The sequence below is a fragment of the Durio zibethinus genome, chromosome 14, assembly GCF_047325235.1.
Source record: "Durio zibethinus cultivar Kanyao isolate XHJ-2024 chromosome 14, ASM4732523v1, whole genome shotgun sequence".
NCBI classification, from domain to species: Eukaryota; Viridiplantae; Streptophyta; class Magnoliopsida; order Malvales; family Malvaceae; genus Durio; species Durio zibethinus.
In genome coordinates this window covers 194,658-443,359 of record NC_143175.1, presented here as the reverse complement: position 1 = coordinate 443,359, position 248,702 = coordinate 194,658, and the positions used below count along the sequence as shown (strand labels likewise).

Here is a 248,702-nt window from a genome sequence, read left to right as displayed (position 1 = left end):
AAATTTTTTAAGGTGATGAGTATTTTAATTGATGATTGAGTAACAGAATTAATTAATGTTCAAATAATTAGTTGTCTGAATCCTTAAATGGTAATAGGTTGGCATAATGAAGTTTTCATGGTATTATTAACAACTACCATGTTGTTTCAATTACATTTATAATCATTCAAAAATGAAAAAAAAAAAAAAAAACTATACATTAATTCGAAAATAAAATGTAACTTTTTCGTAGTGTCAATGGAGACAAAGCATGAGCTTTCTCCACTCCCAAATTGTAAGTCAATTACACTTTGGTTGGGTATGGATATGATCTAAACCACGTATTCACTGTGAGGTTTAACAGAATTAGTAGGCTCTTGAGATGAAGAAGCTTCCATATCATGGTTGATCACTTCTCCCTCCGGACGCTCACCTGGTCCATCCATGGTTTCAATAGGTTGGTAAAATTCTGGACCGTTTGATTTTTTCTTACATAGTCTAGACAATCGAGGGCCAGCATTCAGAAGCTTTCGGACATCGTGTTTTATAGCATCGGGAGCACATTTCACGATATGCCTGTTCAACAAGATATTTACATTAGTTAATAATGCAAAAAAGAGTAATTTAATAGATAGTTTTCCAAGTTAATCAAATTTTATATACCAATGGCTTTGAGCTTCTCCATTCGTGAAGTCCCATGTTGTTGCCCATGCAGTCCTTCTTGTTATTGGATTAGTTCCATTCTCACAAAGAAACTTTGGATATCCGTTAAGCTTCAAAATGAACCTCACTATATGTTACAAGTGAAATTCCAATAAATTAGACAATTTTCAGGCTCTAAAACGAATTCCAACCTTAATCTTTATTCCTGGTTCTTCACCCATGAATACTTTCATTTCTGAGATATCCCCCCACTTGAATTGGATCCTTCGTTTTCTTTGGCCTCGCTCTTCGATTTGCCACAGTAGGTTCTGCCAACCAAAGTGGATGTTGGTAGTCAAGGACACTGAATCGCTGGCCTTCATCTATACATATTTCAGCCAATAATTAAAAAAAAAAGTGATCATAAACTTACATTTCTTCATGTATCCTACCGTCTATGTATTAATGTAAGTTTCATTATCAACTTTATTACCTTCCATGATCCAATTTCAATAGAAAAAAGTTCAAAACTCCGAGGAACCTCAGTGTTTTTAACTTTGTTTGATCTGACAATATTATTTCCTTTGTTTGGTAATGCTAAAATGACATTGCCGTTGGGTGTTTCACGAGTTGGCCTTCGAGTCTCACTTGTGGAACTCTCGCCTTTCGAAGAATAGTTTTCGTTATTTTGCTCAGAACTCGTGCCTGTGGGAGGAGGAGTAGGGCTATCTTGGTTGACCTTCAATAATAAGATAATATATGAGATAAATACAAGTCACAATTAATTATTTTTTTCTTCAAATAGATTTAATTCAATAGATGGTGTTTAGTTTGTACTTGGTTACTCTTTCTATGTTAAGATAAAAGCCGCTTATGGGACAAATATACGAATAAAAATAAAAAGATTGAAAATGAATTCAAAATATATACCTGCTCCTTAGGATTATTCACGAGAAATAATCCTACAAACTCCATCTCTTCCTCAAACGCAGCAATAGGTCGTTCAGAGCTTGTAGGATTGGTCGAATGGTATGATTAGGGTTGAAGAAGTAGCACCAGCAAGGAGGAGATATAAAAAAAAAAGCTTTTCTGAGAACTTTGATCTTAGTATAAGGCTGTATTAAGATCTATGGGGCCTTTTTTTCTGCTTGCTGCTTCACAAGTAGCTATGTTTTGGTTGAATGGTATGATTAGGGTTCATCAGGTGGATGTTTATATAATCATTTTCTATGAATAGAAATAAGTAAAAGATTTGGAAATGTTGGATAAAAGAGGAAGGAAATCCAGTTTCCAAATTCCTGTAAGGAAAGTGCCAGAACCAAAAACGGAAGGCGTTGTCACTGTTGATAAGGCTGTGGTGTTTGTTTAATATTTGCTATCAAAATTCTAATTAAGGTAATGTTTCTTCTTTCCATAAAAATTGCATTATGTTAAAATTTAAAACACCAGCAGGACAATAATTAAAAAAAATACCATAATAATTTCAAATAATAAAGTGGGTTTTCTTCTCTCTTTAATTAGCACTAAATTTATATTTTGGATGATTGAACTTAAAATTTCAAGGAATATGAAATCCCAATCTAAAAATTTTAATTGCTTTTAGTCTAAGTAGTTAGGGTTAAAACAAAAAAAAAAAAAATCCATTTCACAGTTTTTTCAAGGTATAAATGTCCTTCAAGGTTAACAAAGATAACAAATCCGTAATTATTTTTTTATGATCGTTATATTTATTAAGAAATAATTCTAAAGTGGAATTCTAAAATTTTAATAACTAAACAAATCAAAATTTTCTTCATTCCTTTTTAAATATATTTTATTTAATATAACTATTATAATTATTCACATGCATCATTCAATTTATATGAAATATTAAAAATATAAGATCACTGCAAAAAAATATGGATAGAGAAAATAAGATAGATATAATCATAATTATTTCTAATGGGTTTAAAATTGAATATTTTGAGAAAATAATCATATAGATCCGAGCATTATCTTTTAACAAATAATATTTAATATAAAGATTTAGTTAACGAATGTCTTTAGACATGTGCATAATTGTCTAAGCTATGAAATCTTAAAGATATAAGAACATCTCAAAAACAAAAACATTGATAGAGAAAACAATATCACTAAATTAGTAACACAAAAAAGTGAAATAGGAAGACAACAACATAGTGAGTTTATTGACGATCAAATGTAGAGAGAATAATAAAAACCTGCTTCAACCATATAAGAGATAACATATTAGAGAGAAACGTTTATTGATGATTCCTTTCATAGTTCAGCATCTTCATTTGACATAACATATAAGAGAAAAAAGTTTCTGTCAGATAGCACTGACCATGATTTGGACTCTTGCACCTGTCTCTTGGGCATTTTTCTTTTTTCTTATCAAGGTAATATATGCATTTATATTTCCATTCATACAATACAAGGAACAAAAAGTCCTCTTAATTTGGTTCTTTGAATTTTTTTTTTCCAATGACTGCACTATATAATAGTAAAAAAACATTTATATACATGTTAAGGATATTGATCACACAAATACATATGATTTCACTTTCCAAACGAAAAAAAAATTGCAACTTTAGGTTGCCACGAAAACCATGTTCCTAGTCCTAACTCAAAATCTGCATTAGGATCAAAATATTCATATTGATCCAGCAGGATGTGGTACTACAGATTTTCTCCAGAAACATCAGGTAATTCATGCTGTCAAACATAACATAACAAATACAAGGTAATACTAAATCATCTATCCACCTGAATTCAGGATATGAGGTTCTATAGAATTACTAGGGTCTTGAGATGAAGAAACTTCCATATCCTGGTTTATCACTTCTCCCTCCGGACGCCCACCTGGTCCATCCATGTTTTCAACAGGCAGATAAATTCTGGACCGCTTTGATTCTTTCTTGCATAGTCGATTCAATCGCGGGTCAGCATTCAGAAGCTTTCGGACATCGTGTTTTATAGCATCGGGAGCACATTTCACGATATGCCTGCTCACCAAGGTATTTGCATTAGTTAATAATGTAAAAAAGAGTAATTTAATAGATAATCTTCCAACTTAAGCAAATTTTATTTACCAATGGCGTTCAGCTTCTCTATGCGAGAAATCCTCCGTTGTTGCCCATGCAGTCCTTCTTGTTACTGGATTAGTTCCATTTTCACAAAGGAACTTTGGGCATCCCTTCAGCTTCAAATTAACCTCACTATAAGTTATAATTGAAATTCCAACAAATTAGACAAGTTTCAGACTCTAAAATGAATTCCAACCTTTATATCAATTCCTGGTTCTTCGCCCTTGTAAACTTTCATTTCCGAGATATCCCCCCACTTGAATTGGATCCGTTGTGTTCTTTGGCCTCGCTCTTCGATTTGCCACAGGAGGTTCTGCCAACCGAAGTGGATGTTGGCAGTCAAGGACACCGAATCGCTGGCTTTTCTCTGCACATATTTCAGCCATATAATTTAAAAAAGTAATCACAAACTTACATTTCTTCATGTATCCTATCATTTATGTATTAATTTAAATTTCATTATCAACTTTATTACCTTCCATGATCCAATTTCAATAGAAGAAAGTTCAAAACTCCGAGGAACCTCGGTGTTTTTAACTTTGTTTGACCTGACAATATCATTTCCTTTTGCCGGTAATGCTAAAATGACACCGCCGTTAGGTATTTCAAGAGGCGGCCTCCGAGTCTCCTTCATTGAACTCTCACCATTTGAGGAACTGTTTTCATGAATAGGCTCTGAACTGGAGCCTGTGGGAGGAGGAGTAGGGCCACCTTGGTTGACCTACAATAATAAGATAATATATGAGATAAATAAAAGTCCCAATTAATTTTTTTTCTTCAAATAGATCTAATTCTGTCCAGTATGTATTTAATTACTCTTTATGTATTAAGATAAAAGCCGCTCACCGAACAAGTATATGAATAAAAATAAAAAGACTGAAAATGAACTCAAAATATATACCTGTTTCTCAGGATTTTCCACAAGAAATGATGTTATAAATTCCATCTTTTCTTCAAACGTAGCAAAGGGTCGTTCAGCACTTGTAGGATTGGAAACATCATTCTCCATTCTGAACAATTCCAAACTATATTTATGGGAGTTTTCTTCGAAATTCACAAGAAGTAAATTTGCATATTCAAATAAAAGTTGCTTGAAGTTCAAAGAGTTTAAAACGTGATTATCCATTCTGAACACATCAGATATATATATATATATATATATATATATCAGTAGATTGTTTATATAGTATAAATTATTATTTAATTGAGTTATGCGTTGATTTTTTAAATTATTTTAATTAAATCTTTGTGAAAAGATAGAAGTTATTATATGAATAAGTATGTGCGAATTATTTTAACAAATCAACCACGGTAAACTTTGCTATAATAAAGCATAAAATGAAATTCATTAGTTGAGTTTGATACATTGAAATATTTTAAAGCATGTGTGTGTATAATATAGACTGACAACTTTTTAATTCTATCATAATCTTAACTTTTCCAAAAAAAAAACAAAGAAAAAAAAGATTAATAAGTTTGAACATAAATTAAACCTTACTGACCAAACAAGGAGACGAATGAAATGATAGAAAAATAGCACTCGAAAGGAGGAAGTAAAAAAAAGGTTTTTTTGAGAACTTTGATCGAGTATAAGGTTGCACGAAGATCTAGGGGGCTGTTTTTTTTTTACTTCTGCTTGCTGCTTCATGTGAAGCTATGTTTTGGCTGAATGGTGTGATTAAGGTTCATCAGATGGATGTTTATATAATCATTTTCTAAGAACAGAAATAAGTAAAAGATTTGGAAATGTTGGACAAAAGAGGAAGGAAATCCAACTTCCAAATTCCTGGATGGAAAATGCCAGAGCCGATAATGGAAGGCATTGTCACTGTTGATGAGGTTGTGATGTTTGTTGAATAATTTGCTGTCAAAATTCTAATTAATGTAATGTATCTTATTTCCAAATGTTGGATAAATATTGCACTAGGTTAAATTTTAAAACACCAGTGCGAAACTGATTAAAAAACACCATAATAATTGTAAATAATAAAGGGGGTTTTCTTTTCTCTATTTGGGACTAAATTTGTGATATTTATATTTTGGATGATTGAAGTTAAAATTTAAAGGGATTTCTTTTTTTTTTTTTTTTTTATGTTTTGGTAAGAAATAATTATAAAATCGATTTTCAAAATTTTAATAACCAAATAAGTAAAAATTCTCTTCGTTCGTTTTAAAATAAATATTATTTAATATAAGTATTATAATCATAACCGTACATGCATGTACTTGTCAATTTATATGAAATCTAAAAAATAGAAGATCACTCCAAAAAATTATGGATAGATAAAGCAAGACAGGTATAATAGTTATTATTTCTACTACGCTTAAATTTTGATATTCCAAGAAAACAATTCCAAAACTTTAAAGCATAGAAATCCCAACATTCCTTGATTATCTTTTAAAAAATTATATTTAATATAAAAATTAAGATTAAAGAATATCTATCTACACGTGCATAATTGTATAAGTTATGAAATCTTAAAGATAAAAGAATATCTCAAAAGCAAAAACATAGAGACAAAATCACTAAATTAATAGTTTTTTCTTTTTTCTTTTTTTTTTTAATTTCAGTAACACAACAAATAATTATGAAGTGAAGTTCTAAAATTTTAATACTTAAAAACAAATTAGGCTTTCTTTCGTTAGCTTTTAGAGCGGTAATATTAAATATATATTATAATCATTCACATGCATAAAATCATCTAAGTTATTAAGCTTTTAAAGATATAAATAATAATTATAAATATGTTATATTAAAAATACTTAATAAAGATGTACCACACTTGAACTTCTACTCAAATGATAAAAGTGAGACGAGCTTAATGAAAAATTTTCAAGTAATATTACGACACTCCCTTAGTCCAAAAGAAAATAATTAAGCAGCTTGTTAGCCAATACTTTACCAATAAATCAGAAACATGGCTGTTGCCCAATATGTTTATTTTTAATAATGGACCCAACTTGGAATAAATAAAGACAATAACTAAGCGGCATTTGCTGGAAACTGGAAACTTGCCATTTCTTTTCTCTTCTCCAAATCTTTGATATTTGTTGGTTTGTTTTGTTTGTCTGAAAATCAGACTGCTGTGAAAATTTTGATGTAACACAATAGAAAACTGGGTTTTGGTTTACGGGATCAACAACAAAGAATTTTCAGGCAGAAACCCAAGTAAATGGAGCTTTCTAAAATATTGGTTGGCAATAAGAACCTAATTTCCCGTATTATTCATATTGGAATGCCAAATTGAATATCTGACTGTAGTCATCTACAAAGTGAACATCAAGACCTTCTCTTACATGTGGTGCAAGCTTGTCATATAATCACGTCTGTTAGCAGATGGGAATATGATGGTCTTCACATCGCTTCTCCTTACTGCTATTGTTTTCTCCTTCACCTGATGATTCGAAAACTTGCTCTGATAAGCTTAAAGATGAATCAAGGGGAACAACACCAAATATATAAAAAAAAGTGAGACAGCAAGACAACAACATAGTGTGTTTATTGTCGATCAAATGTAGAGAGAATCGTAAAACTCTACTTCAACCATATAAGAGATAAAATATAAGAGAAAAATGTTTCCGTCACAACATATAAGAGAAAACTGTTTATTGATGATTTCTTTCGTGATTCAGCATCTTCATTTGACATAACATATAAGAGAAAAACGTTCCTGTCAGATAGCACTGACAATGATTTGGATTCCTGCACCTGCCTCTTGGGCATTTTACCTTTTTCTTATGAAGGTAATATATGCATTTCTATTTCCATTTATACAATACAAGGAACACAAAGTCCTCTTAATTTGGTTCTTTGAATTTTTTTTTTCCAATGACTGGACTGTACAATAGTAAAAAAACATTTATATACATGTTAAGGATATTGGTCACACAAATACATATGATTTCACTTTCCAAACGAAAAAAAAAATTACAACTTTAGGTTGCCACGAAAACCATGCTCCTAGTCCTAACTCAAAATCTGCATCACGATCAAAATATTCATTATGATCCAGCAGGATGTGTTACTACAGATTTTCTCCAGAAACATCAAGTAATTAATACTGCCAAACATAACATAACAAATAAAAGGTAATACTAAACCATCTACCCACCTGAATTCTGGATATGAGGTTCTACAGAATTACTAGGGTCTTGAGATGAAGAAGCTTCCATATCGTGGTTTATCACTTCTCCCTCCCGACGCCAACCTGGTCCATCCATGTTTTCGAACAGGCAGATAAATTCTGGACCGCTTTGATTCTTTCTTGCATAGTCGATTCAATCGCGGGTCAGCATTCAGAAGCTTTCGGACATCGTGTTTTATAGCATCGGGGGCACATTTCACGATATGCCTGTTCACCAAGGTATTTGCATTAGCTAATAATGGAAAAAAGAGTAATTTAATAGATAATCTTCCAAGTTAAGCAAATTTTATATACCAATGGCGTTCAGCTTCTCTATTCGTGAAGTCCCCCGTTGTTGCCCATGTAGTCCTTCTTGTTACTGGATTAGTTCCATTTTCACAAAGGAACTTTGGGCATCCCTTCATCTTCAAAATTAACCTCACTATAAGTTATAAGTCAAATTCCAACAAACTAGACAAGTTTCAGACTCTAAAATGAATTCTAACCTTTATATCAATTCCTGGTTCTTCGCCCTTGTAAACTTTCATTTCCGAGATATCCCCCCACTTGAATTGGATCCGTTGTGTTCTTTGGCCTCGCTCTTCGATTTGCCACAGGAGGTTCTGCCAACCGAAGTGGATGTTGGCAGACAAGGACACCGTATCGCTGGCTTTTCTCTGCACATATTTCAGCCATATAATTAAAAAAAAAAATGTGATCATAAACTTACATTTCTTCATGTATCCTATCATGTATGTATTAACATAAATTTCATTATCAACTTTATTACCTTCCATGATCCAATTTCAATAGAAGAAAGTTCAAAACTCCGAGGAACCTCGGTGTTTTTAACTTTGTTTGACCTGACAATATCATTTCCCTTTGCCGGTAATGCTAAGATGACACTGCCGTTAGGTATTTCAAGAGTCGGCCTCCGAGTCTTCCTCATTGAACTCTCACCATTTGAAGAACTGTTTTCATTAATAGGCTCAGAACTCGAGCCTGTGGGAGGAGGAGTAGGGCCATCTTGGTGAACCTACAATAATAGGATAATATATGAGATAAATAAAAGTCACAATTAATTTTTTTTCTTCAAATGATTGAATTCAATACATAATGTCTAGTATATATGTACTTGATTAATCTTTATATATCAAGATAAAAGACATATATATATATATATATGAATAATAATATAGAGAATGAAAATAAAATAAATATATACCTGCTCTTGGGAATTATCCACAAGAAATGATCCTACAAATTCCATTTCCTCTTCAATTGTAGCAAAAGATCGTTCAGAATTTGTAAGATTGGAAACATGATTCTCTGTCCTGAACATTATCAAACTCTGTTCACGATGACTTTCTTCAAAATTCATGTGAAGTGAGTTTGCATATCCAGAGCTTGTAGGATTAGAAACATGATTTTCCATTCTGAGCATTACCAAATTCTGTTCGTGATGATTTTCTTCAAAATTCACGTGAAGTGAATTTGCATGTTCAAATAATGGTTGTTCGGAACTCAAAGAGTTAAAAACGTGATTGTCCATCTTAAATAGGTCACACACACACATATATATATATATTTATAATTATATTAATAGATTGTTTATAAAGTATAAATTACTGTTTAATTGAGTTACATGTTGACTTTTTGAATTATTTTAATTAGATCATTATGAAAAGATAGAGCTAATTTTACGAATAAGTAAATATCGGTTATTTTAACAAATCAATCACAGTAAACTTAGTTATAATAAAGCACAAAAAGAAATAAATTAATTGATTCTAATATATTCAAATATCTTTCAACACATGTGTGTATATTGATTGACAATTTTTTAATTCAATCATACTCTTAGCTTTTCAAAAAAACCAAAAAAAGAAAACCTCTATGATAAGAAAAAACCAAAGAAAAAAAAGATTAATGAATTTGAACATAAATTGAACCTTACTGATCAAACAAGGAGATGAATGAAATGATGAAGAAGTAGCACCAGGAATGAGGAGATAAAAAAAAAAAAAAGGCTTTTTTGAGAACTTTGATGGAGTATGAAGCTACACTAAAATCTAGGGGGCCTTTTTTTTTTTTTTTTTTCAGCTTGCTGCTTTCACAAGTAGCTATGTTTTGGTTGAATGGTGTGATTAGGTTTCATCAGGTAGATGTTTTATAATTATTTTCTAGGAATAGAAATAAGTAAAAGATTTGGAAATGTTGGATAAAAGAGGAAGGAAATCCATTTTCCAAATTCTTGTATGGAAAGTGCAACAACCAAGAATGGAAGGCATTGTCACTGTTGATGAGGCTGTGGTGTTTGTTTAATAGTTGCTGTCAAAATTTTAATTAAGGTAACGGATCTTATTTCCAAATGTTGGATAAATATTACATTAGGTTAAAATTTAAAGCACCAGCAGGAAACTTATAAACATGGATATTCAATTTATATGAAATCTTAAAAATATAAGATCACTCCATAAAATATGGATAGAGAAAATAAGATGGATATAATATTAATTATATTTTTACTATGCTTAGATTTTGATATTTTGAAAAAACAATTCCAAAATTTTAATACCTGAAAAACCGAACATTCCTTCATCATCTTTTGACCAATAAAATTTAATACAAAGATTTGGTTAAAGAATGTCTATAGACACGCACATAGTTATTTAAGTTATAAAAAGAACATCTCAAAAACTAAAACATTGATAGGGAAAACTAAATTCCTAGTTTTTTTTTTTTTTTTGACTTTTTTAATTTTAGTAACACAACAAATTAGATTAAACTTTCTTTGTTAGCTTTTAGAGCAATAACATTAAATAATATTAAATATAACTATTATAATCATTCACGTGCATAAAATCATCTAAGTTATTAAATTTTTAAAAATATAAATAATAATTAGTATAAATATATATTGTCCAAGATGTGTTAAAATGATTGATAAAGATGTATTACACTTGAACTTCGACTCAAATGATAAAGGTGAAATGAGCTTAAATAAAATTTTCAAGTAATATAATGATACTCCCCTTGTCCAAAAGAAAATTAGCAGTTTGTTAGCCAATGCTTTACCAATAAATCAGACACATGACTGTTGGCCGATATGTTTATTTCTAATAATGGACCCAACTAAAAATAAAATAAAGACAATAACCGAGCGGCATTTGCTGGAAACTGGAAAGCTTGCCACTTCTTTTCTCTTCTCCAAATCTTCGATATTTGTTGGTTTGTTGTGTTTGCTGAAAACCAGACCGCTGTGAAAATTTTGATGTAACACAATGGAAAATTGGGTTTTGAATGGAGCTCTCTAAAACATTGGCTGGCAATAAGAACCTAATTTCCCGTATTATTATCTTCCTATTGGAATGCCAAATTGAAAATCTGACTGTAGTCATCTACAAAGTGAACATCAAGACCTTTTCTTACATTTGGTGCAAGCTCATCATAATCACGTCTGTTAGCAGATGGGAATATGATGGTCTTCACTCCGCTCCTCCTTGCTGCTATTGTTTTCTCCTTCACCTAATGATTTGAAAAGTTGCTTTGGTAAAGCTTAAAGATGAATCAAGGAGAACAACACCAAGCATATAATAAAAGGTGAGACAGGAAGACAACAGCATAGTGTGTTTATTCACGATCAAATGTAGAGAGAATCATAAAACTCTATTTCAACCAGAGACCAGAGAGGAACCAGCATAATTATTTGACAGATCCACAGAATTATAATGCAGAGACCTTCCAATTTAGAGAAGAAGGAATTTTGCATAGCTTGATGATAACGATGATGTTATAACATATGACCTGAAAAAAGTTCTGTATGTTTAGCTTACCCCTCCAATTGGAAGAATCCTCCCTGTCAGAGTCACTTCCCCAGTCATAGCTAGATCCTTCCTAACTGGCTTCTTCATGGCAAGGGATAGCATGGAAGTGATCATGGTGCAACCAGCACTGGGCCCATCCTTTGGGGTGGCCCCAGCAGGAACATGGAGATGAAGCTTGGAATTGGCAAAGAAGGGGTTATCTGGTTCTTTCTCTACCAAAATGGCTCTAGCAAGTGTGTGAGCAATTTGTGCACTTTCTTTCATCACATCGCCAAGTTGACCAGTAAGATGAAGGGCCCCTTTCCCCTCTCCTTGCTCAACCTGAATTGTTTCAATGTACAAGGTGGAACCACCCATGGCAGTCCAAGCTAGACCCATCACAACTCCAACTGGAGTCTGATCATAGATGCGCTCCGCATGGAAGACCGGTTTCCCAACAAAATCAGCTAGGTTTGAGGTATCCACCAACACCTTCTTAACTGCCTTAGTTGCTTCTGTTTCCACAAGTTTCTTAGTGTCCATTGCATCCTGCAGGAGAAGTATTTTGAATGAGCAATTATAGGAATAAGCAATTGAATTACATTTGTCTCAAACTAAAGCAAGAAAGGCACAATATCCTAACAATTAGCACAACAAGATGAAGGTGCCATAGTTGTTTCTTTCTACAAATGTTAGAAGTCCCAAGTTCTTCATTCTACTTTAGAAGGAAAAAAGTTGTGAAAGATCAAAGGTAAGCATATTGTATTGCTAACTTGATAAGCTTCTTTTCGGAAAGCATGTTTTCCGAATTCCCAAACCACTTTTTCAAATGAATAACTTTTAAAATACCTTTGAATCCCTAGACTGGTCAATTGTCTGAACTGTTTCAAACTGAACAGAGGCTTCAGATGTATGTTCATGATTGCTATTCCCTACTGATTCAACATCAACACCAGTCTCATTTGCAGCCGCATGCTGATCAGTTTCATCAACAACTTCTGCTTTGGCATCAGCAGGTTGGACAACTTCCCCACTAATGAAAGATTCATTTGATGATCCTTCTCTCACAAGTCGAAGAGCAATCTGCCATACACCAACATTGTTTTAATCCATGTCCTAGATTCCATACAATTGCTAGAGATATATGACTGGAGAGAAAGAAAGCGTATGTGCATGCGAATACATGTGACTGTTTACTGCAATGCTTTATGAACATTTAAGTTTTTCTTCATCATCTTAAGATGGGTAGTTGAGCAAACCTTACGATAGATCTTTTCTATGTGCTTTTGAAGGTTTCGAACCCCCGCTTCTCGGCAGTAGTTTTCTATTAGGCCAAGAAGAGCTGCATCAGTTACCTCAACCTGGAAGAAACAGTTAGAAGAGAAGTCAAAATACTCTCCTTTTTTTTCAAAATATCTCCATAAAAAACAGAAATATAATCATAGTAAAATTGATTAAAAAAAAAAAAAAAACATAAAGGATTATTCCAACAAAGATAACATACTGTCAACAGATTGTGCAATTAATGTACTCTATTCCTAATAAGGATCGGAAAGAAAGGGAAGAGGGGAAAATCACCATACATCACATGTACTCGTGAGGTAATGTGCTATTTTAGACGACATTGGCATTACTAGCACAAACGATAATAACTTATTTCAGAACCCACCGCATACAAGGTATTCAAAGCTACCAACCATACTTCTATTACATGCATGAGAGAAGTGGATAATTTTTACAAAAAGCTCAAGTTGAATTCCATGTATGTTCCACCTTAGTGATTGGAAGCAGCAACTTTCAAATAGTTATTCTCCAATTTGAATCCTTATGCTTGTATGTTTACAAGATTGTGCGGCTGCTCATGCATGTGTAATCATGTATGTTGAGGGAAAAGAGGAAAAAAGAGAGCAGGCATTGAAGGGAAAGACCTGTTCAGGTTTGACACCACATGCTTCTCGTGCAGTTTTCTCCAGATAGTCTCTGGCAATGTGCATTTTCTCATCAGTGATATAACCAGCAATAGCAATTACCTCCATTCTGTCCAAGAGAGGATTTGGTATGTTGTCCACAACATTTGCTGTGCAAACAAACAGAACCTGCAACCAAATGCTCAAGATATGTGAGGCAAGAGGCATCAGGTTTCCCTCATAAATCTTACACAAATGCTTGAAAATGATCAAAAGAAAAAGTAAGCTAACATAGATCCTCCAAATCATAAACCAACATACCTTTGATAGGTCAATTGGGACATCAAGATAGTGGTCCAAAAAGTTAGCATTTTGCTCAGGATCAAGGAGCTCCAGCAAAGCACTTGCTGGATCACCAGAATGTCCCCTCCCCAGCTGCCATCATGTTAGAATTCAACTGGTCAGCCTTCAACAAATTCAAGAAGACTAAATAGTAGAAAGCCCATATCCAAGGAAGTAAGTGATGAGTGAATCACTCTAGAAACCCAGAAACATACTATCAATTCAAAGTTTTCAAACATTAGCTTTTAAGATACCTTGTCTATCTCATCAATTAGGACAAGAGGGTTTGCTGTCCCCACATTTTTTAGACACTGCACCATCTTTCCTGGCATAGCACCAATATAGGTTCGACGATGCCCCTGGATGTAAATTAGGATTTAACAACAGGGATCAATAGAATGATGTTGTCCGATGTTTACTGATCTTGATCAGAGCACAAGAAGGTGTGTAACTACCTTGATTTCTGCAACATCAGACAGTCCTCCAACAGAGAATCGAAAGAACTTGCGGTTCAAAGCACGGGCAATGGATCCGCCAATACTAGTTTTGCCTACTCCAGGTGGACCTGAGAGACAGATAATTTTACCTGCAACACATCACCAAAAGATCATGAATCAGCCTTTGCTGTTATTTTGAACTTAAAATAGATAGCCAGTTTATACAGCTTCAGCATTCACGCATTAATGTTGAAGCCCAGTGATGATTGGACTCGACAAGATTAATTGTAGGAAACTACATTTCAGAGTAAAAAGTCACCAACTCAAACCAGTAGGAGCCCACTACATCAACCCTATTCCTTACAAGAACATATCCAAGGCTATTTTATTAAAGAAATGAAGATAAAAGCCGAGGTTTCTTGAGATTTTGACTCATTGAACAGGAGCCTAAAACCATGTCAATTCTTACTGGGAGAAGAATAGATAAAAGTTACTTAACTGCAAAATTTGAAATGTTTGAGCAACCATACACAAAGAATAGGTTAACTATGTCAAGCAACATTTTATATATCAGAGCAGCCAAATATATTTATTCCCGCAGTTAGTTTGAGATTTCCTCTCATGGCAATCTGTTGTTTTAGATATTCAGGTACACGGTAGAGATTGATCAATGCCACTTCACTACTATGGAATACAAATGGAAAAGGTCAATTGTGGCTAAGTTTTTTTTAAGACAAACTTTTTCACAAACACGGTTTCTCCAAAGGCCTGGTAATTGTCTTTATTTAATTCTTGGCTGGGTTTTTATTGTTTTCCTTTTTGAGTTCAAGCTCTTCCAGTTTTATACTTCACATGAACAAGATTGTACTTCCTCAAGCATTTTTTAAGCTATTATGATTCTAATAAAAGGGGAATAAATTAACAGTCCAGATAATATGGTATCGCGGATGCCGGTCAGACAAAAACCAGTGTGACTGAAAAACATCAAACATCCAATTCAACTGCATTTTCAATACAAATCTATAAAAGAAAAGAAACTCGACCGACCTTGTGAAGTTCCTCTGAGTTTTCCAACGGCTATAAATTCCAATATTCTTTCCTTGACATCAGTTAATCCATAATGATCTTCATTAAGAATTGTTTGCGCCTGAATGACATCAAAGTTCTCATCACTGCATAGAGAAATGAAGAACAGTGGAGATGAGTACACACATGGAACTCTTAAATTTTGCTAAGTTGTTCCTTCCTTATTCTGCTCCGCATTCAAGTATAACTATTACAGGATTATAGATTAATATATAGAACTACTTGTGCCACAGTGAACAAAACCTGATATCAGAAATAACATCACAATCACTTGTATGTGAAAATCGGGAATCATTTAACAAATATATTTATATGATATCAATGCCGAATCATATTCAGACTTTGCCTAATGTAAGTCTTAACATGTATTTCTATGCAGGAGTAACTGAACCTGTAGTTTCCCCAAGGAAGAATCGTTAACCAATCCAGATAGTTACGAGTTACATTAAATTCACTAGAACTGGCCTCTAACAGCTGTAGTTTTGTTAGCTCCTCTTCTATAACTTGCAAGACATGAGGTGGGCATCTCTCCCTATTTGGTTCAAGTCTTTCCCTAAACTTTGCTGCAATAAAGGAACAGAGAAGTATAGCAAAGGTCACATAGATGATTAAAATAAACTAAAAATAACAATTCGACTAGCTATTTCATCCATCTCAAAACTGAAGTGGTTACCCGTTTAGACCTTGTAGGGGACCCATGGATACATCAATTCAGTAAAAGCAAGCACCCAGCAAGGTAAAAATTAACCATACAGGGAATAACCATGAGATTAATAGCAAGCAAAATTGCATCAACCAGAGTCTATAGTTTCAGAAGTATTGGACTTTTAGACTTCCAAATTACCCCTAATGACACAAACGGGTTTCAACAAGCAAGTCAAAAACAGATTTATTGACATTATTTTTTACAAGAGCTTGCTTGCAAATTCACTAATGTGTCTTCAACAACAAATTAGGTTGAAGAGGAACATCCATGCATGCAAATCACCATTTTGTAAAAGAAAGAGAGGAGAAGAGGAAAGGAAAAACTGGTTGGTAAGTACTATCTTCTGATTCTGCCAAAATAACATGAAACAGAACTAACCTGAAAGTGCAGTTTTGTCATCTGTTTCCAACCCAAGTTCCTGCACCAGAACAAATGAAATTCACTCTAATTTCTACAGAGGAGAAAGGTCCAAATAAAAAATAGAGAATTCAATGCACAGAAAAAAAAAAGATTATATGGGGTCACATTTGACCATACTTTATAAAGATAAATTGGTAAAAGCATTACCACCTAAGAAATACGTAATTAATAATAGAGTGGAATCAAATACCTTCTTTATTGCCTTAAGCTGCTCATTCAACAAGTATCGGCATTGTTCACCACTTAGCTTTTCCTCAATTGCTTTCGCAATTGATTCCTAAAAATAACCACCAAATGATTTAGACCTACTCCAAATCAGATGACAATGAAAAAGGTTTAAGTAATGTAGAGGTGCAATGAAATTTAATAGCATCAAGTACCTGAATCTTGCTGATTTCCATTTCTTTTTTTACTAATTCCAGTGTATGTTGTAAACGCTTATGCACCTAATGAGACAGTATAGCACAGTTTTAAGAGAGGAAGAACATGACTAGTACAGTCTCCAAATGTATAAAAACAAACAAATAGGTGCCAATGCCACCATTAGGTGTAGATAGCAGCATCACATAATTCACACAAAGAAGTGTGAGATTTGTGATATCCTCAAATGCAAAACAAACTAAACCAGAACTGGCTCTCAAAAATTAGCAATCAACAGTAAAATATATCCTAGCCACTCACATCCAACTCTTCAAGAACTTTCTGGCATTGCAATTTGTTTGCACCAGATATTGCAGCTCCAAAATCTGCTAACCTTGGAAAATTGAAATCACCTATATGCTGCACATATTGAGAAAGAAGGCAAAAAATGAAAAGATATCATAATTAATTCATGGAAGCTAATTGATCAAAACAACTAGTACATTCTGATAGAAATATGATGTACATATAACAATTTCTATCGCAAGCAATTGCCATGAAATTATGCTAACTCATTGTAATATTTAATACAATCATAGAATATTTGCTGAAGTATCTTGACAAATATATGATGAACATGTAATGTTAAACTAAATGGCGGCTCCACCTACTCTGAGGGAATATTGTGGGCAAAGTACAAATACGAGAAGAAGTTAGAAGCTCTAGAAAACATAAAGAGAAGATATAGAGCAACATAAAGAAAAACAAATCAAAATTTTGGAAGAAAGAATACACCTGACTATACGCTTGAACATGATCCCTCCAAAGAGAATTAATTTTCAAAACATCTCTTAGGGTTGATATAACCTCAAATGATGTTGCCTTTATGACATCATCATCCTTGTCATAAGGTTTTTCCTGCATGATTAAGACAACTTGGTGAATCAATAGATTAATAAACTATTGAATGCATACTTGAGATGAAAACAATAACATATAGTGATACAGACAACATACCTTGAGATGATCAACTTTGACTGTAAGGGGATCTTCACTGACCTGTACAGAAACCATCTTGTTTAAGTTCAGAAGGTTTTGCACTTAAAAAAGATTCCAAGTATGTGGGACAGAGATAATTTTTACACAAACACCAAATTGTCAAAGATTAAAATGATATATTTCACCATCTCTGTTATTCGAAGCCGCCTGTGACCAATAAGGATAACCTGGTCTCCTTGGATACTTGAGATCTGAAAACATTACATTATAGATACATATATCAGAGGACATGTTATATTGTTGCATATGTCTCTAACTGCCATTAAAAGTATTGCATTTAACACTAATCAAGATACAAAAAGATCTTATTTTACTATAAAAAAATTAAAAAAAGAAAAAAATTGATACCTGGGCAAGGGTGCCAACTTCATGAAGACGATTAAACAACTCCTTCCCTTTAATATCATATACACTTTTCTCTGTTTCAGAACTAGGACTGGACTCAGTCCCCAGTTCATCTTTGAGAAGGAAAGCACCAGCATATGGAGCTTGCCTTTTTTGGCTTTCTTGTAAAGCTGCTAACAACTTAGCATCCTGCACAAGAAAGCATATTGGTAAGAGATCCATTTACCTCAAGTAGTGCTAGCTACAAACTCAACAGGATATTATCACCAAAGTTAAGTAGTAGAATACAAAGCACAGTGTAGACATTTTTCTTGAGTTATAAAACCACGGTTTTTGCTCTAAAAAAGATCTAATCTATGAAATGGTTCCACCTCAAAGTTCAAGTCATATTAACTCGGTAATGCCACGGATAAATGTTGTCAAGACAAGATCTACAATCAAAATGATAAAAATTGCTCCAACAAGAGTTTAACTTTACATTTCATTAATATCATTAAACAATTAATGGGTGCATATAAACAACTTAAGTTGTATCATGCCAAGCTATGAACTGTAAGTCTGTAAGACACCTTAGAGTTCAACAATGTAGTTCATACTTTACAAACTATCACCCTAAGAAAAGAAACATGGGGAGAATTTCATATTCCATATAATTGGACATCATGCCATACCTTGACATAAATTGGCATGTAGAATCCTGGGAAAAGAGGTTTATGCGGCAAAGGTAATGCCAAAACCTGCAAACAGAAAAGATAAAGAATTCGTTAAACAAATGTGGAAGAGAACTAATACAGAGCTTTATATGAAAGCACGGTCCATAATTTCGACAGAGCCACCTCATTATACATGTTTTATTTATGTACAGTAAAAGAGTTTCACCAGAAATGTTATGAAAAGAACCAACTTTTACATAGTCAGTACCATGAAAACCCAATAAACATTGAGCAAATTTAACAATTTCAAATAGCAACAAATATAAAAAAACCAGATTTTTCTTTAAAAGCTTTTTTTTGTCCTCTCTTCTCCTTCATTTTCTCAGCAACTAAACAAACTCCCACCGCAAAAAGATTCATAATCTTTGAAACTAACTGTCGAATAATCCTCTGGCCTGGGGTAAGTCGGCACGATCGCCGACGATACTTTCGAGTCAGACCCATTGGACTCGGACTCGGACTCGGCTCCCTTCACCTCAACCTCAACCACTGGAAGGGACCCGGAACCCGACCCGGACCCATTGCTGGAATCAGAACAGAAGAAAGCCCTGAAGAGCAAGTTCGTAGAGCTCCTCCGAGTCAAGCCGGTAAGTCGACCCAATGCATGGAAGGCCGAATCGAAGTCGGGCTTCACTCGGAGGCTTGGAGTTGCTGTAGTGAGGCACTGGATACGAGAAGAGGAGGAGGAGGGTACGAGTTTCAGCATTGGAGGGGATTTAAAGGGATAGAAAAGGAACCCTATGTGACGGCGGTTGGTTAAAACGGCCGCCGGAGATGCTTCATTGGAGGAGAGGCTTGAAGGCAAAAGAAGGGCCTGGGGGAGGTTGCAGGTGGAGCCACTAAAGCCCTTCATAAGCCCTTGTATTTTGGGGTGAGTTAACCGCTTTGCACTTTTCTTGGGACATGATGTCCTAACTCCTATGAAAGTTTAGTACAACGTTCCACCGTTTTCTTGTTGCAGAAGACAAAAAGAACTTGTTGATGTTTCATTTACGTTGTTTCAAATTCAACTTTTGCAATTAGTGCTGTTAAGACAGACAAATTTACTAACTGCCAACTTGGTTCGGTTTGGTTTGTTGTTAAGGGAGACAAATTTGACTACTAAAAGCCTCAATAAAACCTGTTCTAGATGCCGTTTTTTTAACATTCCCTTGGACAAAATAAAAAAATGAGGATGCTGTTCTTGATCAGCAAGAAAGTTGCATCTTTTACAAATTTCATGAAAAACTCGTAAACATAATGATGAATTTGAGTATAAATCTATAGTTTTCTGACATAATCTTAGAAAAGTTTTTTAAATGATAATATAGTATCAGTATTTGATAAAGAAAACAAAGTTTGTCTTTGGGGGTGAGATTAACAAAGTTTCTCTATGGGCTTCACGGTGGCAACAATTCACAGTAACCTAAGAAAAATCTTTTAGCTTTGGACATGGTTTTGGTCCGATCTATATAGGTATATAAACCATTATCTTTTTTTTTTTTTTTGGTTCAAAAGAAGATAAATGTCTGTATAAAGAAGAAGGGAGATGATGAAATTAAAACTTAACGTCTACATATCTTTTTTAGAGCCTCTTAACCACTAAACCAATAGATAAAAGACATATAATAAACCATTATCCGATTCAAATAAATCAAACACAAAACTATATTTTGGTTCGAAATTTCATTTCCCAGATTAATACTAACACGCTTTTATATCTTGAATGGAAAAAGGCAAAGCAAACAAAAGTTCACCAGAAAAGTGTACCACAAAGAGATGCTTTTAGTTAAAAGCACATGACTTCACAGAATCTAAGAGTGCCTTACATTTTATGCTACTCACAATTACTTGCAAGACTACACACAACATTAAAGAAAATGCTAGTCCTTATGTTTAGAGACACTCATTGCTAACTCTCAAAAAGAGTCCTTGAATGAAACTTTGAAGAAAAGTAACATGAAAACCAGTAGTCAGGAAAGTCATTAGGACCAAAACCAAATTCATCAAACAAGCTAGGGAACACCAGAAACTGGTGCTTTTTCCAACCTCATGTTTGACTCCTCACTGAGCTATCAAGTACACTGCAGGGTTTCAGTTTGCCACTCCCAGACCAGTGAAGTTTCATTTTCAGTGGCACCAATGGGCTAAAGGGGACGCCATGTTGCATCTTTTTGTGTTTCTTTTGTCTATTTTTGCAACATTTTCAGGAGCTCCTTGCATGTACCACAGAAAATTATAAATTTAGGGCATATAATGAATTACTATTATTGAAATATCAACATTATGATTTAATAATTTCAAAATATTAGGTAAAAGATTAAAAATAACATTTACATACGTGTGTTGCTTGCAGTCAAATATATTGTAAAACTAAATAATATTAAAGCGTGTCTTAAAAATCCAGTTGTTTGATCAAATATCATCACTTCCAGTTCCAACTCCAGTATCTAAATACATAGGTCCTCCGATATTTCCAGCAAAGCCCTCAATAAGAGCAGATTTCATATCCTCCGATGGTTTCCAGTGCCGCTTCCTCTGGTTGATGAACCAATTGTTGATTTGCTTCTGGTCTAGTCCTGTTATCTCTGATAATTTCAACTTCTCCTCCTCCTGCAACACCGCACACACTCTGTTTAAACATTCTAGCGCAAGTTTCCAGCCAGAAAAATATGTATGAGAGAAAAAGAATAATGCAGCTTTTTCACCCCTATAGTAGGGCTGTTCCGTTAGTAGTAACCAAACGGTGACTGAAAATATCTCCCAATTACAAAAAATAAATAAATAAATAAATAAAGAAAAGAACACTCTTCCTCACACATAATTTAAAAAACAAAAAAGATTTAAAATGAGTTCCAACACTCCTTCCATTGCTCTTACCTCATTTTTTCTTTGTAACATATAAGTTGAAAACAAATCTTCAGAACCTTCTTGTTTTAGGACTTAGTTGAGGGGGAATACAATACAATAATATACTTATTGGTGGTCATGGTTTCAATGCATAACTGAATTAGGGTTCAAGGACAATCCACTCGTTCACAGAAGGGTGTGACGCTGAACAACACTATTTTCAATGAACACCCTAATGAGAGCAAACAAGCAATTACAAATGAAATGTTTTAAGTCCTTGTAATTGAATTAGAATACTGTTTCTCTCACTCCCCTTTCACAAAACACCATTGAAATTCATCTCATATGGCATTGGCATACATGATAAGGGAGATTTGCCAGCAAAAAGAGGAACAAAACAAAAGGTGCTAAAGTAATTAACTTGTACTGCAATTACCGTAGGATATGGCCATCTATAATGATTGTTCCACCAATCTACCAGTGTCATCCTTGCATCTTTTGGTAGCTTTCCCTTCTTTCTTTTCTTCAAGAATTCTTTTCTCAAACTGCTCAAATAGCCACTGTACTTGCTCATGAGCATTACTTTGATGTCCTGGCTTGGACGGCCACCCGTAGATTCTTTACTAGCAGAAGCTTCCACCTCCCCACCACTTAACTCTTCCTCTGAAGTCCCAGCAGCTTCATCTGAAAAGAAAAGCATATAACATGTAAATTGTCATGTAAACATTCAGCTATTAAGGACATCTACCAGGACACAAGTCAGTCCACAAAGTATCTATAAAAGTTCAAAAACCTGGATAAATTTTAATCATATAAGTGACCCCAATGGGAGCTTATACCAAACAAATTAATAGGTTACAAATTTATTTTCTCAAAATAATAGCTGCATGGTCCTACATGATGGAGTCCTACATGATGGAGCTGCAAAAATAAGATTAGATTAGATATTGCCTTCTTTAACAGTCAATGTATTATCCAAAGCGTTTTATAGTTGAGCAAAATTCACCTTGAACAAGCCATCAAAATTAATTATCATTGAAACCCGCATTTCTTAAATTAGATTTGGAAAAAACCTCTCTGATCGAGTTTTAAATCCTATCATTCATTGATTAATTAAGTGGCCAAATAAACTGTTAGCCAAAGAAAAGGTGGATAAAGGTGGAGCATCATTAAGAAACATTTTCAAGTAATAATGTTATTATCCATAATTTAACAAACTGACAAGTTTAAGTGATGATGGACCACGGCTTCCATCTATCTTGTAAAATGCTGAATTGAATGTTGCTTTTGTTCGGAAGAAACTAAGTCTCAAATTATTATTTTTAGAGCAATGCATACCTGTTATTGTCTCAAATGTACCAAGAGACAACATTGCTGAACAAGACACAGTGGGTGATGTACGGCCAGTAACACATATTAAAAATAATGAATGCACTCATTTATATTTTAAAGAAGGCAATTTTTGGTGCTTTACCTAGCTAGAATCATTGCAGAAAAAAATGAGGGAAAATCTAAGTATGAGGAGAACTAGTGATGCACTAATTTCTGTAAAACATCAACATGGCAGTGTAGGGAAGAGAAATAAAGGCCCAATATATTATTATCTTCACAAAGAATTTCAAGCTATCTAAAGTTCATTATTGCCCAGGGTGGAGTAACCAGGTCCTGGAAATTAGAGATCCACCATGCAACTGTTATTACTGCTTAAAGTGTAAACAAATAATTCATGAAACACAAGAAAACTCAAGCATGATAGGAAAATAGGTAAGAGGACAAAAGGGAACAGCAGAAAAAAAATATATTATAGATGGTACAGTCCATAGAACTTACTTTAAGGGTTTTCAACATTTCAACTCACTCAGAGAGAAGGGAAAAAAAACTATTTTTTACATGCACAGTAGCAGGAGATTGAACTCATTAGAGACTACACATTCATTGAATTTTTATTAATGCAAAAAACAATATTACCCCTTTACCAATTATAGTTCTATTATAAGGGCAAATATATCATTTTGAGACGAGAAAATGCACGGTTAAAAACTTTACCAGAGCGATAATCCAAGGTTTTTGTCAGGGCTCCTTTACAGAGATTACTTAGCTGTGATTCGATGTTGCTTAAAAACGTTGTCGCTTCATCGAACGGCTTTGATAGCTCCTCTTTGTATGTATGAAGAACCTCACAATATGATTCCTTCAAACAAACCAACAGATACCAACAAGACAAGGGAAGGTTATCCAATGATTTAGAATATTGAGATTCATGCAACAAATGTTCTTCCCTTTTCCTTACATTTTCTTGAGAACCAAACAAAACATTTAGAGATAAAAAGGACTTGTTTTTCAAAGACAAAAGGATCTTTGAAGTACCATGAACTCGTCAAGTTCTGGATCAGCTCCTATCTCACTGCAAGAGCTTATAGGGTGGTTCTGTTGGCCAATTTCTTCAAGAAGAGAGGCCAGCTCAGGCGGTGCTCCAACCTATATATATATATATATATATAAATTACTCAAAGATCAAGCCCCACCATAGTTTCTCTAGCATTGGAGATTAAACAAGATGGATTTTTTTGTTGTTCTTTTTTGACAACCAGTCAAGCTTGTAGCAGACTATTACTAAAGTATATATAAAAAGAAGCAAAAATTATTATGATAATTAATTATAAAAATAACCAAAAAAAGTTGAAAACAAGTAACCACCTTTTGGCATTCTATGTAAGCAGATACTAGGTTTGGATAACGTGGGTGACTGGCGATCTGGGTCTTGATCAGATCAGACATATCTGATCCAGTGGCATCTGTATCAGCTGTTTGATGATCAAATTGAAGCAAATGATCGACTGGACTGGGAAAATCAGCGGTAGCAGCCGCATTAAAGTTTGTTACAGCAAAGTTATTAACCTTTACAACATCATTTGAACACGAGATTATAGGATCATCAAGCCTGTACAAGTCCTCCATGGTCTTTTCACACGAAAGGATAGGTTGTAAAGTAATCAATTAAGCTCATTCCCTGAAAGATCTAGGCAACTTTGGTTTTAAGTACAAATCTCTAAGTTGCCCTAGAATATCTAATAAAGATCTTAGACTAACACTAGACATGCAAGCTTTTTAATACTCGAAAACCAATAACTTATTGTCAAGAAACTAGTAGTTGAAGAATCCAAGACAAAGATAGATAACATATAGCAGAAAAGAACTAATTATGTTGGGAGCTTAATTAGCTGAAGAATCTATAGCCGCCATTGGAGAAACCAAAGCAGGTGAGTTTTGAAAGAGTAGCAGAAGGGCAAAGATAGGAAGCAAAAACATCTAAGCTTCGGAAAAGTGGTTTTATCAGACATCTTAGTTGAAGTTCAACTAATGAAAAAGACCAGACCTTGCTTTCTTTTCCAGGATGACCTGAGAGAAAGAATGTTGGGTGTTGATTGCTTTTTTACACTGTGAAGAGAGGGGTAATCTGGATACAGCAAAAAAGAAGGGGGTGGTCTCACCACACGTGTTAACACGCTCTGCAACAGTGTAGAATTAATTTTCAGTGATTTATTTATTGAAGCATTTGATTTTGATTTTATAAAAGCATTTCCTTCCTTCTTCTTTTTTTTTGGCTCTAGGGAGTGAGTTATGGTCTCAACTTTTTGCCCGTATTTATATATTTCTCTGTGCAAAGAGACGAGATTTTAACTGTGACATGACATTCTGCCAGGTTTCATCTCATTGGTTGTCTTACTGAGGATTGTGGGTCCCCAGAAATAAGTGTAATGGACGATGCTGTTCACGTACTGTGCAGTTACACTACCCTTCTTTTCTTTGCTTTTCTTTTCAATCGTCCTTCCCATGCTATGCTAGACAAAAATCAATATCAAAATTCTACCACTAGTCATTTTCTTATATATATATATATATATATATAAAATATATATGCTGAATGCTGATGGGTTTTCACATGGCAAAAATAGAACAACGAAGAAAGAGAAGGATAATAACATGGTAATGGAGGAAGGTTAGATATAATAAAGAAAAAATAGAGGAAGTGAAAATTAAAAAAAGAATATCTATATATATATATATTAATAAAATAATGCAAGCTTCTTGGGTGAGGAGTTCGGCAGAGACCAACTTGTTTAAGTTTGCAGCCTGACCTACAGAGACTACCATGCATCCCTAGTCCTCTCAGAAAGCACTCAGACATACTCGAGCTTCTTTTGCAGAAAGCAGTACTGCCCATCCTCATAACATGACAAAACAAACTCCAACTTCGATTAAATCACTTATTTTTCAACATTAAACATTGCCTGCATGAACTAATTAAAATTATTAATGGAATCAATTTAATTGGTAGCACAAAAATGATCTAATTATGAAATTAGTTTTTTGTATTCGGATGAGATTTAACACGGTCCAGGTTTAATCAAATGAAAGAGAAATTTGATTTGAGTATATATTTAGTATTTCATTTTTTTTCTTTTAGAAGAAATTTTTAATTTTTAAATAAACAATATACACATTTATTATTGAATTAAATAGTGTCTTTAGTTGAAAGTTTTGTAGATGTTTCTGAATTATTGGTGATATGATATTAACAGTTGTATAGTGGTGAAATTGTTTTTGTTTGGTCCAACTTTAGGGATGCATTATCATTTATCAAATAGTTCATCTTTGTAAAACCTAAATTAATGGAGGAAAGAGACTTTGAAAAGAAAGTTCTGATTTTACCCTCTCCCTGGGACACAATGTATGACATTAACTCCATCTCTTTGGGTGATTGCTTCCTTTTTTTTTTTTTTTTCTCCTTTGATGCCTCCTTTTTCTTTTCTTTTTTTTTCCTGGTTAAAGTGATTGCTCCTTTAATCATTAGTTTTGTCTCCAAATGACAATTTATTATTGGGGTTTGCTTGTAATAAAAGAAAATTAAAGATCAGTAGTAAAAATTAGTCAAAAGGAGCAAAATAATACTAAAATAAATAAGATATTCAACCAAGAAATGATTTTTTGGACGACAAAATGCAGCAATAAAAATATTTAAGACATCAGGAAAGTGCAAAGGAAGGCCAAGGCAAATCTTTGACTTGATATGCCATTCTTTACACAAACAAAGCAATAATAATTTGATTTGATTATTGTTTTAATGGATTTAGATGCTAAATAAATGTGTTATAATCCAAAGAACATTAGTAAAGTATTTGGGTGGCTGCACATTTATCATGACTATTAGTTTCAAAATTATTTACAAAGGTGGATAAATGATTCTTGGGCAGGTGCGAAACAGTAACAATCACGAAATGAAAATGATAAGACATCCCCACCTTTTGGGATATAATTATTTGAGCCTTTTCACCAAAGCATGATAATGTTTTCATGATCATGTCTCAAATATATTTGTGCTCTTCCTCTGTTTCTTTTCTAACCTAACTTGGTTGAAATAGATTTAAGTTGCAAAAATATGGGCTGTGTTCGATTTGATTCCTGAGCACTTATATTATTACACACGTAAACAGCACAAATGCTTCACAATATCAAATGAAGAGAAGGGTAGGGTAGTTATATATAAGTTTAACCAAATTAAAATATATATATATAATGATATAAATAAAATAGAAAGATATAAAAATGACACATTTAAAATTTTTAAACACTTTTAAACAATCTGCTCTCATGAACTGGTGGTGAAATGTCTCCTGTTAGTTTTGGATCCTTTTTCTCTCTCTGGGCAGTAAATTTTCATGAGGATACCTTTGATAATATGGTCCACTGTTACTCACGACTATAATGGTCCATCCAAACAACCCAACCTACCATGGACCATCCACGAAAAAAAAGGTCTTGGACTTGGACCCGAGAGAGATTGAGATTTTGTATTTGGGTTCAAGAACGTTTAATTTGGAACGATTGATCAAAGAAAATGAGAATAAATTTGATCTTATATGCCCATGTGTAAAACTAGCTCTTTGAAGAGCAAGGTGAAGCCCCCAAGCCTCATATTGTCAGTTAATTTCAAACCTAAGGGTTACAACTTACAACACAACATTCCAGTCACTTCCTACAACTTTACAACATAACAACTACGAACGATATCATGAGCCTTCTTTAACACCCTGCTGCTTTAAGGAAGTTATCAAAAGGGCTAGCAGGAGGTAACCTCATTGCCAAACATGGGTCTAGTCTCGAGACAGCTCCATTAGAAGCAGCATCGTCGCTTGTTATCTGTATAAAGACCAGCAAACAAGTCAAGAAAGAAAGCAGATCATGATTGAGACATAGCAATGTTAGTTGTCATTAGGTTTGCTTTGAACCATAAACATTTTGTGTAACTAATGAGTCATGAGAAGTGACTGATGTTTCTGTTCTTTCAATAAATATAGTAGTCAGTCTTTGCAGCTTCATTAGAAATAAAGAATGTTGTCACCGAAATTTCAACGAATTCCATATTTACCTTCCTAAGCATCATGTGTCTATCAGCAGGAGCAGTTGGTAAAAACTTATCAGTAGCTCCATGTTGATGCTTTTCATTGGTCAACCAATTCGATAGCTTCTTCCTTGTACCTGTGCCAAATGCTTCACATTGGCTAGCCATGGTATCATATGGAAGGGGTGACGTAGAGACAGATGTTGCTGCAACTTGACCAGCTACCTCAAGTGCCTAAAAACAATCAGTGTGAAAAATTATGCTTACACATAAATCTATGGCATGAAAATGCAGAGAAATGGGGATTGTTGGAGGTTACTAGAAAAGGTTTATAAGAGATTACCGATTCCAGGAGCTGTCCGATGCTAATAACGTGAGAGACAATAGGGGATGCTGGCACTTTGGGAATGAAGCGGGAAAGGTCAAGAACAGATGCTTCACTTCGTGCATCATCCTCAAGCAATGAGCTTGTTTGGACATCCTGCTGCATAACCAGTTACCATTAAAGGTTGATTTGGAAAACTAATTACTACTTAGTACTACAAAAGAAACATTAGCTGGGGAAAAATGTGGCTGATTGCACAGGAGCATGCCAAATACTGTTCACTGTTTCACAAGTCTAAGTTAATTCTTGAGTGCTTCAACATTCAAAACTTTTAACTTTCTCAGAGAAATGTAAAAATGTACAAGCAACAAGCTTCTCTCAGGTTATAAGTTGATTCATAAGGACAAATGCTAATCCTATGGGCATACCTCATCAAAGGAAAGTGATTCTTTGGAATGGGAAATCATTTGATTGTGGTCCAAGTCAAGTATAGATTGTGGGCCAAACATGAATGCATCATCAGGTGTGAATGGTTCCAGCAGCTGCTTTGTAAGATCATCTATCTCCAGCTTAACAAGCTCAAAAAATTAGAGTTAGAAAGTTTTATAGAGAGAGGGGGCACTTGTTAATAGCATGTCCTACCTCAGTAATCGTAGATAAATTCTGAACCAAGATATCTATCATGACATTGTTGGATTCATATATTTTATCCCGCAACTCCAATAGCAAAGAAGAGGCCAGTTGGTTATCAGTAACAGATCCATAACCTCTGACATCTGCCAAAGGCCTTACAAACACTTGAAGGTCTTCACTGATGCCCAGATGAGGATCAGCCTGAAAATAGATAAGAATGACTGTAAATAAGTGTGATTGTAATGTACTGACATAATAAGGAGTTCTATACCACAAAAACTGCCAACTGTATCCTATTTCATAATGGCAAACAGTTCTTAAGATAAGGCAATTTAAGGACAAAGCAACTTACGTCAAATGGAACTATGGACTTAATAAGATCATTTAGATCAGGAATTTGATACATCTTAGCTGCAAACATCAGCATGCCCATTGACAGGACAAGAATTGATCTCTGTAATGCTGGAGTTACCATCCCTGACACCACAGCCACATAAACAATAAAAGAAAAAAAGTAAACAAATTAAACATCCTATCTGAACAGTGAAAGCCTGTCTATTAATAGCCCATACCATAGCTAGGGTCCAAGGAGATATTCTTTAGAGACAAGGGAAGCTGGAAGAAGCGGACCACAAGGTTGTCATTAATGTTCTGTGACATCACAATTTAAGAGACTGTTAGATGTCAGATGAAGAAAAAAACAATCCATGCAGATTAGTTTAGTTAGCGGTCTTTCATCATATGAATTTTCCTTGATAAAAATTTGTCGTCGTGCAGACCATCTCATGATTGTGTAGGCAGCTCTCAGCTGCCCTAATATGTTTTAATTAAGAGAAACCATCATTGTCATTAAGCAGGTTACAAATAGGCAAACTGATGAAATGGGTAGCAGGTGCAGGATTTGGATTAACCCTTTACTATCAATTGTTAAAAATGGTTTAAAACCAACCTTCTGTTGACCAATTAATTGACTCCTCACTCAACTCAAACTACCATGGTCACTCTGGAGACGGCCAAAAAATAAATTCAGAAAAAAAAGGTTCAGATTTCTATAAGGCTAACACCATGTAGCATTTCAATATACCTTCAAGCGTAAAGAAATTATTGTCAATGCAAAAGAGTGAGCTATTGCTTCTATGTTTGAAGGCAAATTATCAGGAAGAGTAGCCTGAATCCAGAAGGCCGACAATAATTGCATTGTCTGATCCTCTGTTAGCTTCATGATATATGGTTCCTGTGAAAAAATTATTAGACCATATTGATTCTATCAAAGACCAAGGCTTAAACTAGATAATCACATATAACCTAATCAACAAAAGAAGAATCTGCTTACTGCCTCAACCATGTTTGGTGCAGCTGTTCTGTCAATAATAGAGGTTATATTGTAGATGTTAGGGGAACTTTTGAGGATATGCCCCTGCTTCCGGTCCTCTTCCACAATATCCTTCCCTTTTAAATCATCATGAACATTATAACCATTCTTTTCCATGTTGATGCCATCCTTTTCTCTTCGGAGCTTTTCAAGTAGCGCTGATATGGATGCAAATGCAGAAGCATTGTTGGAATGCCATCTTCTTGGTTCACAGACATAACCAGAACGCAGAGATGCAACTTCATGTCGAGGACGATTAGAACTTGGAATAAGAAGAGCTGAAAATATCTGGTGTGCTTCAACACGGGCCTCAACAATGGGATGCAACATTGCTTTCAGCAGTTGGACAAGAAGTGCTTCCGGAAACATCTATGTGAGAATGTTTAGAAAGTGTTTCAATGAGCTGTGACTAAGAACAATTTCAATCACTGTCCAAAATAGTTTTCATAAACTAAAATGTCTAGATTTTTAGTGGACAATACATACAACAGCAATTTCAAGAAATTGTGAACATAGAAGGTAGGGAAGTAGGCAAAGGATACATAAAATTCAACAATAACAGCAGGACTAACAGCACATAAAATGGACATTACCTGTTGTGAGCAAGAGGAGACTAATGCTAATGAAATCATATGAGCAAGGACCATCAATGATCCAATCGTTGCTCGTGCAACAAATCCAGAAGAAGGCAACTTCTCCAGTGATATTGCCATCATGTTGAACAGGGGTCGTGCATCATCAATCTAGTAAAAAAAACAACAGAAATTCAAGTAAACTAAAAGCATTGTATAAAACACACAAGAATGTACCAAAAAAGACTTCAAAGTTACCCCTTTTGCTATTTCCAGCAAGCAATCTTCAATGGAATTTTGAAGCAAGATATTTAGGTTAGACTCCTGCTCTCCTACTGATTCAAGAGTGGCTTGGAAACTTTTCCTCAGATGCCTGCACAGGTCACTAACAAAGCCAATTTCACCCAGCACCCCTCTAGATCTAATTTGCCTAGCTAAAGCAGCTGCAACTTGTATGATGTAAGATTTTAGTTGAGGATCGTGTGCCACATTTTTGTGGTCTAGATGACGTACAACAGCAGCTAAAATCAGTTGTCGATTCCCTGAATTCAAAAGCAAAGTCAGCAGGCAAAATCATAAAATTTTCCAACACTGATCATTTTTGGTAGCTTAAGAAAAGTATGATAACAAATGTACCTGAAGCCTCCCAGTAGGACATATCAGACAAAACCACCATAGCCAACCCCTGATGAGGAACCCAGTGCTGTCTAGAATCAAAGTACACAAACATTGGATCCAGTACTTGGCGCAATGTTGTACTCTCCTTTGCCAGCTCAACCATCCTTTGGATACAAATTTGAGCCCAAACTTTAGGTGTCTCAATCTCTTCCCTATAACAAAAACAAAAAAAAATTAGGTAAATGGTTTTTTTTTTTTTTTTGGGGGGGGGGGGGGGGTAGAAAAGTAGAAAACTGTGATGTCATCCCAATGTTCCATAAAATAGTTTGTTTAATCATATAAAAATTCCCCTTTACAACAATAAAACACTACCTTGTCAAAAGAGAGGGATCCTTCTTCTCTGGTTGAGGCCTGATAATCATGTTGCTAGGGCCGGCATCACAGGCAACAGTTGCACCTCTACCCTCACATCGAACCACTTCATCCACCCAATTATGATGGGGTTCTCTCTCATTATCATCTTCACGATGTGTGTCTAGCTCATAGTTATCTAAAGTGGCATGTACCATCTGCAGTTTGGATACATCATAAGTTAAAAGAGAGAGAGAGAGAGACAGAGAGAAAAGGAACAGAGGGGGGAGATGAGGGACATACAAGAAAATAACAATGAGATCCACTAACCTCATCAAGAGCAGCAAAAATATATGAATATTGTGCCATGAACCAGACCTACCAAGGAAAAAACGGACAAGCCTAATAGGTAAAAAGACATTCCAAGTCCAGAAAAAAATTTAATAAAACAAAAGTCAACAAGAAGGCAAATTCCAAGTAAAGAGATTCAACATTGAAGGAAAAAGTTTGAAATTGAGAAAGTTACTTACTGAAAAAAATTAGAAATGGAAAAGAAAATGAACTTTTTAAACTACCATGGCAGAAAGGCACTGCAAGCTAGATGCCCTTAAGCAACGTCTTTGATGTTCTTCCCCATCCTCACATGCCAACTTACACACTTTATGAACAAATTTTTCTATGTTATGAATGTAAGTTCCATCAGCCTGTTTATACAACAGATCAAAGTATGAGTACGAAAATCTATTAATAATTACATTTCATTAGAATATGAGAAACAAATTTGAATATACGGTATCCACTCCATATCAAAAACAAATTTCTTATTGTCTACGAGCAAATGCATCCCTTGTCAAAAGAATACTTCCAGCAGTACATTACTTTCATATCAGATAGCAGAAATGGTTATATGCCATCCTTTATTTTCACATGTAATATAAAGAGTAAATATGTTCATGACCCCCCCTATGCAAACCCAAGAAAGCATATGTTTTATATGTATCCCAGCCCATTCAACTCTACTTAATCTTTTCATAAAAATAAGATACCCATAGCTTGGTTGAGTTATTTATATTCTGATATGGGTGACATGAGAAAGCCTCTCATGTCATTCACATTGCAAACTTTATAGCATTCTTAAGAAAGTTTTCGATACCAATCAAGATGTAAGGTATAACCATTAAAAAAGATCTCAAAATTTTACATATTCACAAAGATGTAATCATTTTAGTATTTTTAGTTTTCTCAAGGAAAAGGAAAAGGGTCAAGGAGAGGAAAGTGACCATTAACCTGACTATAGATAAACCTAGTGAAAGTTTGGCATCCAAGGATCCGCATGGCATCTTGCTTAGAGTTATCGAGCAGTTCGATAACAACATTCAGCAAGTTAACAGCAAAATATGCCCTACAAGGTAAAAAACCAGGATTTTATCATACAAGAAAAAGCATTATAGTCAATAACTCCCATACAACACTCAGCAATACAATGAATAACAAAACATAAAAACAGGAAATGATTACTTACATCTGTTCTTTGCACATGCAAAGCAACTTGTTGTAAGCCTCTGTAACAACATTGATGTATTTAATGTGCTCATGGCGCAGCTCTTTGTAGCATCTTTCTTCAAGGTACTTGGCAATCTATTAAAAGCAGAGAAATCCACAAGTAGCTCAGTGTATGTGCAGAAAATTTCAAGGCTATACCACCTTTTACTTGCAAACAAATAAGAAAGATAGTAATTACAACCTTGGGAATTCGGAAAGGATTTTTGGCAGCATATTCACATAGCTTGGCAATTTTCCTTTCATTGGGAGGAGCATCCTACAATTTATTGTGAGGCATTAACTTTATAATTCTAGCTTATCAAAAAGTAGATAAATTACAAATTAAACTATGAGTCTTCAGAAATGCACCAACTAAACTGCTAATTAACCAGATCTAAGAATTTTCCGTTATTTCTCTTGTTCCTTCCAAGATCCAACCAAAGGATCAAGCATTTTTAAAATTATAAGACTAGGTTATCCAGCATACGTTAAATAGTTTTACTAACAGCCATAAAAAAGCAACCAACCATACAGGCGTGTATTTTTATTCTATTAACATGCAATTATAGTACTCAAATGGCATTGGAGTCACAAAGCCAAGAACACTGGACAACCATAGTCACAGCAGCAAACTAGTCCCCCATTCAAAAAATAAAACAATCTAGCAGCCATTCTGGCATATTACAGGACTAAAGATTCTCTATTGTTACCCCTACCTTAAAACTAAAGTACTCAAAGCTAGCTAACTTAAATGGCCACATCCAAAACCCAAATATATATAAAGATTGCATTTGCAGTTTCATCATCAACACCATTACCAAAATTTATAAGCCAAAAAAACAGAAAAGAGTGGACACTTACAGGAGACTTGGGGAATATTTCAGACAATAATTTCTTGTAACGCTTAACAGGTTGTCGAGATCTTGACCTCAAAGCAGGACAACACACACACATGCTTCCACAAGCTGGGAAGATCTTCCTGGAGATGAACCCCATTTCTGCACATGCACAAAGGAAAAATTTTACACTTAGAAAAAATGAAGAAACCTAAAACAATCTCATCTTTGGTTCTCCAAAGCATGAATCATCATTTCAAACAAACAAAAATAGCAAATTTAAACCACCCTTCCCCTAAAAGAAGAAGGAAAGAAAGAAAAAGATTAAAAGGACAAAAAGCCAACTAGAGTATACAACAAACGATAATCACATTGCTAGAGATCTCAGATAACTACAAAAAAAAAAAAAAAATCTATTCCAAAGGTGAAAAGGTGTAAAAATCTGAAATTGAAGTATAGACGGAGAAAAACATCAAAGAACAAATCATAAACAGCTAAAGGATAAATTTTAAGGTAAGACAATAACAAAGGTGAACTATTTGCACCTGAAACAGTAATAACGCTTGTGGTTTTTATTTTTTGCAAAAACAAAAATACCACGATACCCAAAACTAAATGCAGAGGCCAAAATACCACCAACCCACAAAAGAAAAACAATCAAAAAGAGCTTTAATAAAATTTATGATACAAACATGAAAGACCCTTCTTTGAAAGATGATAATTAATGGGATAAGAGCAAATAACAAGAAAATGCACAAACCTTGCCCTGCAGCGGCTGGCAGATCTGCAAGAGCCAGAATCCAGGCAGAAATGAAATAAAACAAATGCAAGAGAACAGGCTACTAGGGGGAAGTGATCAAAGAGAAAAGACGCGTGGTTTAAGAGAAATTAAAGAAAGAAACATGAAAGAGAAAGACATAGAGAAAGAGAAAGAGAGAGCACAAGCAAAATCACGTGATAGGGTGTCAGGTTTTGTAATTTATGTTCGGGTAAAAAGTGAAATGTCTTGCGTTTGTGTCAGAACTTGGAAGACCAAAACTCAAAGACAACATCCAAAGTACTTGTAATGCCAACGACCGCAATTTTTCTTTCTCCTTGATATGTTTGAAAATTGAAACCCAAAGAAAAAAGGAAGTATTCATCAACCTTTGAATTTTTTGAATTTTGCTTTATGGTACGAGTAAGCCGATTAATTGTACTCAAAAGTGGTAAAGAAACCTTTATTTTGAATTGGGGGACGATGAAGTATGGTATCATGGAACTTTGTTAGGTGTAGAAATATTTACTTTAATCATAGGTAGCAATGGTGTTGGTCCAGAAAAAATATTTGATGCTAATCATTGGACACATGCTGAGAACTTTCTATTCATGAAAACTAATGTATTAAGAAATGGGAAATTTCTGTTTTGAAAATTTCCTTACATGGAATATCATAAAATTTTTGGATTTACATGAAATTAGCAATACTTAAAGTTTGAATCTGACCTTTTTAACCATGACAAAAAATGAGGGAGAACAAAAGACTTAAGTGTACATAATGCAAATGTATAGTACTACAGTAATTTTCAATGAATTATTATTATTCTCCATTTTATAAATGAATGATAGTAAGCTGAAAGAAAATCAAGATTGCAACGACGAATCCATGATGCTTTCTTGGTCATTTATTTTGCAACATTAACTTGGTTAACAAGAAGAAACTAAGAGGTTTGCAATTGTTAATAACTTATTGGAAACATTTATTTACCTTTAATATGAGGAAAAAAGAGGTTTAGTGTTAAATGCAGTCATCTGTTTTACAAATGCGATGAAATGGAATACCTGCTTAGATATGAATGGGGTAGGTGTAAATGCAATGGTATAACAGGTATCCCAATGATTTGGAATTGAACTTGTGAAAGAAAAGAAGTAAAAAAAAAAACAAAATAGAGGAGCAGCTTCAAAGAGAGTGAAAATTGCTGTACAAAAATGGATCATTTCCGGTTATAATATTTCCAGCTTCCTAGTTCTAGTGGCCCCATTTAATGTAAGTTTGAATCCCAGCTGGCCTAAGCTTGCCAATGGTTTCACTTACAGTCACACTCACACATGACAAAGGTGAAGAAACCAACCTGTAGTTTGAAATTTTCCAATTTTATTGGTGATCTGCTACACTTTAATGTCAGGGATGAAGAAGGCCCCGCAAGACCATTACAATTATGTATAAGGAATCTCAAGTTTATTGTATTAAGTTTTGGCCTTGGTATAGGGAGGGAAGAAATTATTTTCCCAAGGGTCAGTTATCTATTTCCACAGGATATGAGTTTTTGTTTTTTTTAAGCAGGACTCGACAAAAAAGACTACCTGGATGTTGACTTACAATAATCTGCAATTACAAATACATAATCAACTTGCATGTTCAGGCAATTCAGTGAATTATATACTTAATGATCTTCTGTCTTGGTTTTTGTGGGCAATTAAGTTTTGGCTTATGAAAACAACAAAAGTTGCCATCCATCAAGGAATTATCTTGATTCATGCTATTTTGAGTTTTATAAATCACATGGCGAAAAGATATTAAAATCTAGAGAAAATCCATAATATACTGGAATTAACTAGACTGTGAGAATATACATGAGCTTTGGTGGAAAGAGCTGCGAGCTGGCAAGCTCTGTTGACAGTGACCTGATGAAAACTCAGGATACATAACTAAACTACCAATAATAAATTTAACAACTATATGCAGAATTACAGGTCACCTGGGACCACTTCTTAATTGATCATAATGGATCAGTAGAGTTGGACTTGACCAATAAACCATGAAAAGGAAAATGAATCCCAACCAAATTAAAGCATATGATAGCAAATAGCAATGCTTTGCAGTTCATTGTATGCTGGCGCATTGGCATAACACACAGGGGTTGGTGGGTTGGTGACTCGTGTCAAAAGGAAACGCCATACCTACAACCAAATTCCCTAATCCAACTTCATAGCGATATATCCATCAGATGAATTTATAATGAGAAATGCCATTCGTACATATATGAAACACAAATTAGTATATAAGTGTGGCAATCTAATTATCACCTCGGCTGGTCTAAACCTACGAAAAAAAAAAAAGAAAAATGAGAGCGCAAGTATTAGGGATAAAACTATAATCTTAAGAGAATTCATCTTTTAAAAAAAGTAAGTGAATCATTTGAAATATAAACACATGCAAATTTTAGATTTTAAAGTTATATAAACCATTATAATTTGAAAAAAAGGGGTAGTGCATCGTTATAAGGAATTAAGGCAATTCCTTGTTTAGTTTAAATTGTTCATGCCAAGAATTTGAATCTTAAACGGACTTAACCCAAGTTAAAAAAAAAAAAAAATCAACTGATAATACAGAAAGAAGAATGTAGAAAAGATACTGTTGTCATGTAGCTAGCAAAATGAGATAAGAATATGTAGTTGAATGCAAACAAGAAAAGGAATAAAAGGAAACATATGAGATGGAAATGCCCATCATGAAATGAAAATGACTTTCACTATGTCTTTGGAATCATGGCGCGCACAAGCCAGATTGAAACAAAGAAAGCAGCAAGCCAACATCTCCATAATTTTCTTCCTAGATTTTTCCATCTTCATTATAAAATTTTTCAAAGCTGAAATTCTACCAAAATGAGAATCATATGAAACCCACAACAACCATTACACAGTGCTTTTCAATACTTTTAACCTCAAATAATCCAACATAAGAAAGATGTTAAAACTGAAAACATCAAAGAAACATTCATCCCACTAATTATTAGAGGTTATATGTACAAACAAGTTTAAAATACGATAGCATTTTTTTTATCTCCAAAAAAAAAAAAGGGTTGATATGTTTGAATATTCCAAGTAGTAAATAATAATGATGAATAAAAAAATCAAAGTGCCATGAAAAATTGTGTGTAAATATAATTACGGAACTATTAATTGTTTTATTTTTAATTATGAAAAATGAGTTTCATGGTCTCTTAGTTTTTTTTTTTTTGTAAAATTTGATAGAACCCTTAACAAACCAAAACTTGTCTATTTGATTAAATAAATAAAAATTACAGTCCTAATTGTTAGTGTATATATTTCATGTGTTATTCCCACATGTACACATACATAATATATATTGTTTTTTTAAAATACAGATAGAATTATAAGTTCATTAAAAAAAAAATTTTCCAATTAGGCAAGCTTAAAAAAAAAAACAAACAAAGGAGAAAACCCGCATCCTAAACCGATACCAATTGGAGCAGGGCCCGTTTTCATAAAGGAAGTTTCTTGAGGAAAGGGGAATCCAGCATACTGTTATTTCTATAGCATCAGATCACCGATTTTGCTCTGCTTCTTTTTCTTTAATTGACTGATTTATAGCCTTAAATCAGAATGAATGTAAGTCATTCCATTGATTATCTTTAATGCCCAGTTTTATTTTCTTAATCTAACACTTCCCACTTCCTAAAAAGCACTTATTTTTATCCTTTCTGGTTTTTTTTTTTTTTTCTAATGCAGTTTATGGCTTCAACGCAACCGGAAAATAGATTACTTGGCCCTCAATCTGACTCTCAAAGGACTCTGTATGTTCTTTATCTGATTTCCAATGGAACTAGGGTTTCCTTTTGTTGTTGGATAATTGAAATTTTCCTTCTTTTTTTTTTCGAATTTTGGTTAGTTACCCATATGTGACTGGAACATCAGTTGTGGCTTTAAAGTACAAAGATGGGATTTTGATGGCTGCTGATATGGGAGGTGAACATATACATTTACATAAGCCATTTTTCTTTTTTCAGAAGTTTTTCATGTGTTCGAATTGGTTTTGTTTGTGGGAAGTAGATTATGGTCTTGTTATGGACTTTAAAGATGAAGCAATTATCTTTAAGCAGCCTTGATCCGAAGTCGTTTTTTTCTTCTTATTGTTTTGGATTGTTGTTATCTTTAAGCAATTATCTTGTTATGTATGTATGTATGTATGTATGTATGTATGTATGTATGTATCTGTGTGTGTGTGTGTGTGTTGGTGGACTACCGAGTGTTCCTTATTCTTCAACCCTTTAATGCTGTATGTAATGTTGTTTTAGAATAAATGGTTCAACTAGAGAGTTGGAGTATTGCTTTCAACTAGAGAGTTGGAGTATTGCTACATAGCTTAAGAATTGTCAGATAAGGTAATGCCTGAAGCTGAAGTGGTTGTAACTTGTAACAGAAAACTTATCTGTTCAAAATCCAGACATGGTACTTAACGTTTGATGTGATGCTTGTTTGACAGTGTGCTCTAAATGATAAGTATTTTATATGGATTCCATATTGTAGGCTAGAATGTGGAGATGGTATATGTTTGTTTTATTGTAGCATCATTTGTATAATTAGGACTTCATTTATTAGATTTCTTCTCAGCTGTCAACTCTATTGTGCAAAGTCAGTAACAGAATTCCCCTTACTGAGATTTCTTCTCTCGTTTTGAGCTGGAAGTCTGCTGTTTCAAGTACCCCAGCTTTGCTCTAAAGCCAATATGCACTCATCTGATACTCATTACCCAACTGAATGGTTCTTAATTTCACTATGTAAAAGAATGCACTTGTTTTATGCCTGCCTCCTGTTAATTGACAGGTTCTTATGGGTCCACCCTACGGTACAAGAGTGTGGAGCGAATGAAGCCTATTGGCAAGCATTCTCTTCTGGGTGCAAGTGGAGAAATCAGTGATTTCCAAGAGATTTTGCGTTATCTAGATGAGCTTATGTAAGGATTGACTGAGATTATAAGTACTTTTGTTTTGGTTATTCTTTCATGAGTTTTCTTATTTCTCCCCCCATACACACGCAACACAGTTTTCTTTTGGGTTTTGTTGGGAACATTTGTTTTTATTGTGTGAAACTTCAGACATAAAACTGTTACTTTTGGATGTTTGATTATTGTAGCTTGTATGACAATATGTGGGATGATGGCAACTCTTTGGGGCCTAAAGAGGTGCACAATTACTTGACTCGAGTCATGTATAACCGGCGTAACAAATTCAATCCATTGTGGAACTCCCTTGTGCTTGGTGGGGTTAAAAATGGACAGAAGTATCTTGGAATGGTAGGCTCAAAGTTATGTTATATCTTTTTGTTCTAATGTTCAGAAATGAGCTACATGTGGTTTTAAGGTTGTAACTGACCATTCTTATAACTATGACTCATCAGGTCAACATGATTGGTGTAAACTTTGAGGACAATCATGTTGCAACTGGGTTTGGAAATCACCTTGCACGGCCAATTCTTCGTCAAGAGTGGCATGAGAACTTGAGCTTTGAAGATGGTGTTAGACTACTGGAGAAATGCATGCGTGTTCTCCTCTATCGTGATAGATCAGCTGTTAATAAGCTTCAGGTTTGGTCTTTTCTCTTTTAAAATTTTGACACCATGTTGTAAATAAAAATTTTTAATCCTTGCTATTAGATAGCAATTTCTACAAAACTACGTGTGCATGGCATTTTAGGCTTTTGCCATTAGGTAACAATCTGTCTCTATGGATATTACTAATCTGATACTCTAATTTTATAATGAAAAGTCTTGCTCATTGGTGTTTGAATTTGTTACATGTGAACAACTGTTCTATAATTGCCTGTTATATTTATATATATGCAATTTAGGTTGATGTATTTCTCAAGATGGCTCCTAATCAAATCTATTCTTTGGCGAAACTATTGTGGTCCTTGACTTGAAAATCTGAGGCAGAGTTTTATCTATAGTGATGTTTATCTATTCAAAATCTGATGATTGTAGATAGCTAAGATCACTGAAGAAGGTGTGACAATTTCCCAGCCGTACTCATTGAAGACCTACTGGGAATTCTCTGCATTCAAGAATCCTACTCAGGGTGCTGTAGGATCATGGTAGCTGTAGCAAACATTTCATCCTTTCTGGAAAGTTTGATGGTATAAAAAAAAAAATTAAACAAACAAGTAGGAGTTAAATTAAAAGTTGATGCATTTTATGTTTGATTGAAACTGTTGAGTTCTGAGCTGTGATCCATCTTTATGGTTCTGTAAAACGATTAAGTTTGAGGTTGATTATCATGATTAATGTGGCAGCAGCTGCTTTTTCTTTTCTTGTTTTTAAGCTCCTAGAGATGTTATCCATTCTTGATGTAAGATTGAGCATTCTCGTAGAATCTGGACTCAGCAAAATTTATCTATTCAGTTTAATAACTGTGCTATAAAGATATGAATCCGAACACGACATTTTTTAATATAATCCAAAAAAGTGATCAGCCGAAACTTCATTGACCCTATGCCAAAAGAGAAGAAGTTTTTGGGTTGAGCTTGGTTTCAGATTGTCCATCCTAGCCTGATTCGTACCCAGCCTCAGTGGCCCTAATCGGTTTGAGGACAGGGCCTTATGGCCTTCATTCGACTGTCGACCCAAGAGAAAGTGGAGCTGCGGGCAAACCAACCACGTTGATTCCTCTCTCAAGTTCAACACATGCGAAGACCTCAAGGTGGGAATGCAACAAACCAAACCCCTCATTTGTCAATGAACGCTGGAATGAGAAATTGAATTTCTCCAAACAAAACAAGGAGAGATTAACTAACAATCTCGCTCATGATGAAGACATTTGACAAGAAGAGATAAAAGGAAAAGGATGAGAAGGGAATTCCAAGTTGTCAACATATCCTTCTGGCATTGCCAAAATCTTGGTCATGGAGGGCCGAAGACCAGGCTCGGTTTGTATGCACCACTATGACCACCTTTCTTGCTATCTCTAAAACGTCAACCTGCTGAGTTTGATACTTGCATGAAGTACTCCTAGAGTAAAATCATAAATGCATTGGGTCCAAGAAAGCTTTCCAAAGTTGGGCCATGTGGATGACAATGAATTGGAGCTACAGTAGCCTTTCTGTCCTTTGAACCCAATAGTTTTGGACCTAATAAGGGTAGTCCAAGAATTCCAGAAGTTGGAGCTTTTGTTTGGTCCAAGCAAGCCACAAACAGAAAGGGCAGGAAGGATGACGCAAATACATTGTTGTCAAGGCATTTCCTATGCTATGAAAAGTAAAAAGCTGAAAAGACAATTGACATTTTCGAAAAGACCCTTGCTCTATACTCCACTCACCCTCATAACTAATAAAATTCTTTTTTTTTTTTTTTTTTCATTTTCATCAATCAATTTCAGATCAGAGACGTATCAGAAGGTTGAAAGCGACAGCCCTTCTACGACAGTATCGCGCGAGATGCGCGGGTGCTTCCGTGGACTTTCTCACGGCACCCCCTAGATCTTCTTTGTTCTGCTCTGTTCCGTTGGGTGGGTCCCATTTCTTCTTCCTGTTGGTGTTGGGAAAATCCTTAATATTCTAATTTTTCTTAAATACACATTTTCTTTTAAAAACTAATTTAAAAATTGTTTAAATTGTGAATTTTTGACAAATTTTTTTTATTGGTATGGAGTGTTATTTTCTTGCATAAGTACATCACATGTAATGTTGGGTTTCACTTTTCAACAGGATTCTATTTTAGTAAAGTTGTTTGTGAATGTTACTTGGTAATATTATACATCTTTTTTGAATGCAAATGTTACCAAGTTTTCTCATCCTTTTTCCTGCTTTTATAAAATTGATTTGGATAATGCTCTATGTATCAAAGTAATAATTTCAAGATTACTAATTACACCTCTTTTCTATTTGGATTACATTCATTTCACATGTCGGTGAACTGCGATTAAAAAGGAAGAAATCCCTTCGCTCTTACATTACCTATTGACCATTTAGGCCAAGGATACATGCAAAAAGCTGAAAAAAGGAACTGATGCTCAAACAAAGTCACCTTAATCATAAATGACTAAAGAAGAAAAAAAGGGAAAATATTTACATATAAACATTTACATCATAAAGCAAAGAGAAAAGAGGGGCTATCATTTGATGCCAACAAGCAGGATTTCTATATAATGTCAGGCATGGCCACTTCCGGTTCCTAGTGTTAGAACTACATCTCGAAGATCACTTCTTAGCTTTGGATCTTTTGCTGCAGATGAAGTAGCCCTAGTAACCAAATGTGGTCGATTTACTTTAGCTTGTCGAGAGCTGTGATTGGAATCTGGCATTGTTAGTTGTTGTGTGGGCTTGAAGGATTCTGAATTGCTTGAGCTCAGAAATGGCTGAGCAGCAGCAATCTGGCTTGTTGATGCAGGACTTTGACCAAGCATTGGCCCTCTCGAGATGATCCCCGGCCCCTAATGTTGATCAAATAAAGTGATAATAAGCTATAGTTGAACAAATAAATTAGGGAGTTCCATAATCAAGAACATAAAGCTTACAGGTGCAAATAAGACCCCTCTGAATATCTTCCCATTAATAGTTGCTGTCACCAGGAAACCTGAGTCGAAGGCTCCATCAACATTACCACGAACTTCAGCACCAAGCTAAGGATAAAAACCCCATTGAGAAGTACTAACAATCTTGAAATGGAACATAAACAACAAAACCACCAAACAAAAATATAGCAATAATGCTAATGGGATCAAACATCTTGAATACCAGACAAAAATTTTGATAAACTAGAAAATTTAGGTAATTCGAATCTTCAGTCAATAGACTGATGCTTCAACAAAGATAATACTGTTGTAGCTTCCAATCAACAAAAAAATCAAATATCCCATTCAATCAACAAAAAATCAGAAAATATATGTTTTACCAGGTTGGGAATAGGCCCTGCCTCCAAGTGTTTCTGTTCCACAGCTGGGCATTGCGCTCCTTGTCTGCCAGTATGAACAACATGAAGATATTGTTCTGGTTTTTGATGTTGTCTTATGAACTGCAAATCTTGTTGAGTTTTGTGGACCATATATCTGGTCTCCTGATGGTTATTTGGAACATTGGTAGGCTGATAATTGCTTGGAACATGATTGAACTGCTTAAACAGGTTAAGTCCTTGAGACCCTGTGGAATCTGCAGGCTTTTGTGCTGGGGCTTGTTCTTGATCAGATTGTGAAGGAGATGAATGCTGCGACAGTGAAAGGGAATGTTCTTCTTGCTCTGATTCAACCACCCATGCCCTTGAATTGGAAGATCTTCTCCTCTTTGGGTTTGAAGTATCTAATAGTAATGAAAACATGAATCTAAACATATCTGAAACATCAAGCTATATCTGAGGCAAGAAAATTTGATTCCAAACCAACCTGAATTGAACCAAGAAGAGTGCTTTGTTTCTTGTTTTGGTTGGTAAGCTTCATGTGTTGCTACTTCATTATCCCCAAAATAGATAGTTTTCTGCTTCAAAAAAAAATTAAGCACCTCTTACTCAATAAGGTCATAAAAACTAAAGGGGTAGAAATTTTGCAGTTTATCCAGCATATTCATTACCAAGTTATTTGGTGCTACTCTTAGGAATCTTCTCTTTTCTTGGTTCCACTGGCTTCCAAAAGTTTTGCAAATGGTAATGTTATAACGACCATTTGGATGCTGTGTTCCAAGTTGTAAAACCAGCAACTCATTGATTGGACGCTCATCCTCCCCACACCTGCATAGATTAAGTAAAGGTCCATGAAATTTTAAGTCAGAACCGCCGTCTCAAAACAAGAGATCGGGACCTAAAGCAATAATGTAGTCAAAGGAAGTTACCCTCCATAGATAGCAATATCTGACTCTGTGAAAACAGCAGTATGAGAAAACCGCCCTTGAGGCTTTTGGCCGCATATATCAAGCTGACCCCAATAACAAGCACTGACATCTAGGACCCAAACATCATTGTAGTAGTGTTTATCTCCAACCCCTCCAATAATGAAAACCTTCAAAATCATAAATTTGTCCAGTGGTAAATCCTCCCAAATGATCATATCCATGATATAAACATAAAATTCTATCCACTTGAAATTCTAACAAAACTGTAGACAAAAATGAAATGACTCCCATTAACAATGCTAACTTAGTATCATGTGCTACCTTCGTTCCAATATTCACAGCAGCATGACCAGCTCTAACACCTGGTAAACAGCCTTGAACAGCCAGCTGTAAAGAAGAAAAAAGAATACGATGAATTATAATTCATAAAGCCAAGACATCTGTCTAGCAATTTGATTTTCTATAACTGATTTTGTGAGACTGGGAAAGTGAAATCAATACCCTTGACCAAGTTGAAGTGTCCATGTCAAACATCTCAATATCTCCATGATATCGATCACCACAGTCCCCACCATACACAATGAGTTTGTTCCCTATTGCAACAGCACTGTGACTGTCTCTAGGGACAGGGATATGACCTCTCACCTGAGGTGAAGTCCATCTCATAGTCCTAAGGTCCAGAACATGCAAATCATTCAAGTAATTTCCTTCACCTTCCCCACTTCCTCCGAAAATCACTACCTTATCTTCACCAATAAGCGTGGCAGTATGACTTTCGCGAGGAGAAGGTGCAACACCATCGCATTCAGCTCGTATCCACTCTTTGGATGCAATATCCAATACATGAAGATCATTTACCTTCTTAGAACCATTAGTGCCCCCAAACACCATCATTTTAGTCCCTACAAGAACAGCACTGTGGCTGTCTCTAGGACCAGGACCCTGCCCTGTGGTCTCAAGAGTGTTCCAAACCATTGTGTTGAGATTTACCATGAGAACATCACTGAAATGTAGACCTCCGCAACACCCCTGCGACGGGTAAAAACAGGCGATAAACATGTAGCATTTAAGGGGGAAAATGGAGATTATATTCCCCTAAAAGCATTATTGACCTTTTTCTTCTTATGGTTTCTCTTCTACTAAAAGAAATAAGCATCAAACTTTACAACAGAATTAAAGTGTTTAATACCAGTTTGTACTTTTCAGACAAAATACACAATAAGAGAGATGATGGCCAAGGGATAAACAAGAAATTAATGCTTTGGTTCTATTCTGACAAACATATCAGACCAGAGTGGATAAGTAAACCTAATGTTCACACACTGTTTTAAAGCAAATGCTCAAGAAACTAATGCTCTCTTCCTCCCCTGTTACATGTATTTCCAGTATAGCATAATTTCCTCCCAAAAGGTTGAACAACATGCATCTAACAGCTAATCAAAGTTTTACCAGGAAGTTACAAGACCTTGCATGACTGAAAACATGAGTACCTAATACCTGATATTGCCAAAAATTTAACAGTTACGGTATTGCACCGAAGATTAAGAAAACAATTTTATTTTCGAAAAAGAAAAAAAGAAAAGGAAGATGAATAACGGTAAATGGAACATAGGGTGAAATAACCGAGAGAGAGAGAGAGAGAGAGAGAGAGAGAGAGAGAGAGAGAGAATAAGAATGCTTTCTATGAAATGAGGAGAGTCATCCTACTTATAGTTTTTACTACTTAGAGAAAGTGAAATGAGGACAAATTTCAGATAGCATTCCAAGCAGAAGCATAAGAGGAAGCAATAAAGAACTAAAACCTATGAATAAAGTTATATGTTCCCATAACCAAAGATAACCAATTCGCAGAGAGAGAAAAGAAATAGTACAAGCTTAACCAAAGAATAAAATTGAATAAGCAGAAAAATATCAATAATACTACAACTAGTGAAAAAGTAGTCACTGAGCAGCTACTAAGAGAAAAACAATTCTGCATTGTTTGTTAGACTACGAAATATTGACAAAAGGCAAAAAAAAAAAAAAAAACCCAATGAAAGAAAATTTAACATACCCCAAAAACATATACAACCCCATTAGAATAGCAGGAAGAGTGCCCCCATCTCTCAGAAGGATTAAAACCTGAGACTTTAGGATAGAGCCACATTGCTTTCTTCATTGCAGTTTCAGCTCCAAGAGACCCCATTGTTTTCTGTATGGTGTTTTTTCTTCTCTCTTTTAAGGGGTGGTCTGTGTCTTTGGCTTAGCTTTAGTTCTACTTCAACACAGTGCTTGACAATGATGAAGCAACCAGAGGAGAGAAATAGAGGGTCAAAAAAGGACATGAACAAGCCAAGTGATATATCAACTATCAGTGTCAATAAACATGAAAAGATGGGCGCTTTCAAGTCTATATCACTGTGGCAACTAACAGCCACAGAAGTTTACCGTGAAAAGAACATTTTTTCCCTCTCTATAACCTATACGTATAGTTTATCTTCAAAGGAAAAATGAAAAGATAACCATTTATGCTGCATGGGTGAATAGGTCTTCATGACTATAAACAAGTGATGTAAAATCATGGGACTGTGGCTGTTGAGAGAGAGAAAGAGAGAGATATTTCTTTATCTTTGTTATTTAAAAGATCCATTTATTTATAGAATTTGTTTCTATACTTTTTCACATTTGTCTAACTGAAAATGATGCAGTGTGGGGCTATTGGGGTCGTGGAAAATGATGGGGAAGGTGTCATGGAGGTTTTTTTGACAGATAGGTTAGAGCGAGGGAAGGAGGTTTTCCTTTCTTTCTCTTTTTCTATGGTTTATGTTGGCATGGTATTGGGATTAGCGGATGAGAAATTTTCTTCCTCTCACTCTTTCTCTCAACCCAAGTTTCAAGGGGGTTATTGATGTTGATCTTGAAATGTCTCTTCACAAGGGAAGTGTGGGGCTTCGTGCTGTGGAAATTCCTTTTAGTTTTGGGAAAAGGAGTGGAGTGGTGTTTCCCTCAAACAATTAAAGGGTTTTCCTGAAACCCAATCTGATCATCTCTCGTGAGAATTGAGAAGTTAACAATGTAAGCTAAACATGTTACGAAACTTGTATGTTCAAATGGGATGACCATTCTGTCAGGCCATGCGCATGGATTGGAACTTGGTTACCAAAAACCATACCATTTCTTCAGAAATAAGAGCCAGTGCTGCAGCTAATTTACTATTCCATTACTCATTGTAAACAAAAATAATAATAATAATTTGAAACATAATATAGACCCACTTGTCTTATAAATCAATCTTTGACTATATATATATATATATTGTAACATCATCTCAAGTGTAGTAGTAGATATAAAATTTTCCCAAATACCCGTTAACATGAGATAATATTATAGGATTTCGATCTTAGATCTTCGAAATCGGAATAATGATTAGCAAAAACAGTCATGCATGAGTCAAAGTGCAGTTTAATTTTCTACGTTATTTACAAGGGAGGGAACAGTACAGCCCATCAGTCATTACTCATCACTATCAACGTCCTTGTGATTTACTAGTATCAATCTACTCTTTTAACTAAAGCTTCTGTCGTCCTTTTGCTGAGAAGATAGTGAATTTATATATATATATATATATGAGAAACAATAAAACTCTGACAGGAAAAAGAAAAACAGAAACATAACATGGATGCTGATGGAAGGAAGAGAGTAGATTATTTGTATGTAATAAGAAAACAGGCGACAAACACGGGAGAGTTTTGATTGAGATAATGGCGGTAGTAAAATTGGCTGCCTTGATTCACGTGATCCTCTTGGTAACTTGTGAAAATGTAAAAATGGGATGGGAGACTACCGCCGTACACTGTAGTTACTGTTTCTCTTCCTTTCCTTTCCCTCTTGAAACCAAAAGACAAGAAAAGAAAGACAAAAAAACAGTATTTTCATCTTCATAGAGATGGGTTAAACAAACAAGTTAAAGCAGACTTGGAACTAGAAAAGGAATAGTCGAAGTTGGTGTTTGTTTAAAAGAAATATCAAATTCTATACAGTATTTTTCTTGCGGGTGGAAAGGAATGGAATGGAAAGTTTTGAAGAGAGTGGCTATACTGTTATTGTTGTTGTGTTGATAAATAGCGAGTGATGTTGATGAGTGTTAGATTCTATCGAGTGTCGAGTGTTGGAATTTGAGGCCCCCTGCGTCTGCGTGACGGGTGCGTGCCGTTGACCCTATATACCAAACCCAATATCCCACAAGCAACGGCACTTCATGGTTAACACAATCATCGATACTATACCATGTAAAATATCATTCAATAACCTCATCTACATCTCGGGTTTTTATACTAGTAGTACTGCTATATATATATATATATATATTTCAAACCCGAATGAACTTGTATTTGATGAATGCTTTACAAATTTATATAAAAATTCAAAATCAGCTGCCCATCTTCTTGGCTTTAAATTATTGAAAGGACTACTAAAAGACTATACAACAATACAAAAACAGAGAAATCATGTGAGATAGGCTATATACTTCAGGCATCTGCTAAGCAAGTGGATGTTGAAAGATATGGAAAATATAATAGCTCATATTACTTTCAGACTGCCTATGAACTGAAAAATGACAGCAGCTGTTGAAAACTGATGGAAAGGAGTGAGGCAAGACAATCATATGAATAAAGCCAGAGCCTGCTAATACTAATAGTACATAAAAGAAAAAAGGTAAGATATTGCCACTGCTAAGTAAAGCACAAGTTTTTTTTTTTTTTTTTATCTCAAATATATTAACTAAACCAATTGAATACAGATGTGTAAACCTAAGGAAAATACCCACACACACAATAGAAAATTTATGTACTTACATTAGAGCTAAATTTGAGGATCAAAAGAGAACAGGTGTCTCTGTGCCTCCGTAGGATTCAACAAACATCGGCAGAACATCCATGCGGCTCCAACTACTGATAAAAGTGAAAGAATTGCTAGAAATCCAAAATGCGAAACATCATTTGCAATTATTGCAACTCCCAACATTAGAGACTCAGCTAAACTTGCAACAGAAATCTCTGTTGTCCCAATAAAATTTGCTTTGGATGATGGGATTCCTGTCTGAAGTATCTGAGCCCCAACAATATCATATGACATGTCCCAACCTTGATAATACCTGCATACAGGAGGTGAGGATATTTTAGATATTATGCCAATTTTAAGACTGGTCGGTGTATTTTCTTCTCTCTTTCATATTTACATGACCATTTCATAATTGCTATAGGGATTTCCTGCACTGCTGCCAGGTTTCCTGGCCTAGAGCAGCCAAACTCATTAGAGACATCAACATGGATCGTGAATCATGATTGCTCCACTGAGACCAATACTGCCAAAACAATAGTCATATAGACCTTTAGAGAATCCATTTTTCTTTTCCGGTGCTATTAGCAGATAACTACTATATACGGTTGACAGTGAATCTAGACTTCCATTAAATCTACGACCATGACCAATGCTGTACACCAGATTGAGTCATGCCTTCCTAGATGCCTGATTCACATCATGAAGAAACATGGAAGTTAAAGTTGTTCTTACAATCAAACATAAGAAGAAATGAAGGGGACTCCTCTGGGAAAGAGATCCACTCTGGTAAATAGCAACAGCTATGGTGAGAAGTGATGCCTGAAAAACTAATCCAACTGCTCCAGCCTGTTTGAAGGGAAAAATGGCCATTAGAACCAGCCCCAAAATGGAGAATTCCAGAAGACAAAATCAAACACAAGAAGTAACCTTTAAAATGTCAAATCTCCTGACCAAGGTTGCAGATAAGAAGGTTGCTGCAACACCCATAAAAGCACATAATCCACTAAACCCCCCAATAACAGATGGATTTAGACCTGTTAAACATACCCACAGAGCAGTTTGGATTCAGAATTGAATTTCTGTGAGGATACAAGGTTAATTCCTCTGCTTAAATATAGAATCCATTCAAGTAATCAGAAGTCATTCAGCAAATGAAGAGAAAAACAGAATGTAATTTACAGTCAACCATATGACATGGAGTGACTTCAGGCATATCAGTGCATCCAATGCTTTAAAAGATCAATTTTAGACCAAAGCACTGTTAGCATGTGCTCCAAATGATGATGGCAATAATCTCCTCCAAATGATGATGGCAATAATCTCCTCCAAATGATGATGGCAATAATCCCCTCTTCTTTGTAACTATTTCTTTTGTTATATGTCTAGGTACAGTAACTTTCTATTGCTTGAATATGTGTGATGAAGCTTGTTTCAATCTAAATAGGTCATAATAGATAGAAAAAAAAACCACACTGAGTTAAAAATGCCGTCATTAAACTGCCTGGAGTGAGAACAACGTTGAAGTAAAGGAGCACATATGCTAGGCTTGCAGCAAGGACTGGCTGCTGTATGTATTCTCTCCATCCAAGCTTGATGGCTTCCAAACCTGTATTAACTGGTCATCCACAAAATGCAATCACTTTAATAGCAAGCAAAAAATCAACCTTTGGAAAAGATGCAAGCCACTAAATAAAGTAAGAAGAAAACTAGGATTTCAAAAGTAATCAGATTAACTAGTTTTACCAAAGTTATCAGCATCAGGAAGAGGCCCCTCATCAGATTTTTGGCAACAGGTTTGTGAACATTTAGTGTGGTCAAGAACTCTGGTAGAAAGTTTATTCGTTAACAATGTCAGAGCAACCTGAGGAATGGTGTTAGACTTTAGAAGAAAGAGCAGACCTCATTCTCCAAACAAAAAGGATAATCAGAACAAGCACAAAAGCAATTACCATAACAGGTAATGACCACATCATCAAACCAGCAGCAAACTTTAAGCAGGTTACTAGATAATATCTAGAGAGAAGAATTCCAAACAATGATGTGCCAGCTATCTCCAATTATAGATGATAATGAATCTGTCGTTCACCAATTTCAACAATGATGTTATCATGAAAACCATCCCATTACTTGAGTGTAAGATAACTGCAAATTTATAAAATTTTCAGCATTCATTTTAGTAGTCATGCTTTACGGATTATAAGTAAACAGAGAAATATTATGGCAGAAATAAAAAGATAATTACAGGGACCAACTTGACAAAAATGTAAAAAATCCTAAGATTATCAAATACCTCACAGAGTGGATCAATTCGATTGGGAACAGCATTTGCTTATGCGAGTGCAATTGGTCTATTTATTCTGGCCAACTGCAAACACAAGAACTCTAGTTTAATTAGTCCTCCACTTTCCAAGAGATGGATAACCAGTATTCCTTGTGAAGAAAACAACCAAAATGTACAGAATAGGGTACTACCAGCACAACCCAGTCACACTCCATAACAACCCCCAGCTCCACTCCGGATAGCTTCTCAATAGCCCCTGCTAACAGCAGTAAAACAAACCAAGGACGGAGAAGAGTAGATGACGCAGAAGCAGGGGAGACCGTATGGGCATGAATTATCATTGCTGCTGACAACAACTGAGCAGAAGCCTGGCAGATGCAAATAAAATTAGAAAAAAATTAGAACAGTATTAATTTTACATTAATCTTGAACCCAAAAAAAAAAAAAATGTTATTGAAGTACCTGCACAACATTCAGAAAGATATATGAAGGTACTCTTGGAGAATGTCCATAAGTTTGCCAACCAAAGGGCCTCCAACAATTATAACAAGCTGTTAACACTAACTTCTGTTAGAAAGTACTCTATCATCTCTTGTTCTATGTAGTGAATTTATGTTGTTAGGCTAATCTGAACCTTAGTGAAGAATCCCATGACTGCCACTGGTAGAAGGCTTGGATGAAGCAATGTAATAGCAGAAGGCCATGCAAAATTCCAAAGTTGTTCCACAAAATTCCCCGCCAGGCAACTTGCATAAAATGCTGAAATATGTATGTCCTTAAAGTTAGCAGCTGATAAGACCACACTTGTAGTAAAATGATTGGACAAAAAAAATTTACAAGACACTTTAGTTCATAACAAACAAATTTGACTGGATTCAAAATAATGTGTTCAAATCACACAGTGTAACAGCTTTCTAGAAGCTGATACTCCTAATACAACTTTAGGAAAATTAGTTTAAATAGGTTTATGCTCTGTGTGACAACCTATAGAAACCCGATGCCTAAAGCAGAGGGAGGGGCGGAGGGCTACAACAACTAACCTTCTTAACACTTTTTCATATACATACAGCATAAACACTCAAAATAAAAATCAGTTTAAGTCTGTAAGATTATTACATAATTTACATCTATTCTAGTGTGCTTTGATTATATGAAAATGGAAAGCCGTACCATACAAACCCTCTGGGTGCGCTGGGGTTGCTGCAAGGGCTTTCTGCTCCTCCTCTGTTAATACCTAAACAAGAAAAGAATAGAACAATAGTTAAGTGTTAGAGACTATTGAACTCGAGGTGAAAATAAATTAATAAATACAAAGAGGAATATACTGGCACTGTTGTCAAAAGACTATCTACATAGACATCCCCAGTTAGTATGCTCAAAGATTCAGTCTCAAGGACATCAGATTTGAGCTGAATTATATGAGTTGTACAACAACAACTAATATCTATTACTGATATGTCCTCATCCTCGGTAGCCACATGGTTGAATTGTACATTAGTGTTTGTTATTGAACGCCTTAACTTAAAAATGTCAAAACTATAAGTAAACAGAAAAACAAACAAAAAATTATTAGCTGCCTCAATTACTAAAAACAGCTATTTCAGAACAGATAACAAACTAATTCACTTTGAACCATCAGTCCTGAATGCCACAAGACAATTGCATCAAAATTATACTACTTTATTTGCATTTGCCACAATCAATTTAAGAGCAACAAATTAAAACGTTACCAATGAGTAGCAGTAGAAGGGGAGTTAAGATTCATCCATTGGCTAGAAGGGAAGCGATGGCGAATTCTAGAAGCAGCCTGTCTCGATATAGAGGCTTCTCTTCTGGTAACAGAGAGATGAAAGCAAATTGAAAGAGAGCTGAGAATTTGTAACCACGACCACTGCCATTCTAGCTTTTGCTGTTGCTTATTTAACTTTTTCTCGATCTTCAAGTGCTCAAATTTGAAGCAACAATAATCACTTTTGAGTTCGTCCAAACTCATGCAGCATAGAAGAAAGCAAATTGAATCACAAACATAGCAACCTTTTCCACTCTGGGGTTAGTTTCTTTGACACCAAATAATGTCTTGAGTTTGGCTTCAAATGAGTAACAAAACCAAAAACAAAAATTGGAACTTTCTAAGTACAAAATGAAGTGGTTCTGTTTAAGATACCAAATGGTATCTGGGCTTAGCGTCATATGAATCAAAAAGAGCTTCTTTTATGTTTTCTTTAAGAAAAAGCGGAAGCTTTCGGGTGTAAAAATGAACGTTTCAGTTTCTAGATACCACAAACGATCTGGGTTTGGGTTCAAAAAGGATAAAAAATTGGATTTTTGTTTGTGTGTGTGGCACAAAGAATTGGGGTTGGAGAGGCAGATTGTTGAGAGAAGCTAATTTTGGAAATAACTTTTTTATATAGTTATAAGAGTATAGTACCACTTATTTTTCTGTTTTTAAAATCCATTTTTTTAATATGAAGAAATGGAGCCAAGTTATCATTTATTTCCTTTTTCTTTATAAATACAAGAAAATCCATACATTTATAGGTTAATAATTTTGACAAATGTATCAATGATTAAAAATATATTAAGGGGTGATAAATTTCTTCATCAAAAGTTTTCTTATAAGAAATAGAACACATATATGCATACATATATATATATATATATATGATGGTTGTTATTAAATATGATATACTACTATTTTTTGAACGTATCATAATAATAATTAGTGAGGAGGGATTCACTTGCTTAGTGTAAAGTCTTTTATTTTTATGTATTTTTTGGATCAAAATAATTAAGATTAAAAATATTATTTTAATTTAAATTAATTATGAATTTAATTTTGATCTATCAAAAAAATATAAAACTTATATTAATATAAGTAAATCTCTGCTCATAATTAGCATATCATTTTATTCTTTCTTCGTCAATCTATTAGGAACATGATATATCTCTAATTTCTTTTTAATTGGCAAATCCTTTTTTTTTTTTTTTTTTCCTTTGCTTGAATAATTGATAAATCTTTGAAAATTGTTGGTAAAGATAGCTAGTCTCAAGAATTAATCAATTTCTCCAATCCTTTATTTCCAGCCACAGTACATTGAAATAAGATGCCCCTTTCAAATGGCATTGAGGAATTGGCATGTAGTTTAATTAAATTATTATGAAGGACCAAAAATGGAAGGAAAAATCTAAAACAAATTGGAAATTTCTTTAACTGCAATCAAATTCTGATTTTTCATGGCAACCTGCCAATCCATCCATCTTGGTCTATGAAAGACGATATTGAAAATTGCTTCAGTTGGGAAAAACTAAGCTTTTTTTCCCATGGAACACGTCTGGAAGTGTTAGATCCCGGTCCAATACAGTTCACCTCGGCATACATAAAATTTTCTCTAAATTTTATTCGGAACAAATTAAGAAGCATTAATCAATATCAAATTTAAGAGACAAAAACTTGCGTTAGAAATTAAAAATAAAAAGAACTTACTCTTTTCCAGGGTAATTCCAGGCAAACCACCCTTCAGGGACCACCTGTGCATACATTGCTGTATCATGAAATATCACTCTAGAATAAGGACCATAGGCTCTTCCTAGATAAGGTTTCACAGTGCCAACGATTGTTCCTTTTTTAAACACAAATCCACTAGGATCATCTGATGATTTTCGGCCCTGAGCTGTTATATAACCTATACGCATTTGTGAAGCAAATGCACCAGCAGTAACATTTATTGAAAAATTCTGAAAAAACCATAAGATTGTTAATGCATATTCTGTTCAGGTTTTTTGCACAATTTTAGATTATTTTTTTCATCAGTTACCTCATAGAAAGATTGGCCACTACCAAAGATAAAATCATCAGCCCCTTCTATATGGCACATGCTGAAGTAATGGCGGCCTAGTGCATCCCATAGGGTATCTTGCAACCCCAAAAATCCACATTGAAAAAATGCAGACTTATCACCTAAAATTCTTGCTGCCACTGCCTGTGTTACACGGGGAATTGGTTCACCGCTAGATATACCTTCTACCAATTGATGGTTATACGAGTTCTGGCAGTAAAATCAAAAGCACTATGGTCAATTTTTTTTTTTTTTAGGAGCGAATTTGATAGTTAATTAAAAAATTATCACCGTTATGTAATAAACAAAAGAATTAGAAAAGAAATATGTATTTTAAGCACATTAATGCAAGTTGTGGCATTGTGAATCATTTAAAGCATAGTATGATATCATGGTCACATGATATGGTGAGAATCTTCCGTTAGATTAAAAGTCTGATACTTAACCAAAATCTTTTACTATAATGACTTTATATTATTTTTATATTTTAATCTTTCAAGAATTAAATTATAATATAAAATTTTAAAAGTCCAATTCTCTGCCAACAAATGATTTCATATCAATAATAACAATCATTCCATATTTTTAGCATGGAAAGAAAAAAGATAATAAAGCAAAGAAACGTTGAAGCAAAAGATGAAGAAAAATAGGTTTGAAGCTTCACCTTAAAAGTGATGCCCTTTGCAACAATATTATCAGCCATGGAGGTGAAAGTAGCACTAGTATCTGTTCTATCATGAGCGTCAAAGGTAATGGTTGTGACCCTCCGACTTTGTCCTTCAAGTACAATACAAGGCTTCGTTTTTGGAATAATTACCTTCTCCCTTTTTTTTTCCAAAAGAAAAGGAGGCAGGTAAGCCAATATTGAGATGATGAAACTTTCATTATCTATTTTAAAAAAAATTAAATTACCAGTAGACACCAGGATTAATGCGAACTTTGATCCATTTATCATTGTTTGGAGAAATGGAATTAATGGCAGATTGAATCGAGTTAAAGTTTCCATGACCATACTTGTCTACGACGATGGTAGATGCAAATTTAGAGCCACCATTTCCAGTGTTACACTGAGCAGCAGCTATGGATATCCTCAAAGAAAGGATCAACAACATGAGAATGAATGGTGGTATAAGCTGCATTGTGGTTTAACGGCAAGCTCTGACTCTAAGTTGTTCTAAAGTGTATGATCGAGCATTGCCAAGAGAAGGGTGGGATCTATATGGAGATGATTGGAATAATTTTTGGTATAATTCTATGTATGGTAGGTTTTAAAATCAGCCAGATTATTTTTTATTCCAACAATTAAAGTAGAGCATGAGCTCGATGGATCTTGCATTTGTTGGGCTTGGTTTCTTTCGAAAGTTGCCAAAGCCCATTCATTAAGGATTTTTTAGTCCTTTCATGCTTGCTACTAAGGTTTTAAAGCCTTATTTATTGTTTATGTGGTTGAAAAAGTAACTAGAGTGTTGTGACGGTAAAATGGAGAAAAAAGAGAGAAAAAGAGGATTTTATGTAATTTCGGTCAAGTAGTTTGATTGAGGTCAATCAATAATTAGATTGAACTGAGATTTTATCAATGTGTTTATGATTTATTGTTCTTCGATATGAACAGTTGAGATGGGATTTCGAGTTTTCTACCTATTGATTTTGTGGGTATTTATTAAATTTTAAATTTATTAAGATTTTTTCAATTTTTTCTTGTAAGATTATTTAATATTAAGATATTATAATTGTATACGTCTAGTTTTAGTTTAAGAAAACTTTGTATTCTCATTATTTTGATAGTGAAATTTTTTTGTTATTGCTTGTGGTTTTTACTTCTCATTTTAGGGAGATTTCCATGTAAATTACTTGTATTCTTGTGCTTGTGATTTGAAGATTTATTTGTTAACTCTATTTATTTGATTTTTTTTATATTTACATAAGAGAGGAATAATTTAATTTTTCATTGCGTAATATATTTAGTTTGAATATTATTTAAGGTAATTTTATCCCATCAAAGTGGTATAAAAGCTCATGTTATTTATTTTTGCCTTGAAAGCCAATACAAGTAGAATGATTAATTTGAATGGTTCAAATTGTCATGTATGGAAATGAAAGATGAAAGACTTGCTTTATGTGAAAAATTATTATTTACTTGTGTTTACCATTGAAAAGCCTGAAAATAAAAAAAGATATAGAATGAAATTTATTTTATCGACATGCATGTGATTATATTAGATAGTGAGTAGATGATAATGTTTTGAACCATATTAGTGGAAAGATATATGTATGCACTCTTTGGAACAAGCTTGAGCTGTACACTTAAAAAACTGGGAATAATAAACTGTTTTTAATTAAGTAGTTAATGAGTTTGAAATATCATAATGAAACTTCTATGACAAATTATTTGAATGCATATCAAAGCATTATTAATCAATTGGCTAGTAGAAATCTTAAGTTTGAATATGAGATATAGGGCTTATGGCTTCTTGATACATTGCTAGATTCATGAGAGACGTTTTAAACAACATTATCTAGCTCAGTCCAAAATTGTATTATCATTATGGATTTGACTAAAAGTGGTGTTTTGAATGTAGAGATTAGAAGTCATATGATTCATTTTCACATTTAAGGTCTTAATCACAGAAAATAAGATTAGGGATAAAAGCAAAAGTATGAAGAATAGAAACAGAAACAAGAGCAAGTCCAATAAATTTACCAATATTAAGCACCATTATTATGGTCTTAAAGGTCATATAAGAAAATATTATCGAAAGTTTGATTTTTCACTGCATGATATATTCAGTTTGAATATTGTTTGAGGTTATTTTATCCCATCAACATGTACATTTCTTGAATTCATGCAATTCCATGTTGACCAACCCTCTAGAACAATATTGTTAGATATCTCTGCCGATAAAACAATAGCATATTTAATTTTTCTAACCTTTACCTTGGTTGACATAAACAAGAATGAAACCAGTATAGATTGGAGAAAGAATTGGAGATATTGCATTTTGAAGTTACCTAATAATATAGATCAATGTAATAGGATGTTAACACAAATCAAAGAAAAATATGATCTATTGAAGTAAAAAATCAGTTGTGAATGCTACAACATGTAAGAAAATGTTCCAATTGAAAAATAATAAATATTGAGTATTTTTATTTGCACTCAAATTTCTTGTCAATACACCCCAAAAATTATATTATAAATATAACCTTTAATAAAATTACTTAAATACCCATTAGTCAATTACTTTTTTATCTTTCACATTCATTTCAGAAATCTATTTTTGAAAACTTTCAAAATTTTTCAAAAATAGATGTTTGGAAATCTTTAAAATCTTTGAATTTTGAAAGTTGTTAAAGGGTTTTGGACATCCATTTTCAAAAATTTTGAATTTTCGAAAATTTTTAAAGGTTATCAACCATCTATTTTTGGAAATCAATAGAAACTTTAAGAAATCTATTTATGGAAGTTTCGAATTGTACACAAATATTTCAATAAAAAATCTTATGAAACTACACACGAAATCAAACAAAAAAAATAATAAGAAGAAGAAACAATTTATCTTTGATTGTATGCTTTTTAACTTTAAATTGATGAAATTTCCTTTGAATTTGGTTTGATTGGATTTAAAATCCTTTAAAATTTTTGGTTGGGAAGAAAAAGAGGAGATGGGATGCAAGAGAAAGAGAAATGAGTTGTTTGGGTTTTTTGGTAAATTTACGTTTTGAAAGTGGGATGTGTTGAGTAAAAAATTGGATATTAAAAATAGTAAATATTTTGGCAATTTATGATCTGGCTTAAGTAAGAAACTTACCATTTTCTCATAGATAATGAATTAATGGTGCTATGGTGAGCCAGGCTATCTCTTACGAGGTTATGATGATTAACAATGCATAATTTACCTAAAAAATCTGCTGATGTTTCACCAGGTCACCATTACTTATGATAAGTTAAACTATTTTCCCATAGATGGCTCTGCCTTAACATTTTTCCATAAAAGCATCGTTTACATTAACTTCATGGTTATTGGAGAATTAGCTGGTCTGGGTAAATGGAGCCTTAATGCAACATTAAAATTAAAGTTGCAGAAGAAAAAAAAAACTCGATTTTATGGCCTTTGGAAGAATATTTAGAACAAACATGTAGCTTAATTATTTGTTTTGTCATTCAAAGATAATACTAACAAAGTAAATTCCAATTACAAGTACTTAATTTTCAAAGTTGTGTTTCAGAAATACAAGCAGCTGACTTGAGCACTAATCTATGAACATTTACATGTAAGATAAATATTTGTATATATCTCAAGGAGCAGTAATCCATGGTAGCGAGTTTCAGGCAGTACCAGAACCGCTGTAGGGACCCGAAGATGTCATCTACTACTCTCTCCCTAGATAGATCATCATCTATCTAAATGTCAAGTGCCTTTTTATAAATTGAACAAATTTAACGTTGAAAAATTAAATATTGAATTTTTAGTTATGAAGAATTTAAGTACTGAATCTATAATATAAAAACTGTTTGGTATGTTACTGAAAATTAAAATGTTTAGTAAAATTTTATTAATCTTTTATATAAAAAAAACAACATATGATCTTATCATTATTTTAGTTGATAAAAATTAAAAAGGAAAGAATAAATTGTTAAAAGAAATGTGAATTTCATGTAATTAGACAACACTTTTTACTTAAACAAAATTGACTTAATACATTAAGCAGCTTTTAGCATTTTCAACACTTTTCCATTGAAAATCTTCCTTTTAAGTGATTTTTAAAAATGGTTTATCAGTTAGAACGAAAATATAAAACCATGATTTTGTGTCTTACTTTTCGTTCCAATTACTATCATTTTGTATTTGTAAAATTACAATTTAATTACCTAAAATCATAAATACATCAAATCAATATAAAAAAGTACTATTTCTTTTCAAAATTGATCCAAATAAAATTAAAAAGTACTATGAACATATTATAGAAAACAATATTGTTCCCTTTCTAGATGCCACCCTTATAATTTTGTGTGTTTTGTGTAATGTTGTTAATGATAATGATCATCATCATCATCATCATTACATGTGTTTAAACACAAAAACGGAATAAGAATGGATGAATGCGGAAGATAGGAAGGCAGGCACTCGCGCAAACTTGTCTTTAATTTGATCAAATAATGGCATAGTTGATGAAAAAGAGAAGAGGAGGATGATCTATCAACATCCCAATTAGTAACTCTAATATAATTAATATTTATTTATATTACATTAATTAAACCAATCTTTATCAAGCTCTAATCTTATCATGTGACAACAATACATTTGTTTTTGTAAACACCCTACTCTGAAAGTAAATAAAAAGATAAAATAATTTAAAAAAAAAACAAAAAAAAAAAAATACAGGTGATAATATTTGATTTAAAATTCAATTACTTTTTGAAATTAAAATCCAAATTGAATGGGATAGGATGCTCAGTTTTAAACTGAGATCCTATCCTCATCACCATTATTTAATCCATTGGTAGACCACCAAAAAAAGGGGGCACTTGATAGACGAAAGGAAGGGGAGGAGGAGCCAAACCTAGCTCTCTCGATTATCCTCAGGCCTCAATCGGAGAATGGTCTCCATCAAGAATAACCTTCATTTCCTATAGTCTCTTACACCCAAAAATCACCCATAACAGAACTCAAAAACCACCTCCTCTGTGCCTCTCTATCTCAGTTGAATATACTGCCTCTACCACAATCATTTAAAACCTCTCCCTCTATTGACCATCATCACCATTTTTTAAAGCTAATACCGAAACTGAATCACTACTTTACATAGCCATTGAAACCACCTTAGCCACAAAATCTTGATAACAGGAATAGAAACTCATTGTGAACCCCATTTTCATCTTCACCATCATGCTCGAAACCCACACTTACAAGCAGAGAACAAGGAAACTACGCATCAATCCGTACGCTAACGGTGAAAGCACCAATCCTCATCGATGGTCGATCCTGTCTTCATTATTAGCCTCTCGTCGAATAACCATCTTCTGTCAAAAAGAGAATCAAAAACAAAAAGGAAGTCAGAAACAAAAAAAGTGAAAAAAAAAAGAGGTTTTCTGGGGTTTTAGTTTAATAGTCTTCCTAGAGGCTCCGACATTCCAAATTCAACGAAGAGATAGACAAAAGCAAGTGTAAGACCATACATTGAATCAGCAAAGCAAAGATGAGGTTGTGACTTTCGAATGCAGATCTATAGTGATCTAGACAGTTTTAAAGAAAATTAGCTGGAATACAAGGAAAAAGAGATCGAGATGAGTTTGTGGTAAAATTTTGAAGTAGTTTTGGTGCCAGTGAACAATAGTATATGGCGGCAGCGACGACGATCTCCATCGGATTTTAGATTCTGAATGGCAGTGTTCATAGTACCTAGAGAGAGAAGAGAGAGTATGTGTTAGAGAGAGAAAAGTAAAACTAAAATTAAGAAAAAAAAACTAAAAAGAGGATTTTATAGTATTGGTAAAATGGTGTCATTTTAGATAAAGGACTGGGTTATATTTGACCCACTTTAAAGATTCGTGCAGTACTCAACGAGTGACTCGATCTGCTTTGCGAAACCATACTTTGGAGCCGTTTAGCCGAGTCTAAGCCAATCCTCTAGCCACACCCATTTTCATAGCCAATTCATCTAGCAGTCGAGCTGCCAGACCATTTTAGTACAAAGAAGCCGAGCCGTTCCCTACTAAACCAAGTCGAGATTTTTGATATTTCATTTTGGTGTTATTCTGTTTATTTGTTTTATGTTTTATTGTGAAATAAAAAATAATAATCTCAAAAATATTAAAAAAATTTCAAAATGATGTTTAAGGAAATGTTGAAAGTATCAATTTTTTTTTTAAATAAAAACTTCAAAAAAAAATTTTTGAAAAAAAGTTGAACGTATCAATTTTCTTTAAAGATAAAATTTTTAAAAGATTTTTTTTGAAGAAAAGTTGAAAGTATCAATTTTCTTTAAAGATAAAATTTTCAAAAGATTTTTTTGAGGAAAAGTTAAAGGCATCAATTTTTCTTAAAGATAAAATTTTCAAAAGATATTTTTTAAGAAAAAATTGAAAGTAACAATTTTTTTTGAAAATAAAACTTCAAGAAACATTTTTGAGGAAATGTTGAAAGTATCAATTTTTCTTAAAAATAAAAATTCTCAAAAAATGTATTTTTGAGGAAAAGTTGAAAGTATCAACTTTCCTTAAAAATGAAAATTTTGAAAAAATATTTTGAGAAAAACTTGAAAATATTAATTTTCCTTGAAAATAAAAATTTCAAAAAAAGTATCTTTGAGAAAAATTAAAAGTATCAATTTTTCTAAAAAAATAATTTTAAAGAAAAATTAAAAGTATCAATTTTTCTTGAAAATAAAAATTTCGAAATGCTTTGAGAAAAAATTGAAAGTATCAACTTTCTTTGTATAAATGCATGAATTTTTTAAATAAAATAAAACAAAATAATGAAAGAGATCCCTATTAAAGGTTAAAGCATTATTATTTTTTGTTTTTCTCTTTTTCTTGCTTAAAAATTTTTTAATGTTAAATAATCCGATGATGGAGCATCTGCAAAAAAAATAATAATTTTTTTTTGTATACTCTTCGGATGAGAAATTTTTTTTAATTTTTTGTAAAAAGTATTAGAATCAATTAAAAATAATTTTCAATAATTAATTACTTGATAAAATTTTTAAGGCTTAATGAATAATACGAAATCGAGCTGGTATCATTTTTCGATAGGCGTTGTGAGAATACTATAATCTTTCTCACACATAATCGTACTTTCGAACCTAATTCTGATTTCACAGATATTGAATCTACCTTTCAAGGATACTTAAGTCAAATTTAGAATTTCTCTTTAAAAAGAGACATATTCAGTTAGGTGGACAATTACATTTAAACAAAAAAGATTGATGACGATTCCTTTCATCGATATTTAACGATAAGTTCACAGATCTAAATATTATGACAGTTTTCACTAATTTAAGCTTTCTACCCACGTTCTTATTATCATTATTATTATTATTATTATTATTATTATTATTATAGAGAATAGAACATTGACAGCCTAAACCGCATTTCTTTCATCAAATCTAATGTTTATCTTATCGTAAACATTTGCTTTAAATTAAATCAAAAAAAGTTTTCTTTTCATAATTTATTCTGCAAAGATCTAACTCTTCCAATTGTATTCTTAATTGAAAGTTTCTGTAACATAATAAATAGATCGTTGCCCTTTGAAAAAAAAGTTGAAAATAATATATGTATATATATATTTTATGTGCTTCCAGTTTCTTCAAAACTAAAAGATATATAACTCCTATAAAATGAGGTTAAATGATATCTGCCTCTTCCCCTAGATTTTTTGTTTTAATTATCAGAAATCAATTATTGACATCTTTAAAGAAAAAAATAAAAAAATTTGCTTTTTAAATTGCTAAAAAAATTGATGATAACCTCAAACTTGCATTTAGCATTACATACATTGAATGGGAATGAGAGTTGAGAATGAAAAAAAAAGTACATCAAAGTTTGGATAATATGCCTTTAGATAGTTGCAAAAAAAAAAAAAAAAAAACGCACATATTAAGATCGTATTATTCAAAATAAATAGATAAAAGGGTGATAAACCATATTAGAGGTCAAACACCTAATCATTTTAGAAATCTCCGTCCGTGATAAAAATCAAATGAAACAAAACAAGGAGTCAGAAGGTGAAATTTTGTGTGTCCAACTCAAGCTTCATAAAATTATGATCATTAATTAAACAAGAAAACTAATATTTTATTAAAATGCATTAAACATTAATTATTATTAAAACCCCATGAGTTGGGAGCAATGCAACAAAGTTGATCAAACCTTGGTTGTCGCCTTATGCAATCACGGGTTTTAATTAATTTATTATTGATTTAATTATGAAGCTTCAATCAAATTCTTTTGAGAAACCATTTTTTAATTGCTGGAGGACACTGAAATGAAGCCTAATTGACTTCTCTCCATGAAGTAGTTAAGAGAACGGATAACCAAGAATCAATTTTTGGACAACTCAATTTGATCAGATTCTTGGTCAATCAAGGACATTGGATGTCTCATTAGTTGGAACAACTCTTTTTTTGTTTGTTTGTTTCTATTATTGTATATATCAGAGATGCGCTAACAATTAAGTAAAATCTTATTTTTCTAACTGAGACTAACTATGAAACATTTGCAATTTGCCACTGCAACAAAATTAATTACATTGTACAAACAAATTCAGGGCAAAGCTAAATTGTTGTGAGAGATAATCTAAAATTTGCGGAAACCATGGTGATTGGTGAAAGGCCCTTGTACCAAATGATTTGCAGTGTATCAAGGCTGTTAATAATGTGATATAAAAATTTGGGACTGACTTTTCCTTTTTGACATTGAAAAAGCATGTCATGTCTCACACAAGGAGGCAGGCCCTCATTTGATTCTCTTCAGATTTTCTCTCTTTCCAACCAATAAATTCAACTCATATACATTTACTTTTGTTATTTTTTCCTCTCAAATGATTCAGAATGCGCTGTTAAACACTACTTTTATGTCTTCCTTCCTTCAACTGGTACATTTAAAATGATTCCCAAAATCAATATGAGTTAAATTTTGAAAAGAAAGGTTTCACCTACCAGCCAGCCAGGTGACGTACCATGTAAAACATTAAAACACCAAACAAACGTATATAAGTATATATATATATATATATATCTTAAAGTCTAATTCATAATTTATTAGTTTGCAAGAATAACAAGTCTATAAGCCATTTTGGTTGACCTAATTACTCTTAGATCGCCCTTTTGTTTTCTTAATTATTATTATCTTTGGAAGCAAGTTAAGATGATTGACATAACATGCTATCTAAAAGATATTGCCTATTTCTATTTAAAAAAAAAATTATTCTTCCTTTTCTGATTTAGGGTGTTGTTGGAATTGGCTTATTGATTTTTTTTTTTTTTACTATTGTTTGCTTGCAAAGCTTTGTGTAATCTTTTTTTTTTTTTTTGTTATTTTCCAATCCTAACTTAAAATTAATCAGACGTAAATATAAAGGGTCATTACCAAATTATAATACCACGAATTAAGTGAAATATCATAATTAGGAGAGATATATAAGACCCAGCATAAATTTGTCAATGTCTTCTCCTAAATGGAAATAAATCTATATTTTCATTTTTTTTTTGTCATTTTTTATGGTTTAAGGCAGTCTTTCATTGATTGTCTTTTTCATTTTGTATGGGGTGTGGAAGCTGCTCTCCTCATACTGACCAATTATTAGTTAATTTGATGATTTAAAAAATGATTAAATTGGCAAGTTGTCCACTACCTGTATGACCCCATGAATCACTATCTAATCTAAGGTGGTGGGTTAGTTTGTTTTTGGCCTTGTATTATATCTTGTTGATAATTTAAAATTTAAGTTAATTAAAGTAATTAATATATTTTGAGGTAATTAGCTAAAGTGAGATCTTCAACTTTGTCTTTCCTAAGCAAATTATATATTGAGTTAATGAAGGTATTACAGTACATTTCAATCCCATAATCAAATCCTGATCTTGACCAACGAAGTCATCATTCACCAATTAATCAAATATCAAACTGGCTTTGACTCTTTTGGACAATATATAATCAAGGGAGCACTCTCAGTTCATGACGTTTCATGAATTTTAATAAGTTTCAGCTGCAAACTAATCCTTCATGAAAAATATAATGTGGTCAATAGAGTTCGACTATTTTTTGGTTAATTTAGAAATTGAAAGAAATCATCTATACTTAGTATTAACTTAGATAACATATATTGGCCAGATTCCTTAGAAACACATGGAAAATTTCACAACCCATTAAAAAGTATTTGACCCCTTTTGCACTTCTTTCACCCTTAGAAAATAGTATTATCTCCTTTCCATTTGCCTATTGCAAAAACCTAATTAGCTACCAAAATCTAATTGTTCCAAATGTATTTGTAATTAGATAAACGTTAATTAGATGATTCCTTGATCAGTTACTATAGAAACTTCAGCCGTTAAAAACTATTCCCAATTTTAAAGGTCAAATTTGTTCCACAAGTAATGCTTCCATTTGGTAGAAAAAAAACAATTATTTTTCTTCTTAAACAAATTTAGGTTTTTGAATCCTAAACCAACCCATGCAAGTCTTGATCGTATTAAAGATATTTTCAAATTGAGATTAACAAGATTGACACATTAAATCAGATTATATAAATAAAAATTTTTACATTTCTTAAAGATATAAGGTGTGTTTAATTTATAAAATTATGATAAGATAAAATAAGATTATATTATAAATAAATAATATTAAATAATAAGGGGATTGGGAGGCTAAGTCGAAAGGGAATAAATGTGATTAAGGAATGGGCGCGTGTTGCTTCCCGTGAATCGCTTTTATAAGTTATCCACCCCTCCTCTCTTCTTTCTTTGTTCACTCACTCCTCCAACTCCTTTTCTGCGATTACTCCAACTTTCCATGGCTTCGTTCATACCCAACCTCGAGCCCCGCCCTGACACGTCACCTGAGTTTAAAAGGAAGAAACGGAGGAAAACATATGAAAACCCAGGTCCTTGTTATCCAACCCAAGGTAACCAAAGAATCAAGCGATGGCGAACCCTACGAGAGCAACACATCTACTCTTCCAAGCTCATTGAAGCTCTCTGTCGTTCACGTCGAACCTCCTCTTCTGCTGCTGCCAAGGAAGTCCATGAAACGGCTGACAGAGTTCTCGCCATATCGGACAAGGGAACGACGCGTTGGAGCAGAGCAATTCTCACCAGTCGGCTCCACGCTGGTGCCAAGTTGAGGAAACATAAGAAAGCCAAGGTCACCGCAAATACAAGGTTGCAAAAGCCACAGATTAACGGAGAGAAGAGAAAATTAACTGTTGTTGAGAGGAAGTTGAAGGTTTTGAGACGGCTTGTTCCTGGTTGCCGGAAACTATCGTTCTCGAACCTTATTGAAGAAACTACCGATTACATAGCGGCTTTAGAAATGCAAGTTCGGGCCATGACGGCTATTACCGAACATCTTGCTAGCGCCCTTGGCGGTGGAGCGCAGCCGCCGGCAAATCGGCTTGGCTCTAATGTCAACTCGTAAGAATCGTGAAAAGGTGTTTGTTATTATTATTATTATTACTATTATTTAATTTTTGAAAACTTTGTTATTTAGTTAGTTTTTTTAATTTCGTGTATTTTATTGTGTAAATGACTTTTTCTTCATGTTTTTAAGCTCCACTTGCTCTTTTTTTTTTTTTTTTTTGGTTTGGTAAGAATCATTTAATTAATTAATCAAATATAATAGAACATGGCAGCTAGTGTTTAATTCCATTGGACAAAAGTTTTCATTTAATTTGGAGGAATAATAGTAATAAAATGTTAAGGCCTAAAGCCATCCTTAAACCGACATTAAAATTTTTTTTTTCTTGCTTTGTTCTTAGTTTTTTTTTTTTCTTTGGTGGTGTAAAAGTTTAACGCCTAATTAGATTCCATGAAGATTAACTGGATGATATAAGAATTGAATGATTTTTATAATGTTGAAGTAAAATTATAATCAAATTAAAGAAGGGTGGATGTGATGGGTAATGCTAAAAATTGTTGTCATTAAAAACAAGTTATTATTATTATTATTATTATTATATACTGTTAAATCTATTTAATTAAATATTAAGAGTCTAACAAATCTATGTCTCAATGTGAAGAGTTATAACACATAGTAATAATATTCATGTCAACCAAATAAATAAGATTTCAATTTGGAAAAATGCAAGACTTGGGATTTAATTACATTATAAGCCAAAGCGGAGTAACAGAAAAAAAAAAAAATGAAAGTCTTTTGAAGCTAACAAAGTTGTTATTAACTCCTCCTAGATAGCTAATTAATCACATCTTTGGCAGTCATATTTGGTTTAATAATTTGGAAGAAAAAAAAAAAGAAGAAATCAAATTTGTGTCGGCAATAGGGTCAGGGGGAATGTAGATTTTGGAAACCCAATAATCTAGTTCGCAACAAAGATTGTCAAATGTAACTTTAAATGTGAGAGATATTTGTAAGATATAAAACCCCAAAATAGTAGTAAATATATATATATATATATATAGACACATATATCCGATGCATATAGGCCGCACAGCCTATTTGCAAAAACAGCCTCACAACATGTGCCCTTGATGAAGCAGCCCTTGGCAGCACATGTGCTTCCATGGCCCTACATTTTCAAGTGCACCCACCCCTCCAATGGCTTGCATGTGCCCTCCCCATCAACCCGCTTCCAAAACTTCACATGGCCATTTAAGAAATGGAAATTTTGCCAATCTTTATCTATTTATTTATTGAGACAGAACCAAAAAAAAGAAAGAAAGGTTTTGCTTTTGAACTGATGATATTGCAATCCTTTGCAATTTCCATCCACATTTCCACAATGTTCTAAAACAAGTTTGAAATGAAATGAAGGCTGGCTTACCCCCACCCAAGGTAGGGGAGGGAGAAATGATCTCTCATATAGGAATATCTTTTTCACATTTAAGGGCTAACACGTGTAGTAGACAGGACCGTCAAGCTGTCTGATCTAGGGATTGAGAATTGTGGGATATCTAAGTGGCATCCCTATCAAGTGAAGTGTTGGCCTTTTCGGGGAGCCCCAATTTGCAATTTGGTCATGTAAGGTGTTTAAAAATAAAGGGCCACATGCCTTGGTAATTATGCTTTCATTGGCCAATGGCTAATGCTTTGCCTAATACTCCATCTTTTTCACATGCATCCATGTGCCTTCATTAAACAAAACAACGTGAATGCAGCCATGCCCAATCTAGTTTTTCTTTCTCCAACTTACATGTGTCGTAAACAATTACCTCAAGTAATTGATGTCAATTACTTGAATAATTAGCAATATTTTTTTCCTCTAAAAAAACAAATATAAAGTTTTAATCTAAGGTTCAATCTTAGCCAATAATTACGAGACATTATCTCAATGGTAAAATAGAGATCTTCAAATCAATATATTTCATGTTCGAATCTTATATACTTCGAGCTTATGATTTTTCTTCAAGTTTCCTCCTATTACAAGTTGATAGGTTTATTTGTTGGAATTTTCTTTTTTACTATATGTGTAGAATGGCTATTTGTACGTGGATTCTCTTTTTGTAGCTAGGAACCCTAAACCGCATAAATAACAGTAATAAGTTGCTTTGATTGTAGGAAACCATGCATGCATAAACTTTAGGTTAGATGTCCTAAAAAGAGTAAGTTGGGCAGACCAAAACAAGGGAACAAAATTTAAAAAAAAAAAAAAGGATAGAGAGAGAGAGAGAAGAGTTTGAATTAGGTAAATGAGACAGTTGGGCAGAAAATGCAGTCCTTTCCTTGTTGAGTTATGTGCCCTTCAAGGAAGAGATCGGGCTTTGTCCAGCATTACCTTTATTGAGGTGATTTTCTGTTCGCCAGATATTGGGATGCAACCTGATCACCTCAGTCAATGAAGACCTAAACTTCTTCCTTCTTTTCTCCGATATGTTAAAATTGTTTTCAATTTTCCAAAGAGACGTTGGCTTTGGGTTTTTTTTTTTCTTCAAGCTGTTGGATTCGTGGGTGCACATGATGCTGACCTAACATGAATGGAATGGGACATGGGAGGCTGAGGCCCCACTATTTTGCAAGTATAAATGAATTTACATAGAATTAATTCCTTGTGAATTCTTGTTTGTTATGGTTTGCTCTAGCCAAGAATTTATGAATTCGAATTTTCTTTTGGGGGAGGGGGGGAGAGGTAATTTTCCAACTACTTAGTAGTTCATCTTTGGTGACCACATTAATGTCAATATTTATTTGCTGAGCTTTCCTATATATTTCTTCTTCTTGGTTCCCATATCTGATATCAAAATTAAAGCCATCATTTAACCTCTAAGACTCCCCACCAATGATCTCTACCACATTGAATTCCAAAATTACATTGGATTGATGTTTTATGTGAATCATAATCTTACATATATACCAGAATCAATAAATATATAGATTAGAAACTTGAGTTCTTCAATTATCGATACTAATCAAAATTTTATTATAATTTTAATTTAATGATTAATGCATGTTTCTTTTATTCAAATAACATGATTCAAATTTTTTTAAAATAAAAAATATTAATACTAATCAAATTTATCTTTGTCATAAATTTTAAATACAGTTATATAATGGATAAGTTAGTAAACTTAAGCAAAACTCAAAATTAGAAATTAAGTTTGTGATGTGAGAGTCGAATGCCCTAAGTAATATTGGCCAAATTGGCATACACGTTGCCCTAAACGTTGTGATCAGGAGATGCTTAGTTGGTTCATTCCATCATTTATAACTGATAGATGAAGGCATGATGATACACCTTCAAATCAAATCAAATTAATCCAAAACAAACAAAGGGCATAATGTCATTGACTCATTTCATTATCAGACTTCTTGTTATCCCTGTTATAGGTAATGACAAGTGTTCCAGAGTGGCATGCCACATGTCAGTTCTTGGTGGTATCTGATTTTGACATATATAATTATGCCATGTTAGCAACAAAATGATGCTTCTTCATTGGATCAACCACCGTGTATTCTACTTCTACCACTGTATTATTCTCCCCCTCTTTTTGTTATAGTATAGTATAGTATATAAATTAGAAAGAGCTTCACTAAAAATTGCTAAATTCTTCTGGTTGAGTGGCTTTAATTCATTCACCAACTTCCATCACATCGGGCTTGGATTAGCCTTTAAACACAACTTGCTTCATCCAAATTCCCTGCTTAATCTTGACCTTTAATGGTGGAAATCAAGAGAGTTTAATAAACAAGGAAGCCACAGTAAAGGACAAAACAAGTGATCGCTTTTGAGTTGTCAAAAGGTCCAATCACCATAAGGATTAGGGAGGAGGTCCCAACAAAGCAGGAAACAAAGGGGAAGACGACAAAATTTATGTCAAACAGAAAGGAGGGAGAAGGGCAGTTTGCCTTTGCCCACATGTGGAGTTAACGGTGCTGCTGTGCTGCTGTGCTGCTGTGCTAGTGCGCCCCATAAATGAAACTCGTGGCCTCATTCGTTGGATCTCAATGTCCTAATTGTGATTCCTTGTCTCGTGACAAAAAGGAGTTTTTGACTCTCAAGTATCAACATCTTTGCATCTGTTGGGGCCCCGTTGGGACATTTCCCACACGTGGTCCTATCCTTTGTGGCTTGGATTGTGACCCTTAACTCATGCAGGAGCCTCACGACTTGACCACCCCATTCTTTCTTTGCTTTAGGATAACAGCTCAGGCTCCTTGTATGTCATCAATTTCCCGTCATTTTTTTGGGCTTTGTTGCAATGCATGGTTAGTGTTGGGCCAATCGGTGAGTGTTAGTATATTTGGACTTGGGATCATCAAAGGCCCAACTCAGTATCAGTTTTTAATATCCCAATACCTATTAGCTAGAACTCAAGACTAGAGTCGATCAAGGCTCTTCTTTTTGAGAAATGAAGACATGCAGTAGGTTTGGTTGTTATAAGCGACCTGCAGGGAGCTTGTTCGTTGCTTCTTTGCCTCATCATTCAGATGAGCTGCCATCGCGGGTTCCTCACAGGCTTAGGGAATCCTTCCTTTTTTTTTTTTTTGTTGGTGAACGAATGAGCAGTGACGAACTTAAACTGATTGGTACGAAGTATGAGTCAAACCCACATGTTTAGTACTCTATTAAATTACGGTGAATATCTTTATATACAATTTTATTATCTTCCTCTTAATTCCTCTAATTAAATTTCCAATTATTTTCAACAAATATTAATGGGAAAAGGTTGAAAAACACAAGAAAACAGATCTCATTTTTAATACTTTCCCATGGCGTACGTGGACACAGGATTTGATATTAAGCAAGAATAAAAAGCTGATCAATTTGAGTAATGGACAAATTCTTCAACACATATATATTAGAAGTCTTTCAAAATAATATATATATATATATATATATATATGCAAGCAGAGAATTCACATTGCAATCTAGATATGTACTTTTATAATCTGTGGTTAAAAAACACTACTGCAAAAACTGAAAATAACCATAAATTAGTAATGATAAGATTGCATTAACAAATTCTAAAAATATCTTAATTAGTTATTACTCCCTGATTTGTTTTGTTTTGTTTAGTAATAATTCTCTTTCTCTCCCCCGCTACCCAAAGGTACATACCAATTCATATGATTCTGTGAATTTGGTTGCCAAAAAAGATGAGAATAATGCAGGAAAAATTATTTCATTAGGAAAAATAAATAAAAAATATGTAAAATTAATGAAGAACCCTCCTCCGATTCTGCCAAAACGTTAACGACATGATTTGGGCTTAGCTCTCAATCCTGTGCATGCGTGCTTCTATTTACTTAGCAGCTTTGATTCTCTGATTTTTTTTTTCATTTTCGTTTTGGTTTTCTTACGTTTTTGTCAGGGAAAAAGGGAGACCAGGTTCATGACATGGTATGCGATCGTTTTGTAGAATTATATGTGTTTATGAAAAATGTTACTACTAGAAGAATTCAAATTAACGAATGGATCGTCTTTCTGAACCTATGTATAATGAAGAGAATTTAATACCCTTTTCACTGTTTAAGAGAAGTTTGGATTTTGAAATCATACTAGTGGTCTTCAGCTTTATTAATTATGATGAGCTTTATACATAAAAGTAGAAAATATGATTTCTCTTGTGATATTGATGGTTCCTGGCAGGAATCTCTCAGAAAATCAAGACTTTTTCCTTTCATCTATCTCATGTATTGAGGTTTGATCCGACTTGCTTAATTAGAAGTTATAGTAGGGAGCACTTGATGTTAACAGAGAGTGTGGATGGGTAAAAATATTGAAGGTATTCAACAATTTTTCCTGGAAAATTATATATATGAAAACGTAAGGGATTGGAGATATATATATATATATATAGATATATCTATATATATATTCTGCTTCATGATATTAGAGAATGGGATGAAATTTTTTAATACATTGGGCATGTCAATATGGATAAAATAGATTCAAGGAAAAGCAATGTAGTTCTTTATTTGGAAAGTGGTGACAACACAAGTCAAGGAGATGAAACCAAGCGACATCGTCTTAGACAGCTTCCTAACGAAAGAATTGATCGGGATGAAGCTGCAACTCAAAATGAATCAGTATTGATCAATACAATTAGCAAGAATTCATTTATTTCAGGAGAGGGCGTAATGATCAACGTGGGGGATGATGTGAGGGTAGAGGCAGGGCCAATGCGAGATAGTATGGAGAAGAAAACGTTGGGGGAGAAACAGACAAATGGGGGATGTAAGAAGCCTCCTAAACCACCGCGGCCTCCTAGTGGCCCATCGTTGAATGAAGCTGATATGAAGTTGGTTAGAGAAATTTCTCAACTTTCGAGGTTGAGGCGTGCAAGGTATGAAAGAAATTAGGCATTAAAGAAAATGAGTGCTGATAAGGCATCTTCGTCAAAGAGTAATGTTTTTGCAGTGACAATCACAATTCTCTTCATTTTTGTCATAATCTTCCAAGTTACCAAGCTTGCCACCCCAGGATTAATTTGCATGTTTTTTAAATTGTTTCTTTGTGCTTATAATGCCATCAATGAAACTATATAAATGGCCTTCAATTGAACATGTTAATTACTATTTTTCTTCAAGTTGGTTTCTTATTTTCCCCATTAGACTTTTCAAGCTCATATTTGCTGATAGAAATCGTGTTTTTTTTTTTTTTTTTTTCTATTTACCTTTTAGGTATTTTGGGTTCTCATGTATGATGCTGATTGGATTAGGGTTCTTCAAAATTGCACATATATACCAAGGTATGATGCTTTTCTGTAGAGCTATGATGAAATTGGTTTGTTTCACCTCTTACAGCATTTTAACTATGATTTTTTTCGCTCTGCAAGTATCCAATGAAACATGGATTTAATATTGTAGGTTGAGGGGAACTGCTCCCGGATATGTTAAAGTTTTGCAAAATTATTGAATGTGGTGCAGACATACTTGGTTGCAATTCAGTCTAATACCTTTTTATTATTTAGGCAACTTTACTGCATGCTATCGATAGCGAATAAGAGCAAGTTTGAGGTTGACAATGAGATTTTCGAGAACGTAGTCATGGAAGAACGAAATTTCTTGGTAATGGGATATCAAGGGTCGAGCTGGTCCTGATACTGACATGATCGAGTCCATAAAGCTTTGGAATGAGGGGTACATAATTAGTTTCTCCAAAGCAGCCGGTGCTATTATGAATAGTCAACTGCTCTTAAGAGGCTAGAGTTGCAAATTGCAATTTATATATCCGGAAATTTGTTTAGAAAGCTAATTTTATTTTTTTCAATTCTCGACGCAAAAGAGAAAAGAAAGGGCTCTGCTGTCTGGATATTCCAAAGTCCTATTTCTCTATTAACAATTAGCGGACAGAATTGAATACTGCTGATGCAAGGCTTTGGAACCCGATCAGCCATGGTCTTACACAGAAATACTGCAGATTCGCTATGCCCTTTCCTTTTGTTGTTCTGTTAATTTACGCAAACATGCATTTCAGATATTACATTAACAGATGGAAGTGAAACACTGGAACACTAAATAAGGGCAGCGGAACCACTCAAGAAGAAATCATATAATTTGGATGAAGAATAATATATCCAGCAAGTCCAATTTGCTTCACTAAATTCAGGGCGCCATGCATCGGAGATTGACCTAGATCACTAAACTTAATGGCCATTGAAACGAGAAAGGTAACCAACGGTTACAAATAGAAGCCAAAAATCCCAAGACTTTTTCAGTCTTGCATAGAAACATTCGTCCCTCCACCATTCTGGGGTAAAGCAAAATCTTAGTATAGCTCCCGAAGAATGAGACCTGTTAATTAGGCCTCCACGGGTTCAGCTCTCGGCCTCCACAGACCCAGCCTATATTTGTGGGCATATTTCAGTATCAGCTTTCTCTGCAAGACCAAAATCGAAACCATGGATGACTAACTCAGTCCTTGTAGAAATTAAATGACAAGTCTACAAACATACCTTTTAAATAGCAAAGCTTTTTGCACCCAAAAAAACACACACATTCATAAGATAACAAGATTATTGAGGGTGTTAAATTTTGTTAGGAAAAATGGATGAAAGTGCCACAATATGGCAGTAAAATTGCACATATCAAGAATCTATGCAAACATTATACACTTTATGTAACAATTAGTAATCCTAGCCATAGGATCTAACTTGTAAGGTTGATGATAAACCAGCACATGCTCAATAGTTAACACTAAAAGCATCTTCTCTAAAACCCAGTAAAAAGTTTTTTCGTTGTTTTCAGAAAGAGAATTAACAAGGTAGAGGGCAAAGTTCTCAAACTTTATGATACAAGCTTAAAAGCAATCACCTGCTCATGTCAAGAAAAGTAAAGCCTAACCCACTGACAACAAACAAACTGCCCAGCCCAACAATGTCCTCTGAAAGAGATGAGAATACACTCTAAACTACAGCTGCTAAATCATTCTATCAATTTTAATTCCATTCTATTTTATCCTAATTTTTCAAACTATTCGTCAGCTCCCATATCCATAAGCTTAAACTTTGGTAGATCCTAAGCGTTACATGCTAGTGAACTACTCAAACTAGCTTACTATGTTAAGCAATCAAGCAAATAATAAACATAAGGCTTTAGAGTAAGGCATAAAAGAACAGTATCTTAATAGTTTAGCCAGCTGCAATTCCAGTTTGATAAGCAACAAGCTAGGACTTTATCTCCTAAACTAGGAGCAGCATTGTTGGAGCAGTAAAAAAACTTATATACACAAAAGCTATTAATGATACCGCATAACTGGATAATCAAACTATAATTGCATAAAAGTAGGATGCATAAGTGTTCATGCAGTTGCTAACATAGGCATATATACTAAACACAATTTATGTTTAAAGTGTGAGTTGGGAATTATTACATGTTTGCAAGGAATTCCAAGTTTCTTGAGCTTAAGAGTACGGGTGACAAGGAGTTTCTGAAAGTCACCAATCTCAGATTCCAGCTTTGCCACATGAGTTTCAACCCCATTCCCTACTCCATTCAGAAATTCTGGTATTCCAACCTTCACTGCAATAATAACAAGATCACTTCTCAAATTCATTTTTCACCATTTTAAGATTACAATTATCCAAAGAAATGACATTTAAAATATAATTACTTTCGGGAAAATAAATTCTCCTTACGACACAAGGGAAAACCGACCCTTATCACCTGCCTTAGTTCAGGTAATTTTTCTTTAGCCTTTTACTTAGCTTGTAGACATGAAAAAGGACCAAGTTCATGTTGAATAAGGTAAGGTCTATGTAGCTATTTTAGCCAGAAATTTCTTGAGAATCCTAATAATCTAAACAACATGAATAAAAAGCTTTTTCATCTCTTCTTTTCAACCATTTTCTTATAAAAAAAAAAAAATTAAAAAAAAAAAAAAAAAACAAGCCAACTCAAATTAGCATTATTCAGATATTCATGCAAGTTCAGTGAACCATAAAAAAAGATTCAAACTTTATCCTCATTTCTTCATTCTTCTGAGCAATACTAGAAGCATGAAAAATATAAACTTCCTCTCAACAGTTAACCAAACGGCCAAACAAAAAGCCTAAAGAAGCAAAACCCACAAAACTAACAAGTAAAGCACAAATAATATTATATTGCTTTCCCAGGAACCAAACAGAACCAAGGGAATGTTTCGTTTACGGTCTAACAGTTAACTAATGTTCTAGCTATTGTTTATAATGCAAAGAGAAGATCTTACCAATAAAAGGACTGGACTTGGAGAAGGACCTCGAGAACCCATATGGACTTGAAATAGGAAATGCCCTTGTCTTGTTCAGAATTTGCATCCATGCCATCGTTAGGATTGATTTGCAAACAGAGGCAAAGCTTTTAGGTCTCTGTTTAGCTGTGAGCAACTGTTGGGGTTTTTGCCAGGGTTGGGAGGGGGGGATGGAGGGGATGAAGTTTTGGGCTACCTAAAACTCCCCGTTTTATTTAGGCCAATAATTTTTTTTTTTTATTTTTTAATGGGAAAATTGCTTTTGACATTTCTCAAATTTGAAGTAAATATCATTTTCAATGCTTAAATTTTAAAAAATTGATTCCTATATTTTGGTCATAACAAAAAGATATTAACTTAAAATTAATTTCCTTTTTTAATTTTGTTTTGTTAAAAAAAAAAAAAAACTAAAATTTGAAGTAAATATCGTTTTGATGCCTAAATTTTAAAAAAATAATATATTGATTCATATGCTTTGATGGTTAAAAAACAATATTCACTTAAAATTAAAAGCCTTTCTTTTTTCTTTAAAAAAAAAAAAAATCTTATAACTTTTACTTGTTTCTGTTTTGTAAAATAAAAATTCTAATTACTTTACAATTAATTAATGTTTGCATATAACTTGATATGAAATGTGAACTCGTATAAATTGATATAAAAATATTGCTTAACATAATAATTCATGTGTTTATATCGTATTTATATTTAAACAACAAGAATAATATTATATTTTTCTTACAATATAAATTATAATGTTATTTTTTTTTATAGTAATAGAACTACAAATATAAATTATAGTTATTTAAAAAATATATAAATTAGAGTGAGGTTTAAAATACTTCTACCTCCATTAGAATTTATCTGTTACTACATGTGTATTCAATGCATATGCTAAAACTTGACGTTAGCTAAGTTCCTTTGTTGCCGCATGCAGTAAACAAGTGAAACAGAAAATCAGTTAAACAAGAACATCGAAAAAGCAAAACAAAGTTCCACTCGTTGCTTTAGAATATTGTGACATTAGATTTGATCTATTCATCATTAACATAACGTTGTACGGAAACAAAAGTCCAATTACAGAGCAGCAGCTAAGATTAATTTTCAACTACCCAAATCCCCATATCCCAGAATATTCCACACACACAAATAATGAAACCAACTTTTGAGAAGATTTCTTTTGATTATATGGTAGAGACAATTCCCTCATTTCCTGCCAACATGATATACTTGTCTTTTCTTGTCAAAGATGTACACTGGAAATTCAAGGCTTCGGCAATTTGTGACTGCACGTGATTGGCTACCTCAAACTTTGATTTCCCTCCTCCTTGGCATGTAAAAGATTTTGGTAGCTTCCCAAGAATCCTAAGAGAGCAGTGACTTGTTGGATTCATGAGCAAGAAAAGGGGGTCTAAGTATTTATATCCGCTGGCTGTTGTTCCGTAAAACATGCTAACTTGGAAATCGATGGCAACGGGAACTATCTCATCGCTTATCTCTGCAAATAAAGGACTAAACCTGAGTAAATAGGGCTCCCTGCAAGTGGTTCCTTCAGGACAAATAACTAGGTCACCTTGTTTCAGTTGCTTCTCTATCATCTTTGAGTCTTTCTCCTTGTTTCTTGTTAACCGAACTGTCTTAATTGGAGCAAACAGCTCTGAAACACGACTTAAACTGTATGTGACTGCAGTCAGAGGTTGCCCAAGACCCATTGAAATATAGATTGGATCAAGCAGAGTTCTGTGGTTGCATACATAGAGCACACCCCCTTGTTTCTGCTCATGATCATAAGCTCGGTCAGGAAAGGAGCTAATTAAGGTGCCTTTCAAACCTGTAAAGCATAAGAATGGCACAGACAACTTGTATGGTAACAGGTAGAAGGCTGTTGCTCTAGCAAAGAGTAGGAAAATCCCGAATGGAATCCACATGAACATAAATAAAGTAGCAATAGGGGTTGGCCGGAAAGCCAATCTTCCATCATGGAAAATCAATGGTCTTGGATATTTCGCCCTGGGAAGGGCTCGCCAGTTCTTCTTGTCAGCTTCACTTACCATGTAAAGAACCTGATAGCATAACAGAAGTTACAGAAGAATTACTTTTGATAAAAGTTAGAAACGAAAGAAAAAACATGGAGGAGAAAGGAAAGAGAGATTCAGGCAAGAATGACAAACCTCACAATAAGAAAAGAGTTGCTGATCAAGGGAGTTGTGAAAGCAACCGATGCCAATAACAGATGAGTCCATTCTCTCCTCCCCAAGAATCTCTTTCAGCTCCAGGAAAGCACTGCTCTCCTTTTCCTCCATCAGGCCTATAAAATGCCCACAAACTACCTTCAATTCTCTCCCCACAACAGCCTCAACCCTCAAGTAGTCTTTCAAAAAGCAGTCCACCATAACTCTAGGCATATCGGTCACTCCTATTTTTCTACCACCACATTTCATCACCATATCAAAGCCTTCAGTCCCGACATCTTCCAAAAAGAACTTGGGCAAGACAGTTTTTCCAATACTAAAACTTTCCTCTTTTAAACCGACAAAGCAAACAAAAACCATAATCTTCAGCCCCCATTCTTTACCAACCAAACAAATGATAGGGTACAAAAGAAACAAAACGAAAGCTCTTAAGGGCCCTCCAGCTTCAAAGGCTACTAGCAAGAAGTAGGGGAAGAGTGAAGAAGATTTCAAGAGTGCCTCTTCCATATGAAACATCAATGTTTTCTTTGAAAGTATTTCTACTCCATTTGCAAGAAAAGAATATTTGTTGAATTGGGAGTGGCGCATGGGAGTTGCTAGATTTTCTCTGGAAGTATATTTTATTTTTGTGACCATGATTTTTTGCAAGAAGAGAAAAGCTTTCGGGCTGTGTTGTTTTCCATCCATAATTTTTGACATTTTCTTAAATATGGATGAGCTTTTATACAGATGTGGTTAGTTAATATGAATCTAAAGGAGTCTGAACTCTAGGCAAAATACCAGAAATGATATTTGGATTAGTCTAGTTCTCATTTCTCAATCAGCTTAGACACAGAGTCCAAGTCCATAATTATATCTACAATGTATCCACTCATTTCAGACAAAAAATTTAATTACCTGTGAGATAAAGTGTAGCCATCAGCCATGAATGACTTTATATCTGTACAAAGTTCATTTTGTTTTGATGAAAATAAACATCCAATTTCCTGTGAACATTTTGAACGGTGAAACATCAGATGATGTTGTGTTAATTGCATGATCTTATATAGTATTTTTCGAAAACAAAACCATTTTCGTAGGACTCATATGAAATTGTTGGCTAAATAATTAAGAAAACAAAGATGTGGAGTAAGGAGGGCAGTTAAGATAAGAAGTTCACATTTGAAGAAATGGTGTGGGTGCATGTGAGCGAACATTGTGATCGGTGGGAGGAGTACTGGACATTTGAACAGGTCAACATTGACATATATAGTCCTTATACGCAACTGCTTACCTGCCAAATATGAATAATTCCCTTGTACCAAATGGCTTCTGATTTTGTAGGTGTCATCACGAAATCACCATCACAAATCAGATTTATTTAATTAAAATCTTTAAACCTAAATGTTCGGATTATGCCTTAAACATGAAGGTATATATATTTTTCATTTTTTTTGCTAAATAAGCGTGTTCCTTAAACATGAAGGTATGTATATTTTCCATTTTTTTTTGGTTATTTTATGAAATTTTAATCCAAATTGGGCATTATGTTAGTAATGAAAAGTTGCACAAACATAGCAAAAGACAATGGTAAATAAAAATTAAAATGATGGTAAGATGTGTTGAACTAGATAGAAAGGGATAATTCATTGGTGAATAAATTTTTAGGGCCTTTGAAAGGTGAGGAAACCAAAAAAAAAAAAAAAAAATCAAAGAAGAATGTCATTTCCTGTATGAAAATGCATGGTGATCAGTTAGGTATTGATAAACAACATTTTTGACGACCACCAAGAAGAAGGAGTGTGGTCTCTTTCGCTAGGTTAAATAAAATAAATATGATGTAAACAGCAATGCAACCCATCATCAATTATTGATTTAGAAATTACAATATATATTTATATAAAAATATAGCTTCTTTTTATTTTTTTTTCCACCCAAATGCTTACATCCTGTTGTTTTTGTTGCCTTCGCTTTGGGAGTTAATTTCACATACTGCATAAAGATAGTTTGGACCCTTCTTTTTGCATGGCCAACCCACGACATATCCCGCTTGAGTTTTGGGACTGGAGTTTTACGTAGTGCCCATGAGCCCTGTCTTCGGGCCATGCTTGACAATAACGTGGGTCTAGCATTTTTTTTTTTTGTTTCATTATTAAATCATATTTTAGAAAAATTCTCATGAAGATTTTGAGAATAATATATTTTTTATTTTAAAATTTTAAAAATATATTTGGGAATGGATCTCACATTCTTTTTTTTTTTTATATATATATATATTTATTTGTTTTTTAATCCTTGGAAAGGACGGCCCAGCCCATTTGCATGACCGTGTCACAATCTCTCTCTAGTCTCTACCCTCCACCTCCACCACTGTCCACTGCCCACCCGCGATCTCCCTTTCATTTCTTCTTCAGTGTCATTTCTACAAACACAAGTATACAAACCCAAGCATTCAAAAGGAGAGAATGTCGCTTCGGCCAGGTACCCGAACTGAGGCGCGGAAGAAGAGTTATAAGACCGGAGTGGATGCGGAGGAGGCCAGGAGGAGGAGAGAGGACAATTTGGTTGAGATCAGGAAGAACAAGCGCGAAGACAATCTTCTTAAAAAGCGGAGGGAAGGCCTTCTGCTTCAGTCTCAGCAGCCTTCGCTCGATGCTGGCCAAAATGCTACCACTATCGAAAAAAGGGTACCTTTCGTTTTCTTGGTTATGGTTTTCAACTGTTTGAGTTTTCGATTGATGGGTTTGATTTTGTTGATGGTAAAATTTGGGATCTTGATGCAACTGAGCTTATTGCTGTGTTTCTTATCTTAGTTATCATTGCCGTTATTATTCAATTAGAATTATTAATTCTTAAGGTCAGAAAGGAAGGATTTTCTTTTAGTACCTTCAGTTAGAAAAATGAATAGATTCATGGAGATTTGGGTTCTTAATTTTTATGCGTATTTAATAGGGTAGCTACTTTATTATTTCATTGTTTTGGTTTTGAGATCTGAGTACCTTTTGATTGAAGGGTTTGTCTTAATTTCCTGTTTGTGTTAATTTGAAAAGAAAGGGGAAAGAGCGGGTTTAAGGTTGTGGATTAGAATGACAATGTTCTGATATTCTATGATCTAGTAGCTTTTCAATGAAGCATGGGGAGCAGTGTTTTCTTCCAATATCCATTGGCTGTTTTGTTTTTTTGCTGATAAAATGGATGTAGGTAAGGAAAAGACTTAGCATTTTAGATCTTATCTCTTTTATCGTTTGGGGTTTGGGAAATTTAAATGTCTATACATGTACTCTTTTTGAAGTTAGGATATCCAAACATCAATCCTGCTTGAATGTTGAAAAAGTGCAGGAAAGGATTTGTTATGGTTCTGATCCTCCAAATTTTAGGCTTTTGATTATTTGGATCCTGAACATAGTATTCCTGATGATATCCAACAGTTGGAAAATATTCCTTTGATGGTACAAGGGGTGTGGTCTGACGATCCTACCTCACAGTTAGAAGCCACAACTCAGTTTAGGAAGCTGTTGTCAATAGGTAAGCATTATTTCCTAATTCCTATTCTTAAAACAGTTCTTTTGTTAAGGAGTATGGCGATTTACGTTATTGACTTTTATCTGCTTTGCTTGTAGAGCGCAGTCCTCCAATTGATGAAGTGATCAAAGCTGGAGTTGTCCCTCGGTTTGTAGAGTTTCTTGGAAGGCAGGATGTGCCCCAATTGCAAGTACAGTGTTTTGTTTCTTTTGTTTGAATTAAAATAATTTGTTTAGGAAATATTATTATTACTGGGACTGAGTTCCATTTGATTTTAGTTTGAGGCTGCCTGGGCTTTGACCAACGTTGCCTCTGGCACATCTGAGCACACACGGGTTGTTATTGAACATGGTGCTGTCCCAATGTTTGTGCAACTGCTTAGCTCTGCTAGTGATGATGTTAGAGAGCAGGTCTGTTCTTGTTTCATTAACTCATCTGTATCATCTGTAACCGTGTAGAGTGATAAAATTTTCTTACTTTCCATGTAACTTAGATCATTAATGTTTTAGTTCTACATTTTCTACATGTGCTTAACCTGTCACTCTAGCATATTTTCCATCATGTCCTAAGTTGCTTTGCTTCCTCCTTTTAGAGTAATTTATGTTGGAATTTATTTCCTTACACTATATTTTATTTGCATCATTTTTTTTGTCCTTTTTATGTTTAACCACATTTAATTTGTGTGTATGTGTTCTATTAACTATTGCATAGCAGCAGCAATTTATGCGATTGCTATCCTTACCCTATTTTTTGCTTAGGCTGTATGGGCTTTAGGTAATGTTGCGGGTGATTCACCAAGTTGTAGAGATCTAGTTCTTGGTAATGGTGCACTTATGCCATTGTTAGCTCAGTTAAATGAACGCTCCAAATTATCCATGTTGAGGAATGCTACGTGGACATTATCTAATTTTTGCCGTGGCAAGCCTCCAACGCCATTTGAGCAGGTAGAGACTTTGGGAGGTTTCTGTTGAATTTGTGATAAGAGAAGTTTTCACGATTAGTTTATTATTGATTTTTGGCACAATATGTTTTGATAACTTATGGAGGTTTTGACAAAAATCTTGTGTTCTTTTCAGGTGAAGCCTGCTTTACCAATTCTACGGGAACTTATCTACTTGAATGATGAAGAAGTTCTGACAGATGCTTGCTGGGCACTATCTTATCTTTCAGATGGCACAAATGACAAAATTCAGGCTGTGATTGAAGCTGGGGTCTGCCAACGACTGGTGGAACTTCTAGGGTAAGCTTATGATACTCTACAACATACTTGAATGTTAACTACCGATAGGTTGTAATACTCTACAAAATACTTGAATGTTAACTACTGTTAGGTTGTAATCATTTTCTCAGCATGCACCCTCTCCATTTTGGCTACTGTCAATAGTTTTTGCTTCTGTCAATAGTTTTTGCTTCTGTCAAGGGTTTTTATGTCTGTATACTTTGTGGGTTATATATGTACTGCAATATTTTGACTACTGGTGCTGACCAAAATTTAATTATTTCAGTCATCCATCGCCTACAGTTCTTATACCTGCTCTTCGGACTGTGGGAAACATTGTCACTGGTGATGATAATCAGACTCAGGTATGAAGTACATTTATGCATGTTCACCGCAGTCTTGGCATCATTACTGTTTTTGTTTGATGCTGGTTGATCTTCTTTTCTATTGTTTACTGAATTCACTTTATTTGTTTCCTTTCGATTGTCATCAATTATCTTTAATCTAATTGTTAGGATATAGTAAACAAACTACATATTCTTTTAAATAGAATCAGTTTTTCAAAACTTTATTGTTGTGATTATACAAAGATAAACAATTGTTGTGAAGTTTTTTCTTTCTTTCCTTTAAAAACTGCAAAGTAACTGCAGGTATATTTTTTAGTTTGTAATTGACAACAAGGTGCTTCCTTATCTCTATCAACTTCTTGTACAAAATCACAAAAAAAGCATCAAGAAAGAAGCTTGTTGGACAATTTCTAATATAACAGCTGGGAATAGAGCTCAAATACAGGTACAGTTTCTCGCTCTGCCTATTCTTTTTTTGAATATTCTATTGCCTTAATGTGTGCTGCAACCAAAAGGTATGATAATTCAATTATCTTTCTTTGGCTGCCTAAGAAGTGCCAATTGTGTCCTTTATGTGTTAGTGATAATTTTAAAATTGTTAATAACATGCTGCAAATTTTAGTTCACTGCAATTGAAGCACTGCTTATTTGAACTGTGACTTCAATTAATACTAGTTCTGGGGCAGTGTCTTTCAAAATTAGAGGCACCCATATTGCTATTGATTATTTGTTGATTTTCTGTGGCACAGGCAGTTATTGAGGCAAATATTATTCTTCCCCTTGTACACCTACTCCAACATGCAGAGTTTGACATTAAGAAGGAGGCTGCATGGGCCATCTCAAATGCCACCTCTGGAGGATCTCATGAGCAGATTCAGTATCTCCTGGTCCCTTTTTGCTTACATTTCACTTTTCATTTTTTGGATCAGACATTCATGTATGTTTATAAAAGACACATGAACACATGTGAACCTCCACATGTAGATTCACTGGAGAATATGGGCTGATATTTTGTTCAAATACAAGATCAGCATCATGGTTCACGCATGTATACTCAGATATCAATGGGTCATGAACTGTCGGTATACTCAACTAAATTATTTAGTTAACAGGATAATAAATGTCCTTATTTTCTCTTGCTTCCAATTTCTTTTGTCATAAATATGTTGACAAATCAATTTTTAGATCATGCATCTAGATTGTCAAGATATAATATTTAATATGTGAATAGCAGCTCTATTGGCCATACTTTTCTGGTCAATGTGTAATGAAAATATCTTTCTCTGGTCCTCATTTGAGCAACCTTGTATAATAATTGTTCTAATCCATTTCACTTAATCATACACATGTGAGACAGTGACGCGGATGCCGCCTTGAATGTGGCAAACTTCATATGATCTGTTATTTTGCAGATTCCTGGTGAGCCAAGGTGGCATTAAGCCACTCTGTGATCTTCTAATTTGTCCAGATCCACGGATTGTGACTGTGTGCCTCGAGGGGCTTGAGAACGTTCTGAAGGTTGGTGAGGCTGATAAGGAAATGGGAATGAACGGTGGAATCAATCTGTATGCACAAATGATTGATGAATATAATGGGTTGGATAAAATTGAAAACCTTCAAAGTCATGACAACCATGAGATTTATGAGAAGGCTGTGAAGATATTGGAGAGATACTGGGCTGAAGAAGAAGAAGATGAACAGAATCTCCATGATGGTGGGAATGAAAATCAGCAAGGCTTTAATTTTGGAGCTAATCAGCCCAGCGTTCCTCCTGGGGGCTTCAAATTTGGTTGAAGTGTTTAGTGTGGGAACTTCGGCACTAGTTTTGTAGGTCTTACTACTTTCCTGGCAGTGAAATTTTTAGACTTGTGTTTGCATTTTCATCCTTGCCAAGGAGTCAGGGTTTTTGTTCTGGCGTAAAGGCTTTTGCTGTCTCTTTTTTTGGTGGGAAATATTTGAAATGTGTTGAAACTTGGAAGGGGTTTTAAACTTGATTGGTACTTCTATATTTTTCTATATTCCATAGGAAAAATATTCCTTGTGATTGTGCTAAAATCTGAAATTAGCATTAATGGTTTTCTTGTACAAAAGTCATTGATAGTGAGGCTTGTCTGTGTCTGTCCTGTTCAAGGCTTGATTTCTGCTTCTTGTTTTGAATAATCAATTGTTTGAGGCTAAATTCTAAAACTCCCTTGCTCAAAAGTGGTGCATATGCAATGTTCCATAGACAAAAGGCTGTTTCAAATGTAGCGGCGACTAATTTTTAGTTTGTGGGTTGCAAAGCCAGTAGTTCTCCTTGGTGATTGGATTTTAGTTTTATGACATTTCAGGGTTTAGTGACTGCTAGTTGGTATCGGAACTACGTATCATTTTAGTTTGCTGGCTTGTCAATTTATAAGAAGATAGATGCAAGGAAATATGTCTTTTTTTGTCAGATCCCTCGATTCCATTCAAACAACATTCTTCTTCCAGCAATTGGTGTGGGACTGTGGGTTGTTGTTGGTTTCTCTATTGCAACCGAAGTGAATACAACACGAGAACATGGTCCTTGAAACTACTTGGAAACTTAAAAACGTGATTGCTTGTAAAGTCAAATGAAGCTCCAAAATTCTCTTCAAAAAAAAAAAAAATCTGTTTTAATGGTAGCAAAATTTAACTTTTATGAAGTTGCTCTCAATCATTTAATAGGAAAAATGAAAAAAAAATAAAATCAAAAGAGAGACAGCTAGATTCCCTTCGGTCGTTCGGTAACCGAGTGCCTGCGGGAACTCCTCTCAAGTCGTAAACCCTAAACTGAAACAAACTTTTCACTTCCCAAAACCTCGTACAAACCAAACCACAAACACAAAATCTCTTACTATTTATCTATCTTCTGAATAAACATTGGAGGCCAAACATACCTGTTAACCCAACAGAGGAAGCAACAAAAATGAAGATTTTGAGTAGGAAACTGCTGCACCAATTATCCTTCAAACAAGTATCGTTCTTTTTCCTTGTCTCTCCAAATGCTATTACCAAATATCATTTTTGTTCATTATAGCACTCATGGTTTTATGATTGTTGGATTGAATTATCAAGTGGCTACTTTTCAAATGATAGGTGCTCAAGGCTTTTGGTTCAATTAAACATCTTTCTATTATTTTCCTTCTTTTGAGACATTAGTACATGATTGCTGAATTGAACTTTTAATGGGCTACTTCCTAGTTGGTCCATTAAGTTGGAATTGATCACACCATTCGTGAATTTTGGAGCTTTTTTGTTATAGCTATAGAATGTTGCGTACTTGCTTTACGATCTTTGCAGTGTAAAGATGCTTATTTTTACCAAATTCGAATTCTTTTTCTTTATCCCCATTATTATTTTGAAGGTTTTATTTATGAACCTATTTTTATACTTCCATGTTATATCAACATGACAAGTCTTCTCGTTCAAAGGTTTTAGTCTTTTTCCCCTTGTTCTTTTTCTTTGAATGAAGACTGAAGGGTAAGGTTGTAACTTTTATTTGTTCGGTTCCTGCTATCAAGTATTCACTCAGACAAAATTCATGCTTGGATGGTGGAATACTTATTAATTTAGATTCTCTGTTACTTGAAAATATGAGTGATTAGTCTGACCGTTAACCTCATTTTAAAATACTTAACAGGCTATTAGTCGCCATACATATTCTACTAAGAAAATCTCAGATTTTGGACAACCAACTCCGTCATCTCATCCTCAGGTGTGCTTCTTAACATGTCCTCATCACTCTGATGTCAGAAAATGTGGTAGAGATCTGGGAAGTGTGATGAATCTGCCTTTGGATGATTACTCTGCAAATAATTGGGGTTATTGTGGATAAAATGGCAACTTGATGTGGTCTGCTTCTTGGACAAAGAGAAGCAGGCTTCTTTTAAGTGTGCTTTATGTTTAATGTAGTATTTGTTCTATGGTCTTTTTACTTCATGTTTTACCTGGCAGTTAATGATGGAAGGGGAAATTACACCTGGTATAAGTACTGAGGAATACATCTCTAGACGAAAAAGATTGTTGGAACTTCTCCCAGAAAAAAGCTTGGCCATCATTGCTGCTGCCCCTGTAAAGATGATGACTGATGTTGTGCCTTATACATTTCGACAAGATGCAGATTACCTATATCTTACTGGTTGCCAACAACCTGGTGGAGTGGCATTATTAGGTCATGAGTGTGGTTTATGCATGTTCATGCCAGAAGCAAAGGCCCGTGTATGTTGATGTTGTACGACTAAATATTTTAGTACTAAATGCTTTTCTTGCCTAATTTTGCAGTAAAAAGGCTGTTTTTTTTTTTTTTTGAAAAAAGAATGGTTTCATTTGGACTTTGCCATTGGGCATGAAAGTAGGTTGACAAGATGTTAATGATATCTTTACTATTGTAGAGAGAATGAAATAATCTATTTCCTTCTTGTCATTTTGATTCAGTCGAAATTTTATGAAGTTATGATTTATGTAGGATATTGTTTGGCAAGGACAAATAGCTGGAGTTGATGCAGCACTGGAGATTTTCAAGGCTGAAAAAGCATATCCAATGAGCAAATTAGATAAGGTGATATGATAATCCCTTGTAGATATGATAGCACAAGTTTCTTGCTTTGGCATATATGATGGGATAAGGAAAAGATAGCTTCTTTCTTTCTCTCTTTTTTTTTTTTAAATTATTTTTTAAATAATGCCTGGCAGATCCTTCCAGATATGATAAAAAGATCTTCCAGATTGTTCCACAATAAGTTGACAGCCACACTGACCTACTCAGATTTGGAGACCTTTCAAAAGGCAGCTCATCTTGGGAAAGTGAGTGACCTATCCATTTTAACCCATGAGCTACGTTGGGTAAAATCTCCTGCTGAACTTAAGTTAATGAAAGAATCTGCATCAATTGCTTGCCAGGTACTTCCTATGTCTACCCTGTTGATCCCTCTTGACCCGAATTTTTGTATAATGTGATTAATGTCTGATACACATATATTTTGCATTATTTTTATTTTTTGCTATCAAGCCTTTTTAGGTTAGAAATATCTGAGTGTCAGGTAGTAAATCAACATTATTTTGTGGTTGTAAACGAAATTTTACTTAACATTGATGCCCCTGTTGGTATGGAATATTTTTAGTGTTGACTAGGTAGTTACCTGTCCGATATTCATATATAATATATATCTTGCTCTTGGACAGGCTCTTTTGCAGACAATGTTGCATTCAAAAACATGTCCTCATGAGGGCATGCTATCAGCACAGGTTGAATATGAATGCAGAATGAGAGGTGCTCAGAGAATGGCGTAAGCTTTTGCCTTTGTAAAAGACTTGAAAGCCCGCCTTGCTAATGCCAAATCATGTTTGGTGGAGGCAACAAACATACTAGCTGCTCTGGTAGTCAATTATCATTGTGAACTTATCTTCCAAATAGTTTTAACTCATTAGTTTCATTGTCCTTCACCAGATTTAACCCTGTGGTTGGTGGTGGGCCTAATGGTAGTGTCATACATTATTCTCGAAATGATCAGAAAGTAAGTTTCTTTATTGGGAGCTGTTATCTGGTTTTTAAGTCACTAAAAAAGTGCAAATAAGATTTTATTCATGTTGATGTGATGATGATCAGTATTAAGATTTGACTTTGTTAGTTGTCTTTCAGATTGAAGATGGGGATCTTGTTTTGATGGATATGGGATGTGAGCTGCATGGTTATTGCAGTGATCTTACTCGCACTTGGCCACCCTGTGGAAGCTTTTCTTCTGTACAAGTATGCTCTGTTGGATGTTTTCCCACGGTTAAATTTACGGCAACTGCAAAAGAAAGTTTCAATATGCACCATCGTCCATTAGATTCTGGAACATCAGAAAATGCTTTTGTATAGTCAGTTTGTTTCATGTGAATTTGTGTTCTAAGCTTATAGAAAAGTAGTAGTGAAACTGTTCACTTTCTTCATCATGCAATGAAGGTATTTTCATTTTGATTGCTGTAATGGGGTTGAAATATGCAGCATGTCTTTATCTATTAGATAGTAACTGCTTCTCTTTATTGTTTAAGATTCTTATTTTACTTCCTTAACAAAGTTTTGGTTTCTTTATTTTATTTTTTCCTTTTCTCCCTAAAAAGCTTTGGTTATGTTAATCTGCTATTTATGTAACTGGGCACATAACGTGAGTAGAGAAGATTATAGCTGTGATTCTGAATTTTTCAGGAGGAGCTTTATGATCTCATACTACAAACAAACAAGGAATGTATGAGGCTTTGCAAACCTGGTTCTAGCATCCGTCAAATACACAACTATTCGGTATGTTATTAAGAATTTAAAATCATAGATTTTAATTTCCTTGCATCCTTTTCTTTTCATTATCCGTGTGTCATCTTTTGGATGCTGATGTTTCTCCACAAGAGGGGATGATGTCTGGTTCCTTCTTAAACAAAAAGCAATGTACCTTCCAATGTTTGGAAACACATGGTTCATTTGTTACCAGCACATCTTTGAACTATACATGCAACTTAAAATAAAAAAATCAATTTGTAAAAGGAATTTAGTATGTGTATACACTCATTGAATCCAGTTTTCAACCTTATAATTATTAGGTTTCTCATTATGTATTTTGTTAAAGTTCATGGTAGCTATAATCTAGCCCGACTGTGAACAAATCAGATTTTATCCATATTGTTTCCTCATTTTTTCTTTGTTATTTTAAGCTTTCAATTACTCAAAAGTGGCCAGTAACGCTTCTTTAATACTCATGCTGTATTCTTATACTTCCCAAATCAGTCATTAATCATATTCAATGTTTACTTTTTCATCTTCATGGCATTGGCACAGTTGTGTTTGTTATTGTAAGTTCATGGCATATTGAGCTATCTAATGTATCGTGAAGCGGGAATGACCTAGATGATCTCTCTGCTTCCTTCAAGGGAGTATATTTTTACCAATTTTTATTTTCTTGTGGAATAAGCATTACTTTTTATATCTATCTGACAACTGCTTGAAGTGTAGGCATTATTGAGCTGTAAAGGAATAATTTGATCATGTAAAGTTGTGTGCTGTTATAGGTTGAACTGCTCTGCAAAGGACTGAAGGAAATTGGGATTATGAAAGGGGATGACTTTAGATTGTATCACCAATTGAACCCAACTTCTATAGGTTCGTCTAAGCCTCCATTGACAAATTTTTTAGTATTCGTCTGGAAACATGACCTTGTTATGACAAACAGGTTTTCAAAATATTATTGTCCATTGTATTGGTTTTCAAAATTGTGAATCAAATGATTATTATGCCAGGTCACTATCTAGGAATGGATGTCCATGATAGTTCCATGATCAGCTATGACCGTCCTTTGAAGCCAGGAGTAGTAAGTTATCTCTTTCAGTGAAAACCATTGTCGATGTTTTCAACTTACTTCATATTTTGCACCATCTGGGAGTAGATGGTTTTAGATATTAGAGTTTTCTGTTCTATATACCTACTATTTGCTGGAATATCATCTTTTTGCACTTTCAAGAAATTTTCTTGCATAAAGTAAGCAATAGGAGTAATTGTTTTCTTGGTGGTTGCACTGGTGATATAAGTATCCTCCATCTTAAACTTTATCTACTGGAATGTTGATGTGAATTTACTGACCATGGCAGGTGATAACCATTGAGCCAGGAATCTATATCCCATCTAGTTTTGATAGTTCAGAGAGGTATTTATGGAGTAGCTAAATAAAAGTTCCTTTGTAAATTCAGAACCTAAGATTATGTATGAACCATGCCTTGATATCTTTTATGATGCTTGCTTAATTCTATGAATATGGCAACTCAAAGTGTGAATAATCACTCTCATGAAAAAATTCTATTATGTCGTGACAGCTGATTAAGGATTATCTTACTTTTCTTTTCACATGTACCTCTATGTAGGTTTGCTATGGTTTGTGTCATTGGGTGCTATAGTGGTCATAAGCAAGATGAACCGAGGGCTTGTTGAGTGCATATAGTTAATGAGGTTTTCGTTGACTTTGTCCCTTCAATCTAACACTGCACATCTGTGACTGAGTAATCAGTAGATGATAAATATTGCTTCACGGTTTAAGAAGCTATTTTTCATTTACAGCTTGGAAAGAGTAATATTTGGGTTTATATATAATTTTGAAAATTTACTATCATGATAGAAAGTCCTTGTTTATATATGAGGACATCAGATTGAAAATGTCAGACTCTTTGCATTTTGAAGTTTTTACCATGGTAAGGAGTCCTTAGTAAGATGTGTCCTAAGTAGATTAAAAAGATCAGACTCTTGGTGCTAGTTACTTGATGAGGATGTATTGCAGGTACCAAGGCATGGGAATAAGGATTGAGGATGAGGTTCTGATTACAGAAACAGGTTGTGAGGTAAAAATTCAAATTGCATTCATATAATGTTATCATAGACCAAAACTAGATAAATTGTGATTGTTTCATCAATCATGGGCCTTTCTGCTGATAATAGCCACTTGAAGATGGTTATTGTTACTTTTGCCTTTTCATTCTTAAGGTTATCTTTTTATTTGTTCTTGCTGATAATAATCTTTCAAAGATGGTTATTGATACCTTTGCATTTTTATTCTTTAGGATATCTTTTCTATTTGATGCTGACATGCTCAGTAAACTATTATACATAAATTAAAGTGGTTGGAATAAAACGGGCATAATTGTAGCTAACGAGAGCTTATTCTTTCAGGCTTCTTGGGTGGGGGCATTTACGAGATGTTTTTTCTCGTAGTTATGCCTTGTTAATTAAAGTTTCACAATTATTATTAAATTTTTAGTTTGTGGTCAGTAATCCTTGTGGTTTTTTGAATATTGAAACAGGTTCTTACTGGATCAATGCCAAAAGAGATCAAACACATTGAATCCTTGCTAAACAATTACAGTCATGGAATGGGAATCGAGGACCATAACAATATAAAAGCTGCAACCAGTTGATGGTTCCTTGGAAATTGTTGGGCCAAGATTGTCACCTGCCGGCAATGGAACTATTCCAGTTTACCTGCAACAGTGGCCTGTCATATGTCATCTATGTATACCCTAACTCTTGTCAATCAGAATGCTCCCTGTTCACCCTCCTTGTGTTCCATATTGCCGGTAGACAAGGGCAATCAGCCGATTCTTTTCACCTTTAGGCCTGCAAGTTTGTCAACATCTATTAATTGTTTATTATTGATAGTCAATGAATTTGCCAATATTCAGGGAAAATAATTCCCGGTTTTGAATGATGCTAGTATTCATCTTTGATATAGGCAAAAAGTTTTTTTATTCAGAGGCCAGAGGTCAGGCTTTTTATTTACCAGGCTTAGTTCAGGCTCACTGACTGGGCGAGAAAATGCTGACACTATTGCAACAGTGGTATTAATTGTGACAAGTGATTATCAATGACTTGTTTGTACAAAGCAAAGACACAGACATGGTGGACCTCATATTTCTAGCGACCGTGGCCATAACTACACACCCTTCCCGGTGACACCGCAAAATATTAAAGGCGGTTCCTTCGACCATTCAGTGATGGTAAAGAAGTTTCAGAGCCCAGTGATTTTCACATGCTCTGATTTAAAGTAATTAGGATGGTGATATAATGATATTTAGACTCCTCATTTCATATCATTTCATTTTCTTCGTCTTAATATCAACAACCCAAGTGGTTGAATATGTGGTCTTGTTGTTAAGATTGTCATGTTACCAGTACAAGTTTTCTCCTCATTTTAGTAATCCTCCATTACTAACATCTGTGATTTCCCATTTTTTTTTTTTTTTTTTGGTCTTAGAGACTCTTTAGGGAATAGGGATGAATCTAATTATTGGAATTCATCAAGCAACAACAATAGAATAACAGTTTTGCCTGCCAGCATTAAATGCGTTGTATTTTTGCTCTACGAACTTCCACCCGTTTATGGTTCACCTTAAACACGGACAGGCTACGTGATGCGTCACTTAAATAAATGGTTTCCCCTCCCAACTAAATGACACTTGGCGTATTCGTATTGGCAACTCCTTTCAAACACTCTTTCTGTGCAATAAATTTCCAACTGTGTCATAAATACAAAGGTAGCTGTGTAGAATATGTTAGTTCACCTAAGCACCTAAAATAGCATTAAGCAGCAGCCCGGAATGCCCAGGGATTCTGGCTAAGCCCAGCCTTGGCCGAACAGAATCGTGGTCGAGGCATGCATGCATGCACGACTGCCACAATGGCATTAAGGAAATATTTTGGCACCACAAGGGTGGATAAATAGCGTGACAACTATATCAATACCTATCCTCTTCGCTACACTCGTCAACATCTTTCTCAACAAGTTGACGAGTTTCAAGTTCTAGAGAAAGAAGATGTCTCTTGTCACCGAGGAGATCAAAGCCAGTGCATCAGAAATTTACCATGGAGATGAGATCTGTCAAGAGAAATCAAAATTTTTGCTTCAGGAAGTGGGCATGCCCAGAGGGCTTTTGCCCTTGAAAGATATCGAAGAATGTGGGTATGTGAAGGACACAGGTTTTGTGTGGCTCAAACAGAAGAAGAGCATAACCCACAAGTTTGAGAAGATTGGGAAACTTGTTTCCTATGCCACTGAAGTCACAGCTGTTGTTGAGAAAAACAAGATCAAGAGGCTGACTGGGGTCAAGACCAAGGAGCTCTTGGTTTGGATCACACTCAGTGATATCTATGTTGATGATCCACCGACTGGCAAGATCACTTTCAAGACCCCTGCAGGGCTGTCCAGATCTTTCCCTGTATCAGCTTTTGAGATTGAAGGTGATGTTAAGAAAGCCAGGGAGGAGACTGGAGAAAAGGAAGTCAATGGGGCTGTGGAAGTGCAGGAGGCCTAGACACATAGAGGAGTTTCATTTTCCAATAGGAGCAGGCTTCGTCTGTGGGTTAATTCATGGTTTCTCTCTCCTTTTGGATGTGTGCTGTGTCTTTTACTAGTGTCTGTCACTAATATCATTATTAGCAATCAATAAAAAAAAAGGCGATTAACAAATTCAGAAAACCAATGTTGCATTGCATGATATTAAGATCTACATCATATTTTCAGTTAGGACCTCAGTTAGGACCTAAGATATCTACGTCGCATTGTTGCTTCAACCTGTTGGAAGCAACCACATGCTTTTTAAGTAAAAAATATCTACGAAAGGCCTATGTTTCTTCTTTGTTTACTGTTCATTTATTCATTTGTGGCTCAAAGAGAATGCATAATTTGATTACTAATACTACTACTACTACAATAATTCTTGAATTTTCAAGATTGATCGATCATCTTAAGATAATAACCTTTTCTTCTGGAATCCAAATCACACAATCTGAGGCTCATGGTAGCACCTACTGCCCTACTGCCTTAAATAATACTATTACCACTCAACGACTTACCTCTTCCGCCAACAGAACTCATTAGATGGCCCATTCTAAAACCTCCACCTAATCGTTTAAACAAATTGGCCAAGGCCAGGTTTGGGGCCTCAAACTTCGACCATGATATAAGACAAATGGTAATATTCATTCTTAAGGTCGTACCCTCAAGTTGAGATAGTCAACTCTATTTTAATGCTTCAACCACCAACTTTGTTTTAGTCCATTACAGCCAGTGCGTCCTAAAAGTAATTTTCAGCGATTTCATGAAACAAGCCGCCAAAAGACTGTATGAGAAAGAAATGTATCATTAATCCGTGTCACGGACTAAGCTTTCTCTCAACAAGCACTAGCCCGCGCGGCACTTGAATGGACGCTTCCACCCAAGTCAGCCTTCAATAAATCGAGATCTGAACAAATAACCATAAACCATGGTTAGTCTCAAGCATTCACAATAAGGCACAATATATCAAGGTCAATCTCAAGCATACACACAACAAGGCACATTCACATCGAGAAAGAAAAAAAACACATCGAGGCAACAATCGGACATTCAATCGAGGTGAATTTCATTAAAATCGGGAATCATACATCGGGACCTCCCACCATCACCAGGGCCAGGGGGGCAGCCCATGGTGGGTGGCCTAAGCTCGCATAGCACCCGGTGAGACAGCCCAACAATACCCTGCCGGCTCACCCCCCTAAAGAGCCTTAGAGATTTTAGAGCTATGCTACCAGTAACCGTTACAATGTTTGAAATGGGGACACTTTTCCTAACACAAGGGGTCTACCCAGCCATGGCCCTATACATGGGTGGCTCATGGCAACCTAAGTCCCGGTCATGGCCTTATACAAGGTTGGCTCATGACATCCTCCCCCACCTATTCTATCGACGTCCTCGTCGACTTGCTGGCTTGAAATTCTTCGATCTTCCTTTGAAATCTCTGGAGGTCATGTTCTCTCTCCCAGCTGGTTTCTTCTAGGCCTAGTCCCTCCCACTTTACTAAGTACTCCCGAACTAGTCTTCGAGATATCTTGGTTTCCCTGTCAGCTAAGATCTCTTGGACTCGACGCTCTGAGGGTGCCTTCATGGTGATGGCGACTCTGGTTGGCTCTCTTCGACTAGCATCTGTAGGATCTGCATGGAATGGCTTCAAGTTGCTCACATGAAATACTGGGTGCACCTTCATCCACTTTGGAGGGTCGATTTTGTAAGAAGCATTCCCCACCTTGGAAAGGACCCTTACTGGACCTTCGTATTTGCGCACCAATCTACGATCTCTCTTCCTCAAGAACCTGGTTTGTTCAGGGACTAATCGAACAAGAACCAAATCCCCAACTTGAAATTGCTGAGCTCTACGACCCTTGTCTGCCCATTTCTTCATCCGTTTTGACGCTTTCTCTAAGTAGGCTTGTGCAATCTTCGTGTTTTGTTTCCACTCCTTGCTGAGGTTGAATGCTCTGGGATTCTTTCCTCCATGTTGTTCCAAGGAAGTGTGGGGTAGCCTTGGTAATTGTCCGGTGACCACCTCAAATGGGCTCTTGTTAGTGGAAGAGCTTTTGTTGGAATTAAAACAGAGTTGAGCAACGTCCAATAATGAGGGCCAGTTTTTTTGGTTGGCGTGGACAAAATGCCTCAAGTATTCCTCTAACAATCCATTGAACCGCTCTGTTTGGCCATCAGTTTAAGGGTGATAGCTCGAGGAGATGTTGAGTTGGGACCCCAAAATCTTGAAAAGTTCTCTCCAAAAGGACCCCGTGAATTTAGGATCTCTATCGCTGACAATGTTTTGGGGGAGGCCCCAATACTTGACCACATGTTTGAACAATAGTCGAGTTGTGTCCTCCGCTGTACAGTACTTGGGAGCGGGAATGAATGTGGCATACTTAGAGAATCGATCAATCACCACCAAGATAGCTCCAAGATCTCCAACCTTTGGTAGGCTCGAGATGAAATCGAGGGAGATGCTTTCCCACGGTTTGGTAGGTACCGATAATGGTTCAAGCATACCTGCAGGTTTCCTCTTCTCGACTTTGTCTTGTTGGCAAATGAGGCAAGTCTTCGTATATTCCATCACATCTTGTCGCATTTGAGGCCAATAATATCCTTGTTTCAATAACGCCAACGTGCGCTGCCAGCCCGGATGTCCCGCCCATGGGGTGTCATGACACTCCCTCATCAGCATCTGTCTCAGACCTCCTGCTCTTGGTACAAAGACTCGAGGTCCCTTGGTCCACAAGACCCCATTTTCTTTCCAGAAATGTTTGGACTTCCCTTCTTCCACTAGCTTCAAAATGGCACAGGCTTGCGGGTCTTTCCCTAAATGATCTCCAATCAACTTATGGATGCCTGTAGTGGCTCTGCTAGCCGCCATTGGGGCCATTCTTCTGAGGGCCGCTAACTCTGGCCGCCTGCTCAAGGCATCTGCCACTTGATTAGTCTTTCCCGCGGTATGCTCAAAACAAAAGTCGAACTCAGCTAAAAATTCTTACCACCTAGCTTGTTTCGTCGTGAGTCTTGGTTGGGTGAGAAAGTGGCTAACGACTGTGTTGTCTGTCTTCACGACAAAGTACGAACACAACAAGTAATGCCGCCAAGTCCTCAAGCAATGAACCACCGCAAGGAGCTCTTTCTCCTGGGCTGTATATTTTCTTTCAGCTTCACTCAGCTTCTTACTTTCGAATGCTACCGGGTGATGTTGTTGTAAAAACACACCTCCAATAGCAAAATCTGATGCATCCATCTGGACTTCAAAAGGCTTTTCAATATCAGAGAGAGCTAAGATGGGATCCTTCATAATAGCATCCTTCAATTCCTCAAAGGCCTCTTAGCACTCATTCGTCCAACACCATTTATGTTCCTTCTTCAATAGCTCCGTGAGGGCCGTGGTCTTACGAGAGTACCCTTCCATAAACCTTCTATAATAGTTGGCTAGTCCCAAAAAGGAGCGGAGCTCACTAACATTCTTCGGTATCGTCCACTCTTTGATGGCCCTGACCTTTTCCATGTCCATTCGGATGTGGCCACGTTCGACAATGTGACCGAGAAAATGGATTTGGGTCTGATCGAATGCACACTTCTCCCTTTTTACATATAACTGGTGATCCTGTAACCTTTGAAATACCTGACGCAGGTGTTCTTGATGTTCTTCCAACGTGGAGCTATATACCACTATATCGTCTAAATAAATGACTACAAACTTGTCTAGGTAGTCATGAAACACCTGATTCATCAGTGTACAAAATGTGGCAGGAGTATTGGTTAGTCCAAAAGGTATAACAAGGAATTCAAATGCACCATACCGTGTTACACAAGTGGTCTTCGACTTATCTCCCTCGAGGATTTTGACCTGATGGTATCCCGATCTCAGGTCCAGTTTGGAGAAGTACTTGGCCCCGTTCAATTGATCAAACAAGTCTGCTATGAGCAGGATAGGATATTTGTTTCTTATGGTGACTTTGTTCAAAGCCCTGTAGTCAACACATAAGCGTAAACTCCCATCATGTTTTTTCTGGAATAGCACTGACGCTCCGAAAGAAACCTTTGATGGTCGGATGAACCCGGCTTGTAGAAGCTCATCTAACTGTTTTCTCAGCTCGGCCAACTCTGGCGGGGCCATGCGATAGGGAGCTCTAGCAGGGGGTTTTGCCCTTGGGAGGAGCTCAATTTCGTGGTCCACTGCTCGTCGAGGGGGTAGAACCTTGGGCAACATCTCTGGCATCACCTCTCTGAATTCTTCTAACACTTTCTTCACGCCATTGGGTATTGGTTCTACTTTCGACCCTTCTTTGTAGATCGGCATGGCCACAAAAGAGGGTTCCCCTCTCTTTACCCCTTTCTTGAATTGCAAAGTCGAAATCATTTTCTTCCCACTCTTTGGCAAGATATTAGCTGGCACTACACATGGGTGTTCTCCTAAGAACAACAAGCAGCTAGCAGCGGGGATAGGGATCACCTGAGCCAACGTCATGAAGTCCAATCCGAGAACGACATCAAAGTCATCCATGGGGGAGACTGTGAAGCCTACCTTCCCTTCCCATGGCCTCAATCGGGTTGTCACACTTTTCGAGCTTCCACTGATTGCAAAGGCTGGCGAATTGACCGCCTTCATTCGCCCACAGTGTTTACTAATCTGAAGACCACACTTTTTTGCTTCTTCTGGTGTGATAAAAGTGTCGATTGCACCCGTATCCACCATGGCCTTGGTGGCTTTCCCATTGATCGTCAAGTTCACGTACATCAAGCCTCTGCTTTGCTCTTTCTTTATAGTGTTCAATTAGGTACGAAGGGCACTGAGGAACCTTATTGAGCCCATCCTGGCTGGCTCCTCTTCAGCTTCTTCAACACTCTCTGGCGCTTTTGCAGACTCTTGGGATGAGGTCCTTAAGGCATTAAGGCTCCTCGGTGCGGGCACTCAGCCACTCGATGCGGCCCCTTGCAAAGAAAGCAAGCTAGCGGTTGCCTAGGCTTGAAAATCCCTGCGTTGTTTGTCCTAGGCTGGGTGCTATCTCGCCCAAAGGACCTCCTGTCTGATCCTCAACTGAAGGGTCGGTCCAACCTAGTTATCTTTCTCCCACTCCCAAGATTAAAGCTACTGCCAGTTGGTGGAGGGTTCTTCCGTTTTAACGAGCCATCATTAAAATCATGAAGACGTTCCGCTGCAGCCATGGTCGTCGCCACATCTTGCACTTTTTGCCTCTGTAGCTCTGTCCTCGCCCACGGCTTGAGGCCCTCAATAAAATGGAATAACTTGTCCTTTTCGGACATGTCCCGAATATCCAGCATCAGGGTAGAAAAGTTCCTCACGAACTCTCGCACCGTTCCGGTTTGCACCAACTCTCGAAGTCTCTTTCGGGCCATATAATCCACATTCTCCGAAAAAAACTGGTTTTTCAGTTCTCGCTTCAGATCCATCCAAGTCTTAATCGGGCACTTGTCATCGACAAACTTGGAGCGCCACCACAACTTGGCATCCCCTGCGAGGTACATCGATGCCATTGTCACCTTGTCTTCCTCTGAACTTGTGTGTACAGCTCGGAAGTATTGTTCCATGTCAAACAGGAAATTCTCAAGTTCCTTAGCATCCCTTGCCCCCTCATAGCACCGAGGCTCCGGCACTTTGGGCCTTTGTCCCCTGTCCATCGAGCTCGAACCCGAACTGGCCACCGCCATTTGTAGGATGCTCATCTGGGCCCTGAGCTCCTCAAACTCCTTTTGGAGAATGTTCAAGGCATCTCTAGCCTCTTCGCTCACATTGTGGAGAGTATCGGACAACTCCCGCTGGGTTGTCTCGATCTCCCTCACTCGATCTTTTGTCACCATATGAGTTTTCATTACGGCCACCGCGGCCTCAAGTTCCTCAATTCTCTGCTGATGATCCGGTCTATCACTTGTGGCCATCTCATCCATTTCTCTAGCACTTCTCAACCGTGCTCTGATACCACGTGTCACGGACTAAGCTTTCTCTCAACAAGCACTAGCCCGCGTGGCACTTGAATGGACGCTTCCACCCAAGTCAGCCTTCAATAGATCGAGATCTGAACAAATAACCATAAACCATGGTTAGTCTCAAGCATTCACAATAAGGCACAATATATCAAGGTCAATCTCAAGCATACACACAACAAGGCACATTCACATCGAGAAAGAAAAGAAACACATCGAGGCAACAATCGGGCATTCAATCGAGGTGAATTTCATTAAAATCGGGAATCATACATCGGGACCTCCCACCATCACCAGGGCCAGGGGGGCAGCCCATGGTGGGTGGCCTAAGCTCGCATAGCACCCGGTGAGACAGCCCAACAATACCCTACCGGTTCACCCCCCTAAAGAGCCTTAGAGATTTTAGAGCTATGCTACCAGTAACCGTTACAATGTTTGAAATGGGGACACTTTTCCTAACACAAGGGGTCTATCCGGCCATGGCCCTATACATGGGTGGCTCATGGCAACCTAAGTCCCGGTCATGACCTTATACAAGGTTGGCTCATGACATCGTCACTGAGAATACTAGGGAAAAGTCAATAGACCTGGAAAGAGTAGGCCATTTATGCAACTGAAGTTTTAGTATGCTCTACTTGGTTCAAGTCACTTTTAAGGTCAAATTACCGTCTCAAAAAATGCCTAATGAATGCCTAAATTTGGTGACAGAAGCAATCACCAGCACCAAATGTAATAGCTGAAAAGCAGAAAAGATTTGGCTTTACTTTAATTCAGAGAAAAGGCCCCAAGCTAGAGTATTGTCGATGATGAATGATCTAATCATCCAGTGATCATGCACATGCTTGATACGTCTCCTTCTGCAGCAATCATGACTTTAATGCCTGAGTAAAAGCAAATCACAATCAACCAAGCATTAGTAAAAAACTTGTACAAGCACATTTTTCATAATTGGTGCATGGTATACATTTTTGTTAAAGTTTCAAATTGAAACTTGGAAGAAAGAAATGGGTGCAGGATAAGCCACATTATGAAAGTTACGTCCCACCTGCCAACCATTTGAAAAGAAGGAACAAATTGCCATCGTTTGACGAGCAGGCATGAAATTGTTGATGGGTAACTTATGTTTAATCACGTTATCACACACATCTTTATTATTATTATTTTATAAATGTAAAACAATGTCTCTCAATCTCTCATGCATCCATACAAACAAATACAAATGTCTTTACAACACATTCAAGAACTTAGTTTGATTAAGAAAACAGACAGGCGCAATAGTCTCACTGTCATCTTGTCACTGATTTTTGTTATTCCAGATGTTTAGAAAATACAGTGACGCGATTTTAACAAATCAAAATTTTCAATCGTTAATAAAGGTTCTGGAACTAAATGTTTAATCCATACTTGAAGTAAACATGAAACTTTCCATTCTCCAACTCCTTAGTAAACTCCCCTTCCCACCAGCCGTGATTGTAAACTTAAACTTTCGTGCTCTTTCTGGAGGGGCCAGAGGACGTACATACCCACTCGGTGATGGTCTCCTTCAAGGGTTTAGTCCCGGCCTCGTCTTGGAAAAGGTGGGTGTATTGGAGTAAGAACTTGTTGGGGTTTCTTGAAGTAGCGCGTTTGAGGACAGAGAAGGTAAACCATGAACCTAGAAATCCAGGGCCGTTGAAGCTGATCTCCACTTGGAAACCTGGTCCTGGTTGCGGTTACGGATGGTCATCGGTGGCAGGGGCAGGGAATGTGATGGGTTTTCGTTTTGGTGGCATTCCTTAAATCTTACATATTTGTTACTACTTAGAATCTTGATATGCTATTTTTTCAATTTATCCATGAATCAAAAGTTCATATGTCATTCAATTTGATGTACACTCAAACTTGACCATCAAACCAAGCTTGAACTCAACTTACTTGAGTAACTAGTCAAGTTGAAGCTCCAACTTTTTGCTACTGAAAAATCAATAATCCATTAGCAAAATGAAAAATAAAATCAATAAACACATACAAGACCGGCGTATGGTCAGTTAAAAGATTTTGTCAATGAGCTCTTTTTCTCTTCTTTGATTTATTTGCATGAGATCTTAAACTTTTCTTTGATAAATTCTTATGTTTTTGCTTCTTGCTCTGCTGTCTGATACCCAGCCGCTCTTCATTTTCATCATCCCCAGTAGATGGGGAGTTACTCAAAGACGCATCTTCATCTGAACTCAGTACCAAGTCTTCCACAATATCTTCATCCTCACCAACCCCTTCATCTTGTTCCATCCTTTTCTTGTTCTTGTTCTTCTTGTTCTTCTTGTTCTTCTCCTCCTCCTCCTCCTCCTTAGGAGGCTTGGCCCTGTTGGAAGATAATGGCGTCAGATAATAGTTTTTGGCAATCCAACATTATACACAGTAAAAAAAGATCATTGATGGCAAAGAAAATATAAGTACTCGCATGCATATATCTCTTTGCACACGTGAGAGCGTGTGTGTGTGTGTGTGTGTGTGTGTGAGAGAGAGAGAGAGAGAGAGAGGCAAATATGGCAAGCCAAACCTGGAATCACCTCCTGGGAACCAGGAAGAACTAAAAACAGAAGCACCATCCTCATTCCTGATATCATCTTCTTCGTCACTACCAGGTACCTGATCAAGCTTACTCCCAAAGACAGCAGATTTTTCACCCACAAGAACACTGAAAATTACATGCATGCTGTTTAAACTAGCTGTCTCAACACAATTACAATATAGATAGGATGATCCCAATCAAAGAGCAAGATCATAGACCTGGATTCCATCATTGAATCATTTCTTTGTTGTGCTCTTTGCCGCAGAATTACAACATATTGTGAGAGAGGACTAGTCCCCATCTTTTTCTCATCCTACGAGCAACAAAAAGCTTAGTAAATCTTCATGTGATACCAAATCATAAATCTTCATGTGATGGTTAATCAAGTATGTTAAGCCAAAGATTCAAGAGACCTTCATATAACAAAATAATGGAACACAAACATCATTATGCAGCTCACATGCTTAAACAGGACAACAGCAGGAGCATTGATGGAAAATTTAAGTAACAATAATTGCGCAGACCTCAAGAAAAGAACTTGCTGCATGATCATTTGGTAGAAATGCAACTGACGCACGCCTTTCATTAGTAAATTCAATATTAGCCTCAATCTGATGTGAAAGACAGGAAAAAAATCAGTAGTACACACCAAAAAATTTGCAGCATGTAAAGGGAGCATGTTTATACAAGAAATTGTTTTCCATTAATCCAATTTTGAGACATCTCCAGCACATGGGGCAGGAGGACACATGATAATCAATCCAAAGGATGTACCTGACGAATAAGATGCCTCATTTCTTTTCGGAATCTTTCAACTTTATTAGATTTGCAGAAGGAGCGCAGCCTCACAGCTGGAATAAAAGACAATTCAAAGAAAGCAACAGAATAGCTCCATTGAGCTAAATGTTCAGCAAGCTCTTCAACCACAGCAATCACACATGCCTCCTGAAAGGCTCGTGTCTTCAGAATGGGCTTGCCTGTCTGGAAAAGAAAATTGTCCAAATTTAAATAGGAATAGAGCTCCTTTATATTAACTGGAATAAAATACAACACATGTCAAAATTACCTTCAGTGTTGTACGCAAATCAACCGCTTTGCCAACACCACCAGTGGGAGGTCTATTTAACTCTTTCATCTCCAGCATGTCCAAAAGAAGCATAGAAACAGGAATAAAGGTACCGGTAGAAGCAGCAATCTGGTTGAGCATTCTAACACACCTCAATCTGAGTGGAAAATATCGAGCAGTTGGAACTAGACGGGCAACCCCAGAAATAATTTGGGTCAATGGATAAGCAAGAGGCTTAAAATCAGCTTCTGAGCTATAGGAACAGATAGCTCCGGTCCAAAGTTCAAGACAGTTTATGAACTTCCACTCATAAACCTTTCTGAACGCTTCCTGCAAAGAAAGGTGAGAAATGAAGCATTGCTTAGGCAAAACAAAAAGGGAACAAACACCAAAAGACAACAAAAAAGAAAATGTGCTGCATGCGATCTTCCACTATCACAATATTTAGACTCAAAGACATTCTAATTCACAGGTGATAAATGGATAATTACAGAAGTAAACTTTCTAAGAAACAAGTGTTAATGATACCTTAGTTTTCATATTGAGTGCATCCCGCAGAAGCATTGCTAACTGTCTGATAAAAACAAATGCATGTTGATACGCAGTTGGAAGGTCCACTCGAATAAGTTCTATGACACAATTGGCAAGAAACTGAATATGCTGTAATTTTACTGCATTCACAAAATGGCAGTTTAAAACATAGGCTTTGTAGACCCCTCTGAAACATTCATCTAAACAGTCAGATCCTAGCCGAACGCAAAGATCTCTAAGAAATAGAAAGGAAACAACGGGGAGAGTACCGCCTCCTGTACCCCAAAAGTGAAGTGCTACCTGGGGAAAAAAAAGAAAATTTTAGTTTTTGTTTACCACATTATGAAAGATGAAAAAATAAACTAAAATAGCAATGGAAAAACAAGCAGTCACTGCAATCATCACCTGCTCACGAGTATGGTCCATATTCGTTAAACATTTAAAAACAATATCCTCCACCAAGGAATAGATTAAACCTCAAATCATCCTAACAGATATAAGAATTTCAAACACAAGCATATAAAAAGTACAAAAGGTTTCTATATTCGGACTCTAATGTTGCTTGTGCAAGAGTGCAGGTCCATAACCACAAGTGGACCATAAAACAAACAGCAACTAAAAAGAAATCACCGAATTTTAAGAAAATCCCATATGTCTTTCCCCTTTCTGCATACCTTGATGTATTTCCTCAAAAGGTTTGGAAAAGCAGCCAAAAAGACAGATGAATATTGGAGACGCCTTAAAGTGAATGATATCATTTTCGTGTCAGTCATTTGGTTCAAAACGTGTAGGGCATTTCCAAGATATGACTTCACTAAGTGGTTGTAGCTCTTCCATTGTTTTGTGCTCATTAGCTCATTTATAGTCTCTTTCTTTCCACCAGAAGCAGGAAGGTTCAACAATTTGCGGAGAATTCTATCCATTTCAGATAGAGCAAACAACATTATTTTGTTAAATACACCACTGGACATGACAGTAAACTTTGCTGATGAGTCTTCTCCAGTATCATCACCGTAGTGACAAGCAGTTCTGAAAGCTTTCATAAGAGAACGAACCGCACTTAGTCTTCCATCCTGTCGAATTGAATTACACCAAGAATCAACCATTGCAGCAAGTAAAACAGTTTTAGATGGCTTCCCCTCCTCCTCGGAGATATCATGCTGATGAATCTCATGGTCCAACTGGGTTTCCGCATCTTCCATATCAACATCATCCTACAAAAGATTGAAACAAGTGAAATTGCACCTTACTTTATGCACCCATCTGAAACAATAAAAACTTGAACATAACTTGCCTCACTTACATCAATATCCTCATCATCAAAGGTAAGAAGGTCTTTGCCATGTTCTTGTAGGTACTGGTAGAACTCTGGATCCTGTAACAACCAATATAAAAAAAAAAAAGATTAAATTTTAGACAAGCTAATAAAAGATAAAAAGGAGAGAATTCAAGATAAAAATACAGAAACCCCAAAGAAGAAAAAGATATAGAAACGAAAGGAGAAACCTTTTTCTGGAGCCTTTCCAGCTGCTCTTTATGTTCTTTAACTGCACTCTGAGATTTTGAAATTGCTTTACATTTTTTGCCCTTTTCTCCCATTTTAGCAAACACTTTGTAATCTCTCTCTCTATATATATTTATCTGCGAATCATCAAAATTGGAAGAGTCACACACACAAACACACACACACACACACACTATATATATATATATATATATATATATATGAACTTCGGATTAAAACTAAAATCACCAAAAAGTTGAAACCTTTTTTACTAGAGCAAGTCGACGGCCGCGTAAGATACCCCAGCGGTTTTTGGATGCTCCGGCTGGGTCCTTCTTCACTTCTTTGTTGGCTTAGGGTTTTTTCTTCTTTTTTTTCTTAAATACAAATGGGCTTAATAAGGCCGTTAGTTGGGGTTTAAGAGGGGTGTTTGATTTTCCACTTTTAACCCTATAAACCTGTTTCAATTGCGACAAGTTGAACAGATTATGTTTGGTTGAGGGCTAAGATTGGAAAAGTTGAATTGTTTCATCTTGATTAGATTTCTCTAAATTTGAACTACTTTTGAGTAACTAATGAACAAGGTAAGTAATTGAGGGTTTAATTTTACCTTCATCACTTGAGGCAGAGGCTTCAGCTATACATATACATAAGAAGTAGAATGAAAATCAAAGATTATACATTTCTTCCAAATAATATTAGCTTGTGTTGATCACTGACAGTCATTTATACTTTCAATGCCAAACAACTACACTAGTTTGTTATACAAAACTGTATATGTTTGTTTAAGGATTGAAAATTGCTTAATACAAAACTTGTGGCTGTACGGTAGAAGAATGGTTCTCTGCCTTCCAAAGAATGGTGTTCAATTACTCAAGTATCTGAGATTTAGCAACACCACGAGAACATTTTTTCCGGCCGCTTTTGCTAAGAGCACAAACACATATCTCAAGAAACTCGTAGTCCTCCTCCCAGAATGACAAGGAAGCCATCTCTGGATTCTCCAACATCATTCTAGATGTCAGGAAACCAGCAATTGTCCAGGTTTGATAAAGTCGAGATTGCTTTCCAATGAACTTCCCACTTCGGGTGTCATAATATTCTGGCCAATGGTCAATTGAAAGCCTCTTCTCTGCCAATGCAACTGCCTTCTGGGCTAGTTCTAATCTGCCCATCTTGATGCATGCCAAAGTAAACTGTAAAAGTAATATAAGATTTAGTTCAAGCTTTTCAAACAAGCATTATACAACAAAGTTGCATGTTTAAAACAAAACCAGATATAAAGTCATCTCCTTCTCCTAAAATGATAAAGAGGCCATTCTTGACAAAGGCTATTCCAAACTAGAACAAAATTCAAGTTTACCTGCCAAAGAAGTGTCGGCCAAGATCCACCGTTATGATAGGACCAAGGGCTGCACAAGTTCGTTAAGCATACTAGTATCAGTAGACAAATACATAGGATGATATAATAGAGAGAGAGAGAGTCTCTTCATAATAAAAGGCAACGTACTCACGTATTCTTTGGGTCACTGCCAGTAATTATGCGCCACTCCTCATTCTCCCCCGCAGGATAGCATATCTTGAGAGGCATATGCCCCACAAAAACATCCCATTTGACTTCGATTAAGTTCAGAATAGCTTCATTCTGTTTAGGAGTGCCCAGCGATGCAACAATGGACCAGAGATTCCCAAGTGTGAAGAACCTAAAATCCATGTGAGCTGGCTCTAGATTGCCAATTAGATACCCGCCTTCTTCAGGTATCCAATCCATAATCCATGAAGGAATTTGTTGGGGATAAATATTGAACTTGTTGGTAGCATCCATGGAGTACTCTTCTGTTTTATATCGGTAAATCTCATTGATTTTTTTCAAGTCAACCCAATAGTATTCTCTGATGTGGAACGATAATGCACTGAGTCTATTGTTGATGGCCCTCACCAAATTCTTGGAACCTTTGTTTACAGTGAGCATCTCCCGAGAGCAACGTAGAGCAGCATAAAACAAAGCCTGTAGATCAAACATGTGACAATTAGGATAACCAAAGATAAGCTGGCAAAATAAAACAGAATTACAAGACAACAAAACAGAGCAAGGACAAACTTAAGTGTCTTTTAAAAAATGACACAGGGTCCAATACCATGGCGAATTGAGACTATGTAACTGAGATGAAATCGCAACCTAACTCAGTTAAAACCAGGTGACATCTAATATATCTAACAGGAACAAGGCAAAGCCACTTTGTTTTTTGTTCATAGGGAAACTTAAAAAACTACAAACAAATGAACTCACTTGGATCTCAAGGGGATGACCATGAACACCCATCCTTCTGTCTATCATGAACGTCCATCAGTGACTAACATAGAAGGAAACATATCAAATCTATCAGCTAAACACAAGTTGAGGATCAGTTTTATTCCAGTTTGAACATCCACTCTCTCTTGCAATACATAGTCACCAGTGATCTTCCCATATGCCCTCAACAATATAATCCACCACAATCCTATCAACAATGTTAGTTCAATAAACTTAGTCAGTTTTATTTGATGTTCCCAACCAGTAAGAGCTTTGGAAAAGAAAAAATCACTTTAGAAGTACAAGAATGTTAAGATTGCTAAATTTGAATAGTTCAGCATCCTCATTTCATAAGAATGGCAAGTTGTTGTAGTAAAAGGTACATAAAATTGCAATATACTAACCAGAGTTCACTGGTGCAACACGACCAATAGCTGATTCACCAAACTCAGGATCTAGCACTTCCTCAAACTTATTGTCATCAAGAGGTACAGTTCTAACCTTAAAACTTGCCGGCATCAAACCCTGTCCAGGACTATAGCAGTCGACAGTTTTCTCCCAACTCTAGATCAAAAACAACAAAGGGTTGTTAAGTTCCAAATGGATAATTTTGCAATTCTGATCAGCAAAAAGGTTAACCTTCATGATACATAGCAAAACACATATCCACAGAAAAACACATATCCAACTTCGGATTGTGCGAGGATGTATCTCAAGCTCCCAGCATGTGCAAAAGAGACATAAAATTGATTACATTAACTAATAAATGCTCAAAGTTCTACAATGATTGAAAGGAATCTAAAGCACAATATACCAACTTTATGGCAAATATGTGCATTGCATTTGTTTTACACAAGGTGAAGAAAGACTTTCCTTAATGGCGTAAGAAACATGCACTGAGTACTTTAGAAAAGAACATGAAAAAATTCCAGATATATCCAAAAACATTAAGAAAAACATGACAGACAGTTAGAAAAACCACAGACAATGAAATATCCTAAGATGATTTTTCCTAACATTTTAAAATGCTAATTAGGCTATTTGAATGTTAAGTAAATAATAGACAAAAGATTACCAAACAATCAGTATCTTTCTAATAAATGATTAGTCAAATCAAAAAAGGAAATGTTCAACTAATGGTGCTACAACATTATCCAACAACATAAATAAGTGTATATGTACAATATATATACCTGCAACTGCAAGGTATGGAGGAGAAAATTCTTGACAATCTCCTTACCTCCAAGCAAGAAAGCCAAAGCCGAAGGCACAAAATCACGAACGAAAACCTGATCATAATTCAAAGGCTGCTTATCACCTGGATCATTTGCAGCCACTGTACCAACAGGGGACCCACAATACGTCAAAACCGCATCTCTCAACAAATTCCATGCCTCCTTTTCAATGCCGCTCTCAACTGAAATTCCACTTTTTCCCTCCTGCAAGCACTCCCCAACATTCTTTACGTTGTTTTCATCTTCAGTACGAGGAACTTCTCCTCCTACAATGTTCTCATACTTGTCAATCCTTTCAACGACTAGTGGTTTCACATTGATGCCGTTTTGCACGTAAATTCTCTTGAAATTCTTGTCGTTTACGCGGGTTTCAAGCGATGTTGAGAGATCCCTTACCATTGAGGCTACCTTGGCTTTAACAGAGACACCATAAGGCCTCAAAACCGCCCTCGATTGAGCAAAACCTATACTTGGTAAGCAATTCAACTTCTGGGTTTTGTTGATAACGCGTTGAAAGCTTAGGAATGGAGAAGGGTAGGAGTGGAATTGAGACTTGTGATTGAAATTCAACAGAAAAGCTTTGCTATTGCAGCTAAGCATAGGTTGACAACAAGGGGGATTAAACGAATGTCTGAACCCCAAAAACGATGCGTTCCTGAGGCTTAGGACCCTGGAAGGAAGCTTCATGGTGGAATTGCTGAGGAAATTGATGGCGTTCATAATCTACAACTGAAACTACAACAAAGATACGGAGATAGAGAAGAGTAAAGCATGTTTTTTTTTTTTTTTTTAGTGAGTTGAACAAGGAGATTGAAAAATAACTTGTAAAAGATGGTTCTTTTATTTATTCTTTTGTGGAGGATAAGAGGCTTCGAGAGAGTGATTTGTGTCCTTCCTTCACAGGGGAAAATGGCTAGGAAGAAAAACAGAGAAGGGAATGGATGAATCTCGTTTTTTACAAGGAAAGCGCTTTATATATGGTAATTATACTGTAGTAAAGAAAAATTGAAAATGTCTTGAAATAACTATACTTTTTTGGAATTAACCAAACTCTACTATTTCTAAGTTGAGTGAAACCTTTGTTTTGGTTTTAAGATTTTTGTTTGAACTTTTATAAACTTTTTGCTATTAATAACTATGATTCCATGCTTTTGGTTATGTAAATTTTCATTTTTATAGTGGTTTCAAGTTTCGTTTGACCAACACCCCATCCCTAAACAGCACATGCAAAAGAAAGTTGCTCAAGACTCTGAGTGTAAAACCAGGCAATATAAACAAGTGAGACCTTCAACTATTGCACATTAACTTAAAACCTAAATCAAAAAGAACAATGTTAATAAGAAGGAATTTTATAGCCAAATCAGAGAACTGACCTGTTTGTAACTGCATCCATTTCTTCGACAAGATCAACATAAACTTCATTGTTTGCATATTTTGGACCTGCTGCTCTCCATGGAACCCAAGACCCTGTTGCACCAGGGAGGGTATCACTTACATTGGAACTATTACCAGTTAACACATTCAAAACCTTGCTGACAATATTTGGTGGAGCTATCATCTCTCTTATAATGTTTGGCTCTTTTGTGAGAGGGAAGCCATTGTCTATCATCTCATTCAAAAGCTCCAACAAACATGCTGTTTCAGTTTAGTTTGAGCAGAACTGAGAAGTTCATGAATCTTGACCAAAATTCACCCAGTGATAAACATGCACATAGAAGAAAAGGACTAAATTTTGACAGACTACTTCGCTATGCATTACCCAGAGTCTGATAGGAGAAAACTACACTGCAACATCTCTGATGTGTCCGCCCTCCTTGTTTCCAACAAGTGAGCAATTTGTATGTTTCCTTTTCTAGTTTAATACATTTTATTTCTTATTCTCAAGTAAAGGAAAGTTTTTTTTTTTTTTTTTTTTGTTTTTTAAAGAGAAAACATGTGCCTTTTCCTTTTTTTGTTTTTTTTTTCTGCTACCTATTGAATTGAATGAATGGAGCAACTAGTTTCTTTTCTTAAAAGAAAATAAAGTCTCAAACGTGTTTCTTAGAAAGTGACGATCCAGTCAAAAATCCCTTTGCACGGTGTTGGAATTTCTAACTCGTCAACCATAGTTCGCCTGTATACATTGGCCGCAGTGGCCGCATTCAACCATATATATGATTTACAGATGTACGAGAGAGAGAGAGAGAGAGAGAGAGAGAGAGAGAGAGAGAGAGAGCAAATAGAAAATGCTGTTGGCATCTCTGACACCAAGGGGAAGAGAAGTTGAATGAATCGAAACCAATAACAAGAACTCTTAAGGGAAGAATGCAATTCATCGTACTGACAACCAAAATGTAGTAAGTGAAAGATGATGATTGTGGTGACAAACCTTTTTTTTTTGGTTTGAGTGATTCATTTTACAAAGCATTAGAGGTACCATAAAAGTCATTTGATTTTTAACCCCTAGTTCACAGAAACGGGCAATTCAGTACTAGTTGTTGTTTTGTACATGCCACACTTCTCAACTTCTCCTCTACAGTGCATTTTCTTCCGTGTAATTCCCGTATTTCACTATTGACTGTTTCAGATAACACTAAATGCTGATTGTATAGTGGATGAAACTCTTGAGGCAATGGTCTGGGAAGCAAACTGTTGAATCTGCTTCTTGGCATCTGAAAGGAGGACCAAACAATAATTTATTGTTAATTTACAAGGTGAAAAAAGAAAGCTGAAAAACAGGCAGAAATAAAGCAAATTAATTGGGGATAGAAACATTGCAAATTCTGTTGCATCCAAGTCCCAATATTCCCTATATTTTAAATGGGCCTCATTGTGCATGCCCTGAATCATACATGCACTTGAATCTCAGCACCTATAATCTTAATACTTGAAAATCATCACTTATCATCTCTCAAACTAAATACATAGGGCAAAAACAAATCAAAAGTTGTAACCTGCAACAAACCAAGAATACATGCAGAAAGAAAAGCAAATGTATGGGGAGCCAATGTTCAGTTTACACCCAATTTAATCACAACCCCTGATGGATGATTTCCTTATGCAAACTACTAGCACCAATCATGCTGCCAAATGAAAGGTAAAAGTTTAAGGACCATGTTTTTATTCTCCCTCTTTTAAGAAATTGAGACATCTCAGTATCCATAGGAAAAGTCATCATAATTTGCTCAAGGAAACAGCAAATAAAGTGCAAGACAATACAAGCTATCTGAATATCCAAAGATATTTAGACCAAGTCATAAACTTAAACTTGGAAGATTTATCTTGTACATATCACAAACCATGCTTGCATCACATAGCTTGGAAATACACTTGGAAAATCTTGTCTCAACTTGAACTTGTCTTGGCATCATTAACTATTTAGACTAAGTCATAATTAAGTTATTAATAAGCATGCCATTTCCTTGTCTCAATGTGAAGCCATACCTAGATAATTTATTGAAAGTTGCACAAAAGAATTCTTGAATGAATAAAATAGCTAGAGTAAGGATAAAGTTACATTAGATATCACGTTCAACCAAGCATTGCTAATCATAATAAGCAAACCAACCTTTGCGACATTTGGTGAAACCAACAATATTTGCTATGCTGAGAGTTAAACAAACTCCAACAACAAGGAGAAAATCAGCTTGAAACCTTATGAGAGAGAATATTCCAAGCACAATCCAAAAAACTGCCTGAAAAATTAAATCATGAATTAATGACTTTGATCATTTGGGACAAAAATATACAAGTATATACCAAGGCAAGGGATAAACTTACTGAAAGGTAAAGGGTCCACCAAAACAGCCATGAATCTTTCTTGTTCATCCGGGCCAATGACTAAAGCATACAGCAACAATAAACAACTGAGAGACTTGGTAATGCTATATCTGAAAGTAAACATATGGTTCGGTTAAGGGAAACACTCACCTCTTGGTCAAGACATTCAAATCTCCACACACTCTCACCAAGATCATTAATTTCATTCCACCACCTCAAACCAACTAATATACGTCCACTGACATTCTTAACCACCCAAAAATCAAGAGCAGAAAGAAGAACAGTCACTACAAAAATGACCACAAAGTTGTTGAAAAAGAGAGCGGAAAGGATGTAAAATGCCAATGCTGCAGCCTGCAGGAAGCAAGAAAGTAAACACTAACATCAACACTGAAAAGGGCATCTAAATCAGATTCACTAGATCAAGATGATTAGATGCACAAAATAATTGACCTTGAAGAGAACATGAAAGAAACACGTCTTGGGGTTGGCATAATTTTCACCTGGAGGCTGCACAAAGGAGTAATTTGAAATCATCAGAAAGAACCAAACAAGTACTCTAAACCCCAAGCAAACAGTTGGTTATCAAATTAGTATAATTTCTATCTAATTTTCATGTTCAAACAAATACACAAGGCTAAAAACAATGTGAACTCTATTTTAACGGTAATTAAGCTTGTTCAATTCACCATCTTTCTTGAACCAAATTATTGAACCAACACGAAGTTGAAATTTTTGGGGGCCAAAGTTGGATCTTAGATTTACTTTGAACAATCAAGAGTTGTTTACCAAGATTTATTTACAAATGGTTAGTTTTCTTCTGTTCATCAACCAAACAAAAGGATATGCTTCAAAATCAAAAGCCTCCCAGAAGACTCAGATCTACCAATTAACCAATTCAATATGATCGTTAATACTAAACCCACATAGCGTCATAACTAGAACAAGTAATTACAAACCAAGGAACTCTGATAAACTAGCAAAAATAGAAAAAACAATGGGAGAAAAGGAGAGAATCATAAACTCACCTGACTAAAATCCATACGGGGTAGATGTAAGAATTTAATGGGTTTTGAACCTTCTAGCGAATTTACAGGGATTCAATACAAAAGTTGATTTTTTTTTTTCTCTTGCTATGACAGAAACTTTTGGTTTTCTTCGTAGATCCGGCTAAAAGAGGATTATTTACGAAAGAAAGACCCTAATATTCGAGGACTTATTCAGATTTCCCCAACTCATTTCTCAAGTTTTTAATTTACCACCCAAACCCAAATGATTGGAAATAAACACTTCCTGAGTTCAGTTTACTATTGGGCCTCAGAAAAAGATTTTGATTGCTGATTGGACTCCAAAACTGACTAGAGCTGGGAAAGATCTTGGGTCCCAAACCAAAGTGTTTGGGCTTACTTGACTTAACTTGCAGGAGCAGTTCTCCTTTGCAAGAATTGTGGAGGCGAACGGGAGGCCGTGGATATAACCCAAGTGAGCTCAGTTGGGACATTGTGTTGTCCCGATCGTTTGTTAGAATGAGAGAGGGCCAGCAGGACAGACACCAAAAGCTGAATTACTAAATGTACATTTCAATTTTCAGTTACAACTTGCAATCGCAAACTCTGAAAAACAAGGGAAGCAACATGTCAAGGCTGATGGTGTTGCAGCCCACAAAGCAGCCTTCCATCACCCTCCTCCCTTCCTCTCTCTCTGACTTCAGTGGCACCAAGCTCTGTCAAATCCAGGTAGATCTCTTTCTAATGAAGAAATTCCATATACATTTTGGAAACAGGATGTTCTTGCATTTTTCTATGCATATTGAAATTGTTTTAAAACGTTTGGTTTCTTTTCAGAGTTTTATTCATTTTGGACTGACTTGACCAACCTTGAGTTTTATATGACACAGCACCTATATATGAGTCATCACTTGCTATACTAAAACGTATAGAAAATAATTGATGTCTGAATTTAAGTTAACCAATTTAATGATATGGGATGAGTTAAGATGACTACTTAGTATTGCTGATGAAAGAGGCACCAACTATATTGGATAGGGATTTGATTAGCAACTAGGAAAAATAGATCTTTGCAGAGCTCGGCAGCAACTACACTCTCTTGTTCTTTTAATTTCGTGGAGGCAAATAAGATCTATTTCTTGACATTTATAGTTCTATACCTGGTTGCAGTACAGAAGAAAGGTATGGCAACCAAAAGGAGCATTGCATGTTGCTGCATCTAGCAGCAAGAAAATTCTTATAATGGGAGGCACCCGGTTCGTTGCTGTATTTTTGTCAAGAGTCCTAGTGAAAGAGGGTCATCAGGTATCAATATTCTTCTTGGGATTTCTTTTCTTTGCCTGTTTCATTTTATTTTTAGTAGTTTGCATCTGTTGTTGCATAATGTAAAACCAATGTTTTGGATGCTAAATCGCTAAAGGAAGCTAATCCTTTGGCAGGTTACTTTGTTTACTAGAGGTAAAGCACCAATTACCCAACAATTGCCAGGTGAATCAGACAGTGAGTACTCTGATTTTAAATCCAAGGTATTATTATCACTTACTAACTATATATGCATTCAAAGTTTAATCATTATGCTATGAGAGTCTCCGCTTCTCAATTGCAGTGGTGTTTTCCTTTTGACAAAAAAATAAACTTATGTGCACAAACAAAGTAGATAATTCTTTTTTCTAACCTTGATTTGCTAGATCTTGCATTTGAAAGGAGAGAAAGGATTTTGAATTTGTGAAATCGAGTCTCTCTGCTGAAGGCTTCGATGTGGTGTATGACATAAATGGTATGTGGACTTTTATTTGTCCACTCTTTCAGGGTTTTATGTTCCACTAGGATACAACTGTTTATCAGTATACCACAAAACTTAATTTTTGTTTCAAGCAGAGAATATTTCTTGCTACAATTTTTGAGGATGAAAGGCAGACGAAGTTGAACCCTTACTGGATGTGCTCCCAAATCTAGATCAGTAAGCTCTAAAGCCAGTCCTTTGAAATAGATATTAGAATTAGTTATAATGTTACGTACTATCAAAGAATAATTGCTTAATTTGAATAAATGGCTCTATGAATGTAAATTCACTACCGGGGATCAAATTATGTTTTGCCAGCAACTAAAAGGATCAGTTATGTGTCTAAAAATGGCATCAATTTATTAATTAGTTCAAAAAGTTTCAATGTCTTGAATTATGATAAACTTAGAAAATATAAATATTCTCCATAACCGCATTTTTGTTTTGGTACATTTGGATTTGTTAACTTCTGTTTTCAAATTTCTAAATCTCTGGTATTTCAGGTTCATATAATGCTCGTCAGCTGGTGTTTACCTCAAGTCTGATCTTTTACCACATTGTGAGGTAGGATTGTCAACTGCAGTCATATTTCTATTCACCTGTATGTTACTGGTCAATTCAGGGTGCCAGACCTTAATGCTATGTGATGATAACGAGGGGAAAAATTCATAATTCATCCTCTTGCTCTCTCTTCCATTTTTGCCTCCTATGTATCCACCTTTTATTATTTGGCGCCTTGGTGATAGACTGATGCAGTTGATCCAAAGAGTAGGCACAAGGGAAAGCTTAATAGAGAGAACTTATTGGATTCGAGAAGTATTAACTGGACTTCTTTGAGGCCAGTGTACATATATGGACCTTTGAATTACAATCCTGTTGAAGAATGGATCTTCCACCTTTTGAAAGCAGGTCGCCCTATTCCAATTCCCAACTCTGGGTTGCAAATAACCCAACTGGGTCATGTAACAGTTGGCGAAACTTGCAAGCCTATTGGCCTCTGCAAATTTGGTATTTAGGTTGCAAATGGGTGTCTCTTTTATCTATTTCAGAAAATATTTTTTCTTGTTAACTTGGGGTAGTCAATAATTAAACTGCTTGGTAGTTTTACTACAAGAAGCATAGCACCTTCTTCCATAGAAATTATTTGGAACTTGGAAGGATCCAACATGGCATTTAGACAGTGAGTTAAGTCTACTTACACATATAATGGTCAGCACACATACTAGTTCTCCAAGTTGCTTCTGATCCAATAAGGCTTGTCTAATAAAGTTTCTATTGTGTGATAATCAATTTGTATGGTTTTTGTCCCTTTTAATTTTGAGTGAGAATGATGTAACATAGTCGTAGAACTGCAGGACTTGGCAAAGGCTTTCATCCAGGTTCTTCGTAATGAAAAAGCCAGCAAGCAGGCATTCAACATTTCAGGAGAAAAGTATGTAACTTTTGATGGATTAGCAAGGGCATGTGCCAAGGCAATTCTAACAAGTTCTTTTCTGAATCATTAAGAGTACATTAGAAAAGATTAAAATCCATTGATACCACTAACTGAATTTGTTGTTTTCCACCCAGGGTGGTGGATTTCCTGAGCCTGAGATTGTTCGCTACAACCCCAAGGAGTTTGACTTTGGTAAAAAGAAGGCATTCCCATTCCGTGATCAGGTAAGTTTTGACAGAAATTTCGTTCACAAGTAAATAATGTAATATATGCCTTTGCATGAAAGAGGAATTGAAAGGATAAGGCTCCATTTGATTGGATGAAGTTTATGTTCCTGTAGAAACTTCAATACCTGTGAGATCACCTTGTTTTAAAATTTCATTTGGGTAACCTTTCTTATATATGCCTATTTTTCTAATTTGCCAAATGGCAGAAGTTTCATGACTAATGCTAAAACGTCTGTTCATATTCCTATCTGCACTGGTAAAGACTTCTTATTGCAAATTTCTCGCCATAGTACTGTCAAGTTACATTTTCCAAAAAAATTTAGACTTTAGGCCGGAACTTTCTTATGAAACAGTGGTGACTTGACAGAATCAGCTTCTTTGTCTATTTTGGTTATAAGAACAAAGTTGGCTGCAACCTGCAGACCAAGTGACTACAAATTTACATCAGATAATTCTTCAGAGTAGTTTTCTTGCCGTAGTCACATCATAAACTATAAGGTTTACATTTTCCTAAGAATAGTTGATCCTAGGCTCCAAGTATTGTGGAATACCCCATAGAATTGTGGTTATGGCAACACGATGAGTAGCAGACCAAGTCATAATTAATGTACATCAAGGAACTTGTTTTAATAATATCATCATTACTTTGTCAATTTTCATATAATGCAGTCAATTGAGAAAGCAAAGCATGTGCTAGGATGGAACCCGGAATTTGACCTGGTGGAAGGACTTGCAGACTCGTATAACCTAGATTTTGGAAGGGGAACATACAGGAAGGAGGCTGATTTCTCAACTGATGACATGATACTTGGCAAAAGTCTTGTTCTCCTGGCGTAGGCTATTCATCTCATCACTATAAATTTTGCCTTAAAGTTCCCCTCAAGTTCGTATAGAAAATGTTTCAATATGATATATATATATATATATACATATATACATATATATATAAGCTACATTACTGTTCTTAATCAATTTGGAATGTGGAATTGTAGCCAGGCAAGTCGCACCAGTTCCTTTCTGGCATCGAGTCTATCAGTTTCAGAGCCTCGTAGAACTAATACTAATCTTATTTGTCGAAAAAATTTTCCTACAGCGGAACTTCAAAGTATGAAAGTTCTTCAGCAAATAAGTTCACAAGGTTTAAATTCCCAAAACATGCATGGAACGGATATAGTCTTAACACCTAACAGATTTTACATCGTTACCAATCTTAATCCATCAAGCTTTGGCAGACTTGATGTGTTGTAGTGAGCGTTGACAGGGTTTGTGATCTTGGAGAGAAAGTTCACTAAGTTCCTTGAGCCGTTCCTGTCCCATTCTCTACAACTTTATTTTGTCCATCAAATAAATGTAAAAGTTAGGGAGATTTGTTCACACGTTACTATCAAAAGGAAGAAGTAATCTTAGATTTTCTAACTTCAAAAAAGAATTCTTTGTTAATGTCGTGGTTTAGACTATTCTTTGTCAAATTAGTGGCTCAACTTTTGAAAAAAGAAATTCTCATATATCGTTAGAAGTTTCACCCTTCGATTTTTTTAAAATTTTTAATAATTTTTTTTTTTTATCTTTGAACACATCAAAATTAATGTTAAAGTCCAAAGATTATCTTAAAAAAATATATTATCCTTGAAAAAATTTGGTCGGTTAGTCCTAAATCTATAAAACAACATTATCCCAAAACGTTAAAATTGAAACATTTTATTATCTTAACGCAACTGTAGGCCTTGTTTGGAGTAACTAACTAACGTAACTAGAAACTGAAATAAAAAAAAAAAAAAAAGAGGACAGGGTAACGGTTCTGATCGGACCGTTGATTCAAACAAGCATTAGCCATTTCGCCACGTGGCACTTCACGACTCAAAGTTTAATCCTGGCATCTGATAACCTCACGCAGTCAGACACGCAATAGATATGGTGGACCCTACATTACCTCGCTACTAAAATTAGAATATCAACACCGACTCATATATGGATGCCACCTGGCTCCCAATGGATTACATGGCGATTCACAGTGGACCCCCACAATACCTAGCCCAGCTAGCAGGCCCCACGTTAAACAGTGGGCCACCTGTGTTGCAAAAGTCCACGTGGTTTATTTCCTTGTGGCTTTAATTTTCGTCGGTGGATCTCTGTTATATCGGTGCGGGTGGTGGTGTTGGCTTGGGCCTCGTTTGTCTTCGGCCTTTTCAGTTTTTTTTTTTGTTTGTTTTTCTTAACATTATGTTTGGATCGAATAAAAGGGAAGAAAAATAAAAATAAATAACGAAAAATAATGAAAATAGAATTTTTTTTGAAAAAGCTTCTAATTTAAAAAAAAAGTGAAAATTCAATAATTTTTATTTTTCTTATAATCTTCACTTTTTTAATATCTTAATTTGAGAAAAAAGCTAAAGATAGAAAAGTTGAAAAAATTTTATTTTTACAAAAAAATTATTATATTTATATTTTTATTATGATATTAGATTTGATTATATAATTGATGCTTTCTTCAAATATAATTTTTTATAAGTATTTTATATAACATCACAATTTTAAATATTTTATAATTTTTTAAATCTTAACAATAAAATAAATTAAATTATTATCAGTATAAATTAAAAAGTTGAATTAAATATAAAATTAAAAGTAAATTAATAACTAGCTAATACATCTTACTATATTAAACATACTCAATTTTATTTAAGAAAATTTATTAATACAAGCTAAGTAGTATTAAAATATATTTGTATATTATATGTTATTTTATAAAAAAGTTATAATTACAAAAAATATTATAATGAATTATTTTTTCATTATTTATTCAAATAATGGTTATTAAAATTTTTTTTCATTTCTTTTATTAATTTTAACTATTCAAATAAAAGATATATGTACCTTTTTTTAAAAAAAAAAATTTTTTCTTTTTTTTATTTATATGTATCCAAACATAACATAAATCAAAGGAAGCTTCATAATAAAAACCAAATTTGATACATTAACATATATAATTTAATGCTCTATAATAACTTTTATTGAAAAAAATGATCATTAGATAATTGTTGTAAATACTTATACATGTTTGATCTCTATGAGCATAATTTTCTATATATGCAAAAAATTCTTTTAATCTTCAAATTACAATTTTTATATATTTTTTTAAATAGATGGTTTTAATTAGATATTGGGTAATGGTTTTTGTTGATTGATATTGTGGCATATATAATATATACTATAGAATAATGTAGTAATATTAATTGTTTTTTTGGTAATAAAATCTAGCCAGGCTTGGATATGTAACAACACGTCTAAAACCATAGTAAAGAAAGTGTTTATTAAAGAATTGACAGCCGGGGGAGGGGGGGGGGTGTGTTCCTGATTCATGGCCACCAAAAAAGGGCAAACACAAATTATCTCAACATATAATAAATTAGGTGTTTACGTGCACCGTCCATTTCCACAAATTAATCTCTCACTAAGTGCTGCTGCTATATTAAAATATTTCTCAAACACATTGGACACCGATAGATACCTACACCCAAACATACAACGCCATTTGTACTTGAAAAGCATGCCCATAGGGTCAAATTAAGGTTGGTAGTCATTAGTCGGGCCTCACAAACTCACATTTGCAACAGAAAGAGAATCTTTTTAATTTTTATAATATCATAAAATATTTCTTTTTCCCTTTTCAGTACCGTAAACCAAATCCATTTCCGATATAAACCCCCCTTCCCCACCTCAATCAAGCCACAATCCAAGTTTCTCTTACATACCACACAAGTACTTCTCCCTCATTTCAAAATCCTTTCTAATACACAACTCATTTTCCTCCCATCCAAACACTAAGTCATACCCCTTTACCATATCAGCAAACCAACTTTTTCTCACACTTGTGTTCAAACCTTTTACAAGAATTTCAAACATGGCTCCTAATATCACCAGTGCCAAAGCTGCCACTGTCACTGCCAAGGCTACAGCTCTGGCCAAGCCTCCAACCCCTCCCAAAAGGGCTTATGTTACGTTCTTGGCTGGGAACGGGGACTACGTCATGGGCGTGGTGGGGTTAGCCAAGGGACTGAGGAAGGTAAAGAGCAAGTACCCACTGGTGGTGCGGTTTTGCAGGACGTCCCGGAAGATCACAGGAAGATTCTGGTGGATCAGGGGTGCATAATCAAGGAGATCGAGCCTGTGTATCCACCTGAGAACCAGACCCAGTATGCCATGGCCTACTATGTCATCAATTATTCCAAGCTAAGTATCTGGGAGGTATGTTTTTGCATGTGGAAGTTTTACACGTAACTTTCTCTCGGGGGGATGTGCTACGTGCTAAGATTCTTTTGTTAAGGTTATTTTTGGGATTTTAGTTTAAAACACGGTTTAGTTGGGTTTAAAATGTTTTGGATTTTCCGAGAACATGACAAATATTTCCTTGTTTTCATACGATGTTTCAATTTCCAAAACTATTATGGGAAAAAGGTTTTCCGGTTTCCCCTTTTTCGTTTGGCCAATTGGTTAACCAAAGCAAGTCTAATTACCTGGTTGGCTATACATGCCTAATTATCTATATGCTTTCTCTGGTTAATTAAGAGTTCTTCCTATCCTTATATTATATTTTGGCATAAATCAAAATTTAGGCAATTAAGATGGGATTACTAAAAGTAAACAAGATGTAATTTTTTTACTTATATATATAAACACTTCAAAATTGCAGTTTGTGGAGTATTCCAAGATGATATACTTGGACGGAGATATCCAAGTGTTTGATAACATAGACCACTTGTTTGACATGGAAGATGGTTACTTCTACGCTGTGATGGATTGCTTCTGTGAGAAAACCTGGAGCCACACCCCACAGTACAAAATTGGGTGCCCTGATAAGGTCCAGCGGCCTTCTCGGCTGGATCCTAAACCTCCTCTTTACTTCAACGCTGGAATGTTTGTACATCAACCCAGCCTTTCTGTCTATGAGGACCTCTTGAGTACTCTCAAAGTTACCCCTACCACTCCTTTAGCTGAGCAGGTAAGAACTAATTTGTTATTTGATGCTAATTAGTTTTCTTGTTCTCAATGCTGATTCTAATGTCTTGTGTTATATTTTCCGCAGGATTATCTGAACATGTTCTTTAGGAACATTTACAGGCCCATCCCTCCAATTTATAACCTGGTCATGGCCGTGTTATAGCGCCACCCAGAGAACATTGAGCTAGAAAAAGCCAAGGTTGTTCACTACTGTGCTGTTGGCTCCCAACCGTGGAGGTGTACCGGCAAAGAAGAGAACATGGAGAGGGAAGATATTAAGACGCTTGTGACAAAATGGTGGGACATTTACAATGATGAGTCGCTTGACTACAAAAATGTTGTTCTGGTGAAACAGAAGGTGATGAGTATGAGCAAACAGGGTTGCAGCCATTTTTGGCAGCGTTGTCAGAGGCTGGATGGCTAAGCTTTCTCTCAACAAACAATAGACTGTGCAACATTTGAATGAACGTTTTCACCTAAGTCAGCTTTCACTAGTTCAATATCTGAACAAATAACCATAAGCTATGGTTAATCTCAAGCATTCACAATAAGACACAATATATCAAGATCAATATCAAACACACACAAGCAAGCACATTCACATCAAGGTAACATCGGGACATTCAATCGGGGTGAATTTCATTATAATTGAGAATCATACATCAGGACTTCTCACTATCACCAAAGCCAAGGGGTAGCCCTTGGTGGATGGCCTAGGCCCGCATAACAACCGGTGAGACAGCCCAACAATACGCTGTCGGCTCACCTCCCCTAAAGAGCCTTAGAGATTTTAAAGTTATGCTACCAGTAACCATTACAATGTTTGAAATTGGGACACTTTTCTTAGCATAAGAGATCTACCCAGCCATGGCCTTATACATGGGTGGCTCATGACAACCTAAGCCCTGGTCATGGCCCTATACAAGGTTGGCTCATGACATCCTCCCTCACCTATTCTATCGACGTCCTCGTCGACTTGCTGGCTTGGAATTCTTCAATCTTCCTCTTGAATCTCTGGAGGTCATGTTCTCTTTCCTAGCTGGTTTCTTCTAGTCCTAATTCTTCCCATTTCACTAGGTATTTCCGAACCAGTCTTCGAGATATCTTAGTTTTTCTGTCGACTAAGATCTCTTCGACTCGACGTTCTGAGGGTGGCTTCATGGTGATGGCGACTCTGGTTGGCTCCCTTCGACTAGCATCTGTAGGATCTATATGAAAAGGTTTCAAGTTGCTCACATGAAATACTGGGTGCACCTTCATCCACATTGGTGGGTCGATTTTGTAAGAAGCATTTCCCACATTGAAAAGTATCTTCACTGGACCCTCATATTTACGTACCAGTCTACTATCTCTCTTTCTCAAGAATCTGATTTGTTCAGGGACTAGTCGAACAAGAACCAAATCACCAACTTGGAATTGTTGAGCCCTGCGATCTTTGTCTGCCTATTTTTTCATCTGCTTTGATGCTCTCTCCAAGTAAGCTTGTGTAATCTCCGTGTTTTGTTTCCACTCCTTGTCAATGTTGAAGGCTCTCGAATTCTTTCCTCCATATTATTTCAAGGAAGTGTGGGGTAGCCTTGGTGATTGTCCGGTGATCACCTCAAATGGGCTCTTGTTGGTGGAAGAGTTTTTGTTGGAATTAAAATAGAGTTGAGCAACGTCCAATAACGAGGGCCAGTCCTTCTGATTGGCTTAAACAAAGTACCTCAAGTATTCCTCTAGTAACCCGTTGAACCGTTTCGTTTGACCGTCGATTTGAGGGTGGTAGCTTGAGGAGATGTTGAGTTGGGACCCCAATATCTTGAAAAGTTCCCTCCAGAAAGACCCTGTGAATCTCGGATCTCAATCGCTAACAATGTTTTGAGAGAGGCCCTAATATTTGACCACATGTTTGAATAATAGTCGAGCTGTGTCTTCCACTGTACAATACTTGTGAACGGGAATGAATGTGGAGTACTTAGAGAATCGGTCAATTACCACCAAAATTGCTTCAAGATCACCAACCTTGGGTAGGCTTAAAATCAAGAGAGATGCTTTCCCATGGTCGACGGGTATCGATAGTGGTTCGAGCATGCCTGCGGGTTTTTTCTTTTCAATTTTGTCTTGTTGGCAGATGAGGTAAGTCTTTGTATAGTCCATCACATCTTGTCGTATGTGAGGTCAATAATATCCTTATTTCAATAACGTCAAAGTGCGTTGCCAACCTGGATGTCCAGCCCATGGTGTGTCATGACATTCTCTCATCAGCATCTGTCTCAGACTTTCCGCTCTCGGCACAAACAATCGAGGCCCCTTTGTTCACAAGACCTCATTTTTTTGCCAAAAGTACTTAGACTTTCCTTCTTTCACTAGCTTCAGGATGGCAAAGCTTACGAGTCCTTCCCTAAATGATCCTCAATCAACTTGCGAATGTCTGTCGAGGCTCTGCTAGCCGCCATTGGGGCAGTTCTTCTAAGGGCCGCTAAATCTGTTCACCTGCTCAATGCATCGGTCACTTGATTTGTCTTTCCAGCGGTGTGCTCAAAATAAAAGTCAAACTCTGCTAAGAATTCTTGTCATCTAGCTTGTTTCCCTGTAAGCCTTGGTTGGGTGAAAAAATGCTAACGGTCACATTGTCTATCTTCATGACAAAGTGTGAGCCTAATAAGTAATGTCATCAAGCCCTCAAGCAGTGAATTACTGCCAAGAGCTCTTTTTTCTGGGCCGTATAATTCCTCTCAGCTTCGCTTAGCTTTCTACTTTCAAATGCTATCGGGTGATGTTGTTGCAAAAGCACTCCTCCAATAGCAAAATCAGATGCATCCGTCTGAACTTCGAAAGACTTTTCAATATCATGGAGAGTTAAGATAGGATCTTTCATAATAGCATTCTTCAATCTCTCAAAGGCCTCATAGCACTCATTCGTCCAACACCATTTATGCTCCTTCTTCAATAGCTCTATGAGGGCCATGGTCTTGCGAGAGTACCCTTTCATAAACTTTCTATAATATTTAGCTAGTCTAAAAAATGAGCGGAGTTCACTAACATTCTTCGGTGTTGTCCACTTCTTGATGGCCCTAACTTTTTTCATGTCCATTCGAATGTGGCCACGTTCAATAATGTGATCGAAAAAATGGATTTGAGTTTGAGCAAATGCACACTTCTCTCTTTTCACGTATAGCTGGTGGTCCTGTAACCTTCGAAGCATCTGGCGTAGGTGTTCTTGATGTTCTTCCAAAGTGGAGCTATATACCATTATGTCATCTAAATAGATGAATACAAATTTATCTAGGTAGTCATGGAATACCTGATTCATCAATGTACAAAATGTGGCAGGACCATTGGTCAGTCCAAAGGGTATAACAAGAAATTTAAATGCACCATACAATGTTACACAAGTGGTATTTGGCTCATCTCCCTCAATAATTCTAACCTGATGGTAGCCAGATCTCAGGTCTAATTTAAAGAAGTACTTGGCCCGGCTTAATTGATCAAACAAATCTGCTATAAGAGGGATGGGATATTTATTTCTTACGGTGACTTTGTTCAGGGCCCTGTAGTCAACACATAATCTTAGGCTTCTATCATGCTTCTTTTGAAATAGCACTGAACCCAGCTTGTAGAAGCTCATCTAACTGTTTCCTTAGTTCTACCAACTCTGGTGGGGCCATGCGATAAGGGGCTTTGGCAAAGGGTTTCGCTCCTAGGAGGAGCTCAATTTCATGGTCCATTGCTCGTCGAGGGGGCAGAACCTTAGGCAACATCTCTGGCATCACCCCTTCAAATTCTTCCAACACTTTTTTCATGCCATTGGGTATCGGTTTCACTCCTGACCCTTCTTTGTAGATCGACATGGCCACAAAGGAGGGTTCCCCTCTCTTTACCCTTTTCTTAAACTGTAAAGCTGAAATCATTTTTTTCCCACTTTTTGGTAAGATATTGGTCGGTACCACACATGGGTGTTCCCTTAAGAATAACAAACAGCTAGCGGCGGGGATAGGGATCACCTGAGCCAACATCATGAAGTTTAGTTCTAGGACGACATCAAAGTCATCCATTGAGGAAACTGTAAAGTCTACTTTCTCTTTTCATGGCCCTAATTTAGTTGTCACACTCTTTGAGCTCCCACTGATCGCAAAGGTGAATTGACCACCTTCATTCATCCATAATCTTTGCTAACCTGGAGACCATACCTTTTTACTTCTTCTGGTGTGATGAAAGTATCAGTTGCTCTCGTATCTACCATGGCCTTGGTGACCTTTTCATTGATCATTAGGTTCACATACATTAAGCCTCTACTATGCTCTTTCTTTATTGTGTTCAGTTGGGTGTGAAGGGCATTGAGAAACCTTATTAATCCCATTATGGCTGACTCCTCTTCAACTTTTTCAACTTCTTCAATGTTCTCTGGCATTTTTACGGACTTTTGAGATGAGGCTTTTAAGGCATTAAAGGTTCCTCTGTGTGAGCATTCGACCACTCGATGCAGCCCCTTGCAAAGAAAGTAAGCTAGCGGTTGCCTAGGCTTGAAAATCACTGCGCTGTTTGTCTTTGGTTGGGTGCTATCTCGACCAAAAGACCTTCTGTCTAATCCCCCACTAAAGGGTCGGTCCAGCCTAGTCATCTTTCCCCCACTCCCAAAGTTAAAGCTACTGCCAGCTGATGAAGGATTTTTTCATTTTGAAGAGCCATCATTATAATCGTGGAGACGTTCAGCTGCAGCCATGGCCATGGCCATGTCTTGCACTTTCTATCTTTGTAGTTCTGTCCTGACCCAAAGCTTGAGGCCCTTAAGAAAATAAAACATCTTGTCCTTTTCAGACATATCTCGAATATCCAACATCAGGGTAGAAAAGCTCCTTACAAACTCTCGTACTATTCCTATTTGCATCAATTCTCAAAGTCTCTTTCGAGCTATATACTCCACATTCTCAGGGAAAAATTGGTTTTTCAGTTCTTGTTTCAAGTCCGTCCAAGTCTTAATCGGACACTCGTCATTGACAAACTTGGAGCGCCACCATAGCTTAGCATCCCCTGTGAGGTACATCGACGTCATTGCTACCTTGTCTTCCTCTGAATCTATGTGTATAGCTCGAAAGTACTGCTCCATGTCAAATAAGAAATTTTCAAGTTCCTTAGCATCCTTTGTCCCCTCATAGCATCGAGGCTTCGACACCTTGGGCTTTTTTTTTCTTTCTATCGAGCTCGAACCCGATCTAGCCACAGTCATTTGTAAGATGCTCACCTGTGCTCTGAGCTCCGTGAATTTTTTTTGGAAAATATTCAAGGCATCTCTAGCTTCCTCGCTCACGTTGTGGAGAGTATCAGACAACTCCCGTTGGGTTATCTCAATCTCTCTCACTCGATCTTTAGTTGCCATATGAGTTTTCATTACGGCCACCGTGGGCTCAAGTTCCTCAATTCTCTGTTGATGATTGGGTCCACCCCTTGTGGTCATCTCATCCATTTTTCTAACACTTCTTAACCTTGCTCTGATACCATGTGTCACGGGTTAAGCTTTCTCTCAACAAACAGTAGACCGTGCGGCACTTGAATGGATGCTCCCACCCAAGTCAGCCTTCACTAGTTCAATATCTGAACAAATAACCATAAGCCATGGTTAGTCCCAAGCATTCACAATAAGACACAATATATCGAGATCAATCTCAAACACACACAAGCAAGCACATTCACATCGAAAAAAAAAAAAACACATCGAGGCAACATCGAGATATTCAATCGGGGTGAATTTTATTATAATCGAGAATCATACATCGAGACTTCTCACTATCATCAGAGCCAAAGGGGCAGCCCTTGATGGATGGCCTAAGCCCGCATAGCAATCGGTGAGATAACCTAATATTATGCTACCGGCTCATCCCCTAAAAGAACCTTAGAGATTTTAGAGCTATGATACCAATAAATATTACAATGTTTGAAATGGAGACACTTTTTCTAACACAAAAGATCTATTCGACCATAATTTTATACATGGATGACTCATGATAACCTAAATTTTGATCATAATCCTATATAAAGTTGGCTCATGATACTGGAGTTGTTCACTATATTAGCGCCCCATCCGCTGCATAAAGTTTGTGGCCTTTGGTGGCGACATGAAAGTACTATACACCTAAGTAAGTTGTGTAGGAGTGTAAATGTGTTTTTAATTTGTGTTTTTCTTAGTAGTTGTTTATCTGTCCTTCCTTTTTTAAAATGGACAGATTTTATCAGGAACCTAAAGACTATTGTCCTTATGGTTGCTTTCTTTGGTTTTGAATATTTCTAGTTCTGTTGGTACACTTTTTGAATTTTATATAAATGAATATTACTATACTTCTTTATGGTATATATATATTTTTAATTTTATTGTGTACTCAAAGAAATTTACAAAAAATATCATAAGTTAATCAGAAGTTCCTCACTACGTACGTGCTAGTTCAGCTGTCCTCCCTAAGCTGTCGCTAATATCTATCAACCTGATAATTGAACAAGCTGCTAGCAATAGCAAAAGTTTGATAGAATTAATTCCATGACAACACCGACTCCATATTGAAGAAGGCTTTCTACAATTGTGTGGAATTCTATTAATTGATGGAAGACAATTTGGATAAAGCTTGCTATCATTGGGAGAGGGGAGATTACAGGAATACCAGTGAATTAATCCAATCCAAAAAACAAGCTGAAGATTGTGCATCTGCGCTTCCAATAAACTTAAAAGAGGATTGATATATACTCTTACCGGGATTATGGTATCAAAATGTGAGACTTCAATAAGTGTCGACCAATTTATTGGAAGAAGAAAAGCATAGAAAATTTACATCAATAATGAAAATAATGCTGCGACATTTTGTCACCTTAAGTCCCATCATGTAGTTACAAACAGCTCTGATAGAGCTTAGATAAGAAATATATATATATATATATATATATTGTTGTCTGACAGTAGAATCCCAAAGAAAGCGTTAGCAAGAGCAAAAGGTCTTAACCAGCAGGATGAATTTGATGCAAATGGACTACCATCGAAAATGGGCAAAGATTAGTTGCATGATGGGCGTTGGGAGTATAAGATGAGCAATCTTGGTGGGCTTTGTACACTGCTACGGTATATAAACCCAACAAAGAAAAGGAAAAGGAGTTTGGATTAAAGGGCAACGCCCACTTGCTTTTCAAGACTGAATGCAGCTTTAGGTTAAGTAGATAATAAGTTCAGTATCTGATGCGCTTTTTATTTTGAAGCAAGTGCTTGAATAAAGCATAATCACCTTTATCCAAACAAAAATTTCCCTTACTCAGATCCCCTGGTAAACTAGCAAATGAAAAGGCGGTTTAGAGAACAGTTAAAATGAAATTACTTGGCCAAAAATAAATTTAAAAAAAAAATCCCTCTTCCCGCTCCCCCAACTCTGAGCTTTATTGAGCTAACAAGAATCAACCAATGATCATAATTTGGAAAGAACCGGGAACAAATAATTATCAAATTGGACTGACAGTCAACAATTGTTAAAATTCAGAACAAAGATTTCAATCTACAAGGCAGGCAAAATGCCTACATTAAAAATATCTAATACATTTCTTGCAAAAGTTACAAGGAAAAGAAAAACCCAATAACATAAAATAGCATCAAAAAATTCAAATTCGAGAAAGATTTGCAGCCTGAGATATCACTGAAATTCAACCAACCCTCAACCCTAGGAAAAACAGAAAGAAAGAAAGAAATTAGAAAAGAATAATATCCACAATGGATGCAAATGTCAGTCTCCACTTACCTTGTTAGCTATGTTGTTTGAGAGCCAGTCTAGTCCCTCGTACAGCCCTTCACCGGAGGTGGCACATGTGCTCTGGATATACCTGTGACAGACACAAGAATAACCACATTCTTTCAGAAAGATATTTTGTATCTACAAAACACACAAAGGCCCTAATAATTTGTAGATAAACGAACAGGAGAAAAGTTCAATAATAAACTACCAATGGCGCTGACGGAGGGAATGAAGACCAAGCTTATCAGTGATCTCAGCAGCATTCATAGCATTTGGTAGATCTTGCTTGTTTGCAAATACAAGCAGCACAGCATCCTCAGCTCATCCTACACATATGAGAAGCAACAAAATATTTGAAAAAGTAATTAGACATGCATAAACAGGTAATGTAGACCACAGCCCTCACAATTCTCTTCCTTCTCTCATTACTGAAAATTTCAACACATTAGAGATAATACAACCAATAAAGGCAGTGCCAAACACAAATTTGGGGTGGGCCCTTAAAAGGTATAAGGTAATCAAAAGCGGACAAAGTTGGAATCTATCCAAATTTCAAACAACATGCTGCTAAGTGCCAAATGCCATTCAGCAACATGCCATAAAGTAGATTGGTACCTCATTTAGCATACGGTGAAGCTCATCCCTGGCCTCAACCACAAGGTCACGATCATTGCTATCAACAACAAAGATTAGCCCCTGGGTATTTTGGAAGTAGTGCCTCCACAAAGGTCGAATCTATAAGTGCCCATAAAGGCTACCAAAACATGACATGCTATCAAACTCCGGATTAACCCTTAATTTGAATAGAGGTAAAGGCAAGTACTATAAAAAAGCAACCAGCAATTTGTACAAAACATCACCATTACTTTATTACAAAGAAGACATAATATTGGTCGCACCTATACATTTAAAAAATAAAATAAAAACTGTAAGACAAATTTGAATTTGCATTGCATCACAATTGGCAAAATTCAGCACAACTATCAGCACCATAGTCCACATATCAGGTAATTCAAAAGAAAAAAAATTTCCTAAATACTATTGTAACTGCTTGTAGGTTAAAAAATGAATACAGATAATTAATATACAAAAAAAAAAAATACATAAATGTTGTGTTTATATATGCCACAATGCAGATAGCCTTCCTCCAATAGTCAAAGGAAAAACTTGAAAGACAAGGTAGCACTGTTAAATATAGCTTATGATTATGTTATGTGCTAATGGGGAACATCTAGTTAGCACAAGACCGTCCATAAGCACTCAAATTCATCACCTGTTACTATAATACAAAAGGTAAACCTAAAACCATTGATATTTCAATGAGGATAAGACTTCAGCTAACATTTAGCCTATGACATTGATTAAATGGAAAATCCACGGAGATCACTTACAACATCATTCATGAGAAAAAAATTCAAAGCATTGCGTTAATATACTTAATAGATTAAGATATGGTAAGGTTGTGTTATGTGTTGTTATAGGAGTATTCAATAAGAGCAAGATCTTTAGTAAGCACACAAATGATCACTAAACAAACCTGCTAGGAAAACATATATATATATATATATATATATATATAAGCCCGTGATGTTTGCCACAAACTGAATAACCTTCCTCAATTAGCGAAGAAGAAAACTGAAAATATAAGGTGACAGCAGTACATGTAGCTTATGAATATGTTATGTGATGATGGATGACAATCAAATCAGCACAGGACTGTCCATAAGCACGCTTGATAGCAAGGAAAACAACATACAGCAAGAGGACAACTTATGTGTCAGCCACAGCACGGATAGCTTCCCCTCGTACAACCAAAGGAAAAACTTGAAAGACAAGATGGCTTAGTAGATGTAGCTTATGATTATGTTATACGCTGATGATGGCATATGTCATCAGCATAAGACCGTCGATAAGCACATGCAACAGTTGTACCAGAAACTGCGATTTTACAATTGAATAATATGGCAAAATTATAACGTTTCCATCAAGGAGTAAGGCCCAGGAAAACAATATAATGGTAAAATTCTAAATATTTAAGGTTTGTTCCACAAATTTTCAAGTTCCTGTTGTACTACCTTGTCCTGACCACCAACATCCCAAACAGTGAAGCTAATGTTCTTATATTCCACAGCCTCCACATTAAACCCTGCGGGTGAGGTATCAATAAGCATCAGGATTGATGATCAAATTATTGAAATATTACAAAAAAATTAACAAAGAAAGAGCCATACCAGTAGTGGGAATGGTAGTGACAATCTCTCCGAGCTTGAGCTTATATAAGATGGTAGTCTTACCAGCAGCATCAAGACCCACCATAAGAATTCGCATCTCTTTTTTGGCAAACAGCCGACTGAAAAACTTAGCAAAAGAAAGCCCCGTCCTTTTATCTCGGCTTAGACCCAGGAAGCAAGATAACGGTGAATCCCAATCTACTCTTCCAATTAATACCAAGAAAAAAGGAACAAAAACCATTTGACATATATATAGTCACATATAACATAACTACATAAGACAGCCCCCATTTTTCGATGTAGGCCATTGCCCAAAATGGAAGAGATGAATAACATTAGGAACAATTTCTTTTAAGAAAAGCTTGTAAAAAGCAATAGCAATCTAAACAACTAGATCTACATCAGCTATGTGCACATCAATGATATTGCAGTAAAACAATATAAATAATCAATATGAAAGATAAGACTAGTAGTATATTTCCAAGTGAAAATACAAGCAGATGTAATAAAACCCAGATCCAGATCTAGATCTGGGACCAAATAGCTAAAGACCCATCGGCCTAAATCAACGCAATAAAAGGTTTTTATTTATACAAAGAAATCTAAACAAAAGCAAAGAACATAAGAAGTGAGGACTAAGGATTAGAGGCAGAAGAGTAAGGCAATAGAGAGATTTGAAATGTCCATGGTGAGAAATTTAGCGAATTGGATGGCTACTCAGGAAGAAGTAAGAAGGGATTGAAAGACAACAATGTTAAAACTTTGCTGGGGGCACAGCAAAGCAAAGCCAAGCTTATCCTTCTATTACGCAATCGGTGCGGAGATTTCACATGAAGGGGCCTTTTCAATCCGTTAGGTTTTCTTTCTTTAACGTTGCCAGCACTTAGATGTTACATCCTAACGCTTTCGCTTCTGCCATGTGATCCTTGCCACGTTAGCAACGTTTCTGGTGATTTAATTTACAAGTTTTGGTTGATTAAGACAAAACAAAATATGAGTAGGATTTCCAATCTCCGAGATTAAATATCAATAGTATCACAATTCAAAGCACTCACCGTGACCTCCAACCACACACCCGCAACCTTGTTTGGTTTCCTTTCGCCTCAAGATCATGCAGCCGCTGTCCCAACTTCACCTATCTCTTCTTCGCCTTTCATCTGTTTAATCTCCCACAGAACAGCATACAGTCCAACTATCAGAACTGACCCAATAACACTGAATCAACCGCATCATTATTACGATTAATCACGTCCTTTTTACATAAACTGGATATATAAAGAACAAATAACTTTATGGAAGGGTATACTTGTATACGCACGTACGTTCCAACATATAATTAGTTTCTCTTGAAGCTGCATGTGTCACACCTTGGGCAAGTGCATTAGGCGTACAGGCCCGAACACCAGGGTTAAGGCTCAAGCACCAAGGACATTTGTCGGGTTTTGCGCACTAAGCCTTGAATAAGAGTCCAAACTGCTAACACAACATGCAAGTATGTCTGCACAGCCAGGGCCAGGCCTACAAAGTGCTCGCATTACACTTGGGAAGGCCCAGGGTAGTAGGAGCGATCCAGGATCTTTCAAAAACAATTAAGATCGATAAGAGCCTTTAACAAGATTTGGTTGACCTTAAAAATTAGGAAAAGCTTTTTGTATTAATATATAATCTTTGTAATCTTTAATTTTTAAGAGATATTATAATCTCATTATTTTAGGAGCTAGCCATAAATAGAGTTAGGAGCCTCAACTATAAATAAAGAGTCGTCTCACCCTTTTTTGGACATCATCAGACACTTTGCTTCAATAATATACAGTGCATATTCCAACAATTCTCTTGCTTTCTCAAACTTTCGCATTTTGCCCTTCCAGTTATTCTAATGCTTACACGCTTGTGTTTTAGGCTGACTTAGGCAAAAATGAGGTGATTTCAAGCTTAAGGCTGTACAAATTATGAGTCTTAGGTCGAAGCTCGTGATAGTTAGTTATCAAAGCAGATTTAGTTTAGGTTCTGCTTGTGTTTGTGTGCAGGTTAGATCGCAGTCGAGGAGATGGCATCCCATAGCGATGTTGCTAGCCAACAAACAGAGACCTAGGAGCAAGACCGCGGAATGGGTGACAAGGCCAGTTCGAGAGACATTCGGTCTACTATGGACAGGAGACTATCCAAGATGAAGGTGACCATGGGCGATGTGAAAGAGAAACTTGACGATGTAGAGACTCATGTTGAAGCACTAGACTCCATGGAAGAGGAGCTTAAGGATGAGTTGCAAGTTGCTCTCAATGAAGGCCTCGACATGATCACCCAGAGGAATAAAGTCTTAGAAGCCAAGATGAAAACCATGCGAAATGGGATGGAGGCCATATGCAGAGAGACAGAAGAGCTTAGGGGTGAGCTCGCTGCTTACAAGATTGCCATTGGGAATGGTATGTTTCCTGGAATGTCTAAGACCCGTGTGGAGATTCCCAAGCCCAAAGAGTTCAAGAAGACAAGGGCGGCCAAGGAAATAGACAACTATTTATAGGGATAGAGTAGTACTTTCAGGTTACAGGCATACAAGATGATGCTACCAAGGTAATTACCACTTCAAGGTATTATGATAGAGGCACATGTGTGATGGTGTGACGTGCAGAGGCACCATGATTGGAACCTGAAAGGAGTTCAAGGAACAGTTTTACTAGGAGTACGCCAATGATAAGGTGTGAGCAAAGTTACACAGGCTTAGCCAGCAAGGGGATGTAAGGGAGAACATCTAGAAATTCTCTGAATTGATGCTTTAGATCTCGAATTTGAATGAGATAGAAGGTTTATTTTCTTTCATGGATGGGTTGAAGTATGAGCTATAATGGAGGAAAGTTCATGACTTGGCTAAAGCCATGACTACTGCTGAGTCCTTGGTGAAGTTCAAATCATAGAACAAGTTCGAGTCTTTCAAGCTCAACGAAAAGTACAAAGACAAGAGGGATTGAAAAAGGCAGTCCAAGAGAAAAAATCATGATCGACAATCCAATAATGAGGATCGAGACTGTTCAAACAAAGATGACGAGAGAAAACCACCAGCAAAGAAGTGAAGGGCAAAAGAAGACCGTGAGCAGATCTCATACTACCTATGTGGTGAGGGATACATAGCGCGCAATTACCCAAAGAGGGGTAAACTAGCTGATGTAGATAAAAAGTCGGATGAAGAGCCAGAGACAGAAGTAACAAAGCTTGGGTTATTGGTGCTCAATGCTGTCTAGAGTAAGGGGAGCCATAAGCTAAAGAGCTTGATGTTTACGGATCTGATGGTTGCGAGCAGGAAAATAAATGCACTAATGGACACAGGTGCCTCACATTTGTTTATTTCAAATGATGAAGCCTAGAAACTCAGACTAAAAATGTAAAAAGGGATTGGTACCATCAAAATGGTGAACTCTAAAGAGGTTCCAACCACTGGAGTAACACGGGGAGTGGAGTTACAACTTGAAGACTGAAAGGGCAAGGAAATCATTGAGGTAATACCCTTGGATGATTATGAGTTTGTGATTAGGTTAGATTTTTTGTTCGGATTAATGCCCTTCTCGTGCCTTTTATCAATTGTATATGCATTCTGGATGCACGGTGCTAATGCTTTATACCATTGAGGCGCGAGTCTGAGATTGGGTCCAAGGTGCTATCGGTCATTCAATTTGCCAATGAGGTGAACATGGATGAAGACACCTTCTTGGTAGCCCTAAAGTATGAAGAATGATGAAGAAGGAGATTAACATCCATTTGAAGGTACCAAACGTGCTAAAAGCCTTTAACAATGTAATGCCCACCAAGCTACCATGCAAGTTGTCACCTAAGAGAGAGGTAGACCACATGATCAAACTGGTGTCCTAGGCCAAGCCACTAGTTAGGGCCCTTACCAAATGTCTCTCTTAGAGTTGAAAGAGTTGAGTAAGTAGCTCGTGGAGCTAATTGATGTAGGGTACATTAGGCCATCCAAGGCCCTATACGGTGCATCGATATTGTTCCAACACAAGCATGATGGGTCGTTGTAATTATGTATATATTATCGAACATTGAATAAGCTGACTGTAAAGAACAAGTATCCTATCCCACTCATTGCGAACTTGTTCAATCAACTTGGAAGAACAAGGTGGTTTTTTAAACTGGATTTGAGGTCAAGTTACTATCAGGTCAGGATCGCAGAGGAAGATGAGCCTAAACAGCATGTGTCACCCACTATGGTTTGTATGAGTTATTAGTTATACCATTTGGACTCACCAATGCTTCATCCACATTTGTACTATAATGAATAAGGTGCTTCAATTGTTCTTTGATCGTTTTATTATGTTTTATCTTAATGATATTGTGATGTATAACCAGACATTAAAAGACTATATGGATCACTTGAGACAAGTGTTTGAGGTGTTACAACAGAACAAATTGTATGTCAAGAGGGAGAAGTGCTCATTTACCTAGCAAAAGATCTTATTTTTAGGCCACATAGTAGAAGGTGGTAGGATACAGATGAAAAAAGATAAAGTGCATGCCATTATAGAGTGGGAACTGCTAGCCAAGGTCATGGAATTGAGGTCATTCTTTGGGCTGGTTAACTACTACAGGCACTTCATCAAAGGCCATTCAACCATAGCCACGCCATTGATTGATTTGCTAAAAGAAAAAGAGTATGAGAGTAAAGTGTAGGGTGTTAGGAAGCCTTTGATCGGTTGAAACAGACTGTGATCGAGAAGCTAGTCTTGGCCTTGCCAGACCATGTCAAGCCATATAAAGTGCATACGGATGCATCAGACAACGCAATATAAGGTGTGTTGATGCAGAAGGGTCATCAAGTTACATTTGAAGACCAAAAGCTTAATAAGATTGAGCGTAGGTACACGATCCAAGAGAAGGAGATGATAGTAATGGTGCACTACTTTTTATCTATTGGGTTCTAGGTTTGTGGTCAAGATGGACAATGTGACGACTAACTACTTTCAAATGCAAAAGAAGTTATCCCCCAAGCAGGCGAGATGGTAAGATTTTCTTGTAAAATTTGATTACAGGTTGGAATACAAAGCTGGGCAAGCAAACCTAGTGGCTGACGTATTGAGCAAGAAGACAAGCCTAACTGTCATTAGCCAACTAGAGGGTTCTTTGGTGCTGCACATCAAGAAAGGGCACGCATACAATCCTATAGCCACAGCTCTCATCAAGCATGCCAAACAAGGTAAGACTAGATGATTTTGGGTGTAGGATGATTTATTACTTACCAAAGGTAACAGGTTGTTTATGTCGCAGCATGGAAAGCTCTGCAGAGAAGTCATGCACGAGTGCCATGATTTGAAATAGGCTGGACACCCAAGGGTGAGCCACACCTTGGTTTTGCTAGAGGACTAGTACTACTGACCAACATGAAGAAAGATATGGAGACCTATGTGAAGACTTATTTTGTGTGTCAATAGGACAAGGTGGAGTTTAAACCACTAAACGGTCTCTTGAAGCCATTGTTGTGCCAGAGAGACCATGAGAGAGCGTCACTCTGGACTTTATAGTCAATCTTCCCAAGACAGAGGGGCTTAGAAGCATCATAGTAGTGATGGATAGGTTTTTAAGTATAAGATTTTCATTCTAACAACCAAAAAGTGCCTAGCTGATGAGACAGCTCGATTATTCTTGAAAAACATGGTGAAGTACTAGAAAGTGTCGAAGACCATTATCAGTGATCAGGACAGACATTTTATGGGTAAATTCTAGACTGAGTTGTTCAAGCTGTTGAGGTCAGACTTAAACTTTTTCACCAGCATGCATCTATAGATCGACGAGTAGACTGAATGAGTGAATGGACTGTTTGAAGTTTACTTCAAGCATTATGTGAGTGCCGAGTAAAAAGACTGACCAAAGTTGTTAGATGTTACCCAATTTTCCTACAACTTACAGAGGAGTAAAGTAACGAACCAGAGTCCATTTGAGATTATGACAGGTCAGCGATCGCTAACACCAATTCGATTGCTGCAGGTTATGTAGGGCCTAATCCAACAACGTACAAGTTTGTCGAGGCTTGGTAGGAACAAGCTGACTTGGCCAAAGTTTTTCTTTACAAAGTCGCAAAGAGGTCGAAGAAGTGGGTAGACCAGAAGAGGTGGGATGTGTAGTTCCAAGTAAAAGACTTAGTGTTGGTGAAGCTGCATCCCATTGTGTACCATAAGGGATTACACAAAGGCCTAGTCCAGAGGAATGATGAACTTTTTAGAGTTCTTAAGAGGGTAAGCAAGGTTGCCTACAAGCTAGATATGCCACCTAAGCTGATGGTACACCTAGTGTTGCATTTTAGCATGCTCAAGCCGTTTAATGAAAATGAAAGAGATCTAGGACGGGCAGAGTCAAAGTGCACACTATAAGGAGCTAGGGCCTCATATGAGAGGGAGGTCCATAGTATCATTATTGATCGAGAAGTGAAGTAGAACTACCAACCAAGACAGGAGTACTTGGTTCGCTGAAAGAAACTTTTCAGACAGTGAGGTGAGCTAAGAACTAGTAAAAGACTTATGACAGTTTCAAGACCAGATCAAGTAGTTCTATGCAGAAGACGCGATGAGGGTGTTGCATAATCAAGTGGAGGAGAATGTCATGCTCTGGGCGGGCGCACTAGTCGCACAGGCCCGAGCACCTGGGGTTAAGGCTCGAGCATCAAAGACATTGGCTGAGGTTCATGCACTAGGCCTTGGATAAAAGTTCAGACTACCCGTACAGCATACAGGCCTACCCATACAACCAACAGGATGCCTACATCGCACTTAGAATGGCCCAAAAGAGTAGGAGTGATCCAAGATCTTCCAAAAGTAACTAAGATCGGTAGGAGCCTTCAGCAGGATTTTGTTGATCCTAAAAATCAAGAAAAGCCTTTTGTATTAATGTGTAATCTATGTAATCCCTAATTTTTAAGAGATATTACAATCCTATTATTTTATGAGATTGCCATAAGTAGAGTTGTGGGCCTCAACTATAAATAGAGGGTCACCCCACCCTCATTTGGACATCATCAAACACATTACTTCAATAATATACAATGCATATTTTAATAATTCTCTTGCTCTCTCAAACTTGCGTATTCTATCCTTTCAATTATTTTAGTGCTTGCACGCTTATGTTTTAGGCTGATTTAGTCTAAAAGAAGATGATTCTAAGCCTAAAGTCACATAAATTCTAAGTTTTAAGTTAAAGCTTGTGACACAGGGCCTAGTTTACAATAGTTACAATAACAAGCAACAAGGGGCTGAACACTGAGACACATAGAGGACCTCTTTTTTGGATATTTCAAGTAATTGCATTACACACGATCCCCTAAAATGAAGACATTTTTTTTCTTCTCAATCAGCTCATGGTCGATTACTCAAATTGTTATTAATTTTTTAACCAAGCCATGCTTACCACATAAAGAGCTGCAATAAGCCTCATGCCGGAGCTCAATGACCAAGCAAAAATTTTATGATAAAAAATATGCCTATGATTAATGTATACTAAATGCTGGCCATTATGCACATTAGAGTAGTGCATGAATAGCTCTTTTTGGTTGACTAATTCTCCTGAGAGCTAAGCCAAAGGAGGTTGTTTTTTAGAAGATAATTTCATGGGTTAGCACTCAAAAGCCTTAAAAAAGGGGTCGCACCATTCTCTTTTGAGAAATAAAGTCAAAATAATGAACTCATGAATTGAGAGGTGAGAGAAGCACGAAAGTAACGGTGATATTAGTATCGACAAATCAACCCGAAATCGTCGAATTTTGACTCGACCCGATCATTTAGGGTCAGATTTTTTTTGAAAAAATAAATTTCAGGTCGAGTCGGGTCAATTTTATTTTTTTTGAAAGGCGATTTCAGGTCGAGGTCAAGTTTATATGAAACCCGACTCAACCCAGGATATTTATAAAAATACCTTTGCTAGATATATGTAATTTTTTTTAGGATTTTTCATTTTTTTCTGCAATTCTGCCTCCTACCCGTCCGATCTCCTCACATAATCAGACCCTGCACCTCATTTTTTTCTTCACTTCATTTTTTTTGTATTTTTGCCTCCTACCCGTCCGATCTCCTCACATAGCCAGACCCTACACCTCATTTCTTTCTCCACTTCATTTCTTCCTCAATTCACTTCCTCTATTTTAGAAAAGAAAGCATCCAGATTTTAGGGTTTTTAATTTCTTTCTACAGTTCTGCCTTCTGCGTGCCTAATCTCTTCACATAGCCAGACCCTGCACCTTATTTTCTTTTCCACTTCATTTCTTCCTCAATTCGCTTCCTTTATTTCAGCAAAGAAAGCATCCGAATTTTAAGTCATAAAGAAAAAAGTTAAGCTTTAAAGGCAGTTACAGATCTAGTTATAGTTTCTCACATTCGAACCATCATGTATGTTTTTTCTTTCTTTCTTTTTTTTTAATAGTTGAAAAATAATTTTTTTTTAATTTGAGCTGATTCAGGTTATTTTTTTACATAAATTATTTTTTTTTATCATCGTTCTTTGTCACCTGTGTACGCAGCAGAGAAACCCAAAGACAATTCGGGTCAGGTCGGGTAAAATTTGGGTAATAATATGCTTAGTGGGTCAGGTATTTCAACTACAACCTTCGAACGGATGCGGGTCGGGTATCGAGTAAAACTATAGAGGCTTCAGGTCGGAGGCATGGGCAGCAAAAAACTGATTTGCCTCATCCTGTTGCCAACCTTAGGTGATATTTTAAAAAAATTACTTAAATTCAACTAGCATTTCTCTTCTTTTTTTTTTTCAATACTATACTATTACTGATGTTTGTTGCCAACAACTACCATTCAAAATTGAACCTTATGATAAATAAGTGTAACTAGTTCCTAGGTTCCAACTTCAAAAGGCCTTACATATTACATACTAGCATTAGTTTTTATTCCTTTGAGCCCAAATTCAGAACTTCTTAAGCCCGTTAGCCTATAGCTTAGCCTCATGACAAAATGAAACTACATCTTTTTCTCTGTCTGTGATTCAAAATGACTTGCCCTAAAGTTACTTAGTCCACTCTCGCAAAAACGCCCATTAGGTCTATGAGCAATGGCCCTACTTTGAATTCCCATGGGCTTTGGCACTGAAAATATGAAGTTGAACCAAACAGAGTTTGAGCGACAAATTTGGATTTAGAACATTTGGGGTTCATTTGTAGGAGACTTCAATCTTATATTAACATATTTTTAAATTTTATTATAATATACAAGTTAAAATTTAAATTTATACTTGTGAGATGCTTTTTGTGAAATAAAATTGTGAGATTTTCAGGTTAAAGCGGATAATATCTCATAGGTTAGGTACGGGTTTCTACAAACTTAATATGTTACATCTCAAATCCAAAAATTCAAAACGTAACAACGTCACATACTCATGAGATAAATCTTACAAACATGCAAGCCAATAGATATCATACTAATCACACTCCAAAAGGTATTCGAAATTTATAGTTTACAAACCTAAGTTTTTGAAATTCACATGTTACATTGGATCGAAAAATACAATAATATTCTAATTTTATTATATCAAGGTACTCATATTACAAGCTATATGATGACAAAGGATAGATAAAGTCTCGTAATATAATCTCATGTTAAAACTAAGCCCCAAAAATACGAATATCAAAAGCTGAAAAGTAAAAAAAATTAAAAGAATGAGTACGACAACTCAATAAGTAACTGACATCCTTTTAGTTGGATTAAGCATGTCACAAAACATTTAGGCCAAAACATTAACTAAGTGACTTGAAAATATTTTGGGTAATCTTGTTTTTAAACACATTTTCACAAATCATATTTTGAAAATCAGATTCTCAAATTACAAAGCGAAATAAATATCACAAAATTATAAATTTTATTAGTCTCCCGTAACATACTAAATCACACTTAACCTCTATGGTATATGTCAAAATCAGGACTTCCCATTTAGTGTAATAGGACAAAGATATATAAAAAAACTAGATGGTTGCACTGAATAGTCATAATTAATCCGTTAGTGCAATGGGACATAACAAAGATCACAATAATCCTTTTAGTGCAATGGGATAGAAGTATATCACCGATGGTACGATGAATAAAAATCATTATTCTTAACCAATGGCATAGTTCAAAATTGATATCGATATCACAAAATACATATTGATATGGCCAACAATTAACCCTCATTGACAGGGTCAGAACATAATCATAATAGGAGACAAAAACCAAAATATATTTTCAAATTACCCAACATATACAATTCAATATTTATAAATTTTTTTAAAATAGAATTCATACAAAGTAAATTCCATAATCATTACAAAGCAAAATTTTATATTTCGATAAACGATGGATATATAAATATATTATTATGAAATCATATTCGAAAATCAAAACAATATTAAAACATATTCCAAACTTATAACAAAGAAATCATATATATATATATATATATATATATATATTTTACATGCTCAACTTGATTTATGAAACAAATGGATAAAACAAAATATATTATATATTTTCACTCTAAACATATTAAGACTGATTTTTAGGAACATAATAATCGAAGGAATATTAAATTACTTACTTGATAGGCTAAACAGAAATTTAAGTAACGAATCATTCAATTATCTTAATATCCTAATAATTCAAGAAATATTCAAAAATTAGAATTTAACCCAAAAATATAAATTTAACAAGGTAAACATTTTGTAGGTCATTCTAAGCAAATTGGGTTGTGTAGTAACTTTCATGACTAATCGAAACTATTTGAAAATATTTTTAGCACATTAAAATAAATTTTCTTTTAATATAGCAAAATACGTAAAATTGAGTATAAATATGAAATTAAGAATAAAAAACACAAAAATCAGTAGCAATTTAAATTTTTATAATATTTAATTTTAACATTTAACATAATTTTTTTAAAATTTAAATATAATTTAATAGCCATTTAACAATACTAATAACATGAAATTAACACAATAAAAATATATTAAAATAAGTAAAAATTTATTAAAAATAATATAACTCAAATTAAGTAATTTATAACTAAATACATCTAATATTGATTTAAAATAATTTTTAAAATAATTAAAAACAAAATTTTTTATATTCTAAAATTTTTGTATTTTTTGATTATTTTACTTATTTTGAGTTACAAAATCTATAATATCGTTCTTAGTGACAAAAGAAAGCAGTAATTTAAAGTATGAATGTAATAGTATAATTTAGAATTTCGTTTCGGCAAAAATGATTTTCAAAAACCTAAGTTTCAAAGGCTAAAATTTTACAAATTATCACAAACAATTCGAATTTTTTTAATTTCAGATTCATGAAATTTATTTTAGGGTTTTGATTCTCTTAGCATATAAATTATTTGAACAAAACAATTATACCAATAGAAGTTCATATTTCGTACTATCCAAAGTACCTAAAGTTTGACAAAATTGACTAGCAGAGTAAAGAGTTTCGACAACTCAAAATTGAAAATTTATAATTATCAAAAACCTAAAAATAAAAAATTTTAAACATTTAATTCTTTTAAATTACTTAATTTGCCACGCATAACTTTAGAAAAGGTCTTATTGGTACCTACAATTTCATTATATTGTCACCAAAAAATCTTCAGAATTATTTTGAAGATGAAAAAATACATCAATATAAGTTGAGGGTGTAGAAAATTACACAAAACATAAAAATTTTAAGAATTTTAAGTAAAATCTTACCTAAATTAGAGATTTCTATGATTGATTTACTCTTCCTCTTCCTCTTCCTCTCTTTTTTTTTTTTTTTGAAGGTTTCTTCAATTTTTTTTCAAAGAAAAACTATTGATAAATCTTTTTTATTTTTTTTCCTTTATTATTATTATTTTTTACCAATGAACGGTCAGGTTATAGTTATTTGGCTAGGGTATTACAATTTAAAAACCACTTGAAAAATTAACATTGAGAGGCATATGGATTGATATGTAACAGTAGTAAGATTTGACCAATTTTCCTTTCTTTTGAACGTTCAACAACAACAAACAAAAAAAAGTCCATTATTCCTTCAATTTATTATTATAAAGAAAGCTTTAGGTCTAAACTACTATCTTCCCCTCCTTCCTTGGTTTCTTTTTCTTGTTCTCTCTTCGAGGAAGGGCCTGCATCATTCACTGACAAAGGATTCTTGGACTTGGAATCCTCCATGAAATCTTCCGGTTGGAATTTTGGATTCCACATGGCAGCAACCGATTTCTCTTCCTGTTTCTTCTTCTTCTTCTCTTCTTCCTCTTTTGATCCATTTGGCACGTTTCTTAGACGATCACGCATCTCCCTTGTGCTTCTGATCAAAGCAAAGAACTTCTTTACCTTCTCTTCTTCTTCTTCATCATCACTTTCTTCTTCTTTTTCATTTTCCATTTTTCTCTTTTTTCCACACTCCATATTTTTCCTACTAGAGAGGCCACTCTAGCTTGATTCTGCTATAGTCTTTTTCTTTATTGCTTAATGCAATTAAAGATAGGGCACGAACTATATATTCAGACATAAAACTATCTACATATTGTTAACACATAAATATAAATTATGAGAAAAGGAAGAGGAAATGGGGTTGCCGTAATCACCAATTGCATGAACTGGAAACCGTGTTGTACGACCCTTTATAGAGGGTCAACACCGCGTGATGGGTCACAAAGTCTTCCACAGAAGGCCTTTAGTTGACGAGAATGCCCATGCAATTTTAACAAAGAACATAAGGAGGAATAATTAAAAGCATGGATAAATTGGTACATTAAGGTGATTTTTGGTGGGTGAGTAAGAATAATTGTTTGCGTCAGTGGCCATAACGTAATCGTAATGCTCCCACCAACTCCAAGCTGACGCCTTCTTTATGACATTTGTAATACGCCCTTTTGCTGGCGGCTCTGTTCACCCGGGGGAATCGATTAGGTCATCACGGGGACCCATCAGGCTTTGTCCTATCAGAAATACATTTTGCAATTTCTTGACTTGGTCATCATGAATGTCATTATATATTATATATATTTTAGATAGGGGCGGCGCAGAAATAGACACTGATAGAGATTTCCATGTGATACGTGAGGGAGGGGGAGGATAGGGTGTAGACTTGTTCAATATGAATAAAAAATGTTTGAATGTTATTTCTTTATTTTATTTTGATAACAGTCTACATTTAGTTCGTGTTTGATAAAAAAATTATTTTGTTTAAGTTTAATTCATTCAAATAATAAAATATTTTATATTCGATTTGTATTTCATAAAATTAAATAAATTTATTCAAAAACATTAATAGAATATGCTTATAAATATATATATATAAATATGTTCATAAATAACAAATAAATTATAATTAAATAAAATCAAACAAATAAATCTTAAATAAACATATATGAATATAATGAAACTCTAAAATAAGATAAAAATAAAAAATATAAATATAAATTTATCATTATTATTATTAACAAACTAACATAAACAAATTCTAAACATATATAAATGATTTTTAAATAAATGAGTTTTTAACGAAGATAATTTGATGATTTTAAGGGTAGCTGTTGAAATATGGGGAAATATCTTTTGAATTACTTTAAGGATAACTACTACCACTACTACACTGCTTCCTCTTTTTCTTTCCCTCTAGTGTTGATGATAATACAAGCATTCAACAACTTAGCATTCGATCTCCCCATTTTTCGACCAACCATCCATAGGCCCAAAAAAAAAAAAAAAGCCAATCAGACTAATGACCATGACATCGGGCATTTCATAGTATAATGCCGATTATAGTAACTTCGTTTGATATAAAAAAAAATCTCATTAAAGAAAACAGAGGACAGTCCATGTAGTGATTATTCAAAAGGCAGTAGGGTTATGAGAGTCCAGAACCTACTTTCAAATCCTTTAATGGATATAACAAGGCAGCAGAGCATCGTTTATGAAACCTGCTTAAATAGCTGCCTTGAGCAGAACAGAACAGATATACATTGAAATAAATACTCACCTTTCCTTCTCTCGGATTACAGACAACACTATCAAAGTAAATATTGGTTTCCATCCACTATGGATGTTACAATCTGTTGCCATATATAGAAATAGGTTTTGATGTTTGGACAGTTGGGAGGATTATGTCTACATCTGCTTTTACATGACATAGTAACACAACACAGGCATACAACAAGAATATATTGCATAAATAAGGAAACCATAAGATAGTACACTTTTGCTTGTTGGTTGCCTTTTGCATCAAATTACAATCCAAGAAAAGGACATTGCTTTCTTGCATGCTCCGGAATCAATTTCACCAATATCTCTACTGGAACACCCTTTAGTTCTGATGGACACAACACCACCATTAAATAATAATAATAATAATAATAATCAATCCTACATCTCAACGAGAATCAATAAGCTTATTATAAAGAAAATGTTGCTGAATCAGTTTGTACCATGAGATTTAAAGTTAAACAATGGCGGAAGGATGCGGCCATTAGGCAGGCGTGCATTTGGATCACGCAACTCGTCAAAGAAAGGATGGATCAAGGCATCCAACTGCAACATAAGTAACACTTACAAAATGAGATGCATGAAACAAACCAAAGAATTATATATCTCAGCAACCCTGATAATTTTAACTCTTCTATCATCTCTCCCCCCCCATCCCCCCAAAGAAAGAACAACAGAGAGATAAAAAGAACACATTAACCTTCCTATTCTCTGCTTGCATAATTAACGCCATTGGAAAGAGTTGACAAACACACAAAAAACCCAGATAGATACTGAATTTTAAATTATCATTAACCTAGCCCAGGGACTTTTCCCTCAACTGATATTTTCAACTCCCTTTTTTGTCAGGAAGGAACCTCCAAGCTTGAAATTTACTCCAAAAGTCATACACAATACAACTTGAAGGAAAAGCACAAAGGAAATAGATGAAGCATAATAAATAATTTAATATTAAGATTTTATATACTCACAGCACTGCAACGGAGATTAGGAGAGTATTGGAGTAACCTTGACACCAAATCAACAGCTTCAGGAGGCATACGCCTATGGAATATCTAGAACAACAACAACAATAATAATAATAATAATATTTGCATGATAAGGTTATGGGAGCGAAAGATCGTTTGCACACCCTTTCTTTGATTGTTAATACCTTATGCCATGGATGAGCCTTAATCTGAGGGAATTTGAACTCTGTATAGTGAGGGTTCATGCACTTAATTTCCTCTCGTGTTGGAGTGCCCAAGACCTAGAAAACAGTCACATATATCATAGTTAAAGAGAAATGGTCAATTTGACATTAGAAATGACTAGAAGATGCTACTATGATACCAAACATGATATATATGACAGAAAAGTGACTACAACCAATGTTATAATAGCCCAAGTACACCAACAAATGACACATCCACAGGGAATGCAGGGATTTCATAATGTTATTGTTAACAAAAGCACTTGTCGGAACAATGATAAATATATCAATTTTCATTTAGAAAATAAGTTTCATACCGTCAATGTAATCAACACAGAAAAGATATTCTTGAAATAGTATATGTACATCCACATGTATGTTATATGTATATGCATACATTGCACTAACTAACAAATTCATCAGAAATTGAAATACCTTAATAATCTCAACAAGCTGGTCAACTCCACTCTCACCAGGAAATAGAGGCTGGCAAGTAGAAAAATCTTTAATACAAAACACCAAGGATAATTTAGGGCAATAATTGCAATAATGGACCTCATATGCATAATCTTCCTACCTGTCCAAGTAACAGCTCAGCAAGGACACAGCCAGCAGACCAGATGTCAATGGCTGTAGTGTATTCAGTTGCTCCAAATATTAGCTCAGGTGCTCTATAATACCTCGAGCAAATGTAGGATATGTTTGGTTCCCCTTTCACCTGCCAAGATAATAAAGTATAAAATTGCAAGATCTAAGCAAAAATCAAAGATTGATAATTCAACAAAGAAGTTAAAGTCAATAGATATCATATCGTACCAAGACTTTTGCACTTCCAAAATCACATAGTTTAACCTGATGAGTATGTGGATTTACCTGCAGGGACAAAAAAAAACCCAAAACACCTCAATATATCACTGAATTAGCGGGTATAAGACATAACAAAGAGACTTGATAAGTTCATTCATTTTACAGATAAAGAACAGGGGTACTACATTCAACCAGCAAGGAGATATCATATCGCAATAGAAACATATATTTGAACATACCAAAAGGTTTTGCGGTTTAATGTCCCTATGACACACACCAATGCAGCGATGGATGTAAGACAAGGCCCTAAATATCTGCCAAACATCAACTTTTATTAGCACCTCAACCAAGTTTCAATTTAAAAACTCAGGTGAAACCAAAATTTGAAAAACCAACACTGTACCTGGTATGTATAAAGTTTCACATATATCAGTGGCATCCTTTGGTTCAACTTGTTATAGTGCTTGATCACGCGATGAACAGTTTCAGGTACATACTCGAGTACCAAATTAAGATAAAGTTCATCCTTTTCAGTTGTTGAAAAAAAGCAATGCTTCAAAGCTACAACATTTGGGTGGTCAAGAAGACGCATTGTTTGCAGCTCACGGTTCTTGTACCTCTTATCTTGAAGAACCTTCTTTATAGCAACAGTTTCACCAGTTTCTAAGCACTTTGCCTAAATTTAAAAGAACAAAAGAACATCCATTACTAAACTACAAATGAGGATTAGCATGTTATTCCAACTTTTAGGAAACAAACAAGATTGTTACCTGGAAGACAACTCCAAATGATCCATTTCCAACCACTCGTTCAGCCATGTAACTTATTGTCTGAAATTTCAGACAGATAGTGTTATAAGAGAAGAAAATGACATTTGATGATATTTTGAAAGAAAATGGGGGCAAAGGATTAAAAACTTGCACTGTTCACTTATAAAAATAGCATGATGAGACAGAATAAAAATACCTGTTTTGGCTGACCATTTCTACCACCAATAGTTGTCACAATTATATGCCCTGTCTCTGTTCCATTACCATCCACAACCGTATCTTCCATTTCCTACAAATTTAAGACGATCCACGAGTTGCAGTTGCTTTTTTTTTTTTTATGAAAACTAGTTGCATGTTTGGTAGTATTAAGTTAATAAATGAGAAAAATGGCAAAGATTAAAAAAAAAATCAAACAAAGAAATGCAAACTTTGTCATCTCTAATTTTCATGTCATTCATCTCTTCAGGTAACTTGTCAACACCAGCAGCACTAGATTCTCTTAAACCAGACGTAGGCACCATGCCCACGGAAGCCATCTGTAGGACAAAAAAGTGTCCTAATCCAGTTAATATTCCACCTCAAAAGCCAATCATTTATCTACAACACCAAAGGGAAAAAAAGATGTTAATAAACTCAACTGTGATATTGCTATTATGCTACAACAATCTCCATTTTCCACAACCCACATTAACTGCAAACAACCTTAAAAGTTATAATATACCCAAAAACAAGCAAGGGGAACTAAGCCCTTTGACCTATGTAGCAGTTCAAGGTTTGTAAAATCGCTTAACCAGTTTCAAAACCAAAAAAAAAAAAAAGAATTCAACAGATACCTTTATTAAATTCAAAAAACCAACTACAACAGTTTTAAGTCAATCAAAGCACAAATCTTTTATCTTATATATATTAGGAAATCCTCATATCTAGGCTAAATAATGTCTTCAAGATATCAAGAGTTCCTCATTAAGTCAAAAAAGAGCTAGCCCAACTTAACAAGCTAAAATACCAAATAAAAGGAAGCATAAAATGTTTTGACAATTTCATTAATTACAAGCACATATTGTCAACTTTTTTGGTGGGTGATTTCAGGGTATGAATACAGCTCATAATTAAGAACTTATCAAGCAAATTCACATCAGCAACAAAGAAAAATTCTTTCCACTTAAAAACTTTCTTAAGTTTTATACATACAGAAAAAAAAAAAAAAAAAAAAAAGACAGAGGGACTGAGAGATCATTCCTTAGAAGGAAACAGAAAAAAAAAACCATCTTCGGTCAATTCCTCAATAATAATCAAAAGTAAATTTAAAAAAAAAATTACAAAAATAAAGATCTCAAAGGTAAAATTCAACCACAAAAAAAAAACAATCTGATTTTTTTATATAAAATAAAAAGACCAACCAGGGGATCCAAATCTGACGACGACTACGAAAAAGATTGTAACAAAACCACCGATTCAAACAAATTTAAGAAAAAACGCAGAAAGGCATCGATTATATATTGCATATAAAAAAGAAAAAAAAGAAAAAAAAAACAACAAGAGGGGGAGCATCAGAAGATTATATACCTATCGATTGAAACAGGAAATTGAGAAGATGGTGGAGGCGACGCAGAGGATTGAGCGGGATAGCGTGAACGAGGAGGGAACAGAAAGGGGAAGAGAAAGGGGTTAAAAATGTTGGTTGGTCATATTATTTCAGCTTTCCATTTTGGTTTTCTTTTTTTTTCTTTTTTAATTAAGTACTTGGACAGTCAACGACGAGAGGGGAAACAGGCTTTGTTTTGTTGTGTTGTTGTGATTTGTGATAAAGAAAGGAATAAATAATTGTGGAATTTTGGTTGAGAAATGAGTGGTTTTCTCTCTGTTTTGACCATTCAAACTACAAAGACCAAATACAATCCATCTGACTCTGCCTGTCTCTCCAATATTATTATTTCTATAAAAAATTTATGATTGGTATTATCTTATTAAATTTGATCGATTTATACGTTATTATTATAATATTAGATAATATTATTAGAATTTTATCACTTTAAGAGTTTAAAATTAAAATTATATCAATTGTCAGAACTTTGATCGTATTATCTATCGCTGTGTACAAAAATCACAAATTATATTAGCCCACCTCAGATGAATGCACTCCCATCCAACACATTATTAATCACTTAAAAGGAAAAATCAACTTACTAAAACTTAATCCATATTTACTGTTTCTTCCCTTACATAGTATAGTATAGGATAGTAGTAGATGTATACATAATATTACTATCACCTCCTCAATCTAACCTTGTAAATATGTAGTGACATCAAACTTTGGATTTGGGCCTTGGAGACATAATTTCCAACAAAATCATAGTAATTCACGTGCTTCTTCTCTTTCTTTCTTCATCTTTTCACCGTTGCCATCATCTTCTCCGCATCCTTTTCTTTCTCTATATCTATTTCTACGTCTGTTATACTAATAATTCTTATCCTCAAAAATTATCTTATCCCTTCTGCATCTGATCCTCCTTCATCATCTAATAATAAATCTGATCATTTTTCTCCTTGTCTTTCCGTGTCTTCTTCATTCACTCAGATGATATCCTCAGAGATTCTTCACCTCAAACCAATGTTCTTTACATTTCAATCTTAGTTCTATGTAACTGTTTCTTCTTTCAATTTCTTTTTTTTCAATAAAGTTTCCGAATCTTATTTCAATTTTTTTTTCTCTCTTTATGGGTGGTGAAACCGAGGATCAGCTGCTCCATGTTGGAAACCTGATAAATGGGTTTTGGAATTTAGCTTTTGTTATCAGAAAGTGGAGGATTTCTTAAAGCCAAGATCTTTCCTTGCAGGTTATTGTTTTCCATTAAAATTTCGAGTTTGAATATTGTTCTATGATTATTGTGTTCTAGTGAATTCAAAGCTAATATGATTTTAGAATTTGTTGCACCAGGATTCATACAGGTACAACCAACTGCTGCTTTCGCTGACGGGGACAGAAAATCATAAGCTTTTTGCTGCGAGACTGCTCTATTTAGTGCCAGAAAAACTTGTAAGAAAATAAACTCACATATGGTTTGATTTCAACTAGGTAATTTAGACAGACTGAATGCAATACCAATGTTTGCTTTGTTTCATCCAATTAATTCAGTGGAAGAACGGAAGTGTACTTTGTCAATGGTTTCGAAGATCGAGTTTTGACTTTGGAAATCATAATTTTGTTACTTCTTTCTTTAATCTTATTATTACCATTCTCTGATAAATTTAAGTGCATGTAGCATATAGCTAATTGAAAAAATTGTATTCGGGTTAACCTGGAAAGAGTTTACCTTGGGCAGAAGAATTTTGATATGACTATTGCATTCACGGACTTCAAGCGGGATGTCCTTCTGGTTGACTCAATTCCTTCCACATCATTTGATGGCATCAAAGAGTGGCTTAATACAACTGACCTCAAGTATTATGAGAGCAGACTAAATTTGAATTGGCGGCCTATACTGAAAACTATTATTCATGATCCAGAAAAGTTCATTGAAGATGGTGGCTGGGAATCTTTAAACATGGAAGTCAGTGATTCTGAGTCTGAGAACTCAGAAGAGTCTGACCAAGGGCATGAGCCTTCAGATGATGAGGATGATGACAGTTAATCATTGGTAGAATCTGAAGACTCAAAGGAAGGTGAAGGAAAGACTTGGGAAGAGTTGGAGAAGGAAGCAAGCTATGCAGACAAAGAGAAAGGAGATGATTCCAACAGTGAGGAAGAAAGGAAGAGGAGAAATACCGGCATAAAAGATGGTAGTGGCTTTTTAAAAGCCTTCGTTGGTAGGCCTGTAGGATATGTTTAATCAAGGTTTAAGTTGTTGCTTTCTATCTCTAAATCAACTTTGTTATAAACTTTGAACAGTAAAATAGTTTTGAGATTAAAATTATGGAGGTTTTACATGTAATCTTGGATGCATCTCGCTCGCACTCACTTTCATGCTGTCTTCTTAATTTTATTAACTTAAAGTGTCATTAGGCTTTTTAGCAATGCATGAGCAACCTAATTGCCTTGTCGTGAGATAAAAATGCAACAACGATAAACTGCAGAAACAACAGAAAAGTTTAATTAATCAGGTTCTAGTAAATGTTCTCTGCAAGGTAGCCTTGTAAGGATAAGGGAAATTGCCACTAGGCATAAAACAACTCAAGTATCAAAAGATAAAACACATTGCAGTTAAGTCCAATAGCAAAGGACAGGAACATCAGAGCACTCGGCCAGCAATGCACCACCATGCATCAAATTATGGCTCTAAAAGTCAAAATACAGGGGACCCACAATGACTCTTTAAGAGCAAGAAGCACAAGTAAGAAAGAATATTAATGGAAAGGAATGTAGTTATAACTTATAAGTTATTTAACTAACGCTTCTCTTATACCTTCCAGGCTTTTTGATGCCATTGGGCACTTGCATGATTAAGGATGCTTATTTTCTTGGCTTCAATTCATGAGACTGAGAGCCTCACAATATCCTGGAGGATGTAACTTGCAAATTAAGCAGTCTAGACGGCACTCTGCCACATTTAGAAACATCACATCAGAACATGGTTACCGTATAGATGAAGTTAAAAAATAAATAAATAAATAAAACCCTCATGTTTTCACTTTCAAGTTAAATGTTATGCGGCAACCACACACACCCACCCACCCACCATAATCCGTAAAGCCAAAAAAGCATTCCAAGACGTGAAGCTCTTCTCAGAACAAGTAATATGGCACACTGATTTTGTAAATCCAGTCCCAGAAATTTGAAAAATAAACAAAGCAAAAATTCAATAGAGGAACATAAACAGACGAAATAATAAAACTTTCACTCCCATTGAACTGTTGCCACCAATTTACAACCAAAATCTTTCCTCTAGACAATCCAACTTAGTGCCTAACTGCTTAAGAGAAAGGAACAAGATCCTAATATGGAAACAATAAAACCACAGTTCAGAGCTATGTTAGAAAACTACATTCTTCTAAAGCACCAGCTACTACTAAAATCATGTTTAAACAATAATAACAAACTCACAAAGTAATTGAAAGAAATACTATCACATCTATCTTAGCTTGGACCGTTTGGGGATAGCACTACTAGGAGGAGCTCGAGATTTCCCAACAGTCTTCATTTTCCTTCTCCTCCTATCCTCCTCACTGTCTGATTCATTCCCTTTCTCCCTGTCAGCATTGCTTGCTTCCCTCTCCAACTCCTCCCACGTCTTTCCCTTTTCTTCTTCCGAGTCATCCTCAGAATCTTCCTCTTCTTCATCCTCAGATTCAACCAGTGACTCACTATCAGAGTCATCATCATCTGACTCAGATTCAGACTCCAAATCAGATGGCTGGTAACCCTGATCTGACTCCTCTGAGTTCTCAGAATCTGAATCACTAGCTTCTAAGTTCAAAAATTCCCAACCCCCATTTTCTATGAAGCTCTGTGGATCATCAGTAATTGTCTTCAGAATCTGCCGCCAGTTCAGATTCAACCTGCTCTCATAATACTTAAGGTCTGTAGTATCAAGCCATTCCTTGATACCATCAAGTGAGGTTGAAGGGATGGAATCAATCCTGAGTACGTCTCTCTTGAAGTCCTTAAACACAATGGTCATGTCAAAATTTTTCTGCCCAAGGCCAACTCTCTCCAGGTTCACAATCTCAATCTCACTTAAGGTGACCACAAGGAAAGGAGTCTCTACCAGCTCAACCAGACAGCTCGAAGTCGGCACAATAAAAGCTGAGGCTTTGTAGGGGACCCCATGGAAGCCAAGCTCTCTAAGAGGCTGATCAAACTCAAGATCAAGACCATTAAACTGAGGCTGCCCCCAGAGATCATTCACCCGATTCACAAAACTCTGAAAATCCATGTTGATCTTATTCTTCCGATCCCTCTCCCTTTGCTCTTCTTCAATCTCATCAGGATCGTAAGCAGACCTCTTTCCCCCTCCCAATGTTTGGACTACGTCCATAACCTCAACATAAAATTGCACATCCTTAGTTTTTTTGTTTCCCACCATTATGTGGTTGTGCAGATGGAAGTGAAGAAGGGTGATCATCTCTTTCTCTGCAGGCTGGAAGAACGCATGCTTTATGTTTCCATACATAATGTCAACACGCTCATCAGCCCTAGTAGTAGAATAACGAAAGCCATTAACATGAGTTTCAAGTGTTCCTGGAATTTTTCTGCCACGACCACCAAAAACAGGACGAATCCAAAGGTCAGATAACCTTATAGGCTTGAACCTGTTCCCCGCAAGTTGGAGTTTCTCCTGAGTAACCAAGGTTGCTCTCTCAGCTTTCTCAGATTCCCTGGCCACGACATGCCGACGAAGTGTTTTAATCTGCTGTACCACTTCACTTATGTGCCTTGGTTCCTTGGAGCGAAATGAGACTTCTTTTAGATATATTGCCCCTTGATTCTTTAAAGAGTTTGAATCATGGGGACTAAAAGGAGTCCCCGGAACATTAAATATAATCCGGATAAAGCAATTTCGATTGGTATCCTGCTGGCTGGAAACTGTCCTTACAGTAGCCACATGAAAGGGTACCATGCTACCATATATTGGCAAGAGCACAGCCTCATTCTTTTGGTCAACTTGAATCATAAAATCTTTTCGGGGGGGCAGGTCATTGACATTCTTATAGGCAATCAAATCAGCCGACGTCTTTGCAACTGCTCGATTGTATCCACCTGCAGTTCCACCCGCAAGTCGCCTAGCTGTTTCTTCATTCTTCTGACGAGCAAGTTCTGCTTGGTGCTGCCTCCTTAACTCCTCCTTAGAGACCTCATGATTATCCGACCTGAGCACTGTCTTAGACATGAAGGGGACAGTGCCATTAGTTTCAGCCCTCATAGACTTTTCTTCTTCTTCTTCATCCTCATTGAATGAGTAAGCTACATCCTTAACAGCCTTGGAACTTTTTCCAGTCACCACTTCCATATTTTGTTCACCAACAATAACTGTATCAGCAAGTAACAGTGAAAAATTCTTTTTCTTAGGATTATTACTTTCACACTGCAAGTTCTGAAAACCAAGTGACACATTGAAAACCATTCCTGCTTTGACCACACGATCATTCTTCGCATTGAGATTGAACCCTGACTCACGAAACTCAAGACCGATTCCTGTCCCAGCAGATTTTGTTAAATTTGGGATCAAATCAGGAGCATCCTTCTCAACAACTGAAAGTGCTGCTTGATATGCAGCACTAATTCTGCTCCCAGGTTTCAACACACCAGTTGCAGCTTCATGGGCCTTAAGAAGAACCTCATATGCCTTGCTCTGAAGTGCAGTAGCATCAATCAAGAAAGTCCTAGCAATATTGGAGCAATAACTGTTATAGCGAGCTCCAACTGCACATAAGATAACACTGGCAGAATCATAATACAGATTCTCTTCATTACTTGCAGCACTAGGTCTGAGATCAAACTCACCCCCACTTTGAAATATGGGAGGATAACAAATGTCAACATTCTCGGGCTTGAGCTTTACTTTGGCCAGCTGTGGATTCACTATGGCTTTCTCTGTTTCATCCATCAAAATGGCATGAGTTATTTTTTTTTCCTCATCAATTACATTCTCAAGCCTTGGAACCACAATATTGTTCATCACATTGTAACTTAAATAAGCAGCCTTCTTCACATTCATAAGCTCTTCTTTGTCCTTCACAGCAAACAGGTCAGACAACCCATTGGTTACGTCAGTATGCTGAAAGCCAGCGCTTTTTAATTTTTCAGCCCATGTTTCTAAAAGCTTTCCTTCAGGAGCCTCTCGAGCTATGTAGCCAAAAACAGGAGCATCATTTTCAGATCCCTTGTATTGTGCTCTGACGGACCGAAATATAGTATCCATAGATGTAGTTCCATCATCACTCTTTGCTTTCACATGCATCACAGCATCAACCCCCACAGCCTCTTTGGCAGATTTCTTCACAACTTCAAGCAGAGACGCCTTCTTCTGGCTACACAAGAAATGAATTTGCCTCTTCATGAAAACCATTATTGTCTCTGGAAACTCATAACCAAGCAACCAAATGTTTAGAGCTGACGATTTCAGGTAACGCAAATCTTCGGAAGGTGGTGGCGTTGCAACTGCAAAAACATCAGAAGAACCCCAAAGCTCAGCTTTGTGTTCACTCCAGTGCGAATACAAAGCCTTCAAACGTTTACTAAAGTTGTCCAGATTAATAGAGTAAATACTTCCTGATCCAGGAGCTGTCCCATTAGGAGGCTGGCCATTTGCATTCCGATGATCAGCCATTTAGAAGCTATTCTGCATAAGAAAGTAGGGTTAATAATAACCAATAGTTAAAGGTGATTAAAGAATAAAATGTACGTATAAAAAGGAGGGAAATGTATAACTAACAGTTAAAAACCAATTGAAAAAAAAAAAAAAAACTTGAATATAGGGTTCTGTTAGCTTTTGAGGAACCTGAAAACAATTAGGAAACTAGAAAAATCAAAGAAATAAGTGCAATATGCTAACATTTCTCACCTTCATGAATAAGCATTCAAGAAACTCAAACTGAAAACCGGCAATTCTAAGTTCGATTAAACTTAGGTTTCGCAAATTAAGAGTGGCATACGGATAAAACCTAGGTTTACATCTCTAAAATACCTATACAAACTGTCTTAATACTTCAACTTGACGCCATATTAAACTTAAATTCAAATGAAAATTAGGGTTTCAAATGGTTCCACATTCTTAATAAATACTCAAGATTGAAGGAAAAGAATGAGAAAACTCACATTTCAAACTCTGCTAACAATCTACTTCAATTTTCAGACGGAGAAGCCCCGAACTTTGAAGGCGAATTGGGCGTCTTGGCTCTGTGGCGGCCTCAAACTAACTTGGAAAGCGAAACTAGGGTTAGGGTTTCCAAGAGAGCAACAGAAATAGAGAGAGTTCAAAATTGGAGGCTAAATAAGAAAAGATTTTATGAAAGCCGGAACAAACGAAGATTGAGCAACGAAGAAAAGAGATGAAATATGGGTAATTTTTGTCGATTTTGTTAAATCGAAGATTAAGAAAAATGAAAATCTGAAAACGAGAATGGGAGAGGAAAATGCAAGGGAAAAAAAAAGGGGAGGGGGAGAAGAAGAGAACGGAAGAGAAAGAGCGTTGAAGAGAAGGTTTATATACGTGGACCGACTACAACATGTGGGCTGAGGGTTGGAAATTTTACGATAGATGCCATCACCTTAATGTGATGAAGTTACGGAATTGTCCCTAGTGACGTGGATCCAAGGCTTTTGAATTTGATGGTTTGTTTCTTCTATAGCTGGGGGTATTTTTGATGAATGGTGGGGCAAAGTGGAATTTCAGTTTTTATCAACTATCTCTATATATATATACATATATATATATATTATATATCTAGGCGGGAATTAATGAGTGGAAAGGGCGGGCTGACGTGGCGGTGTCCTCTTGCAGTGATGAGAGAATGAAATGTAGGGGAAGGAGGCTTTAGTGCTGTTAATATAGTAAGTAAATATTCACTTTTTGTCCCTAATAAGGAAACAAAGTGTAACTCAACATCTATGCATGTATATAACGTAGTATTTTTGTAGCGGAAGTGGATGTGATCCAACCAATTAATTTTTAGCCAATATGGAATTCGTGAATTCGATACATAATCAAATTGTTCATGCTCAAAAATAAGTATTTTTTATTTAAATATGAAATATTATTTGAAAGTTGTTTTAATCTAGTTTTTGCACACTTTGCACCTGCTACTTGTTTACCATGTTTTGTTATTTTTTTCCCAATCACAATGATTTTGTATTTTATTTATTTTATATAATAAATTATCTATACCAAGCATCAAACATCAAACATAAATTTTTAATTAAGTTAAATGAACAACAGAAGATGAAAACACTAATTAAATAGTATAATATATTTTATTTTGATATGAAAATTTGATCAATTTATTTATTATTAAATTAAAAAAAAAAAATAGGATAGTAAAGTCGCAATGCTTATTTTGAGCGTTATTAAATATATTTTTTGTCCCTGTTGATACCTTTCAATGAAAAAAAAAAAAACCCACATGACGGACGGGGCCCCGGCTAACTCCTGAGAAGAAAAAGACTTGCTGGGAAGTGCTCAAACATGGACACCTTCAAGTCTTGTCAATACCTCATGCGTGTCTCACGGGCCGGGGGATTAAGCCTAGCCGCGGTCCGTGACACGTGCAGCCTGCACGTTCTCAGATACAAATTAAGCAAAACCAACACGGTATCTTAGCCTTTATCCTCCGTACGTCTAGACACAGTAATTAATGATAGACCATTCTCTCATCTCCCTTACTTTTCTATTCATCCCTTTCTTAATTTTGATCTGTTTGTAGAGTGAAAATGTCAAGCTGAAAGTATTGATCCAGCTGCGGCTTCCTTTCTCTCTTGCTATGTTTTTAACGATTTCAGCTTCATTAGCTACGCTTAAGGTTGGCTTGTATAAAACAAAGCTGTCCTTCTGCAGAGGCTATTGTGAGAAGGGAAAAGCTGTGTGACAAGGGCTGTGTACAGGAACCCTGGTATAGCTGCTGCAGGCCTCATTCGGATGCATTTCATGGTTGTTTTGTAAGGGTACAGTACTCATTCCAGCTTCATCCTTCATTGTTTCCATTAGAATCAATAAAAAAAAGAAAAGAAAAAGTTCAAAACTCAGATGGTTGTTTTGTAAGGGTACAGTACTCATTCCAGCTTCATCCATCGTTTCCATATGAATCGATTAAAAAAAAAGAAAGTTCAAAAATCAAATGGTCCCGGCGAGGCTCGAACTCGCGACCTTCGGCTCATAAGACCAACGCTCTAACCAACTGAGCTACGGGACCAATTACAATATTTGACTGAAATCTTCCATCCTCCCATCTTAATGGATGACAACATTAACTGGTTTTAGTAAATACTGATTAATTATAGTTTTCGATATTATATGTACGTTGCAGGACTGTGGTGGCTCTGTCCGTTTGGATTCTAACGTCGGGTAGACCATCAGAGAAGGAACATCCGCCTAACAATCCAAGCTTGAGAGGCTTGGAAGTGATTGATCAAGCAAAGGCTGAAATAGAAGAAAAATGTCCTCGGACAGTTTCATGTGCAGATATCATTCCGTTTAACTCGCGTGACGGTGCCTACAAAGTTGGTGGTATTAAATATGTAGTGCCTTCACGGGACGCCGCGCTGGAAGAGTTTCACTAAAGGATGAGGGCTTCAGAAACCTCCCCCACCTTTAATTCTGCAACATTGCCAAGCAACTAGAAGAAAATTTTGGCCGAAAAGGCATTAACCTTGATGAAATGGTGACTCTTGCTGGGGCACATTCCATTTGTGTTTCACATTTTTCTTCTTTTTCTGATCGTTTATACCCTTTCAATGAAACTTACCTACAAGACCCTTCATTGGATCCTGAATTTGCTAGACAAATGAGGAAAAGGTACCCCATACCGTGATCCAGCCATGATCCTACAGTGCCACTTGATGTTCTTACACCACACAGGCTAGATAATAAGTACTATACGGTTTTGAAATGGCTTGTTAACATCTGATCAAACTCTTATGAGCAGTCATACCACAGCAAAAATATTAAGGAAGAATGCAAGGCATGGTAAAGCATGGACCAAAAGTTTTGCTGCAGCAGCAATGATTAAGATTGAGTTATATTGAAGTGATCACAGGGTCAAAGGGTGAGACCAGAAAGAATTGCAGCATTGTGAATTAAAAATTGGTTGTGGCCTATTAAAGTGGAGAGATTATGGAAATTCCATCATGGTAACATTGAATGTGAATGGATATGGATCTTAACCACGTACAACTCAACAAACCTATGGTTATAATAAATCAGAGTGTTGTGTTTGTAGTATGAGAAATTGTAATATATATTCTACTTGTATTGTACTATTGTCAAATGGATGGGATATTAGTTGTTAATGAAGCTTTTAATCTTTCATTTAAGTGAGATGTCTAGCTTTTGGCTGAGCAATACTATTGCTGTTTATCCTTACAATATCACTGTCCCTGCAATTTTCTGGTATCAGTTCATCTCTCTCTCTCTCTCTCTCCCTCTCTCTCTCTCTCTCTCTCTATTGTCAAATGGATGGGATATTAGTTGTTAATGAAGCTTTTAATCTTTCATTTAAGTGAGATGTCTGGCTTTTGGCTGAGCAATACTATTGCTGTTTATCCTTACAATATCACTGTCCCTGCAATTTTCTGGTATCAGTTCATCTCTCTCTCTCTCTCTCTCTCTCTCTCTCTCTCTCTGTGTATTCAAAACTTTTCTTTCTTTATGCTGATGTCTTTCAATAGAAAACTTGCCAAGTGGAAAATCATGAGATTTCCTTTCCTTCGCCCCAAACTAAAATTCTGTTTTCTTTTTGTGTATCATTTGAAATTATATTCCCCGAGCCATGGGGCATCGGTAGTGTATGACCAAACATATTGCTTTCTATCTTCTAACCAGAAATTTGGATGATATGTTCAGAAAGTTGTCGACATATAAACACATGGCTGTATTTGTGGGGTTTTTTTTTTATTGTACCTGCACATGGGTGTATTTGTTGGTGATTGAAAGATAAGTTGCATACATAGGAGGTTAAGCCAGCCACTATATGTGCAAGGAAGAAGCTACTAACCAGGGATTCAAACATCGGTTTGATAGCGGAATAGCGGCCGTAAAATTACGGTAGCGCTACCTTCCGCCACCGTTAATAGGTAAAAAGCGGTTGAAAAATTTATTCACAGCAAAAACGGAGAGTAAGGCCGCAAAATAATGGCGTAACGGGTAATAGTGGCAATAACAGACCGTTATTGTCGTTATTCCGTTTTTCTACTCACGGATCTAATAGTTCTAACAAAAAAATAAAATTTTAAGCCTGCAGAATAAAACAACAAACCTGCAAAAGTAAAAGTAAAAGCCAAATAAAAAAATAAAGCTCACAATCTCAGATCTTTATCATCAAAATAAATTTTAAAACGAGCTAGAAAACAGATTAATTATTTTAAGTTTCAACTTTCAACCATTCAATCGGCATTTTCGGCATTCAAATTCAAATCAACCTCAAGTTTTCAATCAACATTCAAGATCAAATAAGGTAAGAAAAAAAGTTAAATTACCTTTTTTTTTGTAAAATTTCTGTAAAATGATCTGTTGTGTCTTGTGAGAGTTTGAAAGATGAACGAGATATCTGTAGATATTAGGCAAGTTAGCAAGTGATAATGATAAAGGGATGTGAGAGAAAATGAGAAATGAAAAAAAAATAAGAAAAAATTTCTGAAAAGCCAGAGAAAGCAAGACGCAAGATGAAGAAGAAGATAAATAGAAGAATGTAGCGTTTCTAGAAGGGTCTCCGTTTGCTAGAAAGAATTAAACAAATTTGATATATTAGGCACGTGGGGAGAGATTGGATGGGGTAGGGAGGATTGGGTGTGGTGAGGCGTTGGGGGGAAAGTGGGGAGGGATTGGGCGTGGTGGGATGTTGGGGGGAAGGTGGAGAGAGATTGATGGGGGTGGGAAGGGATTGGGTGTGGTAGGGTGTTTGGAGGATGGGATTGAATTTTTTTATTTAATTTTATAATTAATTTTTGAAAATTTTTTAGATAAAATTTAATTAGTGGTTTTGAAAATTTATAATTAAAAAAAAGATTAATAATTTAATATAATATATAGATATTTTAAATGAAAATTTTTGATAAATTTTTTTGTATAAGTTAGATGAAAAATAATTAAAATTAAATATTATATTTTGATTGTGTTATATATTAATTTATAATTTTATATATGAATTTTAATTTTTTTTTTGTTGTTTTGATATTTATATTATTGTCAATTCTTTTGATATTATATTAATTCTTGTTATTTTTGTGTAATTATTGAAGATTGTGTTTATTATATAATTATTAAAAGTTGTTTGTGATAAAAAAAATTTTATATCAATTAGTGTATCAAAAAAATTAAGTTACTTAACAAATTTAGCATTTTATGATCTATTACTCTTATTAAGATTAAAAACTAAAAAATAAAAAATATAGGTTTGAAAATTTTATTAAAATATAAGTTTGAAAACTTTTAATTTTTGAAATTTTTTTTAGATAAAATCTAATTAGAGGGATTGAAGATTTATAATTAAAAAAAATAAGAGATTAATAATTTAATATGATATACATAGAGATTGTAGATGAAAATTATTGATAAATTTTTTATATAAGTTAGTCAAAAATTAATTAAAATTAAATATTATATTTTGATTGTGTTAGATATTAATTTATAATTTTGTATATGAAATTTAATAATTTTTTTTGTTGTTTTGATATTTATATTGTTGTCAATTCTTTTTATATTAGATTAATTCTTATTATTTTTTGTAATTATTGAAGATTGTATTTATTATATAATTATTTGAAGTTATTTGTGATAAAAAAATTAATATCAATTAGTGCATCAAAAAGATTAAGTTATTTAATAATATTCTTAAGATTAAAAACTAAAAATTAAAAAATTTAGCGTAAAATCAATTTTTAATAATGTAATAAGTAATATTAATATTTCTAAATATAAGTTTATTTTGTTTTTATACAAAATAGTAAGTATGCCACCACGTGAAGAGTTCTCGAGTAAAGGAGTAGAGGACGCGCCAAGTGATGATATAGGTTGGCATTTTGAAACACCTGTGCCAAATACAAGAGGAAATGTTTCATGTAAACTTTGTGGTAAAGTTGTAAAATGAGAAATAACACGTTTCAAAGAACACGTTGCTCATAAAACTGGCAATGTTGCATCATGCCCCAACGTTACTGGTATGTTATGTTTTTTTAATTTCTTTGAAAATATTATTATTAATTTCTTAATAAAAATTATAAAATTACATAAGCATGTGCAACTAATTTTCTCTTTTTTTTTAAACTATATTATTAATAGGTATAGTAAGAGAAAGTATGATGAAACTCCTTCAAGAAAGCAAATAAAAAAAAGCTGACAACAAAATGAGAAAAAATGAATTTTTATCACAGTTAAAAGGGGAAGATGATTATGAATGATTTATTGATGAAGACATTGCTACTAGACAAGTCGTGTGAGATAGTATCCAATCACAACATGAGTGGCATAGAAGATAAGAATTCAGACAAATAATTCAAACATTGCTACTAGACAAGCCGTACGAGATAGTATCCAATCACAACATGAGTGGCACAGAAGACAAGAATTCAGACAAAGAACTAGTGGTTGGAGTAACATATATGAAGAAGGACAAAGCTCTCATGGTTCAGTTGCTGAATATTTTGAAAAAAGAACAAGAAAATCAACTCCAAATGAGTCTGAATTTTCATTAAGGGGAGCTATTCCTGAATTGGTTAGAAGTAAAAGTTCAAGACAACCAAAAGTAAGTGATTCATTTCTAAAGACATTAAGAAGAAAAATGGGTGAATCAGCATCAAAATTTTTTATATATGATCGACTTCCTTTTCAATTAGCAAATTTCTCATAATTGCATAATTTAATTTTTGTGACAGCAAAAGTTGACCAACATGTAAGACTTCCAACACCTTATGAGGTCTCAGATGTGTATTTAAAGTCTGAGTATCAACAAGTTCATAAATGGGTTAATGGATTAAAAGCTTATTGGAATGAATTGGGTGTCACTTTGATGTGTGATGGTTGGACCAATAGTTTGAATAAAATGCATATCATTAATTTCCTTGTTTACTGTAGTAAAGGGACTATTTTTTAGAAATCTGTAGATGTCTCAAGTGTTCGTAGTAGAAATACAAACTTTTACTATAGATTATTAGATGAAATTGTGAAAGAAATTGAAGAAAATACATTGTTCAAATAGTCACTGATAATGAGGCAGTACTTAAGGCTGCAGGAAAAAGACTAATGAAGAAGAGAAAACATTTATATTGGACAGCATGTTCAGCTCATTGTTTGGACTTGTACCTTGAAGATATTGGGAGGAAAAAAATGTGACAAAGGTTTTGGATGATACAAAGAAAGTGACTTGTTTTATATACAATCACATTTGGACTGTTAGTTTGATGAAGAAATATACATAAAGGAAGCAAATACTTCATCCTGCTCTTACCCGATTTGTCACTCATTTCATACAATTAGAAGAAATAATGAGGCAAAAGCAAAGTTTAAGAGAGATGTTCAATTCAAATGTTAGTACTTAGTAATTAGTACAACTATTTAAATCTAGCACTTTTTATGATATTATTGTTTTAAAATATTAATTTAAAATATATTACTCTAAAAATTTATTGATGAATATATAGGAATTTAAAGATTCAAAATGAGGACAACAAAAATTAGGACCTGCTTATGAAGTCAAAAAAATCATTTTGGGAAAAGATTTTTGAAAAAATGCAGGCGATATAATAAAAGTTTATGAGCCTTTGGTAAAAATGTTGCGCCTTATGGATGGTGATGAAAAACCAACAATGGGTTTTATTTACGAGGCTGTGGATAGAGCTAAACAAGCAATTCAACAAACTTGTCATTATTCTGCTGAATATGAAAAAATTATTGATAATAGATGGAGTTTCATGCACTCTGACTTACATTCAGCTGGTAAGTAAACCAAGAATATAGATGGTATTTAAAAAATATGTTTATTTTTTATACTTAAATTACTTATATATTTATTTTTTATTACTTTAATATAATATTGTTATAAATTATGTTTAGGTTACTATCTAAATCCACAATTTCAATTTGGAGTGGAACATTCTGCAAATGTATTTAAAGAAACATTAGAAGGTATAAAAGCAGTTATTGAAATATTAGAACTTTCGATAGATACTCAAATAAGAATGATTAATCATGTTAGTATTTAATACTATTTTATAACTTTAACATTTGTTTTATGTATTAAAAATTAAATTATTTTTTATTTATTCATTTATTATTGTATTTTCAATCGATGTAGTTGTTATTATTTCGAGACAAGCATGAAACATTTGGTAGTCCACAAGCACAAAGAGCTTGGAAGCAAATGAATTCAGGTAAATAGTAAATTAAATAATTATAATTTATTTATATTATTTAATTGTACAGCCCATTGAAATTTAATTTAAATAATTTTATACAGCTGAGTGGTAGATGATATATGGCACTTGTGTTCCTGAATTACAAAAACTAGCAATCAAAGTGCTTAGTCAAACAACATCTGCATCAAATTGTGAACGTAATTGGAGCACATTTAGCTATATTCACACCAAAGCAAGAAACAGATTGAAGTTTGAAAGACTCCAGAAACTTGTATATACTTATTATAACATGAGGTTAAGGATGAGACATCAGAAAAGAATGAGCATTGATGAAATAAATAATAGTTTTAATCCTATTAGCCTTGACCATATTTTTGAAGATGATGATCCACTAACAGAATGGCTGCAAGAGAAAGAAAATCTTCTATTAGATGGTCAAAACTCTGATTGGTTGCCTACAGATAATTCTGATAATGAAATGAATGTTGAATGATCACGTCAATCTCAAGAAAAGAATGTGTCTCATTAAAGTTCAAGTCCAACACCAAGTCAGAGTGATGATGGTGGTGGTTTAAGTCCATATGATGATGGTGATGGAGATGTGATGGTGATGGTACAAATTTTGGTGATAATATGGATGCAAATTGACCTTACAGCCCACTTGGAGGAGAATTTGGGCTTGCTGCTACTGGTGGACTTTTTATTAATATGGCAAAATACGAAAGAAATCCATTTGCTGAATCTAGTGAGGGTCAAAGTGCACGTACAACTCGATCAAAAGAAAAGCGAAGAAGCACCACTATGAAATTTTTAGAGGTTCTTCATTTTCAGGTGAGAGACCAAATTCTAGTAACTTTGAGTATAGTGAATCATCTGCTAGTACTCAAAGACATTACTATCCACCAGAACAACATAATTTTCAACCTCCTTATGGTTATCCATCTCCATATGGTTATTATCCACCTTAAATGTATCTTCCACCTCCTCAAATATATCCTCCACCTCAAATGTATCAGTTACCACAAATGCACCCTCCACCACAGATGTATCATCCTCAAATATATCCTCCACCTCAAATGTATCAAAAACAAAGGTCTTAGGGATAGAGATGGAGTCAACTTGGCTCACAAAGTAAAGATAGAGAATCTGATCCTCCTCGTCATTCTATCATGTGGTAAATTTGAAATATGTATCAATAATTATAGTTGATGGAATTTGAATTTATTATATTTTTAAGTTTGTAATTTTATTAAATTAAATGCTTGATATTTAACATATTATATTTTGTTAATATTTGATTTGTCTAGAATTAATATTGAATATGAACTTGGCCAAGAAAAATTTTATGGATAAACCAAATATGAATGCTTTTTATAATCTAAATAAAATTGTGAATAATTTTTTTAGAAAATAAAAAATATAGAGTGTCATAAACTATTTTTAAAATCATTGAATAAGAATTTTTATAATTATAATTATAATTATTATATTTTATAATAAATTATGCAAAAAAAAAATTTTTCAATCGTGATGATCGTAATAACCGTAATTATCTCCGTTATATCCAAAAACGGAACAAATATTACGCGACCGAAAACGTAACCGCGATCGTTATTTAAATCCCTACTATTACCTACTATTTTCATTTATAAAAAGTAACAGAAGAATATTATGTGTGGCCATAACTCCGTTAGCTGCTATTTTATCACCCCCCCCCCCCCCCCCCCCTTTATCAGAATCATACTTTTTAAGATCTTATATAAATCTACCAACCATATCACGGGCATGAGTAGTAATAATTTTTTTCCCTGTGGGTTGCTTTCGGCTGAGATCTAGTCGGATAAGGTGCTTTTGATTTATAGGTTTGAAAGAAGAGAAGCACAACAGATTATTCCACATGGGTTGTGTCCCCACTGGTTTACCTACATTAGAATATCTAAAGAAAGCAGTGGCACTAATTGACATCCCTCTGTATCAGTAAATTAAGGCCTTGCCAGTTGCTGACAGAGCTAATAAAAATTTGCAAATCGTACATTATTAGCATTTTTGTAGTTTGCAGAATGTGGTGCTCAGTGCCTACCAAAATCTCTAATGAGCCATGACATGTAATCCTTGCGGATAAGTGCTAACTTAGCTACTAAAATATTGAAGATTAATGCATTAAAAGCAGTCCCACTGTGTGTGTGAGTTTGATTGTTTAATTATATTATAGTTTGATAGTTAATTATTCGGTAATTATAATTTGATTATAATATAATAATTGATTATTCAGTTGATTATATGAATGTAATATTTTATTATGATTGTAACTTCAAAAAAGCAATGCAGATAGTAATAAACATTGCCAAGAATTTAACTTTTGACATTGGATAATTTGTGTGAGATCTTATCCGAAGAAGAAACCGCCAAAATCTTGAATACATTTGGAGCCCGAAAAATTGGGGAACACTTTTTTCCTCTGCCTTTCCCTTCCTTTTAATCGACATTAAATAATTCTGTGTGGCTTTTGCTGAACTAAGCCATATTGACTTTATTATTGTTGTCCAACCAAGTTCAACTCTTTAACTGCTCATATGGGACAAGAATAATTGTTTCTAACAATAATCTTTCTTTTCTCCTAATCTCATTAATTTAAGCTAATATCATTTGAGTTTCATTTTTCATTCTTAGTCAGTAAGTTGAAACATGTGAATGTGATGTTGGTTTCGTGAATTCAAAATTAATCTTGAACCCATTGGTAGGCTGCTGCCCCAAGTGTACTCTACAGAGAACTTGGTAATGGTAATATTAATAAATGCAAAACAAAACGTGATGGGAATATGCAGGATTATACCAACCACCATCTTTTGTGTGTGTGTGTGTGTTTTGGCTAACCACCATCTTTTCTTAGTGACCGTAATTTGTTTGAACTTTGAAGAAGATATAAATAAGATAAAGCATCATAGTGTGCTTCAATTCACCTTTTCATTAAGGAATAAGGATAATGGCAATGCTACTTGCAGAGTTCTTTTAGATTGTAGAAGGCATATTCATGGTTTGTAAATGCATGTGCATATGTCATTCGGCAAGTCAGGGCGCTTTGAAAAAGATAAAAAAGCTAAAAAGCATGGTTGGGCAGACGGAACATTTCCAACCCCATTCTTCATTACAAAGCAGTATCTTTCCTTTATCATTACATGGAACGTAGTCACCCTTCTTTTTACTTTATTTCCTTTTCTCTCAACATTTTTTTCCTTCTTTCTCTCTCTAACGGCTTAGATTCCTCAGATTTTTGTGTGCATTGTCTTTTAAATCACAATAAAAATACATTTAACTCTCTGCCTAAACCCAGAAAAACCTCTCAGCAATTATGATGGCTAAAGGGGCTTCTAGTTGCCTCTTCTTATCCCTTTTGTTTCTTCTTATTATCTGCTCTTCTGGTAAGTAAACACATCTCTTGATTACTCTCTTTACTTTCTTGCAAATTCATATAGGGAAAAGCCAAGTAACGGGCTCATTTTTGTACTTGGAAAAACAACTGTTATAGGGACCTGTGTTTTAAGCAAGAATATTTAGACTATTCCATCTATATTCATATGCATAAATGCTTAGTTTGTTGTTTTTGTAGTTTGCATCTTGTACAATCAACTGCAACTTTTGAAGTTATTTTACTTACAACCACCTTTTTCGCCGCCCCTTTGTCTCCCCAGGAACTCTGGTGGGTTTCTCCTATCATGCAAGGGGAGAACCTGCAGCTTGTTCAACTAGTAGAACCATATCATTCCTCCAGCTAAACAAGGTGTCCCCATCTCAGATCCGAGTCTTTGTAGCAGATCATACGGCATTGAGTACTCTGTCTAATTCTGGTGTATCTGTTGATCTCCATTTAAATGAGAGTTTAGTTGAGAATTTGAGAAGCTCCAACTCAACTGCTATTTCTTGGCTGAAAACCCACCTAATAACCGTTCTCCCACATGTTGACATAAAAACCATTGTTGTAACCAGAATAACTAATGATTTTCGAGGGCAAACTGAGTTAGTTAAGCTTTTATCCACCTTGAAATCAATTCATTCGCTTCTCAGTAGTTTTGATCTTCACAAGGAAGTAAAGGTCTCAGTAGCATTTTCATCGTCGTTCTTACAAAAAATGAAGAGCGAAAGAGATCTGCATAAGATTTTTGGTTTTATCAAGAAAACTGGATCCTCTGTCATTCTAGAAGCCATTATGGATGGAGAACTGATCAGCATGGGAGATCGATTTGTTCAGTCTGTGATTGAAGAAGCCAGTCTTGCCACTTCTAGTCTTCCTTGCACTAACGTTCCTATAATTCTGACAATGAAAAGTTCTGCTGTTCCTAGCTCAGCTGAAGTAGCTGAATTTACTGCTAAGGTTGAAAAATCTTTAGAAAACAACGTTGAGATTACAAGTCGGATAGCTGCATTATATGCAGAAGTATCTTCGGTGGAAGATTTTGTAGAAAAAGAACTTGAGGAGGAAGAAGAGCAGATCTCTCTTTCTTCTCGTAGAGAACTGCTTAGTAGCGTAAAAAAAACAGCTCATGATACTATCATCCCACCGACAACAACCTTCCCTACACCTCCCACTTCAACGACACCAGTCTCCTTCCCTCCAAATAACCCCACACCAATAATTGTCACCGTCCCTTCTACTAATCCTGTCACCGTAACGCCCACAAATCCTGCAGAAACACCATCACCAATTCCCATCACCACACCGGTCACAGTACCCTCCACAATTCCCAACAATCCGACGGTACCAATCACCAATCCAGTTACAACACCTACACCCATCACAGTGCCAGGGGCACAGCCAGTGACTAATCCTGTAACAACGTATCCCGCTCCAACAGGAGGTGTCCCAGTCAGCACACCAGTTACAAATCCAGTCCAACCTCCTGCAACTACAAACGCTCCTGCAATTCCAGGACAGAGCTGGTGTGTGGCCAGGACTGGAGCGTTGGAGACTTCACTTCAGGCAGCGTTGGATTATGCTTGTGGAATCGGAGGAGCCGACTGCTCACAGATCCAGCAAGGCGCCAACTGTTTCAATCCAAATACTTTACAAAACCATGCATCATATGCTTTCAATAGCTATTATCAGAAAAACCCAGCCCCAACCAGCTGTGACTTTGGGGGGACAGCAACCACAGTGAACACCAATCCAAGTAAGAAAAGTCTCGCGTCGCTTGCTTGCTTGTTTATTGAGTCGATTATCTTTTGAAAGCTTTGAATATTTAAACGATAGCTTACACTCTCATAATTAAAACTTTCGATAGGCAGTGGATCATGCATTTACCCATCTTCTGCATCACAATCAACTCCAACTGCAACACCAGCAACAACGTCACCAACATCAGGGGCAGGCGTAACAGGGTAATTAAATAGTTCTTTCTGATTGCTTTGAAATATTATATTGCTATTATATACGCTTAAATTGGAGAAGTGACCCTGCACGTATTTTGCAGCTCCGTCACCCCAACTTCGGTTTTAAATTCAAGTAACCCTGGCTCAGCTTCTACAACTGTTTTTGGGTCCGATACACCTCCCAGTGTCAACACATCAACATCCTTGTCAGCTGGTTTACAACCTTTTATTAGCTGCAGCATTCTGCTGACATCCTTTGTTGCAGGAGTAATCTTTCTAGATGCGTAGAATTGACCACCTCGCCATGTATATAAACAGGTTAGAAGCTCATGCTTCAAGTAGTTTACAAATCCTCTTTCTGGGGAAAGATACAGGACTTGAGGTCCAAAGTGGCTGATCATAGCGATAGATCCTGTTGAAGATGTTCACCGCCCTACATAATCTGCTCAAGATGTAGAGATGTTTCTAGGTCTTGGTAAAAAAGAATAGTTTTCACACGAAAACATACTGCTACATATTAAGTTTAGCGTTAGGGTGCTATTTAGGGAGATGACAGTTGTAGGCGAGGCATGGGTTCGGCGTGTAGAATAGGTACTTATAATCTTGTGTATCTTTATCAAGTAGTGGAATTTGTAGGTTTGAGATGGATCCATGATGAAATTATCAAGATTATTGATGGTTTGCATAAAGAGCGGAAATGGTAAAGCTAATGGTTCTTGAAAAAGGGTCCATTGGATGATTGTCGAGAGCAAATCTATACCCTATGGGAATTGAAACATTGAATGGATATCATTTGCAAAGGGATTGGACTGGCAATAAAAAGGGGGTAATACTTAAAACCCCAGATTACATTAGTACCCGTCCGGCAGGTATAACCGTTTTGACAAATATATGAGCAAGGTCAGTCTATATTCACTAATTCACTAAAATCTCGATTTTAAATTTTTAGAACAAATCTGAAATTCAAATATCTGCTAAACGGATCAGCAATTTCTTATGTCCTCAAAAAGAAGAATAGTGGAGATAAAACATTGGCTTGGAGAGAGAGAGAGAGAGAGAGAGAGAGAGAGAGAGAGAGAGAGAGAGAGAGAGGGGCAAAATCAAGAGTTTGATTACGTACTACCTCACCTCTCCAAAATTAACAACCGATTAATTTCTTTTGGATCAAATACAACCGATTTTCTCCAATGTATCAATTTACGTAGAAACATATACCTTAATTAAGACGCCTATCATTTTATTTCCCTTCAATTTGTCAAGATAGCAATTAGCATTTGCTAGTCTGGCAGCACTAGGACTCTAAAAGTCAAGCTTTCAGCCAAGAAAATAAAAACTCTATGACAAGAAGCAAACGCAATAATTATAGTTTCAGGCCGGATGCAAGTGTCACGGATCTAAAGAGAAGTCCTGAATCCCACATCGAACATAATATGAAGGTCCTTGGAGTATAAAAAAATTCACACCATCTCCGTCTTGTGAGGTACTTTTTGTAGGACAAAACTGTGAGGTCAGGGGAGCTCGAGCGGACAATATCTCACAAGAGTATGAACTGTGACGGTCAGACTGATCTGAGACGCCGGAAGAGTGAATGCCCGAGTCCTGGAGCCACGCGGGTTCGGAGCTTAAGTCTCGACCCGTGACAAGTGGTATCAGAGCCAACCCTAAATTGTTCGATCCACGCCGAGCACCTCGAGGGAGGCAGGCAGGGTGATCAGCCTTCGTGACGAGGGCGTCACGAGGTTAGATGCGAGAGAATGTCACGGACCTAAAGGGGAGTCCTGAATCTCACATCGAACATAATAGGAGGATCCCTGGGATATAAAAAGGTTCACACCATCTCCGCCTTGTGAGGCGCCTTTTGTAAGACAAAACCGTGAGGTTAAGGGAGCCAGAGCGGACAATACCTCACAAAGAGTGTGAACTGTGACGATCAGACTGATCTGAGACACCGGAAAGGTGAATGCCCGAATCCTGAAGCTGTGCGGGTTCGGAGCTTAAGTCTCGACACGTGACATAAGGACTAACGTTCCTATCATATGTAATGTAGGCCCCGCAACGCGGGATAAAGCATGAAGAATTGGTGACATTTTGTCTTGGTGATGGTGTGCACTGCAGCTAATGAGCCATTATAAGGAAACAGGAAAAAGGACGAAAAAATTGTCATGAATGTTGTCGGCATAACAATGAAATCATCTCAATGTAGCTCACAACGAGGGTAGATTTGATTTCGACTGATACTAGGAAAAAGATCCTTTACTACATACATCTAAAAGCCTTTCTACGAGGGTAATGGCTCTACGGCTTTCCTAAACTCTTCAGGTATTCATTTACACCACATCTAGATAACTAAATCAATCAGCGCTTTGAAAACACCACCAAGATCAACATTGACATGGAAACTACAATCTTGAAACCAGAGGTTTCCCAGAAATTCTGTTTCCCCGCACCCACAACTCCACATTGTTGTTTTGCTGCCAGCTGATCTTTAAGTTCTTTTAGAGCTTTGTCCCTGCGCTCTCCCATCTGCCAAAATTAGTAGGATGAGCTCACTGTATGACATGCAACTGAAAATTACTCCAAAAAAATGTGTTTGTTTTATTAAAGGAGTATGAAAGGACTTAAACATGCCAAGGGGAATATGTTTGTAGAGGCTATCCAAGTTACGGAGTTGGCCAGATAAAATAAAAGTAATGTAGTAAAATGTTTAAAGTGGACAATATGCCTCCAACTAACAATTCATGTATTCATATCAAATAAAATATTGAAATTCATGCATTTTATTATGTTTTATACGAAAATTATATATTAAAATTCGTGCTAACATGAAAACATAAAATATATATTTTTAATTTTATTAAACTCATATAATTATTATTAAAATTTTAATCCGTATCACCCACATGTCTTTTTGGTCTATATTTATTAATTGGAGAACTGAAAAACTTGGCTCGTAAGCATGCTCAGCACAAGAAATGGGCCAATTTGTACAGAGGGCCCAGTCGACTAAAGGAAAGTTCAAACAGGGATCTAAACAAATAAGGAATCCAAGCATTTTCAGTTCTGATGCAAAACAAATATTTAATAAACAGCTCATCAGTGGAGAACTAATTAGCAGCAGACGATCATTAGAATCCTATTTTAGAAATGAAGCAAGATATTAACATTACCCTTTGCAGTTTTCGTGTCTGAGCACGAGCTTCCTGGAGACAAAATTCCAACTTCAACACCCTCTTTTTCAGTTCCTGATCAGCTCGCCGCTGTTTCTCTAACTGCTCCATAAGATCATTAAAAATCCAAAAGATCATTAAAAATATATTACAAATGTATATATTAAAGAAGGTAAATGGTAATAAAATTCAAAGGATTTTTTTTTTTTTAAGGCAACTTATGCATATACATAAAAATACCTGTGATTCCAATTCCTTGGTTTTGAGCTTCCAGTGGGCTGACATAATCCTGATTTCATCTTTCAGTCTGGCTATTTCTTCATCCTTCACAATCAAAAGCTTATTAATCTTTTCAAAATTCTTGGGAGAAACCTCATCCAACAGTTTCCTGAGGTCACAGTCCTTGTTTACTCCAACCTTAGCAACAGCTTGCATGATATCATGCTCAATTCTCAAAACCTCATCTTTCAACTGCTTTTGGGAAAATTCCCTTGCTTGAAGATCCTTCTGCAAATTATCTAGTTGCTCTCCTAACCTAGTTACACGATCCTCGTGCTCTTTCAGTGAACTATTCTTCTCATCTAACTCCTTTAACAGTGCTAAACACTGCAGCTGTGCTGACTGAGCGGATGTAGCACTAGAATCAGCAGTTGCTTGAGAGACTGAAAGCTGTGATCTGAGATCATCCAATTCCCCACGGTACTGAGAGTCAATTACAAACACATATCAAAATCCTACAAGTGGATTACGCTAAACAAAAGAAAAATCATTGAAGCAGCACTACCGAAGGAGACACACTTCACATGAAAACTAAAATAGATAATAAAGTAGAAAAAAGTTTATAAATGCTGGCCCAAGATAAGCCTCATAAACATCCAATTTGAAGGCAACATGGTAGCGTGACTAGTGTAATTACACTTCACACCGTTGCATTTCACATAAGATCATTTTCTTTTCAATATGCAAAGACATATTTGAGCTTCTTTAAAAATGAAATAGGTGAAAATTCAATTATGATCTGACAGCACACTTGTTAAAAATAGATCTCCAGAGTTGGAAACTATCACGTTGTAAATAAAATTGCTATCTAATCGGTGCCTTCTACACAACACCAAAAAATATCTCAGCAATTAGTACAGGGAATACCATCAAAGGTCTCAATAGGTGCATTATTTCTATCAAATAACATGAGGTATAAAGATTTAGCATCTTTTTTCAAATATAATTTAACAAGAATTTAACAACCGAGTAAGAACATTATCATAACTTATTGCTTTTATGCTTAAGTTATTAACATGCCTCAGTTAAACTAGTAAAGTTACCTTTAGAAATGTGAAAGCAGTTTCCATCATGCCTCAAATTACGTAGATGGGGACGAAATAAAGAGTGAATAAAACCAACTCTTAAATAATGCATCAAATAAGTAAATTTAGAACTAGGCAAAATATGAGACTGTTGTATGGGTGCATAACGTTTAATTTTGTGACCAACCTAGCTTATCTTATGTGTAAAGACAATAATTTCCTGACTTACACCAGTTAAAATAAAGAAGAAACATTAAAATAAGATAAAAAAAAGACACATGGTCACCTTCCCACGATGGGCTCCGCCAAAAATAACCAAAGAGGAAAAGTCAAAAGGCACGCTAAAAGATGTGTGGATCATCAACAACTTTAAAAGATCAAGATGCACAAAAAGAAGCTATTTATGTACAGATCAACTCTATCACCATAGCAGATAATACAATCATTACGGAATGATGGGTTAATTCCAAATTATAAATCAACAACTGAAAATGAGACATAATCACAGTATTACATGGCTAATTAATCAGCAAAAGAAATGACAAAAATTCAAGAACCGGGATGTAAGTGGGACCTTCTCGGTAGCACTGGCTGAGGCCTGAAGCTGACTACTTCTCTCCTCTAACCTTGTCTGCAATCTAAAAATCTCCTCTTCCATGTTCCTTGCCTCTCTTTCTGCTTCCTGATTTTTTTTTTTTTTTTAAAGCGTAAACAAGTCTATTTGTAAGCAAATTCCAGTTGACCCCACAAGCAAAGACCCATAAAGAAAGAAATGATTCAATTGAAAATTGAAAGTTTAACACAAAAAAACACAAAAAGAAGGGCATCATCAGCAATCACTTGCCTGTCTTGCTAGGGTTTCTTCAGCAAATGACTGCTCTTGCGATGCCAAACGGCTCCTAACCTCCCTCAACTCCGCCGCTAGCGACACCACGTTACGCCGAAAACTTTGTTTCTTCTCATTCAAATCCTTCAACAATGGATCAAAATCCCTTGGCAGAATGGGTGGGGATGACGATGAGCCGGTTGATTGCTCAGAAACTGACATCAGGGATAGAAGCTCTTGATCCAACGGTGAGTATGGCGTTGTTGTTAAAGATATGATAGTGAATGCATCCACAGGACAGAATCAAGACCCTTGAAGAAAAAAAAAAAAACTAGTGACTTAGGGGCAGGGTCTTACTACTTGTTTGCAGCAAATGTCTAAATGAAAGGCATTGCCCTGTGATATCTGCATGTGAACATGATGGTTGTGCATTTAATTTAAGTGGAGCACAAGCAACTATTGTAATATATAATAATAGTAATAACACTCACAAGGTTTAAAAAAAAAAAATTTGAGAGAGAGGGGAGTTAAGTGCAAAGAGCGGTTCCAAAGTTTGATTTCAAAGTTGAAAATTTTTAAGCAATAAAATGGTTTTGACCAAATTAGAATTTTAGTAGGGAAAAGAAATCTGGTCCAAGACGAGAAGCGAAGAGAAGAGAAGCGTATATGTACTTATCATTTATGGCAGCTAATGGAGTCGTAGAGGTGTTATATACCACGACCATGTATAAGTCTTGTAGTATTATGAAGACGAGAAAGAAAGAGAGATGCTTCCTCCAGAGGGCAAAAGAGAGAGAGAGAGAGAGAGAGAGAGAGAGAGAGAGAGAGAGAGAGAGAGAGAGAGAGAGAGAGACAGCTTTTACAATTTGAAAAATGGGAAAACAATCAAATTCATATTTGAAAATGGAAAATTTTTCTGCGGAAAGTAGAAACCCTTTGATTTCCAGTCCAGACAGAATATAACAGAAAGATGAAACGCCTTACTCACAAGTCGCAACTCGAAAAGAGAGAAAAGCCAAGACAAACAAAAAAAGAAACGATTTTGGCTTTTACAAAACAAATCTGCTCGTGAGAGAGAGAGAGGGAGAATCATGATAAGAGGGAGAGAAAGAGAGTTACCACTTAACAATACCAATAAACCATAATAGCAGCTTCTCTGCTCGCTCCAAAGCTGTCTCAGAGCAAAGCAGAGCAGAAATGAGTTTTTTGTCCTTGGTTTCTTTGAATCTCAAATTGTCAATCAAGGTTAAGCTTGTCCTTGTGCTCTGTGGATTTTGTTTGAGTAGTGATCAGATGGCGGTGAAAGAGATAGGATCAGACGGTCAAAAATGGAATCAGAGTAAGATTAGACGGCGGGCGATACTAATTAATTAATGCTTTGTATTACTAGATTGATTTCTTTCTTTCTTTAATTCTTGTTTGGTAATGTTAACGAAAATGGCGTACTTTACATAATTATTTGTCGTTTTGGAGGATTATATTATATTAGTCTATCGCTATTCCTTGTGTTTGAAGCGACATCTCCTCGCACATCCACCAGTCAGAGAGAGAGAAAGAGAGAGAGGGTGCACGTTTATTGTTATGTGTTATGTCGTGTGTAACAGAGAGAGGGAGAGATTAGGTTCGGTTACGAGGTTTATTATGTCGTCGCACATCCCACACAGAGGAGAGAGAAAGTGCTTGTTTCCGAACCTGGGGTTTACGTTGATCATGACAAAATCCCAAGCGGTCTTTTGTTGTGGATTCCCTTCGGCCTTTTCCCTTATCCGGTTTGGGATTCTGAGTTTAGAATTGACATTTTGACTCCAGCCTCGCCACTTTGGCTAATGGGAATCTTGCCGCGTGGACCTTCTGAGTCTCTAGGGGATAGTGGCCTGGCCTGGTCCATTGCTTGGTTCTGGTACGTTGGGCTTAGCTTCCTCATTGCTTGATGGATTGTGATGGCCCAATGGCAGGGATGCAAAATGGTGAGCAATAATTATACGAGTAAAGATAATTCAACCACCCCTGTAAACCGTAAAGCGTATCTTAACTCTTTACCATTCACATGAAACTGAGAAAATGGATCAACTTCAAACCTAGGAAAATTCAGTTTCTCTCTATACCTGATAGCTCCTTTGTTGCATCAATAATCAGGTCAGTCGCCTTCTCTTTCTTTCTTTCCCCTTCTTGTTTGACTGTTTATATGTACCTCCGAATCCAATGCTTCTAAAGTTCTCAACTCTAAAATTTTCCAACAAACTCCCTCCGTGCCTCGATTTACCTGGGCGCTACTTCTCCATTGCTTACGCCAATACTCTCCAACTGAAGCCCGAAACCGATCCCACCCCTCCATATCTTGACGATTTTGAAGCAAAGATTAGGTTTTTGACGAATAATCTATACCCAGATAACTTAATCAGGGTTTTGGATAATACACACGATATGAACTCAGCTGTCAAGATTTTCAAATGGGCTGCCCTACAGAAACGCTTTAACCACACCGCTGATACCTATTACCATGTCATTTTGAAACTGGGTTTGGCTGGAAATATCAAGGAAATGGACCATTTGTGCCTAAATTTGGCAAGAGATAAATGTGTAGGTACGGAGGAGGGTCTTGCTTCTTTGATTGATTCATTTGTTAGACATTCTAAGCTAAATGAGGCAATTCGGGTTGTTGTGAATATGACATTAGGTGGGTATAATCCCTCTATTAATATATTTAATGATTTATTGGGTGCTCTTGTTAAAGAGAAAAAAGATTTCCAACATGTGTTGTTTGTTTATAAGGAGATGGTGAAAGTAGGAGTTCTACCCACCGTTGATACTTTGAACTCTTTGTTGGAGGTTTTGTTTGAGACAAATAGGGTTGAGGCAGGCTTGGATCAGTTTAGGAGAATGAGAAAGAAGGGCTGTAGTCCTAATGTTAGGACCTTTGAGATTGTTATAAAAGGTCTTATTTTGAATAGTAGAGTTGATGATGCAGTGCTTATTTTGCATGAAATGTTGGAGATAGGGTGTCAGCCAGATCTAAGTTTCTTTACCTGCACCCTGCCATTGTTTTGTCAAGAGAACAGACTGGAAGACGGAGTTCATCTATTTAGGCTGATGAGAGCATTAAATTTAGTGCCAGATTCACTAATTTGCAGAAATTTGATTCGTTGTTTATGTATGAACCTTCTTTTAGATGATGCAAATGACATTCTTGAAGAGATGATAGAAATTGGTGAGATTCCTCCTGTTGATTCATTTGTGGACATAGTTAATGGATTTTGTGAAGGGAATAGATATAGTGAGGCAATACATTTCTTGGAGAATAACTGTGGTAACTTAAGTTCTCCACATAAAGCACTGCTTGGAGGTTTCTGTAAGGCTGGTAAATTTTTTCTGGGAAAAAGACTTCTTGAGAAGATGTCTGAGAGAGGCATAGCTGATTGTGATTCTTGGAATATTTTTATCAGATGGATTTGTGAGAATATGGGCATCGATAAAGCTTATGAGCTTCTTGGAAGAATGATTGTACAGTCAGTAGTTCCTGATTGTGGCACATATGCAGCTCTTGTGGTAGGTACTTGTAAATTGAACAAGTATGAGGATGCTTTAGAGCTATTTTATTACACTCATTCCAAATTATGGGTTTTGGACCCTATATGTTATTCTAGGCTAGTTGAAGGCCTTTGCAGGGTAGAAAAGATTAAAGAGGCTGTTGAAGTATACTATAACATGTCTAAAAGTGGATGCCTCCTTGAAGTCACCACATTCAATATGTTGATCAAGGCTCTATGTGATGTCAGAAAGGTGGATGCAGCAGTCAAGCTGAGATCATTGGCTTATTGTTCTGGCACTTCTTGCACTAGTTTGACTTACACCACTATCATGCTTGCCTTGCTTAAATCAGAAAGAGCTAAAGATGTCTTGGTAATGCTTTCCCAAATGCTGATACGGGGTCGTACTGTTAATTTAGAAGCATATTGCATCCTCATACGAAGTATGAGTGCCCTGAATCGATTTAGGTATTGTGCACTATTTTTCAAGTTAATGCTTAATGAAGGTCTGCTGCCTGATTCGGAGACAATGCATGATCTTTTATATTGTTTAAGTAACCATTTTCAGTTACATTTGGTATTAACAGATATTGATAAAATTATTTCTAGAAGGGAAATTCTGGATTCGGCCATATTTAATCTTCTGATTAATGGCCTCTGGAAAGAAGGTTGCAAGAGTGAGGCTCGTCTTTTGTTAGATTTGATGTTGGAAAGGGGTTGGGTTCCAAATGCTACAACTCATACATTGTTGATTGGATCCAATGTCAATAAGGTAACAAGCAGGGGAACGTCAATTTATGAAAATTCAATGGAGCAAGATAATGTTAGCAACATTCTTGCTGAGGGATTGGGGAAGTGATAAAAAGCTTGATTTCAATATGGTTTTCTGATCGGGCCATGCATCCATTTTTTGGTGGTACATTCTGTCCCTATTGTAAAATTGCAGGTCATGCCCTGATTCTTACCCCCAGGAAGATCAAAACTAAATCATGACCTAGTTTCTGGCTCTGGTAGGCACTGTGTGATGCATTTGTCTTCCATGGCATTAGAATTGTGGTCATGCCAGGTTAGTATGTTTTTTCTTAATTTGTCTTCCAATCTGTAAGACACTATAATGTCCTTGTGCATGTCAAATAAACATACATATGCCAAAATATTCAGAACTAGTGCTTTGTGTGTGCATGGTTGGGAGGGGACTGGTAACTATACTCATCCTGTTTTTACTTCGAAACAATACGTTTAATATTTCTTTTAGATATTGCATATCAGCAAGGATAGAATTCTGGGATTTGAAGTCCAGATACCATAAGAGATCATTTAGTTGATCAAGATGAGCATGGACGTATTTGGGGAAAAACGTAAAACCAGGATTTTGTAGAAAGCTAGTCAAATTATTGAAGAATGCAAGCCTTCACTTCTCGAACTGCTGGAAAGTTAACCTCATTCCTTTCTCCTTTGCAGGTGATGACTTCTATTTTGACATGGTAATGGATCCATCTGATATCAACTGGAACATTAACTACTGAAAAGAGGCACTGTCCAATTTCCAACGCTGAAATGGTAGCAGCCTCAAAAACCATGAGAGATCTCTGGTGAATGATATAACCCTCAGAATACCATGACTACTTTGGCTATATATGATTGATTGGTTCCACTACTGTATGAAGCTGGACGGAAATTCTTCCCAGCTCCTCTTTCTTTCCCAAAGTTACGAGGGATATAATTTGCCGGGTAAAAGACTACTACTAACGAAGCTGAGAGCAAAATTGAGAAATTGCAGAGCTGATTGGGCTGGGACTGCCGTCCATATGTGCACAATAGCCCCTTTTGTCCGGGGTTCTGCCCCATTTATGATCCCCTTTCGGTATAGGGGACCGCAACCGCCAATACTGCTGGCTGCTAATACAGATATTGCCATTGCCAAGCACTCTTATCTGAAGGTTTTGTTTTGTTTTGTTCTTGTATTTTTTTTGTTATTTTTTTGTTTTTCAAGAGGGAAACGAAGTTCACTTGAGTGCTACAGCCAGATAAGAAAGTAAACATAAGTAGTAAATTTATGGAGAACTAGCTTGGGATTTGGCATGAGACGAGTAATGTAAAATTGCATACATACTCTGTATTGAGTTCAGTTACTTAGTAGTATCTCAAACGGTTTCAAAATTCAATAAATCAATTGCCCAGAAGGATCCCGTCTATGAAGAATTAACAGAGCACTTGAATAGAAACAAACTTCACAGATTTGAACGATTGGAAGCGACAATCAGCTGAAGAGGGGCCGAATCAGGAAAGAAAAGGAAAGAACTAAAGAAACGGTGTAAAAAGACTTAAGCAGCATATTACAGCACAAATGTTACGTGGTCTCAACCGAAAATGTTTACATGATTAAAGAATTGAAAAGTACTATTACTTCTACTTAGCAAAAACAGATTTCTTGAAGATTAAATCAAACTCAGTCTTACCCATACCACGAATATCTGTATGCAGTGGATCCCTATTTATCACAAGGATGAAAGAGACAATCATATGGTAACAATGCAAGTGACAAAGATAACTCTCAGCGTCAACAGTACATCAACCCATCTGCAAACCACCAGTTGTCGCTTATCGAAGTTTCGGCTGCGAACATGTAATGCAAGTATAGTAAAAGAAATCAAATTCAATGTACAGCCTCTGTTTCAAGCTTGAAGCATCCAGGAAAAAAAACCTCAATTGAGTTTAGAATCAATATCCTCGACCTTAACAAGACTATCTTCTATATGGCGCATAAGATCAACATCTATATCTCCATCACCATCAGCCTTGTCTATGTGCAAGTCCTCAACCTTGGCAAGATAGGCATCCGAGAACTCCGCGGAGACATTATTCTCATGCTCCTTCTTTCTGGCCATGTCCTTGCTAGTAACAAGGAGTAGATTTTCGAGGGCCTCCCTTGCCCGCTTTCTTGCAAGCGCCGCCTCCCTTACCTTCCTGTCAGCCTCGGCCCAGGCTACAGTGACGGCCTTCCCCATGGAGGAGGCGGCAATCTTGGCGGCACAGAGCAAAGCTAGAGCGAGCTTCTTGTCAACCTTATTGTCACTGAGAGGAAAGAAACAGAAAGAGGAGTCCTTGCAGGGCGGGCAGAGGTAAGAGGAGAGTAAGGTGTCTCCGGCGCAGTGAGAGTGGGTGAAGGAGGAGCAGTTGGAGCAGGCGACACGCCTGGAGGGATGGGGAAGGGAGCCGGAATAGAAGGTGAAGCAGGCGGGGCAGAAGGAAGAGGGGTGGAGGCGAAGGACACAGGAGGTGCAGAGGCGGCGCAGGATGCCCAGAAGACGAACTTGGTGGAGAAAGTGGGCAGCTTGGGCACGGCAGTTGCCGCATTCTTTGGATGGAAATGGATTGCTTAGGGTTTGGTTGCTGAGTTTGGAGGTGGTGGAAAGGTTCATGCTCATATTACCATTCCTACTACTATTACTAGTACTCATACTCGTAGCCATGGCCTCTTTACTTCTTCAGCCCTCCTCCGCCTCTGGGGTTTTAGTTTTACACCATTTCGTCTTTTCTTTGCTACTGCATATTTAGGGTTTATGTTTTTGACTTCTAAAAAGGTCTTATATACATATTCATTTTTTTTTTAATGAATATATATACATATTCTTAGTTTTAGTATTATCTTGATATAGTCATGTACTAATTTCATATTATATTTTATTATTATTATACTATAATAATATTCCATGATCTTCATGTACCATTATTATATTTTTTTTATCTAAAATTTTTTGTATTTTAAATTTTAATTATTTCCAAATCGAATAGAACTCTAATTTTATAAAAGGAATAAGCTTTTTTAATTTTTTTTTATTAATAAAATTTGAAATCTTACTTATAAAAAAATAAATTTTTTACCAATCAAATCTTTTTAATTTATTTTCAATTTAAAACTTTAAAATCTCGCTTTTTTTTTTTTTTTTTTCTACTTTAGAACAAATTATCTTCTATAATCTTGGCCCAAAAGAAAAACCCTTTCTTCCACAGTTAAAAACCCTTTCCCTCTTTAACGAATCGAGCCAATTGCAAACCCCTTTTTGGTTGACAATTCCCACCATCCATCATCCCTGTCACTTCCATTCTTTTCTTTTAAACGGCAAAAGGGAAAGCAAAATCTAAAACAGATATACAGGTGCTTGTGATTGAAGGACACGAGAAACTGACTTAACTAGCGTCTTGTTTCTTATTTCCCACCATTCCAGATTTATATACATTTTCCTCTTTTGGTATTTCTTTAGGACTAAACTACCGCAGTCATACTCATATAACACTCCGCAAGTATACGGCTCTGAACCCCACTCCACCTTCTTTGATTTTCGGTCGTCAACATGATCTACCTGTTTCTCGTGTATTAGCATTTCAAAAAGCAGGTATCAAAATGAAGCATTTACCGTGCTAAATCCAGATGCCATCTTATCCAAATATCAACCTACCAACAATCTTCCACCATTGTTGAGCTTAGCATATCCCAACTCACACTGTACTTGGCTTGCCCAAATGGAAAAGGAACATAAATTCACAACTTAAAACTGATGGATGGAAAACCTAATCACTCTCTTCCTGATTTTCCACCAACGAATTTTGATCCAAGTCGATGGTAATATTCAGCTTCCATCAAGCGGCGTAGAAATAGCTAGTTTAACAAAACCTTTAACTAGGGACTAACTAGAGTTAGAAGTATACCTAAGTAAAGAATTGTTGACACAGAAGAACTACCATTAGATACATCAGCTACCATCGGCCCATCGCTCTCGTTATTAATAAATATTAACACCACAGCTCCCACTGTGTCTTTCAACTACTTCAAAAGAGTTGTTAGATGTACAGAATCTGATGCACTTGATCCTTAATGTGATCCCCATACAAAACATTTAAGAGGACTAGTTAGTTGAATGGCAACAGCAACGGACCTGGAAAAAAATGGACCTAGCTAAAAGGTAATTTTTCATTTCATTATCAAAGGCTATCAGCATCCACAGAATTCTGCAAACACATCAAAAATATTCCAAGGTATACACTTGACAGCAATATGAGGAAAGGAAAGCCTTGTATAGATACAGATAAGTGAAAAATGCAGATGATCTGCCAACTGTAAATGGAAACCCAACAAAAAACTTATAGTTTCCAGTGCAGCACAGAGATAAGCATGTCTCATACAAACAGTAGGATACACTTGTGGAAGGTGCATGTACAGATGCACATAAAACGCCATACAACAAGCTTGCTATAAAAAATGGGCTCTCTGCATGAAAACCAGTCTTAAATCCAATATGCAATGGAATAATGTCATGCCACTAAATTTTGATGTATTTCAGTGAAAAATGGTGCAAACTTTAAATGATAAAAAGCTAATTCTTACACTGTCCCAACACTCTACAAGAGCTCTTTGCAAGTGGACTTGTTGTGCCCAAGACCCTTGCATCTACTGCACTGGAGTCGCCACTTCATTACCTCTTGTGATCCAACTTTCTTTGTGGTAGGCCGAACTGGTGGATGACATGTTGGTGGAGTTACAGTCACTAGTGCTTGTGAAGAATATTTCTGTGGAGGCCTGTCCACAACTGGAATAGGTTGTATAGACTCTGCATATGTTAATCTGTAGCTCTCAGTTGTAAAGTATCTGGAGCAATAATCATATGGGCTTCATCCAATGCAACTCATAACAGCAATGGCATGGCAGCATGGTAAACCAGTAAGTTGCCAATCTTTACAACTACAATCCCAACGATCCATGTCAACCACTTCAATGGACTCACCACGAACCTCAAATATGCTACCAGTAGTCAGTAGCACTTGAAGGGGATGGACTTTCAAGCTTTCCTTTTCCAGCTTTTCTTCCATGGATGGAGTCAGCCTTGTTAACCTCTGATCAGAATCAGCCCTAAGGTTATAAATTAACTCCATGTTCTTTCCCTGTATGACATTAACCGTCTGTGTTATAGGTAGTTCGTGAGCATCTGATGCCCAGCTGTAAAAGAGTTCCCCAAAGTTTGATGTCATATGGTTGTATCTAGCACCCTGGAAAAATGAATTTGCCCAGTTCTAGGGCTCACTTTGTATGATCCAATTATAAGCTTCCAGCGAAATACTTTTCATGCTCTCAAAACTCCTCTGAAAGCCTTCAGGTCTAAGTGCAAAAGCTGCAGCATATAGGTCTTCAATCATAAGCTGTTTCACCTCATGAGAAAACTGCCCTTTCAAGTCTCTAATGAGTTGCTCAGTTAAGTAGCGCAGACAATAACCATGATACGACCCCTTGAAAGTTTCAGAGATTGACTCCCGGAAACCCTTCTGTCTGTCTGCAATAAATGTTATAGGACAAGATGTTGACAGAGCTGATTTCAGTTGTAACAAAAACCAATGCCAGTTATCATTGGTTTCTGCATCCACAACAGAAAAAGCAACAGGAAATACACCGTCATCTCCATCTGCAGCAGTTGCTGCCAACAACATGCCTTGATATTTGGACTTCAAGATTATGCTATCAAGAAAAAGGAGACACCTGCAACCTTGTACAAAACTGCACACAGAGGCACGGAATGAGATAAAGAGGCGATGGAAACTTGAGTCTTCCTTAGTGGTGAAGCTAACAGACTGCCAGGATTGGTCTCCATTATCCTTTCACAGAAAAATGGTAATTGACTATATGCCTCCTTACACAACCCTTGAAGCTGCTCCTTGGCAATTTCTTTCCCCCAGCAGGCCTGAAAGTAGTTCAGTTCTATCCCATATTCTTGTTTAATGTCATTTACAATATCCTTTGGTTTGTAATTTGGAAAAAGTTTCAACTTCGCCTTAATTATACTAGCTACTCAACTCCAAGTTGCCTGATGCCCAGTTGTCACAACAGCCCCATCACAAGTATGGGTTGGAGTCATCCTCTTGATACATATTAGCTGAGTGGTCGATAACCTTGACGCATGAATTCTCCAAGGGCAGCCTTCTGCTTTGCACTTAACAGTCACACGATGACTATCATTTTTTTTATACCTAAATGCAAATTGATGTGCAATGGCATATTTATGTAATGTCTCACGAAACTCGTGAACACCACTGAATCTTTGCCGCAGCACTGTAATTGTATTCTGCCACTGCTGAGCACCTTTAGCATGCTTCTCATTGGCAGAAACAGCAAGAGGAAGAATAGACGAAATCTCAGGTGGCAAATCAATTTGTGCATCAATATGATTAACGTCATCAACAATGTCAAAAGAGACCCTAAGAGGAAGACTGGGTCGAGTGATGTCATCCACAATGTTGTCCACAGCATCTAGAGGTTCATCAACTGAAGGCACTGCTTTAGACAAAGTTGTCTTACTTGACCTGTAATAAAATTAAAAAAAGAAAAACCCTCAAAATTAAGTCAATAACTCAGGAATTACAACTAAGCTTTAGCTTAGAAACGAAGAAAACTACCTACTGGCTGGCATGTTAGAAACATCAGGAGCAACAATTTCTTCCATTATGATATAAACATCAGGAGTTACAAAATCCCCATGAAATTTGATCATCCGCTTTAAGTCCTTGTCATTGGAGACAGTAATGAGAGTCTTTTTATTACCAGGGAGGAAATATTTGATAGACATAGTATTAATGCTACAACTAAACATTTCTGCTACGACTTTCCCCTCTTAGCCTAATGGTTAAGAGGCCGGTTGAAAGTCATATTGGCGTGAGTTCTACCCCGCCATCCCCCCTCCCCCCTTGTAAGGGCACTAGCCCTCCTTTGCAACAAAAAAAACATTCTGCTACTTCCAGCTTTAAGTCATTGAACTGCATTTGATCATAAATGTCTATTGCATGAGCATCACTGCATCACCTCCTCTATATGAGAACAAGCCATCCTTGTCAGTCTCAAATTCTCCACCAGATTGACAAATTACTATGATCTTTTTTGAAGCCATAACCTGCCAATCATTTGAGAATTAAAAACTGCTTCAGGGATAATTCATATACAACAATCAAGTCGAGCATTGGGCCAAAAATCTTTCCACTTTTTATTTTTAATAAGAAATACATACTTATTAAGTCCAAAATATAAAAAGCCGGAATTGTTCTTTTTTTAAAACAAAAAAGGTAGGAATATTTTGATGCATAAAGGAACGAAGAAACTCTAACCAAAACAAAGATAAGCAATTATTGGGAAAAGTTGGAAAGCGCCTACCTTGAATTGTGAGGAATTTGAGTGTAAATGGAAGGGGTGGATTATGATTCCCCAAATCCCTAATATTGGGGCTTTTTTTTTTTTTTTTTGAGGGTGGGGTAAATTTAAATCAATTTGGGACTGTCCCGACAACAAACAGACAAAAATCGCAGAGGCCGAGAGAGAGAGAGTGAGGGTAAAAGGTAAATTCAGAAGTATAAACGTTGGTTAGTGGCTAACTTTTATTGTTGCTGGGCTGGATTAGATTTTGGATTCTTCGTAGTGTTAGAGGTAGATTAATCTACGATACCTGTCGATCCGATATATTTACAAACCTTGCTTTCAAAACCAGGGTGAGGGGGCATGGTAGGTTTTCCAAAGAGTTCCAGCCCAGGGTGACTGATTATATTTGTTGCAATTGGTACGTTACACTGCAGTTTGTCAACAAAATGAAAACATAGTTTATACATCAAGCCTACAATTAGCCCACAACTTATTCAATCCATATGCAAATGCAAATGAAAGCAGATACATTGGTTAACTAGCATAGATTCCAACGTCTACTCCAGGGCTCTGCCGTATTTGCCTCCTCTTCAACATTCCACTCTGATTTTTTCTATTACGTCTTATGTCACATTGGTTATCCTTCTCTCTCTCTCTCTCTCTCTCTCTCTCTCTTGGTAATCAGAAAGAACAAGGAATGGAGGATAAGTGGGTGTTTTACCTCTAAAAATAAGAGCAGTATGCTATTCTTCTTTTATTGCTTAATGCTACTTGGTCAGTTGCATCTAATGAGTTGTTTCTTTTTCCTCTTTTTTTTGGGACAATATGAGGCGGTCTTTTTTTGTCTTGTTTGTTTTGCATCCTTTTTACATCAATAAAAGCATACGATGTTGAAATTAGTCCTTAAAAACATGTACAAAAATGCTCCTTACAGCCCAACCAACACACATGTTTATCTCCTTAACCAATTTAGAGATATCTAAGATAAGCAAACACTAAACTCAGCAGCTACAAAGCATGTCTGTCTCTCTTTGACATTTCTTTCTGGCAATTATGGAATATCATGGTACCGAAACCATGAAAGGAGGCGATCCAAGCCATGTTGATGACCGTGGCTCTTATTCAATCCAAATTCCAATAGCACGCATTGTTCAGCTGCACACAAGTTGAGCATTACATGTCAACAAAACAACTAAATAAGCAATTGAGTCTGGTTCATAGCTTATAGCATTAAATATTTTTTCAGATATAAGGATTCCCATGTTCCATGAATTAGGCAAGAACATAAATATATAGATGTCTAACCTACTCAGTTACCAAAATAAATAAAGCATTCTTCCTTGGATTTAACTGCATATACACACTGTTTCTTTTGCAAGAAGCCTTTACCATGCGTAGAGACATTTGCTTTTTATGCCCAAGTTTAAGAGGTTCCACTACACCAAGGGTATAAAGGATTTGAATTTTATAAATGTAATTATTTCCCAAGTTTAAGACTTAAGAGGTTCCGCTCCACTACAACCAATTATATCACCAACAGATGGTTTTTTACAGAATAATTAATGTCACCGAACACCACCACCATCCATGTCTGGAATGCAGCTACATAGCTGATTTAATTGGCAATTGAACTTTGTTGATTTCAATTTTCAACCAAGGGATCATTACATTACTCCGAAAGGTGTATCTGATGGTTTGGCTTTGGCAGCCATACATATGTCTATTTAAGTATGCGAACTCTTTTTCTCCTAATGCTATATGCTAACTCTTTTTCTCCTAATGCTATTAAAAAAAAATGTATCACCCTCTCTAAATGCATTCCGCGGTTAAAAAACCTATGGCTTTGCTCAGTACAATATAAATACAGGTAAAATTCACTTTTTTTTTTTTTTTTTGAAGAAGTAAAATTCACTTTAAAATCTATTAGCAAGAAAATTCAGCAGGGCCTTAGATATAATATGGTCAAAGCAAAGTGAACACAAGACAAAAGCATGGACAATAAAGTACTCAATTCATGATTCATAAATAAAGGCAACCGAAGACAAGAAATGACTAACAGCTTATCTTCTAAAAGATGTTTTCTTTTAGTTGTAAACAGTTAGGAGTTAAGCACCTAAACATTCGAAAAGCAAGATGCAGGGTCGAAATGCTCTTCAATATCCAAGGAGGAAAATTTGGGCATTTTTCATAGGTTTAAACTATATATTAGCTAAATATAAGAAAGATGCAGTACTTGAAAAAAGAGCGAAAAAGGGGGAAAAAAATCACAATTTAGTGCAATATTTAACAGGCAAAATTTAATCACACATTTAATCATAAACCAATAGCCAAAAGAAGAGCTCAATGAATGAAAACAGCAGCACAAACCTTATCAATTGGGAAGAGATGCACAAGTGAATGCATTGTGAACAAGTTGATTTATTGCATCCCTAAACTTGTAATAATCGTCAACCTTGTTGTAAACTTGATAAGAAATTCGAGCATACCCTGTTACTGGACCAACCTCACCATCCTTTGGTGCTCGATAATATATTGGAACTTCAACACTAAACTTGTCCCTTAAATATGTTCGTAATTTCAGCGTGTCTTGATCACTAGAAATTCCCAAACAAGCAGGTAAACCGACCATAACCATGCTTGAACACATCTCTGGAGGACAGCCAAGATGAGTTCCCCATGCTTTGACCAACATCTCCCCCATCTCAACAACAGCCTCATGGTTCCTTTTCTTGATTCCATCAATGCCGCCTTCAAACCTATTGATAAATTCCAAAACCTTCGGAACCACCAACTGGGCACTATAATCCCTAGTCCCAATCCAAGCACTTTCTATAGCCAATCCATTCCCATACTCATGGGAAACCACAGGATGATGCAAATCAGAGCTTTCTGTGGACCTTCTACAATACAAGAAGGCGACAGAAGGTGGGCAAAAGAACCATTTATGCAAATTACTAGTGTAAAAGTCAGCCCCAATTTGTTTCATATCAACGTCAACACACCCAATTCCATGAGCAGCATCAACAAAGATCTGGTCAACCCCTTCCTCCCTACAAATCCTAACCAATTCTTTAACGGGAATGACCACACTAGGCATGGAAGTAACATGATCGATGACAGCTAATCTCACCCTCCTGCCATTTTGTTTCCCTCTCATTAAAGCCTCCCTAAACTCTTGCACTATCTCAACAACAGAGTTAACAGGGAAAGGCAAAGGGACCTCAATCACATACCCGCCAGCGCGTGTGACATAAGCTTCAACGGACTTCTTGACAGCCCCATAAGCGTAGTGAAGCATGACAGCGGCATCGCCAGGGTGGAACCTCCCCTCAGCGAACCCCCAAGCGATCTGCTGCAGCACAATGGCGGCGGCGGTGGTGGCGTTGTCAACAATGGAAACCTCATCAACATGATCTGCGTTGACCATCTCCTTGATAATGTTTCTGGATTGGAGGATTCTGGACTGGAGCTGGTTGAAGTAGAAGTGGTCAGGCTGTTGGAGCCACTGGAGTTGGAGGTGCTGCTGGGCAGAAAGAACAGAAGAAGGGCAGCAGCCGAAGCTGCCGTTGTTGATGCGGGCGATGGAAGGGTCGTGGTGGGAGAACTCAGAGAGGATATCGGAGGGAGTGATTAACAAGGGTGGAGTAGGGGCATGCAATCTGGGTTTCTTGGAAAGCTGTGATTTTGGGTCAGCTGCAGAGGCAGAAGTGCCGTTCATGGCGCTGGTATTTGAATTGGTTTGAGTATGGAGAGGAGAGGCCATGGAAAGGAGAAATGACGAGAGGAAGAAGGGGAAAGTATTAAGGAAGAGAGAGAAAAAAAAGGGTTAAGTGACACTTGTAACTCTGTTAGTTCAAAAGAGTAAAAAACAAACAAAGTACTGTTGCAACTTTACTTTTATGAGATTATTGTTATGTGGATGTGGCGCAATATCAGACAGCACTGACTGCTTCCCGCATAAAATTTACATTCAATACTTTGGTGAAGTTCATTAAAATTTTTTAAATAATTTAATAAAAATTTTAAATTAACAAATTCATAAAATTTGATATAAAAATCAATAATATATAAAAATATTATGAAAAATATTGTTCATAATTTTTTATAACTTATTTTCTGTTAAAAGGAAAAAAATTTAATAACTAATAAATTATATTAAAACAAAAATAAAAATATATTATTTTAAATTTAATAGTTTATAAAATATATCTAAAATATAAAAAAATTTAAGATAATAACATCTTTGATCTTTAAACTTTAAATCAAGTTTTATTTTAGTCCTTTCTACAATGTAAGATGTTAAGTTGACCTCTTCCACATGACACCAACTAATATTTACTGACAATTTAAGCAATTTCATAATCAGAAAGACCAAATTTAAATAACTTTAGGCAACTGATAATTCAATTAAAATTTTTTAAAGACTATGGACCTAAATAAATAAAATTTAGGTCAAAGTTTAATATCCACAGTGATTTTAACTCGTAATTTATATCTTTTGTTCCACAAATAGAACTATTAGAACATACTTCACAGAACTTTTAATAGATAACTGAAAATACTGAATATTTCAAATTGTGCCACCATTGTCATAACCATCTTAATTACATAAGATAAGTGAGATACATAGCTAACTTTTTCTATTCATCATCACTGTCGTTTCCAAAACCTGATTTAACAGCCACTTTTGGTTTCTTTGCTGTACTGGCAAATGCATTCTGCAAAATGAGGGGAGAAAGTTGAGAAGCTTGCTCCAAGCATAGTCATCAGTCCAACAACTTTAAATTGGCAGCAGATTGAAGATTCAAATTTCCAGGTGGTTGTTCATTAGAATGCTATCCTTTAAGTAATTCTGGTCTCAAGCAACATCAGAAATACCAGAAAAATTAAATTCCCTGATAGGCAGATACATTTCCTATATATCACATGGATATTTTGAATTTACACCCGGCTTAGGAAAAAAGGGCTACATTAAGTCAATCCTGTATTAGTATTCAACAATAAAACCTAGCACCCAACAAAATATACGTTTTTATACGCATTCTAATGGAGGCCTAATAAACAGCATGCGGTTTATTGCTAATCTTAATACCTCTCAAGCACACAATAAAGTGTTATCCTATAATTGCATACCTTAGAGTTGCTGCTTTTAGAAGAAAAACCAAACTTTAGTGCCTTTCGCTGATGCTGATCAGCAAGGGCAGTAGCAGTAATAGGAGCAGAAGCAGTACCAGAACCAGATTCCTCACGTAGCTGCTGCTGCTGGTGTTTACTAGCACCAGCCCTATACCACATTAAAGAATACATAACAATATGACATGGGAAAAGGATAATAACTGATTAGCAGCCTTATAACATGCAGCTCAAATAATAAAGTAGAACAGAAAAATTATTTAAAAAACCATGGGGATAACAAAAGCACAATTAATTGGATACATTTGAGCAAACTTAGCCATCTCTCTTTCCTGACGTTGCTGCTCTCACTTTTGTCTATCATCACGACTGCTATTACCATGCATTTCTCTCATTTCTTTAAAGCGCTGCAAGCAAATAACAAATGATGCAGCATATTAGACAACATTGAAAACCATCCAAAGATCAAAAGAAGAGGTTGAAAAGGGGGAGTGCGTGTGAGACAGAGAGAGAGAGAGAGAATTGAGCCATTTACCTTTCTGTGGTTATGATCATATGAGCTCAGATGGACCTCAAATTCCATAGCCATTTTGTATTGCTTGTTGCAAAGCTCACAATAGAACACCTTATGCATTTCTTTTACCTCCACATGAATTTTCTGCTCACGTTCTGCTAAAACCTGGATTTTCATAATGTGCACGAAGCAGGCAGTAGAAGCCACCAGGTAATAAAAACTGCATGAAATTGACAAGAGCTTCCGAGGTTGATGTTCCCCTATGATATACCATTCTGATCAAAGACAGACATATATGCTATATGCTGCCTTTGGCTATCAGAGGACAGTTTTCACAAAATGTAAAGCATCAACCTCATTATTATCTATCAACTGAAACTTAACATGACTATCTACAAGTTTAACGTCATACCTCTCTCTTCTTTGCATATTCCTCAGTCTCCTCAACCTCAATATCTAGTTTCCTACGCTGAATATTTCTTCAGCAGTGAAGAAATCATCTTCTTCTTGTTTCCCAATCCCTAATTTTGGATCTCTAATCCCAGATCTTATTGGCTCGGTTATTCCTGTGAGTTAGCGATGAACAAAATAACTTTTAGCAACAGAATAAACAGGCAGTCAGGATTTGGAGTACCCAAAAAAAAAAATTGAAGAAAAGAGTCAACTTATGTCATAACCAAACAAGCTATGTTGCCAACTATTGGAGAATGTTAACCTAGTAATGAAACCTAAGCAGTGTTAACGAATTATTCATATAGTATTTAACCAGTATTATCAGTAAGTTCATGTTAAATTCCAGTTTAACATTATTTATCCCAGAATATGATCCTACTAGTCTTGAAAAAAAAAAATAGAGAACAAATAATAAAGAAAAGAAATGACCCCATAATACAGAAGGAAAATGCAGTAGAATAATAGGAATTTAATACTAACACCACCCTGTTCATCCTTCCCAAGACCCTTTCCTTTCCAACCCATTTTTTGAAGAAGTCTAAACCCAACATTTGAAGAATTCAACCTTGTATCTAACGTTGCTTGTTCCACATTATCCAGAACAACATTCTCTGTTGGCTTGTGATTGATTGGCAAGCGAAAATCTTCAGCAAAATCCTCAATGACAGAATCTTGGTACGCCTATTGCCGAAAGTGCAGATGATACAGCTCAATACATCAACAATCACAAATCTTGCTAACAAAGTAGGTAGATATGTTAAAACAGTAACTTTATCTTTGGATGCAAAGAAATATTGTAGAAATAATCTGATTAAATGTTTTAGACAGAGTTAGATGAGTCAGTTGATTTTCTTGATTATAGCCACCTCTTCACAAAAACAGAGATTGAAGAGATTCATTCTGAAATGGATTGCCTACCTGTTCTTCTTGATGTTGCTGTTTATCTCTCATGTTTGTCTCCTGGGCATTGTTGTATCGCCTGTAGTCCATTTTATACCACCTACAATATGAGGAATTAAAAAAAAAAAAAATAGTTAATCAGTCATGTTATTATTAGTGGGAAGAAGTAGGATTGGAAATCAAAGGTAGAAGACACTGAGAAGTATGAACGTTTGGTCTAGTCCAGTAAACATTTTGTTTAGTTATTAAGAAAACTTTTGCAATGACAAACCATAGTTGATTTTGTGTGATTTGAAGCATATTCAATATCATAATAGTGCAATCTGAGGCACATGGTGGGAGAAGAAAACGGAGTTTTTCTGTTTGAGAAAAAAAAAGTTAATAAAAGAAAAAAAGCAACAGTGATGCTGAGCGGCCACAGGAATTGATCTCACATGCACCCAACTACTAGCAGCTAATCATATCCATGAAAGAGAACAGAAACAGCTTTTAGGGTGTCAAAAAGCATTCTGGAATTAGGGCTTTCATTAAATTTGATTTCCAGGCTTTCTTTAAGAATCATCATCCACCCACCACACCCCCAAAAGAAAGAGAAGGGGATGAGATAGCATGAAGATTAAGTAGGCTAGCGAATAAGAAAGACAACAATTAGAAATATTTAATTGAGTAACTTGACTAGTTAGAAACGAAAAGGAAAGAGTAGGGATTAGAATTATTATTATTATTATTATTATAATCCAATTAGAAGTGAAAAGAAAAAAGAAAAGAGCAATACCAGAGCAGAGAAGCAGCGGTGTTCCTGAGACTCAGATCACAGATCCTCCCTCCCGTTCCCTTCCCTTCCCTTCCCTTCCCTTTGTCGTGGGATAACAAAGTAAAAGCATAAATTGATTGGACTTGAGAAGAGGAAAAGAGTTCGAAATTAAAAATATTCCAAACGAAAAAAAAATGTATTGTTCTTAATTAAAATAATATAAAAAAAAAAAGACAGTGTAAGCGTATATATGGGCTGCGCTGAATATTGAATTGGATTAGGCCCAAATAGATGTAGATGAAAAACACTACCCAAATATTACTCCATCCATTCATCCATCCAAAATTCTTTCTTATGGGCATTAAAACCAATCCTACTCCTAATTTCATTCAAACTTCAAACTGGATTACAACTTAAAGGTCGAACCTCCTAGCCAGCTACCACTAACTAACGTCAAAATTAGGCTTCTTAATTAATTTATACTTTCATATGTGTTAGAAGAAATTAATTAATAGCGTTAGTTTCCTTTGCTTATCTGGACCTAACTCATTACTCGTGTTTGATAAGCTTCCAAATTTATATTCCTCCTTAACACATAAAGAAGATGAAACAAATAAATAAATATTAAAAACAATTAAAACTATTCCAAACTCTGTTTGATTATTCAGTTCATATATGTCATAAAAAATAATTAGAAGAATAATTTAGGAAGATATGATTGTACTTGAGCCAAATTCTCATGCATGACAAGCACCACACCACTCCACTTGATGATTCATTCTGCCGACAAGTGACAACCAAACCAATGGTCAGCGTGCAGTTTCGGTCAAGTGGGAATGACGACAAGGTTAACAGTACAACTACTAGTTGTAGGTTATAGGGTTTTTTTTTTTTTTTTTTTTAAAGCAAGTTGTAGGTTATAGTTATATATATATATATATATATATATCTGTTATTAATCACTAGATGACATGAGTCATGATAGCATTGAATAATCCTGCAGGCACCAACAACAATTTTGCATATTTAAATTAAAATTTTTATGTTTACTTAATAATTAATAATGCCACATAAATATATTTTAATAATTTTAGAAGGCTACGTGTAATATCCTGGAGGCACCAATTATAATACCAGACCTTTACCAACAACCCAGCAACAGCAAAGGAAGGTGCATACTGCATTCCAAGTTGCCAATGATTTCATTCTCAGCAGAGGAACAAATACAGGCAAACACCCAAGAAATGCGGCAGTGAACTCCCAACCGATGCTTTTTGCTGGTGAGCTCCCAACCGATGCTTTCCATTCCATCCAATCCATACACTTGTCCTCATCATAGCCCTCCTCTATTTTCTTAGATTCTTTTCAGGCCCTATAAAATGGGGCTCGAATCCGCATGAAAATCAAATCCATTGCAGTGGAAACTCATCCTAACTTGCATTTTAGTGTGCTACTACCTACTGCAACAAAAAACACAAGATTATAGCTAGCTATGGGTGGGAACAAGCAGAAAAAATCCTTCTCTTTTTTCAGTTTCTTCAAAGCTAAGAAGGGTCATAAATATCAGGATTATTCCTATTCGGCGGTGGAAGATGTTCAGAGCACAAGAAAGGTGTATCCTAGCGATGAAGACAGTACTCTCAGGGTGGTTGCTGAGCCTGGTATTGACAAGAAAGCTTCCGCTTTCATAGCCAATTTCCATGCAACTCGTGTCTCAGACTCTCAGAAGCAATTCTTCATCACCAGGCAGACTGAAAATGAGGCCGCCCTGATATGAACCCTCTTCTCCTCTACACCACTATAGCTAGATAGTGAGACTGCAAATTGTTTCTTAATTATTACCAGTTGGTTATAGTTTGTGAATGAAATATAAACATATGTTAATTCTTGTATCAGTATAGCTAGAATTGCTTTTGTTCAATCAAGTTTCTATACATGATATTTTCCTTCTTTCACACAAAATCCATCCTGAAAGCATTCGACTTTTTACTTCTTACACTAATATTAATTCTACCTATGTATTATACGACACCACATATCAATTTTACTGTTCCTTGTGTTTGGATCTATATTAACAGAAAAGCTAATGTGAAATGCTCATTTAGAGGAGCAAGCATAAACGAAAAGTGAATAGCTTAAGTTGCAGGGGATGGATATATAGGATTCTTGTTTTTAGTTGATTTTGATTTTGGGATAGAATTAATGTCATTTTATCATTAGCTTCAGTAAGTGAACATGATAAATTAAAACGGAGCTCCAAGGGAATAATCAATTCAAGTTAATTTATGAAGACTGAAAACTTATACCTGCTAGCAGCAGCTTCCTAGTTGATGAAAGGGTAATGAATAGTGGAGTTCCTTAAACTTGGAAACTTGAGCAAATTCACAAGGTTTTAATGAAAATATTGGTAATACAGCTGCAAAATCCAAGCTATTTTTCTCAGTTTTCGATTAAGCAAGTAAGCTTTCTTCAGTACAGCATCTGAAAAAATGGTTACCTCCGTCACCTTGTCCTGGATGGAATCTGACAAATCTCCACGAATAGGGGTTATGGCTTGCTCTCGCACACATCTAATAGTGTACGACACGATGTACATATATGAATATGAGTTATCCTCTCATCAGACGTGCTTTAGTTTTAGGTTAACATTTCAGGCATCGCAACTCACGAGTCACAACAATCTTTATGTTTCCTTTCCTTGTCGGCTTCTTTCAAAGACAAATATTCCCCCATAACAATGGCAGAAAGGACAGAGGAGCCTCAAACAACAAACTTTTACTAATAAAATTTGCAAATGCTATATAGTTACAAACAAAATATGGAGTAGCAACATGATTTCATTATGCATTTAGATTAATATATATCATTGGTAGTAACATAAAAGTTGCACCGTACAATAATGAATCCGTCTAGCACTTGAAAACCAATGGCAAGGGTCGCCTTGAAGCCTCCTGAATTCGTTTTAAGAGAATATGCATTTGGCATTTTGTTTTGAACTTGGCCTATACGATGCCCCCATGATTTCCAGAAAAGAATCTTGCTATAACTGAAAATAATTTCTTATTATTTTTTTCTAATATTGCTTTTAAAAAAAAAAATACAAGATGCTTTACTAAAGCATAATATGTTGGTTCAGTGCGTTTAATAACGTGTTTAAGATCGTTTAATGAAAATATCTGACGTACTTATTGATTACTGGGCTAGCTTAATATAAGGTATCCGTATGCATATTGCAACCGCAAATGCGTCAAGTATTGTATTGTTGTTAACCTTAGGATCAAGGTTTCTACTTCCCTAGTATTTGAAACAAAATCAAACAACAGACTAAAGGCATTCATAATTCATGCATATGCTTTTCTTTGCCTCCTTGTACAGCTTTATGGAACGGTGACCATCAAAATTAGTAAAAGTGATTTGCTTTCCTTCAGATCCCTTTGAGACGTTTAACATGATTGATGGTTCATTCATGTGCTGCCTTGGACAACTGAACAGTTCTTGCACTGTAATGTAAACATTTTAGATTCTTTCACTTCAACTAGTCTACGCTAATCCATCTAAAGTGGAGAATTAGTATCTGGCTTGCTGGCTAAGGAATTAGGCCATCTTCTTATAACTATCACTTCAACTATTCATAATCTTGCCATATAGTGTTACAAAATACAAAATGAAGTTAGATATATTTATGGTTAAGAGTTTTATGTTATGGCATTTGGATGCGATTAATTAATTAATCAATTGTATTCAAAATTGGGAAAAGAAAAAGGGGAATTACTTTTTACTTGTTTATGGTCACAGAACTAATGCTTCTTACAGCCATACAAGAAGATCTTCCTATTTTTTGCAAAATTGAACATCTAGCTAAATTTGTTTATAATTAATATTTTTCAAGTAATGTACTAGTTAATAGCTCTCAAGTAATTATAATAATGAGATGGAATTTAGGTCTGAGCTGATTTTATGCTCATAACTACAAAATGAGATGGAATTTTATTATTATAATTGAACCATATATAATCTCAAAAGCTTTCAAAGTTGATTGATTCTCAAGTAACTGTTGGATCAAGTTGTCTCAAACCTCCTCCATTCAAAAGAGAAACTTTGAGTCTTGAATATTAACTGATTAAGAGACCAGAAAACAAGCCAAGCAATTGGGAATAATTTAGAAAAACATCACTTCTTTTCACTGCTTACCATGAAGGAGGAGATTCATATAATATTTTACCTCTAATCAGTATGAACTCAAAATTTTCAAAGTCAATTGATTCTCTAACTGTTGAATTAATTTATATATATATATATATATATATATAATTTCATAGCCAATTGATTCTCTGTGTTCAAAAGAAATAATTTGAGAGTAACCAATTAATGGTACACCAATAATTTTCACATACAAATTATGAAAAAAGGTTGATGTTGAAGGTTCAAAGATCACGAAATGCCAAGCAATTGGAGATAAAGTGAGACCTCCCTTCCTTCACTGCTCACCATAAAGCAGAAGATTCATATGTTGAAGTCAAGCACACTATGGTAGGCTTCAAAATTTAGAACCAGAATCCAGTGAAGACCATATTTTTTGACCAGTCTTGTTCCATATAGTTAATTCCTTCCCTACATTTGAATCGGCATCTGCATAATTATTGAACTCTTTTAGACTTTAGTTAGGCACAGTAGATTCTATTTGCAGCTGCTTTTTCTCCTCTAATCAAGTAATTCACTCGGAAGAAGCAAAACCTTTTCTTTTTCTTTTCTCCTATTACCATATCTGAAAAACTTATTTCTATATATCTAGGTACAACTGTCCTTACTAGGCCAAATGAAGAAGAAAGCAAGAGGAAAACCATGAGACAAAACGAATTCCATCTGGAAATTCTAAAATTAATCTTAATTATTTTTCAGTCACCAGTGCAGAAATTATGATTAATTGTAAACACCGTCTCACCATATATTTGGCACACACACTGCCATTCATTTCATACCACTGATCTCCATAATCAGAGCTATTGCCATTTCTTTCAAACCCTGTAAATATCACATTTCAAGGAATGGATTTGTTTGTTGTATATATTGGTTTGTTTTTTTGTGGACTGTGGACTATACTAGATGGTAAGTATTGTATATATTGTATAACTTGGAAATTAATTAAATCAATTGATCAGCATTATCCCTAAGCTGCAATATCTTAATATTTTCAACATTCATATAATTAGGGGTATAAACAGAAAATATTTGAATAATGACCAAGAAATGGAACTTGGTTTGTTACATTCTGGGTTTAGTATTAACGATTAAATGGTAACAGTTACATTATGGGCTAGAACTATATGGTAATTAAATTGCTTTAAATCAATTGATCTGCGCCATGATTAAGCTCTGCTATATAAACAGCATCTCGTTAGTAATATCATTAGACAAAATCCTTGAGAAATCCAATAATAATTGTGGTATCATAGTGAGAAAATAGCTCTTGCATTTGGGCTGCTGGTGCTCCAATTAGGATAAAGAAATATTTAAGGACTTGTGGTGATTGTCATACAGTTACGAAGTTTGCTTCAGATATTTTCAAGAGCGAGATTATTGTAAGGGATGTCAATCGGTTTCACCTTTTCAGGAATGGTTTGTGTTCCTGCAGAGACTATTGGTGATTGGCCTTGAATAAGGTTTGTAGTTAGAAACATATCTCGTATTGTTTGACTTTCTCCCAACAAGAAAATTTGTTTTTCTTCCTTCTCTTTCTTCTCGTAGGGTATCACTGTTGACTACGGGTCGGGGTGGGATGGGACAGCTTTTGCTCACCCGATTTGATTTTTATAATCATAAAATTCGAATTCGATTCGATCTGAAAATTTTTTATTATTTTTTATATTCAAACATATCCGATCTGATATTATATAAATCATACCCGATCTGATCTGACCCGAAATTAATAAAATATTATTTTTTAAAGTATAAAATATTATTTTTTAAATATAAATATATAATTATTGTCATAATGTCTAGATCTAAGAATCTATCGCTAGACATTGACTTGAAGGAGTCGTCATCAATCTTTTTTATCTAAGTGTGATTGACCACCTAAAGAATCTATCATTATAAGGAACACCTAAGCTTAAGGGTCCCTAAAAAAATAGGTTCAGGTTTACTAACCAGAACAGGGTTTGGGAGTTCGGTTACTGTGAGGAAAGTTATAGCACCCTCACAACGCCCATCAAAAGATGGTACCAACTTAATTTTGTGTTATCCAATAAACCTTAAAAATTTATCAAGTAATTAATTATTGAAAATACTCTTAATTGACTATAATATTTTTAGCAGAAAATTGAAAAAATTCTCTCACCTCAAGGTATGCAAGAAAACTACTGTTTCACTTGCAGAGACTCTATCGTCGAATTATTTAACATTAAAAAAAATCCAAGAAAGTAAAAAGGAAAAGAAAAAAAATGATTCAGTTTTAGATACAAATCTTTTTCTATTCAAAAATTCATTGCTTTTGTACAAGGAAAATTGATACTTTCAACTTTTTCTCAAAATATTTTTAAAAAGCTTATTTTCAAGGAAAATTGATACTTTTAACTTTTCCTCAAAAAAACATTTTTTAAAAACTTATTTTTAAGAAAAATTGATACTTTCAATTTTTCCTCAAAAATTCATTTTTGAAAACTTATTTTTAAGGAAAATTGATACTTTCAACTTTTCTCCAAAAATATTTTTTTTTTGAAAGCTTATTTTCAGGAAAAATTGATACTTTCAATTTTTCCTCAAAAATATTTTTTTAGAAAGCTTATTTTCAAGAAAAATTGATACTTTTAACTTTTTTTCAAAAATATTTTTTTGAATTTTAAAGAAAATAAAAAAAAAATTAAACAATTCTAATCCAATCAATAAATAAAAATAATAATAAATAATTAAATAAAAACCTGGGAACGACTCGACTTAACGGCTCGGCTCGACGCGGCTTGAGGAAGAAAAGACAGCTCAAAGACGCGGCTCGACTCGGATCGGTTCAGCTTCGAAAACGGCTCGCACTCGGGTTGAACGCGGGTCGAAAGAGGGTTGATTTCAAAACGCACAGATCCTCTGTGCATAGTAACACCAAAACGATTTCGTTTTCACCGAGTATAAAAGGCTAATTCTTCCGTTTCTCAGCAGATCTCTCATCCTCTCTTTCTCTTCCCTTTTTTTCTCTCCCTTCTCTCTAAACTGACGAAGAACTCCGGTTGAATCTCGTCGAATTCTGAAAATTTTCGTCGAAATCTAGGTTTTTCGTCAGAAGTTCATCAAAAAGTTGATCGATTTCTGAAAATAATCGTTGAAGACTGGGAAGCTGACCGAAAAATTCAAACTTGACAGAAAAAGTCACCGAAAAATTCAAACTTCACAGAAAAATTCAATCGAAATTTGAAAATTTTTCAGAAATTTCCAGAAAAAAATTCACCAAAAATTCAAAAAAAATGTCATTGATTCCTAAAGCTTATTCTAACACACCAAAATCTTTTTTAGCTTCTGTTCACTCTCTCTCAACCAGAGTCTACCTTTTTCTGTCTGTTTGTTTTTGTTCTTCCAGCACCTATTTATAGGGATTGATCAGAAGAGTTTTTGATCAATCCTAATTCCCTCTGGACTTGAATTCAATCTTTGAATCCAATCCCAACTCTGTCAGCCTCAAATTTTCGTCAGAATTTCAGTCCTTCTAATCCTAATCCCAATTGGGATTCATACAAGAAAAAAAAAAATAAAATAAAAAATAAATATATATTAATAGATAAATGATAATATGTAAATAGATAAATAATAATAATAGATAAATAATAATATATAATAAATATATAAACAGATAAGTAATAATAAAAAATACATATATTAATAAATAGTAATAATAGATAAATAAATAAATAATAAATAAAATACAAAATACAGAATAAATAAAAAAATAAAATAAAATAAAACAAACTGAAATGGACTTACCTATGTGGACTAGGCCCAATTGATCCGAGCCTAGATAAAATTAGGTGTCTACAACTGCCTCTCTTTACACATTTTTTGTGAAACAGAAATTGCGCAAAGACGTAGACACCCATTCAAGGCTCCACTCGACCCCCTTTTTTTTTTTGCTTTTTTCGTTAAAATTCTTATCAAAGTTCCTCTAAGCAGAGGCTCAACGACTTTGAAAAACATAAACAAAGCTCCTCTAATTAGAGGCTTTATGACTTTGAAAGATAAATAAAGCTCCTCTAATTAGAGGCTCAAAGATTTTGAAAATAAATGGCTCATCTAATCAGAGGCTCAATAACTTTCGAAAGATAGACAAAGCTCCTCTAATCAGAGGTTTAACGACTTTTTAAAAAATAAAAGGCTTCTCTAATTAGAGATTTAACGACTTTTAAAATAAATTGCTCTTCTAAACAGAGGCTCAACGACTTTGAAAAATATAAACAAAGCTCCTCTAATCAGATGCTTAACAACTTTTGAAAATAAATGCTCCTTGATGATTGTCCAAAGGAGTTAAAAAATTTGTGTTTGAAAGAATTTCAGGAGATTATGCCCAAAAGTCGTACAAATCAACCATGATATCGCAAGACATCTTATTTCAAGGATTAAAAACTTAGCTGGCAAGCTTTTTCTCAAATTTAAAAATGTCTTCACATCTGTCTTCTCTATGTGGGATGTTGGAATACCCTTGCTTCTTGAATTTATGCACTATATTTTCTTGAATGTAGTATATGCTATGCAATGTATATGAAATTCAATGCATGCTATGCGAATGTTGACTAATTATGGTACTCAAGTTTTTCAAGCTCTCTTCTTTGGCATCATTCTTTATTTTTCAAAGACTAGATTATGCTGCTCTTCTAAGAGCGAGCTAGTGTAACTCTCAATCATCTCTTCCATTCATATTCTTTCTGTAAGAAATCTCTTTCCAAATTCAATATCCTTATCAAGAACTGAACATCTCAATTCTGCCTTTATCACTCTTGACTTATTCAATGTAATGTAAAGATATTTCATGTCATTATTCATTCATCAATCATTATTTCAAACTCAAAAAGTAAGAATGCATTTGCACATTTCTTCCATTGTAAGGTATTAAGAAGAAACTAATAAGAATGATTGAGAAACAGTCACCAGAAAAAGGACACAAAGAGGGAAATAAAATGTCTTTTATTAGCAAAATATTGACAAACTTTGGCCAAGAAAGAATTACAAGGATAAGTATGGGGGACAAAGCCCAAAAATGAACAATCGGACAATCATGATAACACATCTCAAGGTTTTTCTAAAAACTCAACCATCTGATACATTTAACAACCCAGAGTTTCTTCAAATTTGCTAACCTCTATGTCAATAGATTTTTAAATTTGATGTTATATTCTCCTTATCTAAGCCGTCTTTTCAGGTTTTCAACTTAGATAAATCCCATATGACTCAAATCGCCCTTTTAGGATTTTCGCCTTGAGTCCTCCTTTTTCATTCACTTTTTCTTTTTATTTTTTTATTTTTTTTATTCAAGCATAGTATTTTTTCATAGCATCAAAATTTATAGGATGAGATAAATCATTTCCATCCATCTCAGTCAGTATCAGCCTCCATCCGAGAAAACCTGTTTTACTACATACCACCATTCTCAATTCAAAGTCTTTTTTTCTCTATTATCATGCTGGATTGAGAGGATTCTTTTCAAGACCAACTCTCTTTCTTGAAAGCAACGGGGGTCAAATCTTTTTGTCATGAACCCTCATCATTCTTTTTTGATATAGCTGATCATGGCACAATGCAGTTAATCTCCTTTCTGCTATGAAATTTAACTGTTCATAGCATTTTCGAATCCATTCAGCTTCTTTCAACTCAACTTTTTTTAGAACCCTTAGGGATGGGATCTCCACTTTCACTGGTAGTACAGCTTTCATCTCATAAACTAAAAAAAATAGGGTTGCCCCAGTAAAGGTACGCACTGATGTACGATATGCATGTAGTGCAAATGGCAACTTCTCATGCCAATCTTTAGAAGTCTCAGTCATCTTTTCAAAATTCTTTTCATGTTCTTGTTAGCTGCCTCAACTGTCTCATTCATTTTCAGACGGTATGGTATCGAGTTATAATGCTTGGTCTTGTATTAAGCACATATTTCTTGCATCATCTTACTATTTAGATTCTTAGCATTATCTGAAATAATTTTTTTTGAAAGTCTATATCTACAAATGATTTCTCTTTTTATGAACTTGTAAATCATAGATCGTGTTACACTTGCATATGATGTTGCCTTCACCTATTTTATGAAGTAATCTATCATCATAAAAATAAATTTATGCCCATTGGAAGCCTTTGGGGTGATAGGACCAATGACATCCATGTCTCACATTGAGAATGGCCAAGGTGGTGCCATAACATGTAAAGTAGATGACAGGGCATAGATCTTATCAGTATATATCTGGCATTTATGACACTTACAAGTATAGTCAATGCAATCATTCTCTATTGTCAACCAGTAATATCTTAGTCTCATGATCTGTCTCGTCGTCATATGTCCACCGGTATGTGCCTCACAAATTCCATCATGCACCTCTTCAATGATTTTTCTTGCTTCAGCCTTACTTACGCACCTTAGTAATACTTGATCTCAGCTTCTTTTATACAGAACTTTCCCATCCAAAAAAAAGCTCATAGCCAATCTTCGGATGACCCTTTTATCATTTTCTATTACTTGAACTGGGTATTACTGATCTTTAATATACTGTAGGATATCATAATACTAGGGCCTCCTATCTTTCTTCTCTTATACATTAGAGCAATGAGCTGGCATATCCTTAACATCTAACCTGATGGATTGAATGCCAGTATTGTCATTAATTCAAATTATTACAACCAGAGTAGCTAATGCATCGGTAATCAAATTCTCTTCTCGAGGTAAATGATCAAACTGGATATCTTCGAATTGCTTTATCAACTCTAGAATATACTTGTGGTATGGAACGAGTTTTGAATCTCTCATCTTTCATTCTCCTTTCAACTGATATATAACTAGAGCTGTTAAGTATAGAATTAAAAGTTTCCTTAGAACAGGTGGTACCAATACTTGAGGGTTTGACTAGTATTGCTTAATTTTATCAAAAGCCACTTGACATTTCTCATTTCATTTTTCAAGATTATTTTTACGGAGAAGCTTAAATATGAGATCACATTTGTAGGTAAGCTGAGAAATAAATCGAGAAATGTAATTCAATCTTCCTAGAAAACCTCAAACTTCCTTTGGTGTACTCAGAGGTGATAAATTTTGAATGACCCGTATTTTATCTAGATCGACTTCAATTCCTCTTTCACTGACCACAAAGCCTAGTTACTTTCCTGACTTTACTTCAAAAGTGCACTTAACTAGGTTTAACTTGAGCTGAAACCTTCTCAATCTCTCAAATAACTTTCTGAGGCTGGTGACATGATCTTCATCTTTACAAGATTTTACAATATATCATCTACATACACATCGATCTCTTTATACATCATATCATAAAAGAGTGTTACTATGGCCTTTTGATATGTTATCCCAGTATTCTTTAACCCAAAAGGTATGACCTTGTAATAAAAAGTTCCTCACATAGTCACAAAAATGGTCTTTTTCATATCTTCTGTAACCATTTTTATCTGATTATACCCTAAGAAACCATCCATAAAGGAGAAAATTGAATGCCTAACCGTGTTATCTACCCGTGTGTCGATATGAGGTAAAGAAAAGTTATCCTTTGGACTAGCTTTATTCAAATCACGATAGTCTACACACATTTGTACCTTTTTATCTTTCTTAAAAATTGGTACTATATTGGCTACCCACTCTAGATACTTAGCCACTTATAGAAAACCTACATCAAACTATTTTTTCACCTCTTATTTGATCTTTAATAGCATTTCAGGCTTCATTCTTCTCAATTTTTACTGGATTGACTTACATTCTGACTTTAAAAGCAATATGTGCTTTACTATCTCCGTGCTTAACCCTAGCATATCCTGGTAAGACCAAGCAAATACATTCATGAATTCTCAGAGTAAATATGCCAAACGTTGTCTATCATCTGATGAAAATGAAGTGCCAATTCTGACATTTTTCTTATTCTCTTCATCTCTTAGATTCACTAAGTCAACTATCTCCTGATGAGGCTCAATTGGCTTATTTTCTTGTTCAATCAATCTCATTAGGTCCGGAGGCATAACATATTCTTCAAAATTCTCTTTATTGTCAAGTTCATCAGTGTTAATTGAATTCTCAAAATTAACCTCTTGATTGTTATCATAATTACCTTCATGTTCATTTAAGGACCTAAAATTGACTGAAATAGGATATGTTGGTAAGATGTGTTTAAAAAAATAGCAATAATAAAGACACAAGAAAAAATGAATGAAAATGTATCTTTCTTAATTTTTATTAAAATAATAAAAGATAAATGACCCAAACAAAAAAGATCACCCCAATGCCTTGGACAATAGCTATTGGGATGTTATAATTACATTGTATTGGTTTCAAAAGTCATAGGCATTTTAATGACACTCTAATTGTTTAGCTCATAATCCGACAGACAAAGACGGATCCACCCCTCTTGTTTAAGCCACATTTCATCTTTAATAACATTAATGGTTAACTAGGCAAAAGCTTTTTTCATATTTTTTCTTGTATCTAGGTACATGAATCCTTAAAGTCTGAAAGTCTCGTACAGGTATGGAATAACCATTAGCCTTGCTGTTTTTCCTACTGGCCTTCTCTTGATTTCTCATTCTGCTACCTCATAGCCTAGGCCTAACCTTTCACTATTGTCTATCACTATCAAGGGTTCCTTTATTCCCTACAAGTTCTTGTCCAGCCCTAATCCTGGATACCAGCCCTTATTGATGACTTGGCTCATCACTATCTTTGAAAAAAATTAATTTTTAAGTCTTTCACTTACAGAATTAACTAGCTCAAAAGATTAATAGAAGCATTCTATAGCTTCTTCGAAGCTTTTAACGGTTGGGTCACAAGTATGTCTTCCTCTCCAACTACCACTACTAATTGACCTTCTATATTAAACTTGATCTTTTGGTGCAAGGTAGAGGACACAGCTCCTGCCATATGAATCTATGGCCTTTCTAATAGACAGCTGTAGAATGAAGAGATATCCATCACTTGAAACTTCACATTAAAAATACACGGCCCAATTTACAAGGACATCTCGATATCCCCCAAGACTTCCCTTCTGATCCCACTAAAAGCTTTCATGATCATCTGACTGTCTTTCATATGAGAGTAATCAATGGGTAACCTTGCCAAAGTTGACATAGGTATGATGTTGATAGTAGAACCATCATCGATAAAGACTTTGGCTATGATATGGCTCTTGCACTTGACTATGATATGCAAAGCCTTGGTATTTCTCTTTTTTTTGAGGAAATCTCATCATCGCTGAATGAAATATGATTCGACATGACTAGATTTTTAGCCAAGTGGTTCACATATTCAACAGATACATTATGTGCCACATATGCTTGGTTCAATACTTTCAGTAAGATGTTTTGGTGTGGCTTTGAATTTAATAGCAGTGATAGTAATGAGATTCGTATTGGCATTTTGTTCAACTGTTCAACCACTAAATACTCACTATGTTTTACCAACTTCAGGAATTCACAAATTTTTGTTTTCTGACATCGACTTCGGATGATTTTTTTTAAGTTCTACTTCGAGGTTATTTCGTTCTTCTCCTTCTTTAACTTTCTCTCTTCTAGCCTTCTCTAATATTTTTAGAGTGTAATACTTTTCACTTCGGGTGATGCCTCTTACACTAGTTATATTGGAGACGTCAGCTTTAGAGACATCCTTTTTTATCCCTGAACTACTGTATCATAGCCATATTTCTAGGATACAGCTTTATCATTCTTATATGAGAAGAGAGTCAAAACTTTAAAAGTTATCGACCTGGGAATGAGTTTATCTATGATTAACTTTGGCTTGTTCTCACAATGAATTGTCATTGACTTTAGAAACAGTTTTACAAGCTTATCAGTCATGGACACTTCAACACCTTCTAAGTCTTCTCTTATTTCGTAGACCTCAATCTGGTATGAATCCAAGAGCTTTTACACCTCTTGGTAAAACTGCTCACAAGTTTCGATAGAGTGGCCCATTACCCCACGATCATATTTATAACTAGTGCTGGCTATATATACTCCATGATAACTGTGTGGATTCATTAGTTGTATCATGTCAGCTTTCTATAAAATATCAAACAGCTGACTAAGAGGTGTCTTAATATCTACCATTTTTTTTTTCAAAAAGCATTCATGTTTTTCACTCAAAGTATTCACATTATGATTAGACAATGGATTGCCACTAACATTTGGTGCAGCCACCCCTCTTGTATCGAAGCTAATCATTCCATCCTTGATCAACCGTTGCACTTTATATTTTAGAGTGATGTAATTTTCGGTGGAGTGACCGACAATCTTATAGTGATAGTCATAATAGGCTGTGGGATCATATCACTCAAGGTAAGATGGTTTGAGGGGCTCTAACTTACTAAGAGCAATCAAATGACTGTTGTAAAGCTCTCGATATAATTCTATATAAGTCATTGGGATTGGGTCAAATACAAGTTTTTCGTGAGTAGTTCATTACTCCCGTGAACCACCCATTGGGTTAGCTGAACGAGTTTAGGTCTTAGGGTAGGCTGAGTGTTAGGACTATATGTCGTATTCTGAGACCTAAGAGGAGGTTGATATGTTTGGGAATAAGATGACTGTACAAATGGTTGGTATGAGTAAAGGGATGTGTTATTTACAGTAGGGTAATATGAAAAGTATCCTTATGGTGAGTAAGATTGATAACCTTCAAATTGTTGTCTATCAAAGCTCACAGCTTAAGCTTTAATCTTTTTCTTTTTCGGGACTCTTTTGCTAGATACTTCACTTCCTTTCAACTTGTCATTCTTGATGGCACTCTTGATAATTTCTCTCAAAATTATCATATCAGTAAAATTTTTGGTTGCATTTTCTATCATCTTTTCATAATAAAAAAGTTTTAAAGTGCTAACAAATAGCACTGTAGTTTCTTTCTCAGTTAGAAGAGGTTGTACCTGAGAAGTTACATATCTCTATCTCTAGGCGTATTTTTTAAAAGATCATTTACCTTTTTCTCTAGGTTCTGTAAAGACAAACGATCAGGAGCTAGATCGATAATATGTCGATACTGACTAATAAAGTCATGAGTCATATCGCTCCAAGAGTGAATGCGGGTTCTGTCCAGTTGACATACCACCTGACAGCAGAACCTGTAAGGCTATCTTGAAAAACATGCATTAGTAGTTTTTCATTATGGGCATGGGCTACCATATTTCAGTAATACATGGTGATATGAGTTTTTGGGCACTTCGTACCATCATATTTCTTAAATTTTGGTACTTTAAACTTTGGTGGAATGATTATATTCGAGACTAAGCATAGCCCAGCAGCATCAACAGAACCATAAAATCCAATGCCTTCTATAGCCTGTAACCTTTGTTCCAGTATACTAATCTTTGTATCTTTCTGAGACTCCATCACTTTTACTTTCTCCTTATTTTTCAAGTCATCTAGATCAAGAACTGGTTCTATTACCTTTTTAGTAAAGACAGGATTTACATAGCTATGGTAATGCCTTAGATTGGAGGCTAATAACATTTCAAGATATGTAGGATATACGAAGTGTTGTGGTGGAACCTCTTATGTAGACTGGGTTTGAGGTGGATCAAAACCTGAAGGATACAAAGGGTCAGCCATTTCTTGTAATGGGGGAACTTATTGGCTTGTATTTTTTTTTTTTACTCTTTTTCTCTTATTCAGCTTATTGAGAGCATCTAGAATCTTGCTCAACTCATTTTCAATCTTTTTCTGTGCTTTTTCTAGTTTTTCAAATTTATGAGAGTTTTTTTGCTCTATTTTTTTGGCTTTGACTCTTGTATTGTATCGATGGACATGGTTCTCGTTAGATGGAGCTATTCTTGAACCTTGAGTATCATATCTTAGAATTAGTAAATTTGTATGACTATCTCATGGTTACTTTATTAAGTGTAATGAATGAGAATACAATGAATGAGAATGCATGTATGCAAAGAATATTTACCTTAAAGATGGTATTTAACTAAAAGATTTCATTTATTCTAAAAAAAACTTTTATTTACATTAAGTTTATCATCTTAGAATTATAACCATAAAATTGCTTGATCTGTTCATACCGGGCCTTAGCTTCTTCGATGAAGTTCAACAGATGCTGTCTGTGTTCTCCTATTGGGGCCACCACTTATTTCAATGCCTCTGTCTCTTTCACCATCTCTCTTATCTTGCATAGACCTTTACAAATTTAGGTCGTTAGGTGCTCAATGTATTTTTGTTTCCCTAAGTTCTCTCTTTTACCACACCAGACTTGGTATGATAATTCTCTATGCTCCCTAACTAATGCAGCAATGTAGTTTTTTTGTTCATTCAACTTTTGTCTCAGTCTGATTAGATAGCTATTCAACATGTTATTCTCTGTCTATACTTGGGTACGTTTTTCTTCCAATTCAGCATATTCTTGCTTCAATCTTGCATTCTCTTCAGTCAGCTCAACAATATGTTGTAACGGTTTTGGGACCGCTAGACGTAAAAGATGATGTTTTAAAATTGAGAAAAATAAAAAAGGAGGAGTCGCCACCAATCTTTGTTAGGGTGTGATTGGCCACCCAAAAGTTTATCCTTTTAATAAAACTGATAAAAATGAGTTTAAAATTTATCAAAAAGATAAATTTCGATCTACGAAAAACCAGGTGGAGTCCGGGAGTTGGTTACGCATGGGGAAGGATTAGCACCCCCACAACGCCCATAAATTGGTACCATTTAATTACGCACTATTTTCGGTGTTGGATAAAAATGATTTTAATTTGAAATTTAACACTAATTCCCTTCAATTGAAAAAAAATATTTTTGCTAAAATTTTTATTCAGGAATATTGAGAAAATCTTTAAGTTTAAGAATTATCTTAAAATTCTCCATCATCTAGGCAGAATTTGAAATAACTCTTTTCGCTTAAGATTTAACACAACAATCCTTAAAATGAAATAACACTCTTTATAAAAAATCGTTGGTGGCTCTCCAACATCTAGGCAGAGTACCAAGAATAATTTTTTTGGAATGTTATTTTTATTTTATTTTGTAATATCACAAAAAGAGATTTTTTTTTAGTATTATTTTTTTTATTATAAAATATTTTATCATTGAACAGTAAATTAAATGGAAAATAATGCAATCAATTATCGATGATAACATGCTAACATATATCATGCTGATGAATGTCATGTAAAATGAGATGCAATTTAAGAGTTGGATTCTTAAATATAATGAGATCACGTCGACTCTCCAACATCTAGGCAGAGCTTAGGTGCGACTATTTATATTTAAGATCTCAATTTTATTATACCTTTATTCATTAATCTTATTATTAATGTAAATTACGAACTCATGTGAAAAGACTTAACGAAGTAAAATTTTCTAAATACCCCATCATCTAGGCAGCATTCGGGAACAGATTGCCTCAAATAGAATTTTCATACGTGTCCTTAGGATTTTTAAGACTTTGAATTTTAAGAGGTTTTGAATTTTAGGGGATTTTGAATTTTTAGGGGTTTTTAAAAAAACTTAGGATTTTGAAAATTAAAAAATTAGTGTTTAAGGTTTCATTTTTTTTAAGAAAATACGAACATCTTTAAAAATTCCCAACATCTAGGCGAATTTTCGAAGCAAGTTCGATTTTAATGATTTTTGAAAATTAATTTAAAATTTTCTTATATATTTCTTTTTATGAAAATTTATTAATAATAATTCCCCAACATCTAGGCGAAATTATTTATTTGAAAAATATTTTTTTATTCCCTCCAACATCTAGGCAGGAAAAATAAAAAGCTTATTTCATTATTATTATTTAAACATTTTTAAAATACATTATTTTTTAGTTATTATTTTATATTGTTTTCATTTATTTATCATTAATAATAATTAGATATTTATCCTAATAAATTTATACATTTATCATACATAAATATAAAAATAAAAAAATAATAATATAAAAAAAATTTAGAAAAAATAAAAAAAATAAAAAAAAAAAATTTACCTGAATCGGATCGGTCAACGGTCTGGTCAACATTGATCCGGGCGGTTCAGGCGATTGGACCAGTTCGACGGTTGGATTGGCGGTTTGGGCGACCAGCGGTTTAGATCAATTCACTGGCGGTTCGTGTGAACCGATTCAAGGTCAACCGAAAACGGGTCGTCGGGTCGAGTTACGCGGATCTCGGGTCGGGTTCGGTCCACGCGCAGATCCTCTACGCTTGAAACGACGTCGTTTTGGTCCGATGCTCAAAACGACGTCGTTTTGGTCATATGGTTTCTATAAAAATCAGAAAAAAAAAATTTTATTCTTTTTCTCAGTCTGTTCGTTCGACAAAAAAAGAAAAAAAGGCTCTGGGGGGGTTTTCTGGCTCGTCGGAATCCGAGCCGATCGCTACGCCGGCCGCTGTGCGGGTTGCTGCCGACGGTGGTCGAAAATTTGAAAAGTGACAAGGAGGTTTTGTTCAATCTCTTTAGCTCAGATCTGGTGCTCTTTTCATCGAAAATGGCCTTGATTCACGTAGATCGAGTTTTAAAGTTTTCGATATTTTTTTTTGGCGAAACTGATGATTTCTTTGCTTTTGCAGGGAACTTAACGCTGAGGTTCCTCCCTACGGGGAGGACTGTGTTGTTTTCTTTTTTTTTTTTTTGGTTAGATCTATTTTTGTTCTCGATTTGGGTATTTTGGGGAGTATTTAAAGTTTGGTTTTTCTTTTTACGTCGGAATGGGGTCTGTCTGAGGGTGTTGAGGGTGTTTTGAGGGGGAAGAGTTCGTCTGAGAATGGATTTTCTTCTTTTTTTGTTAGAGAGCCAAGAGACCCCAAATGAGAAAGATGGTTGGAGATTTTAAAGGGTTTCGATTTAGGAGGATCTAGGTGGCTATAAGGTAGTTAGTTGGTGGCTATAGGGTGACTGGTCGAGAGGCTGGTCGGGTAGTTGTTCAGGGAGTTGGTCGGGCCAGCTCGACGTCGTACCAACCCCTTAACTTCTGTCTTATTTCTTTTTTTTAATTAATATATATTTTATTATTATTATTATTATTAATATACTTAAAATGGAAACCGTAGACCCGAAAAAAATCAGTGTCTATAGCTGCCCCTCTTTGCACATTACTGAGAATAAGAAATAGGGCAAAGATAAAGACAACGATTTTGTCCAAGAGCAAATCATGGATTTTTTTACAGGTCAGGTCAAGTGATAAGAAAAGCGACATCGTGAGTTAAAAAAATAAAGAATCAATCAAGGCAACATCTAAAGTCGAATGATAAAGACAGTGATCGGGACGACACCGTAGGTCAAGGAATAATAAGATCCGAATTGAACTTGAATTGAATTACAAGTCAAAACCGAGGAAACTGGGATTAAACCACGAGTAAGAGAAATATTAAGGATCAGGATTAAACCACGAATTAAAGAATAAAGAAATCGGGATTAAACCGTGAATCAAAAATGACGTTAAAAGATTGAATCACAAGTAATAAAATAAAAAGATTGAGGTTAAACCACGAGTCAGAAGATAACAAAAATTGAGATTAAACTGCGACTTTGAATTAAAGAGATTGGGATTGAACCGCGAATCGAAAAGATAAAGAGATATGGATTAAACCACGAGTCAAAAGATAATAATAATCGAGATTAAACTACGATTTTGAATTAAAGAGATCGAGATTGAATTGTAAGTCAGAGAATTAATGAAATGATCAAGATTAAACCACGAGTCAGAAGATAACAACAATCGAGATTAAACAGCGATTTTTGAATTAAAAAGATTGGGATTGAACCACGAATCAGAGAATAAAAAGATCGGGATTAAACCGCGAATCAAAAGATAACAACAATAATCGAGATTAAACTATGACTTTGAATTAAAGAGATCGAAATTGAACTACGAATCAGAGAATAAAAAGATCGAGATTAAATCATGAATCAGAAGATAACAACAATAATCGAGATTAAACTGTGACTTTGAATTAAAGAGATCGGGATTGAACCGCGAATCAGAGAATAAAAAGATCGAGATTAAACCATGAATCAGAAGATAACAACAATAACCGAGATTAAACTGCGACTTTGAATTAAAGAGATCGAGATTGAACCGTGAAACAGAGAATAAAAAGATCAGGATTAAACCGTGAATCAGAAGATAACAACAATAATTGAGATTAAACTACGACTTTGAATTAAAAAGATCGAGATTGAACCGCGAATCAGAGAATAAAAAAATTATGATTAAATCATGAATCAGAAGATAAAAGATAATTGGATTGAACTGCAAGTCAGAAAATGAAATGATCGGGATTAAACCACTAGTCAGGAAATTAAAGACGACTGGGACTGAACCGCAAGTCAGAAAATGAATGAAATGATCGAGATTAAACCACAAGTCAAGGATTAAAGATGATTGGGACTGAACCACAAGTCAGAGAATTAATGAAATGATCGGGATTAAATCGTAAGTCAAAAGATAAAGATGACTGGGACTGAACCACAAGTCAGAAAATTAATAAAATGATCGGATTAAACCGCGAGTCAAAGATTAAAGATGACTGGGACTGAACCACAAGTCAAGCAATTAATAAAATGACTGAAATTAAACCACGAGTCAAAGATTAAAGATGACTGGGACTAAACCGCAAGTCAGAGAATGAAATGAAATGACTGGGATTAAATCGCAAGTCAAAAATTAAAGATGACTGCGACTGAACTGCAAGTCAAAAAATTAATGAAATGATCGAGATTAAATCGTGAGTAAAAAGATAAAGATGATTGCGACTAAACCGTAAGTCAGAAAAACATATAAGACTGAGCTGTGAGTTGAGAAATAAGAGATTGAGTACTCCATAGACCAAAAGTTTTGATTTTAAAGATTGTGTTAACATACCATCTTCATGGCCATCATCTTTGTTTCGAGAAAGAAAAATGTTGATTCTTCTTGATGTCTCATAAAGAAACCTTCTATGCAACTTATCGAGAGGCATGTAATGAGTGTAATGATTGTGATGAATGAAAAGACAAAGATGCCATCAACGAATTATATCATGCATTTCATCCAAGTTAATTCAACTTTTGGTTCAATTCTTTTAAACTTTAAAAGTCGCTTCCAGTAATCTCGTCCTTTTGAACCTTTCAATTTTTGACTAGAAATCTCTGTCTCATGACAAACCCATCTGACTTTTAGTCATTCTAAAATCTCTCTTTTTTTAATTTTTTATCCCATTTTTCTTTCTTTATCTTCAGTAATCAATTGATTTCTTTTCATTCTTTCTGCCCTCATGTTACTATTTTTGTCATCCTCATATTACATTCTCTTTTCGAGCGATGCATTGGTCTATTATGAGCTTTACCAGTTAATATCTTAATTTTAAATGATAAATGCAATGATTTCAGGTTCAAAGTTGGGTGTGTAATACGACCAGTAATAGGGTACTTCGAGTTTGGAAAGATAAGCCTTTCGAGACATAAAGAATAGTTAACTCAAAAGTATTTCAAAAATTAAATAACAATTTTCTAAATAATGAACATTTGGACGACCTCAGCTTACTCAGACCAGATCTTTTCTCAAAAACTCGTTACATTTGCGATCTTATCACATGTGATTTCATATGACCAATCTCTGCCACACATCTGTGACTAATGAGAACTTGCCCTCTAAAGGTCATCTTTTTTAATTCTGGTGACAATTCGTCCATTCAGTGCCACTCTTTCATTCTCTGAAAAACTTTTTTCGAGCTCCACCTTCATTCAAGCCGCTTTTACAGGTTTTCAGCTTAAATGACCCCCTTTGACTCAAACCGTCCTTTTCGGGTTTTCAATCTGAGTCACTTCCTTTCTCATTTTTTCATTTTTTTCATTTTTTCATTTTTTTTATCTTTTTTTTGTATATTTTTTCTTCTTTTCATTTTTTCCTTCTTTTTTTTTTAAGCAAAATATTTCTTGATAATGTCTGAATTTACAAGATTTGATAATTCATCTCCGTCCATTTTTGTAAGGATCAAAGCTCCATCAGAAAAAGCTTTTTTTACCACATATGGACCTTCCCAATTGGGTGTCCATTTTCCTCTATTATCATGCTGACAATGCAAAATCCTTTTCAAAACCAATTTACCCTCACAAAAGCATCGGGGCCATATCTTTTTGTCATGTGCTCGCATGATTCTTCTTTGATACATTTGTCCATAACTGAGTGCTGAGAGCCTTTTCTCTTCAATAAGATTCAGTTGCTCGAAACAATCCTGAACCTATTCTGCCTCATCTAATTTTGTCTCCATCAACACCCTTAGAGAAGGAATTTCCACTTCAATTGGCAGTACAACTTCCATCCCATACACTAGTGAAAATGGGGTGGCCCCTGTAGAAGTTCAGATTGATGTTCTATAGGCAAGCAAAGCAAAAGGTAACTTTTCATGCCAATCCTTATATGTGTCGATCATTTTTTTCAATATTCTCTTGATGTTCTTATTTGCAGCTTCCACTGCACCATTCATTTTTGGGTGATATGGTGTTGAATGATGATGCTTGATCTTGAACTGTGTACATAATTCTTTTATGATTTTATTGTTTAAATTGCTAGCATTATCTGAAATAATCATTTTTGAGAGACCATACCGACATATTATCTCTCTTTGTATAAATCTGCACACCACTGATCGCGTAATACTAGCATACGAAGCTGCTTCCACCCATTTTGTAAAATAATCTATTACCACAAAGATAAATCGATGCTCATTTGAAGCTTTTAAGGTTATGGGTCCGATCACATCCATTCCCCACATGAAGAAAGGCCATAGTGGTGCCAAGACGTGTAATGGGACTGGAGAAGAATGAATTTTATCTGCATAAATTTGGTATTTATGGTATTTTTTGGCATAACTGATGCAATCATTTTCTATTGTAGACCAGTAGTAACCAGCTTTCATGATCTGTTTGGCCATCATATGCCCATTAGCATTTGTTCCACAAATCCCTTTGTGTACTTCTTTAAATATCATTCTTGCTTCTACAGCATCGACGCACCTTAGCAAAATCTAATCTCGATTTTTTTTATACAAAATTTCTCCATTAAGCATAAAACTTGCTGCTAATCTTTGAATGATGCTCTTATCATTTTTTGAAGCTTGATCTTGGTAGTTTTGACACTTGATATACTGTACAATTTCATGGTACCATGGTTATCGATCTATCTCTCTTTTCGTATTTGAACAGTGAGCTGGTGAAACTTTCATTTGTACTCTAATGGGCTGGATTCCCGTACCATTATTTAATTTAAACATTGCTGCCAAAGTGGCCAGGGCATCAGCAATCTAGTTTTCTTCTCGAGAAACATGCTGAAAATGAATCTCTTAAAAATGTTTCCTCAAGCCAGCTATGTGCTTTTAGTATAACACTAGTTTCGAGTCCCTGATCTCCCATTCACCTTTTAGTTAATAAATTACCAAGGCTGAATCCCCATATACTTCTAGTGTTTCAATTTTCTTTTCAATGGCCATCTGTAACCTCATGACACATGCCTCATATTCAGCGACATTGTTTGTGCAATTAAAATCTAGCATTGCAGTACATGGGTAATAATTTCCTTCTGAGGATATTAGCACTGCCCCAATGCCATGCCCCATTATATTTGATGCCCCGTCAAAAAATATTTTCCATACTTCTCTTACAGGCTATTTATCTTCATCTTGCACGATTGTTATCAAATCTTCATCAAACTCAAACTTCATAGGTTCATAATCTTCTGTAGTTCGATCAGCAAGAAAATCAGCAATTGCACTCCCTTTTATGGATTTTTGTGTCACATACACAATATCATATTCTGAGAGCATGACCTACCATCTCGTTAGTCTGCCTGATAAAGAAGGTTTTTCAAAAATGTACTTGAAGGGATCCAATTTTGATATGAGCCACGTTGTATGGTAGAGCATGTATTGTCTGAGTCTACGAGTAGTCCAAGCTAGGGCACAACATATTTTTTTTATTTGGGGGTATTTGGCCTCGTACTCTATAAACTTTTTACTCAAATAGTATATAGCATGCTCTTTCTTGCCAGTTTTATCTCTTTGCCCCAATACACATCCCATCGATTTTTTTTGAATCGTTAGATATAAAATTAACGGTCTTCCTGAAACTGGTGGAATCAACACTAGTGGGCTTATCAAATACTCTTTAATCTTTTCAAATGCATTTTTGCATTCATCATCCCATTCACCAGGATTATTTTTACGAAGCAGCGTGAAGATTGGATCACATTTTGAGGTAAGTTGGGATATGAAGCGAGAAATATAACTCAATCGCCCTAAAAAACCTCTCACTTCCCTTACGTGCGTGGTGCTGATAATTCTTGAATGGCTCAAATTTTATCAAGGTCTACTTCTATACCTCTTTCACTGACTATGAACCCTAACAATTTTCCAGATTTAACACCAAAGGTGCATTTGACTGGATTCAGCTTGAGCTGATATCTTCGTAATCTTTCAAAGAGCTTTCTGAGATTAACAACATGATCTTCCCCTTCCTGAGACTTAGCTATCATGTCATCAACATATACCTCTATCTCTTTATGCATCATATCATGAAAAAAAGTAAACATCGCTCTTTGATATATGACACCAGCATTCTTTAACTCAAAAGGCATAACTTTATAGCAAAACGTCCCTCACATCATCACAAATATAGTTTTCTCCATATCTTCACGAGCCATTTTGATCTGATTATAGCCAGAGAATCCATCCATAAATGAAAAAGTGGAGTGTTTAGCAGTGTTATCTACAAGGGTATCAATATGTGACAATGAAAAGTTATCCTTTGGGCTAGCCCTATTTAAATCTTGATAGTCCACACACATTCTAACTTTTCTACTTTCTTAAGAACTGGGACTGTATTGGCTACCCATTCAGGGTACTTGGCTACTTCTAAGAAACCAGCATCAAATTACTTTTTTACTTCTTCTTTTATCTTCAGCAACATTTCTGGCTTTATGCGTCTCAACTTCTATTGTACTGGTTGACATTCTGGTTTTAAAGGCAGCCTATGCTCAACTACCTCTGTGCTAAGTCCTGGCATATCTTAGTAAGACCATGTAAATACATCCATGTACTTTTGCAGCAGATTCATCAATTTTCTCTTCTCAATCGGTGATAGTAAAGTATCGATCCTGACTTCTTTCTTATTATCACCATCTCTCAAATTTAATGGGTCAATCGATTCCTGGTGGGGTTTTATAATTTTTTTCTCTTGTTTTATCCATTTTAACAGATCATAAGGCAAATCATAGTCTTCTGAATCAACATCGTTATCAAGCTCGTTAATGTGAGTCAAATTTTCAAAATCAAACCCGATGTTATTGCCTTGGTCATCCATAATGTTCATTATTAAAAAACCTGAAATTGGGTATAATCATAAAGAAATATATATTGATCTTGGCAAGGGCAAAGAGAATGGTAATGAAAGAAAAGAAAAATGAAAATAGAGAACACGGTATGAGTGAAATGCATTGTATTCATCATTTTATTAAGATAATGAAAATAACCCCATACACTTAACCTCTGCATGCTCTTGGGCAGAAGCAATTGGAATTTTTAAGTTTAAAAGTTCAAGGACAACAAAAATGGTACACCATTCTTTGAGTTTCCTAAAAAGAAAAAAAGATCTCTTCATTTTACGTTACTCTTTCATCCGCTTTCACTTGAAGTCATGAGAAAGCTTCCTCTAATCTCATTACCAGTCCTCATTGTTCAACTCCTGTCGACCCAGGATAGATATGCCCAACTGAACGAAAGGTTTCATACAAACAAAGGAACATCATTTTCCCATCAATCAAATCTTGTCCTTTGAAGCGTGCCATTCTCTTTTCTTTTTTTCTCCAGCATTATATTTTTCTTATCAACAGCTGTAGACTTACAGCCTAACCCTCATCTTTTTTTATTTTTAATTGGGTATGGTACTCTTGCGATCCCTTGTAGAGCTTTTCCTAAGCCTTGTCTGGCTCACCAACCCTTACCAGCAGTCTGCTTAATTACCATATTTGTAGCTTTTGATAATTAAGGGATCGACATCCTTGACCCTTCTCTTATATAAGTAGCGTTTGCTACTTCAAAAGCTCTGAAAGAACATTTAATTGCTTCTCCTGCTATCTCAATGTAAGGAGTTGTTAAGGACTTTGTTATCAATAAGTCCTCTTTACCATCCATACAGACTTGTTTTTCTTCTATGATAAATTTTACCTTCTGATGTAATGATGAAGGTATAGCTCCGGTTGTGTGAATCCAAGGCCTCCTAAGTAGACAACTATATGCTGGAGTTATGTCCATTACTTGAAATATGACATTAAAGGTACAAGGACCAATCTGTAATGGGATTTCTATATCGCCAATTACTTCTCTTTGTGCCCCGTCAAATGCTCTTACAATCATATGACTATTTCGTATATGAAAGGGATCCACTGAAAGCTTTGATAATGTTGTTAGAGGCATAACATTAATAGACGACCCATTGTCAATCAACACTTTAGCCATAGTGTGCGACTTACACTTGACAGTAACATGTAAGGCCTTAACACTACCACGTCTTTTCGGAGGTATTTCATCATCATTGAAGGTGATAAAATTTGGGGCTATAATATTCCTAACCATATGGTCTACCTTCTCAATAGAAATGTTATGCTCGACATAAGCTTAGTTGAGCATTTTCAGTAAAGCATTTCTATGCGACTCAAAATTTAGTAGTAGTGACAGTAAAGAAATACGAGCTGACAGTTTATTTACTGATCCACCATATTGTACTCACTATGTTTGATGATTTTTAAAAACTCACAAGCTTCTTTTTCTGATATCGATTTGTTAACTTACACTTCTGAGCTTACTAAAAGTTGAGAATCTTGGCTTTCTCTTACGTCATCTTCTCTTATCTTGCCTTTCTCTTTCCTGGCCTTTTCTGACATTTCAGGAGTGTAAATTCGACCACTTCGAGTCATTCTTCCTATTTCTGCTATATTTACAGTATTTTTCATGCTTGGATTATTCGAGGTCATATTAGGCCCTCGCATTACCACATCATAATCATATCGCCATAAGACTGCTTTGTTGGTCTGATAACGGAATGGGCTAGGGACATAAATGATTATTGGTGTCTTAGAAGATAAGATAGTTTCCTCAGTTAGGGGCTTTGGTTTCTCATTATAGTAAATAGTGAGGGGTTTGGGGATAAAAAACTTGCTAAGGTGCTCGTCACCCACTGTATTCACACTATTTCCATCATATTCATCATAGAATTCAATGATGGCATCATCCATCAAGCTCTGTAATGTTTGCTTAAAGACCTCACAACTTTGGATCGAATGCCCAAATTATTCTCCTATGATATTTACAAAAATAGTTAGGGTCTTCATGACTGCCATTATCATCCAAAAATAATGGTTGAATCATGCCCGTCTCATATAAATAGTCATACACCCGTTCAAAAAGGGTCTTCACTTCATCCGTGCATCTTTTGATCTTCACATATTTTTCCTTACCCACCATATTTGTAGACACCCAATCAGGTCCGGGCCCGGATCAATTGGGCCTGACCCAGATCAATTGGGCCTGACCCAGATCATTTGGGCCTGGCCCAAATGGGCAAGGCCCAATTGAATTTTTACCCGTATTTTTTATTTTTTATTTTTTATTTTATTTTTTTTTCTCTCTTGTGTATTTTATTATTTATTATTATGTATTAATATATGTATATATATATATTTTTTTTTTCATTAGAATAGATTTATATGTATATAGTTATATATTTATTATTATTATATTATTATTCTTATCTTTTTTTAATTATCTGTTCTGATTTTTTTTTATTTTCAGATATTATTTGAAAATTTTTTATCTTTTGATTTATCTTTCCAATTATCTAGATTTTTTTTTTAATTTTATTTTAATTTTTATTTTGGAGGGCTAGGATTCAAAGTTGAAGACTCCCACTCTGAAGGGGAATTCAATCAGAAGAGTCCAATTGGATTCAAAGACTGAATTCTCGTCCAAAGAGGAATTGGGATTGATCAGAAACTCCTGATCAATCCCTATAAAAGGGACCCCCCTGGAACAGTCAAGAACACACAGAGAAAACAGAAGCAAAAGCTACTGATTGAGAGAATAGGGGTGTTTAGAGAGCTAAGGAAAAGTTCAGGAGTGTTCTGGCAGTGAGAAAAATTTTTTAGAAAAATTTGGCGAAAAAATTTTCTGGAAATTTCTGGGAAATTTCCAGATTCCGGCGAAAATTCCGGCGACTTTTGAATTTTTCGGCGATAATTCCGGCGAACTTTGAAGTTTCCGGCGACAGACCCAGTTTCCGGCGGAGAATCCCAGAAACCGGCGACCATCCGGCCAACTTCCGGCCAATTTCCGGCGAAATTCCCAGATTCCGGCGAAATTTCCAGAATCCGGCACCGGCGTTCTTCAAATTCTAGAGAGAAGGCAGAGAAGAAGGGAAGAAGAGAGAGAGAGGGGAGGAACGGTCTGCTGAAAAACGGAGGAAGGTGCCTTTTATACCCTCCCAAAACGACGTCGTTTTGGCTTTAAGTTAATAAGAGGATCCGCGCGTTTTGCCGAACCCGACCCGACCCGAAGCGTCGACCCGCTTTCTGACCCGCGCGTTTCAGCCCCTCCGAGCCGAGCCGAGTCGAGCCGAGCCGCACCAAGCCGAGCCGCGATCCGAGCCGCTCCAGGTTTTTTTTTTTTTTTTGAATTTTTTTTTTTATTTGACTTTGATTTTGATCTTGATTTTTTTTCTTTTTTCTTTAATTAATCCGACGACGGAGCCTCTACAAGTAAAAACAGTAGTTTTTCTTGCATACTCCTGAGGTGAGGGAATTTTCTCAATTTTCTGCTAAAAGTATTAGAGTCAATTGAGAATAATTTTCGATAATTAATTAATTGGTTGATCTTGATTTTTCTTTAAATAATCCGACGACGGAGCCTCTGTAAGTAAAACAGTAGTTTTCTTGCATACTCCTGAGGTGAGGGAATTTTCTCAATTTTCTGCTAAAAGTATTAGAGTCAATTGAGAATAATTTCCAATAACTAATTACTTGGTAAAATTTTAAGGCTTTTGGATAACACAAATTCAAGCTGGTACCATCTTTTGATGGGCGTTGCGAGGGTGCTATAACCTTCCTCACACGTAACCGAACTCCCGAACCTTGTTCTGGTTAGCAGACCTGAACCTATTCTTTTAGGGACCCTTAAGCTTAGGTGTTCCTTGAAAGGACAGATTCCTTAGGTGGCCAATCGCACCTAGATAAAAAAGATTGGTGGCGACTCCCTAAAGTCAATGTCTAGCGATAGATCCCCGGATCTAGACGTTACGACAGCTTGGCGACTCCACTGGGGACTTGAGAGTCAGGCCAGCAAATAATTTGTGTTATCCAAAAGCCTAATAAAATTGAACCATTTTTGTATATATATGTTATTGTTCATTCATGTTTATTTACTTTGTTAATTATGTCATTCATGTGCATGTGCATAACATGAGCTCTATACCCGAGCTCCGTCCCTTTAGGAGGGAGTAAAGTACCTATTGCTTTCGTGAGGTCTAATGCCTCCGTAGTGGCTAGCGAAATACTCCCACTCAAATTGAACCTTTTCCGCTTGTAGCCTGTAATGGGTGAGGATTAGGGTGCCTTACTAGTCTGTGATGGACAAGGATGTAAGGAACAATTTGAGGACCTTTAGACTCTGACTTTAAAACCACATGTAGTGAACCTTAAGAGTGCCTAACCCTAGGATAGAGTCCTTTCTACCCAATGATAGATATACCCTGAAATTAGGACACAAAAAAGGTGTTTATCTAATCATTTTGATTGCTTAACTTTGTGTATTATTTTTTGTAATGTTATGCATCAGCATTACTTTCATTTCATTCATGAAACTAACTATGTTGTTTGTCTGATTGTATGTATCTGTATTCTTTTCATGATCATGTTTCAACACAATCATTTGCATTCATTTCATGCTAGATTTCATTCAAAAAAATGTACATTTCATTTGTGTATCAAAGCATCATACATAAGGCACAGCATAACATTTCTAATCATGAGTATGGTACTCAAGGCTCCAGGATAGCTCCATCTAGCGAAAATCTTGCCCATCGATTTAACACAAGATCCAGAGCAAGGCAAATGGAGCAGGAAAATTCTCAGAGATTTGAAAAGATAGAAAAAGCTCAGGAGAAGATTGAAAATGAACTTAGCAAAATTCTAGAGGCTCTCAATAATATGAATAAAGGAAAAGGAGTTGAAGGAAGTACAAGCCAGCAAGAAGTGGCTGACCCATTGTACCCTCCAGGTTTTGGCCCACCTCAAGCCCAGTCTGCCCAAGAGGTCCCGCCACAACATTTCGCCTATCCTGGAATGCCATCAGCTTTCAACCCAGGACAGTATAACAGCTATATAAATCCTGTCTTCACTGAAAAGGCAGCAGAACCAATTCCTGATCTAGATGATTTAAAAGAGAAGGAGAAGGAAAAGATGAAAGTGGAAGCTGAGGAGAGTTCCAAGATTAGCATGCTAGAGCAGAGGCTACGGGCTGTGGAAGGATTTAGCTGTTACGGGTCAGTAGATGCTGCTGGGCTCTGCCTAGTCCCTGATGTGGTTATCCCCTATAAGTTCAAAGTACCGAAGTTTGAAAAATATGACGGTACCAAGTGCCCCAAAACCCACATCACCATGTATTGCAGAAAGATGGCAGCTCATGCACATGATGAAAAACTCTTGATGCATGTTTTTCAGGACAGTCTTACTGGCTCTGCCGCCAGATGGTATGTTCAGTTGGATAGGACTCGTATTCGCTCTTGGAGTGATATGGCACATGACTTCATCAGTCAATATCGACACATTATCGATTTGGCTCCTGATCGTTTGTCTTTGCAGAATCTGGAGAAAAAGTCAAACGAGTCTTTTAAAGAGTACGCCCAAAGATGGAGAGATATAGCTTCACAGGTACAACCTCCACTGACAGAGAAAGAGACCACAGTGCTGTTTGTTAGCACTTTAAAACCTCCCTATTATGAAAAGATGATAGGGAATGCAACAAAGAATTTTGCTGACATGGTAATCTCTGGAGAAATTATTGAAAGTGCCATAAAAAATGGCAAGTTGAGAGGAGGAGAAACCAAGAAGACATCAGAAAAGAAAGAAGCTGAAGCTCAAGCTGTGAGCTCTGATAGACAACAATTCGGGGGTTATCAACCCTATCCATCTCAAGGTTACTCTCCATACTATCCCGCTGTGAATAATGCCTCATCCTACCCATACCAGCTAGCTCCCCAACCATCTTATTCATCCACTTATCGCCTTAACATTCAAGCTCCTGTAAGAACCCAAATCCGCCCTACTAACCTAGCCAGTGGCTCGCGAGAACAACGGACTACTCGAGAAAAACCTGTATTTGATCCAATCCCTATGACTTATACAGAGTTATATCGAGAGCTTTATAATAGCCATTTGATTGCCCCCAGCCATGTGGAACCACTTAAACCACCCTATCCAAAGTGGTATGATCCTACAGCCCGTTGTGACTATCATTATGGAATTACTGGCCATTCTACTGAAAATTGCACTGCTTTAAAGTATAAGGTGCAACGGTTGATCAATGATGGAATGGTAAGTTTTGATCAAGGAAAAGCAACAGCACCTAATGTTAGTGTACTGAGCGAAAGTCAAGAACAGAAAGGATCCGGAGATTCACAATGAATTGAGGGGCAAGATGTCAATGGAGATAAGGCTGGTTGAAGGTTTCTTCTGTCATTTTGGGATTTCTTTTCAAAAATGTTAGATTTTTTTTTTTTTTTTTGCAATATGACTTCACTTGTTATCATTTTAATAAAGGCAAGTCAATGCATTTCATTACATTTTTCTCTTTCACTTTACCATTATTCCATGCCTTGTTACCTTCCATAACTTCACACTCCCATTCTTAAATTTCAGATGATGAATATTTAGACAATGATAACAATAATTTTGGAATTTAATTTTGAGAACTCATTCACAGAGGAGATGATTTGAGCGAAAATAAAGAGGGTAAGCCATCACCAGAGATGAAAGAGATATATCTTGAAGGTGTGCAATATTTTATACAAGTTCATGAGCTCTGTTCAATAGATGATGTTCAAGAAAGGTATTCACAATTGAGATGAAAAATGGCCATCTTTTCTTTTACCATTTGAAAAACCATTTATTGTTACCCCCTTGAGCTTATCATTTTTTTTTGAAGAACCCCAACCAAGGATCACCCTCTACACTGGAGGGTAATTTTTGAAAAAAAAAAAAAAAAAAAAAAAAACCACAAAAGGTCTCAAAGATGAAAAGAGAAAGAAAAGCAAAAGAAAAAATAAATGCCACATATGACTTGGGGCAAAGTAATGAGAATCCTTTGTGTGAGGAAAGAAAAAATAGTGAAACGATGTGGGGCAAAATGCCAAGCTGCATCAAATGATCCTTCGGTCTTGAACCTTTTTAATACATGTTTTGAGCCTATTATATCCATTTTTTTTATGACCCTTCACCTTAGCCTACATTACAACCTTGGAAAGTCCATTTGGATCAAGTGTGAATACCCAACTTGAATGATCATATGTTGAGCGAAGGCATGCTCATGATGAAGCAATGGAATCATGCTACATTACCTTAAAAGTTTGATGTATGAAGGATGTCAATAATAGGTGAAGAATGAAAAAAAAAGATGATGAAAAAAAAAAAAAAGAAAGAAAGAAGAAAAAATGAGAAAATGAAAAAATGAAAAAATGAAAAAAGAGATCCGAATTGAAAACCCGAAAGGGTGATTTTGATAAAAAAAAAAAAAAAAAAAAAAAAAACAAAAAAAAGAGATCCAGGTCAAATGGCCCACGTAAATAGAAGAAATCTGAGGATCCTTCAAAGACTGGGGCAAAGTTTGCCAAGCTCAAGTTGACTTCAACAGTAAATGGAATGAGTTTTTGAAAAAGAATCTTAGATTAATGTTGAGAATTGTCTGAATTTTCATCATTTGGACATACCGTCCATTCCAATGACATGTATCCAATTTGTTTCCTTTTTCATTTGCTTTGTACCAAAACAGATCTTCATTGATTATCTTGACCATAATTCACCTTGTGTTCCTCTTATTGTTACACCCCCAGAATGAATTGAGAAAATGTTTGATTACATTATATTTGTCAAGATTTGAAATGATAATGAATGAATGAATATGTGCTTAAAAGAGTCTTGTATTCATTTGAAAAGAAATCTAAGATGATGAAGAAATGGTAGAAACCTAAAGGAGCTGATGATTTGAAAAGATATATGATGTGACCAAATGGAAAATATGATGGGGCAAATTTTGAAAAGTGGTGAGTACAAGGATGAATTGAATCGATATGACTTGCAAGTTATGATTGAATGATGAGAACAATTAGTGGACAGAGTTTATTTTGGAATGGTTAAGGTTGAGACAATGACCCAGTGATGTTGAATGAAACTTGTTTTGAAATTTGTTAGTGCTGAGAAATTCATTGAATGATGGTCAAGTGATGATCGATTGATGAAGCTTATTCCAAAGTATTGAGAAACTGAACAAAGAAGAATGTGATAATTGAGAGCTACACTGGTTCGATCTTAGAAGAGCAGTGTGATTGGATCTCTGAAGAATCAAAGGGCTTGACACCCAAGAAAAAAAAAAAAAAGAGCTTGAGAAACTTGAGTACCATACATTGAACAGGAATTAATTGGCCAACATTTGCATAACATGCATTGAAATTCATATGCATTTGCATAGCATACACTACTTTCAGGAGAATATAGTGTACAAATTCAAGAAGCAAGGGTGTTCCAACATCCCACATGAAAAAGACAGATATGAAAAGACTTTGCAAGTTTGAGAAGAAACTTGTCAGGTAAGTTCCTAATCCTTGAAATAGATTGTCTCTTGGTATCAGGGTTGATTTATAAGACCTTTGGGCATAATCTCCTGAAATCCCTTCAAACACAACTTTCAACTCCTTCGGACATGATTGTCTAGGAGCAATTTACTTTCCAAAGTTCGTTGCCTCTGTTTAGAGGAGCAATTTATCTTTCCAAAGTCGTGGTGCCTCTGTTTAGAGGAGCAATTTATTTTTCCAAGTTCGTTGCCTCTGTTTAGAGGAGCAATTTACTTTTCAAAAGTCGTGGTGCCTCTGTTTAGAGGAGCAATTTACTTTTCAAAGTTCCGTTGCCTCTGTTTAGAGGAGCAATTTATTTTTCAAAGTTTCGTTGCCTCTGTTTAGAGGAGCAATTTACTTTTCAAAAGTCGTGGTGCCTCTGTTTAGAGGAGCAATTTATTTTTCCAAAGTCGTGGTGCCTCTGTTTAGAGGAGCAATTTACTTTTCCAAGTTCGTTGCCTCTGTTTAGAGGAGCAATTTATTTTTTTAAAGTCGTGGTGCCTCTGTTTAGAGGAGCAATTTACTTTTCAAAGTTCGTTGCCTCTGTTTAGAGGAGCAATTTACTTTTCAAAGTCGTGGTGCCTCTGTTGAGAGGAGCAATTTATTTTTCCAAAGTCGTGGTGCCTCTGTTGAGAGGAGCAATTTACTTTCCAAAGTCCGTTGCCTCTGTTTAGAGGAGCAATTTACTTTCAAAAGTCGTTGAGTCTCTGTTTAGAGGAGCTTCGGCCAAAAAAAAAAACAAAAAAAAAAAAACAAAAACAAAAAAACAAAAAAATCAAAAAAATCAAAAAAATCAAAAAAAATAAAAACAAAAATAAAAAAAAAATCAAAAATCAAAATGTTGAGTTGAGTCTTGACTGGGTGTCTACGTCTTTGCGCAATTTCTGTCTCACAGAAAATACGCAAAGAGGGGCAGCTGTAGACACCCAATCAGGTCCGGGCCCGGATCAATTGGGCCTGACCCAGATCAATTGGGCCTGACCCAGATCATTTGGGCCTGGCCCAAATGGGCAAGGCCCAATTGAATTTTTACCCGTATTTTTTATTTTTTATTTTTTATTTTATTTTTTTTTCTCTCTTGTGTATTTTATTATTTATTATTATGTATTAATATATGTATATATATATATTTTTTTTTTCATTAGAATAGATTTATATGTATATAGTTATATATTTATTATTATTATATTATTATTCTTATCTTTTTTTAATTATCTGTTCTGATTTTTTTTGATTTTCAGATATTATTTGAAAATTTTTTATCTTTTGATTTATCTTTCCAATTATCTAGATTTTTTTTTTAATTTTATTTTAATTTTTATTTTGGAGGGCTAGGATTCAAAGTTGAAGACTCCCACTCTGAAGGGGAATTCAATCAGAAGAGTCCAATTGGATTCAAAGACTGAATTCTCGTCCAAAGAGGAATTGGGATTGATCAGAAACTCCTGATCAATCCCTATAAAAGGGACCCCCCTGGAACAGTCAAGAACACACAGAGAAAACAGAAGCAAAAGCTACTGATTGAGAGAATAGGGGTGTTTAGAGAGCTAAGGAAAAGTTCAGGAGTGTTCTGGCAGTGAGAAAAATTTTTTAGAAAAATTTGGCGAAAAAATTTTCTGGAAATTTCTGGGAAATTTCCAGATTCCGGCGAAAATTCCGGCGACTTTTGAATTTTTCGGCGATAATTCCGGCGAACTTTGAAGTTTCCGGCGACAGACCCAGTTTCCGGCGGAGAATCCCAGAAACCGGCGACCATCCGGCCAACTTCCGGCCAATTTCCGGCGAAATTCCCAGATTCCGGCGAAATTTCCAGAATCCGGCACCGGCGTTCTTCAAATTCTAGAGAGAAGGCAGAGAAGAAGGGAAGAAGAGAGAGAGAGGGGAGGAACGGTCTGCTGAAAAACGGAGGAAGGTGCCTTTTATACCCTCCCAAAACGACGTCGTTTTGGCTTTAAGTTAATAAGAGGATCCGCGCGTTTTGCCGAACCCGACCCGACCCGAAGCGTCGACCCGCTTTCTGACCCGCGCGTTTCAGCCCCTCCGAGCCGAGCCGAGTCGAGCCGAGCCACACCAAGCCGAGCCGCGATCCGAGCCGCTCCAGGTTTTTTTTTTTTTTTTGAATTTTTTTTTTGAATTTTTTTTTTTATTTGACTTTGATTTTGATCTTGATTTTTTTTCTTTTTTCTTTAATTAATCCGACGACGGAGCCTCTACAAGTAAAAACAGTAGTTTTTCTTGCATACTCCTGAGGTGAGGGAATTTTCTCAATTTTCTGCTAAAAGTATTAGAGTCAATTGAGAATAATTTTCGATAATTAATTAATTGGTTGATCTTGATTTTTCTTTAAATAATCCGACGACGGAGCCTCTGTAAGTAAAACAGTAGTTTTCTTGCATACTCCTGAGGTGAGGGAATTTTCTCAATTTTCTGCTAAAAGTATTAGAGTCAATTGAGAATAATTTCCAATAACTAATTACTTGGTAAAATTTTAAGGCTTTTGGATAACACAAATTCAAGCTGGTACCATCTTTTGATGGGCGTTGCGAGGGTGCTATAACCTTCCTCACACGTAACCGAACTCCCGAACCTTGTTCTGGTTAGCAGACCTGAACCTATTCTTTTAGGGACCCTTAAGCTTAGGTGTTCCTTGAAAGGACAGATTCCTTAGGTGGCCAATCGCACCTAGATAAAAAAGATTGGTGGCGACTCCCTAAAGTCAATGTCTAGCGATAGATCCCCGGATCTAGACGTTACGACAATATTGATTTTCCCTTCAGTGTGATCTAGCAAAGAGTTTCCATTGACATTTGGCTTGAATTTAGTATCAAAAGATAAAAGCTCATCATTTATCAAACCTTGCACTTTGTGTTTAAATGCCGTATAATTTTCAGTAGAGTATCATGTAACTCCGTAATGATAATTGCACTTGGCATTAGGGTCATACCAACTTGGGTAAGGTGGTCTTAATGGTTTCGCATAAGTGGGAGTGACAAGGTGGCCTCTCATTAACTGGGGGTACAAATCGGTGTAAGACATGAGAATTAGGTCAAAATGAGGTCTTTCCCGATTGTTATTTTCTGTGAGTTTTCTTGATTGCTGTTTGGGTAGGTTGGTCGAGTAAATGGTCGAGCTGGAGGTGCAGGGGTGTAATTGGATGGTTGAGGGCTAAAACTTGGTCTAGATAGCGACTGTTAGGGTGCTCGATAATGGTATGATTGTTGAGAAGTTTGGTTTGTGGCAGGATAGTAAGGGGGTATGGATTATACGAGACAAAAGGATGGTGTGAGAGATTTCTGTGAGTGACAACATGTGTCTCCTGCTCTTTCTTCCTTAAAGTAGCTATCTTCTTTTTAAACCCTTCAATTTTACCACTTTTGATAGCATTTTCTATCATCTCCCCTGAGATTACCATGTTAGAAAAGTTTTTTGTGGCATTTCCCACCAATCTATCATAATATGGGGCCTTCAGTGTATTGACGAATAGCATGGTTATCTCTTTTTTAGTCAGTGGCAGTTGGACCTAGGTCGCTACATCTCTCCATCAATGTACGTATTCTTTGAAGGTTTCCATCAATTTTTTCTTTATATTTTGTAATGACAGCCTATCAGGGGCTGTATCCAAGACGTACTTGTACTGGGTAAGAAAAACTTTGGCCAAGTCTTTTCACGAATGGATTTTACTCTGATCTAACTGAATGTACCATTTAGCTGTTGAACCAGTCAAACTATCTTAGAAATAGTGTATCAATAGTTTATTATTATGGGTATGACCCATCATTTTTTTATAAAATATAGTGATATGAGCAGAAAGACACTTTGTCCCATCGTATTTCTCAAAATCTGGGATTTTAAATTTTGGTGGGAGAACCAAGTCAGGTACTAAGCTGAGCTCATTGGCGTCAATAACCCCATAAATGTCATTACCTTCAACTACTTTGAGCTTCTCTTCGAGTTGGTCATACTTGTCTTGAATTTTTGAATTTATAACAGGTTCTGACATTTTGTGAAACTTCTCTTGTTCAACAGGGTCATCAAGATTTGGTACCATGATGAGATCAACTGGGATAGGTCCCGAATTAGTATTCAAGTGGGTCGGTTGCTAATTTGCAGAATGATTGACATAGGGGTATGGCTGTGCACTGGGTGATTGTATGTGTATACCCTGAGGAACTTGAACCTAGACCTGAGGTGGAGTGAATCCCGGAGGGTATAATGGCTCTTCTATATTAACCTCATCTCTTGTCCTTGAGGTGCCAGCTATTTCTTTTCCTTTCATTGATCCAATCAACAATTGTCTTAATTCAGCCATTTGTGCTTCAATGCTTTGTTGTATTTCCATCATTTTTTCTCGTATCTTCTCTTATCCCCTTTCGACCCTTTCAAATCTAGCTGTACTCTCTTCTTCCATGGCTCGAGTCTGAGAGCGAGTATTATATCTATGTAAAATTGTCAGATTTTGGTTCCTTGGCTTTGCTATCATTGAACCTTAGTTTATTAACCATGAATTAGATCGCATGATATAATGTCGTTGATATTATTGTTAGTATGAAAATGCATACATGAAATGAATGAAATGCAAATTAGGGTATTGTCTTGGATCGATCAAAACAAAAAGAAACTTTCATTAATCATGAAAATCTTTGTACACCATCCGATCATTCTTGCATTAAAGCCATAAAAACTTTTGATTTGAGCATATTACTCCCTAGCTTCATACAAAAAGTGTAGTAATCTTTGACTGTGGCCCTGGGTTGGTACAATCTCTCATTCTAGTGCTTCTACCTTTTCAACCATGTTGCTTGCTTTTCGGACAGCCTTGTAGATTTGAGCAGTCAGGTGTTCAATGTATTGCTACCTCCTTAAACTTTCCACTCTCCACATCTCTCGAGCATCTACCTCCATATTACAAGTGCGAGCCCAATAATCTTCTCTATCTTGCCATTCAGTCAAAATCTTATCTATGTGACTCTAATTACTTGTCAATTGAAGCTCCAAACTCATTAATTCATGCTCTAAGGCTTTTTTCTTACTTTGTAAATCAGAGTTTTTGTTTTGTTCCCTCCTTAGTTCAGCTTTTAGCTTTTCACTTTCTCTTTGGTGCCTTGCTACCTTTTCAGAAGCTCCTGAAAGTTTTTCTTTCCATTCATGCTGTTCTTTAGTGAGTGTGGAGATCATTTCTTTGTTCTCTCGAGCTCTGTTCTTTCAATATTCCACCATGTCTTGTAGTTCTTCCACATTCTTCTTGGATCCCTTTAAAGGTCTATTATCTAACCTTAATTTCTTATTTTCTTGATGCAGATTTTGTAGAACTTCTTTCAATACTTTTTATTCTTTAGTCAACTTTTATACTGCATCATCTCTCATTATCAAATTATATCTTAGTTGGTTAACTTGATCCATCATAGTCATCTTTTCTTTCTCTAACTTTTTTTTTTCAATCTCAAACTCTCGTTGAGTGATCTCAAGAGTCGACAATACTGGTACTGAAACAAGAACTGACAACTTCTCTGAAACATTATCTGGTAAAGGTCTAATTTCGTTAACCTTTTTCATCCTCCACGTAAGGTAACCTTTAGCAACATTATCTGCGAATCTAGCTGGGCTCATTCAGTTAACCTGCTTCTATGCTTTGATGATTTCTCGAACCATTTTCACATAACTGGATGTTTCATAATCAAACTCGAGTGAATCAAGCCTATGAGTCATAGGGATGAACTACCGTGAATCATATTATCTTTGAACCATAAGGGGCGCGTAACTCACTGTCCCCCATATTCTTAACAAAGGTACCCATGACTCATTTCCACAACTATACAAGATAGCTATCAAAAGCATCATGGTGCTCTCCAAGTTATATCCTCGCTCGTGAGCTTCAGAAAGAATGCCAACCACTGATCTTTTGTCCAATCTTTTCTCCATTCATTAGCAATAAACTTCTTGATAGGACTGAAATGCATGGAGAATGGCCAAAATGATGTCTTTTCTTTCCCCCAAAAATGGCTTCTGAGCTAGACAAAAAGTAACTAAGCACACCTCATAAATCATCCTTTACCCTTTCTCCGACAAAAATTAAGTGATCTAATAGTTTTCGCCAAAATAGTTGATGAAAGGCTTATACCTTTATATAATTGCTCAAAGAAATCAACCACTGATGCTTCTATATGTCTTAAAACCTTAGGGAATATCATCAGTCCATAGATGGCTAATGCAAACACATCAAACATCTGATCAGCATCAATATACTTTCTTATGTACTCGAGCAAAAAAGCTGATGGAATGGTCTCAACTCTATTTTTTTCTTTCTTATGCTTGTCTATCTCTTCAACCTCCACTTGCATGATCTTGGCTAATTTCTTTCTATATCCGATAGTCTTATGCTCTTTCCAATAGATCTTCTCTTGATTAGTAGACTCTATCCGGAGTAAAGAAGAATATTCTTCGATCGTGGGGGCTAAGTCTTTTTGGTTGAATACAAAGCATCGATAAGATGGATCCCATAACTGTATTGCAGCCCTCATCAACTGTTCATCAACTTTCACTGATATAAGTAGTGCCACATCCCCGTATTTTTTAGAAAAAGATTCTTTTCTCTCTGTTCTCCACTGTTTCTAAATGGCTTCCAATTCTAATATATTACTCTGACTGAGATCCATATGCACTGACTGTGGTAACACTGATATGTGACCATCTACTAAGCAATCTTTTTCTTTTTTTTGAGTACTTTTTAAATGGCTCTTGACCTCTATGTAACTCTTACACACATGCGACATCTTTTAGGTTTTTTGAAAGTTTTTCTCGCTGAAGATTAGTCCAAAACAATACCCTCTAAAAATATGGTACCTATATGATGTATGCAACAAAATTGAAGACAATAAAACAAATCAATAATGTAAATAAAAACGAATAAATAAAACTGAGTAAATGAATGAACAAACATAACAGAATATACATAGTGTCCTAATTTAGGTAATTTTCTCGAAGAAGGGACAATATGGCTCTATCCTAAAGTTGGACCTTATGGCTCACTATATGTCGGGTTAAGATTTACATGTCTAAAGGTTCCCAAACTATTCCTCACATCATCGTCCATTATAGACTAGTAAGGCTCCCCAATCCTCACCCATTACAGGCTGCTAATGGAAAGGGTTCAATCTGAGTGAAAGTGTTTCGTTAGCAAATGCGAAGGTTATCACCTCACGAGAGCGTAGCTACTTCACTTCCTCCTAAAAGGGATAGAGCTCGGGTTTAGAGCTCATGCATGAATATGTAGAGTGTGTGCAAAATAATGTACTAATTAAAATACCATAAACACAAAATTAAAATAAAATGACAACTAACATACAATTTAGCTTATTCAATAACATCTATTTTTGGAAAATGAAAATAAAGGAGATTAAATGAAATGTCAAATAAAACCAATTAAATCCAACGATTCTTAATGGCGCATGATTAAAAATTTTGGCTTGACTCTCAAATAATGTCTCCAGCAGAGTCACCAAGCTGTCGTAACGGTTTTGGGACCGCTAGACGTAAAAGATGATGTTTTAAAATTGAGAAAAATAAAAAAGGAGGAGTCGCCACCAATCTTTGTTAGGGTATGATTGGCCACCCAAAAGTTTATCCTTTTAATAAAACTTATAAAAACGAGTTTAAAATTTATCAAAAAGATAAATTTTGGTCTACGAAAAATCAGGTTGAGTCCGGGAGTCGGTTAGCATGGGGAAGGATTAGCACCCCCACAACATTCATAAATTGATACTATTTAATTACGCGCTATTTTCGGTGTTGGATAAAAATGGTTTTAATTTGAAATTTAACACTAATTCCCTTCAATTGAAAAAAATATTTTTGCTAAAATTTTTATTTAGGAATATTGAGAAAATGTTTAAGTTAAAGAATTATCTTAAAATTCTCCATCATCTAGGCAAATTTTGAAATAACTCTTTTCACTTAGGATTTAACACAACAATCCTTAAAATGAAATAACACTCTTTATAAAAAATCATTGGTGACTCTTCAACATCTAGGCAGAGTACCAAGAATTATTTTTTTGGAATGTTATTATAATTTTATTTTGTAATATCACAAAAAGAGATTTTTTTTAGTATTATTCTTTTTTTATTATAAAATATTTTATCATTGAACAGTAAATTAAATGGAAAATAATGCAATCAATTATCGATGATAACATGCTAACATATATCATGCTAATGAATGTCATGTAAAATGAGATGCAATTTAAGAGTTGGATTCTTAAATATAATGAGACCACCCCGACTCTCTAACATCTAGGCAGAGCTTAGGTGCAACTATTTATATTTAAGATCTCAATTTTATTATACATTTATTTATTAATCTTATTATTAATGTAAATTACGAACGCGTGTGAAAAGACTTAACGAAGTAAAATTTTCTAAATACCCCATCATCTACGCAGCATTCGAGAACAGATTACCTCAAATAGAATTTTCACACGTGTCCTTAGGATTTTTAAGACTTTGAATTTTAAGAGGTTTTGAATTTTAGGGGATTTTAAATTTTTAGGGGTTTTTAAAAAAACTTAGGATTTTGAAAATTAAAAAATTAGTGTTTAAGGTTTCATTTTTTTTTTTTAAATATGAACATCTCTAAAAATCCCCAACATCTAGGCAGATTTTCGAAGCAAGTTCGATTTTAATGATTTTTGAAAATTAATTTAAAATTTTCTTATATATTTCTTTTTATGAAAATTTATTAATAATAATTTTTCAACATATAGGTAGAATTATTTATTTGAAAAATATTTTTTTATTCCCTCCAACATCTAGACAGGAAAAATAAAAAGCTTATTTCATTATTATTATGTAAACATTTTAAAAATATATTATTTTTTAGTTATTATTTTATATTTTTTTCATTTATTTATCATTAATAATAATTAGATATTTATCCTAATAAATTTAAACATTTATCATACATAAATATAAAAATAATAATAATAATAATATAAAAAAAATAAAAAAAAATAAAAAAAAATAAAAAAAAAAATTTTACCTGAACCAGATCGATCAACGGTCCGGTCAATGTTGATCCGGGTGGTTCGGGCGATCGGACCAGTTCGAAGGTTGGATCGATGGTTTGGGCGACCAACGGTTTAAATCGGTTCACTGGCGGTTCGTCTGAACCGATTCAAGGTCGGTTGAAACGGATCGTCGGGTCGGGTTACGCGGATCTTGGATCGAGTTTGGTCCACGCGTGAATCCTCTACGCTTGAAACGGCATCGTTTTGGTCCGATGCTCGAAACGGCGTCGTTTTGTTCCGATGCTCAAAACGACGTCGTTTTGGTCTTATGTTTTCTATAAAAGTCAGAAAAAAAAATTTTTTATTTTTTTTCTCAATCTGTTCGTTTGACAAAAAAAGAAAAAAAAAGGCTCTGGATGGGTTCTCTGGCTCGTCGGAATCCGAGCCGATCGTTACGCCGACCGCTGTGCGAGTCATCGCCGACGATGGTCGAAAATTTGAAAAATGACCAGGAGGTTCTGTTCAACCTCTTGAGCTCAGATCTGGTGCTTTTTTCACTGAAAACGGCCTTGATTCGCATAGATCGGGTTTTGAAGTTTTCGATATACTTTTTTTTTTTGTGAAACTGATATTTTTTTGCTTTTATAGGGAGCTTGGCGCTAAGGTTCCTCCCTACGGGGAGGACTGTGTTGTTTTTTTTTTTTTTTTGGTTAAATCTATTTTTGTTCTCGGTTTGGGTATTTTGGGGTGTATTTGAAGTTTGATTTTTCTTTTTGCATCGAAATGAGGTTTGTCTGAAGGTGTTAAAGGTGTTTTGAGGGGGAAGAGTTCATCTAAGAATGGGTTTTCTTTTTTTTTGTTAGAGAGTCGAGAGACCCCGAATAAGGAAGATGGTTGGGAATTTTAAAGGGTTTCGATATAGGGGGATCTAGGTGGCTATAGGGTAGTTAGTTGGTGGCTGTAGGGTGGCTGGTCGGGAGGCTGGTCGGGTAGTTGTTTGGGGAGTTGGTCGGGCCAGCTCGGTGCCATACCAACCCTTTGATTTCTATCTTATTTCTTTTTTTTAATTTTTAATTAATATATTATTATTATTATTATTATTAGTATTAATATACTTAAAATGGAAACCATAAACCCAGACAAAATCGGTGTCTACACAATAGTTATTTCTTTGGCTTTTTCTCTTACACATAACCTTTTATGTTCTTAGTATAGCTTTACCAAGTCTTCAACAGCTGTATCACGTTCTCTAGCAATCTTGTAAACTCTGGCTTTATGACTTTCAGCTCTATCTTTCCACCGGTCTTTTTTTTCTCGAAGCTTCTGGATTTCTTGCTTTAACTTACCCTTTTCAGACTCAAATTCTTTTGTTGCAAGCTCTAATTCTGATAGTGTCTCTTCAAGTTTTTCTCTTGTTGGCGGTTGAAAGCTTTCATAAGTGAATGCCATTTTTTGTTTTCATTTTGCTCTCCAAACCAAATACCCTGGAGTGACTTTAACAATAAAAGGTTCAGGGCTCACTCTTCGAGGATTTTTCTATGCTTTAATCATCTCATTCATCCTCTAAAATGCTTTTGGCTCACTGTAAGAGAAATCTAACTGATGAAGCCCATGTGTCATAAGAATGAACTGTTTTGCCCCAAACTATCTTTTCACTAAGAGTGGTGCATAATTTGTCGCTCCTCATAAACCCAGAAGTGGGACCACTGTATTATCTCCATATTGATACAACATAAGCTCACGATTCATCTATGGGGCCAACCATCTTACTTTGGTACTGGTTAATTTTTATAGGAAAGTTATCCATTCCTTTTTAGACTTTTATTTTGACAATCCACTTTCACAGAATTCCTTGATCGAAACACGATTGTGAATATAAAGCTTCAAGAAAGCACTTTTTCCCCATTCGAAATGGCTTTTCATCCATAAGTATAATAACTACATACAGCTTATAAAGCACCCTCCATTCTGACGACAGTAACTTAAAGATTTAATAGTCTTTGCTAATATTACCATTGAAAGGTTACAGCCATTAATCACATTCTCAAAGAAGTCAACCACCGCTATCTCAATATAACCTAAAGCCTTTGGAAAAATCACGATTCCGTATATGGCTAAGGTAAATATATCTAACCCCAGTTATTCGTTGGCATGTTACACTAAAAACTCATGAAAGAACTTTCAAGGTAGGCAAACATGTTCTTGTTTCTTCTTTGTATGAGAATCCATAACTTCTTTGTCTATCCCCATGAGTTGAGCCAAACCCTTACGAAATCCTGACTTGTATTTTTTGACATATATCTTATTAAGAGCCTTGAGGTGCAAACCCAATAAAATCGAATATTTTTTGATGGTTGAAGTCATATCAACTTCATTAAAGATGAAACACTTGTATACAGGATCTTAAAATTACGCTGCAGCTTTGATTAATTAATCGTCGATAACTACTGCAAGAAGGTGTGCTATATGTCCGTGTCTCTGACAAAACTGCTCTTGTCTTGATGGACTCATCTTCTTTCATATGTCAACCAAATCCTCTAGATTATTTTGTTTGAAAAAGATAGATGTTTCTTGAGATAAGGTAGAATCATATCCGATTGGTAAACAATCCCCCATTTTCAGTTGAATCTTTTTTTACTAGATTCTTACTTCGTTGGGTGTCTCACAAGGTGTTAATACGGATAAAGAACAAACTAATCATTATGTGGAGTCCATGAAAAATTTTTATTGAAGACCATCTTTCATGCAAATGTTCTTTATGCAACTTTATGACATGAGCATGAACCAATGCAAAAGAATGAGAGAAAAGGTTAGTATACCCAAAAAAAAGAAATAAATAAATAACTAAGTAAATTAAAACATCACACAGAATAAGAGGAATGAATCCTATACTTTTGATCAATTCTAAAAGAGAAGAGTGATGGCTCTATCTATAGGTTAGGCACTTTTAAGGTTCACTATATGTAGTTTAAGGTTAAAGTCTAAAGGTTCCCAAATTGCTCCTTATATCATTATCCATCACAGACTAGTAAGGAACCTAATCCTCACCTATTACAGGCTATAAGCAAAAAAGGTTCAATTTGAATGGGAGTATTTCGCTAGCCACTACGGAGGTATTAAACCTCACGAAAGCAATAGGTACTTTACTCCCTCCTAGAAGGACGGAGCTCGGGTATAGAGCTCATGTTATGCATATGCATATGAATGACATAATTAATAAAGTAAATAAACATGAATGAATAAATAAAATATATACAAAAAGGTTAAATTTTATTAGGCTTTTGGATAACACAAATTTATTTACTGGCCTGACTCTCAGACTTTCCCAGTGGAGTTGTCAAGCTGTCATAACGTCTAGATCTAGGGATCTATCGCTAAACATTGACTTAAAGGAGTCGCCACCAATCTTTTTTATCTAGGTGCGATTGGCCACCTAAGGAATCTATCCTTTTAAGGAACACCTAAGCTTAAGGGTCCCTAAAAGAATAAGTTCAGGTCTACTAACCAGAATAGGGTTCGAGAGTTCGGTTACGTGTGAGAAAGGTTGTAGCACCCTCACAACGCCAATCGAAAGATGGTATCAACTTAATTTTGTATTATCCAATAAGCCTTACAAATTTACCAAGTAATTAATTATTGGAAATTATTCTCAATTGACTCTAATACTTTTAGCAGAAAATTGAAAAAATTCCCTCACCTCAAGAGTATGCAAGAAAATTACTGTTTCACTTGTAGAGGCTTCATCGTCGGATTATTTAACATTAAAGAAAATCCAAGAAAGTAAAAAGGAAAAGAAAAAAAAATGATTTAGTTTTAGATACAAATCTTTTTCTCTTCAAAAATTCATTGCTTTTGTACAAGGAAAATTGATACTTTCAATTTTTTCCCAAAATATTTTTTAGAAACTTTAATTTCGAGAAAAATTAATACTTTCAACTTTTCCCCAAAAATATTTTTTAGAAAGCTTATTTTCAAGAAAAATTGATACTTTCAACTTTTCCTCAAAAAAACCTTTTTTGAAAACTTATTTTTAAGAAAAATTAATACTTTCAACTTTTTCTCAAAAATATTTTTTTTAGAAAGCTTATTTTCAAGAAAAATTGATACTTTCAATTTTTTCTCAAAAATATTTTTTTGAATTTTAAAGAAAATAAAATAAAAAAAATAAAATAAAAATAAAATAAAAAGTATTAAACAATTCTAATCTAATCAATAAATAATAATAATAATAAATAAATAATGAAAAAAAAAACCTGGGAACGGCTCGGCTTAGCGGCTCGACTCGATGCGGCTTGAGGAAGAAAAGACGGCTCGAAGACGCGACTCGACTCAGATCGGCTCGACTTCGAAAACGGTTCATACTCGGGTTGAACGCGGGTCAAAAGCGGGTTGACGTTCAAATCGGGTCGCCCGATTTCAAAACGCGCGAATCTTCTGGGCACAGTAACACCAAAACGATGTCGTTTTCACCAGGTATAAAAGGCTAATTCCTCCGTTTCTCAGCAGATCTCTCATCCTCTTCTCTCTTTCTTCCCTTCTTTTTCTCTCCTTTCTCTCTAAACCGACGAAGAACTCCAGTTGAATCTCGTCGGATTTTGAAAATTTTCGTCGAAATCTGAGTTTTTCGTCGGAAGTTCATTGGAAAGTTGATCGGTTTCTGAAAATAGTCGCCCAAAACTGTGAAGCTGGTCGAAAAATTCAAACTTGACCGAAAAAGTCACCGAAAATTCAAACTTCGTTGAAAAATTCAATCGAAATCTGAAAATTTTTCAGAAATTTTCAAAAAAAAAATTCCCCAAAAATTCAAAAAAAATTCCACTGATTCCTAGAACTTATTCTAACGCACCAAAACCCTTTTTAGCTTCTATTTCTTCTCTATTCACTCTCTCTCAGCCAGAGTCTGCCTTTTTCTATGTGTTTGTTTCTGTTCTTTCAGCACCTATTTATAGGGATTGATCAGAAGAGTTTCTGATCAATCCCAATTCCCTTTGGGACTTGGATTCAATCTTTGAATCCAATCCCAACTCTGTCAACCCCAAATTTTCGCCAAAATTGCAGTCCTTTTAATCCAATCCCAATCGGGATTCAACCAAAAAATAATAATAATAAAATAAAACAAAATAAAATAAAATAAAATAAAAAAATATATATTAATAGATAAATGATAATATGTGAATAGATAAATAATAATAATAATAATAATAATAATAATAATAATATATATAAACAGATAAGTAATAATAAATATATATATTAATAAATAGTAATAATAGATAAATAAAATACAAAATACAGAATAAATAAAAAATAAAATAAAATAAAACAAACTGAAATGGGCTTACCTATTTGGATCAGGCCCAATTGATCCGGGCCTGAACCAAATTGAGTGTATACAATTATATATAAATAAAAATTTAAAAAATAATTTTTAATATAATATCAAGTCGAGTTGAGTCGGGTTTATCAAAAACCAACCCTGATTTTTTTTTAATAATATCAAATTCGATCCGACCCGAAATTTAATTTAAAAAAAAAATCGATCCTATAAAATCGAATCAAATCGAAATCCGTCGAATTCGGATTTAACTGTCATCCTTAATTACCATTCAATGAAATCAAACATTTTTCAGCTCAATTATTGGAATTTTTTACCATCTTCATATCCTGTCTTTACTCGGCACAATGATGTATTGTCATCTCCTTACTGCCTAGCATGTACTATAGTTCAGCCGTTTGACAATTGCTTCTCGCTCTGTTCACTATTATGTCAGCAATGCAAATGTTTTTAATTGATCGAAACCTTACAGATCTACAAATGTAAAATACTAAACCATCTTTCGATTATTTGTTGCTAGCTCCTAAAGTTAATAAATATATAATTTTCTTTCCATATATTATTAATGAGCAAACTAAACATCATAAAACATATGAGAATAGAGTTGCCCATGTCAATAAGAAACGTTTTGCAAATAGTAATCGAGAGTTACTTCTTTCCTTTGCAAATAAGTGAATTGTGAAATTGGGCACAGCCTTCTTTCTCTCTTTGCTTTCATAACTGAAAGAATGGTGGTTTGCAGTTACCTATGACGGGGGTCGCCTAAAAATGGCAATAGAAAGTGAGGGCTAAATGGGTTTACATACAGCCGGTGTTCAGCTTCCTTCAGTGTCCGTAGTAGACTCTTAATCTTGTTATTGGAATGTATTGGCTTCATTAAGTGCGTTTAACATTTACCTTGAGGATGGAATTCTTGATTATTATAAAATAGCTAGACACAACCGGTAGAATTAGTCACTACAAAAGGCGAGATCAATTCATTCAATACACTTGAAGCTGTTGAAGTTGAATAATTTAGGCTCTGATTTGGTAGCTTATTAACTTCCAAATCTAATAAAAAGTTATAGCACCGGTTTTGAAGATGGGAATCATTTACAGATCTTAGCATGTGCATTTTCATTTCTTTTTCCTTTTTTTTCTTTTAGCTTTTTTCGTCTAAATGCTGGTCAGCTGGAGGCATAGTTGATTCCCACTCAAGGTTAGGTCTCAACTTTTCCCGATTTACCAAGTTCTGACTTACAGAATCCACTACTTGTAGAATCCAAGGATTTGCAATCCAAAAACAAAGACCGCGGCCACCGAATAATCTGAAAAAATTAAGCCATGGAGAAGCAAAAAAAAAAAAAAAAAACCGAACAATGGCATACATATTGCATATACATACATATATACATATATATATATATAAATATATATAATATGCATATATTTTTATCCTGTTTTGTCTATATTTGTGATACATGAATATTTTCATGTCAACTTCATTTTTGCCACGATTAAATCATTTTTATTACAATGTCAGCTTCTCTTTTTATTACATGCCAATAAGATTCACTTAAAAACATCTAATCTAATATTAATTTACACACCGATTATTCATGAATTTATGATATTTATAAATTCAATTAATTGTGAATAAATGTAATTTGTGTCATTTAAAATTTTGAATTTAAATTCATATTTACTATTAATTAATTATAAATCAAATCTAAAATGAATGAATTTAACTATTTATGAACTTAATCATTTATGAATCTATGATATACATAAATTCAATTAATTGTGTATAAAATGTACTTAGTGCTTAATGTAATTTAGGTTTTACTTAAGTTTTATTTAATCCTTTTTAGTCTTCACTAAATATTTTAATGGGTTTTACTGTCTGAAATTAATTGAACCTATGTTAGTTTAGTGTACAAATAAAATTTTAAATTAATTTCTTAAAAATTCTTCATTTTTAGTTGAAATTCACCAAACTAACTTTTCCGAGACAAATTTTCCTCAATACACACAGTCACATGCTCCTTGCTAGAGAATTCACATTTTGTTACCTACAGCTACAATTCTCAAATGACAGAATCATTATATTCCATCATATAAAGTATATCCACTTAAGAATTAATAAAATTTATTTGGGCACCGGAAATTCTGATGCCATTCTCATATTTGGTTTTCATGA

The 248,702-nt window shown here is 35.5% G+C and overlaps 25 protein-coding genes, 1 non-coding gene and 7 pseudogenes across 53 annotated transcripts; 12 read left to right on the top strand and 21 right to left on the bottom strand.

Annotated features, from left to right (window-relative positions):
- Window positions 1–10,825: 10,825 nt before the first annotated feature.
- LOC111294439 (lon protease homolog 1, mitochondrial-like) lies at window positions 10,826–20,404 on the bottom strand. Its single transcript, XM_022887738.2, has 20 exons — window positions 19,389–20,404; window positions 18,971–19,036; window positions 18,303–18,488; window positions 18,080–18,145; window positions 17,913–17,954; window positions 17,691–17,813; window positions 17,217–17,315; window positions 16,916–16,981; window positions 16,726–16,812; window positions 16,494–16,533; window positions 15,801–15,972; window positions 15,371–15,495; window positions 14,342–14,472; window positions 14,141–14,245; window positions 13,866–13,979; window positions 13,566–13,733; window positions 12,897–12,998; window positions 12,487–12,720; window positions 11,668–12,186; window positions 10,826–11,359 (listed from the first exon to the last, which is right to left on the bottom strand). The coding sequence occupies exons 1-20, from the start codon at window positions 19,863–19,865 to the stop codon at window positions 11,195–11,197; spliced, it is 3,087 nt and encodes a 1,028-aa protein (XP_022743473.2). The 5' UTR covers window positions 19,866–20,404; the 3' UTR covers window positions 10,826–11,194.
- Window positions 20,405–21,237: 833 nt separating this feature from the next.
- Window positions 21,238–25,457, bottom strand: LOC111294111 (homeobox protein knotted-1-like 1). Its single transcript, XM_022887288.2, has 5 exons — window positions 24,539–25,457; window positions 24,209–24,319; window positions 23,888–24,032; window positions 22,278–22,525; window positions 21,238–21,604 (listed from the first exon to the last, which is right to left on the bottom strand). Exons 1-5 carry the CDS (start codon window positions 24,797–24,799, stop codon window positions 21,407–21,409), a joined length of 963 nt encoding a protein of 320 aa, XP_022743023.2. The 5' UTR covers window positions 24,800–25,457; the 3' UTR covers window positions 21,238–21,406.
- A 2,284-nt stretch (window positions 25,458–27,741) lies between these two features.
- On the bottom strand, window positions 27,742–35,445 carry LOC111294172 (protein SEMI-ROLLED LEAF 2). 5 transcript variants are annotated; one of them, XM_022887373.2, is made up of 20 exons: window positions 35,254–35,445; window positions 34,519–34,655; window positions 33,860–33,934; window positions 33,638–33,753; window positions 33,403–33,517; window positions 32,691–32,819; window positions 32,446–32,493; window positions 32,137–32,333; window positions 31,783–31,976; window positions 31,405–31,688; window positions 31,168–31,317; window positions 30,536–30,943; window positions 30,287–30,436; window positions 29,775–29,853; window positions 29,555–29,679; window positions 29,212–29,403; window positions 28,998–29,138; window positions 28,588–28,728; window positions 28,272–28,478; window positions 27,742–28,042 (listed from the first exon to the last, which is right to left on the bottom strand). In XM_022887373.2, exons 2-20 carry the CDS (start codon window positions 34,651–34,653, stop codon window positions 27,926–27,928), a joined length of 3,003 nt encoding a protein of 1,000 aa, XP_022743108.2. In that variant the 5' UTR covers window positions 34,654–34,655; window positions 35,254–35,445; the 3' UTR covers window positions 27,742–27,925. The 5 variants fall into 5 exon arrangements, with proteins under 5 accessions (XP_022743108.2, XP_022743109.2, XP_089599157.1 ...); XM_022887374.2 differs by having other exon boundaries at window positions 28,588–28,725; XM_089743031.1 differs by having other exon boundaries at window positions 28,588–28,725; window positions 35,039–35,351.
- Window positions 35,446–38,680: 3,235 nt separating this feature from the next.
- On the top strand, window positions 38,681–41,582 carry LOC111295476 (proteasome subunit beta type-4-like). Of its 2 annotated transcripts, none has more exons than XM_022888972.2 (7): window positions 38,681–38,885; window positions 39,006–39,070; window positions 39,166–39,242; window positions 40,101–40,230; window positions 40,410–40,569; window positions 40,674–40,859; window positions 41,256–41,582. In XM_022888972.2, the coding sequence occupies exons 1-7, from the start codon at window positions 38,880–38,882 to the stop codon at window positions 41,367–41,369; spliced, it is 738 nt and encodes a 245-aa protein (XP_022744707.1). In that variant the 5' UTR covers window positions 38,681–38,879; the 3' UTR covers window positions 41,370–41,582. The 2 variants fall into 2 exon arrangements, with proteins under 2 accessions (XP_022744707.1, XP_022744708.1); XM_022888973.2 differs by having other exon boundaries at window positions 38,746–38,885; window positions 41,123–41,261.
- Window positions 41,583–43,067: 1,485 nt separating this feature from the next.
- Window positions 43,068–48,215, bottom strand: LOC111295056 (uncharacterized). The gene is made up of 9 exons (XM_089742855.1): window positions 47,139–48,215; window positions 45,587–46,114; window positions 45,407–45,472; window positions 45,086–45,252; window positions 44,828–44,984; window positions 44,644–44,734; window positions 44,160–44,560; window positions 43,783–43,887; window positions 43,068–43,698 (listed from the first exon to the last, which is right to left on the bottom strand). The coding sequence occupies exons 1-9, from the start codon at window positions 47,268–47,270 to the stop codon at window positions 43,417–43,419; spliced, it is 1,929 nt and encodes a 642-aa protein (XP_089598981.1). The 5' UTR covers window positions 47,271–48,215; the 3' UTR covers window positions 43,068–43,416.
- Window positions 48,216–49,802: 1,587 nt separating this feature from the next.
- LOC111293744 (solute carrier family 40 member 3, chloroplastic-like) lies at window positions 49,803–54,180 on the bottom strand (annotated as a pseudogene). Its single transcript, XR_016327203.1, has 14 exons — window positions 53,918–54,180; window positions 53,821–53,828; window positions 53,513–53,772; window positions 53,358–53,421; window positions 52,822–52,946; window positions 52,650–52,738; window positions 52,379–52,555; window positions 52,197–52,271; window positions 51,856–51,957; window positions 51,650–51,767; window positions 51,378–51,521; window positions 50,834–50,940; window positions 50,639–50,752; window positions 49,803–50,219 (listed from the first exon to the last, which is right to left on the bottom strand). The product of XR_016327203.1 is annotated as a solute carrier family 40 member 3, chloroplastic-like (transcript).
- Window positions 54,181–55,180: 1,000 nt separating this feature from the next.
- On the bottom strand, window positions 55,181–57,162 carry LOC111293743 (putative pectinesterase 52). Its single transcript, XM_022886668.2, has 5 exons — window positions 56,936–57,162; window positions 56,688–56,847; window positions 56,003–56,233; window positions 55,672–55,922; window positions 55,181–55,576 (listed from the first exon to the last, which is right to left on the bottom strand). Exons 1-5 carry the CDS (start codon window positions 57,160–57,162, stop codon window positions 55,420–55,422), a joined length of 1,026 nt encoding a protein of 341 aa, XP_022742403.1. The 3' UTR covers window positions 55,181–55,419.
- Window positions 57,163–67,434: 10,272 nt separating this feature from the next.
- LOC111295425 (transcription factor bHLH149 pseudogene) lies at window positions 67,435–68,386 on the top strand (annotated as a pseudogene).
- Window positions 68,387–75,675: 7,289 nt separating this feature from the next.
- LOC111294428 (uncharacterized) lies at window positions 75,676–78,049 on the bottom strand. The gene is made up of 3 exons (XM_022887721.2): window positions 77,845–78,049; window positions 77,011–77,159; window positions 75,676–76,017 (listed from the first exon to the last, which is right to left on the bottom strand). Exons 1-3 carry the CDS (start codon window positions 77,939–77,941, stop codon window positions 75,940–75,942), a joined length of 324 nt encoding a protein of 107 aa, XP_022743456.1. The 5' UTR covers window positions 77,942–78,049; the 3' UTR covers window positions 75,676–75,939.
- Window positions 78,050–78,864: 815 nt separating this feature from the next.
- On the bottom strand, window positions 78,865–80,765 carry LOC111295018 (putative glycerol-3-phosphate acyltransferase 3). The gene is made up of 2 exons (XM_022888361.2): window positions 80,034–80,765; window positions 78,865–79,925 (listed from the first exon to the last, which is right to left on the bottom strand). The coding sequence occupies exons 1-2, from the start codon at window positions 80,751–80,753 to the stop codon at window positions 79,047–79,049; spliced, it is 1,599 nt and encodes a 532-aa protein (XP_022744096.1). The 5' UTR covers window positions 80,754–80,765; the 3' UTR covers window positions 78,865–79,046.
- A 1,644-nt stretch (window positions 80,766–82,409) lies between these two features.
- Window positions 82,410–87,249, top strand: LOC111295752 (importin subunit alpha-4). 5 transcript variants are annotated; one of them, XM_022889456.2, is made up of 10 exons: window positions 82,410–82,720; window positions 83,462–83,558; window positions 83,654–83,745; window positions 83,834–83,965; window positions 84,314–84,499; window positions 84,632–84,795; window positions 85,061–85,139; window positions 85,438–85,566; window positions 85,871–85,998; window positions 86,534–87,249. In XM_022889456.2, exons 1-10 carry the CDS (start codon window positions 82,499–82,501, stop codon window positions 86,913–86,915), a joined length of 1,611 nt encoding a protein of 536 aa, XP_022745191.2. In that variant the 5' UTR covers window positions 82,410–82,498; the 3' UTR covers window positions 86,916–87,249. The 5 variants fall into 5 exon arrangements, with proteins under 5 accessions (XP_022745191.2, XP_022745190.2, XP_089599155.1 ...); XM_022889455.2 differs by having other exon boundaries at window positions 83,411–83,558; XM_089743029.1 differs by having other exon boundaries at window positions 83,373–83,558.
- Window positions 87,250–87,717: 468 nt separating this feature from the next.
- LOC111295753 (Metallopeptidase M24 family protein) lies at window positions 87,718–94,386 on the top strand. 3 transcript variants are annotated; one of them, XM_022889459.2, is made up of 14 exons: window positions 87,718–88,098; window positions 88,765–88,839; window positions 89,079–89,342; window positions 89,590–89,682; window positions 89,817–90,023; window positions 90,306–90,409; window positions 90,571–90,637; window positions 90,763–90,870; window positions 91,312–91,404; window positions 92,163–92,253; window positions 92,391–92,461; window positions 92,739–92,794; window positions 93,419–93,479; window positions 93,939–94,386. In XM_022889459.2, exons 1-14 carry the CDS (start codon window positions 88,051–88,053, stop codon window positions 94,050–94,052), a joined length of 1,452 nt encoding a protein of 483 aa, XP_022745194.2. In that variant the 5' UTR covers window positions 87,718–88,050; the 3' UTR covers window positions 94,053–94,386. The 3 variants fall into 3 exon arrangements, with proteins under 3 accessions (XP_022745194.2, XP_022745197.1, XP_022745195.2); XM_022889462.2 differs by lacking the exon at window positions 92,739–92,794; XM_022889460.2 differs by lacking the exon at window positions 88,765–88,839 and having other exon boundaries at window positions 87,834–88,098.
- An 853-nt stretch (window positions 94,387–95,239) lies between these two features.
- On the top strand, window positions 95,240–96,269 carry LOC111295754 (uncharacterized). The gene has a single exon (XM_022889463.2). The coding sequence runs from the start codon at window positions 95,448–95,450 to the stop codon at window positions 95,943–95,945; it is 498 nt and encodes a 165-aa protein (XP_022745198.1). The 5' UTR covers window positions 95,240–95,447; the 3' UTR covers window positions 95,946–96,269.
- A 7,478-nt stretch (window positions 96,270–103,747) lies between these two features.
- On the bottom strand, window positions 103,748–107,918 carry LOC111295593 (Noc2p family). Of its 2 annotated transcripts, XM_022889137.2 has the most exons (11): window positions 107,827–107,918; window positions 107,566–107,700; window positions 107,363–107,434; window positions 106,734–107,273; window positions 106,057–106,359; window positions 105,529–105,858; window positions 105,237–105,443; window positions 104,987–105,073; window positions 104,681–104,775; window positions 104,451–104,588; window positions 103,748–104,252 (listed from the first exon to the last, which is right to left on the bottom strand). In XM_022889137.2, exons 2-11 carry the CDS (start codon window positions 107,656–107,658, stop codon window positions 103,952–103,954), a joined length of 2,166 nt encoding a protein of 721 aa, XP_022744872.2. In that variant the 5' UTR covers window positions 107,659–107,700; window positions 107,827–107,918; the 3' UTR covers window positions 103,748–103,951. The 2 variants fall into 2 exon arrangements, with proteins under 2 accessions (XP_022744872.2, XP_022744873.2); XM_022889138.2 differs by lacking the exon at window positions 104,987–105,073.
- A 302-nt stretch (window positions 107,919–108,220) lies between these two features.
- LOC111295594 (alkaline/neutral invertase A, mitochondrial-like) lies at window positions 108,221–111,953 on the bottom strand. Its single transcript, XM_022889140.2, is given in 7 exon segments — window positions 108,221–108,759; window positions 108,927–108,975; window positions 109,078–109,571; window positions 109,854–109,903; window positions 109,906–110,064; window positions 110,261–110,420; window positions 111,050–111,953. Coding segments are annotated over 7 exon segments (2,001 nt in total). The 5' UTR covers window positions 111,812–111,953; the 3' UTR covers window positions 108,221–108,432.
- A 1,405-nt stretch (window positions 111,954–113,358) lies between these two features.
- LOC111295596 (Golgi apparatus membrane protein-like protein ECHIDNA) lies at window positions 113,359–116,037 on the bottom strand. Its single transcript, XM_022889141.2, has 6 exons — window positions 115,879–116,037; window positions 115,304–115,360; window positions 115,001–115,204; window positions 114,851–114,910; window positions 114,639–114,765; window positions 113,359–113,742 (listed from the first exon to the last, which is right to left on the bottom strand). Exons 1-6 carry the CDS (start codon window positions 115,891–115,893, stop codon window positions 113,654–113,656), a joined length of 552 nt encoding a protein of 183 aa, XP_022744876.1. The 5' UTR covers window positions 115,894–116,037; the 3' UTR covers window positions 113,359–113,653.
- Window positions 116,038–116,287: 250 nt separating this feature from the next.
- Window positions 116,288–120,108, top strand: LOC111295595 (chloroplast stem-loop binding protein of 41 kDa b, chloroplastic-like; annotated as a pseudogene). Its single transcript, XR_016327308.1, has 9 exons — window positions 116,288–116,586; window positions 117,028–117,162; window positions 117,297–117,383; window positions 117,546–117,634; window positions 117,736–117,817; window positions 118,144–118,204; window positions 118,996–119,072; window positions 119,210–119,299; window positions 119,972–120,108. The product of XR_016327308.1 is annotated as a chloroplast stem-loop binding protein of 41 kDa b, chloroplastic-like (transcript).
- A 2,674-nt stretch (window positions 120,109–122,782) lies between these two features.
- LOC111295558 (galactinol synthase 2-like) lies at window positions 122,783–124,968 on the top strand (annotated as a pseudogene). Its single transcript, XR_016327307.1, has 3 exons — window positions 122,783–123,547; window positions 123,993–124,301; window positions 124,386–124,968. The product of XR_016327307.1 is annotated as a galactinol synthase 2-like (transcript).
- A 6,759-nt stretch (window positions 124,969–131,727) lies between these two features.
- On the bottom strand, window positions 131,728–135,517 carry LOC111293738 (ADP-ribosylation factor 2-B-like; annotated as a pseudogene). Its single transcript, XR_016327202.1, has 8 exons — window positions 134,274–135,517; window positions 134,118–134,188; window positions 132,658–132,864; window positions 132,519–132,583; window positions 132,424–132,470; window positions 132,251–132,362; window positions 132,049–132,130; window positions 131,728–131,970 (listed from the first exon to the last, which is right to left on the bottom strand). The product of XR_016327202.1 is annotated as an ADP-ribosylation factor 2-B-like (transcript).
- A 10,692-nt stretch (window positions 135,518–146,209) lies between these two features.
- Window positions 146,210–146,820, bottom strand: LOC111293581 (uncharacterized). Its single transcript, XM_022886335.2, has one exon. The coding sequence runs from the start codon at window positions 146,671–146,673 to the stop codon at window positions 146,308–146,310; it is 366 nt and encodes a 121-aa protein (XP_022742070.1). The 5' UTR covers window positions 146,674–146,820; the 3' UTR covers window positions 146,210–146,307.
- A 1,245-nt stretch (window positions 146,821–148,065) lies between these two features.
- LOC111293580 (shaggy-related protein kinase alpha) lies at window positions 148,066–152,814 on the bottom strand. Its single transcript, XM_022886334.2, has 13 exons — window positions 152,587–152,814; window positions 151,449–151,617; window positions 151,217–151,309; window positions 151,021–151,080; window positions 150,654–150,926; window positions 150,490–150,564; window positions 150,260–150,316; window positions 150,021–150,161; window positions 149,879–149,929; window positions 149,405–149,500; window positions 149,223–149,306; window positions 148,695–148,797; window positions 148,066–148,579 (listed from the first exon to the last, which is right to left on the bottom strand). Exons 2-13 carry the CDS (start codon window positions 151,554–151,556, stop codon window positions 148,497–148,499), a joined length of 1,224 nt encoding a protein of 407 aa, XP_022742069.1. The 5' UTR covers window positions 151,557–151,617; window positions 152,587–152,814; the 3' UTR covers window positions 148,066–148,496.
- A 716-nt stretch (window positions 152,815–153,530) lies between these two features.
- LOC111293605 (FACT complex subunit SPT16-like) lies at window positions 153,531–154,787 on the top strand. 3 transcript variants are annotated; one of them, XM_089743026.1, is made up of 4 exons: window positions 153,531–153,661; window positions 153,762–153,857; window positions 153,959–154,057; window positions 154,344–154,787. In XM_089743026.1, exon 4 carries the CDS (start codon window positions 154,356–154,358, stop codon window positions 154,650–154,652), a length of 297 nt encoding a protein of 98 aa, XP_089599152.1. In that variant the 5' UTR covers window positions 153,531–153,661; window positions 153,762–153,857; window positions 153,959–154,057; window positions 154,344–154,355; the 3' UTR covers window positions 154,653–154,787. The 3 variants fall into 3 exon arrangements, with proteins under 3 accessions (XP_089599152.1, XP_089599153.1, XP_022742130.1); XM_089743027.1 differs by lacking the exon at window positions 153,531–153,661 and having other exon boundaries at window positions 153,719–153,857; window positions 154,347–154,787; XM_022886395.2 differs by lacking the exon at window positions 153,531–153,661 and having other exon boundaries at window positions 153,719–153,857.
- A 1,056-nt stretch (window positions 154,788–155,843) lies between these two features.
- On the bottom strand, window positions 155,844–160,133 carry LOC111293604 (FACT complex subunit SPT16-like). Of its 4 annotated transcripts, none has more exons than XM_022886394.2 (3): window positions 159,776–160,133; window positions 159,227–159,299; window positions 155,844–159,118 (listed from the first exon to the last, which is right to left on the bottom strand). In XM_022886394.2, the coding sequence occupies exons 2-3, from the start codon at window positions 159,285–159,287 to the stop codon at window positions 156,090–156,092; spliced, it is 3,090 nt and encodes a 1,029-aa protein (XP_022742129.1). In that variant the 5' UTR covers window positions 159,288–159,299; window positions 159,776–160,133; the 3' UTR covers window positions 155,844–156,089. The 4 variants fall into 4 exon arrangements, with proteins under 4 accessions (XP_022742129.1, XP_089599151.1, XP_022742126.1 ...); XM_089743025.1 differs by having other exon boundaries at window positions 159,227–159,294; XM_022886391.2 differs by having other exon boundaries at window positions 155,844–159,299.
- A 1,169-nt stretch (window positions 160,134–161,302) lies between these two features.
- On the top strand, window positions 161,303–162,875 carry LOC111295047 (peroxidase 5-like; annotated as a pseudogene). The gene is made up of 2 exons (XR_016327206.1): window positions 161,303–161,617; window positions 161,980–162,875. The product of XR_016327206.1 is annotated as a peroxidase 5-like (transcript).
- On the bottom strand, window positions 161,792–161,865 carry TRNAI-UAU (transfer RNA isoleucine (anticodon UAU)). Its single transcript has one exon. It is a non-coding gene; the product is annotated as a tRNA-Ile (tRNA).
- Window positions 162,876–171,338: 8,463 nt separating the features above from the next.
- On the top strand, window positions 171,339–174,107 carry LOC111294356 (uncharacterized). Its single transcript, XM_022887637.2, has 4 exons — window positions 171,339–171,438; window positions 171,709–173,184; window positions 173,296–173,392; window positions 173,485–174,107. Exons 1-4 carry the CDS (start codon window positions 171,369–171,371, stop codon window positions 173,669–173,671), a joined length of 1,830 nt encoding a protein of 609 aa, XP_022743372.2. The 5' UTR covers window positions 171,339–171,368; the 3' UTR covers window positions 173,672–174,107.
- Window positions 174,108–174,337: 230 nt separating this feature from the next.
- LOC111294223 (nuclear envelope-associated protein 2-like) lies at window positions 174,338–180,055 on the bottom strand. Of its 3 annotated transcripts, none has more exons than XM_089743023.1 (6): window positions 179,800–180,030; window positions 178,695–178,991; window positions 178,429–178,532; window positions 176,791–177,252; window positions 176,551–176,652; window positions 174,338–175,906 (listed from the first exon to the last, which is right to left on the bottom strand). In XM_089743023.1, exons 2-6 carry the CDS (start codon window positions 178,900–178,902, stop codon window positions 175,739–175,741), a joined length of 1,044 nt encoding a protein of 347 aa, XP_089599149.1. In that variant the 5' UTR covers window positions 178,903–178,991; window positions 179,800–180,030; the 3' UTR covers window positions 174,338–175,738. The 3 variants fall into 3 exon arrangements, with proteins under 3 accessions (XP_089599149.1, XP_022743193.2, XP_022743192.2); XM_022887458.2 differs by having other exon boundaries at window positions 174,349–175,906; window positions 178,429–178,536; window positions 178,699–179,085; window positions 179,800–180,045; XM_022887457.2 differs by having other exon boundaries at window positions 174,350–175,906; window positions 178,429–178,536; window positions 178,699–178,991; window positions 179,800–180,055.
- A 767-nt stretch (window positions 180,056–180,822) lies between these two features.
- On the top strand, window positions 180,823–184,390 carry LOC111295639 (uncharacterized). 3 transcript variants are annotated; one of them, XM_022889216.2, is made up of 3 exons: window positions 180,823–182,979; window positions 183,154–183,273; window positions 183,669–184,390. In XM_022889216.2, exons 1-2 carry the CDS (start codon window positions 180,883–180,885, stop codon window positions 183,163–183,165), a joined length of 2,109 nt encoding a protein of 702 aa, XP_022744951.2. In that variant the 5' UTR covers window positions 180,823–180,882; the 3' UTR covers window positions 183,166–183,273; window positions 183,669–184,390. The 3 variants fall into 3 exon arrangements, with proteins under 3 accessions (XP_022744951.2, XP_022744948.2, XP_022744953.2); XM_022889213.2 differs by having other exon boundaries at window positions 180,823–183,273; XM_022889218.2 differs by lacking the exons at window positions 183,154–183,273; window positions 183,669–184,390 and having other exon boundaries at window positions 180,823–182,675; window positions 182,795–182,929.
- Window positions 184,391–184,497: 107 nt separating this feature from the next.
- On the bottom strand, window positions 184,498–185,798 carry LOC111295642 (uncharacterized). Its single transcript, XM_022889221.2, has one exon. It carries the CDS (start codon window positions 185,678–185,680, stop codon window positions 184,913–184,915), a length of 768 nt encoding a protein of 255 aa, XP_022744956.2. The 5' UTR covers window positions 185,681–185,798; the 3' UTR covers window positions 184,498–184,912.
- A 373-nt stretch (window positions 185,799–186,171) lies between these two features.
- Window positions 186,172–191,112, bottom strand: LOC111295640 (uncharacterized; annotated as a pseudogene). The gene is made up of 3 exons (XR_016327306.1): window positions 190,399–191,112; window positions 189,651–190,141; window positions 186,172–189,557 (listed from the first exon to the last, which is right to left on the bottom strand). The product of XR_016327306.1 is annotated as an uncharacterized LOC111295640 (transcript).
- A 131-nt stretch (window positions 191,113–191,243) lies between these two features.
- On the bottom strand, window positions 191,244–194,503 carry LOC111295641 (Pyridoxal phosphate (PLP)-dependent transferases superfamily protein). Its single transcript, XM_022889220.2, has 2 exons — window positions 192,748–194,503; window positions 191,244–191,535 (listed from the first exon to the last, which is right to left on the bottom strand). Exon 1 carries the CDS (start codon window positions 194,141–194,143, stop codon window positions 192,752–192,754), a length of 1,392 nt encoding a protein of 463 aa, XP_022744955.2. The 5' UTR covers window positions 194,144–194,503; the 3' UTR covers window positions 191,244–191,535; window positions 192,748–192,751.
- Window positions 194,504–194,852: 349 nt separating this feature from the next.
- On the bottom strand, window positions 194,853–198,352 carry LOC111294997 (uncharacterized). The gene is given in 9 exon segments (XM_022888322.2): window positions 194,853–195,098; window positions 195,514–195,664; window positions 195,817–195,920; window positions 196,049–196,192; window positions 196,440–196,507; window positions 196,510–196,593; window positions 196,966–197,161; window positions 197,399–197,480; window positions 198,156–198,352. Coding segments are annotated over 8 exon segments (897 nt in total). The 5' UTR covers window positions 197,471–197,480; window positions 198,156–198,352; the 3' UTR covers window positions 194,853–195,020.
- A 1,005-nt stretch (window positions 198,353–199,357) lies between these two features.
- LOC111295154 (uncharacterized) lies at window positions 199,358–200,439 on the top strand. The gene has a single exon (XM_022888541.2). The coding sequence runs from the start codon at window positions 199,627–199,629 to the stop codon at window positions 199,909–199,911; it is 285 nt and encodes a 94-aa protein (XP_022744276.1). The 5' UTR covers window positions 199,358–199,626; the 3' UTR covers window positions 199,912–200,439.
- Window positions 200,440–248,702: the final 48,263 nt, after the last annotated feature.

Excerpts from the sequence above, each read along its gene's own strand:
- LOC111294439 (XM_022887738.2), bottom strand. The coding sequence starts at position 19,865 with ATGAAGGGCTTTAGTGGCTCCACCTGCAACCTCCCCCAGGCCCTTCTT. Across the intron at positions 18,146-18,302 it reads AAGTTGGCACCCTTGCCCAG|ATCTCAAGTATCCAAGGAGA; the intron begins GTATCAATTTTT and ends TAATGTTTTCAG. Across the intron at positions 14,246-14,341 it reads CTGATGTTGCAGAAATCAAG|GGGCATCGTCGAACCTATAT; the intron begins GTAGTTACACAC and ends ATTTACATCCAG.
- LOC111294111 (XM_022887288.2), bottom strand. The coding sequence starts at position 24,799 with ATGGAGGACTTGTACAGGCTTGATGATCCTATAATCTCGTGTTCAAAT. Across the intron at positions 22,526-23,887 it reads AACCTTGGATTATCGCTCTG|ATGAAGCTGCTGGGACTTCA; the intron begins GTAAAGTTTTTA and ends TTTTCTTTTCAG. Across the intron at positions 21,605-22,277 it reads ATAGATGGCCATATCCTACG|GAGGAGGAGAAGTTGAAATT; the intron begins GTAATTGCAGTA and ends GCGGTGTTGCAG.
- LOC111294172 (XM_022887373.2), bottom strand. The coding sequence starts at position 34,653 with ATGGGGTTCATCTCCAGGAAGATCTTCCCAGCTTGTGGAAGCATGTGT. Across the intron at positions 31,689-31,782 it reads GTCCTACTGGGAGGCTTCAG|GGAATCGACAACTGATTTTA; the intron begins GTACATTTGTTA and ends TTTTGAATTCAG. Across the intron at positions 28,479-28,587 it reads TCGGACAGCTCCTGGAATCG|GCACTTGAGGTAGCTGGTCA; the intron begins GTAATCTCTTAT and ends GATTGTTTTTAG.
- LOC111295476 (XM_022888972.2), top strand. Across the intron at positions 39,071-39,165 it reads TCTGACTCTCAAAGGACTCT|TTACCCATATGTGACTGGAA; the intron begins GTATGTTCTTTA and ends AATTTTGGTTAG. Across the intron at positions 40,860-41,255 it reads CAGCTGTTAATAAGCTTCAG|ATAGCTAAGATCACTGAAGA; the intron begins GTTTGGTCTTTT and ends TGATGATTGTAG.
- LOC111295056 (XM_089742855.1), bottom strand. The coding sequence starts at position 47,270 with ATGGGGTCTCTTGGAGCTGAAACTGCAATGAAGAAAGCAATGTGGCTC. Across the intron at positions 44,985-45,085 it reads GATATTGCTATCTATGGAGG|GTGTGGGGAGGATGAGCGTC; the intron begins GTAACTTCCTTT and ends TAATCTATGCAG. Across the intron at positions 44,561-44,643 it reads CTCTTCTTGGTTCAATTCAG|ATACTTCAAACCCAAAGAGG; the intron begins GTTGGTTTGGAA and ends CATTACTATTAG.
- LOC111293743 (XM_022886668.2), bottom strand. The coding sequence starts at position 57,162 with ATGCAGCTTATACCACCATTCATTCTCATGTTGTTGATCCTTTCTTTG. Across the intron at positions 56,234-56,687 it reads CAAAGGGCATCACTTTTAAG|AACTCGTATAACCATCAATT; the intron begins GTGAAGCTTCAA and ends TTTTACTGCCAG. Across the intron at positions 55,577-55,671 it reads TGGAATTACCCTGGAAAAGA|AGAAAATTTTATGTATGCCG; the intron begins GTAAGTTCTTTT and ends AATAAAATTTAG.
- LOC111294428 (XM_022887721.2), bottom strand. The coding sequence starts at position 77,941 with ATGGCATGGATGCAAATTCTGAACAAGACAAGGGCATTTCCTATTTCA. Across the intron at positions 77,160-77,844 it reads CAAGTCCAGTCCTTTTATTG|TGAAGGTTGGAATACCAGAA; the intron begins GTAAGATCTTCT and ends TTATTATTGCAG. Across the intron at positions 76,018-77,010 it reads TTGGAATTCCTTGCAAACAT|AGAAAGCTGATACTGAAATA; the intron begins GTAATAATTCCC and ends TTGGTCTTGCAG.
- LOC111295018 (XM_022888361.2), bottom strand. The coding sequence starts at position 80,753 with ATGTCAAAAATTATGGATGGAAAACAACACAGCCCGAAAGCTTTTCTC. Across the intron at positions 79,926-80,033 it reads AACTCTTTTCTTATTGTGAG|GTTCTTTACATGGTAAGTGA; the intron begins GTTTGTCATTCT and ends TTATGCTATCAG.
- LOC111295752 (XM_022889455.2), top strand. The coding sequence starts at position 82,499 with ATGTCGCTTCGGCCAGGTACCCGAACTGAGGCGCGGAAGAAGAGTTAT. Across the intron at positions 83,966-84,313 it reads GTGATGATGTTAGAGAGCAG|GCTGTATGGGCTTTAGGTAA; the intron begins GTCTGTTCTTGT and ends TTTTTTGCTTAG. Across the intron at positions 84,500-84,631 it reads CTCCAACGCCATTTGAGCAG|GTGAAGCCTGCTTTACCAAT; the intron begins GTAGAGACTTTG and ends TGTTCTTTTCAG.
- LOC111295753 (XM_022889459.2), top strand. The coding sequence starts at position 88,051 with ATGAAGATTTTGAGTAGGAAACTGCTGCACCAATTATCCTTCAAACAA. Across the intron at positions 89,343-89,589 it reads TGCCAGAAGCAAAGGCCCGT|GATATTGTTTGGCAAGGACA; the intron begins GTATGTTGATGT and ends TGATTTATGTAG. Across the intron at positions 92,254-92,390 it reads ATTGAACCCAACTTCTATAG|GTCACTATCTAGGAATGGAT; the intron begins GTTCGTCTAAGC and ends TTATTATGCCAG.
- LOC111295754 (XM_022889463.2), top strand. The coding sequence starts at position 95,448 with ATGTCTCTTGTCACCGAGGAGATCAAAGCCAGTGCATCAGAAATTTAC.
- LOC111295593 (XM_022889137.2), bottom strand. The coding sequence starts at position 107,658 with ATGGGAGAAAAGGGCAAAAAATGTAAAGCAATTTCAAAATCTCAGAGT. Across the intron at positions 105,074-105,236 it reads TGAGGCATCTTATTCGTCAG|ATTGAGGCTAATATTGAATT; the intron begins GTACATCCTTTG and ends CTTTCACATCAG. Across the intron at positions 104,589-104,680 it reads GATTCAATGATGGAATCCAG|TGTTCTTGTGGGTGAAAAAT; the intron begins GTCTATGATCTT and ends TGTAATTTTCAG.
- LOC111295596 (XM_022889141.2), bottom strand. Across the intron at positions 114,911-115,000 it reads TTGAATGTCTTGACCAAGAG|TCATTGGCCCGGATGAACAA; the intron begins GTGAGTGTTTCC and ends TGTATGCTTTAG. Across the intron at positions 113,743-114,638 it reads TTTCACCAAATGTCGCAAAG|ATGCCAAGAAGCAGATTCAA; the intron begins GTTGGTTTGCTT and ends TCCTCCTTTCAG.
- LOC111293581 (XM_022886335.2), bottom strand. The coding sequence starts at position 146,673 with ATGGAGTGTGGAAAAAAGAGAAAAATGGAAAATGAAAAAGAAGAAGAA.
- LOC111293580 (XM_022886334.2), bottom strand. The coding sequence starts at position 151,556 with ATGGCTTCCGTGGGCATGGTGCCTACGTCTGGTTTAAGAGAATCTAGT. Across the intron at positions 150,162-150,259 it reads TTGGAAGTGCAAAAGTCTTG|GTGAAAGGGGAACCAAACAT; the intron begins GTACGATATGAT and ends TTATCTTGGCAG. Across the intron at positions 148,798-149,222 it reads CTAATCTCCGTTGCAGTGCT|TTGGATGCCTTGATCCATCC; the intron begins GTGAGTATATAA and ends CTTATGTTGCAG.
- LOC111293605 (XM_089743026.1), top strand. The coding sequence starts at position 154,356 with ATGACTATTGCATTCACGGACTTCAAGCGGGATGTCCTTCTGGTTGAC.
- LOC111293604 (XM_022886391.2), bottom strand. The coding sequence starts at position 159,287 with ATGGCTGATCATCGGAATGCAAATGGCCAGCCTCCTAATGGGACAGCT.
- LOC111294356 (XM_022887637.2), top strand. The coding sequence starts at position 171,369 with ATGATGGCTAAAGGGGCTTCTAGTTGCCTCTTCTTATCCCTTTTGTTT. Across the intron at positions 171,439-171,708 it reads TCTTATTATCTGCTCTTCTG|GAACTCTGGTGGGTTTCTCC; the intron begins GTAAGTAAACAC and ends TTGTCTCCCCAG. Across the intron at positions 173,393-173,484 it reads TCAGGGGCAGGCGTAACAGG|CTCCGTCACCCCAACTTCGG; the intron begins GTAATTAAATAG and ends CGTATTTTGCAG.
- LOC111294223 (XM_022887457.2), bottom strand. The coding sequence starts at position 178,902 with ATGTCAGTTTCTGAGCAATCAACCGGCTCATCGTCATCCCCACCCATT. Across the intron at positions 178,537-178,698 it reads AAGAAACCCTAGCAAGACAG|GAAGCAGAAAGAGAGGCAAG; the intron begins GCAAGTGATTGC and ends AAAAAAAATCAG. Across the intron at positions 177,253-178,428 it reads CAGCCAGTGCTACCGAGAAG|TACCGTGGGGAATTGGATGA; the intron begins GTCCCACTTACA and ends ATTGACTCTCAG.
- LOC111295639 (XM_022889213.2), top strand. The coding sequence starts at position 180,883 with ATGCTTCTAAAGTTCTCAACTCTAAAATTTTCCAACAAACTCCCTCCG.
- LOC111295642 (XM_022889221.2), bottom strand. The coding sequence starts at position 185,680 with ATGGCTACGAGTATGAGTACTAGTAATAGTAGTAGGAATGGTAATATG.
- LOC111295641 (XM_022889220.2), bottom strand. The coding sequence starts at position 194,143 with ATGGCCTCTCCTCTCCATACTCAAACCAATTCAAATACCAGCGCCATG.
- LOC111295154 (XM_022888541.2), top strand. The coding sequence starts at position 199,627 with ATGGGTGGGAACAAGCAGAAAAAATCCTTCTCTTTTTTCAGTTTCTTC.